Raw genomic sequence first — 288,358 nt, 5'->3', positions numbered from 1 at the left:
GGCCACTTGAGGGGAGTGCAGCAGCAAGAAGGGGGGGAGTACTGGGCATATTCCTGCCTGTCACATTGCCAAGTTAATGTGTTAGGTTCTGAAATCTCCCCCTCGTGATAAGGGATGAGCCATGTGTGACATAGTGGATGAGTGACTGTTTGTGTAGAAAAGGCATATGGTGCATACTGATGTGCCTTGCTCAGGAACCTAGGACACAACTCGGTACAATCCATAAAGACTTTGCTCTCCAGGGATAACACATGGTCGTATACATTGATCAATCAAGTAATGTTTGTTGCTATAGTGGGTGTAAATTCTATCCAACAGACCACCACTTCTCAGTGTTACATGCCAAAGGTAAGGAAATCATGGATCACTGTCCTTAGCCATGTGTATGATAAAAGGAGTATATTGTCATTTGCCTCCCCCAGACACTACTTGTCTTCAGTGTGTGAAGGGTGCTTGTGCCTCAATACTGTCTGTACTGTGAAGATGGCCATCATACATATGACAGAGCATACGTTTTTCTTTGGGTCAGGTACAGATCAATACTTTCTCTAGGTAAGTGGGGAATGTCCATTGACATGATTTGTGTGCCCTCATTGTTGCCAACATTAATTGTTCCTACATGTTAGAATGTGTCCCTTTCTCTTTTGACAAAATGTATACACTGCTGTTTCATGCATAGTATACCTGTTTTCAAGGGATGATTCCTGTATTCCCTCACATATATGTGCATGTCAACCTGTTTGTGGAATAGGACATTTGCAATCGGAATATATTTCATGTGATGCCACAGACAGAAGAGTGTTGCCAATTATTGTTGGAAGCATCATACCCTCAACTGTCCTTGCGTGTACTTTGGCATGTACAACTGCAGTAGCAATGAGGGGCACGGCATGTATGACTAGATTTTTTGCCACAATGTGCATTTCCAGGCCACTGATGTGGCATCATGTAGCAAAGTGCACTGCACATGTGTAATGGAGAAGGTTTGTAACCTGAATGTTGGCATGCGTCATGGAGTGACTTGCAATTCTGTTGAAATCACATGTGGTTGGGTACAACCATTCATCCACAGACACCTGGGTTTGCAGGACCAAAATGGAGGCAGTGATGTAGCTTCCCATTGGGCAACATGTTGAGTGCCAGACCTTCCGACCACAGAGCAACTGCATATAAGTATGCTGCTCCACCTAGATAGGCAAGCAATTGTGGACTTATGCTATCAGTTTGAGCCAGATCTCATGCTAGCAATTGGTTATCCAACCTGCATACCACCCATTACACAAGTCATGTCAGTTTTGCACTTCCTGGCCGAAGGGCCCTTCCAACATACAGTGGCCCTATCTGCTGATATGCCCCACCCTATGTTCAGTCTGGTGTTGAAGGAATTTGTTAGAAATGGGGTCTTTGGTTGACAGTCAGGTTACCTCCTGTTCAAGCAAGGACCCTCACTGTAGTCGGGGTAAAAGAGAATCACGGTCAGCTAATCCCTGCTTACCCCCTTGGTAGCTTGGCAGAGCAGTAGGCTTAACTTCAGAGTGCTAGGTGTAAAGTATTTGTACCAACACACACAGTAACTTAATGAAAACACTACAAAATGACACAACACAGGTTTAGAAAAATAGGAAGTATTTATCTAAACAAAACAAGACCAAAACGACAAATATCCGACATACACAAGTCAAGTTATGATATTTTCAAGATTAAACCCAACAATAGTGCTTAGAAACACAAAATGCTTCGATGAGGTGTTAACACGGCATCATGACAGAGTCGTTCCCAACAAGCCGACACCAGCGGCGCTGGACACGGAGTCACGTAGACCCCCAAGTACAGTACCTTTGGTGAAGAGTGAAAATAAGTTGATGCGCGAAGTCGGGGATCGTGGCGTCTGTGTGAAACGTTGAATCCGCGCACTTCAAGCGGCGTCGGTCATGACGTGGTGCAGAACGTTCCACGGAGTCGCAGACTTCAGCGGGGCTGCAGCGGCTTCAGGCCTGCAAAGGTCATCACATTCCAGCGAAGATCACGGAATCGGTTAAAGGCGGCGTCACCGGATTCAGAAGCGGCGTCGGTCCAAAGTCGTCCGAAGTCAATTTACTTGGATTTCCACCAGCTTTCCTTTCAAGGGCCCAGGGACTGAGTAGAGCACCACTTGTCAGAGCAGGAGTTTCTCCAGAGACTCCACGGGCTGGCAGAGAGAAGTCTTTGCTGTCCCTGAGACTTCAAACAACAGGAGGCAAGCTCTAAATCAAGCCCGTGGAAATTTCTTCACAAGATGGAAGGCAGACAAAGTCCAGTCTTTGCCCTCTTACTCTGGCAGAAGCAGCAACTGCAGGATAGCTCCACAAAGCACAGACACAGGCAGGGCAGCACTTCTCTTCAGCTCTTCTCTAGGCAGAGGTTCCTCTGGATGTCCAGAAGTGATCTAAAGTCTGTGGTTTTGGGTGTCCTTCTTATACCCAATTTCTCCTTTGAAGTAGGCCTACTTCAAAGTAAAGTCTCTTTTGAATGTGAAATCCTGCCTTTCCCAGGCCAGGCCCCAGACAGTTACCAGGGGGTCGGAGACGGCATTGTGTGAGGACAGATGCAGCCCTTTCAGGTGTAAGTGATCACTCCTCCCCGCCCTCCTAACACAGATGGCTCATCAGGAAATGCAGACTACACCCCAGCTCCCTTTGTGTCACTGTCTAGTGTGAGGTGCAACCAGCTCAACTGTCAAACTGACCCAGACAGGGAATCCACAAACAGGCAGAGTCACAGAAATGGTATAAGCAAGAAAATGCTCACTTTCTAAAAGTGGCATTTTCAAACACACAATCTTAAAATCAATTTTACTAAAAGATGTATTTTTAAATTGTGAGCTCAGAGACCCCAAACTCCGCATGTTCATCTGCTCCCAAAGGGAATCTACACTTTAATCAGATTTAAAGGTAGCCCCCATATTAACCTATGAGAGGGACAGGCCTTGCAACAGTGAAAAATGAATTTAGCAATATTTCACTGTCAGGACAGATAAAACACATTACTATATGTCCCTTCTTAACCATACACTGCACCCTGCCCTTGGAGCTACCAAGGGCCTACCTTAGGGGTGCCTTACATGTAAGAAAAGGGAAGGTTTAGACCTGGCAAGTGGGTACACTTGCCAAGTCGAATTTACAGTTAAAACTGCACACACAGACACTGCAATGGCAGGTCTGAGACATGATTACAGAGCTACTTATGTGGGTGGCACAACCAGTGATGCAGGCCCACTAGTAGCATTTGATTTACAGGCCCTGGCTCCTCTAGTGAACTTTAGTAGGGACTTACCAGTAAATCAAATATGCCAATCATGGATAAACCAATCACATACAATTTACACAGAGAGCATATGCACTTTAGCACTGGTTAGCAGTGGTATAGTGTTCAGAGTTCAAAAGCCAACAGCAACAGGTCAGAAAAAAATAGGAGGCAGAAGGCAAAAAGATTGGGGATATGCCTGCATAAGCAAAAAAGTCCAACAGATTTCCTCTAAGCAATGTTGAAAGACATTGGCAGCTATGTCATGTTCCACCGACGTCAGGATTTAGCCAATGTGAAGGCTGACTTTTATGGTTTTGGCTACCTCCCACATGTGTTAGGACCCATTGATGGCACACATGTTGGTTTGATGCCACCGCAAGCCACTGAACAAGTCTATTGCAACAGAAAGAACTTCCATTCTATCAATGTGCAAGTTGTCTGTTTGCCAGATCTCTACACATGTCTGTGCATGTTATCCTGAATCAGTCCATTAGTCCTTCATAATGCGGAACAGTTGATGCCACAACTGCATCCAGAGAGGGTCTGGCAGGTTGGCAAGTCATGCCTGTCCTGATTGTGTATGTGCAATGTCAGGTGCTACAATCATGAAGTGATGACTCATTGTCACACTTATGTTCCATTCCTTTGCTGGAGATTTCACCTATCCAAACCATCCTTGGCTGTTGACACCGGCAGGTAATCCCACTATGCCAGGGGAATTTTGCTTCAATGAGACCCATGGAAAAACACTGCGGCCAGTGAAGCGGACTTTTGGGTTCCTGAAGGCCAGATTATGTTGTCTGGACATGAACAGTGGAGCTTTGCTCTACTCACCTGGAAAAGTGTGTCAGATCACTGTGGCATGCTGCATGCTCTACAACATATGCAGCCAATGGCTATTTGATGAGATAGCTTTTGACACATCCCCACCTTCATGATGTTGCTTTGTTTGTGTCAGTGTCCTTTGTTTTCCAGCTGCTTGCTATGTGACATGTGTCATATGTATAGTTTCAAGCCTATACTCCTTGTTTTTGTCTTAGTACAGGCACCTTCACCATGACATCTTCATGTGAGAATTTCAGAGTTGTCAAATTGACAGCTATCTGATACTGTTCTGACATACAAAGTGGACATGGATTATTCCAGGTAATATAGGTTGCAGAGTTTGGACGTATGAGACCTGTAGCAGGACAGTTTGCACAGTGTTCGGGTGGAGGTACAGAAGTGGTCATTGCACTTGTTTGGTGTGTTGTGGTGGGCCTGATTCATCATATGTGTCATCATGTGGTCAGACAAAATGTAGTCCTAGCTTACAAGCAAGTCATTTCTTCATCACATTGGCTAAAATCTCTTTTTGTATGACTTGTGTACAGGTGTAGATGTTTTTCATCATTGCAGACTACAGTGCTTGTGCCACAACACTGACACATGTTTCTATCATACCACCAGACACAAAGGAACTGGATTGTGATGTCCCTGTGATCAGGGACTGTTGTACTGCCATCTGTCTATATCGTGGATTATGTGATGTTGGATTATTTTGGTGTGGAAAGTGATAAGGCTCAGGCTGTTGACATCAACCACTTTAATGATTGCCTATTCTACAGGACAATGTCTGACAAATCGCTTCCCTCTGTGGTCTTGATTTCCAATAGTCCAGACATATTGAAAGCCTATGTGCTGAACACTGTAATAACATTTTTAGTTTCACCAGACACTTGTACTAATTTGTCGGGGTGTAATGACTGTAATCCAGAGCTGGACACTGTGTAACTATAACATATCCCTGCTTGCGCAATTAGCTTGTATCTTCATCATATTGTTCAAATGGTCTTATATCTTTACATAGCTAAATGAGCACTTTAAGCAAGCAGACAATGAGTTTGTGATGGGTGAATTCATTGCAATGCTAATGCAGACAATACATTTTAGACAGAAATAAACAAAAATGTAAAGTGAAGGGGTCAGTCATGGTGAATGAAATCATTGGAGTAGATGCCACACCATTGGGAGACCAAAGTCCAGAGTACTCCTTCCATTGGAACTGGTAGGTGGTTCAGGATCAGTCCACAGTGTGAATGTGTGGCACACAAAGGAGGTGTTTTAGGAAGAGGTCACTTGCTGGCAGTGGTGGGTATCTTGCTATCTGCACCTCCTGGATTCTTTGCTTAACGCTCCGCTTGGTGGGGTGTGGGAACTCTGCTGCTACAGAGATGTCTGGAGGTTGGTTCTTCTTCTTGCAGGGCCTCCTTTCCAGTGGCTGACACGATGTTGATGTGCCTGGTGTTGATGAGCTAAAGAAAGGGGTAGACTATTGTTGAAAAGTCCTGCTCAGGGTGGTGGGGAGGCCATGTTGTTATTGTGCGCCTCCATTTGTTACCACATGTCTCTGTGCATGTACCTCTTTAGCTGCCTGATTTTCTGAAGTTCGGTCAACACTTGGCCCATCGTGCCTTGAGACTCCTGATAGACCCCCAAGACATGGCTGATGGTGTCCTGGCCAAGAGCGACCCCAGTGGCATCACACCGCTGGCCCACAGAATACCTCCCATGCATCCTAGCTCCACAGACCTGCGCCCTTTCCACAGGGTGTCCACTCCAACCTATTCCTGGACCCTCATTGTTAGAAGTGTTGCGCTTCAACTCATGATCCAGGTCTGAGGGGACGCAAGATGGTAGACACTGTGCCAGCTACACAGATCGGGGGCAAATGGTTGCCTGTGATGTTAAGGCAACTGGGCTTGGGGGGTGAAGTTCTGGGTACAGTGAGACTCACTGTTGCCGTCTGACCAGGTTGCCCAGATGGGCAAAAACTGTCCTGTCCAGGAGTGTCTTCTTCACTGAGGGCTTCATCCAGGGGGGTAGTGGCAGTCTGTTCTTTGGCCTCTGTGTGCTCAGCAGCAGCTCCACCTGTTGATGTAAAACAAACAATGTTACTGGTTGTCTTGTGACATCTGCCTCCAACAGATCAGAGTTGCAGTAAGCAGAGACCTTGTACAAAGTTAAGTTGCAGTTAATCCTATTGTGCCAAGTAACTATGGGTCTATTGGATTTGTTGACATGACATGTATGAAGCTTGTCAAATCATTTTGACTACAGCAGCTGCTGCTCTCTCTATTGCACACACTATACACATGGTAGCCTCCCAGGTAAGTACACTTCAATTGAAGGTTGAGAAACAAGGGTATTTGGACAATTGAACACTGGGGTGGTGTTTGGAATTACCGAAACAGAACCTCCTAGCCCTAGACGTCATGTCACTCACTGTACTACACACACTACACATGGAATCCTCCCAGGTGAGTACAATTCAACTGAGAATTGAGGAACAGCGGTATTGGGACAATTGAACACTGGGTTGGTGGTTGGAATTACAGGAAGAGAGCCTCCTGGCCTTAGCAGTCATGTCACTCCCTGTACTACACACATTATACAAATGTTATCCTACCAGGTGAGAAGAGTTAAATTGAGAGTTGACAAAAAGGGTCTTTAGACAAGTGAACACTGGGCTGGTGTTTGGAGTTACAGAAATAGTGGCTCCTGGGGTTGCTGTCAAGCCAATCTCTCTATACAACACACTATACTCATGGTATCCTATCTGGTGAGTACAGTTCAAATGAGAGTTGAGGAACAGGGGTATTTGGACAATTGAACACTGGGCTGGTGGTTGGAATTACAGAAACAGAGCCATCTGGTAGTTGTAGTCAGGTAACTCTCTCTACTACATACACTATAGAAATGTTGGGTATTACATATCTGTATGCAGACCTCATTTAGGTTTGGGCATACATTAACCTGTTGAGACATACCATTAATCCTGGGATGTTATTGCATATTGTAAGACTTACAGGCCTCATTTGGACCAATGTCATGTGATGGGTCATAGTAGCTGTACTGTCAATACATAGATTCTCTGGGTATTGAATGTTGATGAGGTACATGTACAAGACAGTGGCAAAAGGTGAGCTATGAACATGCATGGCATTGCATTTTGGTGATATTTATTGGGTTGTGACTTACCAGACTCTAGTCCCCCAGGTATTTCTGTCAAGCCATAAGGATGCAGAATGGCCAAGACCTTCTCCTCCCAGGGAAAGAGATGTAATGGGGCACTAGGAGGGCCACTGCTGATCTTCTTGTGCTGCAGCTGGTGTCTGGAGACCAGCAAATGCACCTTGCCCCTGAGGTCGTTCCACCTCTTCCTGATGTCCTCCTCTGTGTGCAGGGTGGTGCATTCAGCATTCACTTTGTCAACGATCCTGTCCCACATTTCCATTTTCCTGCTCAGAGGAGTATCCTGGACTTGTGCTCCAAATAACTGTGGCTCTACTCATGACTTTATCCACCATGACTCTTAACTCATCTTCTGAAAAACGTGGATACTTTGAATGTGACATGGTGGAAAAAAAGGTGGCAGTGACTTAATAAACAAGGGAAGTGCAAAAGAGTGTGACTGGACAAAAGTGTGTGCAGAGTGTTCTATAGGATGGTGAAAACAATAGGGGTGTCTAAAATGTGGAAAAATTGGAAGATGGTAGTCAGTGTTCTTTGTCATGCAGTTAAAATGCAAAGGATTGTGGTCTGTGAAGGGATGTGTTTTATTGTGTCCTTTGCTGGTATGTCCACTTTGGCAATGTATATCAGCAGTGTTGTTTTCAAATCCATCCAATGTGCAGTTGTCTATTACTTAGCTGACTGCGAACTGCTGTGGTTCTGACCACCATTGGCTGACTGCCATGAAGGGATTGCCACAACAACTGTGTCATTGTAATATGCTTGGTGGTTGGTCACGGTGCTGATGGTACTGCTGGTCGGACCGCTTAATTTCAGGCTGTCGTACCACTGGCAGTCTGCCGTTTTTGCTTGGATGTCGGTGGTCCTGCCTGTGTAACTCGTAATAAGGTGGTCTGAAAGACCACAAGCATGGCGGTCTTTTCAGGACTGCCATTAAGGAGGTTTGACGGTCTCACCGCCAAGCTCATAATGAGGCCCAAAGTCTGCATCCATATTTGGGCAGATCTATATTTTCACAGTGGAGGATAGAAAAACGCCTACTCCATCGTTCTTACTGCCTCTGTTTCCAATAAGAAATGACCTGTATGATGTATGTGAATAAGTATCCACAGATGGATAAGTGAGTTTTCCCCTACTTCTGCAAAGTGCCTCTCACTGAAACATCAGTAATCTAGTACCTTACCCTGAACGTTTGACTGTATGAAGCAAACGGATGCTCCTCATGAGTAAGTGCACCTTTTGATCATAAAACACAACCAACCCTGCTGTTCTCTGCAGTCAGGGTGGAGAACTCCGCACATATCCCTTTTCCTATCTTTTTGTGGGAGGAGTTCTCCGTCCCCATTTCTTACTATTAACTTGTAGTTTGTGAATAGTAAAATAATAGTAAACATACACAAAAATGTAAGTTTATCTTTGTGAATCATGCCCAAAATGTTTTTGTACACCTGAATAATTTTGCAAAAAGACCTGTCTATCTATAATATTTTGTAAAGCTGTTACAATATGTGGCTTCCAAAAGGTAAGATAATATGGTTATCGTCTTAAAGTAATAAACAGTCTGCAACCACATGAAAAATATATATTTCTTGTGACATTAACTATGTAGTGGAGACTGTACCCTTGTGTCATAAACTAGTTTTTCAGAAGGCAAGATTAAGGGCCCAATTTACCAAATTCTCATGCAAAGCAGCGCACCAGCCAAAAATGTTTTGCTGCATTGCCTGAGAAGGAGAGAGCTGGAGAGCACTATATCTACCGAAATATAGGTCTATCCTCCCTCTCCCTAGCTCTGGCACAGAATTTAGCTGCAGAGCTCCACACACACACACACATTTGTGCCATAGTATAAGGGTTTGTATGTGAATCTAACATAAGTTTTGTACTGGATGGAACTCTTCCACTAAAAATATTGGTCTGAGACTACATTCAAACATTTTCCTAAAATGTCTCCTTTTATCACCTGATTTCAAATGGCATTATTTTTTTATACAAAATTCTGTCTCAAAATTTTGGGAGATAGGGTTGTGCGTCATAAGCCATAGGTGCCTATGTAGCCCCTTTGCCGCTAAGTAACGCAAACCATCAATAGGCGCTAATTTGCATTACTTTTAGATGACTTTCCAGGGCAAAACAAGTTTTGCCCTGGAAAGTAAATAACAAAAAGAAAATTTTGAGCTGGTTTACATCACTTTTCTGATGCAAACACAGTGCAAAATGCTAGTACATATACCCCTTATTGTGTTATATTAGAATCTACAGCTTTGAGGACAACATTTTACAAAGATCCTCACTAGAATCCTTTTTTTAATGTTAGGCTTTTCCACTGTACAAAAGCGGATAATACGAATATATTGTGCAAAATCATTGATTTGTGTATATTTTGTAATACGTCGCTCTTGGAATGCTTATTTCAAATAAATAGTTCTGAGATGGCTAACATAATTCTTCACAGGTAACAAAAGCCTAACTCTTCACTCAGTTATTTCAGCTGCTAACCTATAGATATTATGGGCCTGATTCTAACTTTGGAGGACGGTGTTAAACCGTCCCAAAAGTGGCGGATATACCACCTACCGTATTACGAGTCCATTATATCCTATGGAACTCGTAATACGGTAGGTGGTATATCCGCCACTTTTGGGACGGTTTAACACCGTCCTCCAAAGTTAGAATCAGGCCCTTAGTGTTTCAGAATTTCACAACATCAGAAAAACATGTGTTTCTCTCACCCCCCACCAATGTAAAATACGAGGCAAAATATGCCATACTGGAGATTGCCCCCGATACTCCTCTGTTAAAACAGCTGTGCTGACGCTGTGCTCTGAGTGAGAGGTTTATGACGCTTGAAATCGAGGACTTGAAAGGCCAGGGACCGTTTAGGTTTTTTAATGTTATTAGTCATCGTGAATACGCCATAATTCCTGTTTATGCTTTTTCAACATGCAGAAGGTACAACGTGAGAGCCATTATTTAAAGAGTATACACATTTGTCAGGAACGCACAAGGCACAGGGTTTTCACGGAAAGAAATGGCAGTGTTCAGCAGATTGTGTTCAGAAGGATTCTGCTCAGACTCTAGGCTACTCATAAAGGTACCTTACACTTATGAGTAATTTGCATGAGTATGTTTACTCTTACACTTCTGCGTAACTACATTTTATCATTCTGCTAGTATAAAGTTATTAAAAGGGTAGATACATAGCTTTCAAATTTATTGCTGCATTCATTTATACATTTAAAAAAAAACTTGGCAAATACTTTATGATTAAACAATATGTAATATTTTTCAATATTATTTATAACATTGAATTTGTATATATTTCCCATTAATTTAAATAATATAATTTCATTTAATTAACATTATTTCCTGTGGTGTTTTATTTTAAGAATTTAACCACATTTTTTCTATAGAAGGGATTTACATTATCAGTGGTTGGCCATGTGTGGCACCAGACTTACTCTAGCTCTTAGTTGGAGTTTTTGTTACTACTGTTTGGGTCTCTTTTTGGCAGTATTAACCATAAAAGTGCAGTTTATGAATAGCTATGAGCTTGCACTTTTTGTAGGTGGGTTGATGTCTGTCCCTAAACCCCTTCTTCATCTTCCCTAACCCACCCCTTATTTCTTCCTTATCCCTCCCCTTTATTTGTAAGCATTCCCCAATTCTATGTCAGGACCGGAGGCTCCAGTGCTTTCTCTTTCTTTACTGACATAAACAGCAGCCAATGAAATACAAGTAACAGAAAAAACTACAATACCCAGGACACCAAATATCCTGTGACATGGTCCAATCACCATCCATGTCCTTGCTATAAGTCCTTTGACCTATGAAGTCACTTCCTCTTTCTTTGCTGCTTCACAGCAGATAAGTACATGATTATTTTCTCTCCCGTATTTAATTGTATTTACAAATGTTTTATGATGTATAACTTGTGTAAATAAGCGTCGTGATTCAGCGCGCTTCCTTTAATTAGTGTAAGCGCCCTCGCGCTTAATAATTTTTATTTTTTTTTTGCAGATTTTTGGCCCGTTTTTGGTGGAGTGGGAGCGGGAGCTCGACTGCCCTCAGGCAGTCTTTTTTCTATTTTTACCGCGCTTACACGCGCGCACGCATTATCGAGCCGATCTCTTTCCAAATTGGAAATCGATCGGCTCGTGTATGCTGCGTGTGTGTCTGTGGCCTCCCTTTACAAAATATTGCTCCTTGATGCCCGGTAGTTAGTAAAAACGATCTGGGTTGTAAAATAAAGATTAGGCTTCTGCCTAGAGTGTTCTTCAGGTAGCTCCCTCCACACTTTAATTAAGGGCTCCTTTTTCTGGCCTGAACTTGGGGTTTTTGCGCTCCCCCAATTAAACTCTTGAGTTTTAATAGTTTTTCCTCCTCATTATTCTAACTATCTTTGAACCATGGCTCAATGGGATGAGCAAGAAACCGAGAACTATACTGAGGAGTTGAGTAATCAACTTGAGGTTGATCTGGTGGAAGGCCTTGATACCAGGGTCCAACAATCAGTTAATGATGCTCTCCTGAAAGCTCTGGGCCCTTTTTCTGGGCAAATATTTGACCTCGCCCGATCCCAGGGTTGGTCGCAAGGACAACAAGAACCCAAAAAGGTTAAAGATAAAGCCAAGAATATGGAACCAGGAGCAGAGGTCAGTGCTATTCATGCTGACGCTTTCGAGAAACTGCGGAAAAAACGCAGTGGCGAACACAGTTATAGTTTGAAAAAAGGAACTCCCCTTTCTTCCTCTTCCTCTTCCTCTGATAAGTCTTCTTCCTCGGATGACTCAGATGGGTCTGACGATCCGGTACCGAGCAAGAAGAGTAAGAAAACGCCACTTCCACTTCAGGTCCTAGACTTTGATCCTACTGAAATTATTCATCCCAGATCCTCCAATTGGGTTCCCCCTACCGAAGTAGCGCAATATGTGCAAGCCAATTTACGAAAAAGCTTCGATAAGGAAGTTAGATCACGCTTGAAGGCGGAATGTCCCATACCTGATTTGGAAGGCAAGGTATCTGAAACTCCAGGTCACTTTTATGAAGAAGTTCGCTAAAGATCCCAAAAAAGACCTAGACCGCTCATGGCGCAGCTGCCAAGACAAACTATTGGACCTTTCAGGACCCTTGACTAAAATCCTAGAGCTGGCATATGTAGCCAAAGAATCTGGTTCTCCGGTAGACACTGATGTTCTTATCGGGTGGGCACAAAGAGCTGTGTGCGTTCTAGGTAACGTTAACCGTGTTGTTTCTGCTGAGCGAAGGAAATCAGTGCTTATGAGAATCAACCCTAAATTATCAGATCTTGCGTCTTCAGAAGCGGGACCTTCGGCCGAAGGACTGCTCTTTGGATCTTCATTTATTAAAGATCTAGCTAAGTTTTGCTCCACCTTTTCCTCGCTGGACAAAGCATAGATGTCACTTAAAAAGGTGTTCAAACGAGGCCTATTTGGCAGGGCCGGTCGTTACGGGGGACGTATGTCCGGCCGCAGCTCCTTTTCCAGTCCCCAAAACTACTACCCAAGAGGCAGAGGTGGTTGGTACGGAGATCAAGACTCCACCTTCTACCCCACGCGACCCAGAGGAGGTCGACCCCGTTTCCGTAGGGGCTATCGCAGAGGATAACAAGGAGCCATTCAAGACTCAAGTTTCACAGGTGAGCATCATTCACTTTTCTCAGGTCAGACTTGGGGGCAGAATTGCATCTTGCTTAGCAAATTGGAAACGAATATCATGGGATCCATGGGTTCTGCAAACAGTAGAGTGATTTTGACTGGAGTTTGTCAGTACCCCCAAACAACTCTACCCCCCTGTACTGTGTTTTTCTCAAGCAAATCAAGATTTCATAGACAAAGAAGTGCAAGCTCTCTTAGACAAAGGAGCAGTGCAATTTGCTTCCCCGCACCCTCTCAGTTTCCTCAGCCCTAATTTTTTGGTAGACAAGAAGGGAGGAGGTCACCGATTAGTCTTAAACCTAAAAGATTTCAACCAGTGGATTCTGTACTGGCATTTCAAGATGGAAGGTATCCACATGTTAAGAAACATTCTGTTAGAAGGAGATTGGATGGTACGTCTGGATCTAAAAGATGCCTATCTGTTGATTCCAATTTTCCCTCCCCACAGAAGATTTCTTCAATTTCAGTGAAAGGGTCAATGCGTGGAGTTCCTGGCACTCCCATTCGGTCTATCATCAGCCCCTTGGTGCTTCATGAAGCTATTGAGACCAGTGATGGAATGCCTCAGAACCAAGGGTGTCAGATTGATTATATATCTGGACGATATTCTGCTGATGGCTCAGTCCCCGCAAGTCCTAGTATCACACTTGGATTGGACCATCAGTCTCCTACAAGATTTAGGTTTCCTGATCAATGTACAGAAATCATTGTTGAAACCCTCACAGATAATAGAGTTTCTGGGCTTCCAGATAAATTCCACGTTATGACAGCTGCTCCTTCCATCTCAGAAGATACGCAACATCAAGAGAGAACTGAGATCGGTTTTAACCTGTCAGACAGTATCCTTGAGGAATATAGCCAGAATAGTGGGCTTATTAGCCTCTTCTATTCAGGTGATATTCCCTGCTCCCCTGGGCACTCCAAAGGCTCAAGATCAGACACTTACAACAGGGTCTGAGCTATTCAGAACAAATCCCATTGACGACCGAAGTAAGATCGGAGATTCAATGGTGGCTTCATCATATGGAAGCTTGGAATGGCAGAGCGATTTTCGGTTCTCGCCCGGAAGTAGTGATAGAATCAGATGCCAGCAGATGGGGATGGGGAGCTCGTTGCAACTCCCTAGTGACGGGGGGCAGATGGTCAGAATGGGAACAATCCCTTCACATCAATTGTCTGGAACTTCTAGCGGGTTCATTTGCCATAAAGAGTCTCTCCCCGCAGAAAACAGATTGTTGCATACTATTACGGATGGACAATATATCGGCTGTGAGATATGTCAACAAACTGGGAGGCACGAAGTCCAGAATCCTGGTGGAGATTGCCAAGGACTTTTGGCATTTTTGCCTGTTTCAGCGTCTAGTAGTCATAGCGGAATACCTTCCTGGGGATCTGAATATCGTAGCAGACTGGAACTCCAGGTACCTATCAGACTCCAGCGATTGGAAGTTAGATCCTCAGATTTTTGCTCAGATAGTCAAGGAATGGGGCAATTGCGAAGTGGACCTGTTTGCATCACGTCTCAATTGCCAAATTCAAAGATTTTACAGTTGGCGTCCAGACCCTTGCGCATTAAAGACAGATGCTTTTCTTCAGGACTGGTCCCAGTTTCGAGGCTATGCGTTTCCTCCTTTTCTTATGATTGCCAGAGTTCTGGCTCAAGTGCGGAGACAGAAAACAGAGATTGTTCTGGTGACTCAGTTTTGGAGAGCACAGCCTTGGTTCCCCAGTGCTCTTCATTTAGCCTGTGCCTCTCCTCTTCTGATTCTTCCTCGTCCGAATCTTCTTTTGAGCCCAGAGGGCCTTAAACATCCTCTGATCTTGTCAGGGAAGTTAACACTTCTAGTCTGGTTAATTTCAGGTCGAGATGGCATACCCCAGATGTTTCGCAACAAGCTGCGGACTTCAGTAAACAGGCCTGGGCCAGTAGTACCCATAAGAGATATGATTCAGCCTGGCGCACATGGTCTAGTTGGTGTGATGGAAGGGGTGCCAATCCAGTGGAAGCACATATTGGTTTGATTGTTAATTTTTTAGCAGAACTAGCCAGCTCGGGTTTGGCCTATCAGACGGTCAATAATTTTAGATCTGCCATTTCAGCAGGACATTCACAGTTAGAAGGCAAGCCCATTGGTGAACATCCATTAATTTGCAAGCTTTTGAGGGGTATACGTCTTTCTAAACCTCCTCAGGCAAAATATACAGTTTTATGGGATGTTAATATTATATTAAAATTCCTTGATTCTTGGCCTGCCAACAGATATTTATCTCGCAAACAGCTTTCAGCTAAGTTAACCATGCTTTTATGCCTTGTCTCTTGTAAAAGAGTATCGGACGTCAGAGCTTTGGATTTAGCAGGTAGAACTTTTTCACCAGAAGGAGTCTCCTTTTCAGTGACAAGAAGAACCAAAACGAATTGCAGGTCAGTATCATATCCGGTTTATACGGAAAATTCAAAATTATGTGTGGTTCAATGTTTGAAGGATTATGAAATTGTCACAGAAGAATTTCGACAGGATTCTAAAGGTCAATTGTTGATTGCTTTGCAAAAACCTTTTAAACCAGTTTCCTCAGCTACTTTAGCTAGATGGATGAGATGGTTAATGAGTGAAGCAGGTATTGATACCTCTGTTTTTGGGGCCCATTCTGCTAGAGGGGCTATGGCTTCAAAATCATTTGCCTTAGGTTCTCGGTTAGAGGACATAATGAAAGCTGCAGATTGGTCTTCAGAAAATACTTTTCGTAAGTTTTATCATAAACCTGTATTGGATGTAGCCAGTGTGGTGATGGAACAGCTTTTCAACTAGCATAATCGGAGCCTCCGGTCCTGACATAGAATAAAAACATTTCTAGCTATCACGTCAATAATTTTCAATTCTATTAAGGACACGGAGGCGAGGATTATCCCTCCCTTATTATATTTATGCAATAATTATTGTTTAATATCTATATCTGATGTGATATTGTTATTTAACCCTCCCATTATTTGCAATTAAAGTTTGAGATAACGTATATTTATGAGATATTACCTACATCTTTATTGTTACAGCTTCTGATCAGAAGACCGCCTGAAAGTCATATCTTCAAGGAAAGTTTGAGTTATATGTTCTACCGGTTGTTTCTCCGGCGTGGAGCCTCCAATTTGCGGTTTCTTCAGTATGGAGAAGAAGTTTATGACTCCGGATTCGGGATGGCGTAAGAAGTTTGCGTTTTCAAATTGACTGTATCTGTTTAAACAAAGAAAGAGGAAGTGACTTCATAGGTCAAAGCACTTATAGCAAGGACATGGATGGTGATTGGACCATGTGACAGGATATTTGGTGTCCTGGGTATTGTTTTTTCTGTTACTTGTATTTCATTGGCTGCTGTTTATGTCAGTAAAGAAAGAGAAAGCATAATCCTCGCCTCCGTGTCCTTACTAGAATTTAAAATTCTTGACGCAATAGCTAGAATATTTTTTATTTTCTAGGCACTCCTCTGTCTCCCTTGTACATTTACTACTTAAACATATCTACATGTTCGGAGACTCCTAAATCGGGGAGGGTTCTCGCGCAAATTGGTATAGAAGAGGCGGAGGCATAAATTCTATACCCAGGTTGAGGAATATCATTTTGTGATATAATTGGAAGTTTGTAAATGGATAATAAGTTTTTAATTTTTGGCTGCAGGTTGTGGGTAATGGAAATCATTTCTGGGGAATGAGACCTATTATGATAATCAGACAGCTACTCAGAGGCAAAGAAAGAAAGTCTGGAGTTGCAGAAAGGAGGATGAGACGGATATGAAAACAATGACATTTGGATAAAGCACTGGCAAAGCCAATAGCTCTGGCTTTAATGTGTTAACCTAAGTAAACATAACAGGCCCTTTTTGATGGGGGATGTTTTTGATTGCTGGCAGCTTTTCTTGTATTTGTATCATGTGCTGCACATTAAATAATGGACCGTTGCAGCAATAAAATCCTCCAAAACAGGCCTATATGTATCTCTCTCTCTCTCTCCCTCTCTCTCTCTCTCATTTTCTCTGTCTCATTTGTTCCAATTCCACATATTTTTTTATGGAGAAAGCGATAGCAATGTAAGTGAGAGCAATCAATGAAATAGTCAGGAAAGTGACAATAAGAAAATTGACAGTGATTCGAGGGGTAGTAATGCTAGGAACAGTAATAAAATCACAGTAAGGAAAGTGATAGGAAGGAAAGCAACTGCAAGCAAACTGATTGCACGAAATGTGGCAGAAAAGGAACCGACAATGACAGTTATGGATGTGACAGCAAGCGAAGTAAAAGTAACAGTAATGGAAGTAATAGTGGTGGGCAGATAAATATCCTCTCACGACTCTGTGTGCACTCCTGCTTCAAGTTCTTTAGAGCAATCTCTAGATTCCTTTTTACTTCAGCCTCAGCACATACGGCAGTCATGTGTGTACACTGGAGTCATTTACTGTGAGCAGATTGTGACCATTAACAGGGCTTTGCAGTCTGCAGGGGTACACTATGAGCACTCACCTTGTTAAGTGTTTCTAACATTGGATCACCAGGCAAAAGAGAACTGACAGTGGTTGTAGCATAAGATTGTGCTTCCACAACAGGACTTTTTACATGTCCCTGTAAGGAAGAGATAATTACTGGTCTCCTCACAATTTTAAATTGGTCTGCAAGCTTCCTATAACCGTTTTCTTCAGCCATCTTGGTACCATATGGATGTTACATCTACATTCATTAGTTCTGGGCATGGAAAATGTGTGTGGAGCATTTGTGACACATGTGGCTATGCCCACAGTGAAATTCATTTTGTCTCAACATCCCAATGGTAGCTAAGATAGATGGTAGAGAGAGCCTACAACCACAATATGAATTGCAGAACTACTCCAAGATATTACAGAGATCCTGTGTAGTAGGTCAAACTTTAAGGTGTGGAGTAGAGACAACAGAGGCCCCTTTGAAGCTCAGAGAGTATCTCATACCCTTTCCAGCAACATTGATTAATAGAAGGGCTGCCTCTCACAGTTTAACAGTTAAGTGGAGCAGATTCTTTTGTACCCTTGTTCCAGGTCTCCCCTTACAGAAGACTCCCAGCTCAAGCCCATCTTCCAGCTAAGACCTAGCAGCAAAGACTATGGCAGAACCAGTGTGATTGAAATAACCAAGAGAAAGGATCTTCCTACAACCATTATCAGGCCTGATTATTGGGATACACAAATACTGTCTCTGTTTGCAACCTTGTTATAAAGATGGTAATGAAATTTCCAGCCAGAGTGCTAAGATTTCTCTATCAGGATCTAGGGTCTTCATGTCAGTGGCAACCAAGATATTCTCTGTTATACATGGTTGGAATAACTAAGTCAATTGCTCCTTGCTATGCTTTGGACCAGAAATATGGAGAATTCTATCTGCTTGCTGGGAGAGACTGCCTCTTAGACCTGTCAGCCTTAGGGTGGTCTTTCCCAAAACGTTTTGCCTACTTGTCTCATCTTTTTGCTGAATGTTGGACTTAGGACTCTGAGCACTTTACCACTGACCACGCATGTCTCTCAAAACATGGTAACACTGGTGTATACATCACTGGCATATTTAATTTACATGTAAATCCCTAGTAAAGTGGTATACCATATACCCAGGGCCTCTAAATTAAATGCTGCTAGTGGGCCTGTAGCACTGCTTGTGACACCCACTCAAGTAGCCCTTTAAAAATGTCTCAGGTCTGCCACCGCAGGGCCTGTGTGTGCAGTTTTATAGGCACTTTGACTTGACATTTGAAACCCTTTGCCAAGCCTTAATCTCCCCTTTTATTATACCTAAGTCACTCCTAAGGTAGGACCTAGGTAAACCGTAGGTCAGGGTACTGTGTAAGGAAAAGGTAGTGCATGTACATTTGAGTTTTGCATGTCCTAGTAGTGAAAAACACCTAAATCTGTTTTTCACTACTTTAAGGCCTACTCCTCTCATGAGGAATTCCTTATTACATTTTTTGCTGTAATTCCTGATTGAGAAGAAGTAGCTATGTCATAGTTGATATCATTGGAATGGAAATGATAAATCCTCGTTACTGGGATAGTCCAATTTAACATTACTATTTTAGAAATGCCTCTTTAAGAAAGTGGACATGTCTCTGCTCTTACAGTTCTGTGAACCTGCAGTCTTTCTCCAATACACGTCTGGAGTCGGTGACAGCTACATTTTGTGCATTCCCTCTAGATAGTCACAAACACAGGAAGGGTAGGTGTGCCTCAGGACTTATCTGCATCGTGAAGGCCCTTCCTGGGCTGGAAGAGAGGGAGGGTTGACACTTATACCTGAATTGGTAGTGTCTGACCCCACACAAAGGGCTGATTACCCCCTACTGATATTCTAGGGCCAGGGCTAGGAAGAAAGGGCCTCTGTGCACTTGAATAACCTTTCTTTGAAGTCGCCCCTATTTCAAAAGCACATTTAGGTATACGTACTGGGTCTTTGACCCCACCAAATCAGTCACTTCTGGACTTACAACTGGACTTCCTAAGAAGAACTGCTGTGCTGCACGAAAGACTGTTACTCTGCTGGACTGCTGACCTGCTCCTGTTTTTCTGCTGTGCTGTCCTGCTGCTCTCCGACCCTGCTGAGGGAGAGCTGGACTCTGCCTTGCAAACCAAAGTGATCTCCAAGGGCTTGTTGGCTTGCCTTCTGTTGTTAGAGACTCAGGAATATCAAAGCCTCTACCCCTGCTCCTGTGCCGGGTTCCCTGGAAGTGTACCCAGATACTTACATCAGTGAAATTGACACACCTCTTGACTGCTAGAAGCAGCAACCAACGCATCAACCTTGTTGCAGGAATAAAATTGGTGCATCGCGGGTGGGGCCTGGGCAGCATTTCTGGAACAGAATCATCAACCACTGCATCCCCTGCCTTTAGAAGCAGCACGCGCTGCATCGGTATCAAAACAGCAATGAAACCACTGCATTGCCACCATGGCTTATGGACAACTGACGCATCCCTTCAACAGTGTGGTGAAACCCAGCACAGCGACTTCAGAATCAATGCACTGCGGCTTTGACTCTCGTCTTCTTAAACCAATGCATTGCCATTAATGCGTGGCAAAAATCAGTGCATCCCTTGAGTGCGGGAGTGACATTGACGCATCTACCAATGCATTAACCCCACATCTCGTGTTTGCAACTAGAATCAAGGTACTCTGTTCCTCGGGCCTGCATGGCTCCTGCTCCCGGCCTAGGAACCTTCTCGTTTGGCTTGAACTGCTGAGTTTGCCCCGGTCCAGCGTGCCTTCAAGTAACCCCTAAAGCGCCATTTGCTTCTAAGTGCTATTTTTACACCTATTATTCTAAAATTTATATCTCACCTTCTACTTATTGGACTTTTGTCATTTTGGTTTTGATTTATTTATAAAATTATTGTCTATTGTTCTAAACCTCTGTGGAATCTTTTTGTGGTGTTTTCATTGTGTTGCTGTGTGTGTGTGTGTATGTGTTGCACAAATACTTTGCGCATTGCCTCTTTAGATAAGCCTGACTGCTCTCTGCCAAGTTATCAGAGGGTTAGCACAGGTAACCTTTTAGCGTGTATCTGACTTTCCCTGACTAGAGTGGTGGTCCCTACTTGGACTGGGTTCATACCTCTGCCAACTAGAGACCCTATTTCTAACACTGCCAGAATCTTGTTTAATGCAAGAGAGTTGACCAGTGGCTATGGAGGGATGTGTGAGTGCCCATGCACGAAGAACATGCTGCTGATAAGAAGAGGGCTGTAAAGGAGCCAAGGAGGGATGAACTAAAGCTGTCAGCTGCAACACAATGGAGGGCATCCTTTGCTCTGCCAAGAGTGAAGCTTGGGAGCCCTGAACATTCCCTGCAATGTGTACTGAAGCATATGAACCTTTAACCAGAGGGGTCTGTGGAACTAGACACCGCATGAGTTCTGCTGAAGTGTTTGAGCACCAGAAAGTAACAAGGCACTCGAGAATCTTGACTGCATCCCTCATTTTTACTATGAAAGAGACAGATTTTCTGAGGATGTACTACCACAGTGGAGGGAACTTTAATGAGTCTGCAATACCCACCAATGCAACCGAGTGTAAACATCTACATTAGTTGGCTCAGAAAATGAACCCAAGTGACCTGATCTATCAGAATGTGACCAACCCAACTGAGGTCCAACTTCCTTTTCACCCAGTACTGGCACTGTGTGAAGGTTCTCTGCTTGCTGAGTTGGACTAGGACACTGCAATCCCTGTTTGCTAAGCCATGCCAAGTGCACACTGCACTGCCCTACTGAACGACAAATACCGCAGGCTTGCCTGCACTTTTAAGACTAAAGCAAAAGCCAGGTCAGCCTCCCATGAACATTAGCCCTTCCATATCTATGAGGGAGTGCTAGAGACAGTTTAGCTTTGCACTAGTAATACTATTGAGAACTGTCTCATGGGAACTGCTAACAGGAACAGGCTAACTCCAAGGAGCAAGCTCTGAATATAGAGTAATAACTGATGCCCCCTGCTACTTATGTAAAGTATTGAAATGTGTGTTAATAGTTAAGTACTTTCTTTTTTAGACATTGAGTTATTAATGTATATTATTAAAGTAGTAGCATTATAAAATCAGGTCATTGAGGTAATTATGTCTATTAGATGCTTTATTGAGTTCTGAGTCTCTAACCCCACACTGCTTCCCTACTTAAACCTTGGACTTCTCAATTTCATTATCCAAAAAGTCAAGTTCTAAAGGAGTGTACTTGGAGGTCGGCATGGGTTCAATGGTTTGGTTAAGCCTCAGAATACTAGTGATAACAGACACTGATTGTTACAGTCTGCAACCAGTAACACGTCTCACCTAGAAAAACCTAGAAAAGTACCCACAGATAGTGCATTTGATAGTGTCATATTAATGTCCTTTGTTTTTTGACTAACATCATTGTAGTGATGGGACACAGAGGCCCTCATTACAACCTTGGCGGTCGGTGATAAAGCGGCGGTAACACCGCCAACAGGCTAGTGGTAAAAAAAATTGAATTATGACCACAGCAGAAACCGCCAACACAGATAGCCACTTTAACACACCGACCGCCATGGCGGTAGCAACAAGCACCGCAGCGGTAACTGCCAACAGCTAGGAGGAAGACAATGTACTGCCCACTGGATTATGAGAGGCCGATTCACCAGCTTTTCTGGGGCGGTACCAACACCATCAAAACACGGCGGAAACAGAACACAGAAGAGAAACGACTCACCTCTTGACACTCAAGGAAGAACCATGACGACATGGACCCGAGCTGCACTTTTTTCCAATGCTGGTGTACCTTCTCATGCACCAGGAACACGAAAGCTGGCGAAGACGACCACCGTGAGTACTGCACCTAGAACACAAGGAAGGGGGGAGGAAAAAGAGAGTGACACACACACGCAACACGCAACACCCCCACCCCCACCCTCACCCCCAATACCATACACATCCAAAACATTACATATACACCTCGTAACCCTCAGGAATAATGCAAGGACAAAAGGAATTGATTAAATTGAGTGTAATATTATAAATTTAGAAAAAGATGTTCTTAAAACAATAAACAGTATGTAGTAGTAGAAATAACTTTATTAGACTTTCAACAATTCATAAAAGTATCAAATATAACATGTTTAAATATATAAATACAATAAATAGGATAAAATAGTAAAAAGATAAACAACAAAAAGATAAATAATACATAGCATTAAAATTTCCCATTCACAAATATTTAAATGAGCTGGGTAAAAATTACACCACTACCCCCATAGACTTTCTGATAGTTAATACAGAACATAAAAAGTTAGGCAAAATTCCACACATCTCGATAGAGGATAAAACCTGAAGGCTGACATACGCGGTACGACACTGGGGCAAATGAATTAATCTTAGAAGAGGCACTAATAGGCGCTTTCTCTGCTTGGCATAAAATTTACAAAATAAGACCACATGGATCGTAGTTTGAAATGCCTTTGCATCACAGGGACATACCCATAGCGTAGTGCTTCAGTCATTCATAGTTGGAAAGGTTACTAAACGGTGGAAAATGTCTAACCTTAGTCTAGTAAGAACAAAACGGTGTCTGTGGTTTACCACATTTACCAAGTAGGCCTGCATGCCCTCCACTGACAAAATTAATTGGTTAGACATGACACTGGCCTTTTTTGATTCAACCTCCCATCGTGATTCTTCTAGATACTTTAATGCCAGGGCCCTCAATTCCTTCCTGGTGATTTTTCCCAACGAGGCTGGATTTGTGTAATAGTCTTTACTACCCATATTTTCAAAAAAGATCATAATATATCTCAACCAGGGAACCCTCGCTGAATATGTTGACTCCATGTAGTCAGACAGAATGGCCTTGTTTAATCCAGTATATTCAGAGGTCCAGACTTTATGCCATAGCAATAATGGTTGAATCTTTCTCAAGTCTGCAATAAAGGGGACCCCCAGTTCCGAGTGGCTAATGAACGATGATGTACCATTTGGTACCATCAACAAATATCTGAAGAAATCATTTTCCACCGTCTGAACCGGGTTACAGTTGACATACCCCCAAATTCCTGACCCATACATAGCAGCCGGAATACACTTGGCTTTATAAAGTTTTATCATGTTCAGCGGGGTAATCCCCCCCAAGCCTTTTTGAAAAAGGACTTAAAGCTGCCGTTGTTTTAATAATCTGATCTCTTTTCATTTTCATACAGCTAGCCCAAGAACCCTGTTTGTCAAACATTATGCCCAAATATGAAAATGTTCGAGCAATTTCAACCCTCCCATCCTGGATGGTAGTGTTGTAAGTCTTACCGCGTTTCCCACCGCAATTCATAATAAACGTTTTGGAACGATTGACGGCGAGTCCCAAGTCTGATATAAAAGTGACACAAGTAGTTAAAAGTTTTTGGAGAGCTAATGGGGTCCTGGCCATAAGTACTGCGTCATCTGCATAGAATAATACCGGGACAGCGCGGTTACCTATTTGGGGTAGATCTTTACATTTACTTGCCAGTTCGCTTTCTAAATTATTTATGTACATTGAAAACAGGAATGGGGCAAGAACACAGCCTTGGCGCACTCCTCTATGTAGGCCAAAAGGGCGAGTGTATTCCCCTCTTAGCCCATATCTTACTCTTTTTCTGCACCCTGTGTACATATCCCGTATGAATTGAATTATAGCTGGTTCTACCCCCATGCTGCTTAAAATGTCCCATAGCTTATCATGCAGTACACAATCGAATGCTGATGATAAGTCTATGAAGGCCAAATACAAGTTACCTGCTCTAATCCTTGTATACTCTCCAATATTAATACTTAAATTCAGGCTCTGCTCCACTGTCCCAATTCCTTTCCAGAAGCCATACTGTACTGAAGATAAAGCGCCTTTTTCTTCCGCCCATATTTGCAGTCTGTTCAAAATAATTCTCCCTGCTAGTTTAGCTGTTGTATCCAGCAAGGAGATTGGCCTATAACAGGCTGGATTGAGGCGATCACCTTTTTTGTATATTGGAATAATATTGGAGTCTCGCCATGATGGTAAGGGTCCGCGTATGCAAATGGCCCTCAATGTCTGCGTCAATAGAGGACCCCATAGCTGTATTTTGGCCTTTTATAAATGTATCGGAACGCCATCGGGACCCGTCGCTTTTCCTGATTTGCTTGAATTTATGACTTCCACTACCTCCTCTAGGCTGAACTGAGGGGTAATGATCAGGCGTAGGCCTTCCTGGGGGCCTAGGCCCTGTACGGGATCTGTGGAGTTTATTCACTGGCCTGCGAATATATTTTGGAAAAGTATGCAATCCAGTCCTCTTCGGAAATCACAATTTCCATCCTAGGGGTATCTCTATCCCCTAGCACAGGAGAATTTATTGTTTTCCAGAAGAGGATATTATCCTTCGTACAGGTTGCTGTATGTAGAGTTTCCCACAAGGTTCTTTTCAAGGTCAATTTCCTTTTCTTCATGGCTATCTTATATTCCTGTCTACGCTTGCGTATATCAGTCAGGGATTTTTTTGGAGCACTTAAAGCCTTTTGTAATCTCTTATGTGCTTTTGTACAATTGTGGTCAAACCATCCAGTTTCCCTTTTCTGTCCCATCTTGCCTCTTCTAATAGTAAGAGTTTCTTTTATGGCTTGCGTGATCTGTGTAAAAGCACTTAAGCATCTTCCTGGGTCTAAGTTCTCACTGAGACAGTCTGCAAAGGCTTGATTGCAATCACATATTAACTGTTTCAGCAGAGACTTTGGGTCTGTCTGAGATCATCTCAGTATGTATCCATTGCGCAGCACTAATTCAATATCATCTACGAATGTGGCCCTATCGCCCTTAGCCGCTATAAAAGGGGTTAGTGAGAGGTTCAGGCTCTGGGGAAAGTGATCGCTAATTGCAATGTCGTGCAAAATATAATTCATGAGGTAGTGTGCAAAATGGTTTAACATTAAGACATAATCAATCACAGTATTCGCACCCCTTCCATTGTAAGTTGGTTTAAACTGAGATTCATCCAAGTGTAATTGATTTACAAAGGACAAATTATAAGTTTGAGCCATTAGGTTCATTGTGTCTCCTTGAGTGTCATGTGAGAAGTGGAGTCTTAAACCGACGCCTTCAGGATCCCAGCCACATACCTTATCCGAGATTTCTTTATAAGGATGGACATAGAAATCACCACCCCAAATGATGAAAATCTCGCGATTGTTATTTGCACATATTTTTTTTAGATCATTTCCCATCGCCAGTAGAATATTAGAAAATTCTCCTGGAGATGCATTATTATAAAAGTTAATGATTACTAGATAAGTCTTATGATCCAAATTACTCTCTATCATCTGGTAGTGCAAACTCATGGTTTGCATCTCTAAATTCTGTAAGCAAAACTTATTAGAAATGTATGTGCACAGTCCTCCTTTTGGCCTGCCATGTCTGGTCTGGGCGGCTGGTGTGTGAAATGTTTTATAGCTGTTAATGTGGACAGGATTTAATAGCCAAGTCTCTTGTAGACATATACATGAGAAAGCTTCTATAAAGTTCACCCAGATCTCATTACTGATCTTATTAGTTAGACCTGCAATATTCCAAAAAAGTAAGGTTATTTCCGCTTTCTGTTGGGGTTGACAGTACTGGTCATTTGGAATTCGAAGGGTGCATCACCATCTATTGAGTGAATTATATTTATAGGGGCGTTACTCGTGTTTGTGTGCGTCATGTTGTTTTTCTTACAGGTGCCATTACGTGGGATGTATCTTCCTTGATTATACCAGGCCCGGTGTATATGTTTCCTGGACCGATTCATTGGAAGGAACTTTCTTCTTCTTATCGAGTCAATCTATGTTTTCTAAGGTTGTAAGAGGATGGAATCTATTACACAGTGGGATAGGGTCTGGTCTAATTAAAGGTGTTCTTCTTAATAGATGTGGTTTGTTAAGGTTATACCCCACCGGTCTTTGATAAAAGAAACCTAGGGGAAATAGCGAGATTCCTTGGGATGTGACTTGCCTTGCTCCTAATTCATGAATAATTCTATCCACTAGGTCTGGCCATCTGAATGAAAGAACCACACAGTCTCCTTCCAGTGCTTTCTTACTACTTCCTATCCACTTAACTCTTCTGACCATTTTTATGTCATCAAAGAGGGCCCCCACCATTCCAGAACCCAAGCGTGCTCCTATCCAGTTACGGGCCTTGTTTCTCAGAGCCGACCATGATTCCCGCTGTTGATCATCTATAGATGGAACATTAGCCAAGACCACTACATATGGTGTTGCCTCCGGAGGGAGATGTAATAGGTCCCTTGGCAAGTATACGGGATTCAAGGATCTTGTCCTACTGGATAGATTCCCCCCTGAATTTAAGTGGGGCTGAGTTGTCACCGTCCTAGACGGAATATTATTTGCTATCTTAAGTAGTCTAGCATTTGGGTCTGTTGGAAAATTTTGAGCTTTAATCAAAGGGGTTGGGGTCCGGTGTAATTGATTGGAATTTGATACTAATGGTAGAGGTTGTGGCTTTCTCAGGGGATTTACATTGCAGTGCGCGTCATTTGTCCTGTTTTGCATGACAAATTGAATGTTACTCTCGTAATTAGGGGTCAACAATGGTGTACTGGAATCCTTATTTACATAATGTATGTCTTCACGTTGTAAGGACTTTATAATTCCTAAACCTGCCTCAAGATTACTCTCCACCCCCTTTAAACGCTCCAACATGGAACACAAAGTGGCTACGATAGATGATTTCAAAGTGTTTACTAATTCATGAAGATTTATAGGGAGAGAACGAGTCGTATCTCCTATATTACTTGAGGGTTTCTTTCGAGATGGTTTCTTTGATTTTTTTGGGATGGGGTGGTTATTAAATCTTTCTCTGGCAGTTTTTTGGGATCTTATCTACCAATCCCGCCTCCGGTTTCCTTGGTCGTTTAGCTACAGGAGAGAGTTCGTCCAAGGAGTAAATTAGATTCGAGGTATCTTTAATACATCCATTAGTGTACCTTACTTCTGTATACACATCCCCGTGATCACCAGGTGGGGAATTATTATGCAACTCAGTAATTCCTGGTAATTCAAAAGATTGTTCTTTAGGCATCGACAGTTTCCATTCCACAGTAGCAATTTGTTTATCATCCCCATCGCCCCTGAAATATATTTTAATACAGATGTATTATCTTTTAGGTTTGAAGGACGATTCAATTTTGAATGTTTCCTTTTAGCCATATTTTGTATGATGTCAAATTTCCTATATGGATGGTAAGACAAAACAGGGGTGTCAATTAAATTAGGTAACCAATCCACTACACTGCACTACCCTAGTTTAACAACGAGTCGCAGTCAACACTAATATTCACAGTTTCCCAACTTACTCGAAAAGTCAAATGTCATATATGAAGAAGCGACCTCACTTGTTGAAGTCTCTTGAGATGACCCAGGGCCTTTCACACCCTATCAAGCTGGGCAAGACGGGAGAAATCCTTATCTGCCCGGTATAGATGAAGCTTCTTTCCGTCCTTTAACCTTTAGCTTTTGACCCCAAAGTTGAAAGGGACTATTCCAAGGGAGGCCAAACCGAGGATTAAAGAGGGGGGGCCCAGACCAGCCTCTTCCTGGCGATGACGGGTGAAGGACGGGCCTGCCCTTGGCCCGGGCGCCGCCCGCGCACGTCCCGAGCAGCGGGAGCGCTTCCCAGCCAATCAGAGCGTTCCCGCGAGGCGGGCGCTCTAGGATATTCAAAGTTAAAGGGCTCCTGCCCCTTGGTCACTTGCAGCACGTCCCGCGGCAGCGCTTCCCAGCAGAAGAAGGGCTTCCCAGGGCTTCCCAGCCAATTAGAGCGTTTCCGCGAGGCGGGCGCTCTCAGATATTCAAAGTTAAAGGGCTCCTGCCCCTTGGTCACTTGCAGCGCGTCCCCAGTATGTACAATCTATACAAAAGGAGGGACAATGGCCACTCCAAAATGTTCGTGGCCCACTGGGCCATAACACATAGGCCAAGGCCACACTTGACTCCTGCATCAATATGGAGAGAACACTGCAGGGGCATCAGGTCGAAAATACACAGGCACCTCAGGGGGATGGGGAATGGGGGGCACCTCAGCCCGAAGATGGTACAACGCCACTGGCCTGGAGGGGGCTCCATGCCCACTGCTTGGTCCTGGGGAGTGCAAAGCCATAGTCTCTCAAGTGGGTGGGTTGCCTGTTGCTTGGTCTTGGGGAGTGCAAAGCCATAGTCTCTCAAGTGGGTGGGTTGCCTGTTGCTTGGTCCTGGGGAGTGCAAGGCCACAGTCTCTAAGTGGGTGGTTTGCACACTGCTTGGTCCTGGGGAGTGCAAAGCCACAGTCTCTGAAGTGGGTGGTTTGCCCACTGCTTGGTACTGGGGAGTGCAAGGCCACAGTCTCTCAAGTGGGTGGGTTGCCCACTGCTTGGTCCTGGGGAGTGCAAAGCCACAGTCTCTCAAGTGGATGCCTTCTTCCACTGGTTCTGGATGGGGCCTTGTGCCCAGTGTGCTTCATCCTGGTAAGGAGGGGCTGAGTGGATGGCTTCTTCCACTGGTTCTGGAGGGGACCTTGTGCCCAGAGCGCTTCATCCTGGCAAGGAGGGGCTGAGTGGATGGCTTCTTCCACTGGTTCTGGAGAGTTCCTTGTGCCCAGTGTGCTTCATCCTGGCAAGGAGGGGCTGAGTGTATGGCTTCTTCCACTGGTTCTGGAGGGGGCCTTGTGCCCAGTGTGCTTCATCCAGGATGGGGCAAGATCACAGTCTCTCACCTGCGTGTCACACCGACAGGTGCTGCAGGGGTCAGGACGCACTGCAGCCCATGTAGTCACCACTACACACCACTTGCCAGCGGTGACGGCTGCTCAGTGGATGCCAGTTGCGCTGCAGGTGGTGGTGCTGGCAGTAGTGGTGGTAGCCTCCAGGCCTTCACCTACAGCCTCGGACAGCTGCCCACTGGGGCTGCTGATGCTGGCAGTGGTGCTGCTGGCTGCGGTGCAGGTGGCAGTGCTGGAGGCAGTGCAGGTGGAGGTGCTGGCCACGGTGCAGGTGGCGGTGCTAGCAGTGGTGGTGGTAGCCTCCAGGCCTTCACCTGCAGCCTCGGAGGGCACCCAATTGGGCTGCTGCTGCTGGCAGTGGTGATGCTGGCAGCGGTGCAGGTGGTGGTGCTGGCGGCGGTGCAGGTGGCAGTGCTGGATGTGGTGGAGGTGGCAGTGCTGCCAGTGGTGGTGGTAGGCTGCAGGCCTGCAGCCTCAGATGGCTGAAGTGGCATGGCTGGTGGCGTGTGCCGCTTCCTGCCCTTGGCAGATGGTGGTGCCTCCTTGCTTCTGCCAGCTGTTGTATTTTTCTTGCCCTTGCTGGCTGGTGGTGCCTCCGTCCCCTTGCTGGCTGGTGTCCCCTTCTTGCCCTTGGTAGGTGGCGGCCCCTTCTTGGCCTTGGCAGGTGGTGCTGGCACACTGGCTGGGCTGATGGGTGCCTCCTTGGAGCCTCTCACACCTGCAGTATCTGCAGAAACCACAGTGGCCATGGACTGGGTGGCTGAGGTGCTGGGCTGGGTTCTGGCCACCCTGGCCCGAGGTGAAGGACGGGGAGGGGTAGGGAATAGGTCAATGTTGGTGAGGAAAAGCTTTTTAGGGACACTGGGGAGGGAAGAGGGTGAAGGTTTGGGTGTGGAGGAAGAGGGAGTGGTTGTAGGAGGTGTCTGTCTGCTATGTTTGGGTGCATGGGCTGGATGCTGTTCTGAGGTGGATGACTGTTGGGTGTCTGTGTGCTTGCATTTGTGTACTTTGGGAGGAGGGGTCACAGACACAATGGGAGAGGACACAGGGGACGTGTGCATGGATGTGGGGGTGGTGACTGCCAGTGAGGAGCGTATAGTGATAGGCGTGCTGGTGATGGAGGTAGTGGATGAGGATGTAGTGCATGCAGGTGTGAGTGGAGATGCTACTGGGAGGGAGGTGGACGAGGAGGAGGAGGGGGACACAGTGGAGGCAGTGGATGTTGGTGTGTCTGCATGGGGATGGTGCTTGTGTGAGTGCCTGTGAGATGAAGTGTGGTGCTTGTGTTTGCTTGAGCCATTTCTGTGTGTTGATTTGGGTGATTGCTCATCTGAAGGTGTGGTTGGGATAGGCTGGGGTTGAGGGGATTGGAACTGGGTAGAGGAAGTTAGAGGGGGGAGGATGGAAACAGGGACAATGGCTGCCATCAGTGAGTTGGCCAGAGCCTGAAATGCTCTCTGTTGGGCCGCCACGCCAGAGTGAATGCCCTCCAGGTATGCATTTGTTTGTTGCAAATGCCCTACGACACCCTGGATGGCATTCAGTATGGTTGACTGCCCAACAGAGAGGGATATTAGGAGGTCAATAGCCTCCTCACTGAGGGCAGCAGTGTTGACTGGGGGAGGGCCTGAAGTGCCTGGGGCAAAGGAGATGCCCACCCTCCTGGGTGAGCGGGCATGGGAAACATGATGAGGGGCTGCTGTAAGGGCAGTGCTAGTACGGGGGTGGTGGCTGTACCTGTAGTTGGGGTGGCCACAGAGGTATCCGCCACCGCCAGGGAGCTGCCATCGGAGGAGGTGTCGGTGTAGGGAATGTCCCCTGCTGTCTCTGTCGTGGTGCTCTCCTCGCCCTCTGTCCCACTGGTGCTCTCACCGTCGGTGGATTCGGCCTCCAGGCCCATGTTGGATGCAGCTCCCTATGGCGCTGGTGCCTCTGCTCTTCCATCAGATGATGCTAATACACACAAGGACAGGGTGACAAAACAAAAAGGGGGGAGAGACAGAGGATACACTTGGTCAGTGCCAGCAACAACACTACCGTTGGCATACACAACTCACAGCGAACAGCCCTATGCACTAGGCCATGCACTACCAGTTACAATGCTAGTCACTAGCCCATGGGGTACAATACCTAACTCCATTAGCAGCACACCTGAAACCCACAGGGCCCTGCCCAGTAGTAGATGCCCACTAACGTTATTGGGGTTGGAGTGCATCTTAGCTTGGCCATCATTGAACATATCAAAAATATAAGATACACTGTTCCAAATAGAGAGAAAGAAATACATGGCGGGGGTCCTAAAATTTAGGAGCAAGAAACCTCACACATCCGTAAGGATATCATGCTTCATCATCGGCTTAGCTCCTCGTCAGACCGGCACTGCAATGTCTGACGGGCACCTCCCCAAATGGGGGGGCTCTTTCCCGAAGATCTTTTTCAATGATGGTGCCGTGACCCCAGGAATGAGTAGGAAGAAAAGGAGATCAAAGATAAAGTGGTTAAAATTGGCTCTCATGACCTCCAACGGGTAAACGATTTATTAGACCAGGTGGAAGGTAGGGACCAAGGTTAAAAAAGTCTAGTCAAGAGAGTGAAACAGAGATAATGGTCAATCACTCTATATCAAAAGGAAAAAATGGGAGGGAGGTTGGACAATTTCCAAACCAGCCCTTTCATGGGTCAACATGTTTCGCATCCTGGCGGTCCATACGGATCCAGTGATGCTTCGTCAGGACCTAGATGACTATGTGTGACTCCTAATCATAAAGGCCAAGTGTATCTCCTTAATGGAAGAAGTGTATGGATTACTCTTTCGAGTGGGTGGGGGCTGTAACCAGTTGTTTGAGTCCCAGGTTGGTGAGGTTGTCCAGGAGGGAGGAGGAGTTGTGGTCTTGGGGGTTTTCCAGGTGGAAGTTGAAGTCGCTGAGGAGTATGTAGTCTGTGGAGGTGAGAGCGTGCATGCTGATGGTGTCAGCGATGGTGTCGCAGAAGGTGGGGCATGGTCCAGGTTGTCTGTATATGAGTGTGCCTCTGAGGATGGTGGTGTTGTTGATGTGGATGAGGAAGTGCATGTGTTCTGCGTTGTTGAGGGTGTCATGGGTGTTGGTGGTGACCTTGATGTTGTCTCGGCGAAGGATGGCGATGCCGCCTTCAGGTTGTTAAGGTGGTCTTTGCGTTGGAGTTTGTAGCCCTCCGGTGTGGCTGTGGCTATGTCTGGCTTGGATGTGAGGTTTGTCCATGTTTCTGTGAGGAAGACGATGTCGGGTGAGTGTGATGTGATGAGGTCCCAGAGTTCTATGGCATGTTTATGTAGGGACCGGGTGTTTAGTAGCAGACAGCTGAGATGGTTGCGGGTGGTGTGGTTGTTGTGATGTGAGATAGCGTATGCGGGGGTGTTTGTGGTGTTGCTGTGGGTAGAGGTGGCATTGGCGTGGGGCGTGTGCTGGTTGTGGGGCTTGTTTGTGGGTGCAGATGTAGTTGTGTGGGGGCTGTGTGTTTGGTGTCGGTGTGGGGTTTGTGGGGGGCAGAGCAGGAGAATAGGCAGGTGTGGCAGGAGAAGGGGCCTTGTGTGTGTGTGGGGCTGGTTAGTATGCAGTTGGGGCGAGCTCTGGGGTTGAGGGAGAGGAGGGAGTGGGGGTGGTAGTGTATTCTGGGGGGGTTTTGGCTGGTAGGGCCACAGCGACCGCCACTAAGAGGGGGAGGTGGGAGGGAGGGGCAGCTGGGAGGCGGGAGGCGGGCAGGAGCGGGAGAGCGAATGGGGGTGGGAGGGGGGCGGGCCGTAGGGACGCAACCGCAGGGAATAGGCAGGAGCCGGGGGAACACATAAGGGTCGAGATGGCCCAGAAAAGAAGGAAACGGTGAGGGAAAGAAACCGTGAAAAAAGTAGTTAAAAAAGGCACAAAAACCGAAACACAATGCACAGGCTAGTGGAGAGAAGTAAAAAACAGAGGGAAAGTGGATGAGGTCAGGAACCATGGAAAAACAGTGGAAACAGGCAATACAAAACACAGACTCGCAGCGGAGAACAGAGGGAAGGAGAGAAGGTCAGAAAAGCGGCGGAAACATTGGAAACAGGTAATGCAAAACATAGACTCACCGCGGAGGACAGAGGGAAGGAGAAAAGGTCAGAAAAGAGTGGAAACAGGTAATACAAAACACAGACTAGAAGCGGAGGACAGAAGGAAGGAGACGAGGTCAGAAAAACGGCGGAAACAGTGGAAACAGTGGAAAAAACAGGAGACACAGTGCACAGAATAGTAAAGACTTACCTGCGTACACTGGACACCAGGGAAGCGGAGGAGGGCCTCGAACACGCAATCGGTCTTGTGGGCGGGGGTCGGGGAGGAGCGCTACAGCAAGGTGGTGCTGTCGGCGCAGGGGAGCGAGCTCCGGCCAAAAGAGGTCAGGGGTCTCTCAACTGGGCCGCGCAGCGTCCTCCATTAAGAGGGGGAGGTGGGAGGGAGAGGCAGCTGGGAGGCGGGCGGGAGCAGGAGATCGAATGGGGGCGGGAGGGGGGCGGGGCCGTAGGGATGCAGCGGCGGGGAGTAGGCAGGAGCCGGGGGATCGCACAAGGGTCGAGATGGCCCAGAAAAGAAGGAAACGGTGAGGGAAAGAAACCGTGAAAAAAGTAGTGAAAAAAGGCACAAAAACCGAAACACAATGCACAGGCTAGTAGAGAGAAGTAGAAAACAGAGGGAAAGTGGATGATGTCAGGAACCGTGGAAAAACAGTGGAAACAGGCAATACAAAACACAGACTAGCAGCGAGGGACAGAGGGAAGCAGAGAAGGTCAGAAAGCGGCGGAAACAGTGGAAACAGGTAATACAAAACACAGACTTGCAGCGGAGGACAGAGGGAAGGAGAAAAGGTCAGAAAACAGTGGAAACAGGTAATACAAAACACAGACTAGAAGCGGAGGACAGAAGGAAGGAGACGAGGTCAGAAAAACGGCGGAAACAGGGGAAACAGTGGAAAAAACAGGAGACACAGTGCACAGAATAGTAAAGACTTACCAGCGTACACTGGACACCAGGGAAGCGGAGGAGGGCCTCGAACACGCAATCAGTCGCGTGGGCGGGGGTCGGGGAGGAGCGCTACAGCAAGGTAGTGCTTTCGGCGCAGGGGAGCGAGCTCCGGCCAAAAGAGGTCAGGGGTCTCTAACAGGTATCCCTCGATATTTGCAGGTGACTCTGGTTACCCCAACCTCTCATGGCTACTGACCCCAGTGAGGAATCCCAGGACAAGGGCAGAGGAACATTACCATGAGGCACATGGGCGAACAAGGAGGATCATTGAAAGAACCTTTGGCCTCCTGAAGGCCAGGTTCCAGTGCCTCCATCTGACAGGTGGATCCCTTTACTACTCACCCAAGAAGGTGTGCCAGATTACTGTTGCATGTTGCATGTTGCACAACCTGGCCTTGAGACGCCAGGTGCCTTTTCTGCAGGAGGATGAGCCTGGGGATGGTAGTGTGGCAGCGGTGGAGCCTGTGGACAGTGACAAAGAGGAGGCAGAGGAAGAAGATGTGGACGACAGAACTACACTAATTCAACAGTACTTCCAGTGACACACAGGTAAGACACTGTAACTTCACCTTCCATTGCAGTTTTGTGTTTCACATTGAACATGGCAGCCTCATTTCCCTATTTCTATGGCCACTTACTGTATCCTTTGGCATCTCTATTTTCAGATCTCTGTGCCCCACTCTGGCTCCTGGTGTGTTTACTGCTGCCCACTATAGGTCATATCTATGTAAATATTACAGTACATTTGAATTGCAAGGTTTACAGTTTGTGAAACTATTACATATGACAGACTCCATATTTGATTTTGTTCCAAGAGTGTTTATTTAGGTGATAATAAGTGGAGAAGGTAATGCAATGGGCTGGGTTGCTGATGGAGGAAAGTCCAGGGTAGAGTCCAATCTATTTGTATCACAGGTGCATTCTCCAAGGGGGCATAAGAAGTGGAGCAATGGCAGTTCAAGGTGGACAGGGTGACAGAGTGGGAAAGAAGGGTGACAATCAGGTGAGTCTTATTTCCTGTCGGGGGTTTTGGCAATGTTCTCTGGCTTCTGCCTGGATCGCAGGGACCGTTTGCGGGGTGGTTCTCCTTCTGCAGGGGGTGGGGTGCTGGTGGCCTGTTGTTCCTGTGGTGGGGCCTCCTGTCCACTAGCTTCGGCGGAGGTGGAGGGCTGTTCTTCGGTGTGGCTAGTGTCAGGGGCCTGTTGCTGTGCCACTGCCTTCCTCATGGTGTTGGCCATGTCTGCCAGCACCCCTTCAATGGTGACCAGGGTGGTGTGGATGTCCCTCAGGTCCTCCCTGATCCCCAGGTACTGTCCCTCCTGCAGCCGCTTGGTCTTCTGCAACTTGGTTAGTATCTGGCCCATGGTCTCCTGGGAATGGTGGTATGCTCCCAGGATGTTGGTGAGTGCCTCGTGGAGAGTCGGATCCCTGGGCCTGTCCTCCCCCTGTCACACAGCAGTCCTCCCAGCTTCCCTGTTGTCCTGTGCCCCTGTCCCCTGAACTGTGTGCCCACTGCCACTGACCCCAGGTCCCTGATCGTCCTGTGTTTGTGGGGTTGTCTAGGGTCCCTGTAGTGGTGGACCCACTGCTGATTGATGTATCCTGGGGACAGAAGGAAGGGCCTGCTGAGTGGGTGCTGTGGTGGTGTTTTCTGAGGGGGGAGGCTCCGTGGTGGGATTGGACTGTGTCTGGGTAACCGACTGTCCAGAGGACCCTGATGAGCCAGGTTGGTCATCGTGGTCATGGCATGCAGAGCTGCTGTCATCACTATGGGCCTCCCCTCGGGAGAGACTGGATGTGGCTGGCACCTCCTCTCCGGTGACGTTGAGTGGGGGTCCTGTGGGGATGTAAATGCAGTGTTATTGTTTCTGCATGTGCCATCTTGTGCATGGGTATGTTTCCTTCTATGGTTGTTATTAACAAGGCAGCTTTGGCTTGTGTGAGTTGTGCTTGGTTTGGGTAAGTGATTGTATCTAGTGTGCATTCTGTGGTGATGGGTGTCCATGCAGGTCTGTGATGGGTGTCCTTGCATTGGTGTTGCATGCAGGGCTTGTTATTGGGATGGGTGGGTTGTGATGGTGGGGTGTGTGGGAAGTGGTGGGGTGGTGGGGGTAAGGGTAGGGGTGAGGGTATGTGATGGCAGGCAGGTGGGGGGTGAAAGTAGTATAGATTTGACTTACCAGAGTCAAGTCCTCCTGGTACTTCTGCCAGGCCCTCAGGATGCATGATCGCCAAGACTTGCTCCTCCCATGTTGTTAGTTGTGGGGGAGGAGGTGAGGGCCCACCGCCAGTCCTCTGTACTGCTATCTGGTGTCTTGAAACCACAGAACGTACCTTCCCCCATAGGTTGTTCCACCTCTTCCTGATGTCATCCCTTGTTTTTGGGTGCTGTCCCACAGCGTTGACCGTGTCCACGACTCTCCACCATAGCTCCATCTTCCTTGCAATAGATGTCTGCTTCACCTGTTATCCGAATAGCTGTGGCTCTACCAGGATGATTTCCTCCGCCATGACCCTTAGCTCTTCCTCTGAGAACCTGGGGTGTCTTTTTGGTGCCATGGGTGTAGTGTGAGTGGTATGTGTGAGGGTGTGTGGGGTGATGTGTTGGGGTGTGTGCTGTGAGGTGTCTGGATGGTGTATGGGTGGTGGTGTTTAGTGGCTTGGATTCAGTGGGTGCTCCTGGCTTGTCTCTCTCTCCCTTGCCAAAATCTTTGGGTCGTAAAGGGTTGTGGGTAGTGTGTGTGTGTGTTTTATATTGGTGTGGGTGTGTGGGTGTGGTGTGTGTATGTGTGTCAGGTGTGCGTAGTTTGAATTGTCCAATGTGGTGTGATTTTCTATGTGTGTGTGTATTTTGAGCGCGGCAGTCTGTACCGCCTATGGTTTACTGCAGTTGAATGACCGCCGTGGAGATTCGTGGGTCATGATGCTGTGGGCGTATTTCTGTTGGCGTAATGGTGTGGGTTTTGGTGCCGCCATTTTATCAGTGACCTTTGGGCTGGCGGACTTGTGTGTGTGCGTCTGTATAGTGGCGGATTTCTATGAGTGGGTCATAATACGGGTAGCGGTATACTACCGTGGTCACGGTATGTTGGCGGAAGTCAGCATGGCGGTAAGCACCACTTACTGCCAATGTTGAAATGAGGGCCATATTGTAGTAATTTGACTGATTGGTTAAGTGTTCATTATTAATATGTTATTTCATGCTATTTACTAACCTTCTCTCGTGTGCTCGTTAGCTGCCTTTGTTCTGACTTTGTATGTTCATTCTTAGAATGCATCATTTGTATTCCCGGCAGTTAGAGTTGATCGCCGTCCTGGCTGGTCACCTTCCCCCTGCTGGGGGCATTTCATTAACAAATTAAGAATAAACCGTTTATTTTGTTTTTATTCTGTGTCTTAGTTACCACACATATGGAACAATGTCTATAAAGGGATGTTATTTGTGTTGTACAATGAAATTAATATCATGTAATCGTATGTCTCCCATTGCTGCAATGTTGGTAGTCAATTAACACAGGATATTAACATGCCACTATCAAACATGTGAAAATTTTTATGACTAATTTTGAACAGTTGGCTAGATTACACCACCAAGAGGAAATCTTATGCTGCCTTGTTTTTAGTAATAGTGTATAATGCAGAATGGGACATAATTCATTGTTATTTGAAGTTTGAATTGCAGTGACATTGTAAATATGTAAATATGTAAAGTTATGTTTTTAATCAGCAGCTTGGAACTTCATGAAATATTGTAGTTTCTTGAACAACTACAACACCCAGAATGCCTCATTATGGGCATCATTGAGTGTCTGTATAAAAGCACCAAAGGTATTGAAAGAAGGCATAAGCTGTGTAAGCGCAAAACCGACTTCATTTGCGCTCCCACAAGATTGCCGAGAACATCCTCAAACAACCATTGGCGGGCTCCAAGATTCTGGGAAAGTCATTTCAGGACTTAGGGGCACATTTTCTCCTCAATTTGTATCATTGAAAAATAAATCCAAATCTCGGTGATAATAAACTCTTAACAGACACAACCTTCAAGCTACTACCATCTCTGGGAACTCCCTGTTATTTTTCTACTACCATCACTCTTTCTAAACTATATGATAGAGCTCTTAAGGAGACAAATCATCAAGTTGTTACTATCTCTGGGAACACCTGTTATTTCTCATTTACAATCTCCAGGACCAAGTACTCTGCTACCTCTCTTTCTGGACCGTATGATGGGCTCTTAAGGAGATAAACCATCCTGTGCTACCAACTCTGTTGGTGCGTCAGGCCTTAATAAGTAAACTTACAAGGGGACGCGAATAGGTCGATTAACGTTTTGACTCGCAATTAAGACGTTCCCACCATATCTCCAGTACATGCAGATAAATAATCAGTAACATTAATAGTCAATGATAATCATTAACATTAGAAATCAATTGGAATCAGTAACTATCACACACGATGACCTTTCAGTTATGAATCACCACACCTTTAGGTAAAAGTTACAACATTTATTTCCCTATATTAACAATGCTAATGTCAAGTAAGATAATCTCAGTATCAAATGATAAACATATAAGAACAACACTGGCTGTCCAACGTGGAGAATGAAGTGTAACCTAATAATACCTTGAGCCATTACACATTCTAAAGTTACAGTGCCAATTAATGACAAGAACAATTGCTCAAACGATATCACATGCATTTAGATTCAGCAAAGAAAACACATTGAATGTTACTCCTTATTGTGAACTTTCATTAGTGAGGATCCATCCTAACTAACACCAGATTAGTATTAGCATGTTGGACTACATGCAAAACAATTTATTAACACAAATTTGGAAAAATATCTAACTATGGCTCTATGAAGATAGTGCAGTTGGTACCTAGAAAGAAAAGCAAATAGACATAGCAAACAATCTCATAGTCAGTGTACCTATCCTCAGTTTGGATCAGCAAGCTGTGAAAGTCTTCATCATCAGGACATTGCTTCAGTCAGAAAGGCATCAGGATTCAGCATTAAATGTTAAGAAAATGCAAAATCTTTCAGCAGTTCGAAAGACAAGAGTTAAACCCTCAAGAAGAATGGGGAGAATGGCGAAAGCGCAATGGCAAAAGCACAATGGCAGCTTCTTCTCAGTGCAGTCCGGCTAAGTTAGATTTCCTAAAACTACTTCCCAAGTCCCTATGGTCAAGGGATCACATGTTTACACTTTGTCCAATAAAACTAATACTTCAAAACTACAGTTTCTACTAGTACACAGTTCACATGTCGATGATTGTCTCCTCTTGTCCTGTTCTCATCATCCGGCTCGTCAGGTAACAATATTGTTGCAGCTTATACTCCAGTCAGTATGGTCATTGTTCTCTCCTGAGAAAGTCAATCTTACATACACTACACTTACAATGTTGTAGGCGCAAGAACAACATTTTCTAGAAAGCAGTTCTCATGAGAAAGGCTTTTAGCTACGAGTACCTTTGGACAGCACACTGGAAAATCACAATTTACTTCTCTAAGCAGACATTTTATTAAACGCCTAAGAAATACGGCTTGACATGAGGTTGTGCAACTAGGCCAATACCTCCACTAAGTTAAGGCCTACAATTAATAAAGCTAATAAATAATACATAACCTTCAATATGACAGATTACTGCATCAATCAAACATAAGCTCAATATTTTATATTTGAAAAGCTATTAATAAGTACACTTTGTGAACATTGATGGCCATTCACATGGATACATTTTCAAATGCGTACATTAATTTGTCTCTACATTAATACATTTTCTATGCAAATCCACTACTCAGAATACATGAATATTTATCAATATTTTTATTAAAACTCCTGCTCTAACAATCCCTCCTCTGATGACTAACTGTGTCATCACACTAAACTATCACTCACACATTTTTGCATCAGCTAAAATGCTGTCATTTCAACCCCGTCAAATCTTTGCTCCCTTTTCGTACATTCCCTAAACAATTTTTTACTTTTCTCTTCTTCCCTCCTCTGATTATTCTTTGCCTTTTTCAATGTAATCCTTTTACACGATTTACATATTCCCCATGTTCCAATTAGGCAAACTACAGTAATTAATATTCCCTGTATTATTTTCAATAAATATCCTCTCCCAATGTTGCTGGCACAGCAATGCCTAGAATTAAGCATTTTGAAAACTCTTCCATCCTTCACTAAAATAATGTCTAAAGCAAGGCGATTTTGAAGAGTCATAGCTCTTTCAGCAGCTAATTCAGTATCTATCAGGTGCATTGCTCCTGAAAAATTTGACAGCATGTTATCCACAATAGTAGACAACCTTTGAATCTTTATCAAATTCAGAACAACCCCTACTGAGGGAATTACTACTCCAAATATATCTCCTGCAATACCAGAAGGAGGCTCTCTCCTCTGTCTAGTGTGATGTAACTCAGTCACCTTCGGAAATTTCATTAAATCATCTAGTTGAAATATCATTGGAAAAACTATCTCTAAATAACATGTCCCATACCATCCTCTTGGAAGATGGTATTAAGCAAATGAAGATATCCCAGGAATTGCTGGATCCTGTCCATTCAACATAAATGTTAATTTGCTCTGAAACAAAAATACATGTCTGCATTCACTCGTTCCCACAAATAAAGTGTCAGTGCATGATTTAGGCCTAAATTTACAAAGCTTCCCTACGTGTTGCTCATCTAAAGCTAATTCCCCTTGTGTTTTAATTGCACTACAAGCATAATCATTCGCGTATGTCCTTTTCTCTAAACCCTTCTCCTTCAACGCCTCTCTCCTGTCATCTGTATGATCTAAGAAGCTCTTTTCTAAAGGTGTACGCAAGCTTGTTAGATTTTTCTTGTGAGGATAAGCTGTGCCAAATGTTAATGTAGGTTTGAAGTAACCTCTGACTAATACTATGTCATTAACCTTAGCTACTCTACTCAAACACCTAATGATAGGGACAAACAAACACAGGAGATCATAACTGGAGTAGAAATACTGAATGTAATCCTGGTTATAGAATCGTGCTAGTAACAGACTACAACTTATCCCATAAGTAAGAGGCAAGCTATGATCAGTAACTCCTTTGACTGATGAAGGAATCTGCATACACACATAACAATTCTTCGCATCCATTGTTACAACATACTCACTCAGTGAGCGACAGAAGACATTAGAAGAAAGTTCCCCTGGGGCATTACTACCTACATGCAAATACTTCTCATCCAATATAAACTGCTCTATTGCTGTTAATACAGTAGTTGTCTCAAAAGCGGAAGAATGGTTGGCTTTGCTCTCACCAAGAATTTAGTCATACCCACAATCAATATCACAAACAATACCACACACACAAAATTGCCAAACCAATACTTATGAATTTACAGCACCTATTTTTCCTACCCTGCTTGCTAAAGTTACTCATGATCTGTAAATAATCAGGGAGCAGAAGAGAAACTTTAGAAAAATGCAGCAAAATCAAAAACAAAACAAAATTCTTCTTTCAGCAGTTATTTACAGCTTTCAGTCTCACTTCCAGGATCCTTTGTCAAAAATCAGTTTAGCAGCTTGTCAAATCATATTTCAAAGTCTTTTCCGGTAACTTTCAACAGTCACTTTCTTTTGGCACTTTTCACAAATTGTTTCAACAGTTCAGTTCATCAGCTTTCTTCAAGTGGCAAAATATTGACCTGGGATGTATCGATCAAAACAAAAAGACAAAAATTATTTCTGCCATTCACTTGTAGTTGCACATGCACAATCAGGACCTGAGTATCTTCAACTTGGTATTTTCTTTCTTTTCACCTTTCGATCACCATTCAATTCTCCTTTACTTAGATCTTCCCTCCTTGTTGTATCTACTTCTTCCTCAATTGTTGTTTCAACAACTGCTTCCTTTCTCTTTGCTTGTGACTCCTGCCATTTATCTCATTTCAGTGGACCCTTGGTCAATGCTATTTTCAGTGTCAAACTTGTAACGTCTCCTTGCTCTGTGGTGTTTACTCTTGACATACCTGCAACTGGTTCAGGAGGAGTCAGATCACAATTACTGTGATCCACCTCAACTCCTTCTCCCTCGGAGTCTGGTAACTGCTCTGTTTGTCTCTCAAAATCGTCTGCTTCTGGGAAAACCTTCCTCTGACTAGGCTGTCCTGCTGCCTCAATTAAAATAGGCTCTCTATCACCCTCCTGGAGGTCTTCTCCTTCATCTGAAAGGAGTGACTGAACCATTGTCAATGGGCTCAGATCCAATCTCAGTTCCTCTTTGTTCTCCTTCCAGATCTGAGACTTGTTTTTTCATTGTTGGTATTCTCAACAATGCTTCTTCATGGTCCAAAGGACATGCCACTTTCTTCATGTGGCTGGCGTGGATCCAGTTCGGAACTCCAGCGCACTTCATAGCTGTGGTAGTTGTCAGAACTACCTGGAAAGGTCCCTTCCAACGAGGCTCCAAACACGTTTTCCTCCCATGTTTCGGGACCACAACCCAGCCACTGGTTCTCAGGTTGTGCCCGGGGTCAGGAATCGGTGGCAGTGTTGTGGCTTCCACCTTCCTGCTGAGAGAAAAACCGAACCACATCAGCCAGACCTTTGCAGTAGTCCAACACCAAATCATCTGTAATGTTGACAAGTGCATTTGCAGGCACCGCTGGCAATCTCATGGCTCAGCCCATAAGGATCTCACACAATGAAAATCCTGCCTTCCTGTCGCGTGTGTTTCTCATTGTCCTCAGAACTAAAGGCAGTGCGTCGGGCCATTTAAGATTTGTGGACGCACACATCTTTGCAACACTTGACTTCAAGGTACCATTCATCTGTTCCACTAGTCCTGATGCTTCAGGGCGGTAACTACAATGCAACTTCTGCTCAATGTTCAATGCTGCACACAGTAATTTAATTACTTCATTGTTAAAGGGACTTCCCCTATCTGATTCTAAAGAGATCAGAAACCCAAAACGTGGTATCAGTTCCCTAAGCAGTAGTTTCACTAATGTGAGACAGTCATTTCTCCGTGAAGGGTATGCTTCAATTCAGTGACTAAATATCTCAAACCTCCACACACAGGCATCTCAATAAAATCCATCTGCGTTGTGCTCAATGTGGCTCAAATTAACCACTGTCACTTTTCCCGCATTCATTTGTTGGCAAATGACCCAACGATGGCAAACTGCTTCAGCAACCTGTCTAAATTTTGAATTGAACCAATCATGCTTGAACATACGAATCATGGCATCCCTTCTAACATGTGCTTGACCATGATAATACCTAGCCATTTGAGACAAAAGACTATTAGGCAAGGCCAATTGACTCTCTACTGAAACCCACAGTTCATCTTGTCACTGTACACATTTCATTTTGCATTCAGCATTATTCTGCAATGTTTTCCATTCCTCCAATGTATTTATTACTTTCAGTGCAAAACTCAGACAAGTTTCATCTTCAGGTAACAGTCCCACTTATCTTTGATATGCAGTTCAATGCCCAAAGCCTTGCGACTTGATCCGTATATCCATTTCCCAAAGATACAAAGGGGGTCATTCTGACCCCGGCGGTCTGAGACCGCCGGGGCCAGGGTCGGCGGGAGCACCGCCGACAGACCGGCGGTGCCCCGCAGGGCATTCTGACCGCGGCGGTTCGGCCGCGGTCAGACTAGGAAAACCGGCGGTCTCCCGCCAGTTTTCCGCTGCCCTACAGAATCCTCCATGGCGGCGGAGCGCGCTCCGCCGCCATGGGGATTCTGACACCCCCTACCGCCATCCTGTTCCTGGCGGGTCTCCCGCCAGGAACAGGATGGCGGTAGGGGGTGCCGCGGGGCCCCTGTGGGCCCCTGCAGTGCCCATGCCAATGGCATGGGCACTGCAGGGGCCCCCGTAAGAGGGCCCCAAAAAGAATTTCAGTGTCTGCCTAGCAGACACTGAAATTTGCGACGGGTGCTACTGCACCCGTCGCACTCCAGCAACTCCGCCGGCTCCATTCGGAGCCGGCTTCATCGTTGCTGGGTCTTTCCCGCTGTGCTGGCGGGCGGCCTTTTGGCAGTCGCCCGCCAGCACAGCGGGAAAGCCAGAATGGCCGCCGCGGTCTTGTGACCGCGGTGTGGTCATTTGGCGGTAACCGCATGGCGGGCGGCAACCGCCGCCCGCCGCGGTTAGAATCACCGCCAAAATCTTGTGATTTCAGGAGTGCACTGCATTTCACACCAGCAAACTCTTCAGGCATTTAGATAGCATGCAACAGTTCCGTAATTATTTCAACATTTCTTACAGGTGAACCAGAAGAGGTCATGAAACCTCTCTGTGACCACAATTGGCCAAAATCATGGACTTTTCCAAATCCATACTGGCTATCTGTATAGATGGTAACTTTTAGCTTGGCAGAAACATGGCACACTCTAGTAAGGGATGCCAGTTCCACTACTTGTGCAGAATACACTCCTCGAAGCCAAGAAGCTTCCACGATACCAGTAATTGTGCACACAGCATATCCTGCTCTCAGTGTCCCTGTATTGTCTCTTAGACAAGAACCATCAACATAGATAATTTGGTCATTTTCTTCCAATCAGTTGTCTCTAATTTCAGGCCTTGGTTTTGTGCACAAATCAGTTACTTCAAGCCAATCATGCTCAATCTCTTCTAATTTCTCAGTTTCAACATTTTCATGTGGGAGTAAGGTTGCCGGGTTCAGCACTGTACATCTTTTCAGTGACACCCTTTGTGACCCTAGAATATTCGTCTAATTTCTGGTCAACCTTGCACTTGTTTGGTATTGAGTTCTCGTCTTCATAGGGGTAGGATCTCAATGGAGTGAGGGACCATAATTTTTAAGGGATGTCCCATCGCAATACCTTCTCACTGTGAGAGGTTCTATTCAACCGCTGCAACTCCACGCAAACAACCTAGTAAGGCTGCTGCAAAAGGGTTCAAAGTAGCTGAAAAATATGCTACCGGGCAGGTTACATCTCCATGGACCTGCGTCAAGACAGACAAAGAACATGCATCACCCTCATGACAAAACAAGGTGAAAGATTTAGTGTAGTCAGGCTTTTTATCATGCATGTCCCTAGGATTATTATTTTAAATATTTATAACATGTGCCCTGAGGAAGGTGAGTGACGCAGAGGGGTCATTGTTCACCGAAACGTATGTCGGCACCGGTCCACATATCTAGGACATTGCATTGGATTCAACTGGACACAGATATGCAGAACAACAACACCGCTTTGAGTATTACTCCTTTTCTTTGTATATAAGGATGTGAAGAAGGATATATATAAAAGATTGAGATGGACATACACGAAGTATTGTTGGAACAAGTGATGAGATTGTGAGCATAAAGGACCTCCTATGAAATATGGCACATTGAGGACTAAAGAATATGTGATTTATTTGTTCATTATAATATTGTATGAGCCTCATCCTCGAGACTGATTGGTCCTCTTGTGGTAATTAATTCATTGGTGTTGGGGATTGCCTTTGCTATTATTGATTAGTTTTGTCCTGGATGTATTTTTTATGGCTTTGTGTGAATGTAGTAGTGAGATTGAGTATCTTGGTTTTGTTTGATTGATTTGTCTTCCTTGGGGTCATTAGTAATACTTATTGATGAGCAATAAGAACTATTTTTCTTATGATTGAATTTCTGAATATATATTTGATTGAATGAATACAAGTAAGTTTTGTTTATGTATAAATGTTTATGATGTTTGTAGCTTGGGATCTTTATTGATTTGTGAATTTGGGATTCCATATTTAGGAACACCTTTACTGACCATTTTCATGTTTTTTTTGTGTCATGAGGGATTTCTTGTGGTTTTGTGTTGTCAGGCATACCCAAAGCCGGAGCTTTGCACAGACTCTCTCTCAATTCAGTAAATGCTTTCATTCCAGCCTGGTCTAACACTATGTGATCAGTAACTGCTTTATGAGTCAGCTTCTGCGCTGGTCTTGAAATGACTATAAAATTGGGAATCCATTGGAGACAATTACCTACCATCCTTAAAACATCCTGACATCTGTCTCTGTGTGGTCGGGGTATTCACCTGTAATATAGTTGTGACCCTTTCTCTGGATATCTTTCTTGACCCCTTCTCAATCTGGTGATCCAAGTATTTCACTTCTTTCTGACAGTATTGCAATTTAAGTAGAGACACTTTATGACCATTCTTTCCTAAATGGTTCAGCAAGGCAATCGTATCATACTTGCACTTGTCCCTTGTTTTGGACGCAATCATCAAGTCATTAGTGTACTGTACCAAGGTCGATTGGAAAGGCAATTCCAACAACTCCAAATTCTTTTTCAAGATCTGATTGAATACGGAAGGTGATTCTGAAAACCCTTGAGGAATTCAACACCAACAGTAAACTCAGTCCAAAAATTTGAAACAAAAGAGAAATTGGCTGTCCTCATGAAGAGGCACAGAAAAGAAGGCTCTGACAAATCAATGGCAGTGAACCACTCCGCATCAAACGGAATCTGAAACATTATCACAGCTGGATTGGGTACCACAGGGCAACATTTGATCACAATGTCATTTATTTTTCTCAAAACCTGGACAATTCGAACTTTCCCAAAGGGCCTTTTTGGACCCATTATCGGTGAATTACATGGGCTGCTCAAAACTTCCTTCAGAATCCCTTGTTTTGCAAATTCAGCAATTTTGTGGGCAACCTTCATAAGAACATCTTGTGGCATATGGTACTGGGGAATTTGAGAAAAACCTGTATTCGGCTTCACAGAAACTTTAACTGGCTCAACTCCCTTTATCAGACCTATCGCTTTCCCTGTCAGGTCCCACACTTTCTCTTTAACCATTCCCTGTAAACCAGGATGAAGCTCCTTCACTGTGAACACTGAGAAAAAAATTCAATCAGTGGGTATTCTTCATTTGTAGTTTCACACTCTGTCTCGGGAGCTGGGTCATCTTCATTATCACTATTTGTCTAAATCTCGATTCTATCATTTGAACAAGTAATCAAGCATCTTGTTTTGCACAGCAAGTCTCTTCCGAGTAGGGATACTGGACTTTTTTTTTTTTTAGTCCTCATTTGCATACCATCCTTTCTCACCACGAGAGGATACAAGGCGTGAAGGTCATTTAATACAGAGTGTACTATGATTAACCGCTGCCCAACTATGCCAAACCTTACCTGCCCAGAGATATGGCCTCACTATACCCACTCCACTTACCAATAACAGCCGGTGGTGGTACATTAGAGGCATGTTTAACCATTGGACCGTACCAGACCAAATGTACTCCCCTGTCCTCCTCCATCCTCTCCCAGACCCCACCATTGCTTCAGTTGATTCCAGAATCTATTTTTTTACTATTCTTACTCGTATCCAGCTTCAAGTTATACATTACGGCATCTTTCCAATCTGTAAAAGTCGGAGATGAGACATCAATCCATTTTTTACAAATCTCTCTTCTTGCCACAAGCATCATATAAAATAACAGTTTAGAGCTATCCCTGCTTATCAGGTGAGGACCTGTCATACATCTAAAAATCACAAGCAAGGTGCTTACCTTGAGTCTTATAGAGAGTATTTCACTAATAGCATCACCAACCTCTGCCCAGAACTTGTTGAGCTTGGGGCATTCCAGGAACACATGAATGTCATCTGCCGTCAGGGTGCCACACTTTATGCATCTGACCGTTTTACTTTGATCCATTCTAGAAAGCTTTGTTGGTGTCTAGAAAACTCTGTGAATTGAGAACAGATGATTCCTCCTTAACGCAGCAGGTTTGACAGTATTATATAAAAGTGTAGTGGATACTTGCCATAAGTCTTTATGCTGGCACTCCGGCAAGCACTCTTCCCATATCTCCTCTGGTAGGGTGAAGTCGCCGTCCACGACATCCATAATTAGCCAGTACCATCTGGCCGCCTCCTTCTTCAGCGGAATTTCCAAATGCTACTGATCTTCCAACTCATTTGTGCCTCCCAGCTCCACTTTTAAATCCCTCGCCCAGCTGATAATCTGAAGGTACTTGAATTTAGACAGGTTACCCCCTACCTCCCCATTCAGGTTTTCAAATGATCTAACCTCGCCATTATAGCAAATTTTTCCCCAGTACAAAAACCATGCTGCCTTCAGAGGTATTGCCAATGCATCCTTAGTCCATTCCGGTGACCCTGGGGAGTCCCAAATAGGGGGCCTTTTTGCTAAAATGTGACAATTGTGTGGCCCTCCTGACCGCATACCACAGTCTCACTAGATTTTGTAACACCTTAAATCTGACTTTCTTAAAGTATTTAGGGTCTCCAAACTTATACATAAAGCTTGTCTGTAACTCATTATCCTCTGCCATTGCAATCAGAGCCTGCCTCAGCTCAGACCGACGTGGGTGATTAAAGGTCTCCCTCTCATTCTTCAGGAAGAAGGCCCACGCATAATACTACATATCTGGCATGGCCAACCCTCCTTTTTCTTTCCTCCTTCTCAGTTTTTTTCAGGAAATACGTACGCCTTGAGATGCCCAAATGAAACTGCTGATTTTTCCTTGAAGTTTCCTTAAAGAGTCCTTGCTAAAAATTAATGGTATTGAATTAAAGATAAATGTAAACTTGGGGACAATCACCATCTTAATTAAATTAACCCGACCAATAATAGTTAGGGGGAGATTTAGCCATCTCTTCAGTAGGATATTTACATCCCTCATTACCTTCCTAAAGTTTGTTTCTGCCAATTTATTTATATCCTGTGTTGTAGTAATCCCTACATATTTAACCTCCTCCTTCTTAATTACAGGGCTACCTATCTCCATATTCCAAGCCATCGCCTCCGTCTTTTGATTATTAACTACATAACCCGAGATACTCCCAAAATCTCTCATCAGTTCTTGCAATACCAAATTAGTCTGAGTTAGATTAGAAGTATAAATCATCAGGTCATCTTCGTACAAAGACACCTTCATAGAAAGATTTCCACACACAAAGGGGGGAATTCGCTTATCATTCCTAATTCTAGTAGCAAGTGGCTCAATATACAAATCAAACAGTAGCGGGGATAATGGACACCCCTGCCGCATACCTCTTTCTATCTTGAACGAGTAAGTGAGATCGCCATTAACCAAAATTCTTGCACATGGGTCCTGGTAAATTTTTTGTAATGTCCTAATGAAATGCCCCCCAAGATTATAACCCTCACATACCATATTTAAATAATTCCAGTTAACTCTATCAAAAGCTTTGGTTGCATCAACCATCACAACTGCTAAAGGGGAGTGACATGTGGTGGCCAAATCAACGAAGCTACCGACCCATGTGTCAAATCCTGCATATGTCTTCCTTTCAAAAACCCTTTCTGATCAATATGTATAAGCTTCCCCAAAACACCTAATCTGTCTGCCAAAAGATTTGCGAAAATCTTATAATCACAATTTAGGAGAGATATTGGACGATATGATTCACAACTCCTGGGATCCCTTCCTGGTTTTAAAAGTACTGTAATAATAGCTTCCCTCCAAGGGGGGGGAGGTTCTCCCATCAGTCTCCAGGATATTGTTAAGGTGTTCTCTAAAAAAAAAACTTAATACTACTACCCAATACTCTATAGGCTTCAGCAGGCAGCCCATCTGGTCCTGCCACCTTGCCTAATTTACCTGATTTTATCGCTTGCTCAAGTTCTACCATATCAATTGGCTCGTTAATCACCTTGTTCTCCTCCTCACTTAAAGATACCAATTCTAATCCCTCTATCCATCCCTTTACTGACTCTGCGGAGACTTCTAAATCCTCAGTATATAATTCCTTGAAAAAGTTTTAAAAGGCGTCTTCCACCTCTTTCTTACTCTTCCTAACCTCCCCTAAAATTCAGTCCTGAATTTCTATCACCGGATTCCTAACTATACCGGTTTTTATCTTCCAGGCCAGCAGTTTACCGCTATTCTCACCATATTCAAAATGAGACACCCTATTGGCCTCACAGCTCATTCTAATCCGATTATCTATAACTGCTGCTAAATCCAATCGAGCCTCTTGATCTTGTTTATATAACTGATTAACTTCTTCCTCCTCAAGGTCCACAGCTGCCAATCTCTGCTCAACCTGCTGAATAAAATTTTCTAGCCTACTTAATTCTTCATAGTACTTTTTCCTCCTATATGCAGCTGCTCTAATCAGCTTCCCCCTCAAAAAGGCTTTGAAAGCATCCCACACTACCGCAAACTAGGCTGATCCTTTGGTAAGATAGAAAAATTCTTCAGTCCCTCTCCGTAGCTCTGCTACCACCTCTTCATCCAATAATAGCGTTCTATCCAAAGTCCACCTTCTTTCTCTTTTGTTGCCAAGCCAATTAAGCTTCAAACTCACAGCCGAATGATCCGAAAGATGAGCCCCAATATGTGAAACTTCTTCCACCACCTCTTTTAAACTTTCATCTATTAGAAAATAATAAATTCTAGATTGATGTCTGTATTTTTTGTTGTTATAAGTATAACCTCTTTCACGCCCCTTCTTTTCTCTCCAAACATCATATAACCCAAATTGTGACATCATCAATTGAAGCTGAGCATGCATTTTCTCGTTATTCCTCGACCTACTCTGTGAAGACCTATCCAGCTCATAGTTCAATACTACATTGAAGTCCCCCACCCATATAATGGGATCCCAATACTAAAGCAGAAAAAATGAGAGTTCTCTCAATGGGGCTATCTCATCCCGATTGGGATCATAGTAAGCAACTAGCATAAACGCAAAATCATACACCGTTAATCTCCCCACCACCCATCTCCCTGATTTATCCACCGGACCCTCAACAAAGGATATATTAGCATGTTTTTTTATTATAATGGCTACCCCCTTATTGCCCCCAGCATAATTAGAACTAGCTACCCGCTGCACCCATCTACATTGTCGAAAAACTTCCACACACTTTTCCTTGGAAAGGTGGGTTTCCTGCAGGATCAACACATCAAATTGAGCGTCCTTCAAATATTGCATCATCCTCCTTTGTCTGCTCCTCACCCGGAGGCCATTAACATTCCAGGACAGGAGCTTCAAATCAATTTTCGACATCCTCCCTCAAGGGGGCGCACCACCCCTGTTAGATCTTGTGTTTCCCTACCTTCCTATCTATACACAACAACACCCAGGACCTTTTTTTCCTTTTTCCCTTTACTACTCTCCACCCAGTGCCCCCCGTCGCCACCCTCCCCCCAACCCCAGGAGAACCCTCCCTATCTTCATAGACTGGCGTTACCGCCTATGAAGGGTCATCAGGCAGGACTCAGAACCTCCTATCACCATAATCAGCCGAACGTTGTTAGAAGAGGAGGCCTATACCGCATCAGAATCTTGCTCTAAATTCTTAACCAAGTCATCAACATCATTACAATCACTGAAGTTATAAATCTTATTATTTGCCATTACTCTTAAGGATGCCGGGAACCTTAATTGGGCTGTTGCCCCCAGTCTTCTCAATATATCGATTATTTTCCCCAGCTCCCATTGCTTATTTAAGGTAATGGATGCAAGGTCCGACCTAACCTCAAATGGAGCGCCATCCACTGAGAGAGATTTTTTCTTCAATGCCATGTCCAAGATACGTTCCTTAAGCCCATATGTAAGAAAGTAAACCAAAAAATTTCTCGGCCTGTCTCTATTGGAGGCATTTTTGCGGGGGCCTTATGTACCCTTTGAATATCTTTTGCAATGTCAACCTCAACATCCTCAAATTTTATTTCTTGTTTTATTAATTTTACAACAAATCCCTTCAAGTCATCTCCCTCCAATGAACCTCAAATATTTCTCCTTTGACTGTTTTCCAAGGATTCCAACTTAGCCAACACCTCTGCTTCTCCTGATTTCAAACCTCTTATCTGCTTTTTATTTTCCTCCACAGTAGCCCTCAGATCACCAACCTCTTACTCCAGGGCGGCTGTCCGACTTAGCAGATCGTCTATTGTTTTGCTGAGGTCTTCACACAGATTCCTGATCTCCTCCTGATTAGTTTTAGACGTCTTAAAGCCGCCCTTCAATTCCATGGCTAGAGCTTTCAACATATCTGTGATAGAGTCACTGGGTAGATTTACATACTCTCCCCCATTCAGAGGATCTAGTCCCCCTCCAGCCTGTATGTCAAATTGACTGACCCCCTGTCCTCCTCCAGCAGATCCGGCTTCCCTAAAACAGATTCCGGAGATACTTTGCTGCATCGAGTCCTCATTGACTGTTGGAATACTTATATCCCCGCTTCCCGGCAAGGGCGGTACTGCTTCTGCCCCTTGCACAATTGACATTTTAGGTGTTCCAGGTAACACCCTAAAATAAGTCCTTAATGAGGGGGTGACCCTTATTTTCCTATTTGTGGCGGAACCTAAATTACTCAAAGTAACTTTCCTCTTACAGGTATTATTAATTTGCTCTTCCTTACTCCTCCCTGTAATCTGCTTCTGAGGATTCTCGCAAGTTTCTGCTTCTATCCGCTTTTTTGCCGCCTTCGCACTCCGCAGGGAATTGGCTACCCCACCTCTGCCACCCCTAACTCCTATCTTCCCTTCTCCTCTTCTGGCCCGGCTCAGAGCCACCCCCTCTGCCTTATCCACCATGGGACCTTGGGATGCCAGGAAGATAACGCTGTTCCTTGATAGCAGTCTAATATTTATAGAGCAAAAGGTACCTCCCACACTCCTTCGGCGTTCTTGCTCGACTCTTGCAGCAGCAGATATGAAATACGCCTTCTCACCTTCTCCTAAGCCTTCTCCTCTACTAGTGCAGCCAGTGCTGACTCTGCCACACCTCCCCCGGAACGGAATCCTTGCTGCTGCCTCCTTTCCTCGAAGCACCTCCCGGCTGGCTCTCAACAGGGGTGCTGCCCGCTTCTGTTCACGAGTGCTCCGTGCCCCCGCCACCTTCAAAAGGGAGGAAAAACCGTCCCTCCGACTCTGTTATATTTGCGCCGCCTCCTCCTCCCCACGGTAAGTGGCTACACTTCTTTTAGCGTATCCGTGCTTCTGAGCCCTGCTGAGCCCTCAGCGCCCAGCCCTTCAGCCGGCCACCATGTTCTCCCCCACCGAGAGGTTTCGCTTTGTAGGGGATACTGGAATTGAATTACAGACTACAAATTTGTGCAATCCCTAAAAACTGCCAATCTTAACCTGAACTGGTTCTGTACTTGGGTTGGCCAAATACTGATTTGCTACTCCTACAATCTGAACCGTCTTTCCTGAAAGGGGCAAATTTTGAACTTCTGCACTTCCTACTGTAGAGGGTGTAGTTCCTGTGTCAACCAGGAATGAAACTCTGTGACCCATGACTTTTTCTTTTTACCTTCATGATCTGCTTCTAAGGAAGCTGCTAGCACACACTCTTCCTCATCCGATCTTTCACTCTCCCAATCATCGTTTATTCCATTCTCACTGTGTAACGGGAATTGGTGAACTGTGTTATTACTTTGGCTGGACCTCTGACCTGTTGAGAAAGCATCACCTGCTGCTGTTCTATTAGGGCTTGAGGTATTTGGATTTGCTGTCTAGGTACCATGGGAACCTGTTGTTGCATTGGCTGCAACTGTGTCATCTGTACATGTGGCATTTGCACCTGCTGCATGGGTTGTTAATTCTGCATTTGATTCACATTATTATGAAAATTTGTATTAGGACCTCCTATTCTTGGTCCTCTCATGTTCTGGAATGAATTGACATCATTAGTTTGCTGAATGATACCTTCCTGCACCAACATCGGACACTCCCATTTCCAATGTCTGACGGCTCTGCAAGCGTGACAAGATAACAATTTCTTCATTTCCTGAATATCATTCTGAACTACTACAGTATCCAAGTCTGAACCGTGATTCACAATACCTCCGTGACCTCTACCTCTCATCTGGGTTTTAAATTCCCTGCTGCTGCTATGGAAGCTGTTGTGGAAAATTTACTTGCATTCCTGTCTGTGCAGCTTTAATCTGCATCACCATTGCCTTCTCTTTCAGCTTTCTTTGCTTCAACTCAATCTCATCACTACAATATTTTGTATAATAACTCTTAATCATCCGGCAGATTTCAGGTCTCACTCCTTCGACAAATCTGAATACAAAATGAATTATATATTTTGGCTCAATTGTCTCTGTTCCACTGTAATGCTTAAACACCCGCAACACTCTCATAATACGCATGTATTGACTCCTTTGCTTCCTGAGCTGTCTTGTCAATTCTCTGCCAGTCAATGTTCTTGGGTGAAATTCTCGTTTTCTGTCACTTCTGCTCCAGGGGACATGAACAAAATTCCTTTCTTGAATCTCTCTCATTGGTACCAATTTTACCAGAACCTTGTCCTGCTGCACATTTGCAGTCAGCTCCAAAGAATTCCTTTTCCTCTTATATCTTTTCTTTTCCCATCTGCCTTCCCACTTGTCTAACGCTCCCCAAGTCTGGGCACTTTGAAGTAATTCCCTAAGGTGTGCCTTCATTCTAGCAGATCTCATGTGTTCAAAATCTTTATCCTCAAAATCTAATCTGTAACTCCTTTTCAAATGCTTCATTTTCTCTATTTATATGCCGTACTTGTCTGCCAGGTCTGCTAGCTTTTGATGCACATTGCTCACTTCTCTCATAATCTTCTGCCATAGATATCTCAACTCTGTTTCTGTATAAGATTCTAACCTGTACACCCCCATAGTTCCCTAAATGAGCTCACCAGCTTCCATGCTTAGTCCCGCATAGTTCAAGTACTCCTCTCCCTTAGGAGCACTCTGTGGGATATTCAGCGTGTCTAACCATTCAGTCAATTGCTGGGCTGTCAACACCTGCAACAAAATGTTGCTGGCTTGGACAGGTGGTACCTGTTGCACAATTGTATTTGGAGTCTGCGGTGTCAATAATTTCAGGCTCTGACTAATGATTGATCCTATCATGGTATCCAAAGGAACTCCGAATGGACTAAGATCTAACAAGGATCTGGAGCCTTCAAAAGTCTGTCACACCGGAGAGATTACTCAAATGTTCTCATTAAGTCCTCACTCATTGCATTCTCATTCAGGAATTCCTGTTCCCTTACACTGGGTTTCTCTGGTGCAAATAATGGCACAGCCAGACCTATAGTAATAGGTTCAGATACAACATCTGGGCTCGGTCTGGCACTTGAATTCTGTGGGAGAGTAATTCCCATGTTCTGATTCATCAGTGCAGACACATCTGATTGTGTCTGTTATTGGAATGAATCTTGGCATTAACTGTGGCTGCACCTGTAGCAGTAAGAGTGGAGTCGGCTCTGTCTGAACCAACATTGGTCTCGGGAAAACTTGGCCTGTAGGCACAATTAGGTTTGTGGCAGTTTCCACAATAGGCACATCAGGGTAAATTCTCTTGACTGTGGCACCTGATTTTGTACTGCTGGAGTAGTAGGTGCATTAAGACTATTCTGCATCAGGCTCTGTGTTGGGCTAGTACTAACCTGCACTGACTGGCTGTCCCATTAACCTGTGTCAGGGCTGAAGGATCAGCACTGGTGCTCGGACCACTCTCATGTGCTGCATATGGTGGCGGACGATTTCTCAATAACTATAAAATAAATTTATCATCATCTGATTCTTCCTCCACTGTTGAAGACTTTCTAGCCTCCCTGCTCTTGGAAGGGCTCCTATTAGTCCTTCTAGTAGCTCTCTTTCCTTCTTTCTGAGCATGATCCCATCCAGCCTCTGCTAGTGTCTTTTCTGCCTTTCTCATTCTCCTTTCAAATTTCTGTTGCTGATGCTTTCTGGCTACTAGCTCCCAAATCACTAATGTCTCAAATTGTGCTGGTCTGAGAGGCGGCTTCAGATCATACAGCACCCTCCTCAAATGCTCCAGGCTCTTCAAATTGAATGTTCCATTAGCAGGAAACGCTAAGCGCCCATCTTTCTCTGTCGCTTTGCACCATTGCTTTAGCCAAAGACATGACGTGACACCCTTCTCTTCCATCACAGTGTAAGCTGGTGTACCATCTGGTGGTGTAACCTTCCCTATACTTGTTGTAATGTATGTATCTCCCCTTAAGGCACTCTTTAAAGCTTTGAAAAACTTAGGGGGTTATTACAACTTTGGAGGAGGTGTTAATCCGTCCCAAAAGTGACGGTAAAGTGGCGGATATGCCACCAGCCGTATTACGAGTCCATTATATCCTATGGAACTCGTAATACGGCTGGTGGTATATCCGTCACTTTTGGGACGGATTAACACCTCCTCCAAAGTTGTAATAACCCCCTTAATCTTTTCAACCTTTATTATTATTCAAAATCAAATCAGGAATTGACTTTTAATCCCGGAATTCTCTTCACCCACTTTCTCAACCAATTGCGCCTCACGAATGGCTGCCAATCCATCTGCGACCCTTCTCACTAACCAACCTATCTCAGCGCGGCTCCAATGACATCACACTCACATCTACTGCTGCTGACAAACTCTTGCGACTTGTGCTCCCAAACTCCGATTCACACTAAACTAATGGAACATTATTGCGAGCACTAAACAAAATCAAAACCAAATTTGCTGGTTTACTACAGGTAAGGTAACACAATTGCTTCAGAAACTTTACGGGTTTTTCACTGAAGGCTCTCGCTCTTACAGCTACTCCTTCTTTCTCAGCTTCCCTGATTCGCAAGCAAAATTCAACCCACAAATTTTACTCTCAACTGATCAGTGGGTCTGTCCTGGTGCACATAGGGCTCACCAGATCTCAGTTGAAATTTTCTTTCACTGACTTTGACTCACACTCTGACTTGTCGACCACACCCGATTGACCTATTAAACCAGACATATTACAGCAAAAAACAAGTGTGTCATACACTTTTCAATATACTCCGGAGTCTTCAACAACCATGGGGACAATTTGTTAGCACAAAGAGTCACACACATGTGAAGTTCGACGACTTCCCTAGTCTCAGACTTCGGAGTACACGCACCCCTTCTACAACTTCATTTAGAGTTCGCAAACCCCCAAACCCTCATAACCATCACAATTCACCTGCGATTTGCATAAGCTGTGCAAGTGCACTACCTACTTCATTAACGCTGTCACTAGAATGCCAAGAACATCCTCAAACAACCATGGGTGGGCTCCAAGATTCTGGGAAAGTTATTTCAGGGCTTAGGGGTACATTTTCTCTCCAATTTGAACCATTGAAAAATAAATCCAAATCTCGGTGATGATCAACTCTTAACAGACATGACCATCAAGCTACTACAATCTATGGGAACACCCTGTTATTTTTCTGCTACCATCACTCTTTCTAGACTGTATGATAGAGCTCTTAAGGAGACAAACCATCAAGTTGTTACTATCTCTTTGAACACCTGTTATTTCTCATTCACAATCTCTGGGACCAAGTACTCTGCTACATCTCTTTCTGGACCGTGTGATGGGCTCTTAAGGAGACAAACCATCCTGTGCTACCATCTCTGTTGGCACGTCATGCCTTATAAGTAAACTTACAAAGGGATACGAACAGGTCGAAGAATCTTGTGACACGCAATTAGGATGTTCCCACCATATGTCCAGTACATGCAGATCAATAATGAATAACCAAAAAATAACATTAATAAACAATGATAATCAATAGCATTAGTAATCAATAGGAGTCAGTAACTATCAGACTCTATGGCGGTCATTCTGACCACGGCGGGCGGCGAGAGCCGCCCGCCATGCGGTCACCGCCATTTGGCCGCTCCGCGGTCAAAAGACCGCGGAGTCCATTCTGGCTTTCCCACTGGCCCGGGGGGCGCCCGCCAAATGAGCGCCCGCCGGCCCAGCGGGAAAGGCCCTGCAACATAGAAGCCGGCTCCGAATGGAGCCGGCGGTGTTGCAGGGGTGCGACGGGTGCAGTTGCACCCGTCGCGATTTTCACTGTCTGCTATGCAGACAGTGAAAATCATGCTGGGGCCCTGTTAGGGGGCCCCTGCACTGCCCATGCCAGTGGCATGGGCAGTGCAGGGGCCCCCAGGGGCCCCACGACACCCGTTCCCGCCATCCTGTTCCTGGCGGTCAAAACCACCAGAAACAGGCTGGTGGGAAGGGGGTCGGAATCCCCATGGCGGCGCTGCTTGCAGCGCCACCATGGAGGATTCTCCCAGCCGGGGGAAATCCGGCAGGAAACCGCCGGACCCGGCTGGGCGACCGCAGCTTTACAGCCGCGGTCGGAATGCCAGATGAAGCACCGTCAGCCTGTTGGCGGTGCTTCCGACGACATCCACCCTGGTGGTCATAGACCGCCAGGGTTGGAATGAGGGCCTATGACCTTTCACTCATGAATAATCACACCTTTAGGTAAAAGTTAGAATATGTATTTCCCTTTATTAACAATACTAATGTCACGTAAAATAATCTCAAAATCAAATGATAAACATATAAGAACAACACTGGCTGTCCAAAGCGGCGAAAGAAGCGTCATCTAATCAAAACTTGAGCCACTACACATTCTAAAGTTACAGTGCAAATTAATAACAAGAACAATTGCACAAACAATATCACATACATTTAGATTCAGCAAAGAAAAGACATTGAATGTTACTCCTTATAGTGAGCTTTCATTAGTGAGGATCCTAACTAACACCAGATTAGAATTAGCATGTTGGACAAATTTGGAAAAACATCTAACTATGGCTCTATCAAGATGGCCTGGTTGGCACCTAGAAAGAAGAGCAAATAGGCATAGCAAACAATCTCATAGTCAGTGTCCCTAGCCTCAGTTTGGATCACCAAGCTATGTCAGTCTTCGTCATCAGGACACCAGTTCGATCAGCAAGGCATCAGGATTTAGTTTCAAAGTTCAGGAAACGCAAACTCTTTAAGCAGTTAGAAAGACTAGAGGTAAACTCTCAAGAAGAATGGGGAGAATGGTGAATGCACAATGGCAAAAGCACAATGGCAGCTTCTTCTCAGTGCAGTCCGGCTAAGTTAGATTTCCTAAAACTACTTCCCAAGTCCCTATTGTTCAAGGGATCGCATGTTTACACTTTGTCCAATAAAACTAGTACTTCAAATCTACAGTTTCTACTAATACACGATTCACATGTCAATGATTGTCTCCTCTTGTCCCATTCTCATCATCCAGCTTGTCAGGTGACAATATTATTGCAGCTTATACTCCAGTCAGTATGGTCATTGTTCTCTCTTGAGAAAGTCAGTCTTGCACACATTAAATTTACAATGTTGCAGTCACAAGAACAGCATCTTCTAGCAAGCAGTTCTCATGAGAAAGACTGTTAGCTATGAGCACACTTGGACAGCACACTGGAAAATCACATTTTAATTCTCTACGCAGACATTTTATTAAATGCCTAGGAAATACAGCTTGAGATGAGGTTGTGCAACTAGGCCAAGACTTCCTCTAAGTTAAGGCCTACCATTAATAAAGCTAACACATAATACATAACCTTCAATATAACATGTTACTACATTAATCAAACTCAAGCTCAATATTTCATATTTAATAAGTCATTAATAAGTACACTCCGTGAACATTGGCGGCCACTCTCGTGAACACTGTTTCAAATGTGTGTATTAATTTTTCTCCACATTATTACATTTTCTATGCAAATCCATTACTCAGAATACATGAATATTCATTAATAATTTTATTAAAACACCTGCTCTAACAATATTACTGTGCATTACGAAGGGACAGGTCTTGGAAAGGAAAATCTGAGATCCGTGTAGCGAGGTCCATGCTACAGCAACATTATGTAACAGTTGTTTAGCAAAAATGCAGTGAAACACAAAAGAAATTAAACCTGATGATCCAAGATGGTTGCTGCTGCCTCTACCGCATATGCAAACGTTCATTGCCTACTGTGAGTTGTAGCTCATTGTCATGATGCTGATGCATGATGCATGAGGTCAGTCCAGGCATTGTCAACACTCCCACATTTCCTTCAATACTTATCTTAGCTTTGGCAGGTTTGGAGTACCACTTCTCCGTGGTTGAGACTTACTAAGATGTAAACGACGTTTCTAGCCATGCTTCCTGACAAGTTCCTGACATACTTCTGGGATTTAAAATGTAGGCAATGGTTTTGGCCTACTTTTTCCAACTTTGTCTACTTAAAAAAATTGCTGAGCCTCATTCCATCTGATGAAATAACATCGTTCTTTATCCTGGTAGGTCATGAGTTGATTATTACAACTCACTGCCTCAGTGCTCCTTAAAATATCTGATACAACATAGGGCCTGATTCTAACTTTGGAGGACGGTGTTAAACCGTCCCAAAAGTGGCGGATATACCACCTACCGTATTACGAGTCCATTATATCCTATGGAACTCGTAATACGGTAGGTGGTATATCCGCCACTTTTGGGACGGTTTAACACCGTCCTCCAAAGTTAGAATCAGGCCCATAGTCTGATGTTCCAAAAGGTGGTGGTCATATTATTTTATCATTTTATTTTGGATACATCAGCTTTCAACAGAAGTGCAGATTTGAGATATGTTCTTCTTCCCTCGTAGTGCAGTGCTAATTGTACAATCAGACACAAGAGGAATAATTCACAAACTGCAGTTTTTAGTATGTGTAGTACTATTGCAGTATTACTTCTAAAAATGTTACTCACAAACCTAAGAGTGTGATTGCTATTCACAAACCTACCTAAGGTCCTTCTATATTTTCTATGGGGAGATCCTTACATATATTACTTCTTAGTAGTAAATGTAGGAGGGACCAGCGGGAATGGCTTAAAAAAGGGGCATACTTACTATTGACTGGGATGAGATGAGGTAGGAGTAAGAAGGGCTGTAGAGAGGATTTTGGGAAAGGTTTAGGAAGGGACATGCATCAACCCACAAAAGAGTAAGCCCATTGCTACTTACAAACTAAACGTCTAAGTTGTTTACAGCCAAAAAGAGACCCAAAGGAAAAAAAATATATAACTCAGACCTGGAGTACATCCAGCACCACATATGGCCAACCACTGGTACTGCAACACCCTCCCGTAGAAAATAAAGGCGTTAGGGACTTAAAATCAAAAGAGATATGAAATAATGTTAAATGAAGCTAAAATATGTAATATAAGTAAAAATATAATAAATATGACTTAATGCTAAAAATATATCAAAATAAAATATATTTGTCATTTAATAATAACATGTTTTAACAACCTTTTTTGAACTTATAAATTTATGTAACATTTATCTGTATTTAAATGTAAATAATTAGCTTTTATTTAATTCTATCCATCACTTTTGATATTTATTAATGCATCATACAACCATTATTTTTCTTACTGTCGGTGAGTGTTTCTTAAATTCAGATTCAGATTTTTTTTTTTTTTAGTTAGCTGGCTTTAGCAGACTAGAGGGCTTGCATACACTGCTGTGGCTCAGACTATGGGCTGCTTGCCTTCATCATTAAGGCTGGATCCCCATGAGTGAGGGGGCAGCTTCAGCAGCCTCTCAGCATCAAGTTATATTGCTCTGAGTTGAGTGATACCACTAATCCGAGGCAGTGGGCTTACGCCACTGGATCAACTAATGTATACTCTGAACTCCAAAATACTTTGTATACTGTGCCTGTTATAGGAATTGTGAATTGACATTGTGTTTGTTTTCTTTCTGTTTCTTTTCATGTGCTTGCAAACAATATGATCAAAAACAGAACGTTTATAAATTCTTAAAAATGCAGGTGTTAGAGGGAGATTTGCGATTTTCTGATTTTATCCTGTAAACATGCTTGTATTTTAGAGATATTAATCATGAGTTATGTTTTCACAGCTCTCCGTGCGCATTACAATCTTGAATACAATTGCAAGGATTGTGTCGCACTGTATTTAGTCTAACCTCATACCACCTCTCTTCAGCAAGGGTTTAGATTCTTATACTCAGATGCTTTACTTAGGAGGCGTACTTTGCATTGTAGAACTTATACATCGAATCCTAAATAGTATGTACCATCAACAATCCCATATTTTTGGATGTCACAGTGACTTCATTGGTCAGGGGGAAAAGGCTGACTCCTAATTATTGCTTTGACTAGAGTGACTGGGCCAATTCATTTAAACTGTTGGTTGTAAACCACCTCTTGATGGCAGTATTCTGCGAAAAGTTATTTTGTATTGCTCTGTTGTAGTTTACTTTCTTGAGATTTAGTTCCAAAGACAGTAGCTTTGTAGCTCTCAGTTTCAAATGTGGTTTCCCCTTTAAGGTGAGGACAGGAGATACTTCCAGCAAACAAATTTTAAAGAGTATCTCCAGCTACTTACTGGCTACTCATATAATTAGATCTTTATAGCTCCTAAAAATGTGTAAAGCAAGTTCTCAGACAGGGTGGCATAGAAACCTACAGTAGACCAAGTCCCTCTATTTAATAAGTACCCCTATAGTCATCCTATACTTACTATAAACTGGTATCCCTCCACAGGTCAGCAACTTCCTCTGATGTCAATATCTTCTGAATCATCAGCACTTCAAGCTTTTTTGGGGGCTTGAATTCTGTGACCAACAGGCTACAACTGCCCCCTCTAGAAGATTGTCTCTAAATGCCTGTGTAGACTTTGAGAGCTTTTCACTACTCCACAAGCCTTTGGATCACAGCTTTCAGTGGAGGCAGGAGCAGCCTTCTACTGGACCTTAATGAAGTGGTTCTTTTCTCTTCACTTCCAATTTTTGAACTCCTTGAAAATAGTGTGATGGAAGTCCTATTGAGCGAGGTATATCCTTCTGCTCTCCCTCATCTTCACTCACCACTAGCTCATGAACCCCTTTCACACCAGAGACTATCCTGTACAATGTGGAATGCGTCTCTAAAAACATTACCCAGAACCATAGACCAATCCTTTGCAAGACCCAGGCCCTCATTACGACTTTGGCAGTCTTTCCAAAGACTGCTGAAGCCGCCACAGCCAGCTGACCTCCACATTTGGGGTTGGTAGAGGACTTCCGCCCACTTATTGGTGGACGTCCAACTCCATTGGCCTGGCCGATGGAGTTGGAGAGGGAGGTGCATCGCCAGCACCACCAAGGCAGCAAGACTATTCCCGCCATATTATGAGCCGTAATACGCCTTGGTGGAGTCTTACTGATGTGGTGGTGCTGGCGGTGGGGGGGGGAATGTTGGGTACATGTGTGTGGCGTGTGTGTGTTAGTGTGCGAATGGGGGTGTATGAGTGCATGTATGTGTGTGAATGAGGGTGTATGAGTGCGTGTATGTGTGTGAATGGGGGTGTATGAGTTTGTGTTTTGAGCAATTGAGTGGGGGTGTCTGTGTGCAAGTGTGCGGATGAGGGGGGTGCGTATGTGTGAGTGTGGGTGTGTGAATGGATGTGTATGGTTGGGGGTGTTTGTCGAGGCATGTATGCGGTGCAGGTGCTGTGTCTGGTGTGTGCAAGTCTGCATGTGTGAGTGCGTGAGTGCAAGTATGCAGAGGGGGTGTAGTATGAGTGAGTATGCAGAGGGGGCTAGGTAGAGTATAGCATGAGTGCGAGTATGTGGAGGGGTTGTGAATGCATGCATGTATGCGATTGAATGTGAATGTTTGAGTGCGTGTGAGTGCGTGAATGGGGGTGTTCGTGTGCGTTTTTGCAAGGGGGTGCTTGAGTGCTTGTCATTGCGTGAATGCGTGTTTCAATGTGCATGTTTGAGTGTGTGTCTCTGAGTGAATGGGGGTGTATGTAGCAAGTGCGTGGGTGAGTGGGGTGCATTTTTGTAAGAGTGTGGGTGCATGTGTGCATTTGTGTGGGACATATGGGTGTGCGTGTGCGGGTGCCAGGAAATGGGGATTCCTGTTGCTGGGTGTGTTTCCATCAGGATTTTTATGGCAGAGTGACCGCCTCAGAAAGCCTGGCAGTCTGTAGCTTTGTGATCCAGCAGGCAGGTGAAGGCCTGCTGCCAGGTTGGAGGTGCTCACCGCTGGCCACGTCGGTGCGACTGCACCGGCGGGCCAGGTGGTGTTGTGGAGGTTTGGCTTCTGCTAAACCCCACAACTTGTAATGTGGGGATCTTTACTGCCGGCTCTGTGGCGGTAAGACCACCACAGCGAGGCTGGTGGTCTGATGACCGCCAGCCTCGTAATGAGGGTTTTAATGTGATACCTGTGCAAGAAAATTTCAAATAGCAGATTTGAAACTCTCTAAATTCTTACCTATCAATGTTGTCTCATATCACATCTATCACTTCTATCTGCAAAAGCTTAACCTGACAGAGACAAAGGCCATATTTATACTTTTTTAGCGCCGCATTTGCGTCACTTTTTGACGCAAAAGCGGCGCAAACGTACAAAATGCAATTGTATTTTGTAAGTTTGCGCCGCTTTTGCGTCAAAAAGCGGCGCAAACGCGGTGCTAAAAAAGTATAAGTATGGGCCAAAGTGTGTCAAGGAATATTCAAATGAGAGCCCATGCTCTTTACCACATGTGTACAGTACTGTATAATACCACAGTTCCTGGCACTATATGTATGAAAAGTAAATTTTTTATTATATTGTGTGTACAGATTTGGCCACATTAGAACCATGTTTCCTGTTTATTTACTTGCCAACTATATATCTGGAATTCCCTACCCTATCCAGTGGTACTCCTAGTAACTACGTCTGCTTTCCCTTACAGAGGTTGTGTGACACTATATCAAGGTTGAAAATATTAGCATACAGTAATATTTATTCTATTACTTTGCCATGGTAAATATCTATTTACTGTTCGTACTTCCACAGATAATTGCCTTGACCTGCTCTGTACTCCTTTTCTAGCTGCTCTACCTGCTCAAGATCTCTCCTCCATACCTGCTCCCTTTTCTATGATAAGACATTCCTCTGACCTGGTATATATGCAGCACATTCCTTACTCATCGTCTTCTCTCACTCCTGTCTATTCTAATTGGAATTGGAATCTTTATAGTTGCGCACCTGCAAACACACACCATACCAAATTGCTGCTCTCATCACATTCTTTGATGTCATCATTTTGTGCATTTCTGAATTTTAGCTAAATTACTTCTCCTGATCTAGCAATGACTTGCATAACTTCTTTGTCATCCATAAAGACAAGCATTCCAAATTTGTCAGTGGAACAGTAGTCATCTTCACATGGTACTTCAAAGGTTAATAAATTGCCACCTTCACCTCCTAAACTTTTGAATGTCTCTTGGTAGCCAAACAAATTCCACTTTGCTCATGTTTCTGTCACCATATCATCTATTACCCCCAGCCTGATATTTGAATTTGATGCTCACATCTGTGACTACACTGCTCTCACTGCAATTATCATCCTGCAACAACATCTACAATGCTGACTTTCACATTTATTAGGGAAACAAAATTGTCAAGTATTCATATTCAAGTTTTTTTTATCAACCTTCATGACCTCCAACAACTCTCCAGCACTTCCACACATCTGTAAAGCTGCATCTTCACGCGTATCATCAGTAATCACTCCTTGACTCACTGCAAACAACCACTTGATGTCGACTAGCCCATTCTTTCTCCTCCTCCTTTTCCATTAACTTTCTCTCATCACATGAATACCACAATATGGAAGCAATCCTTCAAAAGTGTTTTAACCCAGAATCTCAACACCCTTATCTGCTAAAAATCCCACTTTCTTCCACCTCATGAGGATTTTAACAACAAGATAGCGGCATAGATTAGCAACAGCTTTCAAGCTACCAATATTTGATCCCATTAACATTAAAACAGCAGTGTCCGAGACCGCCGTAATCATTGTTTACTCATGATTTGAATTCTAAAAGGGGTCCTTTTCACAAGACAGAAAATAAATGGTGGATGTCTAAATGTCCCGTTCTTCTAGCCAACATAACAGCGTTGAGCACAGACCACGAGAAAGGCATCTTCCTTTGCTTAATTTAAATACCACCACTCTCAATTGCTCAACTCTCCAAACCCCTCCAGAGCAATATGGAACATGTTCTCAAGATACTAACATAGGGCAGTGCCGCAACTCTTTTGGCTGCGCTTCCCTTTGCCAATTCAAAAGGGGAGAATGCACTGTATTTACATTATACTGTGCATTGTTGTCATTTTCCCATAGCTGGTGAAGAATTTGCTGCCTAGCACCAACGCAGGCACCCTTGCACTGTGGTGCAAGAGTTTCTGCATTGTTGGCAGGATTGTTTTTGTGCAGTAAGGGACACCTTCCTGGGCAAAAACCACCCATGGAGGCGGTTTCCCTTTTCTATGTGTGCTGCAGTATACAGCACACATAGAAAGAGGAAACAATGAGGAGAAATAAACATATTTCTCCTCGTTGCACCTGCCCTGGGGAGATGTAAAGTTTTGATGCATTCCAAGGTTTTTATATCCTGGTAAATCTGGGAATGCATCAAAACCCATGAATGTTGCCTAGAAACACTGACCACAATGCCCATGGAATGCCACCCTGATACCGTGTAAGGCAATGCAGTGATTTGCGCTGCATTGCCTTATACCATATCTACGAGGCCATGAAAAGCCAAGCAAAGGAGCATTGCGTGGCATTATCTATGTAGGTCTGCACTTTGCGGCGCTGGAGCATCATAGAAAGTGATGCACCAGTGGCTCAAGAGGCTTGAAAATATGCCCCTGTGTCAATTAATTCAAAACCTTCTCCATCATTAAATTCTCATCTGTTTAAGCTATAAGCAATCCTAATACATTCTTGGAGTAATTCAATAACAAAATTAAAGCCATTTGATCCAGACCAAAGCTCCTTTTAACAGCACTTTCTAGGTGGTATTTTTAAAAGCAACAACAATTTGTGACCAATTCAAATCAGTTCAACTTGAAAGTCTTTAGATAATCACCAAAAGACCAAGCCAAGTCCTTAGATCAATTACATCATCCCACCCAACCTCTTCAACGACAACTTTTCCTTTCTTGCTGAAACCTGTGGACAAAATTAGCAATGTATCCTTTAGGCAAAGGTTTTTCCCTGGTTGTTGAAAATCACCCCCTACTGAAAGAATTTTTTTTTGACCTTGTCCTCTGATTCTACTACCACTATCCCTCTGATGTTTCATGGTTAGACAAAGTAGTGGAAAAATGTCTCTCTTCAACTGATTGACATCAACAGAGCTAACCTGCTAACCGTACATCAGTCCAGTCTGCTCCAGTTTTAGAGATACTAACATAGGGCTGACCCTCGGGTAGGTCGCTCCCCTGCTCACGCAGCGCCACCAGTCCCTGACTGCCCTCGTCACCGTTCTCATCCTGTGAGTGTGTGCGAGTGTGCCCCCTCTTTACCCGTGTACCCCGAGTGCTTGTGCTGACTGACTGACCGGAATCCTCCTTTCTTCCCGTGTATCCCGTGCGTGTCCCCCTGAGTGCCGTGTGCCCCCTCCTGCCGTTCTCCCTCATTTTCAGCCCCTCCCTTTAGAGTTTTACCTGGCCTCTCGCCGTTTTTTGCCGCCGTTCTTTTTGCCGCCTTTTTCGCTGCTTTTTCTTTTTCCCGCCTCCAGATTCCCCCGCCCGCCCGCCTCCCGCCTCCCAGCTGACCCCTCCTCCCCGGCTACCCTTAAATGGCGGCCGCTGCGAGGCAGAGGTAGCGACCACTGACCCTCGGGTAGGTCGCTCCCCTGCTCACGCAGCGCCACCAGTCCCTGACTGCCCTCCTCACCGTTCTCATCCTGTGAGTGTGTGCGAGTGTGCCCCCTCTTTACCCGTGTACCCCGAGTGCTTGTGCTGACTGACTGACCGGAATCCTCCTTTCTTCCCGTGTATCCCGTGCGTGTCCCCCTGAGTGCCGTGTGCCCCCTCCTGCCGTTCTCCCTCATTTTCAGCCCCTCCCTTTAGAGTTTTACCTGGCCTCTCGCCGTTTTTTGCCGCCGTTCTTTTTGCCGCCTTTTTCGCTGCTTTTTCTTTTTCCCGCCTCCAGATTCCCCCGCCCGCCCGCCTCCCGCCTCCCAGCTGACCCCTCCTCCCCGGCTACCCTTAAATGGCGGCCGCGCGCAGCGGGCGCGCCGCTGGCGCGCCGAAGGCGCGCCTAAGGCAAGCCCGTCTGCGCCCGTCCGCGCCTGGACCGCGCCTAGCGCCACAACCCCTGGCCCCCGCGACCCCCACCTCCCCCGCCTGACCCACAACTCCGCCTTCCTCACTGCTCTCAACCCCGGCCGCACGCCGGCCTGCTGCCGCGCCACCCCGAAGCGGACCCACGGACCCTTCACCTGCCGCAACTGCCATTTCACCTGCCTACGAACTCACACCACACCCAACAGGAACGACTCGCCCAGAAACAACCTCAACTGCATCCTGGTCAACACCAGATCAGTCCACAGGCACGCCATCGAACTGTGGAACCTCATCGACTCTACAAACCCAGACATCGCCTTCCTCACCGAGACCTGGATGAACCCCTCCTCGGCACCCGACATCGCCATAGCCATCCCCGACGGCTACAAAATCATCAGGAAAGACCGCACCAACCGCACCGGAGGAGGCATCGCCATCGCCCACAAGAGCTCCATCCGCATCTCAACCTACACCGACAACTCACTGCCCGACGCCGAGCACCTCCACTTCTCAATCAACAGCGACCCCAAGACCACCCTCAGAGGCACCCTGATATACAGACCACCAGGACCACGCACAAAGTTCAGCGAAGACATCGCAGACTTCATCAGCCCACACGCACTCCCGTCCACCAACTACATCCTCCTAGGGGACCTCAACTTCCACCTGGAGAATCGCACCGACAACAACACCACCGCCTTATTGGACAACCTCGCCAACCTGGGACTGAAACAACTAGTCAACACCCCCACCCACTACGCCGGACACACGCTGGACCCCATCTTCTCCTCCAGCAAACACATCTCTTTCAGCCACACCACTGTACTCTCCTGGACAGACCACAGCTGTGTCCACTTCAGCTTCAAGAAAACCAACGTACACCACCACGCCCAACAACCACCAAGAAGACAGTGGAACCGAATCTCCTCGGAACAACTCATATCGACCCTCTCTCAGAACCCACCCACCAGCACTACAGACCCCAACGAAGCCGCCAACAACCTCACGAGCTGGATCTCAGACTGCGCCAACCTCCTGGCCCCCCTGAAGACCCAAGCAAACAGAAACAGCCACAAGAAAAATTCCTGGTTTACCCCCGACCTCAAGGACTCCAAAAAAGAATGCCGCACCCTCGAGAAGACTTGGCGCCTCAACCAGACCGACGAAAACATGTCTGCTCTCAAAAACGCCACCCGCAAACACCACCAACTCCTCCGCGCAGCACGAAAATCAGCCTTCCAGAACAGACTAGACAGCAACGCCCACAACAGCAAGGAACTATTTGGCATCGTCAAAGAGCTCTCCAACCCCGACGCCGAAAACAACTCCATCCCTCCCTCACAGGACCTCTGCGACTCCCTCGCAGCTTTCTTCCACCACAAGATCACCGACATCTACAACAGCTTCACCACAACCAACTCGAACCCTCCACCGGAACCCGCCACCGACAACACCACCATCCACACCTGGAACTCAACCTCCACTGAGGAAACCACCCGCGTCATGAACTCCATCCACTCAGGATCACCATCCGACCCCTGTCCGCACCACATCTTCAACAAAGCCGACAACATCATCGCACCCCACCTCCGAGACGTCATCAACACATCTTTTTCCACCGCCACCTTCCCGGAGAACTGGAAGCACGCTGAACTGAACGCCCTCCTAAAGAAACCAACAGCAGACCCCACCGAACTCAAAAACTTCCGGCCCATCTCGCTCCTACCGTTCCCCTCCAAAGTGATCGAGAAAATCGTCAACGCTCAACTCACCACCGCCCTGGAAACCAATGACTCACTCGACCCCTCACAGTTCGGCTTCAGAGCTAACCACAGCACCGAGACCGCCCTCATCGCAGCCACGGACGACATCAGATCCCTGACCGACAAAGGAGAAACCGTGGCCCTCATACTCCTGGACCTCTCTGCAGCATTCGACACGGTCTGCCACCGCACCCTGATACGTCGCCTAAGCAACGCCGGCATCAGAGGCAAGGCCCTGGAATGGATCACCTCCTTCCTCTCCGGAAGAACTCAGAGAGTCCGCCTCCCCCCCTTCAGATCCACGGCTACGGAGATCATCTGCGGCGTCCCCCAGGGATCCTCCCTCAGCCCCACCCTCTTCAACATCTACATGACCCCCCTGGCGAACATCGCACGCAAACACGGACTCAACCTCATATCCTACGCAGACGACACCCAGCTCATCCTATCCCTCACCAACGACCCCACCTCAGCAAGAACCAGACTACACGAAGGCATGAAGGAAGTAGCGAACTGGATGACAGACAGCCGGCTTAAACTGAATACAGAGAAAACGGAGGTCCTCATCCTCGGCCCTACACCTACCGCCTGGGACGACTCCTGGTGGCCTCCTGCCCTAGGCAGCACTCCCCAACCCACCGACCACGCACGCAACCTCGGTTTCATCCTGGACTCTTCCCTCTCCATGACCAGACAGGTCAACTCGGTGACCTCAGCATGCTTCAACACCCTCCGCATGCTCCGCAAGATCTTCCGCTGGATCCCCACCGACACCAGGAAGACCGTCACCCACGCCCTCGTCACCAGTCGCTTGGACTATGAGAACGCTCTGTACGCCGGCATCACCATCAAGCTACAGAGGAAACTACAACGAATCCAGAACGCTGCTGCACGACTTATCCTGAACATACCCCGCCACAACCACATCTCCGGACACCTGAGGAAACTCCACTGGCTCCCAGTCAACAAGAGGATAACCTTCAGACTCCTCACCCACGCACACAAAGCCCTGCACAACCGCGGACCAGAACTCATCAACCACCGCATCTCCTTCTACACTCCTCCTCGCACCCTACGCTCGACCGGACAAGCCCTGGCAGCCGTACCACGCATTCGCAAAGCCACTGCCGGAGGCAGGTCCTTCTCTTACCTAGCAGCGAAGACCTGGAACTCCCTTCCCAGCCACCTTCGCGCCATACAAGACCACCTTCACTTCAGACGGCAGCTCAAGACCTGGCTCTTCGAGCATTGAACCCCCCCCCCCCCACAGCGCCTTGAGACCCTTACGGGTGAGTAGCGCGCTTTATAAATGCGACTGATTGATTGATTGATTGATTGATAGAGCTAGTAATGGCATTAAAACAGCATCACTAAAAATCCTTGACAACATTCACTGCATTCTTGAGAGAGCCAACATGCCTCCTCAGCCTTCTTGACCCAACTGATGCCTTATAAATGATCAACCATTCTTGATTGCTTTCCCTCCTCAATCCTCAAATCGTTTGAATTCTTACTTTTCAACCACTTTCAAGTAGTAAAGATCAACACCCAGTTTCCTCAATCTACTTCCGTCATATCTGGTGTCCTTCACTGGCTCCCTGACTCCTTTACTTGGAGCTTCTGTCTCATATTTGCTAGGATGCAGAGGTGTTCATTCACCAATATGTGGATGATACCCACATATACCTATAAAGTTCCTCTGTCCATGAGATATGCACTCTAGCCATTATGATGAAAGCCTGAATGTGTCATAACTGCCTCTAGTTAAGCCTTCAAAAACAGAATGTATCCTATTCTTTCCCAGATTCAAGAGGTCTTTTAATCCACATTTTAGAAACAATATTAATCTTCCTGGATTCCTCTGTCACTTTCTTCTACTGTCTCTGTGCTCGGGGTCACTTTGGATGCAACCGTCTTCATGATCCTTCAACCAACTCTACAAAGCAGCAAATTTATCTGCACTCCCTAATGAAGATTAAGCCACTCTTGTCTCCTACCCTATCAAATCAGCAGCTAATGCTCTCAAGACTATAATATACTGTACCAGCAGGCACCCCTCAATGTGCCCTCGTCCACTTGACAACTGTCCTGCATGTTGTGACCAGAAAGATCCACAAAGACATCCAACTAAACCTCACCTATCCTCTTTGCGCTTTATCAGCTTCCTTTCAAGGCCAGATTAGAAATGAAGGTGGGTTGCCTGGCCTGCAAAGCTGTCCATCTTAATTCCCTGTGCCATCTTACTACATTGCTTAAACCATGGGGGGTTCAAGAAATAATGCACACGCCCAGCATCAATCATTCTCAGTTATATTTGCCAAAGTATATCTCTACCCTCAGATCTTGATTTTTCTACTGTTTCCCTCCTTATCCAATTTGTTTGTTCCTTTTTCTTTCTCATCTTCCCTCCATTCAACCCCTCTCCTTCTTCAAAACTTCTCTTTTTACCATCCCTCTTTGCTAGCCTTCTTCCCCTTTTTGACTCCTCTTCTCACCTTCCTTCTCCTCAGCCACTCTCTCTCATTTAGACTCCCCCCTTCCTTCACCTCTCATGCGCAATTTTTTCTCTTGCTGGCTCTGACTGCCCTTCTCTTCTCTGTAGTCTCACATACTCTGTCCACCTTCCTTCCCTCAAATCATTCTCCTTGTTCCTGTTTCACCCTGTCCTCCTTTCCCTCCAACCAGACTTTTCTCTCCACCTCTTGACTCACTCACACCTCCCTTATTCTGCGAGCCATTCACTCTATCCTCCACTCCCTTCCTCCTCAACCTGCTCTTCTTCACCTGATTACTCTACTCACTCAGAAATTTCTGCCTTCCCTGATGCTCCTTTCCCTGAGCCATCCTAACCCAGCTCTCCCTTTGCCGTTTTTTGTTTTCCCAACTTTTCTTCTCATATCCTATCTGTCCTCCCTCCTCCTGCTTCACAAGAACTTCCCTCTCCCAAGCCCTTCCTTCACCTGCTGTTCGTACTCCAAGCTTTCTCTTTCTCTCTGCACCACCCTCTCGTCTTCTCACATTATTGTTTAGAGCTTTTAATTTTTGTCTGACTCGCATTTTATGTCATGTTAACTGTTGACGTTCTCTAGGTTGCGATTACTGTACACCTTGCAATGTTGGTCTGTGTGAAATGCTCCTATACTTTTCATTGCTTGACACTGTATAAAACTGTTAACTATTAAAAAAACTTGCCATACAATGTAATTATGCTGATTGAGTGAAAGTGATATTACAGTAATATGATCTACAACATACAATATGAAGCTATATCTTCAATTAGATTGTGCATATGCGATGCTTTGTAGTATCACATAGATTCTTAACTCTGTTGGTTTTAGGTATATGTCCTTTCCATTGGTTTGCACTTATCGATGGCACCCATGGTGTGTCTTCTAGAGTATTATTGTCTGGGGATTTTAGATGCTGTATCTGCCAGTGGGTTGCACAGTCACTACTTCCATGTGCACCCCATGGACATTTTACTCAATTGGTCGTCACGGGAACTTAGGACTGCCAGTGGGTTGAAGCTGTACCCTTCCAAGGTCGAAGAACTCCATATATTCTCCTTTGGTAGCTGCTTAGAATCTGATTTTTCCAGTGGGTTGCACCTTTCCTGCTTCTCTAAGAGGACCCTATAGATATTCCACTCGACTGGAGGTTGTAAGAGTCAGTGACGTTCCTTGAGTGGTGCATTCATTGCTTCAAGGTTACTCAATTGATTCATAGTTCAACTGTTGGTTTAAGTGCTACAATTGCATAAATTAACTATAATGTAGTGAATCAGAAGTGTCTATATTTTACATAAACTCTTTGGTTGTAGAGACCCCTGCTCTATTGAGCTGCTTCCTTTCTAACCTACTGAACCCTTGATCGCTGACTGCTTTTTATGGGGACGCTGACAAAGTACAGTGTGCATTCCACAAAAACAGGTCTTCCAGTACAGGCCCTGACAAACAATATCTCTTGACAGATGAAGGTTCTGCATTTCATCATAATGTTTCACTTCTCGGAAAGATCTTTGCCTCCTTGCCCCATTCTTCATCTCTATATTACTACCCTACTCTCATCATGTACATCTCCACCTATGGTACCTCCTCCAAACTCCCCTTCATCTAAAATTAATTTCCAATCTAATCTCCTAGCCATCCTCTTACCTTCCCCTCAAAATCATTACTCTACCTACTCCCAGCATTTGTCTCATCTCTCCCGCACCTCTGTCCCCTCTTATCCTCAACACTGACTCTATTTTTCCCTAATTGACCTTCCTCTTAACATTAATATCCAATTTAACTCTACTATTTTCCTCTTTTTCTCCCCTCTAGCTTTTTACTTATGGCATCACTACTCCATCTGTTCCTGTAACATTGCCCTTCCAACATCTTGCTCTTCCTATTATTCTCCTCCTACTTCCCTAATTCCTTCTCACCATACCATCACTTGGTAGCTTCCCTTGTGGAGACTTCCCATCTTTTATTTCTGTTCAGGCCACACTTCTAGCCTATCCTGTGCCTCGTTACATTGACTCCTCATAATCACCTAAGCTTCCACTCCTAACCATGATCTTCATTCCCCACCTCCTACCACATTGGTCTGTTTCCCTTCTTTCCATCAATATTTCCATTCTTCCACATCCTCTCTCCGCCGACTCTCCTCACCATAAGTTCACTTGTCTCACATTGCATCTATTGCTCCATTTTGAACATTTAATATCCCATTGAACACACACCACCCTTCTTTACCTGATATCACAAATGAAGGCAGCCATGATACTCATTTATAGCTTGCAGATCCCCAGAGGTCAAGAGAGATGAAGATTCACCCATTTAAATCTTCTCCTTTCTGTCCCCTTCCACCCTAGACACCCTGTTCTTCTCACACCTTCTAATTCCTCTTCTTTGTCTTTCCTTATAAACCAACCCCATCTAATCACCTCTTCTACACTTAAATGTTCCCCACCTCTTGAAGCAGACTGGCATGCTGACCATAATACATCTACTATTTCTCCCCCTTCTACTTCTCCCCCCTCCAATGTTCCTCACTCACCTCTGATCGGTCTTTCACCTTCAACCCTTTAACCTTTTTTCAACTATACAGCCTACTTTTCAATGGACAACTGATGAAGAAGAAGGCAATCTCACCTCAATAAAGAATCCTCACCTGAAACTGCCCCGGGAAGACTGGAGGATGATTATAAATAATGTTCAAGAATATTTACAGACCACAGGTTTTCAAGACTTCACAAACAAGTGTGGGTCAGACCTAGTCTACTGCTCACCCCCAGCTTTCCTTGTTTTCTCCTGTTATCTCTAACAACACATTAAACTAAAACAATTTCTCCAACCAACTCAATCCCCCAACTAAGATCTCTCATTAAAATCCCTCATTCACAAAGACAAATTCCTTAAATCCAAAGGTATATTCAGGAGACAAAGAGAGTGGTCCTTCCACCTTGGAATCCAAGTGAAAAGTGACCAGGAGATGGACTAAGCCCCTGGGAAGAGCCTGCTGCACAGAAATAGAAAGTTGGAGGCTCTGGGGCACTTACTTCCTGTTTGAAACAAAAGACAAAAGGCTTCTGAATCTAAAAAAACAACTTGAGGAGTCCATTAGAGAAGAAAGCCCACTCCAAAACCCTTTTGTGACTATATTTAAATGTATCTTGAGTAGAAAATCTGCTGCAAGGGCATTCACACTGGCAAGCGGAACTGTTTTGTCTGCCATCATGGGAGGAAGCAGCACAGGTAATTTTGAAGTCTTGCACATGTGGCTAGAAACACTGCAAGGTAGCGCAAGGCCTCGCATGCTTGCTTTCGGCCCAGTGTCATGGCACTCGCGAGAGAGTGCCAAAGTCATACCTTGTGCGAGTGAATGATCTCCGCTCTGCTCCAAATTATAGAATTCAGGAACTCCATGCTACTCTGCATAGTGCATAGTGCCAAAATTCTGCAGTGCCAGTGGAGTAGAGTTCCACACAAGAGTCTACTTTGAACATCTCCCAATTCTTATTTGGGCCACCTAATTGAGATGGAGAAATCTTAACTGTACTCTTCTCTCTGTTTGGACTCATCACAGTAACTGAAAACCATCCCATCATCTGACATAACCATCACCTCACCTCCATCATTGTCAACCTTCCCACGAGAAGAATTTCTACAGCAACAGTAATCAACAAGACCACATATTGACAGTGGAAGAAACTTTACCAAACAGAACTTGAAGTTTATCTTGCACTCATCTAACCCCCCAATAAACAACAGAAATCAAACAACTGTACAAAATCATTTCCAAATGCCACAAAGTCATATATTCTTCTCAAGATGTCATGACTTGCTGACCACGGGTTAATGGTTCTTTTGGTCAACAAAGAGATAAATAAACTGAAGACAGAAATTATTCTTTCAAATACTATCAAAGAATCTCTCTATTCCCACTCTAAAGACTAAAAGTATCATAAAATGCTTACAGCTTTGCTGATGTGACATTGCACCAGTTCTTCAAACAATGGGTTTACCTGGGAGATGAAAAAAAATAGGTAAGCCAAAGTCTACTGAATACAAATATTTAAAAGAATAGATGCAAACGACAAAATATTGAATAAATAGGTTTACATATGCTAAGCAAAATCACAATAAGTTAGAATGGTGCAGTGCAAAAAAGTGTAACAACACAGTGAGAAATTGGTGGGATTAAGAAGCAATACAAAACAAAAGAGAATTAGTGAGATCTAGAAGAAATACAACAACAAAAGACATGAAATCAAAAATAATAATCTGCACTTAAAGAACAATAAATCTAGAGATATCTCAACCAACTGAAATGTTCCAAGTACGACAAATAGGTTTTCAACCAACAGAGACAGTCCATATTAGAATAATAAGATTACCTTTCAACCCCTATGGTTTAATTGACCAGGGCCATCATCAGGACAGATTGTCAAAAGGAATTTAGAGAAAAGGAAAAAAAAGAAAAGAGCCAAAGTCATGAATAGTGTGCATGAGAGAAGTGGGCATGTTGAACCAGCCACAACAAAGCTTAACTAAAACATCTTCTAAAGAACATAAAACTAATGGTGAAGAAATACGTCATGACCAAAGGCACCAATGAGTCATATAAAAATTGAGAGAATGGAGTAGCAATTAGTAAATAGCAAGGCATGAGAATGCTATAGCCCAAACAAACAACAGGGCCAGGTGAAAACATTACCTACCTGAAGATTGAAGATGTGCATTAAGGTGAAGGAATCCACCGATATGGACAACCACCAAAGGCACAAACAATTCATCTATGTAAATACCACAATAAAAGTAAATTAGGAAACCGTGAGATCAACATAGTTAAGCAAAATAGCTAAGCCACAAAAAAGAAAAAGACGAATTATAGACAGAAGTGGGCAAGGGAAAAAAAGAGAAGAGTGGTGATGGGGGAGAAAGAGAGAGCAAGTAAGGGAAAATAGGGGGGAAGGGCAGACATTTGCAGAAATTGGACTACAATCAACTCAACAGGCATACAGGACATCCATAATGTAAGGTGCTCAGAATTTAGGCAACATGGGTTTAAACTTCATCTAAAAAATACTGCAAACATAATCACAGAACAGAACTCCTTGCTGTAGGATGGCAAACAATGATCATCTCCGTTAAGAAGAATGTCCTACCCAGCAGAGATCCCAATCAAGGGGTACAAAAATGAATAATCTGGGGAAACACTGGGCAGGTGGAATTTGTGAAACACATCACCCCTTCTGCTTTTAGCAGCTACGTAGAAATAATTCTAACAAAAGTCACTGGGAATTTGTAAATTGGCAGAATTATTAACTGGACAGGTTAGTTTTGCTGTCACAAGCAAGGTAATTAAATACCCCTTTTTCCAGTGCCAAACACTGCATGTGGGATCTCATCCTAATTATATAAATCTGAACTAGAAGTGACTTCTTCCAACCTATCATCAGATACATCAGTCATAACAGTGCTTCCACAATGTTCTAATATTGATCCATGCTGCATATTTCCTTTCATCTCTCGCCTTGGCCTACATGTGAATTGGAGATCTGTGAAAATAAATTCAACTGCATTTTATTTAGACTCTTCCTCGGATAAGCACTAATGGCAAACCACACACATACTTTACCAACAAGGAGCAACCTCTCATGGCCGAAGAGACAGGGATTTTTTAAAATGCAAAATGACCTACCTTTTCCCCTTTGTGGTGAAAAAACATATATATATAGACATGGGGCAGACTTTCAAAGATTTAGCCCTGGTGTTAATGTGAGCAAAGAGAATCAGCATCCTCACACACATTTTATAATAGGCTAATTTCAGTGTTTGCTCCAATTTCAAAATTTCAAGATTTTTGAGATGGCATGGCATTCTATTCAAAAATAAGATTCTGGACCTATACTCCCCCTTTGACATTCCATTAGATGGAGGTTCCCTGCCCGATGTTGTGGTTCCACTAGTGAAAAACTGTTGGAGTTTCCCAGAATTCCTCTTCAGCAGGCCAACGGGTTGCTTCTGAGCATTACATCTGGGTCTCTGTTAGATCTGTTAGGTCCCTGTTCTGCCACCATATTTCATTTGGCTCCTGGAACTATTGCTGATTTTTTGCAAAATACTTTGAGGTGCATTTTTCAATCTGGCATTTTTCCCATTTCTTGAAAAAGAGCAATGGTTACTCCCTTACTGAAAAAAAACCAACGCAGATCTGGAGGATTTTAGGAACTTTTGTCCGATTTCTTTACATCCATGGCCAGCTAAGGTTTTGGAAAAATTCTTAAATCAGGAACTTGTACATTTTATAGAAACACATGGTTCCCTGGACCCCTCACAAAATAGCTTAGTTCAGGCAACAACACAGAGACCGCACTTGTGGCAGTGGCTAACTGCACCCATTGCCATGTTGATCAAGGGGTTGAGGCCATACTTCCAATGCTCGTTTTTTCTGTAGCATTTGACATGGTATGGCCGGCACATATCATTCAACGGCTGGAGTGGATTTGGATTGGAGGCTCTACCCTCTGTTTACTATCTTCCTTCCTCGCAGACAGAGTCTGTGGGGATTTCAAAGTGGAGGCCTTTAGTCTTCCTTGTGGCATCCCACAGGGCTCTAAACTGAGACTAACTCTCTTTAATACTTATATGGCACCTTTGGCAGCCTTGGTGCATTCTTTTGGTTCGGAGGTTCAGTCATATCTGATGACACTCAAGTCATCATGGCAATTTCCAACTATGTGACCTCTGTTGCTAAGTCCTTCAGACCCTGTGAGCCTCATTATGAGTTTGGCAGACTGAGGACTGCCATGTTGGCAGGAGCGGTTCAACCCCCAACAGGCTGGCGGAGAAGACTGCCAAATTAGGACATTGATGGTGATGTCCACAGGAACCTGCCAAATCACCTCTGACACAGTGCAGCTAGATCGCTGCGGTTGAAAGGAGCCACCATCAGTCTGGTGGAGCCCATGTTTCATTACGAGGTTGCACATCACCAACTGAGCTGCTGCGGTCAGACCACCATGGATACCAGGCAGAAACAAACAGTATAAAAAGAGACACTCACCTCCAGTCTTGTCTGGAGCCGCCATGGAACCACTACTAGAGATCATCCCATTGCTCCTGCCCACCAAAAGACAATGGAGTCATTGCAGATGAGGAAGACAACAACCGTAAGTACACACACACACTCACCTATTACCTTTGCAAAATGTACGAATGACAAATGTTACATAACATACCATGGGGAGGGGGGTGCGAGGGCCATACTCACACTTAACAGTACAGTGACACACACACACATACAGAAACAAACACACCTACACATACACAGCACGCACACTGCAGCCAGCACACACACACACAAACAACACGTCAAGGACATACACTTTTGCATGGCAGCACAGCACAGGTCCAGCCCCAGTTCACATACAACAAACAAACTCGTAACAACAACACCACAACTGCACAAATATGTAAACATGTCAAACACTCACAAACAACACTAGCCAGGAACTACACACACACACATACAATACAATATACAACAAACTGTGATGAAACACACACAATCACACCATCATACAACCTAGCAATCGACATGCACATCACACACAGTACACCAACCCTATTATGCCATGCGCAATGCACGCAGACTCAAACAGGGCAAACACACAAAGCCACACAGCACTACAACAAACACATATCCACACTATCACAACACACCACCATGACAACCACAAATCAGCTATATATACCTACCCAGCACACAAAACCCCTGGGGGATAAAAGCACTGCACACAACTTCACAGACTTCTCAGAGAATACCAGAACCATCAAGCAGCACACACACACACACACTAATACTGCCACACAACCCATCTCAGCAATGAAGAACTCAAACCTAGGAAAGGACAGGCAGGACAAAGATGGAATGTTAAAACCAACAACTGGTCAGTTTAACCTTTATGTCAAAAATGTAATTTAAACACAATGTCCAAGGCCATAGGCCAGTCCATACCTGTTGCAAACAGCACCAAAGGCACTACATGGTGTCTCACTTGACTCCTGACTACCATCTAACCTCCACAGGTAATGGCACAAAGGGGGTAGGCAGGTACCTCAGGGATCCTTGGTGGACAGTGAGAGGGTGGGGCTTAGGTTTGGGGGGGTTTAGGCTTGTGAGGGGGGGTCTGTTTGGGAGGAGTGCCATTTTTATTGGTGGGGGAAGGGCATGGGTGCCGGCAGGGGTTAGGGGAGGCCTTGGAGGTGGAAGGGATGGACCTGGGGAGGGAAACAGACCTACTAGGGTGTCATGGGGGAGCCCAGGTTGGGAAAAGGTCAAACTCAGAAAGGAAAGTTGTTTGAACACACAGGGAAGGTCATCTGAAGGAGGTTTGGGTAGGGAGGGTGAAGAAGTGGTTGCATGATGTATCTGTGTGGATGTTTTGGGTGCGTGTTTGAGGGATGTGTGCTTATGGGTGTCTGTTGGGTGAGTGAGTGTGGAACTTTATATTTCTTGGGCTGAGGGGGTTGAGGTGCTAGGTGATGGGGTGGTAGATGAGTGGCTGTCTGTTGGGGTGGTGACTGCAGATATGGTGGATGTGCTGCCTGTAGATATTTCAGTGGTAGTGGAGTCTGTGAGTGTGGTGACTGGGGTGGATGTCTGAGGGTCTGCTGGGGTGATGTCTGTGGGTAGGATAGGTGTGGTGGCTGGATCACTGAATGTTGGTGTTGTGTCTGCAGATGTGCCAGGTGTTGTGTCAGTGATACTGAAGTGGTGAGGGTGGCAGGGCAGGTTGTGACTGTTGCTGTGTCTGCAGGTGGGTGCTTGGTCATGGTGTGTTTTGTGGTGCTTATGTTTGTCATTGGTACCCTTGGATGTTGGAGAAGATTCATGCCTGACTGTGTGCTTTGGCTGGGTCAGAGAAGGGAGATTCGGTTTGGGAAGAGAAAGGTGGACGGGGTTGCAGGAGACAAAGGGTGACTGGCTGCCGTCAATGTAGAGGCCAGAGCCTGAAATGATCTCTGTAGGCCTGCCAGTGCACCATGCATGCTCTCAAGGAACCCTTTGCTCTGTTGGATTTAAGTTGCCAGGCCTTAGATGGCAATCACGATGGTCCACTGACCCACAGATATCAACCTCAGGAGGTCAATAGCCTCCTCACTGAGGCCAGCAGGGCTAACAGGAGCAGAGGAATAGGTGCCGGTAGTGAAGGAGATGCCCACTCTCTTGGATGGACAGGCACGGCCAACTGGGTGGGGAGCTACAGGGAGGGCGGTGATATAATGGTGGGTGGCAGACCAGATGGTACTGGGGAGGTACCTAATGTGTCCGCCACCACTAGGGAGTGGCCACTGGAGGAGGATTCCAAAAAAGATGTACTGGATCTGGTCTCCCCATGGCACTCCCCTCGCCCTCCAGGCCACTGGGTCCCTCGCTGGCGGTGTTCTCTTGATTCGAGGTCCTGTGCCCTGAAGCTTCTCCTCTCAACTGTGCTCAGGCTCCTTTGCCTGCCAGTCCAGATGCTGAAAAATAAAAAGTCTGGTATGGACATCACACTTCCATCATACAGTACACATAACTCACATTCCATCCTGGTCACCAATACCCCCAGGTAGTGACAGTAATGTGTCAACATCGTGTCACTACAAATTTTGATAAATGTCCCTCAATATAAACATTGTCAAACACCAGTTACCTGACTCCTATAATTCTATAATTCTATGAATGAAGTATACCACTAACACTAACCATACCATTACATGATGACTTTGCCACATTATACAGATTGATCAAGTACCAAGGAAGCAATAGTTTAGGAAAGTGAAATTTCTCAAGATTGATCATGAACACATACTCAACACATAAAAATACTTTAAACCTGATGTTGTGTACCAGGCTATGGCACATGTTGGAAAGCAAAGGCAAGCAAGACTGGTGTAGACAGGCCAAACCTACTTCATTTCACACACACACAATGGACTTATTCAAACCTGTAAGACCTCAAATTGCCATACGTTGCTAGTTAAGGTAAAATAACATGTCACCCACACCTGCACCAATAATGATGTATCATGGATTGAAAAGTATAGTGGACTAACTCATCTAGGTCATTGGTCTTGAGACAACTAACATCATCTGTCAGGTAAGGGGCAAGTTGCCTCTGACCTATGTCCCACACACTACCACAAGATGTCAATCAGAGTGTACCAGAAATATGGACACCTAAACTGTGCTGCTGGATGACAATCAGACCTACCTCATCATGCAATTAGTCCAGTTTTGGCCCACTGACTGAGTGGGTACATCACTACACACACATCAGCTTTGTCAAGCCTTACAGCTGTCTGTGGAGTATTCTATGGGCCAAAGCACATGTGTTGCTTACATGAGAGTTACATCTACTATGATGCAAGCCCCAAGCCCATATACACTTACATCACTACTCACATGTGTATGTGAACTACCACACCAACACCACATAGGTACCAATGCCAACATTAGTCTCCCAAACAGCCAGGACTCATTTGCCACATTCTTCATAGGAAATGAAAGTATACATAACAATGCAAGTATACATACCAATTGCAATGCTGATTCGTCCCTGAACCTTTCTAATGATGCATGATGTTGATACATATCTGTCAAGTATGTATATGTGAAGAGGCTACCATTGCCCATGTGTAATACCTACAACAGTGTGCATAAGAACAATGCTGTGTGGTCACTTTCACACACAGAACATTAGCAAGGTTGTAGCATTCATCGCTTCTGATATCATCATGTGTATGCCCCTAGAAATGTTGGAACATATCTATCAATCAATCAATACATTTGTAGAGTGCACTACCCATCGTAAGGGTCTCAAGGTGCTGGGGGGCACTACTAATGCTCGAATAGCCAGTTTTGAGTCACTTCCTGAAAGTCAGCAGGTCTTCAGTCTGTCGTAGGAGCAAAGGAAGGGTGTTCCAGGTCTTGGTGGTGAGGTGGGAGAAGGATTTGCCTGCGGTGGTCGCTCTTCAGATGCAGGGGACGGTGGCGAAAGCGAGGCCGGCTGAGTGGAGTTGGCAGGATGGAGTGTAGAAGGTGAATCGTCTGTTGAGGTAGGCTGGACTGGTGTTGTGGAGCGCCTTTTGTGCGTGGGTGAGGAACTTGAAGGTTATCCTTTCGTTGACGGGGAGCCAGTGTAGGTCTCTCAGGTGGGGAGTGATGTGGCTGTGGCGGGGTGCATCGAGGATCAGGCGTGCAGAGGCGTTTTGTATGCGTTGCAGTTGTTTGAGGAGTTTGGCTGGGGCTCCTGCGTAGAGGGTGTTTCCGTAGTCAAGTTTGCTGCTGACGAGAGCCCGGGTGACTGTTCTTCTTATATCTGTGGGGATTCATCTGTAGATCTTGCCGAGCAAGCAGAGGGTGTTGAAGCAGGATGAGGAGACAGCGCAGACTTGCTTGGTCATGGAGAGTGTCGAGGATGAGGCCAGGGTTACGTGTGTGGTCAGTGGGTGTCGGGGCTGCTCCCAGAGCAGTCGGCCACCAGGAGTCGACCCAGGCTGAAGGGTTGGTGCCGAGGATGAGGACTTCCATCTTATCTGAGTTCAACTTCAGTTTGCTGTTCCTCATTCATTCGGTGATGGCCTTCATTCCTTCGTGGAGATTGGATTTGGCTGTGAGGGGGTCCTTGGTGAGGGAGAGGATCAGTTGGGTGTCGTCGGCGTAGGAGATGATGTTGAGGTTGTATAGCCGGGCGACGTGGGGGAGCGGGCCATGTAGATGTTGAATGGTGTAGGGCTGAGGGATGATCCTTGGGGGATGCCGCAGATAATCTTGGAGGCTTCGGATCAGAAAAGGGGGAGGCGGACGCTCTGGGTTCTGCCGGAGAGGAAGGAGGTGGTCCACTCCAGAACTTTGTCCCGGATCCCTGCGTTGTTGAGGCATGTGCGTAGGGTGCGGTGGCAGGCGGTGTCGAAGGCGGCAGAGAGGTCCAGGAGGATGAGGGCCACGGTTTTGCCATTGTTAAGCAGGGCCCTGATGTTATCGGTGGTGCCGATGAGGGCACTTTCGGTACTGTGGTTGCTGCGGAACCCTGACTGGGATGGGTCAAGGATGCTGTTTTCTTCGAGGTAGTGGGTCAGTTGTCTGTTGACGATATTCTTGATGACCTTGGCTAGAAATGGGAGCAGGGAGATGGGACAGAAATTCTTGAGGTCTCTCGGGTCCGCTATGGGTTTCTTGAGTAGGGGATTGATCTCAGCATGCTTCCAGCTCTCGGGGTAGGTCGCGATCTCGAAGGAGATGCTGATGCTGATGACTTTGCAGAGGTGAGCTGCGATGGTGCTGCTTGCTTTGTTAAAGATGTGGTGCGGGCATGGGTCTGACTGTGATCCAGAGTGGATAGTGCTCATGGTTTTGATTGTGTCATCTATGTTCACGTTGGCCCAGATGAGCAGGGTGGTGTAGTTGAAGGTGGGTGGAGAGTCTGAGGAGTCGGTGGTTGACGGGGTATCATGGATGTCTGTGATCTTGTGTTGGAAGAAGGTGGCGAGGGAGTTGCATAGGTCTTGTGATGGTGGGATGTTGTTTTTGCTAGAGCTGGGGTTGGAGAGTTCCTTCACGATGTTGAAGAGCTCCTTGTTGTTGTGTGCGTTGTTGTCAAGGTGGTCTTTGAAGGAGGTTTTCTTGGCAGATCTGATGAGGTGATGGTGTTTGCGAATGGCGTTCTTGAAGGCAGCATGGTTGTCCGGTGTCTGTTCGTGGAGCCATTTTCTCTCCAGTTTCCGGCAGGTTTGCTTGGAGGCTCGAAGGTCCGAGGTGAACCAGCTGGCTCTCTTGTTGGCACCTCTGTTGGAGGGTTTATTGAGCGGGCGAGAGTGTTGGTGCAGTCGTCGATCTAGCACCAGAGGTTGCAGGCTACGAGGTCGGGACTGGTGGGTTCAGTGGGTGGTTTTCGGGCGAGGCTGGTGTTCAGCTGGTCTTAGCTGACTTTGCTCCAGTTGTGGCAGGGGATCTGTTGAGTGCGGTGGTGCGCGGTGGGTTTCCGGAAGGTAAAATGGATGCAGCGGTGGTCGGTCCAATGGGAGTTCGGTGGTGTGGCTGAAGGTTACGTGGGGGCTAGCGGAGAAGACGGGGTCCAGCGTGTGTCCGGAGGAGTGTGTTGGTTTAGTGACTAGTTGTCTGAGTCTGAGGGTGGTGAGGTTGTCGATTAGGGTGGTGGAGTTGGAGTCATTGTTGTTCTCCAGGTGAAAGTTCAGGTCGCCGAGGAGGATGTAGTTGGCGGAGGCTAGGGCGTGCCTGCTGACGAGGTCGGCGATGGAGTTGCAGAACTGAGGCCGTGGTCCGGGGGTCTGTAGATGAGAGTTCCTCTGAGGGTGGTGTTGGGGTTGGTGTGGATCTGGAAGTGCAGGTGTTCAGCGGTGCTGAGGGTGTCGTCGTTGCAGGTCGTGACCCTGATGGTGTTCTTGTGGACGATGGCGATTCCGCCTCTGACTCCATTGGTGCGATCCCTGCGGGTGATCTTGTAGCCATCTGGAATGGCTATGAAGATGTCCAGAGCCGAGAAGGCATTCATCCAGGTGTTCGTCAGGAAGGCGACGTCCGGGGTGGAGGTGTCGAGCAGGTCCCAGAGTTTGACAGCATGTTTGCATGCAGAGCGGGTGTATAGTAGGATGCATCGGAGGTAGCTGCGGTCTGACTCGGCGGGAGGTTTGGCTGTTTGGAGGCTGGTGAAGCAGCAGTCCCTGGGTGTGGTTAGGGGAGTCCAGGAAGCAGGTGTGTGATCGTCCGGTGTTGAGTGCGAGAAGGGTGCTGGCGGTGTAGTGGCGTTGGTTGCCGTGGCGGTCTTGGAGACCAGAGGTCCTGCCGTTGGGCGCAGTCCGGACGCAGACGGGTGCAAACGGGCTTGCCTTAGGAGCTGGGAGCGGGCGGCGAATGGGTGAGTGAGGGCGCGGGGCCGCAGGGATGCAGCAGTGGGAAACAGAAAATTCAGTGGGGAGAACGAAAAACGGCAGGGAGAAACGAAAAACCTGGAGCAGCAGCAGACATGCACAAGGTGAAGGGGAGCGACCTGCCTGAGAGCACAGTCAAGGGTCGCTCCCTTCACTGTTCAGCGGCTGCCATATAAGGGGAGATGAGAGGGAGGGGCAGCTGGGAGGTGGGAGCGGGGCGGCGAATGGGTGAGCAGGGGGCGGGGCCCCAGGGACACAGCAGCGGGAAACAGAAAATTCAAGCAGAGGGAAGGGGGCGGGGCCGCAAGGACGCAGCGGCAGGAGAAATGGAAGTATAGAGCAGAGGGAGGGGGCGGGGACGCAGGGACGCAGTGGCGGGCAGAATGAAAAACAGCAGGCAGAAACAAAAAACTTGGAGCAGCAGCAGACAGGCACAAGGTTCAGGGGAGCGACCTGTCTGAGAGCAGGGTCAAGGGTCGTTCCCTTCACCGTGCAGCGGCTGCCATATAAGGGGAGATGGGAGGGAGGGACAGCTGGCAGGTGGGAGAGGGGTGGCGAATGGGTGAGTGGGGGTGGGGCCGCAGGGACGCAGTGGTGGGAAACAGAAAATTCAAGCAGAGGGAGGGGGACGGGCCGCAGGGACGCAGCGGTTGGGGAAATGGAAGTATAGAGCAGAGGGAGACAGGCGGGGCTGCAGGGACGCATTGGCGGGGAGAACGAAAAACGGCAGGGAGAAATGAAAAACCTGGAGCAGCGGTAGACAGGCACAAGGTGCAGGGGAGCGACCTGCCTGCGAGCAGTATGCTCTGAGAGTTGTATGGTATCCAGCATGCTCTAAGCAGATTGTTGCCTTGGCTAAAAAGTTAACACAGGAGAAGGAAATAATCTACAAGCAAAGAATATCTCTCTTTCACATTGGTGAAGAAGAGGTAAGTAAAAAATTAAGGTTCATCGGGGACATGATAATCTCTCTGTTATTTCAAATTGGATCGTCCCTCAGGGCAAAAACTGGAAGAGCTCAAGGCATACCACCTCATATAAAGATACTGGCAGTCTTACACCTTCTTGCCCCTGGGTCCTTTCAGAATACTTGTGCTACCATGGCTGGTCTCAGAGTGCTCTCTCTTCATTTGTACCTTACGTTCTGAAGGTATAATGAAAATAACACCACACTACCTGAGATTTCCTAGCCTGGAGAAGGATCAGAGACAAATAAAGAAGAATCCTACAAAATTGCTTAATTTCCACATTTCCTTGGTTCATTTGACTGTGCACTTGATAACTTGCTTCCACCTGCTGAAACAGCTCATCTGTATAGGAATAGGAAGAATACATATTCTAGAAATGTACAAGCTTTATGTGATGACAAGTACTGCTTCACCAATGTTGTTGCTAAATATTCAGGGAGTGCCCCTGATTCATGAAAGTTTCGTCATAGTGTCATTAACCAATGATTTGAAAGTGGAATTTATGGGGTGTCAGCTCCCACCAAGCTAAAGCAAACAGCTTCCTCCCAAGGGTGGGCAATTCGGGATGTAGCAGGAGTCAGGCCAGTGAGGTGGCGGTCCCACAGCCATCTATGGCTCCACAAGGGGGGGCATGCAACCCCCCTCCAGTGTTTATTTTAGCCTCAGGAGGGTGGTGTTCCTAGGGTTAGGGGTCTGTAACGGACCCCATTCATTTTTTTATTTGAACCCCGGGGAGGGGGTGGTCTCTTGGGCGCTGGGGGCCACGTGGCCCCCCACACATTGTACTAATTGCCCAAGGGAGGAGAGCTGGCGGCTGCTGGGGGCCATGTGGGCCACCTGCATACATACTACTTTATTGACCCCAGGAGGTGGTGGTCCCTGGGGCCGGGAGTCCACAACAGACCCCAACATTATATTATTTGAGCCCGAGGGAGCTGGTCTTCCCTGCAGCTGTGAGAGGGAAACTCGCCCCTGCATTCATTTAAGAACTTTTGCCCTGGAGAGGTGCGGTTCCAGGGGTATGGGCAGTTTGAGCGGGCCCTCCCACATACATAGGCCCTCATTTCGAACACGGCAGGATTTCCCGCCGTCTTCAGGTTGGCGGTCTTTCCATTGACTGCCAGCCTCCTGGAAAACCCTCCGGCCATATAATGATTTCCCCGCCAGGCCGCAATATTGAGGGCGGCTCCATTCGGAGCCGCCGCCAATGTTGTTGTGCGGTGGATGCAGCTGCACCCGTTGCGCATGTCACTGCCCGTAAATCGTGCAGTGACATGCGCGACGGGTGCCTGCACAGGGGCCCCTGCACTGCCCATGCAAAGTGCATGGGCAGTGCAGGGGTACCCCCTCCGCCAGCCTTTTCTTGCCAGGATATCCCGCCAGGAAAAGGCTGGTGGCATTTGAAACATTATCCACAGGGTAGCGCAGCTACCCTGGCGGATGGTGTTTCATCCCGCCGCCAGGCTGCCTGACGGCGGGAGCCTCGCGGTGGGTGACGGCTGCCGCTGGCATCTGTCACCCTGTTCTTTATATGGCGGTTCGGCCAGCCATGCCGTCTGGCGCCAAGTTCAAAATGACCGCCATAGTTTGCAGTGCCCCGGGGAGATGGTGGTCCAGAAGGCTTTGATAAGTCCTAAGAGGGGGTCCCCTGTGTGAAAAACAAGTGTGGGAGACCATGTCTGCTTATTTTTTTTAAAAACATGGCAAAATTTGTGAATATTCAAGCTGCAATTTCTGTTTAAAAAAATGCCTTAAAGCCTTTGGGGGGGTCCCTGGGGGTCCAATGAACCAAGGCTAGGGGGTATTATAAAGGTACCCTGCCCCCTTTTCTTTTTCAAACATTTATTTTTAAGATTTGGCTGACACTGAGTCTCAAAATGGCTGCCAACACCTCCTGATTGAAGTGTTGGCAGCCAATCAGATCTCTGCACAAGAGCAGGAAAATGCACTCATTTGTTGCAACCCTATATATACAATTGTGGATTTCCATTAATTTCTTCTAAAATACTGAACAGATTTACACCAAATAAAACATACCAGAAGCTACCATTCTGTCAAATTTCCATCCTTTGGTTCAGGCTGTAGGCATGTCTAAAGAGTCTATGGGAATTAACATGTGAAGTTCATTTTTCCACACCCTCACCTTTTTCTCGGTCCCCGCTTGACAGATCACCCTGAAACTTTCCATGCACAAAAATAATTTCAGCCATGCTTTAAAAAAAGAATTGTGAAGATTAGTCAAAGGGCTCAAAAGATATAGAAAGATGTAGGAAAAGCATTTTCTGTTCTTCCAATAACCTTTTCTCTGTTTGACAAATCCTGATGACATTTTTTTAACTAGTTTTTCACTCACTTCAGCAGTTTTCTTGAACGTTTTGGGGTGATCCGTCAAGCCGAGGACAAGGAAACAGAGGGACTCCAAACGCTTTTCCCCCATGCAATTTCTGTAGGGATCTTGCAACACTGCTACAAGCTGAACTGCGAGGCGGAATTACACCAAATTTGCCAGAATGCTAGCTCTTGGTCTAAAAAGTGCCCTTTTTGTTGTTATTTGGTGTAAATCCGTTCAGTATTTTTCAAGATATTAAAAGAAAAACAAATGTGTGTTTCTAGTGGCGTGAACCCTTTGCAAATCCTCTCCATCTTGTGCAGAGATCTGATTGGCTGTCAACTCTTCAACCAGGAAGTGTTGGTAGCCATTTTGGGACCTAAACTCAGCCGAATCCCAAAGAAAAAATAAAAAAAGGAAAGGAATACCCTGACCTCCTAGCCTTGGTGTTTGGGTCTCCTTGGGATCCTACTGGGGCAAAAAAGCATTTTTTCTTCTTGAATTTTCGACGAAAATTGTGATGGATTCACAAATTCAGCAATTTTTTTAGGGGGGGAAACCAAGAGCGGTCTCCCTAGTTTGTGTGGGCAAGGTCCCAGAGGCATGTGGTAATGTAAAAAAAAGGAGGGGGCACATGAGTGCCAGAAACATAATTAAAACTGGGAGGGGGAGCACCTGGACAGGTAAATAGATGAAAGATTGTTCCTGCATGCAGGGAGGTGCTGACTCCTGCAGGAGGGCGAAGCCAGTTGGGACTGCAGGGGTATTAAGGCTCCTCCTGCAGTCCACAACAATGCACACTGTGTGCCCTGGGTGGAGCCGGGGCACCCATGTGCAGATGGGTGGGCCCCAAGGGATAGGGTCCCTGGGGCCAAAATCAGCACAGGGAGGGGGACTGTGTAGCTCCCTCCCTCTTTTGTATGATGAACGGGCACCAGGGACTGGGGTCCCTGGGACCAAAATTGGCCTGAGAGGGGGGTCATATGACCTGACCCCTTTTAATAATTGGTTGGGCCCTGGGAGATGGGGGTCCTCAGTGCCAAAATCAGCCCAGGGAGTGGGGCTACATGGCCCTCCTACCCTAATAATAATTGGCTGGCCCAGAGAACATGACAAGGATGGAAACACCTCCATCAAGGATTACCAGAGGAGAGGGTCTGCGCAGCCCACTTCCCCTTCCATTAATTTCCTGGGCCCCAGGGGATGGGGTCCCCAGGTCTAAAATCAGCTCAGTGAGCGGGGGCTGCATGACCCCCATCTCCTTTTAATTATTAGCCAGCCCTGAGGGGTGCGGTCCCCAGAGACAAAATATGCCTAGGGAGGGGGGCTGCATGCTCCCTCTCCCCAGTTTAATAATTGGCCAGGACCTGGGGAGTAGGGTTGCCAGGGCCAAAATCAGCCCCAGGAGGAGGCCATATGGCCCCCCTCCCATTCTGATATTTAGCTGTGGGTTGGGGCACTCAAAGCCAAAATTGACCAGTGGAGTGGGGCCAATGCGGCCCTCTCCCTTTTTTAATAATTGTCCTGGACCCTGGGGGGTATGGGCCCGGGGGCCCAAATAAGGCAGAGAGGGGGGGCCCTATGGGGAGTTGGCAGCAGGCAGTGCATGTCACAGATTGGGTGTTTTACAGGGGAATGGTCACTAGCCAGACCCTGGATCCGACAGCCACCCATGCACAGCCAAAGCTAGGCATGATGTGGGGTTGGATGCTTATGGTGGGTTGGCCACACAGCCTGGCCCTGCAGCCAACACCTGCCTTACACGGGTCATGGTCATGCGTGGCACAGTGTAAGGTGCTCATGGAGGGTTGGTTGCAGGCCTGGCCATAGAACCCCCACCGTGCATGACTGAAGGCCGTGCTTGCAGCGAGTTGGGTGTTTATAAGGGGTTGGCAGTGCTTGGCGGTGATTGGATTCACATAAGGTAATTAAACATTAAAAATCATTGAAATTCACTGGAAAAAAAAAGGTTACAGAGACACTATAGTTATGAAAAAGTATAAACAAAACATATAAATTCACTTAAAAAATCAAAGGTTACAGGGACGTTGTAATTATGTTCAGATTTTACAGATACAAAACCATAGAAATTTAGCTGTTAGAGTTATTTCAAGTAACACTAACTAATGCCCTAAGGTAATTATAACTCATTCCCTCACCATGCACTGCTAATTACCCCAGATATTACATCACTCTTGACACTTTCTATAACATCAATAATTATTGGCCACCGTACCATATGCAGTAAAATTATTGATGAGATAACTGTGCATGGTGGCGGCAGTTTACATTGGAACATTTCCCTTTCTCTTAAATAACATACATTCTTGGATAACACACATTTAGCATACACATAGACAACAGCTACAGTGAGCGACACACATTTATAACATAAATGCAAGGACCATGACTTTTTTACATCAATATGAATATGAATAATAATGTCAGAAGCAATGCAAATGTAAGAATGCTAGTTGGAAAAGAGGACTCACTTATGATATACTATTCTGGGACGGCATTTCATGACTTCATTTGAACCCATGGATAGGGATGATGTTAACCTGACTAGCGAAGAGGACGAAAAGTGGGCCATTCCCCAGCTTGATTTGGTGCCAATTAAAAAGTGGCCCAGGCCACCCTGCAAATGAAAGCTCTCAAACTAGAGTTTGGACTTAGGATTGCTAATGGTAGAACTAAATCAGATAGCAGGGGGCAGTTACATATAACAAAACGTACCATGACAGCTGTATAGAATATGGGCCTGATATGGAGTTTGGCAGATGGGTTACTCTGTCACAAACATTATAGATATCCTGTCCGTGGTATTACGGCTCCCATGGGCTACAATGGGATCGTAATACGACAGATGGGATATCCGTCATGTTTGTGATGGAATAACCTGTCCACCAAACTCTAAATCAGGCCCTATATATTGATTGACCTTAAATTATGGAAAAGTATTAAGGACATACCTCTGGTGGAAAGAATTGAAAGCAACCACAACCTTCTATACCTATACATGCTTCCCTATTGGTGGAAAACTAGCACAGTAGATCAGGTTTTCTGTTTCTTGCTCCTTTATTAATAAACTGTGTTGATCATCAGGAGTCACTTAGACGTGGCCTTTGTCAATTCGAAGTCTGCGTTTGATCTGGTCTGCTGACAGAAGCAGCAAATTCTATGGGAGAAGAGCATGCCCCCTAACTTTTTATCAATCATAGTTCGTCTCCATCAGGGCAACTTCATCAGAGTTCGATGGGGAGGTCAGAGCCAGCTCACAAACCCAGTCCCGGTTAGGAAGAGCATCAAGCAGGGATGTGTCCTTACTCCTACTTTGTTTTCGTTATATCTAAATGAGATAATGCATTTTCTTTCACTTTTACCCACCAATGCTCCATCCCTGCCTAAGGCAAAGATACCAGACAGCATTCTGTCAGTGTTGCAAATACCAAGTGGGCTGCAAACCCTATTGAAACGCTCTGAGGCATTTTGTTCTGCCCGAGGTTTAGAGGTAAACACAGCTATGACCAAGCATATGTCTATTAGTCAGCACAGATCATTGAGAGGAAGATTAGCCCTGGTGTAGAAGATTTGGAAAACCTGGATGCTTTTCATTATCTAGGAATTAAGCTAGTTTTGATTTTACAAACAACTGATGCTCATATTTATTAAACCTCCTTATTGATTAAAATACATTCAAAAATCACAAAACATTTTACATCCCCATTAAAGATTCACTCTTCATAGTTCATACTCATTTCTTAAATATTTTACATTAATAATAAAGATGCGTCCATGAATTTTAAGAATGTTTTATGAATAGTGTGTATAATTTTGTATCAGCAAAAATTTAATAAATATGAAATAGTATTTATGTTAAAAAATGTTTAGCAAATTGTTTTTGGTATACTGGAAGGATATTAACAAACACAAAGAACAAAGCCTATATGAGTTGTTTCACCACAAAGGAGAAACCGTGGGTTGTTTTACGTTTGGAAGAAACCATAAACACAAGTCACTCACCCTTTGACAACGTTGGTATAAGGGCCATGTCCTGCTTACACACCGCTTCGGTGACTAGGAACGAAGCGGTTACCTGCACTTTTCTGGAACCAAGCAAACCAAGAATGTTTTTTACCTGAGGTAACCTTAACTGAACTATACTTCTCAGAGCCAAATTTTCAGTCAAGTGACCAGGCCCACAGCTTAAGACCATATACTTCCTATATCCATTGACCCCACCAGTGAAAGCACACTTAGGCACTTATTTCAACCCTGGCGGTCGGTGATAAAGCGGCGGTATTTCCACCAACAGGCCGGCGGTAAAAAAAAAGGAATTGTGACCACGGTGGAAACCTCTCAGACAGACAGCCACTTTAACACACCGACCGCCACAGCGGTATCAACAAGCACAAGGGTGGTAACCACCAACAGCGAGGCGGAAGGCAATGTACCGCCCACTGTATTATGACAGGCCTATCTGCCATCTTTTCCGGGACGGTACCAACGACATCAAAAGCACGGCGGAAACAGAACACAAAAGTCAAAGGACTCACCTCTGGAGACTCAGCGAACAACCACGATGCCATGGAGCCCCTCTACCTTTTCCTGCATTATGAACATCAACGCCAGTGAAGACAACCACAGTGAGTACTGCTGCCTAGCACACAAGGGAGAGTGACATACACATGCAACACCACCACCCCCAACACCATACACAAAACCAGATGCAGTAACATTACATATACATCCCGTACCCCTCAGGAATAATGCAAGGACAAAAAGATTGGAAGAAAGTGAGTGTAATACGATAAAATAATATGAATAAGTGCATCAAAATACAAATGTATGTACATATTTACAAATGGAGGGACACTGTCCGGTCCTCAATGTCTGTGGGCCACAGGGCCACAACACATAGGCCAAGGCCCCACCTCACTCCTGCAACAACAGGGAGAAAACACTGCAGGGGCATCAGGTCGAAAATACACAGGCACCAAAGGGGAATGGAGAATGGGGGGGCACCTCAACCGGAAGATGGCACAACGCCACTGGTCCAGAAGGGGGCTACTTGTCCTGTGTGATGTCCTGGAGAGTGCAAGGCCACAGTCTCTCAAGTGGGTGGTTTGCCCACTGCTTGGTCCTGGGGAGTGCAAGGCCACAGTCTCTCAAGTGGGTGGTTTGCCAATTCCTTGGTCCTGGGGAGTGCAAGGCCACAGTCTCTCTAGTGGGGGGGGGGGTTTTCCACTGGTTCTGGAGGTGGCATTGTGCCCAGTGTGCTACATCCTGGGAAGGATGGGGTGAGTGGATGGCTTCTTCCACTGGTTCTGGAGGGGGCATTGTGCCCAGTGTGCTTCATCCTAGGAAGGATGGGGTGTGTGGATGGCTTCTTCCACTGGTTCTGGAGGGGGCATTGTGCTCAGTGTGCTTCATCCTGGGACGGATGCGGTGAGTGGATAGCTTCTTCCACTGGTTCTGGAGGGGGCATTGTGCCTAGTGTGCTTCATCCTGGGATGGATGCAGTAAGTGGATGGCTTCTTCCACTGGTTCTGGAGGGGGCATTGTGCCTTGTGAGGCAGATCTTGGGGAGTGCAAGGTCACAGTCTCTCACCTGGGTGCAATACCTACAGGATTTGCAGGGTCCAGGACGCACTACAGCCCATGGAGGCAGGACTACACTCTGCCCACCGGCGGTGACGGCTGTTCAGTGGTGGCAGTGGCGGGCTGGTGTCGGGATAGCAGTGGTGGGGGTAGGCTCCAGCCCTTCCCCTGCAGCCTTGGACGGCTGCCCACTGGGGTTGCTGCTTCTGGCAGTGGTGCTGGTGGCGGTGCTGGCAGTGGTGGGGGGAGGCGCCAGCCTTTCCCCTGCAGCCTTGGATGGCTGAACCACCACGGTTGGTGGTGGGGGCTCTGAATGAGTCTCAGCACCAGGCCTCCTGTCTTTCCTGCCTGCCAGTGCAGGCCCCTTGCCCTTCCCTTTCACAGCTGGTGGTGCCTCCTTGCCCTTCCCTTTCGCAGTTGGTGGTGCCTCTTTGCCATTCTCTTTCACAGCTCGTCGTGCCTCAATGCCCTTCCCTTTCGCAGCTGGTGGTGTCTCCTTGCCCTTGCTTGATGCACCTGGTACAGGCACACTTTCAGTGCTGCTGGCTGGTTCCCGAGATCCTCTCCCACCTGCAGTAGCTGTCGACACTACTGTGGCCGTGTACTGGGTGGCTGAGGTGCTCGCCTGGGTTCTGACTACCCTGGCCCGACGAGAAGGACGGGGGGACTGGTAGAGAAGAGGTCAACAGTGGAGAGATAAAGGGGGTCATTCTTACTTTGGCGGGCGGCGGAGGCCGCCCGCCAAAGTAACCCCGTCAGAACACCGCACCGCGGTCGAAGATTTGCCAAAAGGCCGCCCGCCAGCCCAGGGCAAATCAACCTTCCCACGAGGACGCCGGCTCAGAATTGAGCCGGCGTAGTGGGAAGGTGCGATGGGTGCAGTGGCACCCGTCGCGTATTTCAGTGTCTGCATAGCAGACACTGAAATACTTTGCGGGGCCCTCTTACGGGGGCCCCTGCAGTGCCCATGCCATTGGCCCCGCGGCACCCCCTACCGCCATCCTGTTCATGGCGGGTTTCCCGCCATGAACAGGATGGCGGTAGGGGGTGTCTGAATCCCCATGGCGGCGGAGCGTGCTCCGCCGCCATGGAGGATTCAGAAGGGCAGCGGTAAACCGGCGGGTGACCGCCGGTTTACCCTTTCTGACCGCGGCTGAACCGCCGCGGTCAGAATGCCCTTCGGAGCACCACCAGCCTGTCGGCGGTTCTACCGTGGCCGGTGACCCTGGCGGTCACCGGCCGCCAGGGTCAGAATGAGGCCCAAAGCTTCATAGGGACATTGGGGAGGGAAGAGGGTGAAGGTTTGGGAGTGGAGGAAGAGGAACTGGTTGTAGGAGGTGTCTGTCTGCTGTGTTTGGGTGCAGGTGCATGAGCTGGATGCTGTTGTGAGGTGGATGGCTGTTGGGTGTCGGAGTGCTTGCGTTTGTGTACTTGGGGAGGAGGGGGCACAGACACAGTGGGAGAGGACACAGGGGATGTGTGCATGGATGTGGGGGTGGTGACTGCCAGTGAGGGGCGTGTGGTGATAGGCGTGATGGTGATGGAGGTAGTGGGTGAGGATGTAGTGCATGCAGGTGTAAGTGGAGATGCTAGTGGGCGGAAGGTGGACGAGGAGGAGGAGGGGGACACAGTGGAGGCAGTGGATGTTGGTATGTCTGCATCTAGCTGGTGTTTGTGTGAGTGCCTGTGGGATGATGTATGGTGCTTAGTGTTTGCCTGAACCACTCCTTTGTGTTGTCCTGTGTGCATGCTGGTCTGCCTTTGTGCTTGGGATAGGTTGAGGCTGAGGGGAATGGGAGTGGGTAGAGGACTTTGGAGGGGGAGGCTAGAAACAGGGACAATGGCTGCCATCCGAGAAGAGGTCAGAGCCTGGATTGATCTCTGTTGTGCCACCATGCCAAAGCGAATGCCCTCCAGGAATGCATTTGTTTGTTGCAAATGGGCTGCCAGCCCCTGGATGGCATTCACAATGATTGACTGCCCAACAGAGATGGATTGCAGGAGGTCAATAGCCTCCTCACTCAGGGCAGCAGGGCTAACTGGGGCAGGGCTTGAGGTGCCTGGGGCGAAGAAGATGTCCACCCTCCTGGGTGAGCGGGCACGGGAAACATGCTGAGGGGCTGCTGGACGGGCGGTGCTGGTACAGGGGGTGGCGGCTGTACCTGTAGTTGGGGTGGCCACAGAGGTGTCCACCACCACCAGGGAGCTTCCATCGGAAGAGGTATCACTGTCTGAACTGTCCCCTCCAGTCTCCGCCGTGGTGCTCCCCTTGCCCTCTGTCCCACTGGTGCCCTAAGGATCGGTGGACTCAGCCTCCTGGGTACTGTGGGATGCAGCGCCCTCCGTCACCGGTGCCTCTGCTCCTCCGCCAGATGATGCGAATGCACATAAGGACAGGTTGACAAAACAAGAAAGAGGGGAAGAGACAAAGGATACACAGGATCAATGGCTGCACCAACACCACCGTTGGTGTACACAGCACACTCACAGACAGGGAACAGGCCTATGCAAAATACGTTGCACTACCAGAGAAGCATTTAGCCACCAAGGCATGGGGAGGGGCACACACCGCCAAATGCAGCACACCTGGGACCCACGCAGCCCTGACCAGTAGTGGATGCCTACAAGCTAGGTAGCAAAGTTTTCCCTTCTGAACCCTGGCCACCAGGGGACCTATGCTGCAATGTCAGGCCTGGCCTAAGGGCACCCACTGACACACATGCCCCACCAGATACCACCTTACCATGCGTAAGTTGTAATGATGGGCACTGTACTCACCTCCTTGTAGCTGCTGTGACGTACTCAAGCGCCCATCCAGCTCTGGATAGGCCACTGCCAGTATGCGGGCCATTAGGAGGGGGTCAAGGTTTGACGTGCACCTCTTCCTTGTTGTTAGGCCATCCCCAGCTGGGCCTCTGCCATCTTCCGAGCCCAGCATCTCAGATCCTCCAACCATTTCCAACAGTGGGTGCTCCGCCTGCCATAGACCCCTAGGGTCCGCACGCCCTTGGCAATTGCACGCCATATACCCTTTTTCTGATGGGCGCTGACCTGCAGAAATGTACACATAGCAAAAGGTATCAGTCAGACCATCCGGCCAGTTCCACTCATGTCCCACTATGGCCCTCCCATCTCCTTCCGCACAGACATTGCCCACCATACATGCAGTACGCAGCCCAGGGCTCTTCCACCAATCACCCCCTACACGAGGACCTCCCACACAGCACTCCATGCATTATTGCCCCATGAATCGTGCTCACAATGTACTCACCTGTTGGTCTGGAGGCCCATACAGCATTTGGTACTGGGGTAGGACCCCATCCACCAGTCTCTCCAACTCCACAGCAGTGAAAGCAAGGGCTCTTTCCTCAGTGACACGAGCCATGGTCGGTTCCAGACATAGGTCACAGCAGCACTTGCAGTGTAGGCCCTCTCCTGTTGAAGGTCAGGTAGCAAGTGGGTGAACAGATAGTAAATTGCGGTCATGTCCGTGGCGGTGTGTACCATCACCGCTGGTGTACATCACCATTGGCCACTGTAACCCATAGGGCCCAATGGGATCCAATGAGGAGTTGCACAGTGGTTTTCGACTGCCTCACGCAACAGCGCACAACGTCAATGGAATTAGCTCATTTCCACATGTCCCTCCATATAGGACAGACGGACACTATTTCAGGGGTGGGCAGGCCATGGCACCTAACTGCGTCAAAGTACACACAGACACCTATAATACTGTGTTACAGTCACAACATGCAATGCAGTGTAGTGCTTGGAAATATGGAATACTGACCAGCTACTCACCGTTTGCCTCCTAGATTGCTACCGATGCGGATGAATAGGAGATGGAGACATCCCCCGTGTACAGGCCTCTGGTGGACTTGGCAACAATGAAGGATAGGCACATCATCCTCACCTATAGACTGGACAGGGACACAATCATAGAGCTGTGTGCCCAATTGGAACCTGACCTGATATCTGCTATCTGGATCCCCCCTCTTGTGCAAGTCCGATGTGCTCCATTTCCTGGCAAGTGGTTCCTTCCAAGTGACAGTGGGCTTGGCAGCAGGAATGTCTCAGCCAATGTTCTCAATAGTGCTGACCAGAGTATTGTCTGCCCTGATTAAACACATGCGCAGCTACATCGTTTTCCCCCAGGTGGAGGATTTAGCCACAGTGAAAGCTGATTTCTATGCTACGGGACATATCCCCAACATTATTGGGGCGATTGATGGTACACATATTGCATTTGTCCCCCTCTGGAGAAATGAACAGGTGTTAAAAAATCGAAAGAGCTTTCACTCCATGAATGTGCAGATAGTGTGCCTGGCGGACCAGTACATCTCCCATGTCAATGCAAAGTATCCTGGGTCTGTGCATAATGCCTTTATCCTGAGGAATAGCAGCATCCCATATGTGATGGCTCAACTCCAGAGGCACCGGGTGTGGCTAATAGGCGAGCCTTGGTTGCCACCCAGGGTTTATTGGTGTATGGGTATGGTGTGGGCCCTAAGGGTTAGTGTGTGTCTAAAAGTTGTACCTCGATATTTGCAGGTGACTCTGGTTACTCCAACCTCTCATGGCTACTGACCTCAGTGAGGAATGCCAGGACAAGGGCAGAGGAACGTTACAATGAGGCACATGGGTGAACAAGGAGGATAATTGAGCAAACCTTTAGCCTCCTGAAGGCCAGATTCCGGTGCCTCCATCTGACAGGTGGATCCCTGTACTACTCACCCAAGAAGGTGTGCCAGATCATCGTTGCATGTTGCTTGTTGCACAACCTAGCCTTGAGACGCCAGGTGCCTTTTCTGTAGGAGGGTGAGACTGGAAATGGGCGTGTGGCAGCAGTGGACCCTGTGGACAGTGAAGATGAGGAGGCAGAGGACAAGGATGAGTACAACAGAAGTGATATTATAAGACAGTACTTCCAATGACACACAGGTAAGACACTGCAATTACACTTTTCAGTGACAGTTTTGTATTTGACATTGTCACTGGCAGGCTGATTTTCCAACTTCTATGGCCACTTACTGTACCCTTTGGCATCTCTATTTTCAGATATTTGTGTCCCATTATTGCTCCTGGTGTGTTGACTGCAGCCAACTACAGGTCATTCCTATGTATACAATACTGAACAGTTACATTGTAGTGTTTAAAGCGTGTTAAGCTAATACATGGTTAAATAATTTGACAGACTCCATACTTGTATTTATTCAAATGGTGTTTATTTAAGTGCTGATGATTAGAGGGGGCTGTGCACTGTGCTGGGTGTTGATGGATGAAAGTCCAGGATAGAGTCCAGTCTATTTGTATCACAGGTGCATTGTCCAAGGGAGCATAGGAAGGGGAGCAATGGCAGTTCAAGGTGGACAGGGTGACAGAGTGGGACACAAGGGTGACAATCAGGAGAGTCTTCTTTCCTGCGGGGGTCTTGGCAATAGTCTCTGGCTTCTGCCTGGATTGCAGGGACCGTTTGCGCTGTGGTTCTCCTTCTGCAAGGGGTGGGGTGCTGGTGGCCTGTTGTTCCTGTGGCGGGGTCTCCTGTCCACTAGCGGCAGCAGAGGTGGAAGGATGTTCATTGGTTCAGTTAGTGTCAGGGGCCACTGCCTCCCTCATGGTGTTGGCCATGTCTGCCAGCACCCCTGCAATGGTGACCAGGGTGGTGTGGATGCCCTTCAAGTCCTCCCTGATCCCCAGGTACTAACCTTCCTGCAGCCGCTGTGTCTCCTACAACTTGTCCAGTATACGGCCCGTCGTCTCCTGGGAATGGTGTTATGCTCCCAGGATGTTGGTGAGTGCCTCCTGGAGAGTCGGTTCCCTGGCCTGTCCTCCCTCTGTCCCATAGCAGTCCTCCCAGCTTCCCTGTTGTCCAGTGCCTCTGTCCCCTGAACCGTGTGCCCACTGACCCCAGGTGCCTGATCGTCCTGTGTTTGTGGGGTGGCCTGGGGTCCCTGTAGTGGTGGACACACTGCTGATTGACGTGTCCTGGGGACAGAGGTATGGGCCCGCTGGGTAGGTACTGTGCTGGTGTTTCCTGAGGGGGAGGCTATGTGGTGGTATGGGACTGTGCCTGGGTTACCGACTGTCGGGAGATCCCCGATGGGCCAGGTTGGTCATCCAGATCCAGGCATCCAGAGCTGCTGTCATTACTGTGGGCCTTCTCTGGGAGTGGACTGGAAGTTGCTGGCACCTCCTCTCTGGTGACATTTGGGTGGGGGACCTGTGGGGATGTAAATGCAATGTTATTATTTCTGTGTGTGTCATCTTGTGCATGGGTGTGTTTCCCTGTATGGTTGTTACTGCCCTGGCAGCATTGCCTTGTGTGAGTAGTGATTTTGTGGGCTATGTGATTCTCTCTAATGTGCATGCTTTCGTGATGGGTGTCCATGCAGGTCTGTGAGGGGTGTCCATGCATTGGTGTTCAATGCAGGGCTTGGTATTGGGATGAGTGGGTTGTGATAGTGGGGTGTGTGTGAGGTGGTGGAGTGATGGGAGTGAGGGTAAGGATGGGGGTTTGTGATGGCATGCAGCGGGGGGGGGGGTAATAGTAATAAAGAGTTGAATTACCAGAGTCCAGTCCTCCTCCTACTCCTGCCAGGCTCTCAGGATGCATGATTGCCAAGACTTGCTCCTCCCATTTTGTTAGTACATTCCCCCATAGGTCGTTCCACCTCTTCCTGATGTCATCCCTTGTTCTGGGGTGCTGTCCCATGGCGTTGACCCTGTCCATGATTCTCCACCATAGCTCCATCTTCCTTGCAATGGACGTCTGCTGCACCTGTGATCCGAATACCTGTGGCTCTACCCGGATGATTTCCTCCGCCATGACCCTTAGCTCCTCCTCAGAGAACCTGGGGTGTCGTTGCGGTGCCATGGATGTGTTGTGAGTGTTGTGGGTGAGGGTGTGTGGGGTGCTGTGTTGGGGTGTGTGATGTGGGGTGCGTGGATGGTGTCTAGGTGATGGTGGTGTGTGTCTGTAGTCTTGTCTGTGGTTTTGCTATTTCTCTTGTCGCACTTGTTTGTAATGGTAAAGGGTTGTGGATAATGTGTGTGTGTGTGTTTTATTGTGGTGTGTGTGTGTGGTGTGTGTATGTGTGTCAGGTGTATGTAGTTTGTATTGTCCAATGTGGTGTTGTTTTGTATGTGTGTGTGTATATTGAGCGTGGTGGTATTTAGCTCCAATGGTTTAGCACCATTGAATGTCCGCAGCGGTGATTCGTGGGTCATAATGCTGTGGGCATAGTTCTGTTGGCGTAACTGTGTGGTTTTTGGTACCGCCAGTTTATCACTGACCTTTGGGCTGGCGGACTTGTGTGTGTGGCTGTATAGTGATGGATTGCTATGTGTGGGTCATAATATGGGTGGCGGTAATCTGCTGCGGCGGTGGAATGCTGGCGGCAATCAGCATGGGAGTTAGCAGGAATCCCCAAGGTGCCTACTGCGTTATCTGTCAGCATCCCCAGGGATTAGGATTAAATCATATCTCTGTTCTTGGTTAAACCTTCATGTTTCTAAGTAAACATAATGTGCTGTGTTACACAATTGGTTTTATCAATGCTTGTTTTACCAATGCTTGTTTGCTAATGTGAGCAGGTGTAGACATGTGCTTCTAATTGGGTGTGGTGTAGACATGTACTTCTAATTGTATGTGGTGACTCATCCACATGTGAAAACTCAACTGCTTTCCTTATTGGCTATGAATAGCAGAGTGAAACATGCCTCCATGCTTGGCTTTGTTTTGCTTCCTGATCTCAGCATCTGATTTGGCAGTCCAGCTCCTGCTGTCATCCTCGTATTCAGGACTTTTGAGGCAATTCTTCTCTTTGTTCCTGTGCCAGCTGACACCAGGCATTCCTCCCGCATTCCGGAAAAGAGTACAGCTAAGTGACTAGTATTATCCAGGGAGTTTGTTCTTTGAGTGCTGCTCTTTCCTAGAACAGCTGGTGTATTTCAGACCTCGTATTTTGTATCTTGAAGAGACAAATGCATTTCTGAACATTCTACATTATTATTGTAGTTACTTGCCTAAAAGTGCTTCAGGAAATCTGCCTGAGCTCAAGTATTACAAAAAGTGACAGTGCAATTTTAAAAGAGCATTTACGTGACTTTTCTTTCTCTAATAGCATAACTCTTGGATTTAAATTGTGTCATTCATGCCTGTGTTTCAGGTTTGAGGAATTTGCTTTTGAAGGGTTTTTTACACACACAGTGAAACCAAACCAAACTGTGCCACCCTAACTGCTTAAACCCAGAGTGGACATTTGTATTTCTTGGATTGTTTTTGTTCCTTTTAGTTTAATCCTATACATGCAGGAAAGTTATACGGGACATAGTTAATGCCCTTGTTTGTCTTTCTTGTATATGATAAGTGCAACCACAGTTCTAATTGTAGTGTACAACAATGAATCTCTATGAAGCCAGCCCTAGTGTCGCTGTACTTATTGTTATGGTATTCATTTTGGGTTTTTGGTAATGCAGTGTTAGTAACTGTGCCAACAGTTATTATTATCCAAGAAAAGTGCTGGAGCATCCTGGTGTTCTTCTACCGCTCCCGTGCCCATATCAGAAAGAGAGATTCAGTTTCAAGGAAGTTGAGTGCACTAACTCTACTATCACTCTGTCAACAACGACCTGCCCCCCTGAAGATACAGGGTGCCTGGCTGGACCCCCTTTCGTTTTGGGATACCTGCCAGGGTTTCTGTGTCCACCAGGAAGTGCTGAGAGGTGTTCCAGGAGGTCGGGGGCATTTCATCGCCCCTGCAGGCATCCTGCTTTTCAGGTGAGTGGCCCTGTCTCGACAGCAGCAAGTGGGATTTACCATCAATGTCATAATGAGGGCCTTAGTTTCCTCAATAAAAACGGACCACTGACATAGTGGCTTTCTGCCCAAACTAAGGGCAGGCAACCACGTTATTGATCGTTCACCATATAGTTAAAATTTATTGTCATTACTGGGTCGAAGTCCTCCCTCCTTTCCCATCACAGGCATGCTCTTTTTGCATGTTCACACCGAGTCTAATAGTCCACCAATCCTGTACTTAATGCACTGGGGAGTCCACACCTCCCAGTATCAGGAGATCAGGTAAGGATCTAGGGCCAAACCCTTACTCACCATCTTCCTTTTGACTTACTGGAGTCACTCGTGGGCCCAGGACAGGAAGGAATCTCAGAGCATCTCCCCCCAGGTAAAAGGGACATGCTACCTTTCACTTCACAAGTTTGGTCACTGAACCTTGAAGGTACTTTCACGGTTGCTCACTGAGACACAACACATCTACCTCTGGTTACTTTCCACAAGTGAAATAGTGTTTTTAAACCCCAAAGGGCAGAGTCACAGGCCAGCCAAAGGGCCTAAGAATGTGCAACACAGCACAAACAATGATATTCCCTACTATCACAGTAGGACCATTCCCAAAAAACAAATCTTAACTCAAACTCAAAAACCCAAACCCACATCAAATACTGAGCTTAAAAACAATTTGTCACTGCAAACATGCAAAGAACCACTGTTACATCAGTGTTTTTACATGTGGGGGCAATGCAGCCTGAAGATACAGGCTCAGGCACATCACTGGTCCTGGAAACCATCACCCCAGAACCCAGAATGAGATTCACAACTACAACATTGGTGTCTGGTTCTTCACATGGGAAAGAAGCTAGTGGTTTTCTCCGGGAGCCCCATTCTACAACGCTGCCTCATATTCTAAAAAGCAAGCGGATACCACCCCTCTTTCATGAGTGGGATAGATCCTTATGATCATTGTTAGACCTGACAGCCTTAAGGTGCTCACCCCTCAACTTTTTGCCTGCCTCCCTCCACTTTTCTGACACTGTTTTTGCTGGTTCTAGGACTCTGCACACTTTACCACTGGTAAGCAGTGCTAAAATGCATATGCTCGCTCCCTTAAAAATGGTAAGATTGGCTCATACCCAATTGGAATATTTAATTTACTTTTAAGTCCCCAGTAAAGTGCACTACATGTGCCCAGGGCCTGTAAATTAAATGCTACTAGTGGGCCTGCAGCACGGATTGTGCCACCCACATAAGTAGACCCTTAACCATTGCAAGGCCTGTTTGTGCAGTTTCACTGCCATTTTGACTTGGCATTTACAAGTACTTGCCAAGCCTTAAACTCCCCTTTTTCTACATATGTCACCTCTAAGGTAGGCCCTAGCTAACCCATAGGGCAGGGTGCAATGTAGGTAAAAGGCAGGACATGCGCATGTGTGTTATATATGTCCCGGTAAGGGAAAACTCTTGAATTTGTTTTCCACTACTGTGAGGCCTGCTCTTTTCATAGGATAGCATTAGGGCTACCCTCATATATTTTTTGAGTTGTAGATTCTGATCAGAAAGGGGTAACCAGGTCATATTTAGTATGGCCAGAATGGTAATACAAAATCCTGCTTATTGGTGAGGTTTGATTTTATATTACTATTTTTAAAATGCCACTTTTAGAAAGTGAGCATTTCTCTGCACTTAAAATCCATCTGTGCCTTACAGCCTGTCTCCAATCCACATCTGGGGTGGACTGGATGACAGCGCCCTTGTGCATTCTACCCAGACAACCACAAAAACAGGACACTCAGACACATCTGCATTCATCTGCATACTGAATGGGTCTTCCTGGGCTGGAAGAGTGGAGGGCCGGACACTTACAGTTCAAAGGCTAGTGACCTGCCCTCACACAATGGACTGCCAAACCTCCTACTGGGACCCTGGCAGACAGACCTGTACTGAAAAGGGACCTTGTGCACTTCAAATCCACTCTTTGAAGTGTCTCCCACTTCAAAGGCATTTCTGAGTATATAAACTGGGTCTCTGGCCCCACCAAATAATACACTTCTGGACCTAAAACTGCAATCTGAAAAGAGGAACAGCCTGGCTGCCCAAATAATTCATCTGGACTAATTTGCTGAGAAGGACTGCTGCCCTGCTGTTGCCCTGCTGCCCTCTGATTTTGTGTGCTCACCAAGGGCTTGGATTGAACTTTGCCTCGTGTTTTCCGAAGTCTCAGGGACAAAAAGACTTAGGCCCTCATTCCAACCCTGGCGGTCTCTGACCGCCTGGGCGGAGGGCAGCGGAAGCACTGCCAACAGGCTGGCGGTGCTTCCTGGGCTATTCTGACCGCGGCGGTAAAGCCGCGGTCAGAAAAGGGGAACCGGCAGTTTCCCGCCGGTTTTCCCCATGCCCAGGGAATCCTCCTTGGGGATTCCGACCCCCTTCCCGCCAGCCAAACCGCCAGAACCAGGCTGGCGGGAACGGGTGTCATGGGGCCCCTGGGGGCCCCTGCACTGCCCATGCCACTGGCATGGGCAGTGCAGGGCCCCCTAACAGGGCCCCACAAAGATTTTCACTATCTGCTTAGCAGACAGTGAAAATCGCGACGGGTGCCACTGCACCCGTCGCACCCCTGCAACTCCGCCGGCTCCATTCGGAGCCGGCTTCATTGTTGCAGGGGCTTTCCCGCTGGGCCGGCGGGCGCTCTTTAGGAGGGTGCCCGCCGGCCCAGCGGGAAAGTTGGAATGGCCGCTGCGGTCTTTTGACCGCGGGGCGGTCATTCGGCGGTGACCGCATGGCGGGCAGCAGTCGTGGTCAGAATGACCGCCTTAATTTCTTCAAGGAACTCCTTGTGCGCTGAAAATTGATGCACAGCTTCCCGGAAACGACGCATAGCCGAACCGGAACGATGCAGCCGAACTTCCTGAGGGAAGAGTCAATGCAGTGCCTGCCTTGCGACCGGTAATTTGACGGACAGCACTACCGGATCGACGCACAGACGAACCGGAACGACACAGTCCGGCTTCCCGAGTGAAGAATCAGCACAGCGTCTGCCATGTAACAGAAAATTCAACACATCGCCACACCGGATTGATTCAACACCTGTGACTTCGTTCCACATGCCCAGGATTTCCACACATCGTCCCTGGGCATAAAAAAGATCCCCGCATCGCAGTGTGGAACCAAGCCTGGCACCATAGAAAGAAGCCTGTGTGGTGTATTTTTGTGGTGTTTTCACTGTGTTACTGTATGGTTTATTGCACAAATACTCTACACATTGCCGTCTAAGTTAAGCCTGACTGCTCAGTGCCAAGCTACCAGAGGGTGGGCACAGGATAATTTGGATTGTGTAACTTACCATGACTAGGAGTGTGGTCCCTATTTGGACAAAGGTGAATACCTCTGCCTGCTAGAGCCCCCATTTCTAACATTGCTGATCAGCAGTGAGGATAGGACTTGTTTTTGTGCAGTGACATACAATAGATATGTATAGACTACCTACCCACAGTTAAAGGTCAGTTTTATTTTTTATTTTTTTTCTGCAATTCTTTTTGCTTGACATTTTAATCTAATCTAAACAACATGGCTCTGGCTGGGTCTCAAGGAGGAGCGGAGAGTTTGACCTAGCCAATCTGGAGACATACACTGTCAGCCAGCTGAAAGGGTTCTGCAGGGGGATGGGAATACCTACCCGGGGTGCCTCCAAGAAGGAGGAATACCAAAAAGCACTGAGGGCCTGGACAGAAGCCCATTCACAAGAGGATGTTGAGGTGGCGGGCCAGAGGATACAAAACAAGGGAGCAGTGTCTCAAACCATGGTCTGACCGCAGAGGAAAAGAGGGAGGAGAGAGAGTTCCAACTGCAACTGGCCAGATTAAAAATGGAGAAAAGGAGAGCAGAGAAGGAGGCAGAGGAGAGCTGAGGCTGCAGCTGAACGAGCTTTGGCTGCAAAGAAACTACTTCTGGCTCATGAACTGAGTCAAAAGGAGTTGGACCTCGAGTCTAGGCAGTCGGAGTCCAGCAGTGATGGTCGCAGCATACATACAGAAACTGCTGGAGACAAAAATGTTCTTATGTCCAAAGATGTGATGCCAAGTTATGTGGTGGGAGATGACATTGACAAATAGTTTGAATTCTATGAAGTTGCACTAAGGGCCCATGGGGTTTCTGAAGAGCAATGGGGGCTGGCTTGGGGAAACATATACCAATAATTGGGAGGGACACACTTCTCACATTAGAACCAGAGGCCCGTAACACCTACCCGTTCATGAAAGCCATTTCAATTGCCAAGTTTGGACTGACCCCTGTTTGGTCCAAGTATGGACTGACCCCTGAAAAGTATAGCCAGAAATTCAGGGACAGTACCAAACTCTCCACACAATCCTGGGTAGACTTTTTTTTATATTTCTAGCAAGGCACTGAATCGATGGGTGCAGGCAGTAAAGCCAATGGTTATAAGGGGTTATATGATTTGATCCTGAAAGAGCATATGCTATTTGCTCTACAGAGTTGCGCCAACATCTGATTGACAGTAAGTTGATTGATTCTAGGAAGTTGGCTGAGGAGGCAGACTTGAGTGTCCAAAAGGTATTTGGGGGGGGACACCCACAAAGGTGGTCAGGGTTCCCACCAGAAGAAAGAGGGGGGAGAAAAACTTAAAAATAAGGATTTCTCCCTGGGAAAATAATTCCCAGGGGAGTAGTGGTACCCATTCCTAGCCTGATTGTGCAATGAAACCAGGATTCTTTGACCATAAGAAAGGGAGGTTTGTACCCCAATGTAGAGAGTGCACTAAGTATGGTCACTCTAAGGGTGACTCCAAGTCTCCCCAGAGGACACAGCCCCCCACTGGAGGACATACACCTGAGTTGGCTAGTGTAGCGCTCGATGAGGAGGTAGTCCGAGTTAACTTTGGGGAACAGACAGGGGTGACCCTAGTGTCCCTGTGAAATGAGGAAATGGTGCCAAAAGCCCACATGCTAATACCTCCAAGTATAGGCAGTGGGTCATCATTAATGGGCAAAGGGAGTAGGCTCTGCCTGACACAGGAGCCAATATGACTGTTGTTAGGGGACAGCCGGTGTCAACAGAGCAGGTCATCCTTAATACATTACACTAGGTCATAGTCACTAACAATCGTGAGAGCCACCTACCAGTAACTCCAGTTCCCTTTGAGTGTGTGTGTGTGGGGGGGTTCTCTGGTACTCTGAAAGTAGCTGTGAGTCATGCCTGTAGATCATCTGTAAGGCAACGACTGAGCACACTACCTGGAAGGAGGGTGAGCTAAGGTCTCTCCTGAAGATGTTAGGCTTGCCTGAGTGGGTCTGCATGACCACAAGGTCCATGGCTGCCCAGGAATGCAGTCAAGGGCGTTTAGAGCCTGGAACAATGGCCCAGATAGCTGACATGGAGAGGGGCAAGCAGTGTAGGAACCAGTCCCAGACGTTCCCACTGTGGTTGACGGGGTCCCTGAGAAGGAAGCCCCTGAGCGAACTGGGGCGGACATTGCTGCCCTGGGTAACCCACCTAGCTTGCTGGCTGGCAAGTTGAGGGTGGGCCAACCAGGGAGGAATTCTGCAAGGCACAGAAGGAATGCCCCACTCTTGAGGGGCTGAGGCAACAGGCCTTAGCCCAAGCAGCAGGTGAAACCTCTAGCGATCACCATATATATTGGGAGAATGATCTCCTCTACAGTGAGCCTAAGGTACCCGAGGCTGGGGCAGCACATCTGCTGGTGGTCCCCCAGTGCTATCTGGCCTTCCTACTGCTTCTGGCTCATGACATACCGCTGGTGGAACATTTGGGGCAAGACAAGACTTTGGCCAGGCTTGTCACCCACTTTTATTGACCCTGAATGCGGATGGCCTCAGATGCATTCTGTAGGTCCTGTCTAACCTGTCAGGCTAGTGGGAAGACAGGGAAAAGGCTCAAGGCCTCCCTGGTCCCACTCCCTGTCATTGACACCCCCTTTGAAAGGGTGGGCATCGACGACGTTGGTCCCTTAGACCCCATGACTGGTTTGGGGCACATGTTTATCCTGGTTTTGGTGGACCATGCCACCCGCTACCCAGAGGCAATCCCTCTGAGGACAGTGACTGCACCGGTGGTGACCAGAGCTCTGATGGGGATATTTATCCGTGTGGTATTCCCAAAGGAAGTTGTGTCTGACAGAGGCACAAACTTCATGTAGACATACATGAAGTCCATGTGGGATGTGTGTGGGGTGACATACCAGTTTACTACCCCTTACCATTCTCAATCCAACGGTCTTGTGGAGAGATTCAACAAGACCTTGAAAGGCAAGATCACAGGCCTCCCTGACGCCATGAAGCATAAGTGAGACATCCTCCTGCCATGCCTTCTCTTTGTTTATAGAGAGGTGCCTCAAAAGGGGGTGGTGTTCAGTCCCTTTGAACTTATCTATGGTTACCCTGTCAGTGGGCCCCTAAGCTTAGTAAAAGAGGGGTGGGAGAAAGCTCCCAGAAACCCCCCCAGGATGTGGTCATTTACCTGCTGGCCCTCCACAACCAGATGCAGCGCTTCTGGAAAAAGGCCAAGAGCAACCTCAAGGCCAGTCAAGAGGCTATGAAACAACGGTATGCCCAGAAGGCCACCCTGGTAGAGTTTCAACCTGGTCGACAAAGTTTGGGTGACTGAACCAGTAGAGCCCAGGTCCCTCCAGGCCCGCTGGACTGGCCCATTTGAAATCAAGGAGCATAAAGGGGAGGCCGCTTACCTAGTGGACCTCAAGTCCCCTAGAAATCCCCTAAGGGTGCTCCATCAGAACCGAGTGAAGCCTCATTTTGAGAGGTCTGAGGTCAGCATGTTTCTGGTGACAGTTGAGGGTATGGAAGAGAAGAGTGATCCTCTCCCTGACCTCCTGTCTACCAAGAAAGGTGATGGGTCAGTGGAGGGTGGCAATCTCTCTGACTCCCTGACCCTAGATCAGAGCGGGGATTGCTACCAGTTACTGGAACAGTACTCCTCTCTATTTTCTCTCAACCCTGGACTCACACACTTGTGTGTCCATAATATTGACATGGGAGACGGTCCCCCTGTAAAGAACAAAATGTAAAGGTTGTCAGAGAAGGTGAGGGTTGCATCAAGGAATAAGTTGCCAAGATGCTTGCTTTTGGGATGATTGGGAAGTTCAGCAGTCCCTTGTCCAGCCCTGTGGTGCTGGTTCCCAAGGCTGCCTCTCCTGGTGCCAAGCCAGAACTTAGGTTCTGCGTGGACTACCAGGGTCTCAACTCTGTCAATAAGACAGACACTCACCCCATGCCCCAAGCTGGTGAACTCGTAGAACATCTAGGCGCTGCCAAATTCCTCAGTACTTTTGATCTCACATCAGGGTACTGGTAGATCGCCTTGACTGAGGGGGCTAAAGAGAGATCTGCATTTTCCACCCCTGTGGGACATTACCAGTTCAGAGTGATGCCCTTTGGGTTGAAGAATGCCCCGCTACTTTACAACGGTTGGTTAACGGGGTCCTTGCCCTGAAGGACATGTTCTGCGCAGGGTACCTAGATGACATAGCCATCTACAGTTGCAGCTGGGAGGAACACCTGCTCCATCTCAAGGAGGTGCTTCAGGCTCTGAAACAGGCAGGCCTGACCATCAAGGTCAGTAAGTGCCAGATTGGGCAGGGTTCCGTGATGTACTTGGGACATCTAGTAGGTGGTGGCAAGGTGCAGCCCCACCATGCCACCATTGAGACAATCATGGCCTGGCAACCAACTAGAACCCAAACTGAGGCGAGAGCCTTCCTGGGTCTCACCGGGTACTACAGCAGATTTGTTAAGGGCTATGGCACTATGGTGGCCCCCTTAACAAAACTCACATCTAGGAAACATCCTAGGTTGGTGAATTGGACAGAGGCTTGTCAGAAAGCCTTTGACTCTCTGAAGGAAGCAATGTGCACGGCACCCATGCTCAGGGCTCTTGACTACTCTAAGGAGTTCATCGTGCAGACAGATGTTTCAGAGCATGGCACAGGGTGGTTCTAGCACAGCTGAATGAGGAGGGCCTATACCAACCAGTAGTCTTTATTAGCAGAAGACTATTACCAGGGGAACAGAGTTGGACTGCCATAGAAAGAGAAGCATTTGTTGTGGTCTTGACACTGAAGAAGCTGAGACTCTACCTGTTTGGGACTCACTTCAGGGTTCAGACAGACCACAGGCCCCTCAAACGGTTCATACAGATGAGGGGTGAAAATCCTAAACTCTAGAGGTGGTCCATTTCCCTACATGGGATGGACTTTATGGTGGAGCATCGCCCGAGGTCTGACCATACCAATGCTGATGGTCTCTCCAGATACTGCCACCATATTGATGAGAGCTCCCAAGGGGTTGGGTAGCTCTCCCCACTTTCAGCTGAGGGGGACACATGTTAGACCTGACAGCTCTAAGGTGGTCATCCCCCAACTTGTTGCCTGCCTCCCTCTGCTTTTCTGACTCTGTTTTTGCTGGCTTTAGGACTCTGTGCTCTTTACCACTGCTAACCAGTGCAAAAGTGCATATACTCTCTCCCTTAAACATGGTAACATTAGCCCATAGCAATTGGCATATTTAATTTACTTGTAAGTCCCCAATAAAGTACACTACATGTGCCTAAAGCCTGTTAATTAAATGCTACTAGTGGGCCTGCAGCACTGATGGTTCCAACCACATAAGTAGCCCCTTAACTATGTTTCAGGCCTGCCATTGCAAGGCCAGTGTGTGCTGTTTCACTGCCACTTTGACTTGGCATTTAAAAGAAATTGCCAAGCCTTAAACTCCCCTTTTTCCACATATGTCACCCCTTAGGTTGGCCCTAGGTAACCCATAGGACAGGGTACTAAGTAGGTAAAAGGCAGGACATGTACATGTGTATTTTGATATGTTCTAGTAGGGGAAAACTCCTAATTCATTTTGCACTACTGTGAGGCCTACTCCTTTCATAGGATAGCATTAGGGCTGCCCTCATATACTGTTTTAGTGGTAGATTCTGATCGGAAAGGGGTAACAGGACATTTTCAGTATGGCCAGAATGGTAATACAAAATCCTGCTTATTGGTGAGGTTGGATTTTCTATTACTATTTTAGAAATGCCACTTTTAGAAAGTGAGCATTTCTCTGCACTTAAAATCCATCTGTGCCTTACAGCCTGTCTCCAATCCACGTCTGGGCTGGGCTGGTTGACAGCTTCTTTGTGCATTCCACCCAGACAACCACTAACACGGAACACTCAGACACATCTGCATTCATCTGCATACTGAATGGGCCTTCCTGGGCTGGAAGGGTGGAGGGCCGGACACTTACATTTCAAAGGCTAGTGGCCTGCCCTCACACAATGGACTGCCAAACGCCCTACTGGGACCCTGCATACAGACCTGTACTGAAAGCAGATCATGTGCACTTCAAAATCTCTCTTTGAAGTCTCCCCCAATACAAAGGTTTTTTGGGGTATATAAACTGGGTCCTGGGTTGGGTCCCACCAAATCAGACACTTCTGGACCTGAACCTGCAACGTGTCAAGAGGAAAAGCCTTGCTGCCCAAAGTACTCATCTGGACTGCTTTGCTGAGAAGGACTGCTGTCCTGCTGTTGCCCTGCTCCCCTGCTGCCTTGCTACCCTCTGAATTTGCTAAGGAGTGCTCTCCAAGGGCCTGGATTGAGCTTGCTTTCTGTTTTCTGAAATCTCAGGGCGAGAACGACTTCATCTTTTCAAGGAACTCCTTGTGCGCTGAAAATCGACGCACAGCTTGCTGGAAACAACACACAGCATGCCTTGCGACAAGAAAATCGCTGCACAGCCAGACCAGATGGACACAGCCAGACTTCCTGAGTGAAGATTCAATGCAGGGCCTGCCTTGCAACTGGAAATTTGAAGCACAGCCCTACCAGATTGACGCACAGCCGAACTGGAATGACGCAGCCTGACTTCCCAAGTGAAGAATCGATGCATTACCTGCTGTGCAACAGAAAATTAAATGCATCGTCACACCGGATCCACGCAACACCTGTGACTTCGTCCCGCATGCCCAGGATTTCCATACATCAGCCCTGGACGTCAAAAAGATCCCCACATCGCAGTGAGGAACCAAGCCTGTGTGCCAGAAATCGACGCAAAACCCCTTAGAGTGTGGAAAGAAACAACGCTTCGTCTGTGCCGCACCGGAAAATCCGATGAACACTCTGGTGGTCATTCCGACCTAGGCGGGCGGCGGTTGCCGCCCGCCCGTCGGAAGCCGCCTGAATACCGCCCCGGGGTCAATAGACCGCGAGGGGTATTCTGACTTTCCCGCTGGGCCGGCGGGCGATCTGATTCAGATCGCCCGCCGGCCCAGCGGGAAAGCGCCTTCCACAAGGAAGCCGGCTCGGAATCGAGCCGGCGGAGTGGAAGGCGTGCGACGGGTGCAGCAGCCTAGTTGGGCCCTGTTAGGGGGCCCCTGCAGTGCCCATGCCATCGGCATGGGCACTGCAGGGGCCCCCAGGGGCCCCAAGACGCCCATTCCCGCCGGCCAGGTTCTGGCGGTAAGAACCGCCAGAGCCAGGCCGGCGGGAAGGGGGTCGGAATCCCCATGGCGGCGCAGCATGCTGCGCCGCCATGGAGGATTCCCCAGGGCAGCGGGAAACTGGCGGGAGACCGCCAGTTTTCCCTGTCTGACCGCGGCGTTAGCGCCGCGGTCAGAATGCCCTTAGGGGCACCGCCGGCCTGTCGGCGGTGCTCCCGCGCCCGTTGGCCCTGGCGGATTGTATCCGCCAGGGTCAGAATGAGGGCCTCTATTTTTCCACGCATCTCCTCCTCTGCAGTCACAGTGCATGTTATTTTTGACGCAAACCAGGTTTGTGAAATCACGAGACAACTGTTGTTTTCTAAGATTTAACACTCTTTTTAATCTTGCAAAAGTGATATCTCAACTTGTGCTTATTGAATCTTTATCATTTTGACCTTAATTTATTTAACTAGATAAATATCTCATATTTCTCTACACCTGTGTGGTGTATTTTTGTGGTGTTTTCACTGTGCTACTGTATGGTTTGTTGCACAAATACTTCACACATTGCCTTCTAAGTTAAGCCTTACTGCTCAGTGCCAAGCTACCAGAGGGTGGGCACAAGATCATTTGGATTGAGTGTGACTTACCCTGACTAGGATTGTGGTCCCTATTTGGAGAAAGGTGAATACCACTGCCAACTAGAGACCCCATTTCTACATTAATACTTTCTTGTGAGTGCCATGTGGGTGAATCCCACCATCTTTCAATGAGAGGTTGCATGCTCATCCATAAGCAACTGATGATTGGACAGGGAAACCATCTTGACTGCAGAGGATTCCAGGACACTCTAGGATGTGGTTCTTCAACAACTTCTGGGTGTGTGTCAACATCCTCCTGCCAGAACCTGCAGTTCGTACATCTCTTGGGGATGTTTGGGGCATCTGGGTGTGCACCCACTTTTCTGGTGGTAATCAACCAAAATTGACCAAAGTAACAGCATACTGGCACTATTACACTGAAAGGATACAAATACTTGTCTCTTGTTATTGCCAATAGCATTACATGTGCATAAGAAGGCACCCAGTATTAACTTAGGAGTGTTAGGCTGACAAATGTATTGAAAACTAATGAAAGATACAAAAATGACTCTGGGCCAATACCCCCGTCTCCTTTGGTTTCCCAGTAATTGCATGCAAATAATGAATCTTACTGGCAGCAAAATTCTTGAGGAGGGTAACAAGGGAAAATTCTAATATGCTGAAGAGTGTGCTGCCAGAAGCTGGAAAGTGTTTTCTAAACTTTTTGTTGCTTTCTTGTAAAGACAAAATTCAACATGTCTGGGAAGCTGTAACATTCAGACCATTTTTTAACCATTTTCCACTTCGCCATTAAGTTCACTTATATTTTTGCCATTTGGAAAAAAACTTTTTGAGCATTTATTATGAAGGACCTGGGACAGTATGCCTGTGAACCTTAAGGGACTTCCAGTCAGTCGCGGCTGGTGATTGGGCATAGTGGCGGGTGGGGGTAGGCAAAACAAAAATAGATATATTTAAAAAGTCAGCTTACCTCGTCACCGCTCTGCTCCTGCGTCACCACCGTCGCACTCCAGGCTCCCAGCCTGCCCTGCGCCAATCATGACGCTGATCAGAGCAGCGTTATGATTGGCTAGAGTTCCCTGGCTGTGTGCTCCAACGCAGACTGGGAGCCTGTGCCAGCTCTCTCCAATTTCGCTGTACAGTGTCGGGTTGGAGAGAGCCCTTGTGTGTATGTGTGTTTGGGAGGCCCGAGACGGCCGGCCAAACATACATGTGCACTGAGAGGACTGCTCTGTGCACTCCCCTCCATGCTCATCAACCCATGGCCCTTCCCCTGTAGAAATAAAATGACAATAAACAGCATTTATTATCATTTTGTTTCTAAAGGTTTGCAGCTCCTGCTGCTGCTGGCGCTGGGGATGGGGGGGGGGGGGGGGTGGTGTGACGCTCCTCCGCCCTAACAGAGGAGCCACCCCTGTTGTAGTGCACCCACTATAAAAGAGATGCATCCTGCCGTACCTGGTACTGAGGACAAGATTAGCAGTATGGTCTGGATATTTCAATGTAGAATTCTTGGCACTGGAGTCCGTTCAGTAGGTAGGGTTGTCATTTGACATCACTATTCATTTTAAAGCACTTATAAAGATCTCCTATTTAAATGCTGCAAAGAAGTGTTGTATACGTTAGAGACCACGGCAGCTCTTAAGCAAGTGTTGGTGAATTGCAGCAATTGGAAGGTGCCTTAGAGTTGGGCGGGCTCCGGTTTAGAAGTAACCCCTGTGGGATACTGAATGACTGCTGATATACACTCACTGGGGGTAGTTAAACCTGACAATACGGTTTCGATTTGTGAATAAGAGTCTGGAATCAAATCACAGCATACTCATACTAAAGTAATCGTTTATCAATTGAGACTTTATCTACTCACTTCAGATATTGTATGATCGTAAGTAGGGGTGCGGAAACCTCAGTGGACAGTGGGGCTTGGACGGGGGAGAGATCGAACCATATACAACTGAAAAGAAACCGCCATTTTCCTTGCAACAATCACAGAGAAACTGAACAGAGCTCTGCGTATGCACTGAACTAAAAAGCCTTTAAATAGATTTTTTTATGGAAGATCAATACAGTACGGTATGGACTACTTTGATTAGTCAAAGAGGATGGTAAATCTTCTCCAACGTATTTGCTAATTGGTTGATAGTAATTAAGAAGGGAGATGTGTGCATGCGTGCATGCCAACGCTATTATTGTTATGTTAGTCCAGGTGTAGTCACCACAAGAGGTTTCAGCAGTGCTTTCGAGACAAAGATAAAAGCATTTGATTGAGTTTCAATGAGCTATATCAGGGAATTACAAGCTAGGAAACGATGCAGACGTGAACGTAGGTTGTGCACAAGATTGCTTCACGCTGTTCCTCATTCTAATGTCTCTGCAATCAAAAAATGACGACCTTGTCGATCATTGTCACGTATATTCAGCTCCTTGCTGGTGAAATCAAGAGAGGTGTTGCTGAGTACAAGCACACATACCTATTAATCTCCTGGATGGATTCAATTCAAAAGTACCTCAACGCTTTAAACCTTGGGATTTGATTGTTGGGGTTAGGAGTGCCCTCCAAATCGTTTATTGCATTTATTACCACTGACAGGAGCGGCATTCAACCATTTTGCTTTACTTAATACAAGGTCTCCAACCGACAGCATGTAAGAGGTGAATATATACTTAACCTGTTACAAGTTGTCACGAGGCCAGACCTAAAATCTGGGCATAAGCTCTCTATTTTCAGTGTTTGACATAACTGTAAAATCATGGGGAGTAAGAGAGTAACCTACACAGATAGAGGAGGGGATGAATAGAAACTAATGTTCGCATACATTAGAGGTATGTAGTCTACCCCAGAAAATTTAGGGAGTTAAGAGAAGGAAGTGCTAGGAGGAAGGAGAGGAAAAGGTTTGGGAGTTGGAGAGAGCGCAGGGAATGGGACATTTACCAATATCTTGAAAAAATAAAAAAATGTGCATGGTATATCACAGGATAATCGCCTGGTGGTGAAAAGCTTGTATACGAAATATATGTAAAGGTTGTAAACCTACCCCACAAAGGTTTCCTTCTATACTTTTTAGTTTTTTGTGGATCTAATTCACTTTATGCCAACGAGTTATAAGTTCGTGGAAATGTACTACTTTATGGCTATTTAAAAGGTGCAAATGAAATTCAACTTCAATTTTCTGTTATTGCCAACAAGGAAATATATTTGACTTTAGAGAAAGCACACCCCGACAGCATTTATCATGTACATATTTTAGTACTCTTCGATTTTACACATCTGTTTACCCAGTAGTTTAAGATGTTTGTACGTGGCTTTGAGAATTTCAGTGGAAACACTTAGGCTCTAATTCACAACCCAAAATGTCAGAAACCCCAGTGTCGATTATTCTACCATAGTTTGTTTTAAATTAATCAGGGCGTAGTATACCTACGCGAATTCACATGTTAATCAGACCCCTGCATGCGCATTAGAATCAATTCTTCTGGCTTAAAAACTTCTAGGAGTATAACTATAAATTATTAAGTATAATGATTAAAGGATATAATTTATCACAGCACTTGGATAAAAGGGAACGTGACAATAAGCGGACTTCAATACTGTGGAGATCTGGAACGACGTACCATTACATGCCAATGGCAGTGAATGTCTTTCGGCTTTGTTTTATTTTCAGATATTATAGTCTTTGAGTAGTTGTGTAAGGGTGGTTACTATTCACATTGAACCAGAAAGTAGTGCTGTGATTTATAGTAATCATACCTACTATGCTTACCTTGCAAAACTACATGGGCGAAAAAAAGGCCTTTCCAGTATCCATCTACGCATAATTTCCCCTTACACTTGCCTGCCGAAATGTCTGATTTGTCTTGTTGTTTTAAAATTCTTATAATTTCACGTGGGTTGGTGCCATACAAGAATAAAATAAAGCCACTTTCAGCAGGAGTTCTGTAGTGATGTATGGTAGCAACATGCCAGATTTTTAGCCGCCAAATGCTTTTTAAAGGCAGCTGTGATAATATTTGACCGGACTACCACTATTAAATCCCATCTTACTTTTTTATTGGAACTCTGGATGTTTAGCATTAGTTCTGCATCTAATTTAACACAGCATTTGAACAACATTTTTAAAAGCAAACTTATTAAGGCTCAGACCTGCCAGCTGGCATTGGCTGACGTGCTGTTCATGAAAGAACAACACGGGCGTCCCCTTTCAATATGTATCTTTCTAAAATGCCATGAATTAAGGAAACACAAATGTGATTGGTCAGATGTGGTCACCCGACCCTGCCAAGGCTGCACAGCTAGAGCCACTGTTGGTGGATTAAACCATGCTGCTTGGAAGCTGATCAAGACAGTCAAGTTTGAACAAGAACATGTTGCTTTATTCTGAAGTGATTCAATTGTGAAGACTGAAAACCCGAATCTACTAAGATATATGTTTGCAATTAGGAGCCCATTCTCCGGGCATGTCAGTTTTTCTATCAGTTTCCATATAAATAAAAAACAGAAATGGGTTATAAACCTGTATATGAGTCACTCTGACACTGGGAAACACTAAAGATGAGGACATTTTAATGTATTTAAGAGTAATAGCAGAAAGGATCTCATGCGCACAAGGGCACTTGTAGGTTACCAATTTTGGTGCCAAAGGGGGAACCGTGAATGATCACCACTGAGGATAGTGCTGCAGAAGCATGTCATGGCTGCCAAGTAGGGGAAGGGAAACGTTTCTCTAAGTGCGCTGGGCATGTAAGTAGGGCCACTTAGGGATTACACTCAGACCGCATGGGAAGAGCTGTTTCCATTATAAGACAGATATGTTCCAACTGGAATCAAGCTCATGAAATAGGATACTTCATGTGGTGCTGCAAAACAGCTGCATGAAATGCACAGACGTCTGGCTGACTAACCATTCTGGATGGGATTGCTGCTAACCACTAGTTCAGAGTGACAAGAAACAAAGAGAGGACTGAAATCAGACGTGTCAATTGTGCAATTGGCTGTTATGTGGCACGGTGAACCAGAGGTCATTACACAAACTTTGCTGACAGCAGTGCAGTATAAAATGAGCATGCAAATACATTCTCCTGGTGCACAAATCTGGATAAATCGATTTTGTATTATTTTGCAGTTATTGTAGTTGACAAATAAGTACACATATTGTGCTCCTGTATTTATTACAGAAAGATTTGTGCACAAGGATGTGGAACCATTTCTGTACATCTGAATATGGGCTTAAATACCTCCTACTGAACATTCAGAAGATATTGAAACCTAAATTCCTTTATTAAGTTATAGTACTCTGCCACAACTTGTATTATCCTACCTATCCAATGTACACACTCCGTCCTGGTTAAAACCCAGACAAAGGTTGTTGCTGATGTCACCTATAATGCACGAGCAGGCTTTGGGGTACTGCCCCACACCCACTGAGCCATAAATGGTAAGCCATTCCTCCAATCATAACTCCAAATGGACCACTAGATGTAGGAGACTGATGGGCGACAGTGAGGTGGTCTGTGAGGATTCCGCCTTTGTTGGGTCAACAATCCCCTCTTCACCTGTAGTGTTAGAGACCACTGAAAAGGCAGTTTGCAGGAAAAATAGGGTTTCCTCTGGATTGCATGCCATCCACCACTTGTGGATAGAACAGCAACATCGTCATTCTGAGTATCCTCTGAGGCTTAACTTTGACATTTCAGAGGGTAGAGAGTCATAGGCCCTCATTTTAACATTGATGGTAAATGCCACCTACCGCCGTGGCGATGGCCGCCAAAAGACTGCCGCCGTGGCTACCATCCGTTCGCGCAATTATGACCACAGCTGGATTTCCGCCACAAGAAGGGCGGAAATCCGACTGTGGCCATAGTGGCGGATGGTGATAAGGTGGCGCTGCTACCACCAGCAGCGCCACGCCAGTAGACCACCATCAGCCATATTATGGCAAATAATACAGCCTGGCGGTGTTCTGCTGGCGGGTGCTGCTGGCGTTGGCAGCGCCCCATCCCGTCCTCTGCTGGAAGACACTCTGCATCCAGGTAAGTCGGGTTTCCGAAAGGGGTGGGGGGTGTTGTGTGTGTGCATGTATGTGTGAGTGTGTGTGAATGTGAGTGTGTTTAGTGTTGTTTGCTTGCATGTATGTATGTGTGTGAGTGCGTGTATGAATGGAAATGAGAATGCGTGTCTGCATGTAAGTGTGGATGTGTGTGCGGATGTGTGCGTGAATGAATGAATGAATGCATGCGTGCATGTCTGTATGTATGTCTGTGTGAATGAGTGTGTGTCTGTATGTGTGTGTGTATGGGGGAGGTTGGAAGGGAGGGGGAGCGTAGATGAAGGGGGGTAGAGGGGGTGTCTGGTGAGTGTTGGGGGGGAAGGGGACTCCTATTAGTGACAGGGAAGGAATTCCCTGTCTCTGATAGGGCCTACCACCATGGTTTTTATGGTGTTACGAACGCCACAGATTCCATGGCAGTAGGCAGGGTCACGATACCGCCAGCGGCATAATAGAGGCCGCTGGGCTGGAGATGGTTATCTCCAGCCCATCGGCTGCTTCCGCTATGGCGGTCGGAGTGGTACATTAGCAGGTTGCATGTTATAATGTGGCGGTAAGTACCACCAGCCTGTTGACGGTACTACTGCCACATTATCTCTGACCGCCAGGGTCATAATGACTGCCATGGTGTCTCAAACAAAATGCCTAATAGTACTGTAACAAACAGGCATTGATGACACTTTGACATAGACAGATGTGACATAGCATAGGCATATATGAGTATCTGGTGCTGGACAGGGGATCACAGACATGAGATAGGATTGTGACTTACCAGGCAGTTCACTAGATCCTTGCTATCTGGATGGACACTGTGACATCAGCTACTCATCAATGTTGTCTGTAGGTGGCTGTGGATATGTGTCCCTTGATGCAGCAACCCCAGAAAAGAATATTGATACATTTTAGAGTTCTTACATTGTGATTGAGTGCATCTGTGAACGGTTTGACAACTTGTGCTGTTATTGATAAATGTCAAACGAGGATAGGTCATCATGTGACTTCCACAAGGGCAAACTGAGAAATGAACAGACACAAAAGGGAATTAATGGGATAGAAATGGATAAACACATTAGAATATGTACTAGGGCCACAGACTTACCTGACCAACAGATAGCAAAATGGCAAATTATTGCTAGGCAAACGTCCTCTGATATAGAAGAGGGTAAGGTGCTGTGTGGACAAAAGAGGACATTGTGTAATTGTAACTATGGAGCCAGACACCTACAGATAATTGAAATAACACAGCACAAACAAGCTATTGCTCTGGGAACATTACAGTGGTATGCACTGACTGAACATACAGAGAGTTTTGTCCAGGTCACAGTTACTGATAGAACGTTGTGATTTGAGAATGTTGTGAGTTGATTTGACACGAGACAGTTGTAGGTGCTGTGACAAAGGAGAAATCAAACTATGACTTTCTGCAATAAAACATAAGGTCTCCTGTGACACGCATCTGAAGAGGGCTCAAGGGAGGTCAGATCGGATTAGTGACTTCGTCCCGCTGAGGAAAATTTTCCAGAAAAAGACTAAGGTCCTCATTTTAACATTGGCGTTAAAGGGTGTCTACTGCCACAGCGACGGCCGCCAAAAGACCGTCGCTGCGGCTACCATACGTTCGCACAATTATGACAATAGACGGATGCTGGTAAGGTGGCGCTGCTACCACCAGCAGCGCCATGCCAGTAGACTGCCGTGAGCCGTATTATGACAAATAATACAGCCTGGCAGTGTTCTGCTGGCAGGCGCTGCTGGTGGTAGCAGCACACCGTCCCCTGCCGGAAGACCCCCTGGGTCCAGGTAAGTCGGGTTTCGACAGGGGAGGGGGTGGGGGTGTTTTGTGTGTGTTTTGTGTGTGTGGGGGTGTATGTATGTGTGAGTCTGTGCATGAATGCAAGTGTGTGTTTAGTGTTGTTTGCGTGCATGTACGCATGTGTGTGAGTGTTTGTATGAATGGAAATGAGAATGCATGTCTGCGTGTAAGTGTGTATGAGTGTGCGAATGTGTGTGTGAATGAATGAATGCATGCGTGTATGTATGCGCGTATGTCTGTGTGAATGAGTGTGTGTCTGCATGTGTGTATGGGGGATGGTTGGAAGGGAGGGGGAGCGTAGATGAAAGGAGGTGGGGGCGTCTGGGAAGTGTTGGGGGAAGGGGACTTCCTATCAGTGACAGGGAAGGAATTCTGATAGGGCCTACTGCCATGGTTTTCGTGTTGTTATGAACGCCACGGAAGCCATGCCGATAGGCAGAGTCATGATACCGCCGGTGGCACAATAGCGTCCACCGGGCTGGAGATGGTTATCTCCAGCCCGGCGGCTGCTACCACTAAGGCGGTCAGAGTGGTGAAGCCAACCCACCACTGTCATAATGTGGCGATAAGTACTGCCAGCCTGTTGGTAGTACTACCACCACATTATCGCCGACCACCGGGGTCATACTGACCCCCTAAGTCTGAAGGTAAACTTTTGACCGATGTCTCCTGCTTGCTGTAGCCGAGCAGGGCTTCATCACGGTCAGCCTGGAACTTTGACTGTGCCCCAGTCGATGTGCAACCAGATATCCTAAGTGAGCTTTTAGTTTCTAAGGGCAAGATGTATCAAGCAATTTTGCATTCGCAAACGGTGCAAATCGCAAAATTCCGCCGTTTGCGAATGCAAAAATGCCTTTAAAGATGTATGAAAGGCATTTGCCGTGCAATTTTAAGGAATTGCTAAAATAGCGATTCCTTAAAATTGCGACCCCATTTAGAGAATCACAAATTGCAATCCTCTAAATAGGAAATCGCAAATAGGGAATTCCTATTTGCGATTTCCAAAGCACATGTATCAAGTATTCCCTAAATGCGAATTGGGCATTTAGGAAATGCAATTACCACCAAATCCAATTTGGTGGTAAGCATGTGGAATTTTTAAAATGCATTATAAGAGCATTTTCAAAGATGACATGTAGAGCACACATGCCCCTAGGGCATGTGTGTGCTTCACATGTCTGCAAATATTTTTTGGGGGTACATCAGTGGGGGCCTTAGGTCCCCAGCGCCCTGGGCTTTGCATTACCTAATTTGCAAATTCCTAACTGGAATTCGCAAATTGTGAAATGCAAAACCATTCGCACCTATGGGTCTACAGGCCCATAGGGATGAATGGAGTCGCATTCTCTACTTGCGATTCAGTAATAGCGATTGTGAATTTTAAGAAATCACTATTACCGAATTGCAAATTTTATACATCCCATTTTGAATTTCTTAAATACCGATTTCTTAAAATTCATTATTTAAGAAATGCAAAACAGATCTTTGAGACATCTGGCCCTAAGTGCTAAAAAACATAGATTCTTTAAAAATTCCTACCTCCAATTCCCCTGGCTGTCAGAGAGGTGGGTCGTAATCCCCAGGGAGGTGCTGCTTGCAGCGCTGCCCTGGCAGATTAGGACCACCAGTACCGCCAGTCCCTCCTGTGGAGGGAAACTGGCAGTGTCGGCGGTTCGACTGTGGCGCAACTGCCACGGTTGTACTGTGGTGGTCAGACCACCGCCAAACCGGTTAGACCACTGCTTTAGTGGCGGTCAGACCGCCACCGTGACCGTGCAGTCTGAAAACCACCAGGGTCGTAATGGCCCCCTTTGTCTCCTAAGTTAAGTCTAGTTGCTCGTTGCCAAGCTACCAAGCATTGAGCTGGGGTTAATTTATTGAGACTTAACTGGACCTAGTGGGGTTTAGTGGCCTATTGCTTAGTGTAGGTACTTACCTGCCCTTACCAATAATCCACTTTCCGACATTTTGGTGTGCAGTGGTGGGATCCAGTACTTGTGTTCAGTATCATTCTACAGTTTAAGTAAAAACATTTAAAATCCTTTAAATTTTCCTAGTGCAAAACATTGTTTTTGATTTTTTGTTTAGACTAATTCCAATTTTAGCATTTTTGTGATTTTTCTAAATTCTTGATCCCAATTTGTGCAATAGTTTTTTGTGTGACACAAAGCTAGGGAACCATGGATCTTGATCATGCTAGCCTCCCCACAATGACAGTAGTCCAGCTTACGGGGTTGTGTACTGAGAGGTGGTTGCCTACAGCCACTAACCTCAGAAAGAATGTTTTGATTAAATCCCTGACAGCTTGGGCTGAGGCCCAAGAGGTAGGTACAGAGGAAGCTCCGGGGAGGAAGAAGTAGGGGAAGATAACAGCTCCAACCACTCAGGGGAGGGAGGGCATCTGAACCTTAGTAAGGAGGAAGGAGGAAAACTGGTCCTCACTACAAACAGTCACCAGGGCCATACCCCAAGCTAATTGGGGGAAGGGGGTCCTTTCAGAAGGAAAAAACCTGTCCCTTAGAGAGAGTGAGCTGGAAGCCCAGCTGGCATACATAGCTTTGGAGGCAGAGAAGCTGGCCCTGGAGAAGAAAAAGTGGGCAAGGAAAGAGAAAAGAGATGTTGGCAGTGACAGAGAAGCTGTGATGACGATGGGTGGAGGGTTTTGTCCTAGACTACCCAAGGGGGTTGTTCCATGTTAAACCTGACAGCCTAAGGGTGGTCATCCCCAGACTTTTTTCCTGCATCCCTCCATTTTTCAGACACTATTTTTGCTGGTTCCAGGACTCTGCGCACTTTACCACTGCTAACCAGTGCTAAAGTGTATATGCTTTCTCTCTTAAACATGGTGACATTGGTCCAAACCCTCAATTGGCATATTTTATTTACTTGTAAGTCCCTAGTAAAGTGCATTACATGTCCCCAGTGCCTGTAAATTAAATGCCACTTGTGGGCGTGCAGCACTGATTGTGCCACCCTCATAAGTAGCCCCTTAACCATGTCTCAGGCCTACCATTGCAAGCCCTGTGTGTGCAGTTTCACGGCCACTTCAACTTGGCATTTAAAGGTACTTGCCAAGCCTTAAACTCCCCTTTTTCTTCATATAAGTCACCCCTAAGGTAGGCCCTAGGTAACCCATAGGGCAGGGTTCTGTGTAGGTAAAAGGCAGGACATGTACATATGTGTTTTGATGTGTTCTGATAGAGAAAATCTCCTAACTTTGCTTTCCACTACTGTGAGGCCTGCTCCATTCATAGGCTAGCATTAGGACTTCCCTCATATACTTTTTGAGTGGTAGATTCCGATCTGAAAGGGGTAAACAGGTCATATTTAGTAGGGCCAGAATGATAATAGCAACTCCTGCTTATTGGTGAGGTTGGAATTTATGTTACTTTGTTAGAAATGCCACTTTTAGAAAGGGAGCATTTCTCTGCACTTAAAACCACCTGTGCCTTACAGCCTGTCTTGAATCAACATATGGTCTGTGCTGGTTGACAGCTCCCTTTTACATTTCACCCAGACAGCCAGAAACACAGGACACTCAGTCACATTTGCATTCATCTGCATACTAAATGGGTGTTCCTGGGATGGAAGGGTGAAGGGCCTGACACTTACATTTCAAAGGCCAGTGCCCTCACACAAAGGACTGATCTGGGACCCTGGCAGACCAGACTGGGCTGAAAGGGGAACTTGTGCACTCCAAAACCACTCTTTAAATTCTCCTCCACTTCAAAGGTATTTTCAGGTATATAAACTGGGTCTCTGACCCCAGCAACTCAGACACTTCTGGATCTGCACCTGAATCCTGTCAGAGGAGCTGCCTGGCTGCCCAAAGGACTAATCTGGACTGCTTTGCTGAGAAGTACTGCTGCCCTGCTGTTGCCCTGCTGCCTTGCTGGCCCCTGACTTTCCTGGACAGACTCTGTCTTCCCCCAAAAGTTCTCTCCAAGGGCTTGGATTGAGCTTGCCTCCTGTTTCTGAAGTCTCAGGGCCAAGAAAGACTTCACCTGTTCAAATAATTCCTTGTGCATCTAAAAATCGCCGCAATGTCTGCTGAAATCAATGCAAAGTCTGCATTGTGATGGAAAATTTGACACATCGCATACCGGATCGACATAGTGCCTGTGCCCTCTTCCAGCACTTCAAAGATTTTCAATGCATCATCCCTGGGCATCAAAATATCCCTGCATCACAGTGAGGACCAAGACTGCACAGCAAAAAAACAATGCAACCCCTTGCAGCGTGGAAATGATGCATTGTCTGTGCCGCATCAGAAAATTCAACGCAACTCCTTATTTTTCGACTCATCTCCTCCTCTGCAGTCTCCATGCGTCTTTATTTTTGACATACACCAGATACTGTGTAACAAAGAGACAACGGTTTGTTTCTCATGACTGACACTGTTTTAAACGTTTTAGAAGCGATATTTCATCCTGTGCTTATTGGAGCTTCTTCGTTTTGACCTTATTTTATTCAGATAAATATTATTTATTTTTCGAAACCTGTGTGGTGTATTTTGTGTGCTGTTTTCACTGTGTTACTGTATGATTTATTGCACAAATACTTTATACAGTGCCTTCTAAGTTAAGCCTGACTGGTAAGTGCCAAGCTACCAGAGGGTGGGCACAGGATAATTTGCATTGTGTTGTGACTTACCCTGACTAGGATTGTGGTCCCTATTTGGACAAAGGTGTAAACCTCTGCCAACTAGAGACCCCATGTCTAACATTCCTGCTTATGTAGAGGGGGATGACAAAGATAAATGGGTGGGGGCCTTTGAGAGAGGTTTGAGAAGAGTTAAGCCTCTATATTGTGGTTCGCTACTATGGGAGTTGGTACCCACTTCTGGGAGGGATAGGCTTCTGACTCAAAGTGGGGAAGGAGACTTATACCCTAAGAGGTGCTAAACTAAGAAGTTTGGTCTGACCCCACAACAGTACAGGCTCAGGTTTAGGGACACCCAGAAGACAGCTACCCAGTCCTGGGTTGATTTTGTGGACATCTCAGTTAAGGCACTAGAGGGCTGGATACAGGGCAATAAGGTAAGTACCTTTGAGGGGCTTTACAATTTGATTATGAGGGAGCACATTCTGATGAATTGTGCCGAAGAGAAGCTCCGCCAGTATCTAGTTGACTCTAAGTTGACCAAACCCAGAGAGCCGGGAGAGGCAGCAGATGACTAGTTGAGAACCAGAGTTAACCAGAAACCCCTAGGTTGTGATCAGAGAAAGGGAGGACATGGTTCTTCTCAGGGGAAGAACCAAGGGAAAGTTAACAAAAAGTCCAAGGAGTTCCCACAAGAGCGCCCAAAACCTTCTCAGGGTGGGGAAGCCCTGAGCTGTGCCACTTCTATAGGGGAAAGGGTACCAAGGGAAGCATTATGATCCTGTTAAGGCAGGAAACTTTCAGAAGCTTGCTAAGGTCAGCAAGTGTTTTGAGTGTCACCAGCCTGGACACAAACAAGAAGATGCTGTTTATGCTGTCTGCTCCAAGACGTTTCCACTGATGGGCAGTCCCATGGGATTGCTAATGTAGATGTGGGGGTTGTAGTTGGCCCAGGGCTGGGATCAGGGTGCACAGAGGTCAGCCTAGTGTCTGTTGGTGGGGTGGACATTGCAACTATGGTCACTTTACCTCCCAGCATGGAGAGGTATATGCAGAGGCCTAAAGTCAATGGGACTGAGGTGGAGGCTCTGAGAGATACAGGAGCAAGTGTGACACTAGTCATATAAAAGCATGTTTTTCCAGAGCAGGTCTTACCTGATGTATTCCACCAAGTGACTTATGCAGACAGCAGAACCAAACTCTATACCATGGCCATGGTGAGCCTGGAATGGGGAGGTGTGACTGGCCCTAAAAAGTGCAGTAGCTCCTGAACTCCCAGCAAAATGTCCACTGGGAAATGATCCGGAAGCATCTGAATGGTCAGAGGTGGAAAGAAGGGTCCGTGCGCAGATGCTGGACCTCCCTGAAAGGGTGTGTGCTGTGACCAGGTCACAGGCAGCATGACGGGGAAGTGCTAGACACTTGGACCCTGGAACAATGGGCCAAGCCTCCAAGAAAAAGTGAAAAGGCACTGGGTCTGGCTTGCCGGTCCCACTAATTACAGAGGTTCAGGAGGAATCGAATCCTGAGGGGGAGGATCTGACCTCAGAGGGAGGGACCCTACCCTTGCAAGCTCTGCCAGACTTGGCAGAATTGCAAGGTGCTGGTGTGCCCACCACAGTAGAACTGTGCCAGGGACAAAGAGAGTATCTCACTGTTGAGGGCCTGAGGCAGACTGCCTCCAGGCAAAAACAAGGGGGTGTCAGTGGGCCCCACAAGGTTTATTGGGAAGATGGAGTTCTCTACACAGAGGCAAGGGACCCCACACCAGGGGCAACCAGGAGAATGGTGGTCCCCCAGACGTATAGAGAGTTTCTCCTGACACTAAGCCATGACATTTCCTTATCTGGACATCTGGGGCAGACCAAGACCTGCAACAGGCTGGTAAACCATTTCTATTGGCCCCATATGTCAGAAAAAGTCAAGGAGTTTTGCAGCTCCTGTGTCACCTGCTAGGCCAGTGGCAAGGTAGGGGGCAAGCCAAAGGCTCCTTTGATACCTCTGCCAGTGGGTGAGACTCCCTTTGCGAGGGTGGGGATTGACATTGTTGGTCCCCTAGACCCACCAACTGCCTCAGGTAACAGGTACATTTTGGTGGTTGTGGGCCATTCCACCAGGTACCCAGAGGCAATACCCCTCAGAACAGTCAGTGCTGCTGCTGCCACAGTGGCTAGGACCCTACTTGGTGTGTTCACCAGAGTGGGATTTCCAAAGGTGTTGGTCTCAGATAGGGGTACAGACTTAATGCCAGCCTATCTGAAAGCAATGTGGATGAGTGTGGTGTTACCTAAAAGTTCAGCACCCTTTATCATCCCCAGACCAATGGTCTGGTGGAGAGGTTTAACAAGACCCTGAAGGGCATGATAATGGGGTTGTCTGACAAACACAGGGGGAGATGGGATGTTCTTCTCCCATGCCTGCTGTTTGCATAAAGGGAGGTACCACAAGAGCGAGTTGGTTTCACCCCCTTTGAGTTACTGTTTGGGCACCCTGCAAGAGGTCCATTGTGTTTGGTGAGAGAGTCTTGGACGAAGCCTCTCAAAGGGTCCAAGCAGAATGTGCTTGATTATGTCCTGGGCCTGCGTTCACACATGGTTGAGAACATAAAGAAGGAAAGGAGCAACCTGGAGGCCAACCAAGAGCTTCTGAAGTTCGGCATTGACCAGAAGGTTACCATGCCTAAGTATCACCCAGGTCAGCTGGTGTGGATTTTGGAGCCTTTGGCTCCTTGGGCTCCTTGGGCACTTCAGGCCAAATGGAATGGGCCCTATCCAATTTTGGAAAAGAAGGGTGAGGTCACCTATCTGCTGGACCTTGTCACCCCCAGGAATTCTCACAGGATCCTGCATTTGAACAACCTAAAACCCCACTGGGACATGCTTATGGTCACAGATGAGGGAAAGGTGGAGGAGAGTGGACTTCTGACAGATATCCAATCAAATAATGCACAGGATTGGTCAGTGGAGGGAGTAGTGCTCTCTCCCAAGTTAACAGCCCAACAGCAGAAAGACTGCAGACAAGTTTTGGAGCAGTGTGCTGGACTGTTCCCTCTGACCCCTGGACTCACCAATTGGTGTGTCCATGATAATGACACTGGTGACAGCATACCTGTCAAAAATAAGTGGACAGGTTGTCTGATCAGGTCAAAGCCAATATTAAAGCTGAGGTAGCTAAGATGTTGGAGTTAAAGGTAATTGAGCCCTCTGACAGTCCTCAGTCCAGTCCAGTGGTACTGGTACCCAACCCCAATCCCCAAGGAGGGAAAAAAGATATAACATTTTGTGTAAGCTACAGAGGTCTAAATGCACTCACTAAGACTGATGCTCACCCCATCCCTAGAGCTGATGAGCTCATTGATAGGTTGGGGCTGCTAAGTTCCTGAGTATATCTGACTTGACCTCAGGATACTGGCAGATTGCCTTGAGCCCAGGAGCTAAGGAGAGGTCAGCATTTTCCAACCCAGAGGGCCACTTTCAGTTCAAGGTGATGCCCTTTGGCTTGAAAAATGCCCCTGCCATCTTCCAACGGTTAGTAAACAGAGTCTTGTCTGGGTTGGAATATTTCAGTGCAGCTTATCTGGATGATATAGCTGTATTCAGTTCTACCTGGAAGGATCACCTGGTACACCTGAAGGAAGTGCTTCAGACCCTGCTTCAGGCAGGCCTACAGAAAGGGCGGAGTTCAGTAGTGTACCTGGGCCACCTTGTTGGTGGAGGCCATGTACAGCCTCTCCAGCCCAATATCCATACTATCCTGGATTGGGAGGCTCCTAAAACCCAGACTTAGGTAAGGGCCTTTCTTGCCCTGACTGGGTATTACAGGAGATTTGTTCAGAATTATGGGACCATTGCGGCCCCTCTGACAGAACTCACCTAAAAGAAACAGCCCAAGAAGGTAATTTGGACCCCAGAGTATCAGACAACCTTTGACACTGAAAAAGTCTATGTGTTCAGTGCCAGTTCTACTGGCCCCTGACTACAGTAAATAGTTAATGGTGCAGACAGATGCTTCAGAGGAAGGGATTGGGGAAGTGTTAGCACGAGTCAATGAAGAGGGCCAGGATCAGCCAGTTGCCTTCATCAGCAGGCGACTACTCCCCAGAGAGAAGCGATGGAATGCCATTGAGAGGGATGCCTTTGCTGTGGTCTGGTCCCTAAAGAAGTTGAGGCCATACCGGTTTGGCACTCTCTTCTGAGTTCAAACTGACCACAGACCTCTCAAATGGATATTGCAAATGAGGGGGGAGAAGCCAAAACTGATAAGGTGGTCCATTTTCCTACAGGAGATACACTTCACAGTGGAACTATGACCTCGGAGTGCCCATGCCAACACCAATCACCTTTCCGTGTTTTCCCGCTTAGCTGATTAGGACTACCAGGGTATAGGTTAGTACCCATCACCTTTCATCTGGGGGGGAGGAGTAGGAAAGTCCTCCTTTTTGTCCTTCTCACCCCACAGGCATTTTGGACAGATACTGTTGATGACTGACTCTTTTCTGTGCCCTGGGCACTGCTTACCAGACCCAGGGCCAGTGTTCTGTGTAAAGTGGATATGCAAATTAGGTTAAGTATAATTTGCAGTATCTCCCTTCTTATAAGTCCTTGGGCCCGTATTTATACTTTTTTTGTGCCGCATTTGCGTAGTTTTTTGACGCAAAAACGGCGCAAACTTGCAAAATACCATTGTATTTTGTAGGTTTGCGCCGTTTTGCGTCAAAAAGCGGCGCAAATGCGGCGCTAAAAAAAGTATAAATACGGGCCTTAGTTGTTAGACTTCGTAGCCTCAGGGTGATCATCACTAATGTTTTGCCCGCCTCCCTCCACTTTTTGGACACTGTTCTTGCTGGTTTTAAGACTCCGCACATTTTACCACTGCTAACCAGTGCTAAAGTGCATATGCTCTCTCCCTTTTAACATGGTGACATATGATAATACCCAATTGGACTATTTCATTTACTTATAAGTCCCTAGTAGAGTGCACTATGTGTGCCCAGGGCCTGTAGATTAAATGCTACTAGTGGGCCTGCAGCACTGATTGTGCCACCCACTTAAGTAGCCCCTTAACCTTGTCTCAGGTCTGCCACTGCAAGGCCTGTGTGTGCAGTTTCACTGCCAATTCGACTTGGCATTTAAGAGTACTTGCCAAGCCTAAAACTCCCCTTTTTCTACATATAAGACACCCCTAAGGTATGCCATAGGTAACCCATATGGCAGGGCACCATTAAACTACATGTACCTATGTAGTTTAAAACTGCTAAATTTGTTTTTACACTGCTGTGAGGCCTGCTCCCTACATAGGCTAACATTGGGGCTGCCCTCATACATTGTTTGAGTGGTAGCTGCTGATCTGAAAGGAGTAGGAAGGTCATATTTAGTATGGCCAGAATTGTGGCATTAAATCCTGCTGACTGGTGAAATTGGATTTAATATTACTATTTTAGAAATACCACTTTTAGAAAGTAAGCATTTCTCTGCACTTAAATCTTTCTGTGCCTTACAATCTACGTCTGGCTGGGTTTAGTTGACAGCTCCTTTGTGCATTCACTCAGACACACCCCAAACACAGGATACTCAGCCTCACTTGCATACATCTGCATTTTGAATAGGTCTTCCGGGGCTGGGAGGGAGGAGGGCCTGCTCTCACACAAAGGACTGCCACACTATCTACTGGGACCCTGGGAGACAGGATTGGACTGAAAGGGGACCCGGTGCACTTCTAAGCCACTCTTTGCAGTCTCCCTCACTTCAAAGGCACATTTGGTTATATAATCAGAGCCTCTGCACCTACCAACGCAGACACTTCCTGGAGAAGAAACTTGTAACTAGAACCTGCATCGTGACAGGAAGAACTGCCTGGCTGCCCAAAGGACTTACCTGACTGCTTTCTGTGAAGGACTGCTGCCTTGCTGTTGCCCTGCTTCCTTGCTGCTCTCTGGCAGAGGTGAAGACGTGCTCTCAAAGGGTTTGGATAGAGCTTGTCTCCTGTTCCCTGAAGTCTCAGGACCAAAAAGACTTCATCTCTTCAAGAAGGGCAGCGAAAAGTGACGCACAGCCTGCCAGAAACGATGCACAGCCTGCCCTGCTGTGAAAATTTCACTGCTCGCCGAACCGGAACGACGAAGCCCAACTTCGCGATGAGAAGATCGACGCACGGCACACTGGATCGACGCACAGCTGACCCGGAACAACGCAGCCCGACATCCAGAGATGAATCGACGCAGGAATTAAAAGTACCTCCAAAGTCTTAAACTTCCTTATTTTTACATATATGTCACCCCTAAAGTGTGCCCTAATTGCCCCTAGGGTTGACTGCCATGTAACTATAAGCAGGGACTTTTTTTAATAAATTGTTTTATAATCCCTGTTGTGGTAAATAGCCAAATTAATTTAACCCCCACTGTTTTGAATGGGGAGATTTTATTTTGATTAATTGAGTCCCCATAGGAGACAGAAATTTTGAGTTTGGTTTCAAATGAATTGTTATAATAAAAGCAACAACTTGCCATTGTTGAATTTAATATAACTAGTTCAGGGAAAGAGTTTTAAAACTCTGCCTGAAAGTTGCCAGCTTCAGCTCTGTAGTGCCCTTCTCTGATTGGCCAACCTGTGGCAGCCAGCTACGTTCATGGTGGAGGACGGCGGTAAGGTTGCGCTGCCAGTAGAACGCTGCCAACCATATAATGACACATGATACAGCCTGGCGATTTTCCGCTGGTGGACGCTGCTGCTGACAGCAGTACTGCATCCCGTCTCCTGCCGGAGGACCCCCTGGTAAGCAGGTAAGTCAGGTTCTCCAACAGGAGAGGGGGTGGAGGGTGTTGTGTGTGTGTGTGTGGGGATGTGTGTGCCAGTTTTTGTGTGCATGCATGCACGTGTGAGGCGTGTGGAATGTGTGCGTGCATGAATGGGTGTGAGTGTACATGTATGTTGTGTCATTTGAATGTGTGTGTGCTTTTATGTATGTTAGTGTGTGTTGCGGTGTGTGTGTATGACTGCATGCGTAGGTAGATGTGGGTATGTGTGTGTGTGTATATGAGTGTGTATGTCTGCATGTGTAGGTGTCTGTATGTTGGAGGGGTTGAGGGGGGTAATGGGGGAAGACTCTGGGGAGGGGGTGGGGGCGGGGGAGACCACTATCAGTGCCAGGGAAGAAATTCCCTGGCACTGATAGTGCCTACTGCCATGGTTTAGTAAGCGGTAAGATTGCTACGAAAACCATGGCGGTAGGGGGGGTCATAATCCCGAGGGTGGGATTGTGACAGCCACCTGGCTGGAGACCGAAGTCTGCAGCCCAGCGGCTGTTACCACCCTGGTGGACGGAGTGGTAGATTGGCGGTTTGGTTTGAGCCAAACCGCCAATGTCACATTTTGGGGAGAGGTACTGCCAGCCTTTTGGCAATACCTCTCTCCAAAATAATGCCGTGCTCCAGGGTCGTAATGAGGGCCTAAGTCTGTAGGCAAACTTTTGACTGAGGCTTCCTGCTTGCTGTAGCCGAGCAGAACTCCATTGCGGTCGGGCTGAAACTTTGACTTTGCCCTGGCCGAGGAGCAACCAGATATCCTGAGTGGCGCTTTTAGTTTCGAATCGCTAAAAAACATTGATTATTTAAAGATTCATATCTCCGGTTCCCCTTATCCAATTTTATTTGTTTTGGTGTCAAATTAAAGATACAAATATTTCCTATGTTTATTAATTGGTTTTAAATGTTTTAACTTGTTCCTGTGCTTTATTGTGTTATGTCTCCTAAGTTAAGCCTTGTTGCTCGTTTCCAAGCCTCCAAGGGTTGAGATGGGGTTAATTTATTGAGACCTAACTGGACATAGTGGGGGTTAGTGGCCTATTGCTAAGTGTAGGCACCTACCTGCCCTTACCAATAATCCACTTTCCAACACAGAAGGAGCCTTTTGGCTGAGAATAACATTTCAATTAGTGTGTCAGTGTTAGAAAATGGGTTATTTGTAAGGGCAGGTAAGTACCTACACTTAGCAATAGGCCACTAACCTCCACTTAGGTCCAGTTAGGTCTCAATAAATTAAACCCAGCTCACCCCTTGGTAGGTTTTTTTAGCGCCTAGAAAGAAAAAGCGCCAATCGGGTCATCTGGTTGCACCTCGACCGGGGCAAAGTCAAAGTTTAAGGCCGACCGCGATGGAGCCCTGTTTGGCTACAGGCCACGGGAGGCCTTGGTTAAAAGTTTACCTTCACACTTAGGGGGTCATTCTGACCTCGGCGGTAAATGGTGCTTACCGCCGGCCAGAAGGCTGCCATAACACCGCCGCGGTAAACCGCCACGGTCATTCTGACCCGCAACTGCCAAACCGCCGAAAACCCGACATCCTCAATAATCCGCCACACCAAAGGTCAGTGAAAAAAATGGCGCTGACCAAACTTCCACCGTCACGCCAACAGAAATACGCCCATACCATTCCGACCCACAAATCCACGCGGCGGTCTTTCAAACGCGGTATTCCATTGGCGGTAAACACCGCCGCGGTCAAAATACACACACCCATAGAAAACTCAGCCACATTGGTCAGTTCGAAATACACACACCTGAAACACATACTAACACCACTCCCACACACCCAACACAATATAAAACACACACCCACATCTCCCACAAGCCCCTATGACCCGAAATCATTGACGAAGGCTAGAGACAGAGCACAGAATCGAGAATCCCACAACACAGAGGCACACAACACCATCACCCACACAGAATCCACGCACCAAACACCACACACCACCACACGCACCACACTCATCACCACAAACGCCACCCCACACCTCAACCACACCACCCCATGGCACCCCAAAGATACCCCAGGTTCAGTGACGCCGAACTCAGGGTCATGGTGGAGGAAATAGTCCGTGTAGAGCCCCAGCTCTTCGGGGCACAGGTGCAGCACACCACAATTGCCAGGAAGATGGAGCTATGGCAAAGGATAGTGGACAGGGTTAACGCGGTGGGACAGCATCCACGCAATCGGGAGGACATCAGGAAGAGATGGAACGACCTACGGGGGAAGGTGCGTTCCATGGTATCAAGGCACAACATAGCGGTGCAGAAGACTGGCGGCGGACCGCCACCTACTCCCCCAGAATTTACCGCGTGGGAGGAGGAAGTCCTGCACATCCTGCATCCTGAGGGCCTCGCAGGAGTAGGCGGAGGAATGGACTCTGGTAAGGCAAATCTTCACTACTGCTTCCCACCCCCACCCCACCTGAATGCCAAATCATACCCCCACCCTTACCCCCTCCCCCATCACACCAACCCCTAGCAAAAGCCTCACCATCACAACCCACCCATCCCAACACCAAGCCCTGCATGCGACCCCAAAGCATGGACACCCATCACCAAAGCATGCCCACTGCACACACACATCACCCCCACAAGCCACCCTCACAAAAGCCCCCACAAGGAAATGCCTGCACATGGGTACATGGACACCCACCCATCACACGAAATCCCACACACAGAAGCAATAACCATACCTTTATACCCCTGCAGGACCTGAACGCCACCACACCGCCACGGAGGGTCCAGAGATGTCCATCCCACCCCCAGAAGAGGCCCCCAGCGATGACAGCAGCTCTGTCTCCCTGGAGCCAGACGACCTGCCCGGCCCATCGGGGACCTCTGGACAGTCGGTTCCCCACAGACAGCCACAGGCTACACCAGACCCAACCCCCTCTGGGAACACCAGCACAGCTCCCACCCAGCGGGCCCATGCCTCTGTCTCCAGGGCACGTCAATCAGCGGTGTGTCCACCACTACAGGGCACCCAGGTTGACCCACCACCCCAACAACAACAGGGACCTGGGGGCAGTGGGAGTGGGCACACCGGCCAGGGTACAGAGGCCCAGGAACACAGGGGAAGTGGGAGGGCTGCTGTGCGACAGGGGGGGGACAGGCCCGGGGAACCGACTCTCCAAGAGGCCCTCTCCTCCATCATGGGACCATACCACCGCTCCCAGGAGACGATGGCGACGGTGCTGGCCCGGTTCCAGGAGATCCAGGAACTGCAGGAGGAACGGTACTTGGCGTTCAGGGAGGAACTGAGGAACATCAGTTCCGCAATGGGGACCATCGTCCTGGCCCTTACCCAGATCGTCACCACATTGCGGGACCATGTGACACCCCAAAGGGCCCCTGTCACTAGCCCAGGCCAGGAACAGCTTACCACCTCCGCCGGAGCTAGTGGACAGGAGGCCCCCACACAACGACAGGCCACCAGAACCCCACCTCCTGCAGAAGAAGAACCACCCGCAAGCGGAACCTGAGATCTCACAAGAAGACAGAGTAGGATTGCAAGACCCCCGCCAGCCTAAGATACCCCCTGATGTCATCCCACTGTCCCACATTGTCACCCTGTCCAACCTTGAACTGCCCCTGCTCCATCCTTCCACAGGCATATGGACAATGCACCTGTGCGACTGAGAACTGGACTCTGCCATGGACATTACTCCACCCCCACCCATCCCCGCTTCCCAATCATTTACCTATATCTAGCTCTTAAAATAAATCACTTATTCCACTTAAATAAACAGGAGTCTGCTTGTATTCTTAACAAATGTATTACACATAACGGTTCAATAATGTCAGTTACTTTGTGATGACAACATACCAATTTCAATAAGCTTTAATCCATGGGCAAACAAAGCTGAAGTCAGGCAGTGGGTCATACAGCTCTGAAAAGGGAAGGGAAAGTCAAAAATCAGTTAACAGGAATTGGGGGGAAACACAGACAGTGGAGACGCATGAGGCCTTAAGTAAATGTAAATTGGGGTGGCTGTTTCTTACCTGTGTGCTACTGAAAGTATTGTTGTATGACTGTATCCCTGTTGTCCGTGTCGTCCCCGTCGTCTTCCTCCTCTTCACTCTCCACAGGCTCCACAGCTGCAACAACACCACCATCTGGACCATCCTCCTGCAGAAAAGGCACCTGGCGTCGCAATGCAAGATTGTGAAGCATACAGCAGGCCACGATGATCTGGCACACCTTCTTTGGTGAGTACATGAGGGATCCCCCTGTCATATGCAGGCACCTAAACCTGGCCTTCAGGACCCCGAAGGTCCTTTCTATGATCCTCCTAGATCGCCCATGGGCCTCATTGTACCGTTCCTCTGCCCTGGTCCGGGGATTCCTCACTGGGGTCAGTAGCCACGACAGGTTTGGGTAACCAGAGTCACCAATTAGCCACACACGGTGTCTCTGTAGCTGTTCCATCACATAAGGGATGCTGCTATTTCGCATGACATACGCGTCATGCACTGACCCAGGGAACTTGGCATTTACATGGGAGATGTACTGGTCAGCCAAACAGACCACCTGGACATTCATCGAATGATAACTTTTTCTGTTTCGGTACACCTGCTCACTGTCTTTGGGGGAACCAAAGCCACATGGGTCCCATCAATGGCCCCAATGATGTTGGGGATATGTCCAAGGGCATAGAAATCACCCTTCACTGTAGCCAATTCACCCACCTCAGGGAAAATAATGTAGCTCCGCATGTATTTCATCAGGGCAGACAACACTCTGGATAAAACCTTAGAAAACATAGGCTGAGACATCCCAGATGATATGGCCACTGTTGTCTGAAACGACCCACTTGCCAAAAAATGGAGTACTGACAGAACCTGCACCAGAGGGGGAATCCCTGTGGGTTGGCGGATGGGGGACATCAGGTCTGGCTCCAGCTGGGCACATAGTTCATGTATAGTTGCTCTGTCAAGCCGGTATGTAAGTATGATATGTCGTTCTTCCATTGTCGACAGGTCCACCAGGATTCATCCTTCTCCTCGCAAGTCCCAGCGGACGGTGCCTAGGAAGGACAACATGGAGCACAGAGTCAAGCAACCCACAGGTTCGTTCACACAGCTTGCACAGTACACGAATCACTATGCATGGAACGGCTTGTATGAGTGGCAATGCAAGACCTAGGCCTGTGTGACGCAGTAGAAATCATGCCATGTGGGCCCTTGAAATGGCGGCTGCCTGACCTATGAAGTGTGACAGTGGGATGTGAGGTCACTGCGCTGGCGTGGCACACCGTGGCGGTAGGCGGTCGAAGACCGCGGCGCAAAGCAGCATTGGTTAACATTGAACCCTATGGGTCTCAGGAGCCAATGACGATGTGCGCCGGCGGTCTCGGTACGCACCGCCGCGGTACGCACCGCTGCGGGCGTGACCGCCATTTTCTATCTGATTAATCACTCAAGACCTGATCATCCACAGGAGAGGACCTATACTGCAAGTGCTGCTGTGACCTCGGTCTGGGAGATACAATGGCTGCTGCGACTGGGGAAAGGGCCCCTGCCTTCACTTCCGAAGAATTGGAGAAACTTGTTGATGGGGTCCTCCCCCAGTATGCGCTACTCTACGGTCCTCCAGACCAACAGGTAAGTACACTGGGTGCACGTTGAATGGGCTATGCCTGTGTTGAGTGGTGTGTATGTAAGATGGTGGGGAGGGGAGCGAATGAGGAGTGCAACGCACGAAAGATGAGAGCATGTGCCACATGGCAAGGTTGGGGAGGGGGGGGCCACTCACATTGACCAGGCAGAAAACTGATGCAATTTCCTTTCCCACCCTGTACATGTCACATAGGTCAGCGCCCATCAGAAGATCGACATTTGGTGTGCCATCGCCAAGGACGTCCGGGCCCTGGGGGTCCACAACAGACCGGGCACCCACTGCCGAAAGAGGTGGGAGGACATCCGCCGCGGGACCAGAAAGACCGCCGAGTCTCTGCTAGGGATGGCCTCCCAACGTAGGAGGGGTGCCAGCCGCCAATTGACCCCCCTGATGTCTCGGATCCTGGCGGTGGCCTACCCCGATTTGGATGGGCGCGTGAGGACATCACAGCACACACAAGGGGGTGAGTATCAGCACATTCTGCTATCTTTCCGCGCAGTGAAGGTGTCTGGGTGGGTGAGGAGGGCTGTGGCTATCTCTAGGCCAGGGCGCATTCTGTAGGCTAGGCCCCTCCGTTAGACACGGCCCTGTGCCCCCGCCCCCCACCTCTGTAGGGTGCCAAGTACAGCTATCCATGGTCCGGCCTCACCCATGTGTGTATTTGTCGTCCATAGACCCGTAGGCCTAGTCACAATAACTGAGTAGTGTACCCCCATTGCGCGGCCTAGTTCAGGGGGCTTCTGTGTCTGTCCTCTCCGACAATGGTGTTGCCAATGCATGCACTCAACCTGTCTTCATTTCCCCCCCCCCATTTTCTTTGTCTTCCTGTTCATGTGTGCATTAGCATCATCAGGTGGAGGAGAAGTGGCATCGGCGCACGAGGGAGCTGCATCTCACATGGCCCCGGAGGGCCATACAACAGACTCCGAGTACACCAGTGAGACGGAGGGCGAGGGGGGCTCCACAACGGGGACCCGTGGAGACATCAGCGACACCGACACCTCCTCGGAAGGGAGCTCCCTAGCAGTGGCGGCAACATCCGTGCCCACCGCCACAACAGGTACAGCCGCCACCCAGCGCACCAGCCCCGCCCTCCCAGCAGCCCCTCAGCCTTCGCTCCGTGCCCGCTCGCCCAGGAAGACGGGCATCTCCTTCGCCCCAGGCACCTCAGGCCATGCCACAGTTACCCCTTCTGCCCTCAGTGAGGAGGTCATTGACCTCCTCAGGACACTCATTGTTGGGCAGTCTACCCTTTTGAATGCCATCCAGGGTGTAGAAAGGGAGGTGCATCGGAGCAATGCATACCTGGAGGGCATTCATTCGGGTCAGGCTGCCCATCAGCGATCGTTCAACGCTCTGGCCTCAGCACTGACGGCAGCCATTGTCCCTGTCTCCAGCCTCCCTCTTCTGACTCCCTCCACCCAGTCCCAGTCTCCTGTTCCTCTGCCTATCCCATCCACACCATCAGACCAGCCTGCACACACCTCTACACCCAAGGGCAGCTCGTCCAGACATAAGCACCACAGATCCCACAAGCATTCACCCAAGCAACATCCAGATGCAGACATGCCAACAGTCACTACCACCTCTGTGTCCCCCACCTCCTCATCTCCCTCGTACCTCCCTGTGACGTCTCCACTCACACCTGCATGCACACCACCATCAGCCAGTACTTCCATCACCACTACACCCTCCATTACAGTCCGCACACGTGCAGTCACCACCCCCACTGCCATTTACACGTCCCCTGTGTCCTCTCCCAGTGTGTCTGTCACCCCCTCTTCCAAAGCACACAAACGCATGCAGCCACCCACCCAACAGCCATCCACCTCACGACAGCCTCCGTCACAAGCACCTGCACCCAAAGACAGCACACCTGACTCTCCTACAACCACATCTTCTTTCTCCACTCCCAAACCCACTACACCTACCTGTCCCTGTCCTTCCAAAGTCCTTTTCCTTTCCAACCTTGAGCTCGTTCCAATCACTGACCCACCCCCTCCATCTGGTAAGACTAAAAAAAGCACCTCAGCCACCACCAGCCCTGCATCTACTGTGACCATAGTGCAGGGCTATTGGAGTCCACCAGATCCTAGGGCAGGGACATCGGCCAGCAGCAAGGGGACAGCCAGCCCCCCCCCTGGGAAGAGGACAAAAAAGAAAAAGGGCCGGCGCGACAAGCCTGAGACGGCTGCCACCAAGGACAGTAGCCTTGCCCCGTCACCTGCCACATCATCCAAGGGAGGCAAGGCCCACAGAGCTCCAGCGAAGGAGGGAAAGGGCAGCAGGGCGGAGAAGTCAGGCAGCAGGCGAGCTGCCCAGGAGGGCCCCACCAGCCCCATTCCGGGTGTGACGGACGACACCCACGGGCCCAGGACTCGATCACAGGAGGGCGCCGCGACCGCAAGTTCGGATGGTGAATGAGCGGGAAGTCTTGGCCAGGTCTGGCTCCCTAGACACACAGGACAAGCACCGCTGAACAGGGCCCTGCCAGGAGGAGCACCGCTGAACGGGCCCCGCCGGGAGGAGCACCGCTGAACGGGCCCGCCGGGAGGAGCACCCCTGAACAGGGCCCCGCCGGGACGAGCACCGCTGAACAGGGCCCCGCCGGGACGAGCACCGCTGAACAGGGCCCCGCCGGGACATGAACCGCTGAACAGGGCCCCGCCGGGACATGAACCGCTGAACGGGCCCCGCCGGGAGGAGCACCGCTGAACAGGGCCCCGCCGGGACATGAACCGCTGAACAGGGCCCCGCCGGGACAAGAACTGCACCGCTGGGCCCTTCATCTCAAGCACCGCTCCGCTGGGCCCCGCCGTCTCAAGCACCGCTCCGCTGGGCCCTTCCTGTCAAGCACCGCTCCGCTGGGCCCTTCATCTCAAGCACCGCTCCGCTGGGCCCTTCATCTCAAGCACCGCTCCGCTGGGCCCCGCCGTCTCAAGCACCGCTCCGCTGGGCCCCGCCGTCTCAAGCACCGCTCCGCTGGGCCCTTCCTGTCAAGCACCGCTCCGCTGGGCCCTTCATCTCAAGCACCGCTCCGCTGGGCCCTTCATCTCAAGCACCGCTCCGCTGGGCCCCGCCGTCTCAAGCACCGCTCCGCTGGGCCCTTCCTGTCAAGCAAAGCTCCTCTGGGCCCTTCATCTCAAGCACCGCTCCGCTGGGCCCTTCCTGTCAAGCACCGCTCCGCTGGGCCCTTCCTGTCAAGCACCGCTCCGCTGGGCCCTTCCTGTCAAGCACCGCTCCGCTGGGCCCTTCATCTCAAGCACCGCTCCGCTGGGCCCTTCCTGGCAAGCACCGCCCCGCTGGGCCCTTCATCTCAAGCACCGCTCCGCTGGGCCCTTCATCTCAAGCACAGCTCCGCTGGGCCCCGCCGTCTCAAGCACCGCTCCGCTGGGCCCTTCCTGTCAAGCACCGCTCTGCTGGGCCCTTCATCTCAAGCACCGCTCCGCTGCGCCCTTCCTGTCAAGCACCGCTCCGCTGGGCCCTTCCTGTCAAGCACCGCTCCGCTGGGCCCTTCATCTCAAGCACCGCTCTGCTGGGCCTTTCATCTCAAGCACCGCTCCGCTGGGCCCTTCATCTCAAGCACCGCTCCGCTGGGCCCTGCCGTCTCAAGCACCGCTCCGCTGGGCCCTTCCTGTCAAGCACCGCTCCGCTGGGCCCTTCATCTCAAGCACCGCTCCGCTGGGCCCTTCCTATCAAGCACCGCTCCGCTGGGCCCTTCCTGTCCAGCACCGCTCCGCTGGGCCCTTCCTGTCAAGCACCGCTCCGCTGGGCCCCGCCGTCTCAAGCACCGCTCCGCTGGGCCCTTCCTGTCAAGCACCGCTCCGCTGGGCCCCGCCGTCTCAAGCACCGCTCCGCTGGGCCCTTCATCTCTAGCACCGCTCCGCTGGGCCCCGCCATCTCAAGCACCGCTCCGCTGGGCCCTTCATCTCAAGCACCACTCCGCTGGGCCCTTCATCTCAAGCACCGCTGGCCCATTGACAGTGCCGGTTCTGTGTCGAGCAGGGCTTCAGGAAGCACTCCGGGCACCATGCCTCCTCCAATAACTGTGGAGTCGGTAATCCATCAGATGGACTGTGGCTTTGCACTCACCAGGATGGTCCAGTGGGCGAGCCTCCCACTGTAGGGACTTGTGAGACTGTGGCTTTGCACTCCCCAGGATGGGACAGTGGACATGGAGGCCCCTCGTGGATCTGGCGTCGTAGACTCATGTGGCTGAGGTGCCCCCCCTTCCCTTCCCCCTGAGGTGCCTGTAGTTTTATCGTCTGATGCCCCTGCAGTGTTCTCTCCAATGGTATCTGGTCTCTTGTGTGGGCTTTGCCCTTGTGTTTGTGCACATTGGCCCACGGACTATGGAACTTTCACGGAATGTGACGGACATTTTGCCTATGGATATATTGTTGCCTATGTTCATTCCTTATTTTTGTATCTTTTATATGGCATATTTGCCATTCCTTAAATGGAGCTATTTATACATATATTTCATGGATCATTTAAATTGTGTCTTTGCATTATTCCGGGGGGTTTGTGTGGTGTCACTCTGACTTGTTGCTCGGCATTGAGGTAGGTATTTGTGGTGGGGGGGCTGGTGTATGGCGCATGTGTGTGCCCGTAAGCTTTCCTCCTCCCCCCTCGCCTTTGTCGTAGGTGCAGTACTCACCGTTGTCGTCTGCGCCGGCGTTCGTACTCCTGGTAGATGAGCAGGTAGACAATAGCCGGTAGGATGTGTAATTCGGGCTCCATGCTGTCCTCCTTCCTCGTGGAGTGTGTATAGGTGAGCGTTTTCCCGTTCGTAGTCTTTTTCCGCCGTGTTTTTATCGGCGGGGCTCCCGCCCCGGAAAAGGTGGCGGATTGGTGAGTTGTGATAGGGTGGGCGGTACATTGTCTGCCGCCTGCCTGTTGGCGGTGACCGCCGCGCTGTTTGTCTGTCCCGCCGTGGAGGTCGGAGTGTTAAAGTGGCGGCCTGTGTTGGCGGTTCCCGCCAGGGTTAGAATTCCATTTTTTTGTCCGCCGGCCTGTTTGCGGGTTGGCCGCCGCTTTTTCACCGACCGCCAGGGTCAGAATGACCCCCTTAGTCTCTTTTCTGCAGATTTTCTTCAGCGGGACGAACCTGCCAGTCCAATCCGACCTCCTGGAACTCTTCTCCGGACAAGCGTCGTGGGAATCCTCAGTGGAGATTTTTACCTTCGGACTTAGTCTTTTTTTCGAGGTGAAAATCCTTCGACCAGGGTAAACCTGGATCTTGATCCGACGTCCTTGGAGCCCTCCTCAGATACGTTGGCTGGGAGGTCCCGATCAACTTTTTACCTTTGGACTTAGGGGGTCATTCTGACCCCGGCCGGCGGCAGAAGCCGCCGGCCTGGCTGGGACCGCCAGAATACCGCTGCGCGGTCAAAAGACCCTTCCATGAGGATGCCGGCTCCGAATGGAGCCGGCGGAGTGGAAGGGGTGCGACGGGTGCAGTTGCACCCGTCGCGATTTTCAGTGTCTGCATGGCAGACACTGAAAATCTTTGTGGGGCCCTGTTACGGGGGCCCCACGACACCCCTTACCGCCATCCTGTTCCTGGCGGCCAAAACCGCCAGGAACAGGATGGCGGTATGGGGGTCGGAATCCCCATGGCGGCGCAGCGGTACACCGCCGGTTTTCCGTTTCTGACCGCGGCTGTACCGCCGCGGTCAGAATGCCCATGGGAGCACCGCCAGTCTGTTGGCGGTGCTCCCGCGGTCGTTGGCCCTGGCGGATTTTACCACAAAGGTCAGAATGACCCCCTTAGTCTCTTTTTCGGAGATTTTCTTTACCAGGACAAACCTGCAAATCAGGCCGGGTCGCGGTTGAGGCACGCTGGCTAGAGTTGCCGCGGTGGGTCGGTCCCTCTAAGGATCTTTTTTCAAAAGTACTCCAAACTTCTCCAAACTTCTGAGGCTTCTCCCAGATGTTCTTTTAAGGTTCTTTTTGGGGTCCACAGCTCACCACAAGGGCCAGAAGCTCTGAGATGATCCTTGTGGGTGCAGACTACAACTCCCAGAATGCACCTGACACAAACTCCTTTTTGGCCACTGGGCAGTGGTCAGCTGGTTGATTTCTTCAGGAGTTGGTGCAGGGGACTCTGGTTAGCAATTTTTCACCTGTAGCAAACATGAAGTCCCTCCTTGAACCAGTTGAAGCCAGGCAAAATCCTTCTTGTGGTGAAGCCCAAGTGTGCAGCTGGTGCAGTCCTTCTGAGTGCAGGTTCCAGGTGCAGGCCAGGCATCCAGCAGGGCAGTCCTTCTTCTTCTGTAGTTCTTCCTGGTAGGGATGTGGTAGGGAACTGAGGTGTGGGTGCAGGTCCTGGGTGAAAAACAGGGGGTCCTGACTCTCCAGGGTCCTTCCCCCAGTGATGACCACTTTCTGGGAAGTGTGGCAAAAATCAATCCCAGAAGGCAACATTCCTCAAAAATCCATCATGGCTGAAAATAATTTTGGGAGGTTACATCTGGCTGAGCCTACCCACTGGTGTGGCTAAAAATCACAAACACACCACTCTCCTGCCCTCACCTAATCTAATCAAGGGGGCACCTAGTTGTCTCGGGTTGAGGATGTGGGAGGGTTGTTGCTGGGTTGCTCCAAATGCCCTTCTCTGCCTTTGAAGAGCAGTTTGGCAGCCCTCCCCCTTCCTGCCTCACCATCTACTGAGGGGAGATTCCCTCACACAGGCACATCTCTTTGTGTGAAGCCAGGCCACTTCACACCTCATCAAGGCAGCCTGGCCAGGCTGCCAGAGGCTGGCCAATCAGAACACAGCAGCAAAAACAATGCAGGCCTGAAATTGGCAACTTTTCAGGTAAAGTTTAAAACTCTTTACCTGAACAAGTTATATTAAATCTAACAACTGGAAGTTGTGGGATTTATTATAACAATTAATTTGATACCAAACGTTTGGTATCCATTACTTAAGGGGACTTTAAAAATTAAAATAAAGTCTCCCCATTCTAGCCTATGAAGGCCATTCACTACAATGAGGGAAAACCGAATTTGGCTGTTTTCACCTCACCAGAGCTTATAAAACTACTATAATAAGGTCCCTGCTTATAGTTACATGGCACCCAGCCCTAGGGGCACATAGGGCACACCTTAGCGGTGACTTATATGTAAACATAAGGTAGTTTAAGACTTTGGAACTACTTTTAATTCCAAAGTCGATTTTGCATATAACTTTAATTTAAAAGCAGCCAGCAAGGGAGGCCTGCTTTTAAAATGACACTGGGCACCCCAGCAGTGCACCTATGGGTGCACTACCTATGCTGTGGTCCCTAAACCTACATGCTCTACGATATACTAGGGACTTATAGGTAGGTTGACATAGCCAATTATAATTAGCCTAATTTGCATATTGATTTGACACAGAGCACAGGCCCTGGGACTGGTTAGCAGTACCCAGGGCACCATCAGAGTCAGGAAAACACCAGCAAAAAGTGGAAAATGGGGGCAGAAAGTTAGGAGCCTCTGCAATGAACCCTGTTTTCTCACAGTCAGCTGCAGTAGTTTATGATCCTTGGTGTTTTGACTTAAGAGACGGATCACCCACGACGTTGACTACTTCTGTTTACATGGTTGCTGTTTTCACAGGTGCCTATACTGTAATGAATGATAGTAGTAACATTTTTTCAGTGACATTCAAAAGATACATGCTTTAGAAGTATTTCATGGGAGACAGAATGGCAAAGGCGAGTTGGGAATAATTTAAGGAACGTTTGATCCAATGCAGTGCCTTACAAATGAGCTAAATTAAAAGACCATCCCTCTCACCAATGATGTTGGTTTCTGTATGGAAGGGCTCTTGATCATCTTCTTCAACTATCGTCACTGACGAATGTTCACATGATCTCGGAAGATAAATTATTTACAATCACCCACATGAGTGTTTGCCAAAGCCAAGAGGCTTTAGCGTTAACAAATTTGAGCTGTGACTGTAAAAATAACAGGGAAACAAATAAAGACACAAAGTTCCTTTGAGATAAATGAAGACAAATTGCACATTTGAGAATTTATTTTCCTAAGGGACATAAAATCAACGAAATGGGTGTCGACGTATTCTGCTAGTTGCATGTGTAACGCTAAGTTCATAACAGGATAATTCATTATGTGGAAAAAGATGACATTTAGTAGTAAAGATCTTAAAACATGCATTGCTACTTGACACTTAAAAAAGAAGGAAAGTAATCTGACTGAAGTCTAAACATTACGAGAAGGTGCCAAGGTTAATGTTTTAGTTTACAAAACACTAAACATTTTTGATGTTTCATATTTTTCTATTGGGACAAGTTGTGTTTTGACCTATGCAACTTTTCATAATTGAAAATTACAGCCAGTAAAACGCTCTGGTTAAGAGAACAAAGAATAACCTCATATGGCGTAGTGTTGTCATGGGTTAATGGGAAATCCATTGTTAAAGTCAGTCATAACCTTTAACCCTAAAGTCGAAGCTGAATAATTTCAGGTAGTACTCTCTCGTGTAACTATGATACTCGAAACATTCTACAGCAAGAGTTTCACCTTTTTTTATGTTTATTATGATTACTTGCAAACCAAACTTGTTACTCATTATTGTTGTTACTATCAAGTTCGTGAGCACTGTTTGTACAACCTCTGTGTGGAATTTTCAATCATGACAAATCAATACAGAAACGGATGGTGTATATTTGCCTGTCGCCCATAGGGTATTTAACGAAGGTCATTATACACCTATAAAATCACCCAAACCAAAACAAAACAGACATTGTAGTTGTGATACTCATTTACATGGTGACTAGCGCTAGTTATTAAAAGAGGAGTAATTGAGGGAGGTAACAACTTACGGTTCGGCTCCAGCCATACATTCAAGCACTTTACAAGACTTCCTTCTAGCACCACATCATATTGAGGCAAACCTCTTCAGTCGATTCTCTCAAGTTTAAGGTTTAAGCACTCCATTCCTGCTTCAGTTGTACTTACTTGAATTTTACGTACAGCTGAGCTTGCTTATGAAATTTCAGTTTGAATGCATTGTATTGAAAAGCGCTGCGATTGCATTCTGAGTTTTATGCATTCATAGAAGACACACTGAGCCTGCACTTCGCACTTTGTTTTTGAAAATTACCTGGTGAAGTTTGCTTGCATTTGCATTATTGATTAATTAAAAATGTATTGAAGCATACCAGTAATGAAGTTTCAATGTCGTCTTGATAGTCACGGTTTTAGGTAATTTGAGCCAAACTATGGCCCAGATTTAACAAAAATGACGCACAACTGCTGTCCAAAAATGTACCACGAGCTAACGGCATTCCCTTATGACATCTGTGTGCCATATTTTAAAATGACGCACCATGGTGCTAAGGAATGTTAGGGGAAAAAAAATTACGCTGACCACTGTTACATGGCGTAAGAAAAAATTATGCTAGTGCTGCAAAAGTGGTTTTAGACCGTTTTTGCGACACGTTTTTTAGTGCAAAACTGGTTAGTGCCATATTTAACCACATTAGCGTAAAAAAAAAACATGCGAGCAAGAAAACAACGTTTGGGAAGACATGATGGAGAATGCAGGCCAGGAGAGATCACAGTGAGATCCTAATCAGCCAAGTACCAGCCAGGAGGGTCCACAAAAGTCCCAGGTGAAGGAGAAGAAGAAGCGTTTCTTTAGTGAGGAGGAGCATGACATCTTGGTCAGAGAGGTGACGGAGCACCTACACCAGCTATTCGTCACCTCCAAATTGTCAGTAGGTAGGAGAGAGGCCATATGGCAGCCAATAGTAGATAAAGTCAACAGCGTGGCAGAGGGGAAGAGGACTGTCACAGATTGCAAGTAGAACTGGCACAATTGCAAGCACAGAAAGAAGGAGTAATTGTCCAGAAACCGAAAGGCAGCACTGCAGACTGAAAGTGGAAGTGTCACACCCCAGGAGGACCTGGAAGAGCTGGAGGAGATGGTGGCAGCGGTCATCCCAGAGGAAGTGGTCACTGGAATTGCAGTACAGGACAGCGCAGACTACCAAAAACTACCACAAATGAAGGGTAAGTTGCAGGGGGGGGAATATCTGGAATCTCACAAATGGAAGAAGGGGGAGGCACATAGGATACACTCAATGCATGCTAAAGGGTTGCATCGGGACACACAGGCCCTGAATCAAAACACCTCATTGCCACTCAAGCCACACTTGTAGTGACACTGTGCTGCTGCAATGCACTCCGACATCTAAACAACATGGTCTTAAGCCACTTACTGTGGCTTTACACCTTGTAAATATGCAGCAAATTGCCTGGAAGGGACGTTCAACTAGCATGGCTGTGCAGCAACAACACCCATTGTGTATTGTTGTTGCCCCAGATCCAACACATGTTCATCAGAGACTGTGACTAAAGTCAACGCCACCCCAGGGGTGGTGTCAGGGTGACGCAACAAGACAAAATGCTTGTTTTCCTCCTTCTGTCATTGCCCTTCTCATGTGTGCTGCATCTTGACATAATAGAAATGCTGCCTTGCCATAATAGATTGTTTATGTGGAGAATGGACACCTTCCTGCATATAAATGATCTATCCCCTCAACGCAGATACCCCTTCACTATGGTGCAAGGATGCCTGTGTTGGTGCAGGGAGAACAAATGTGCAAAGGGTGGGGGAAACGGAGGGGTGTGCTGTATTCCAGTAAAAATGGCGCATCCCTGCATCTCAAAAGTGGCACAGCACCATGCAACTAATATTGTGTTGCATTGAGCTGTGCCATCCATGTGCCATTTTGGAATGGGCACAAAAGTGAACTCATACAACACATGTGACATGTCGGTGACCATCATTTGTGCTGCTGTACAAGTAACTTCAATCTCACCATGTAACAAGGTTGTCTGTGTTGTGTGAATGGTTGGTGTTCTGCATAATGGGACGTCTACATGCGTAAGAACTGGCACAAGTGGCATCAAAGTTGCACTACTAGCACAATGTCACTAGCCTGTAATTCAACTGTACCGTCATATAAATAGTTGCCCATGTGGATCCAAGCTGCACATTCTCCTTGTGCCACATCAACAAAGTCTTAAAATGCATGCATTGAATGTCTGTGGCAGATATGCTGTGTGCAAGAAAATGTCACAAATGTAGGGAGGAACAATCTGATGGGGCAGACAATCCATAATGGTTACACTGTCCCATCCAATTAGCACATGTGCAGGTCCTGGTGAAGGCAGATGACAAAGTAACACAAGCACTGTAAGAAATGGACCTACCTGTGCTTTGCTGCATTAGTGCCATCATTCATGGTGTTAATGCATTATAGCACCAAACAAGTGACAGCACACATCACACTACTGTGGGAATGTCCACCATGGTGAACAGGAAGGTAAATGACTTGCCACCATGGTGTCAGTGGCAGGGGCAAGTAGCCTACAAGGAAGTTGGTGGTGTGGGATTAATGCACAAAATACCTTGAAAAGCTGCACCATGTGTGATGCACACTGCAACACATAATTTACAACTACAACCTGGGGTCTGTAGCATGTCACTGAGCATCCGGTAGCAAGTAAATGATGAGCCATGTCAACAGCCACTACAGTTAAAGAGTGACATTTCACTTTCTCATTGCAGAGGATAATGCCTTACCTCCTGTTGACCTGCCTGTCCTGGACTTTACAGATGACATGGATGACCAGTTGCAGACCATCAATGAAGAAACTCTCCAGGATGTCGTAGGCTCCCTCCAGACACCACCTTCAGTCACAGGGAGGACACACAGTGTTGCGGGGTCTCCACATGAACCACCCAGCTGCCAACACAGAGCACCAACAAGTCCTGCCACAGTCCTGGACTCCGAGGACCCAGACATCACCTTTCAGACATCAGTGGTAGGAATCCAGCGGGAGATGGCCAAGCAGGTGTAGGTGTGGATGGAGACCATGGCAGGCAGCCTGGAGGGAGTGCAGAGGTGCCTCAGTCCAAATAAGGACAACTCAGCTGCAAGTAGTGGCACCCACTCCCTGTTATGTGGACCCCAGCAGTCCCTTGCTGACATAAGGCAGAGGCTTCAACAATTGCCCTCTGAAAGTGACAGCAGCATGATAGACAACAGGCTGGGGGCTATACAGAATGCCCTGGGGTCCATACACCAGGAAGTGGCTTCCCTCAGGGAATACATGGCTGCCTACCATTGTGATGTTGCTGCGGTGTTGAGAAATCAGCAGCTCCTCTATGATGCAATGATGCCTTATGTGTTCCCATAAATGGCAGCTGCCGGAACCTTAGACTCCACATTTCTATCCCCTGATGTGTGTGTGGACCCTCAACCTCAACAACAGCACCACCCATGGCACAGGCAGCACCACGCACATCAGAGGATGAAGATGTGGAAAGAACAACATTCACATGGAAAACCACCTGGTAGCACCAGTCTGTGCCACATGGGCAGTATCCCCTTAGTTCTGTGCTTAAGATCATGACAGCTGGCAATGTGCCCACAGTTGACATTTCTGCTATGGATTGTCATTGTCTCAATTACTAGCAATTGCTAATCTGGACATCTCCTTAGTAATGCACACTTTTCCTACCCATGTCTCATGATAGGTCCTGCACCCTTGGACTCTGAATGTACAAAAAATGGCTCAGGATCTCTCATGGGGTCTGTGAACTAGACATTGTGTTGATTATATGAATATACACTGGCACATGTAAATAAATCATCATAATCATATGTATCATGTAAACTTTTACCGTGACCCATTAACTCATCGAAATGTATACATTGTGTGAAGCTATGTCAATGAGAACTGAACCTATTTACATGTGTAGCTTACTGTCAGACAGAAAGCCACAACTAGGACTGATGGAGATGTGGACTGCAACCATCGTACAGAGCCTTAAAAACATTTATTGGACAGATATCCATGCAAGTTGACATATGGCATGTATCGGTCAGAACCAAGTGTCAGGAATTTTCCCAGATGAGAGCACCAGTACGACCAATATGTGTGGAACAGAAGAGGTCAATTTCATCAGTGACAGGCAGCTGTCAATGTGCTAGGATACATACCCTAAATCAGTTGATGTGATCTGTGCCACACTTTCCAAAATTATTTTTGACAGACCTCAGTTATGACAGTTGAAGTTCCATACTTATCTGTCAAAGATTCCGCATATATGCACAATGTCAATGTCTGGAACTGGGATGACAAATGTTTCGAGTAGCTGATGTCATATTGCAGCCAATCTGACAGCTCCCTGGTCATAGGGGATACACATTGTCATCCATGTAAATCAATACAGAAAGCATACCCTAAGGCATTCCTCCAACTTGACCAGTGCATACACGAGAACACCCAGACACTCAATCAACATGGAGACATAATTGTCTAAAACTAACTGGATTTATTTAAACATCAAAAGAACACCTTATTAAAATCTAACCTATACCCCACCCCACACTATACTAACCTATACTAACTTATCTTGACTCACCCCTACTGCTATCTATCCTAATCTAAACTTATCTTAAAATTGAATGCCACAAACTAAACATTATTCCCTACCCCCCATAAAAGACAAGATACAAGTAGGACAAACTTAAGCTACACAAATACTAACCTAAGCTATATCCTAACTAAATATATATCCCCTCTTTTCAAATGCAAGTTTCAGTGCTGTGGTCATAGTGGCAGCCAAAACATGAGGAGAACATGGCATCAAATACAGCATTGAGTAGAGGTAGAACAAACATGCAATGTGCACAGCATCCTCAGATGACACATGTTGTCCACCACACATTCCACAACAATGTCAATCTTCAAATCAAGACTAAACTTCCTACCAGCCATTAACGGTATCATGTACATGTCACTGGGTTAACAGCTATACATTGTTGACCATCAGGGCCCAGAGGTAAGTGGACTTCTACATCCTTGTGCAACATTTGTGTCATCATACTAGTGAGGATCAAGTGGCCCAACAAGTCCCAAATGCCATAGTCAATAAGTGGCGCAATGTATGCAATCCACCACTTTACCGCCCCTAGTGCTACATCAAGCCTTGGCCAGGCATCATAGATGCAAGGTGGGTGTCATCTGGCAGGGGGACAGGAAACTTGGCACCGGCATTTCTAAGGTTTGCCAATGCATTATTCATGTGCCCTTGGGTTCACACCTGCTCTGATCACACATTACAAGGGTGCACTCCATTGCTTAAAATGGGCCACTATGTACAGTTCAGGGTTAGTGGCTGTTAGAAATGGGGTTTCTGGTTGGCTAGAGTATGCACCTCAGCCAGGCAGAACTTACCCACTCTAGTAAGGGCAAGGGAGTTACACGTCCAAGATAACCCCTGCTCACCCCCTTGGTAGCTTGGCACGAGCAGTCAGGCTTAACACAGAGGCAATATGTAAAGCGTTTGCACAACACACACAACACACGTGACGCAATATCCCCACCACAAAGGCAACACAACACCAGATTATATGAAAATATACTGTGTTGTACACAAGGCAATTATCAGACCAAACATCACATATCAGTACTATCCTGCTACCTTAGCAGTTGTCAGAACGTTAAACGTTAGTTACTCTGCAACCTAGCAGTAGTCACACATAACACACAGGTTACACAGTATTCTGCAACATAAGCAGTAGTCAGGAAAACACGTTCTTACATCACAGCACTTGTCAAAAGAATATCATAAAATGCCCATAGTAGGAACATTAGAAAACATATGGCAAGTTAGAAAAACATATTAGGAAGCATGTCCATAAGAGGAACATTTGCATACACATATGTAAAAACCTCAAACGCAGGTAGGTAATATATGAATCAAACAAAAGTCTGTAGAAAGAACTTTGGATTGCAACTATATTGGTCATTTAAACAGTACCTGGTTGGATGAAGCCACCTCCAGTGCCTAGAAGGTGAACAATGGAGCCCCGGCGCTCCTATGCGCAAAACGGGGGCCTCCCTTATACTCTGGGGTCAGAGGAGGGCGATATGCACCTCCTCTCTTTTATAGACAGGCCCCTCCGTGGACCGTGATTACTGGGGGCCCCCCAGGGCCTCAACCGGCCCTCACGAGGGGGGCCAAAGCCAGCAAAAACAACTTAGGGCAGGAGGGGGGCACCACGCACCCCCTCCAGTTTAATGACAGGCCCCTCCCGGGACCCGCGATCTCTGGGGGCCCCCCCGGGCCTCCACTGGCCCTTCCTCCAAGAGGGGGGAGCCACAATAATGCCCGTTTTACCTAACAGCAGAAAAGGAGCATCCTGCTCCTAACGCAGAGGCCAGGGGGAAGGGGGCACTCCCCGCACCTTCCCCTGGTTCTGCCGTGAAGCCTCAAGAAGATCAGACCCCTCCTGGGGCCCGAGCAGATACTCGCCTGCACCCGATGCGGTGCGCGAGTGTTCTTCCAGCTTCCCGGGCCGCTGCAGTGATCTTAGCATGAAACAGGTGCCTCGAAGTGCCTGAGGGCACAGAAGAGCGCTCTCTCAGCGCAAAGGGGATATCAAGGCAGCACTCCTTGTGCAGGGAAAGGTTACAGGGGTCAGGGGCCACAGCACCCTGCCCCTGGGAACAATGAAGCAGGAAGGAGCACAAGGCTGGTGGGTCCAGCTACCGGCCAGCACAAGGGGTGCAGATGATGGCAGTTCCTCCTAGTGACCAGGCAGGTCACAGGTTAGCACAGCAGCAGCAGTGCAAGGCGGTTTCCTGGTGAGTCCATTCAGCAGCGTCTTGTGTCCAGGTTCAATTTCCAAGAGTGTTCAAATTGTGGGGAAAATTCCCCTGTACTTATAGTCAGTTCTTACAGTGTTTTACCATGGTAGGGAGAGGAGGTTCCAGCAAGTTACAACTGGTTCTGGGAGTGCCCCCTCTCTCCTTTCAGCACAGGCTCCAAACATCAGTGGGGGGTTAACGACCCCATTGTGTGAGGCCAGGGCACAGCCTTTACAAATGTAGGTGTGCCCCACCTCTCCCTTCTCTCAGCCCAGGAAGACTATTCAGTATGCAGATGCACCTCTGTGACACCTCCACCCTCCCTGTGTACAGGCTGTCTGAAAAGTATGCACAAAGCCCCGACTGTCACTCTGCCCAGACGTGGATTGGAGTCTGCAAAACACCAGAGTCATAAGCACAGATAAATGCGCACTTTCTAGAAGTGGCATTTCTGTGATAGTAATAAAAAATACACCCACACCAGTAAGCAGCATTTATTATCACCATCACAACCATACCAAACACGCCTATGCTACCTATCATAAATCAGACAATACCCCTTACACATAAGGCAGGGCATTTCTAATGCAATCCTATGAGAAGGCAGCACTCACAGCAGTGAGACATCAAGTTAGGCTGTTTGTCACTACTAGGACAGGCCACGCAACCTGGCACATGTCCTGCCTTTCTACATACATGGCACCCTGCCCATAGGGCTAGCTAGGGCGTACCTTAGGGGTGACTTACATGTAGTAAAAGGGGAGTTCTGGGCCTGGCAAGTAAGTTTAGATGCCAGGTCCCTGTGGCAGAAAACTGTGCACACAGGCCCTGCGCTAGCAGGCCTGAGACAGGTTTGAAAGTCTACTTCAGTGGGTGGCGCAAGCAGCGCTGCAGGCCCACTAGTAGTATTTAATTTACAGGCCCTGGGTATAGAGATACCACTGTACAAGGGACTTATAGGTAAATTAAATATGCCAATTAGGTATAAGCCAATCATACCAACTTTAAATGGGAGAGCACCTGCACTTTAGCACTGGTCAGCAGTGATAACGTGCTCAGAGTCCTAGAGCCAACAGCGAGAGGTCAGAAAAACCAGGAGGAAGGAGGCAAACAGACTGGGGATGACCCTGCGTAAGGCAAAAAGTCCAACACAACCCCCTACCAGCCAAAAGCCAGGGGAAAACAATCAATACCTTGATGTACTTCCCTGATTGGGGCGATAGAACAAGGACCTAGGCCCACAACAGCAGGGGCATGTTCTAATTCTACGCCTTCCTAACTCCACTTGGATCTCTCTGTCAATGCTTCCCAGGCAGCCTAGACCAACCCACGGGGGTTCTCTAGCTGCCAATGGCCAGAACCAGGCCCCAGGCCATCTAGGAGCCTCTGGTCTCTGAAACCATAATGAGTGGGGGGCGGTAGCCCCAGGTGCAAAGCAACCTGTCTCCACTCCATTTCCAATCAGTTCAGGGGCTCTACCCTGCCACTGATCCACCAACCTAGGGTCCGTACCCATAGGTTCTATAGGGGCTAGAGGCGAGGCTCTCCTCCCTCTACCCCTCCTTCTAGGATCCCGCCCTCCTCTCCTAGGAGGGGTATCACCAGAATCCACACTTGCCAGGGTGCTGGGTACAGCAGCCCTGCACAACTCTCTTGCCAGCCCAGGATCACTACCTGGCGACTGACCACCCAAACTAGGGATGACACCCTTGGGTTGCACCGGGGTCCAGGGCGGCCTTCCCCCTCCCTGAACCCCACTTCCAGAGTCCTGCGTCTCCCCACCTCGGGAGAACCCACCAGAAGTTTCACACGGGGTGAGCACACTAACCGCCCCCCCAACCAGGTCAGAGTTTACCCCCTGAACCTGTCTATCTAGTCCAGGGACGACACCCTTAGACTGGACCATTGCCCAGCGAACCAGGACTTCCTTGGGAGCACACCTACCCCCTACCAGATCAGAGCTTACCCCCTGAATCTGGCAATCCAACCCAGAGTCACTACCCTGCAGTTGAACCACTGCCTGGCACACCAGGACTTCCTTGGGAGCACACCTACTCCCCATCAGGTCGGAGTTTACCCCCTTAACCTGATCATCCAACCCAGAGTCAGCACCCTGTGGTTGAATCATTGCCTGGCGCACCAGGACTTCCTGGGGGGCACACCTACCTCCCACCAGGGAAACACCTTCCCCAAGGGCCACACAAGAGTATGGCTGGAGCAGGTCTCCTGACCTCTGCCCATCTGACAGAGTCTGGATTCCTCCCAGCCCAGAAATGGTCTCACCAAGGTCATTCCTGGGGGGCTCTGCTCTCAGAGCTGACCCCTGACCCTCCAGATTCTCCACTGGGGCCCGCAGCCCCCTCTCAACCCTATGCCTGGATTTCCACCTCCTCCGCTGTAGAGCGAGACTACCAGACACCAGGACCGGCGGAACGCTATCTCCAGCCACCCGCCCAAGTCCTAATGACAAAATGGGATCCTTCTGAACAGCTGGCCCTACGGCACAGACTTGGCTCACCTCCTGGCGTTCACTCATGGAACCCTCCAGGACCTGGGATTGGAGCTCGGGTACCCTGGGCCTCAGCCCAACCCCATTCCCTCTCCTCTGAGACTGGACATGGGGTGCCTTACCAGCATCAATACACTGGGACCTACCTGGGACACAAGCCTTTCCCACCACACCTGGTTGGGAAACACCTAGGCCACTCTCATTAGGAACACCCCCTAATGCCACACCAGACCCTCTGGTACGCAACCAGAAGTCTGCCTCCTTTGCAAGCTCCCTGGGGTCAGAGAGCTCACACACTGACAAGTGTTGGCGTAACTCTGAAAAACAACAACGAAGCAGGTGCTCTCTGAAAATCAGATTAAACAGCCCTTCAAAATTGTTTACTGTGCTACCCTTCACCCATCCATCTAGGGCAATGCAGCAATCCTCCACAAACTCCTCCTAAGACTGGTGGGACAGTTTCTTACCACCCCTAAACCTTTTTCTGTATTCCTCAGGGGAAAAACCATACTTCACAATCAGTGCATTCTTTACAGCGGAGTACCCCTCCCTGTCACTCTCTTCTAGAGTCAGTAGGGCATCCTTCCCCTCCTCAGGAAAAAAACTCCCTAGGCCAGTTCCCCAATCCTTCTCAGGGATCCTGCGCTCTACCAGAGCCCTCTCATATTCCTTTAACCACTGACGTATGTCACCCCCCTCTTGGAATCTAGGTACCAGATCTATGGGTATGTGAGTAACATCTTTGCTACAGCACTCTACATTGCTGACACCACTGGACTCCACCTGCAGCGCTGGTGAGTCCAGAACCTTCAAACTGCGCTCTAGAGCGAGTCTTTCTCTGGCAAAGGCCCTCTCCGCCTTTGCCATCCTCTCCTGTACTAAGGCCTTCTCTACCTCAGCCCTTCTCTCCTCAACAGTAAGGCGCGCTAAGTGTAACTTCAGGTCCCTCTCTTCCCGCCTATCTTTTAGCTCATCAGGCGTCAAGGAATGAGAGGTAGCCCTGCTTCTTACACTGGACCCAGCAAGGGACTCCCTATCACGGGGGCCTTCCCTGTCAACTGGCGTCCCCAACCGGTCATTCTCACCCTCCTGATCAGTCTCTCTACCACTCTCTAGGGATGAGGTCTGGGAGCCCTCCCATTGGGAACCCTCGCTACACTCAGGATCCTCTGGGTACCCCCTAAGCACACTCCCTCCCTGGGTATACGTCACAAACCTTTCAAAGAAATTCAGAGATCTCCTGAGGTCCCCTTCTACAGGCAGCCCTCTCTCTCTACAGAACCCCTCTAATTCCTCCTGCGTGTAAAACGGCAGGTCCTCTAAATCAAAGGTAAGCCCCATCTTGAAAAGGTACAAATAAATCAAATGTGACAACCACAATACCCAAGCGTGAGAACTAAAAAGACAGGAAAAATGACCAAAGAGAGAAAGTTAAGAGAAGCCAAACATGTGATGGTCTAAACGCATCCTTGTAGTGAAATAATGAGTCACAATGGTATTGTGCAAGCGCAAGTCCTATCGTCACCGCTGATAACCAATGTTAGAAATGTGGTTTCTGGTTGGCTAGGGTATGCACCTCAGCCAGGCAGAACTTACCCACTCTGGTCAGGGCAAGGGAGTTACATGTCGAAGATAACCCCTGCTCAACCCCTTGGTAGCTTGGCACGAGCAGTCAGGCTTAACCCAGAGGCAATGTGTAAAGCGTTTGCACAACACACACAACACACGTGACGCAATATCCCCACCACAAAGGAAACACAACACCAGATTATATGAAAATATACTGTATTGTACACAAGGCAATTATCAGACCAAACATCACATATCAGTACTATCCTGCTACCTTAGCAGTTGTCAGAACGTTACACATTAGTTACTCTGCAACCTAGCAGTAGTCACACATAACACACAGGTTACACAGTATTCTGCAACATAAGCAGTAGTCAGGAAAACACGTTATTACATCACAGCACTTGTCATAAGAATATCATAAAATGCCCATAGTAGGAACATTAGAAAACATATGGCAAGTTAGAAAAACATATTAGCAAGCATGTCCATAAGAGGAACATTTGCATACACATATGTAAAAACATCAAACGGTTGGTAGGTAATATATGAATCAAACAAAAGTCTGTAGAAAGAACTTTGGATTGCGACTATATTGGTCCTTTAAACAGTACATGGTTGGATGAAGGCACCTCCAGTGCCTAGAAGGTGAACAATGGGGCCCCCGGCGCTCCCATGCGCAAAACGGGGGCCTCCCTTATACTCTGGGGTCAGAGGAGGGCGATATGCACCTCCTCTCTTTTATAGACAGGCCCATCCGGGGACCGTGATTACTGGGGGCCCCCCAGGGCCTCAACCGGCCCTCACGAGGGGGGCCAAAGCCAGCAAAAACAACTTGGGGCAGGAGGGGGGCACCACGCACCCCCTCCGGTTTAATGACAGGCCACTCCCAGGACCCGCGATCCACTGGCCCTTCCACCAAGGGGGGGGCCACAATAATGCCCGTATTACCTAACAGCAGAAAAGGAGCGTCCTGCTCCTAACGCAGAGGCCAGGGGGAAAGGGGTACTCCCTGCGCCTTCCCCTGGTCCTGCTGTGAAGCCACAAGAAGATCGGACCCCTCCTGGGCCCTGAGCAGACACTCGCCTGCACCCGATGCGGTGTGCGAGTGTTCTTCCAGCTTCCCGGGCCGCTGCGGTGATCTTAGCATGAAACAAGTGCCTCGAAGTGCCTGAGGGCACAGAAGAGCGCTCTCTCAGCGCAAAGGGGATATCTAGGCAGCACTCCTTGTGCAGGGAAAGGTTACAGCGGTCAGGGACCACGGCACCCTGCCCCTGGGAACAATGAAGCAGGAAGGAGCACAAGGCTGGTGTGTCCAGCTACAGGCCAGCACAAGGGGTGCAGATGATGGCAGTTCCTCCTAGTGACCAGGCAGGTCACAGGTTAGCACAGCAGCAGCAGTCCAAGGCGGTTTCCTGGTGAGTCCATTCAGCAGCGTCTTGTGTCTAGGGTCAATTTCAAAGAGTGTTCAAATTGTGGGGAAAATTCCCCTGTACTTATAGTCAGTTCTTACAGTGTTTTACCATGGTAGGGAGAGGAGGTTCCAGCCAGTTACAACTGGTTCTGGGAGTGCCCCCTCTCTCCTTTCAGCACAGGCTCCAAACATCAGTGGGGGGTTAACGACCCTATTGTGTGAGGCCAGGGCACAGCCTTTACAAATGTAAGTGTGCCCCGCCTCTCCCTTCTCTCATCCCAGGAAGACTATTCAGTATGCAGATGCACCTCTGTGACACCCTCCCTGTGTACAGGCTGTCTGAAAAGTATGCACAAAGCCCCAACTGTCACTCTGTCCAGACGTGGATTGGAGTCAAGCTGCAAAACACCAGATTTATAAGCACAGATAAATGTGCACTTTCTAGAAGTGGCATTTCTGTGATAGTAATAAAAAATACACCCACACCAGTAAGCAGCATTTATTATCACCATCACAACCATACCAAACACGCCTACGCTACCCCTCATAAATCAGACAATACCCCTTACACACAAGGCAGGGCATTTCTAATGCAATCCTATGAGAAGGCAGCACTCACAGCAGTGAGACACCAAGTTAGGCTGTTTGTCACTAGTAGGACAGGCCACGCAACCTGGCACATGTCCTGCCTTTCTACATACATGGCACCCTGCCCATAGGGCTAGCTAGGGCATACCTAAGGGGTGACTTACATGTAGTAAAAGGGGAGTTCTGGGCCTGGCAAGTAAGTTTAGATGCCAAGTCCCTGTGGCAGAAAACTGCGCACACAGGCCCTGCGCTAGCAGGCCTGAGACAGGTTTGAAAGTCTACTTCAGTGGGTGGCGTAAGCAGCGCTGCAGGCCCACTTGTAGTATTTAATTTTAAGGCCCTGGGGATAGAGATACCACTGTACAAGGGACTTATAGGTAAATTAAATATGCCAATTAGGTATAAGCCAATCATACCAACTTTAGATGGGAGAGCACCTGCACTTTAGCACTGGTCAGCAGTGATAAAGTGCTCAGAGTCCTAGAGCCAACGGCGAGAGGTCAGAAAAACCAGGAGGAAGGAGGCAAAAAGACTGGGGATGACCTTGCGTAAGGCAAAAAGTCCAACAGTGCCAATATAGTTTGCCCTAAGCCTGAACTGTACATCTATATTGTCTACAGATTGTTTACCTATTGCCCCCTACTCTGTGATATGTTGTGCAAAATGTGTAATGAGGCTCACACATGGTGGCTGTATGAGTGCCCTAAGGGGACAGGAAGATTGGCACTGCACTTGGTGCAGCTACAGTATTCCTACTTATTGAACTACATTTGCACATGCATGTCAAACATCTCCTAAGTACCAGGTAAACCTAGGGGCTCTTAAATCAGTCCCAAAATGTTTTGTCCTGACCCTTCATAAAACATGCTGCTGTCAACCTTATGTCCGCCTGTCATGCACATGCAAATGAGGATGTTGCAATGCAAATGGCATACTTACCAACTGGTCCACCAATGTGACTCCCCATGTAATCAAGTAGCTCTTGCTCCCGTGCAATGAGGTCTGCCCAATGGTGTTTAATCGGGTGGTAGGTCGTCAAATGTATATCCAAAATAGCTGCAGGCATGTGTCAAGACAGCAGAATTGTGTGACGTGTGTTAGAATGTACATTGGAAGTGCTACAGACTCTGCCTACATTCCACCTACACATTCATGTGATGGTGCATTCTCCTATTTTATTGTTAATTCCTGGCTATGGGGCATATATGTGGAGAGTGGATCAGCACCCCTTGCTGCTTCACTTGTCTAGCAACCATTAGGACACTCTACAGGCAACATATTTGTGCTATATTTGACACCATGTAGCAGGGTTGGGGTCAATAGTGGTGATGGAATATAACACCACTGATATACGGTGCAGGGTTAGGCTCAAACTTTTGTTCCTAACCCTGAACAGTCCATGAAGGTCCATTGATATCAATGGTGTTCCCCCTTGTCACACGTGCTCAGTGCTGGCATTACAGGTGGCATTACAGCCACCCGCCTGAGATGTGACACAGTTTAGTCCCTTATTTTCAAATGCACCATTTGGAAACAGCCCCTAACGCATGTACGCCCGCCATGCATGCATCTTGCCTGGCATGGGCATGATGTGGGGAAAATGGTAGGAGTTTGCATTATGCCTAGTTATCTCCACTTTTTTTTTCTGGTGTGTGGGTCTAGGCCTTCGAGAGCCACATGAGCGTAATTTATGTGATGCTGATTTATGGCATCGAGGCGCTAGACCTTCTTACGTCTCAACCTGTATTCCAACCATCTTTGTAACTTTCTTGCTGTCTGAGGTATGAGCAAGCTTCCAACGGTATATGTAGTGGAGAATGAGTACACCATGGACATTCTGGTGCGAGGTAATTTATTTACAAGGTGATATTAGTTGTACAGTGTCTAGGTGCAGAAGGTTTGTACAGTTTGTTGTCTTCTGTGAACTCCAGCTGCAGTGTTTTGTTGTTCCCTCTCCACCTGTGCTGCACCATTGTCATCCTCCTCCTCATTAGGTACATCTACCAGTTCATCCCAGGTGGCATTAGTCCAAATACATATATTATGCAAGATACACAGATCATCTTGCATACCTGGGCCCGTGCATACAACAAGCTTCCTCCTGCTAGGGCCAGGCATCGGAACCTTGACTTCAGGAGCCCAGATGTCCTCTCCACCACATTTTGTGTCATTCATTGTATGCCAGCTCTTCCACTGCTGTTGGGTTGCCAAAAGGAGTCATCTCCCATGGCTGGATGCCGTAACCTTGGTCGACTGCAACGTAATGAGAGAACATGTGTTGGTAACGCTTATTTGTGGCTTCATATGTGCCGTGGCAGATGATAGTTTTAGGTGGAGTAGTCACTCAGACCTGATTCTGGTATTGTGTGTGTTCCTGTTTTGTGGAATGGTTGCATTGATGTGTGGTAATAGACATTATTATCACAGGTTGTTGCTCAGGAACCTAGTGATTGTCAAATTAAATCTGGACTGACAGCTTGACCATACCAAATGTGTGTTGTGTTGTCCACATTTGAGGCTGTGTCCTAATGTTAGTGGAACCTCCCACATCTTTGCACCACAATGGTGTTGTTTGTATTGACACCATGGTAGCCCTCCAAGGCCAAACTCAGGGCTCCATATTAACACGTGGCACTACGCTTGCGGTGCAACACTTAGTGACCCTTTGTGGCAGATTATGCCTGTGCCAGCTATCATGTGTACAAGAGTGAGTTTCACACAATTGGAGTAGTTGCAAAATTGGTTCAGAGGAATCTTCAAGGTTCCTGGAAATGATTTATCACAGACTCTTTCAACACATGCACAGAGCATGAGTTAGGGCAGGGGCACATAATAGTTTTGAACGGGTCCCTGTGTATGGTGCATGAAAGTCCAGGTGTGTTCTCAATACTCCTACAGAGTCCTACTATGGCATCCATTATCTTGACAGTATTGCACCTACTCTGCACCATGGTGTGCTGTTTCATGTATACAGTGCACACATGGTGGCGTTAGGAGGGCACTAAGGTGTGCAACTAAAGTGGCACTGGACTAGGTGCTGCGCCACTTTTCATTAATCTGCCCCATGGTCTTTCGTGGCTGGTGATTTTGTACTCCTATGTGTGCGGCAGAATGCATCAAACAGGTGAAGGTGCACACAACCGGTACGTCTGGTATGTTTAGGTGATATGTAGTTTGTTATGGCAACACTTGGATGACATTTGATACTTGGACACCCTGACAAATGTGGGGCTGTGCCTATATGTGACTTTCTTTACATTGACAGGGCCAATGCCATTCACATAGCTGAGGTATTCATTGTTAGGTGTTATGTGTGTGGGATTTGTGTGTAGTTGTCAACCAGTGGACACTTGTAGTGGTTTGGGCCCAGCTTCTGTGTGCTCAACCTGTTCTTCATGTGGTGTGCCAGTCAGGTTGTGGCTGTATGATGTACATATGGGTGTATGTGTGTGTGATGTGCAATAAGTGCGGTGTAGTGTGGCATGTGGCCTCTGTGTTGTTGTCTGTACATCTGTGTTCCCCTGTCCATGTGTGTTTAGTGCGGTGCATGTATTGTTTGTCCTACAATGTTAGTGTGTTATCTGTGTAATGATAGGTATGGTGGCTTACCTACGAGTAGCCCATTGCCATATTGCCCATCCTGGAACTGCTCATTGATGATGGAATGCCGGAATATGTAGGCATCATGGACGCTGCTGGGATATATAGCTGGGATGTTTGTGAAGAGACCAAGGTGGTCCACAATGGCCTGCACATTTATGGAATTGGTGTGTTTGTGGTTCCTGTATAGGTGGTCCGTTGCAGCAGGTGGCACAAGTTGGACATGGGATGCAGTCCATTGCACCCAGCACATGTGGGAACCAAGCAATTACATAGAAACCTTGCTTGGTCTCCTGCTGCAGTTGCTGGGTGTTGGGGAAGCAGATGTGGAAGGGTGTGAGGTGGATGATTGCGTTCAGAACCTTTGGTTAGAAAGTCGAGAAGGATGGCTGGGAGATACCATCCACTTGTGCGCCCGTTGTCTGAAATGATCCTGATGCCAGCATATGGAGGGTTACACATACAAAATACACTGTTTCAGAAAATAAAATAAGAACACAGGGCAGCCCTTATGCTAGAAGCAAGTGCCCTTACACATCCAATTGGATGTCATGCTTCATCATCGGGCAAGCTCTTTGTCAGACCAGCGCTGCAATGTCTGACGGGCACCCCTGAAAGGGGGCTCTTTGCCGGAGATCTTTTCTCAGCAGTACTGTGCCGTGATGAAACCAACGTAGAAAGGTCAATGCCCACCTATAGGCACTACAGAGAATAGCAGAGGGAGAAATAATTAAAATTGTCTCAAAACCCGAACAGGACATCAAACGTTAATGGTCATTAAAGGGTAATGGTCAAAGCAATAAAAACCTAGAGATGAGAGTGGGGAATGAGATAGTGGTCAAACACTCTCCTAATACCAATAGCAGCAGGGGATAAGGAACTATCCTATGCCCCCGAAGACAGGGTCAACATGTTTTGTGTCTGAACGGTCCATATGGATCCATCGACACTTCATCAGGACCAAAAAACTCAACTGAACACTTCTCCTATTGGTTAAAACACAAGAACTCAATGTGTCACAAACTGATAGCCACGTTAAACTTCAGTCACTTACTACAAAGAGGCTGCACGTCAGGCTAGCCTACTGTAAGGGTCAACCGTCCTTCATTTAGGATTCGGCTCCATAGGTAAACACGAGCCATGAGGAAAGCAAAGTCATTGACGAAGGGCAATCCCCCGCACAGGACCTAACCGTGGCCGTGTTCCTGGATAGACCAGCATATGTAGGACAGCCAGGAGTTTGGTCATGGGTGGAATATTTGTTGGAGTTTCCACCCTTGCAGTGATGTCTGGCGAAATGTGGTGCAGCAGGCATACAACTGACTCCCACTTCAGATGGTATGTTCTGATGATATCTTGTTCCCTGATTGCAAGGATGTTTGTGCGCTGTTGAAATATCCTCCCCCGCCTTCTACGCTGCCTTTGTGGCTGCTTAGGTGGTGTTTGGGGTTGCTGCAGTGGCGCTGGAGGGACCTGTTCTTGTCGCTGTCATCTGCGGCGTGTGCCAAGCTGGAATTAACAGTTCCATGTTGTCCAGAAGGTTACTAATCCTCCTTCTGTGTATTTTCCTTAAGTAGTAGTGTGTGAGCCTCATTTTAATGCCTGGTAGGGCCAGGCATTAAACCTTTACGTTAATCCGACTTTACATCATTTTTTGGGACCAGGTCCTTAATTTGCGTCGTTTTAATGTAGGGGTGTAAATATGGTGCTGGAGGGCTCGGGTCATTTTTTGGACTGGAAATCCTACCTTGCATATCATTGTCGCAAAACGACGCAAGGTGGGGTGGCGCGCCCAAAAAATGAAGCTAACTCTGAAATGTGGTCGCTAGTCATGTTCACAAACGTCTGCTGATATTTTACATATTGCACTTTGTTTTTATCAGTCATAGGAGCATTTTGTCTGCACCAGCATTATTGATTAATGTGGAACTGTTTTGAAGACGCTGGGCTCGAAATTTTAACATTGTTAATGCTACTATTGATTGTAATGGATTTAAGTAACTGTGGGGAAACTGGACTGATTGCAGAACCCACTAGCTTTTTCCCCCATTTTTCACTTATGCTGGTGTTTTTCTGACTCTGATGGTGCCCTGGGCACTGCTAACCAGTCCCAGGGCCTGTGCTCTGATTAAAATGATTATGCAAATTAGGCTATTTACAATTGGTTGTTTCAACCTACCTATAAGTCCCTAGTATGTGGTAGGGCATGTAGGTTTAGGGACACCATCACAGGTAGTGCACCCATACGTGCACTGCCGTGGTGTCCAGGGCCATTTTAAAGACAGGCCTGCCTTGCTGGCTGATTTTAAGTTAAAGTCTAATTATAATTGGCTGTGTCAACCTACATGTAAGTCCCTAGTACATGGTACGGCATGTAGGATTAGGAACCCCAGCATAGGTAATGCACCCATAGGTACACTGTTGGGGTGCCCAGGGTCATTTTAAAGGCAGGCCTGCCTTGCTGGTTGCTTTTAAGTTAGAGTCAACCCCAAATTTGTCTTTTGAAATTAAAAGTACATTCAAAGACCTAGGCTACCTTATTTTTTAGATATAAGTCACCCCCTAAGGTGTGCCCTAGGTGCCCCTAGGGTTGGGTGCAGTGTAACTATAAGCAGGGACTTTCTAAAATATGTTTTATAAACCCTGGTGAGGGAAAAATAGCTAAATGAGTTTTCCCCATTGTAGTGAATGTGTTCCTTTGCCTAACATAGGGAGACTTTATTTTAAAATAATAAAGTCTTATTTTCCATGGAAAGGAGCTAAATATGGCACGTCTAGTAGCAAATGCCAAGTTATGATGAATCCAACAACTTGACACTGTTAAAATTAATATAACATGCACCTAGAAAGAGTCTTAGAACTCTTCAGAACAATTACCAGTTCCAGGTCAGTAGTGCCCTTTTCTGATTGCCTACGCTCTGGCAGCCTGGCCAGGCTGCCTTGATGAGGTGTGAAGTGGCCTGGGCTGAACACAAAGGAAGTGCCTGGGGGAGAAGAACTGCCTCAGCAGATGGTGAAACAGGATGGGAGGAGAGCAGCCAAACTGTATTTCAAAGGAGTGAAGGACATTTGGGACAGCAAATGGGACTGCCCCATTTCCTGGAAAATCAGACAGCCAGGTGCCCCCTGATTAGATTAAAAGAGGGCTGGAAAGGGGTGTCTTAAGGGAAACTTAGCCACACAAGGGGGTGGGCTCAGACGAACTTAACCTCTGAGATTTAATTTTTGCCCAACTTGGATTTTGGGAGAACGTTGCTCCCTGGGACTGATTTTTACCACACTTCCCAGGAAGCGGTCACACAAGAGGATGGTGGTCTGCACTTGATTGAACAGAGCCGCCCCCCCTGCTTTCCACCACAAGGAGCAAGGATAAAACTGGCAAAGCTGCACCTAACTTCAGATCCCTACAAGGAACAAGACAAGAAGAAGAAAGACTGCCCGGCTGGACCTCTGACCTGCACCTGGACACTACACTTTGAAGGACTGCACCAACTGCAAACTTGGGTTTCACCACTAAAAGCACTTTGCCTATCTTCAACTGCTTCAAGAGGGGACTCCCTGTTTGCTACAGATAGAAAATATCTGACCAGAGTTCCCTGCATCAAGCCCTGAAGAAACTGACCAGCTTACCAGTGACCAGTGGTCATTTTGGGATTTAAACCAGGTGCATTCTGGGAGTTGGAGTCCTAACCCTTAAGGAGCAACTCAGAGCTTCTGGAACTTTGGGGTGAGTTGTGCACTTCTAAAGGACTTTCAAAGACCTCCTGGGAGAAGATCTAGAAGTTTGGAGTGACTTTGAAAAAAAGCTCCATAAGTGGACCGAACCGACGTCGTGAGTCAAGCCAACTTACATCAACAGCGACCCAGCACGACTTGTAGGTTCGTATCGGTGAAAAGCTTTGGAGCCCCAGACTTCCCGTTTTTCACTGGGGGCTCTTGGAATGGCAAACCAACCACATCCACTCAAAAACCACTTGGTGTTGAGGGTAATATGACATCGGATATAAAAAGCTTCAAATTAGTTTTTAAGTCTGAATGTAAAAAGTTGACCTAGGCTTCCCTCGCAGTTTATCCGAAGAGGGATCCAGGGAGGTCAGCTTCAATTTCAAGGTCATTCTGGATGAACATTTCTGTGATGAAAAATCATCTGAGTCTGAACGTAGAACCCTTCACCCAGGTCTCCTGTGACGCGTTTTAGAAGAGAGCTCCTGGGAAGCTGGATCCGATGTGTGACTTTGTCCCCTTGAAGAAAATCTTCAAGAAAAGACTAAGTCCAAAAGGTAAAGCTTTGACCGAGGCCTCCCGCTCACTGTAGCCTGCAGGGCTCCATCATGGTCAGCCTCAAATTTGGACTTGCCCCGGTCAAGTGCAACCATATGTCCAGATTGTCACTTTTAGTTTTTAAGCACTAAAAAACATTTATTCTTAAAAAATTCATATCTCTGGTTCCCTTTATTAGATTTTTGTCATTTAAGTGTAATTTTAAATATAAAAATATAATCTATTTTATAAATTGGTGTTGTATTTTTATTGTGTTTTGTATTTTACTTATTTACTGTTTTGTGATTTTTAAATGCTTTACACTCCTGTCTCCTAAATGAAACCTAACTGCTTGTTGCCAAGCTACCAAGGGTTGAGCTGGGATTAATTTACTGAGACCTAACAGAACCTAGTTGGGATAGTGGCCTATTGCTAAAAGCAGGTACTTTCCTGCCCGTTCCAATAACCCACTTTCCAACAGTAACCAAACAATAAAATAAGTATGTACATGCGAGTTAGCGAACAACTGATTGCCCCTCCATCTATGCTGTCTGATATAAATGTCTCTAGTTTTGTATGCCTAAGATATCATCTATTCTTCATTAACATGACATACAAGCTATGCCATGTGTCCTAGAGAACAATGCTGCAAGTCACCATATGCATAAAGAGAATTTAATTGAAATGATTGAATTCATTCTTAAGTAAAATTATTTTATGTATATACCATATTGATGTTAGATACTGAGCACCATCAGAAGGACGTGATTTGCACCATACTATGTTAACATGTAATTAGGGTTGTGAAAGGACAACATTTTGTGGGTAGCACTTCTTGAAAAACAATGATAAACATGTTATTTAGTGGTAAAAGCATGTTTTGTTCTTCCTTAAGGATATGTACATTACCTATCATTGCTGTTCATTTTGAAATTCCATTCTTCAAAAAGAGAATTGCAATTCACTTACACTAGCGCTGATGAAATTAACATCTCCAGGATGGAGTATTGCAGCCCTCTCTGTCTCAATTCCTGCCCTCTGTTCTGGATACAATCATCCGCCTCACACCCCAACACATCCTCTTCCCAAACACCCAGCAATTGCAGCAGGAAATTAAACAGGGCTTCTGAGCAATTGCTGGGTTTCCACATGTCCTCAGAGCCATGGACCGATCACATGTGCAACTTTGCACCACCTGCCACAACAAAACATGTGTACCTCAACCAGCCGCACACACGCTCAATGAATGTTCAGGTCATTGTGGATCATCGTGGCTTAATCATCAATGTGCTGGCCAACTACCCAGGCAGAATCCATGACTCGTTCATCTTCAGAAACTCAATAATCAACCAGAGGTTTCCGGATGGACAATAAGGGAATGGCCTGCTTGCAGGTAAGCAAACAGTAATTATCTAACAGACACAAGAACAAAGACATATGGAGACACATTACATAGATCACTCTCTGCCTACCAAGATAGGAACTGTATGATGAGGCCTGTCACACATGATTGCACTATGCACATGGATGTAATGCAAATCACCCTGACACACAGGTGGAAACATCTTAAGTCACTTTTCCATTTGTTGCATGATGGAAAGGCATGCAGCCATGCATAGCACACAGGACATCTGCTCTACATCTCTGTGTGCAAGAGAGGTGTACTATCCACCCTGGGGGATGGTAAGAAGCAACACACATGGGACATCAGCTGTGTCATGCCTCAAACGTAAAGGATTAGGGGCCTCAGTTCCCCCATCCTTTTGCCACTCTTTGCCACCAGAACAACATTTGTTGGATGCTCTGCTGACTTAGTGTGTCAGGCCATATTTTCAAGGCCATGCAAACCCACCTTGTGTGGCTTATCATAGCCCTGTAAATATGGATCCCTTACATGCATAACACTGTGTGAAAGGGCCGTTCCATGGGTGTTGCTTGGAGTATAACTACGCAACACCCATGGGCGAAAAAGGTCCCTGATGTATTCACAGATTTACAAGGCAGGGAATTATCACAATTGCATGCCATCTCTGGGGTGGTGTAAGAGTGACACAATGGGGAGCAATATCCCCATCACTCCCTGTACCTTCCTCTTCCTATGTGCAAAGAAAGAGGGAAACATCTCTCATGATTGATTTTTTGGGGGGCAGGAAGGTGTTCCCTCCTGCATATAAACTATCATCCCCGCAATGCATGCATCCTTGAACCATTTTGTAAGGCTGCCTGCCTTGGTGCTAGACAGAAAGTTGTGTGTCAGTAAAGGTGGGGAGGAAAGAAAGGTGTCATATCTTGTTAATTAGACACTTTCCTGGCACTCCATCATGGCGCATGGCAGCACAGCAAGGCATGTGCCATGCTGCCCTGTGCCATGGGCCAGATGCCATGGGCCAGATGAAAACCACCAGCCATTGCCAGGTCTCATGTAACTGTACAAATGTCCAATGCTATGTCAAATAACTCACATCTCACATGTGTGATGTTTAATGGTACACACAGACATCACTCGCCAAGCTACTGAGGCAGCAGCCTTGGCAGAAAGTTGCCACATGCATACACAATATACATCCTGAAAGCAACCCCAATGCAAGTGTCAATGTGTACTCCCTAGGCAACTTGTGTGTAATTCCAGTTGTATGCACCACAAATTGCCATGAGTCTGCAAGTAATCTGCACCAGTTTCCCTTCTTAGAGACGTAGTAGTGTAGAAAGTTGTGCAGCTGGACTGTAGATTAACACCCACAAATCTGCAGTATACATGTGTTGTGGGCACAATTTGGGCAGAATTCCCTCACACATGTACACAATGTCAACACACTTTGACATACAAACATTGTTTAGGAAATGCCAGCTGTCACATCAGGTCACCCATTTGGGATGTGTTAGTGCATACTGTGTGAATTACATCATGCCTACTGTCTTGGACAATTTGGGCCAAACAAAGCCATGGGCAAATGTAATGTAGGACAATTCTAAAATCCCAAGAGAAGCAGGGACCCATACATGTGTTTATGTCAACCATGCTTGGCATGTCGCCTACAACCTAGGGTGGACCAACAGAAAAGACCCCCAGGCATATGTAGTGGAAACACAAAACATTAAATGGACTAGAGCAATGGTAAACAGACTTTATACAACTCTGTGGCACAAATATGACAGTTAGTAAGTTTATTGTTATGATCTATAGGCCCATGTATTGTATTTGACCCCACATATAATGAGTGAACAGGTTCCTGGAAACTGCACTACTCTGGCATGACTAACATGTCATGTGGTCATAGTTGGCTGAAGTGCATGACAATACCAATACACATGACATCCCTGGTCAGGATGTTGCAAATGCAGTAAACCAAAGCAATGACATCATCTTTTCATTCAACATTTCAGCCAACTAAGGTTATGGCATTCAGCCATGGCTGATGACCCTTACTGCTCATCCACAAACAGATGCCGAGTAGGCCTATAACCATGTCCACATCTTTTGCACTTACATGTATGACAACTAGCAAGTGTATCACAGAGGACAGTGCATCAGTATGTGTAGCACAGTGTCCAACAAATCAGTGGTTATCTTGCTTGTATGCCAATTGATGTCATTGCATGTCTCATGCCATTGGCTAGGGGTCTGAGTACATCATGACACAGCATGACTTGTACATACAAGTGGGACCATTAGCTGTAAACAACATTCCCCCAAACCACCCCAACTCACTGTGCAGATGCCAAAGGATATTGCCTGTAGCTGTGGCTGACTACTCCCCACAAACACACCGAAAGGGAAACCAAGAAGAGTCCAAATCATGGCCGTAACAGGGACGGCTTCATTGTGGAGGGGGCTACCATTACTCATGGAGTCATGATATGTTGTGACCATTTACTCTACTCATCACCAATAGAAATTGAAACATTATCACTGTGCAGCATATTACCAGACACATTTGCAGAACATAACATCCCACTGGCCAATGACAACAAGTAGCATGAACAGCTGGACAATGAGCATGTTGAAGATGGGGAGCAAGCTCAAAATGTGGATTCAATATTAGCAACATTGCTGTGTCCACAATTTCGAGTCCAGTGTGTGGTAGATGCGTGAGTGACTTACACAATGTCAGAAGAGTAAGATGACAAGAAAGACTGTACCCATGTGAGAAAACATATTGCATCATAAACAGTGTGCAGCCAAATTACCTGCCCAGTCACAGTGTTAGAAAGTCATTCAGTTTGCACGTATTACAAAATATTAGTTACTGAAAATGGTGTGGACTAACCCTGGCTGTACCCTGGGTCTGATACCGAGGCTTAGATAAAAGGTATATGCTACATTGGCACAAGGGCAATTGCAACCAACAGACTCCTGTAAGTCCCTAGTAGCTAATAGGGCAAGGTTGACACCAACTACCTATAAGTCCCTAGTAGATAATAGGGCAGGAAAGTTTTGACTGTCAGGGCAGAGAAGTTTTTACTGTCCGCTTCAAGTGAAATGTGGTGTCAGGGGCAGATACAATATCCTGTAGCAAACTGGCAGTGTGTCTCATGATGGGAGGCCCCTTGATGGGGGAACATGATCAAATAACAACATTCACGTATCCATACACGCGTGTACTAAGGGCCTCATATATTAGGAAATTGTGCAGCGGGGTGTCGCATGTAGTTTTACAGTGCCGAGCTGTGTAATTGCCAGAATGCAGGGATCCACCATAATTACAAGAATATGACGTATCCCTGTGTTCTCCTCTGTACTGGCGCTAAATCAGCTGACTAGTGCCAATGCGGCCACCCTAGCACTATGGTTAAAGGGTGTCTGCATTGCGGGGGTGATTGTATTTTTGTGCAGGAAGGAGGACCTTCCTGCACAAAACCAACCACTAATGACGATTTGCTCCTTCTATGTGTGCTGTAGAATGCAGGACACATAGAAAGAGCAATTAACGAGTAGAAGCAAAAGTATTTGTCATCATTGCATTATTCTAACACAACCCCTGGGGTGGCATTAGTTATTGGCGCTGTCTCAGGTTTACGAATTCCACCTAAATCTGGGAAGAGTCAAAAAGCAATGGCTGTTGCGTTGGTACGACCACAGCAACACCCAATGCACAGCCCTTTGGTGCAGAAAACTGCTTCAGAGTGGCCCATATTTACAAAGTGGCTTAACACTGCCTTGTAAATATGGTGCAGGGCACAGCGCCACTGGAACGTTGCCAAAAGTGACACTCTGGTGGTACAAGGGCCTCATAAATGAGGCCCCAGTCATCACAACACTTGCTTGCAACAGGCAGCGTAAACCCCCAACCCCCTTTGCTTGATAGCATATATCGTCAAATGTCTGCGCTGTCCTAAATGTGAGTGTATGTCCCACATTCCAGGGCTAGTCCATGGCATCCCTGCGGACAAACTAAGCAATGGACTCAGGTGCCAACACATAGGGTCTGACATGGCATCATATTTTATGAGGCTATGGCAGCGCAAAACTGTCCACCATTCTGTGCGTGATTTACAAACTGGCACAATGATACCATTGTGCTGGTTTATAAACCCTAGTGCCACGTTATACCTGTCCCAGGTACAATGCATGCACGGGTAGCATGCCCTGCAAGTAGGCCCTTCGAAATGGCTCAGTGAAATCAACTAGATTTCACTGCATCATTCTAGCGTCCATTTTTTAATGCCTGCTCAAGGGCAGGCGTTAAAGTCACGCTGTGCTTTGTTCTATGGGCCTACCTGCGCTTTGCTGGATCAGTATCAAACGTTTTGACACAAGTACAGCAAAGCGACACAACTGTGTCAGAAATTCAGACACAACCGGGCTAACAAGCACCATGTTGTGCTGTATTGTACTGACGGTGATACCATGGTGTTGTTAGAGGGGCACAGGATGGTGCAAGAATACTGGAGCAGCGATCACCATGCACCATTTCCTTGTAAATGAGGCTCATTGTTGGCACCCTCTGAAGGTGTGGTGTCTCCAAAGCATAGGAAATGTGGCCTATGTGTGGTCTGATCCCTATAGTGTCCCTGTCCTCTGATTTGTCCTGTCTTTTTGTGTATTGTATCTTTTTGTAATTGTACTATTGGTTGTTCGTCTTTGGGGTAGTTTAGTCTGTTGAGGTAATTGGGGTTAGTTTGGGTTTATTTTGGGGTTGTTAAGGGTGCTGTGGGTTTGGATGTGACATGTCGGGGAAGGGAAGGACCTGTCATCTCAGTGCCAATGATTTGAAGGGTTCATCTGGCATTACCTCCCAAATATTGTGGTCATACAAGGATACAGGAAGGAGGCACGCAAGCTGGGGTGGGGTAAGGTCCTGTTTCACATGACCCATGTATTTGAGGTGGAGCGCACAGCCCACCAATTGAAACATCGCTGGGCAGACATCATCGTCAGCGAACGGGACCTTCTAGACCACCTTGGAATTGAAGTCAGTGAGAAAAACTGACACAGGATTATAGGGAGTCATGTCTGAGTGTGTCCTATGAGTCATGTATGTGCAGAGTGCCATCACAATTGGCTATGCTTGGAAATGCTGGAGAAGGTACTGATTTACAAATTATGAACAATGTAGCTGAGACATGTATGTATAGTTCCAACACATATGTGTACATGTCAGCCTGGCCTACCAATGTACGACACTGAGACATGACTAATGGCTTATTTGCATATTCACTAACGTAGGTCTTCTATGTCCATTAGCAAATCATGTGTAATGTGCAATAGTTGTATATAGTGTCTATTGTTCAATGTTCACAGTGCTATGTCTCATGATATTTTTTGCAGCTGGACCCCAGTCATATACCATTGGAGAGGTGGCAAGCTTTGAAGACCGCAATGCTACCAGTGAGTGCCAACCTGTATGTGTAATGTGTAGTGCAGATATTTTGTGTGGTGTATGTTGTGTGCAATGTCATGTAACACATGCATGTATGCTACTACAGACTTTGTATGCTACAAATGGATATGGACTGTATGGTTGATCTTTTGTGTAGAATCTGCGTCCCAAGAAAACAATGCACTGGTGGCTACATGTGCTGGAAGGGCCTTGTAAAAGTTGGACATGGTGTAAGAGTGCAAACACAGGGTCCTACACTTGTATGCAGTGTGGCAAAATTTTGTTCTTTAAACATGTTACAGCTCTGTGTGACACATGTAGCACACAGTAACTCAGGTCATGGTGGGATTAGTGACCATGTGAATAGGTCTCAAAGATTAGCAGAACAGTAGTCAAAATACCACACTTGAAAATGCTGTAGATTTGCCCACCCATGTGGTGTAATGCCCCATACTTTGTGTCATATGTCACAACATTGCAAACCCATGTCATCCTCACAGATGTTGACATGTGTGTTTGGCCTGAGAGATTTCCTTACAATATGTGATATGACATACAGCCACTCAAAACATCATCAGATGGTGGTGGTCTGGATTGTGTCCATGATGTAATGCAAACAGCTTCACACAATGTACACATTGGTCATTGCTGTGCCAAGATCCCTGTGCAGATGAAGTGGAGGGCATGCATGCACCCACAAATGAGATAGCGGTGCTGCGTGCTTTTGTGAAGCATGCTAACCCGATATTTAAACACATATACAGGCAATAGGCAGCATAGTGGGACACATCAAGTAATTCTGTGTCAATGCATGAGGTAATGGCACACCTCACCAGGTAGTGACCTGAGTAGATATGGGTGTAGGGTCATGCTCCTCTGTGTGACATGGGTGAGTGCTCCACCCTTCGTTTCTCCAGATTGCGTATATACAGTAAAGTATCATCGGCATATGCTGAAAGCACAAGGCTATGCCCAGAAGACTGGAGGTTCCTAAATGCATGATGCTCACTAAGAGCAAAAGCAAGTAGCTCTGCCACTATGACTTACAGGAGAGGGTACAAGGATCAACCCTGCCTAGTGCCTCTGCATATTTTAGCCGGCTCTGAAATCATGCCATTGGTTCTTATACGTGAAGACAGGTTTGTACTGTATATAGCACATTAACCAGTTGTATGAAGACATCGCCTATCCCTATATGTTTTAGTACAGCTCTCATGAAACTCCAATCCACTGAATTGACTGTTTGTCGGCGTCCATAAACAGTGCCACTGTCCGTGTGGTTGTACCCAGGCACTGCACGACTATAAAAAAGGTCTGGGGATTATATGATAAACTACAGCCAGGTATAAATTCAGACTGTTTGGGTCCCACCAGCAACGGGAGCAGCGGCGCCAGGCGGTTTAAAAGCACCTTGGCATATAACTTGGTGTCTACATTGGGTAGAGATAGTGGCTGATAGGAAGAACATTTGTTGGCAGGTTTACCCTTTTTAAAATGGTCACCAGAAGTGCCTCCCTCATGGGGGGGCGTTTGCCCGTCTGCCACCATTTCTTCAAACAAGGTGACCAAATGGGAATCAGTAGGTCCTTGTCTGTGCTTTGTATAAGTCAGTCTAATATCGCCTGAAGCTTTCCGCCATTGCCATGGGATCTTGCACCGTACCCCCTGATCATTTAGTACTTCCAATATCAAATCTTCTTTCCCGTTTGGGTAGTAACAGTGAAGCCAGAGTGGCCTCTGGGCATTTCCCCTTGCCATATACCCGAGCTACTGTGTATTTGTCTAGGTGATTTACTTCTCTTTGGACTAAGTCGTGGTATTCATCTTTTGTTGGTTTAAGCGTTGCTAGTAGTGCCTCATCACCAGTATCTCTATGCTGTTTTTCTACATCTGCAAGCTCCACTTCAAGTCTAGACAACCAGTTACGAATGGAGCAGAGGACCCCTGCATAATTACACAGTGTTTCACCCCTAATATGGATCTTAAAGGCTTCCCAAACTGTGGCGAATTTGATAACGGTACCCATGTTGATGTGAAAAAAACTTTTTAATGTCTTGTGCTAGTTCTTCCCTTAAATCTGAATCTAACAGTGAATATAGAAGGAAACGCCATGTGAACAGGACTCCGTGCTGTGCTGGCTGGGCTAGTTCCACTATAATTGGTGAATGGTCCAAGTAAGTGCATGGGAGAAGCCTAAAGTTCCGGACCCAGGGCATTACTTCCTTTGCTACCAAAGAATAATCAATTCACGTATGCACATCGTGGACTGTGGAATAGTGTGTGTAACTTGGAATGTCAGGGAATAAGTGTCTCCACATGCTTGGAAATGGGTTCTTGGTAAGGGCAGGTAGGTACCTACACTTAGCAATAGGCCACTAACCTCCACTTAGGTCCAGTTAGGTCTCAGTAAATTGAACCCAGCTCAACCCTTGGTAGCTTGGCAACGAGCGACAAGGCTTAACTTAGGAGACAGAGGGGGTCATTACAACATTGGCGGTAAAAGCTGCTTACCGCCGTGCAGAAGACCGCCAAAACACCGCCACAGCTGCGGAATTCCGCCACAGCTAATACGACCCACATCCCGAAATCCGACAAAATTCAGACACCCACACAAGTCCGCCACACCAAAGGTCAGTGATAAACCAAAGGTCCACCAGCGGTCTGTACACCGGAGGATGCCGCCATCTCCTCACATATCCCAGCGGACGGTGCCTATGAAGGACAACAGCGAGCACAGAGTCAACCAACTCAGAGGTACATAAACACAGCTTACCCAGAAAACCATTCATAACCCGATTTTTGCCTTTATGAGTGTTGAGCCAAGGCCTAGATATGTTTGATGCAGTTATAAATCAAGCCATGTGGGCCCCTGAGATGGCGGCTGCCTGACCTGTAAAGTGGGACAATGGGATGTGAGGTAACTGCGCTGGCGTTGTACACCGTTGCGGTAGGCGGTCGAAGACCACGGCGCAATTCTGCATTGGTTAACATGGACCCTACGGGTCCCAGGAGCCAATGACGATGTACGCCGGCGGTGACGGTACGCACCGCCACGGACGTGACCACCATTTTCTATCTGTTCAATCACTCGATACCTGATCTTCGACAGTAGAGGACCTACACTGCAAGTGCTGCTCTGACCTCAGTCTGGAAGAGACAATGGCTGGAGTTGGAGAAACTCGTGGATGGGGTCCTCCCCCAGTACACGCTACTATACGGTCCTCCAGACAAACAGGTAAGTACACTGTGAGCATGCTGTGTGGGCAATGCCTTTGTGGAGTGGGGTGAATGAAAGAGAGGGGGGGAGAGTTCTGCGTGCATGAAAGACGGTGGGTGCATGTGCCACATGGCAAAGGTAGGGATGGGGGCCACTCACTTTGATAGTGCAGTTGGTAATGACTTCTCTTCTTCCCCTGTACATTTCATGTAGGTCAGCGCCCACCAGAAGAAAGATATTTGGCATGCCATCGCCAAGGACGTCCGGACCCTGGGGGTCTACCACAGACGGAGCACCCACTGCCGGAAAAGATGGGAGGACATTCGCCGCTGGAGCCCGTCCCAGTGTTCCTGAGAAACTTTTCCTGTCCACCCTTGACCTCTTTCCCTCACCTCCCCCACCCCGTCAGTCTCCTAAGGCCCGACTCTCCAGGTCCCAACCTAGCACCTCAGCCACAACATCTCCGGGACCAGTGGTGCCAGTAGTCACCAGATTCTTGAGTGCATCAGGCAGCAGGGCAGCCAGTGTGGCAAGGAGCCACAGCACGGACAGTCCCCCAAATGTCAAGAATCAAAAGTTGGCCAGTGCCCACCGGGAGAGGGGAAAGACACCAGCCAGCAAAGCCGCTCCCAGGGGCACAGGTGGGAGTGTAGAGTCTGCAGCGAGACCTTCCAAGGTGGGGAAGGGGCACAAGAAACCCGGCAAGTCCGGGAAGATCACCACCATGGGGAAGACCACCAGCAGCCCTGCTGGCCCTGAGAGGACTGCCAGCAGCAGCCCCGCTGCCCAGGAGGCAACCGCCACCAGCCCGCTGGCCCAGAGAGGACCGCCAGCAGCAGCCCCGCTGGCCCAGAGAGGACCGCCAGCAGCAGCCCCGCTGCCCAGGATGCAACCGCCAGCAGCCCCGCTGGCCCAGAGAGGACCGCCAGCAGCAACCCTGCTGCCCAGGAGGCAACCGCCAGCAGCCCCGCTGGCCCAGAGAGGACCGCCAGCAGCAGCCCCCTCAGGCCCAGAGAGGACCGCCAGCAGCTGAAGCGCTGCCAAAGACAGGACCACCCAAGCACCACTGCCAAAGACAGGACCGCCACAAGCACCGCTGCCAAAGACAGGACCGCCACAAGCACCGCTGCCAAAGACAGGATCGCCACAAGCACTGCTGCACAAGACAGGACCGCCACAAGCACCGCTGCCAAAGACAGGACCGCCACAAGCACCGCTACCAAAGACAGCACCGCCACAAGCACCGCTGCACAAGACAGGACCGCCACAAGTACCGCTGCCAAACACAGAACCGCCACAAGCACCGCTGCACAAGACAGGACCGACACAAGCACCGCAGGCCCATGTGTGCCAAATGCACTGACGCTACTGAGGCGGCCATGAGCAGGATGAGGCACTCTGGGCACCAAGCCCCCTCCAGAACCAGTGGAGTATCACATCCACTACCTCTGTCCTTGGCAGGATGAAGCACTCTGGGCACCAAGCCCCCTCCAGAACTAGTGGAGTATCACATCCACTACCTCTGTCCTTGGCAGGATGAAGCACTCTGGGCACTAAGCCCCCTCCAGAACCAGTGGAGACTGTTATCCACTTGAGAGACTGGCTTTGCACTCCCCAGGATTGAACAGTGGACAAACCACCCACTGTAAAGACTTGAGAGACTGTGGCTTTGCACTCCCCAGGATTGAACAGTGGGCAACCCACCCACTGTAGAGACTTGAGAGACTGTGGCTTTGCACTCCCCAGGATTGAACAGTGGGCAACCCACCCACTGTAGAGACTTGAGAGACTGTGGCTTTGCACTCCCCAGGATTGACCAGTGGGCATGTGGCCCCCTCGTGGATTTGGCGTTGTGCACTCAACCGGCTGAGGTGCCCCCCCTTTCCCTTTCCCCTGAGGTGCCTGTTTTATTTCTATCTGATGCCCCTGCTGTGTTCTCTCCGTCACGTTCGGATATCTTGTGTGGGCCTCGCCCATGCAGTGTGGGCCCAGTGGTCCACGGACTTTAAGGGTGGAATACCCTGGACTAATATTCTTGGTGTATATATTAGTAAATAGTGTATGTATGTTATTTGACTACTGAATTTTAATATATTACAATCGTTCAGCTCATTTCCTTTTGTCTTTGCATTCTTCCGGGGGGTTGGGGGATGTACCTGTAATGTATCATGCTGTATTGGTGTGTGTGTTGTAGTGGGTGGGGTGGGGGTGGGGGTGTTGTGTGTTGCGTGTGTGTGTCACTGTTTTTTCCCTCCCCCTCCCCTGTGTCGTAGGTGCAGTATTCACTGTGGTCTTCGCCGCCGGCGTTCGTGCTCCTGGTAGAGGAGCAAGAAGATAAAGGCTGGAAAAATGTGAAGCTCTGGTTCCATGGCGTCCTGGTTCCTCGTGGGGTGTGCAGAGATGAGCGTTTTCCCTTCGGAGTCCTGTTTCCGCCGTGTTTTTGTTCACTGTGAATCTGCCCCGGAAAAGGTGGCGGATTGGTAGGTTGTGATACTGTGGGCGGTACATTGTCTCCCACCTGTCTGTTGGCGGTGACCGCTGTGCTGTTTGTTTGTACCGCCGTGGCGGTCGGAGTGTTAAAGTTGCTGTCTTTGTTGGTGGTTTCCGCCACGGTCATAATTCCCTTTTTTTTCGCCGGCCTGTTGGCGGTCTTACCGCCACTTTAACACCGACCACCAGGGTTGTAATGACCACCTATCACTGCTATTCATATTGTTTGGGGTGCTTCTAAAGCTGCTTCAATATGTTTTATTAATAATTGTCTTGCTAATAATAAATAAGGGGATAGTTACACAACCGATTTGTAGAAATTAAGATATTGGAAAATGAATATTACAGATCAAATGACAAAAATTGTACTGACCCACTTTTTAAAACTGCACTTGTATGGACTTGTACTATACGTGTATTGTTTTTGCTGATGATTGATGGAAGAAACTACGGTGTTTGTAAACTTTCAAGAGGACTACTTCTATTTATTTGAAGAAAAAAAGGGGAAATTTCAAAATTCAAAATGTTTTGTTACAGTTTTATAAGACTAAATACATTTCAAAAAATCAATCTAATTTTGATTTGGACTCAAAGAAGAAACTCTTTAATGATGTATTGTCTTCACTAGAGTAGGATGTATTTAGCTTTGAGAATCAAAATACTATTGGTAGTTAAAAAAGCAAAATACCCAGACCTTATTCATTCTTTGTAGAATTATATTTACATTTTCAAATATTCCTATACCAAAATTGCTCAGTTTACTTAGTTATTCTATCATTAATCTGTCAGATGGGGCTTTTGTGTTATGCCTCATTCTTAAGAAAGATTGTGACCCAGCATGTTGCATAAATTATTTCCAGATTTCATGATAAAAGCTATTCATTGACATTAAATTGGCCTTTTTTGTTAATGGTCTTAATTCCCACTATTTCGCTATTACTTAAGGTAAAGGGCAGGATTCTCTCACTTCTCCCCTTTCGTTTGTTCTATCAAAGATGAAGACATTACATTTTCAGTGTAGGCTGACAATATTTTTATATTTCAGAACCAGAGCATATTATGCATGTTTATTTAAAGAAATTTACATTTTAAGGGGACAGTGTGAATATCAATAGTTCCAAGGTTTTCCTTTTGATTAAATTGTGTCATAAAACATCCTTTGAAATTTACAGTTTAGATTGTAATAATACCAGGAATAAACATTTGTGTATTTAGTTTTCAGCATTGTTGTGTGAAACTATAAATCTTAGCTTAAAAAAGAAACTTCATAGAAAGTTAGTTAATTGATTGAAAGATGTTCCCCTCTTTTCTTTTTAGCTGGAAAAAACTAGACTAAGTTTGTGTGGTCATCCTATTATTAACAATCACCTGTTAATGATCAAAATAAAATTACCTTTACTTATTTTTAAGAAATTGGATATAATTTTGTCTAAATTCTTATTGAATAATAACACATAACACAGAAATGTCCCTAGTAATCCTATGGATGGGATTTCTTTCCCTGATTTTTGTACTTATCATTGTACTTTTACTTAAGAAAGGCATGGTTATGACTTTCCGGTAATGATAACCTTTGGGCTTATATTCCTCTATTACTTGAAATTGAAAATTATTTGAAATAATTGTTGTCCTTTAAGGGAATTTTGTTTATGACACAAAAATCTAAGTATTTGTGTCTTCTCCAATAGTTAGACAAACTTGGCTTTACTAACTCATTTGCTAATTAGTGTTCTGCCCGTTGAACAATTAATTATCCAATGCACAATATGGTATTTAATAAAAGAATTAAAAATACAACTCATTACTAAAAAAATGAAATTTAAAGGGCTATGCTAGGTTAATCAAATTCTTGTTAAAGGAAATTGCATTATATTTGCTAATTTTTAAAAAGCAATTTTTTATGTCATGAAGCCTTATTTAGAGTTGGTGTGCAGAATACCCTGCCACAAATGTGACAGATGCCCTATATGCCATACTAAAAATACATTTTAGCATATGTCTCTTGAAATGTGGTAAACACTTTTTTATCTTGCCCAACAAACTTTAAATAAGGCTCTAAGGGGCTTTTTTACAAGCCCCTTGTGCCGTTGGTTCATCACTTTTTACATGGGAAAAACTGATGCACCGGCAGCGCAAGGGGCTTTTAAATAAACTAAGTATCTTTTTGGCCACTATGTTAACCTTTCATAATTTATTTGTTTCTGTCATTGATAGAGAAGAGTTTCTGGGTCTGTATATTACTTTGGACTAGAATATTACACAATGCACTGCTTGGCCGAGAGCCTCCGTGTTCCATAAATTTATTAGAATGAACTTAGAATATTGGATATTGACTTGGAATGGTGGAATGATTTATTGTTTAACTGGCACATTAATGACTGAACATTTGGTCTAAGAATCGTTCTGTTCCATTCTGTTTTTGTCATTTAAAATGAATTATTTCTCAACCCTCAGTAACGTAAATAAAAATATTTTTATTGTACCTTTGTATTTGATTTCTGGAAGTGATTTTTGGCCCAAAATGAAGGACACTTTTGGTACCTTAGTAACATTATCTTTTCCAAACATTTTATTAGGTTGTTTCTGGTATCATTGGTATTCTGTTCAAATAAAAGGCCAATTAGTTGATAATAATTACCATTGTATACCAGTTAATAACTATTAATTGGAAAAATGACAAAAAGCTTTAGAGTCTATTGCATGGTGTAATGGCGTTTTCCATAATTATAGGTAAGTAACACATGATGGTGTCTCTTAGTTGAAATTGGATCTTGATTTGCTATGATCACCATCAGTTGCTTCCCTGCCTGTTAATCCTTACCTAGGTGTTTCCAGTAACTGTTGAGGTCTTTCATCCATCTTACTTCCTCTAGCATCTACTGTTTTAGCTTCTCATGTATAATCATAACAATTCTGTGGGCCTGATTCATAAACGACACTTTGTAATACATTTTGTAATACAAAACATATTACAAAATGTACTACAAAGTATAGGTTTTGCCTATATTTCTATGTGCAGATTTCTACACCTCAACTGAGGAATCGCCGCACATGAAAGTATAGATGTTAATAATAAATCTTGGAGAGGCACAGGGGCATGGATGTGAAAAGGGGCAGCTATACGACTTAAATAGGATCATAAGGGTTTAGGAAGTGTCAGTGTGGGGTTCAGTGAGAAATGTGACTTGCCTACACAAGAGAAGGCCATTTGCATTACTCTGGTGGTGGAGACATGTAACTTGCAGATTTTAAGTAAGATTACACAGAGTTGTGGATACTGAAACTAGCAAACTTACTATAAAGTGTAAACTTACTCAAGATTGCAATTTACCTTTGTGAATCAGGCCCCTGTTTGTTTGACTTACTAACAGTTCAGTTGTATTTTTTTTTACTATTATAATTCATTTTTATCTGCCTATGCACATATTTTCCTCCCTTTTCTCTCTCAATTGTGTACAATACTTACTTTCGATATGTATTTTCTGGTTGGTTACAAGAATTAATAACATGAGATTCTGATAATGCTCTTATCTCATTTGATTCCTTGTTTGCTATGTCTTTGCTGTTAAGTCGGCTCCTTTTCCTCTATTTGAAGTAGACTAAGCATCTGTTGCATTGCAGAGTATTTTTACTCTGATAAACTCCTGATAAAGCTTTACAAACTAAATATAAAAATAATGACATTTGAATCATTACAAAACTAACGCCAGCACAGAAGATTTTGCTCAGTAAATTGCTTACTGTAGCCTTTTATCAGGGCACATTTCCATTAACTAATAAAATACTTGTCAGTAGGCAGGCATACCTTGGGTATGTGAATCATAGTGGTCCAGTAGAGCGATTCATTTAAACTGATCAGCAATACTTATTCCATAAAGTAAAAGATGCTCCTTAATAGTAAAATTTAGGATAATCTGCATGTGCATTATTTTTATTTGTTTGACAGTCTTAAATGTATGAATCATTGGTGCATCTTGCTGTAACTCGGACTCACCATGATTTAGAGCCAGCTCTCACCTAATGCTTTCATAAATTTGATCAATAATACCACTTGTTCATGGGTGGCTTTTAACTATGTACACCCTGTAGAATGATTCATATTGGTTTCCTACAATACATGATTGAACTTCTCTTCCATACAGTTAAGGCTGCCTGGTGAAAAGTGCATTCGACACAATGTGGACAAACATGTTCACAATCTTTATGGCGTGATAGCATGGAGTCACAGCTACAGGACCCACTTGGGAGAGAAACATACCTATGGGCATTAGATTCATTGCCTGGGCATATTTGATGAGCTTGTAGAAATAAGAAAATAGTAATTCAGAGGAGTAATAGAAACCCTGATGAAGTCTGCCTGGGACGAAACGCATTTGCTGGGCTGAGTTGTTTTCTATGAAGATTTCAAGTAAAGGAATTTGGACATTACACTATGGCTCCTGTCTTGTAATGGATCTTGAAAGGAACACCACATTATGAATAACCTATGGATACATTAATAATTAACTTTTGGACTACTGTCTGCAACCCCTCCATGTGGATTTATTTATTTGGTACAATGTTGACGTGTCTTGCCACATTCAAATAATTTTGCTATAATTAAGGCAGGAGCTTAGAAACCAGATTTAAGACTTCGGACTCAATCACGATCAAGCTTCTAAAATCAGGTGCAAATTGTGCATCTTGCATTTTCAATTATGTGTGGTTTGAAAAATAGCGGGTGCACAATTTGCATCCAATCACTTCTTTCAGTCTTTCAGTCTTCAGTTAGTTTGGGTGGTAGAAGTGCTTGACTAAAGGTCTCAACAATTTTAGACAGCTATTTTTATATGGGTTATCTCACATCATTGTTTTCTTTTTCATGACTGATGAGACAGTAATAATGTGTGAACTGACTTTGGGCCTTATTTACAGTTTGATGGATGCTTCCACCAAAAATGCAAGCAATGTCCTCCCTATTTGAAATCCATTGATGCCATATACACTCCAACTTTGGAAAACAGAACATATTCAGCTTTTTTTTGCAGATGCCCTGCATCTGCCAAGCACTAATTTTGAATTTATAATGAAAAGACATGTAAAATGCCAAGCAAGTCATAAAGTAGGAAAACAACTTTAGTGCATCAATGTTCAGATTTGTTTTAGCAGGGGTTCATTGAAATGAACCCTGACCTCAAGTTAAATAAGACTCTTTTTATCTAGCTCCTTCTCTATTCAGAAGATCTGTTTGGTTGCATACACCAAGAAATGAAAATATTAAGGGCCTGATTTATCAATTGTTTGAGCAGCACAGAAAGCCACCTTGCAGCGCTATGCTGCTTAAAGTAAAAGGGGTGGAATGTACCATATTTAACATTACACGGTTCCTGTCCTTTCCTTGCCCTGGCGCACAATGTGCTGCCTAGTGACAATGCAGGCACACTTGCACAGTGGTGCAACGGTGTCTGTGTTGCAGACAGAATTATTTTTGTGCAGGAAGAGGCACCTTCCTGCACAAAAACAATCCTGTGAGACATTTTCATTTTTGTATGCTTTGTAAGCTGTAGAATGCAGTACACATAGAGGAAAAATGAAGAGAAATAAGGATATTTCTCCTTGTTACGCCTCACCTGGGGAGGTGTAGCATTGTAACACATTCCCATGTCTATCAGTATTCTTAAATCTGGGAATGCACCATAATCCATGGGTGGATACATGGGAACATCCAAGCTCAACTGATGGAAGGCCTCCCTGGGGCAGAGTAATGCAACGTAGCGATTTGTGCTGCACGGCGTTACTCTAGATTTATCAAGCCACACAGGGCCACACAAGCTTAGTAGTAGGGTTTCCCTTGCGCCCCCCTTTGCATGGAGGAAGGACGATGCAACTTGTTGATATATCTGCCCGGAAGTGTGAGCAACAGTTAAACAGCAAAATATTTATATCCCTTGGTCTTCAACTAAGAAAGGAGAAGTCTGTGACTTTTTATGTGGTTAGCTACAGAAATTTGTGGTCTAGACATCTCAAGGCACTTTCGAAAAAGCTTTTTAACATGTCTGATGATCGTCCTCAAGAACCTCTCTTCAGGAGATGAAAAGTGCCAAAACTCATTTGACCGATGTAAGCAACTGTGAATAATTATCTGTTGGGAGGGATTGAAAATCCCTTTTTAATGATTCAGTAGTGGGTGGTTTGAAAGAAATCCACAACATATATCTGGTTCTCTCCGCAACCACTATTGCCGCCACCACAAACACCACAGGGAATTCAAATAACACAAATAAGCACAGGGCCAAGCACTCCGACAAGGACAGCGTTTGTGCAGTCGTCCGAGTAAGGAGGTGATTGATGGAATATTTTTATATGGAAAAGCGTGTATGGTGACAGATGATTTACTTCTCTTGTGGATGGAATGACGTCGAGATGAATCAAAGGTGCACACTTGCAGTCACGTCTAAAGAGACGCTGTGCAGGGGGCACTCATGCTCTGTAGTCACTCACACCATATGACACCCATTACCAACACTAGTCACTAGCACTCGCGTTAATTCAGTATGCCTAAGCATTAAGGACAAGCTAGACTTAGCAACAGGACCACACTTAAAAACGTGCACACTACCAAACGCACAGTGCCAGATCACAAAATATTTTTAGCTGCCACTATTAAAGTAACCTTTAAACACTTTTTACGACTGTATCATGAAAAATGGATTCTGGGCATAGTAATGTGTAACAAAAACATCTGGGCACATTTGCTACATTAGTGTGCTGTTGATATGTTTTGTTGTTTTCTTGTGCTGTTGACTTTTTGTTTCAATGTGAATTGGTTTTGTTGTACTGCAGGTTTTTTGTTGGGTTCTGTTTTGTTGTGATGTGCCATGTTATGATTTAATTGTGACAAGTTGTTTTGTGTATGTTATTTTGTTATGTGTATTTGTTTACTTCATACATGTGAACAAGTCCTGCTATATTTCCATCCAAAACAGTACATGCCTTGAAAGTTTATTTGACAAGCAATCACTTTCTAAGGTGGAAAAATAGTGCCGGTCCAGCTCTTCGACCACTGAAGACACCAATCAGTCCAAAGGTAGCGCCTCCACCAGTGCTCATTTTATGTGATTTGACCCATACACATCTACCAATAGAATATTTCTTTTAGAACGTGCAGCTAACCTGGAAAAGGTGCTTTAGCCGCGTTTTGTCTTTGAGGTGTCATTGGATTCAGACTTGCGTGTTTTTCTCGAGTGGCATTCATGCAACAGTTTGAATTTGCACATGTCTAGTGCTATTGTATTGTCGTTCAAATTTGCCCAAACCTACAGCATAATCACTGGCACTATATTTCATGTTTTCAGACTCAAGTGAATAAATAAAATGTGTTTATTACGTGACACAAGTACCTTTTATATTTGATGTATTTAATTTGCAGTGTGGACCATGAGAGGCAAATGAAACATCAAATGCATAAAATTACACAATTTAAACCGAAAGTAAAAACTTGAATGGGTGCAGAGGTACTCTGGGTCAACCCCCTTCTGCAAATGTTCACTGTGGGTCAGCACCTTCAACCAGTGCTCGTTTGAAGTGTCCTTCACATATAAAATCAGCTGACATGAGTATTGCACATTATAACATTTCACAGTGGCAAATGGAAAAGAAGATCATGGCAAAGGGAAATCTCATTTAAAAAAACACATGAGCAAATTGTTTAACTGTTCAAGATATTAAAAAAATACCAAAGTACTCACACCATTCCTGCTACTTTGGGTCATATAGTATAGTCCAAATTGTCACATTTATCAGACTCTAACGGTAAGTAACTGTAATTGGAACTTATGTTTGTCAGCACTGGCAGCGCTTGTAAGTGGGCCTGGCATGTATTTTCCAAATTCAGCACTACTTTCCAAGGAGCTTTTTTTCTCCAGCGCAAGGAGTGGAGAGATATCTGATATGCCCTCATCTTGGTGAAGATGTGGGTTTCTTTTCTTTTTTTATCCTGAAGACGTTTCTAATTGCTTATAATTGTGTATTAAGCTGAAAATAAAAACAGCACAGTAAACAGAATAATGGTCATGAATTATCTCTTATCAAATTTGATATGGCTGCCGTAGCCTTATCTCTACTCACAGAAGAGTATCACGACAAATTGCATGACTGAGGGCTTACTTGTTTTTTGCTTTTTCTTTGATTAGCTCACCTTGTTATGGCTCTTCAAGGGAGTCTCCACGGCACCCCGTTTACTTTGAGAGTCTCCACGGCACCCCGTTTACTTTGAGGGGAGGCGGAGCATCGCACTGTCTGACTCAGAGTACCTACAATGTACACCCAGCTCACCTGAAAAACTGTGTGACGATTGGTCTGTTACCATTCCAACATGATCAGCACAGTGATTAGGTCTTCTTTATATCTAAGGCTCTACGTTTTCCATTTTTACTGATTTGTACAGATACATAAAGACAGAAAACAATGTGTTTCCTGTCTATACTTATTTGGAAAAGTGGAAACATAACAGAAAATCAGGCTTCTTGTGAGTAATTCGCCATTCACTCATTCATGGATTCCAAGGCAAAGCTGAGTAGATAGACAGCATGGAACATTAAAAAACAAGATTTCCTTACATACAAGCATATGTTAACATATAGTGATAGCTGTAAGAAAATGCATCTTTTTGTATGTTCACCCCCACACTTTTGGACTGAGGCTGATGGTTTTTGACTCTGAGAGTGCACTGAGGCCAGCTACCCAGACCTCAGTTCCAGTGTTCGGACCCTATACAAATTGCATGTCAAATTGAATACACCCAATTAGCAAGGACGGACTTACTTATAAATCACTAGTACATGGTACCCAGGGTATGTAAGGCAGAGTGTACATTCAGGGCTGCAGCACTGTTTGGCCATCCTGTGAGTAAAAAAGTAGAAACTAGTCCCCAGCCTGCCACTGTAGACCGAAAGGACAGTTCAGCTTTGTCATTCACTCCAATGGCAAAACCACCTTATTCCTCAACAATATATATGTCTCCCCTAAGGAAAGCTTATAAAACCCTAAAGCAGGGAGCTGAAGCAAGACACACATTTTCAATATATTTTACTAACAACCCTTCTAAATTGCTGTTTTGCTGTGGATAAAGTTGGTAGCCCCATTAGATAACACACGGTTACCTGTTGGCACCTCAACCAGACTAACTCCTAAATATGACTACCTAACTGGGCATGTAATGTATCAATTTTAATCGCGGCATTAAACCTGCCCTGACGTCCAGGTCGAATTTAATACCACAATTAAATTTAAGCAACTTTTATAAAGTTGTCACTCTGTACTCCAGCTAGCCTCAGCTTTCTGACTGCCTAGGGAGATGTGTGAATGACTCCCCAGAGCAGGAACAAAGGCAGAGGCTGCAGAGTGAGATGTCACCTCCTCTCCCAGGACGGCCACTCAGGGTGTTAGCCCAAAGGCAAGCTTCAAAGGTGAAGCCAACTTTGTGAGGGGAGTAGCAGCAACACCCCTGAGGAGGATTCCTTTGTTCCTACAGACAAAGTGGAGACAGGGTCAAGGAGGGAAAACTCATCCCCAAACGGGTTTTACAGTTGGCGTGTAGCCCTCTGGTAACCACACCTCTAGATTGGGCTAACAAGCACCTGACAACCGAAGAAGGGTCATGCCATCTTGAAAGTGGCAAGAATTTGGCACTCTGGAATGGTCAGATGCCAAACATCACAGGAACTTCGTCACTAGGTAGGAGGGGACCCAGTGGCCTATTGGTTAGTGACTGCGTGGTCTCCTCAGGGCACTTTCCAGGGATAAATATGACACCCCTAGCACTCTGACCCTCAGATCACACTGGAATCAAAGAAGGACTGCCCAGCTGCTCTTGGACCCACAGACAGCATGGAGCCCGAATTGAACATCCTACCTGCTCTCGTCTACCTGCTCATCTACCACGAGTACGAACTCCGGCGCAGGCGACAACGGTGAGTACCGCACCTACGACACAGGGGAGGGGGGGAGGAGGAAGGGTTACGGGCACACACATACGCATCACACCCGCCCCCCAACTATCTACCCACCAATGCAGAGCACCAAGTCAAAGTGACCCCACCCAAACCCCCCGGAATAACGAAAAGATAAAATTAAAGTGCGAAAATAAATTTATGTATAAAATAGGTTCATTGAAGTCATGGTAAAATAGGAAAATGATTCAAATAAATCCAAGTGTAAACATTGCGTAACCGATAAATAGAGGCAATAAGTCCAGCACAGTCACTGAAATATCAACTGTCAGTGGGCCAATGTGTATCAACACATGGGCAAAGCCCACACAGGAGACCTGAGTCCGTTGGAGAGAACACTGCAGGGGCATCAGATGATAAAACTACAGGCACCTCAGGGGGAAGGGAAGGGGGGGCACCACAGCCACATGAGTCCACGACGCCAGATCCAAGAAGGGGCCACCATGCCCACTGTGCCATCCTGGGGAGTGCAAAGCCACAGTCTCTCAAGTCTCTCCAGTGGGTGGGTTGCCCACTGTTCAATCCTGGGGAGTGCAAAGCCACAGTCTCTCAAGTCTCTACAGTGGGTGGATTGCCCACTGTCATATCCTGGGGAGTGCAAAGCCACAGTCTATCAAGTGGATAACAGTGTCCACAGGCAATGGAGGAGGCAGGGTGGCCCGAGTGCAGCGTGAACAGTAGCACGACACAGAAACGGCACTGTCATTGGGCCAGCGGTGCTTGAGATGAAGGGCCCAGCGGAGCGGTGCTTGACAGGAAGGGCCCAGCGGAGCGGTGCTTGAGATGGCGGGGCCCAGCGGAGCGGTGCTTGACAGGAAGGGCCCACCGGAGCGGTGCTTGACAGGAAGGGCCCAGCGGAGCGGTGCTTGAGACGGCGGGGCCCAGCGGAGCGGTGCTTGACAGGAAGGGCCCAGCGGAGCGGTGCTTGAGACGGCGGGGCCCAGCGGAGCGGTGCTTGACAGGAAGGGCCCAGCGGAGCAGTGCTTGAGACGGCGGGGCCCAGCGAAGCGGTGCTTGACAGGAAGGGCCCAGCGGAGCGGTGCTTGAAACGGCGGGGCCCAGCGGAGCGGTGCTTGACAGGAAGGGCCCAGCGGAGCGGTGCTTGGCAGGAAGGGCCCAGCGGAGCGGTGCTTGAGATGAAGGGCCCAGCGGAGCGGTGCTTGAGATGAAGGGCCCAGCGGAGCGGTGCTTGAAACGGCGGGGCCCAGCGGAGCGGTGCTTGACAGGAAGGGCCCAGCGGAGCGGTGCAGAGACGGCGGTGCCCAGCGGAGCGGTGCTTGACAGGAAGGGCCCAGCGGAGCGGTGCTTGAGACGCGGGGCCCAGCGGAGCGGTGCTTGACAGGAAGGGCCCAGCAGAGCGGTGCTTGAGACGGCGGGGCCCAGCGGAGCGGTGCTTGAGATGAAGGGCCCAGCGGAGCGGTGCTTGAAACGGCGGGGCCCAGCGGAGCGGTGCTTGACAGGAAGGGCCCAGCGGAGCGGTGCAGAGACGGCGGTGCCCAGCGGAGCGGTGCTTGAGATGAAGGGCCCCTGTTCAGCGGTGCCTTTCTGGACGGCGGGGCCCTGTTCAGCGGTGCCTTTCTGCACGGCGGGGCCCTGTTCAGCGGTGCCTTTCTGGACGGCGGGCCCTGTTCAGTGGTGCCTTTCTGCACGGCGGGGCCCTGTTCAGCGGTGCCTTTCTGGACGGCGGCGCCCTGTTCAGCGGTGCTTGTTCTGTAAGTCAAGGGAGTCAGACCTGGCCACGACTCCCTGCTCAGTCGCCCTCCGACCGTGCAGTTGCTGGACCCTTCGGTGACGGTGTCCTGGGCCCTTGGGTGTCCTCCCTCACACCCGGGATGGGGCTTGTGGGGCCCTCCTGGTCCGCGCTCCTGCTGGCTGACTTCTCCGCCCTGCTGCCCTTGCCCCCCTTCGATGTGGCTCTCTGGGCCTTGCCTCCCCTGGATGTTGTGGCAGGTGAAGTGGCAGAACTTTGGTCCTTGGGGGCAGCCGTGTCAGTCGTCCCGCGGCGGCCACTTACTTTACGGGTCCTCTTTCCAGGGGGGGGGCTGGCTGTCCCCTTGCTGCTGACCGATGTATCACTGCTGGCAAAGGGGGGACTCCAAAATCCATGCACTACGGTGACCCTTGAAGCCGGGCTGGTGGTGGCTGAGGTGCTCTTGGGACTCTTAGCAGATGGAGAGGGGGGTCAGGTGAGGGAAAGAGGTCAAGATTGGAGAGGTAAAGTTTTTTAGGGCCAGGGTAAAGGGTAGGTGTAGTGGTTATGGGAGTGGAGGAAGAGGAGGTGGTTGTAGGAGAGTCAGGTGTGCTGTCCTTGGGTGAAGGTGCATGGGCTGGAGGCTGTCGTGAGGTGGTTGGCTGTTGGGTGGGTGGCTGCCTGCGTTTGTGTGTCTTGGAAGAGGGGGTGACAGACACAGTGGGAGAGGACACAGGGGACGTGTAAATGGCAGTGGGGGTGGTGACTGCACGTGTGCGGACTGGACTGGAGGGTGTGCTGGTGATGGAAGTACTGGCTGTTGGTGGTGTGCATGCAGGTGTGAGTAGAGACATCACAGGGAGGGAGGAGGGAGACGAGGAGGTGGGGGACACAGAGGTGGTAGTGGCTGTTGGCATGTCTGCATCTGGGTGTTGCTTGGGTGAATGTTTGTGTGATCTGTGGTGCTTATGTCTGGATGAGCTGCCCTTGGGTGTTGAGGTGTGTGCAGGCTGCTCTGATGGTGTGGGTGGGATAGGCAGAGGAACAGGAGACAGAGACAGGCTGGAGGCAGTTAGAAGAGGGAGGCTGGAAACAGGGACAATGGCTGCCGTCAGTGCTGAGGCCAGAGCATTGAACGATCGTTGATGGGCAGCCTGACCCGAATGAATGCCCTCCAGGTATGCATTGCTACAATGCACCTCCCTCTCTACCCCCTGGATGGCATTCAAAAGGGTAGACTGCCCAACAATGATGGTCTGTAGGAGGTCAATGACCTCCTCACTGAGGGCAGCAGGAGTAACAGGGGCAGGGCCTGAGGTGCCTGGGGTGAAGGAGACGCCCGCCTTCTTGGGCGAGCGGGCACGGAGCGAAGGCGGAGGGGCTACTGGGAGGGCGGAGCTGGTGCGCTGGGTGGTGGCTGTACCTGTAGAGGCGGGGGGCACGGATGTTGCCCCCACCGCTAGGGAGCTCCCATCCGAGGACGTGTCGGTGTCGCTGGTGTCACCACGGCTCCCCGTTGTGAAGCTCCCCTCGCCCTCCGTATCACTGGTGGCCTCGGTGTCTGTGCCATGGCCCACAGGGGCGTTGTGAGTAGCAGCTCCCTCGTGCTCCGGTGCCAATTCTCCTCCACCTGATGATGCTAATGCACAGATGCACAAGAAGATAAAGAAAAAGGGTGGGGGGAGACATAAAAACAGGTTGAGTGCATGCATTGTCAACACCGTTGGCGGGGAGGACAGACACAGGAGCCTCATGCACTAAGCCGCGCAATCGGGGTACACTACTCAGTACTTGTGACTAGGCCAACAGGTCTAGGGACAACAAACGCGCACATGGGTGATGCAGGACCATGGATAGCTGTACTTGTCACCCTACAGAGGTGGGGGGTGGGGGCACAGGGACATGGCTAAAGGAGAGGACTACACTACGGAAAGCGCCCTGGCCTAATGTCACCCACAGCCCTCTTCCCCCACCCAGGCACCTCCACTGCGCGTAATGATAGCTGAATGTGCTGCTACTCACCCCCTTGTGTCTGCTGTGATGTCCTCACGCGCCCATCCAAATCGGGGTAGGCCACCGCCAGGATCCGGGACATCAGAGGGGTCAGGGTACGACTGGCACCCCTCCTAGGTTGGGAGGCCATCCCCAGCAGTGACTCGGCGGTCTTCCTGGTCCCGCGGCGGATGTCCTCCCACCTCTTGCGGCAGTGGGTGCCCCGTCTGTTGTGGACCCCCAGGTTCCGGACTTCCTTGGCGATGGCACGCCAAATGTCGACTTTCTGATGGGCGCTGACCTATTTGACATGTACAGGGTGGAAATTGAAATATCATCAATTTTCCGCATGATAGATGCGATTGCCCCCCCTCCCCAACCTTGCCATGTGGCGCATGCTCTCATCTGTCGTGCCTTGCACTCGTCATTGTCTCCCCACCCCACCATCTTACATCCAACATACACAACCCAGGCATAGCCCATTCAACGTGCACCCAGTGTACTTACCTGTTGGTCTGGAGGACGGTAGAGTAGCGCATACTGGGGCAGGACCACATCGACAAGTTTCTCCAACTCTTCTGTAGTGAAGGCAGGGGCCCTTTCCCCAGTCGCAGCAGCCATTGTATCTCCCAGACCGAGGTCACAGCAGCACTTGCAGTGTAGGTCCTCTCCTGTGGATGATCAGGTCTCGAGTGATTAACCAGATAGAAAATGGCGGTCACGCCCGCTGCGGTGCGTACCGCCGCGGTGCGTTCCGCGACCGCCGGCGCACCTAGTCATTGGCTCGTGAAACCCATAGGGTTCGATGTTAACCAATGCGGCTTGGCGCCGCGGTCTTCGACCGCCTACCGCCACGGTGTGTTACGCCAGCGCATTGACCTCACATCCCACTGTCACACTTCTCAGGTCAGGCAGCCGCCATTTCAAGGGCCCACATGGCATGATTTCTACTGCGTCACACAGGCCTAGGCCTTGCATTCCCACTCATACAAGCCATTCAATGCATTGAGAATCGTGTACTGTGCAAGCTGTAGTTACGTACCTGTGGGTTGCTTGACTCTGTACTCCATGTTGTCCTTCCTAGGCACCGTCCGCTGGGACTTGCGAGGAGAAGGATGAATCCTCCCGTGTACCGACCGCTGGTGGACCTGTCGACAATGGAGGAACGTCATATAATACTTCGATACCGACTTGACCGAGCCACTATACATGAACTGTGTGCCCAGCTGGAGCCAGCACTGATGTCCCCCATCCGCCAACCCACAGGAATTCCCCCTCTGGTGCAGGTTCTGTCAGTCCTCCATTTTTTGGCAAGTGGGTCTTTTCAGACAACAGTGGCCATGTCATCAGGGATGTCTCAGCCTATGTTTTCCAAGATTTTGTCCAGAGTGTTTTCTGCCCTGACGAAATACATGCGGAGCTACATTATTTTCCCTGAGGAGGGTGATTTGGCCACTGTGAAGGGTGGCTTGTATGCCCTTGGACATATCCCCAACATCATTGGTGCCATTGATGGGACCCATGTGGCCTTAGTACCCCCAAAAGACGATGAGCAGGTGTACAGAAACAGGAAAAGTTACCATTCGATGAATGTCCAGGTGGTCTGTTTGGCTGACCAGTACATCTCCCATGTAAATGCCAAGTTCCCTGGGTCAGTGCATGACACGTATGTTATGCGAAATAGCAGCATCCCTTATGTGATGGAACAGCTACAGAGACACCGTGTGTGGCTAATAGGTGACTCTGGTTACCCCAACCTGCCGTGGCTACTGACCCCAGTGAGGAATCCCCGGACCAGGGCAGAGGAACGGTACAATGAGGCCCATGGGCGATCTAGGAGGATCATAGAAAGGACCTTCAGCCTCCTGAAGGCCAGGTTTAGGTGCCTGCATATGACAGGGGGATCCCTAATGTACTCACCCAAGAAGGTGTGCCAGATCATCGTGGCCTGCTGTATGCTTCACAATCTTGCATTGCGACGCCAGGTGCCTTTTCTGCAGGAGGATGGTCCGGATGGTGGTGTTGTTGCAGCTGTGGAGCCTGTGGAGAGTGAAGAAGAGGAAGACGACGGGGACGACACGGACAACAGGGACACAGTCATACAACAGTATTTTCAGTAGCACCCAGGTAAGAATCCCCCACGCCATTTTACATTTACCTCTGGCCTCCTGCATCTCTACTTTCTGTGTTTCCCCCCAGTTCCTTTCAACTGAATTGTGACTTTCCCTTCCCTTTTCAGAGCTGTATGACCCACAGCGTGACTTCTGGTTTGTTCGCCCATGGAGTAAAGCACATTGACATTGGTATGAAGAATACAAGCAGACTCCTGAGTGTTTTAAGTGCAAATAGTGATTTATTTAAAGTGCTACATATAGGTCAATGATAGTAAAACGGTGATGGGTGGGGGTGGAGTGATGTCCATGGCAGAGTCCAGTTCTCGGTCGCACAGGTGCATTGTCCATATGCCTGTGGAAGGATGGAGCAGGGGCAGTTCAAGGTTGGACAGGGTGACATTGTGGGACAGTGGAATGACATCCGGGGGGATCTTATGCCGGCGGGGGTCTTGGCATCCTACTCTGTCTTCCTTTGTGATCTCAGGCTCCTCTTGCGGGGTGGTTGATCTTCAGCAGGAGGTGGGGTTCTGGTGGCCCGTCGTTGTGTGGGGGCCTCCTGACCACTAGCGCCGGCAGAGGTGGTAGGCTGTTCCTGGTCCGGGCTGGTGACAGGGGCCCTTTGGGGTGCCACAGGGTCCCGCAATGTGGTGACTATTAGGTTCAGGGCCAGGACGATGTTCCTGAGCTCCTCTCTGTACCCCATGTACCGTTCCTCCTGCTGTGCCTGGATCTTCTGGAACCTGGCCAGTACCGTCGCCATCGTCTCCTGGGAGCGGTGGTATGCTCCCATGATGGTGGTGAGGGCCTCTTGGAGAGTCGGTTCCCTGGGCCTGTCCTCCCCCCCCTGTCGCACTGCAGCCCCCCCAGTTGCCCTGTTTCCCCGGGCCTCTCTCCCCTGGACGGTGTGCCCACTACCACTGCCCCCAGGTCCCTGTTGTTGTTGGGGTGTTGGGTCAGCCTGGGTGCCCTGTAGTGGCGGACACACCGCTGATTGACCTGTCCTGGAGACAGAGGCATGGGCCCGCTGGGTGGGAGCTGTGCTGATATTCCCAGAGGGGGTTAGGTCTGCTGTGGCCTGTGTCTGTGTGTGGGGAACCGACTGTCCAGAGGTCCCCGATGGTCCGGGCTGGTCATCAGGTTCTAGGTCGACAGAGCTGCTGTCCTCACTGTGGGCCTGTTCTGGGGGTGGGATGGACATATCTGGACCCTCCTGGCCGGTGTGTTGGCGTTCGGGCCCTGCAGGGGTGAAAGAGTATGGTTATTGCTTCTGTGTGTTCCATGGCGTGCGATTTGTGGGTGCCCTTGTCCCCCAGTGCTGGCATTCCCTTGTGGCAGGAGTTGTGAGGGTGGTTTGTGGGGGGGATGGGTATGTGCAGTGGTCATGCATAGGTGATGGGTGTCCATGGTTTGTGTTGGCATTCAGGGTTTGGTTTTGGGTTGGGTGGGTTGTGCTGGTGAGACATTGGCAGGGAGGATGTGTGCTGGGGGGTTGGGGGTGAGGGTGGGGGTGTGGGTTGGCATGCTGGTGGTTGGGGGGGGGAGTAGTTGAGACTAGACTTACCAAAGTCCATTCCTACGCCTACTCCAGCGAGGCCCGCAGGATGCAGGATGTTCAAGACCTCTTGCTCCCATGCTGTGAATTCGGGAGGAGTGAGTGGTGGTCCGCCGCCAGTCTTCTGCACAGCGATGTTGTGTCGTAAGACCATCGACCGTACCTTCCCCCGTAGGTCGTTCCAGCGCTTTCGGATGTCTTCCCGGTTTCTGGGATGCTGTCCCACAGCGTTGACCCTGTCGAAGATCCTCTGCCATAGCTCCGCCTTCCTGGCTATTGTGGTGTGTTGCACCTGTGTGCCGAAGAGCTGGGGCTCTACCCTTATAATTTCCTCCACCATGACCCTGAGTTCTTGGTCGGAAAACCTGGGGTGTCTTTGGGGTGCCATGGGGTGGTGTGGATGAGGTGTGGGGTGGTGTTTGTGGTGATGTGAGTGGTGGTGTGTGGTGATGTGTGCGTAGATGTGGTGTGGCTGATGATGTTGGGTTCCTGTGTGTGTTGGGGTTTTCGATTGCTGTGCTCGCTCTCTCTCTCTCTATCGCCTTCTCTCCGATTTCCAACTAGTGGGGGTTTGTGGGTGATGTGGGTGTGTGTTTTATAGTTGCTTGGATGTGTGGGGGTGGTGTTTGTATGTGTATCAGGTGTGTGTATTTCAAATTGTCCAATGTGGCTGTGTTTTGGAGCTGGGTGTGTATTTTGACCGTGGCGGTGTGTACTGCCAATGGAATACCGCAGTTGAATGACCGCCGCGTGGATTCGTGGGTCGTAATGGCATGGGCGTGTTTGTGTTGGCGTGGCGGTGGAGGTTTGGTCATCTCCAGTTTATCGCTGCCCGCTGATGAGGCGGCCTTCCGTGGATGTCGGGTTTTTGGCGGCTTGGCAGTTGTGGATCAGAATGACCTTGGCGGTTTACCGCGGCTGCAGCGGTAGAATGGCGGACTTCTGACCGGCGGTAAGAGCCTTTTACCGCCGAGGTCAGAATGACCCCCAAAGTGTTTTGCCCAGAATCACAGGATGTTGAGCTGACTCGAACCTGGCTCCCCATCCCCACAGTCAGCTGTTATGGCTGTTACACCACAACTGTCCACAAGGAAGCCTTCATTCACCTATTTCCTTCTAGCCTCGTTGCAGCCTCAAACCTACACAGCTAGGGCACACTCTTGAAAGCACACTGCTCCTGGCAACTGAAGTTGCATATATGCTACAGAGCTCTCAGTACAGAAGAGTCTGTAGTCAGAGCCACCTAATCTCGAAAATAACTGTGAAGCTACCTGCTGTGTGAGAGCAGACTCACACCCCTGCCCTCCCCTCCCCTTCTCAAACCCTTAGCTGAGCCTCCTCCATTTACACCAGGTACCAGAGATTACTTGATCTTTTAATCCAGAACAAAAGTGAAAGTGTGTAAAGCCAACAGGAGAGGCCATTCAATTACAGCCCGTGCATGTTGCTGGTTAGGGAGGAGCATATTAACTCACTCCGCTTTTCCTTGGGCATGTTCATAACCCCCACACTTCACCCACTCCAATTAGTACACATCCCAAATATACATTTATGAAGAAACTTACACAAACTGTATGTTCGCATTTTTCTGTGGGGATAATTGGTCACAGTTTGATTACATGCATGGACTTCGTAAATCACAGTAGTCAGTCATAATTCAAAATGACAAGGCCATAAAACATTATTACAGTGTCATAACTCATTCTGAGTGACACAAATCATTCTTGATGTGATCATAAATCATAGCTAGGAGACAGGTCATAAATCACTGTTGTTAGGTCTTACTTCATCCCTGCTATACATAAATCATTTCAACAGGATCATGAAACTTCACTGAGTGACAGGTTATAAAACATCAACAGTTGACATGTCCTAAACCATCTCTGCCATACATCAATCAAGTTGTTGTCATTTGCCTATCACAATTCTGACACCTTTTGTTGTTGAGGTCATGCGTGCTACTCATACCCCACGAATGTACCTTCTGAAGGGGCAGCTCAGTCTTTTTAACCCCCCTCCCCAAACCACTGCTGAAGGTTCGGTGGTGTCCCCCTGTAGGGGGCTTAAAAACACTACTTGGCATTATCAGGCGCTCGTTGGCCCCATGTCTTTGGGCCAACCTTGGGCCACTTTTCTTTCCCTGAGGGTAGGAGTGGGGGACGCCTCTTCTCTTGTTGGTTTGACACTAATGTGGCTTACATCTGTAATTTCTGCGTCTCTGGTGGCTGTTAGTGTGCCAGCTTCCGATGCCTCCTTTGGGGTCAACCTCTGTCAATCACTGGATAATGCAGCTCTCAATCCAAATTGCACTTTTGTTAGATTAGGGGGGCACATCGCCCCCTCCAAATGTGGGCAAGATTGACTCTGCCTGATGAGTTCTCCTTCTACCCCTCCTCTGTTGTATTCTTGTCACTTTCATTGAAAGGGTTTAGCAAAGCGGGTCTCTCTGCCAAACAAGATGTGTAGGCCCTGCATTTAGAAAACACATCCTCAGACTCCATTCTCCAGTGGTTAAAATAGCCCTTGTGTGAATTACTTGCTGCAGAGAGGTTTGTGTGTCTAAACTGAGTACAACAACTTCATTCTATAATGACAATAACTCCTGATAGCGCGTCCAGTCTTTATACATTTCTCGTCTTGGCCACGCTGGAGGTCGGTGAACATTTTAACCGAGTTGGGTTCTCCTCATCCAAGAATAGTCGGATCACTCAAATTCAATAATCAATAATCATTATTATCAATACCCAATATTCAATTAATAGACCAAACAACAAACTTGTTTAACAGGAAATCAGTTGTTAGACACACCATGACCTTTTCGTCATGAATAACCACACCTGTTTATTAAATGTTAGTGAGTTTATTTCCCTATATTAACAAAGCTAACACAATATAAGTAAGTCTCAAAATCAAATGATATACGTATACGAACATTACTAGTCGTCCATAGCGACGGAAGAAACGCAATCTACGCAAAATCTGGATTATAATGCACTCCGTTATAGCAATACAAATCACTAATATAAGTAACTGAATTTAACTAATTGCATACATCGGTCAGCATAACAAGATTTCAATTTAGCATGGTGCATCAAATGAATACCTCAACTAACCTCTAATTAGCATTGGCATGTGGGGCTTCATGCAAAAACGAATTTAGTCAACCCAAATTTAGAAAACGTCTAGCTTGGGCTCTGTCAAAATAAGCAGTTGGTGCCTAAGAAGGAAAACACAATGCATAATACAATTTTACTTTCATAATTACCAAATAAAATCAGCATTCAAGGAAAAGTCTTCGTCCTTCAGGTACCGGTTCGATCAGCATGGGGCAGATTTCAAAGGGGCAAAGTTAAGGCAAGTTTCCTTGCAGCAGCAAGGAAAATGGGGCAAATTTTACTGCATGGACAAGACGGGGCAAAATTAGAGTTAAAGTCTCTAGGGTGAGAATTCTTAAAGTCTCTTTCTCTGCGAAAGAGAAAAGGCATCAAAGTGTCCTCTAAAATGGTGTCTTGAATCTGGCTTCAAAATGGCATCAAAGAAAATGGCTGACTTCTCTTTGTGCGGTGGGTTTAAGTAAGAAACGTTCCAAATTTTTCAGGGTCTTCCATTGGAGGCTTCATAGGGTGGCTTCCTTTTGACCAATGAATAGTGTCTTTCTCCTAGTACTCATTTATGCATAAGGTGTCCTTGGAGCCTTGGAACACAAGAAGCAACAAAGTTTGCCAATTATTTCTATATCAGTGTCTTTATTGCCTGCACCTGCAGAAACTGACCTTGCTTCAAAGGGGATGAAACTAGTCTAGCACGAAACCTTGAGATAAGTGTATTAGTCATTTCTACTGGAAAAATACAACCTTAAAGTTAAAATACGTTTTTTGTTAATACAAGTGAAAACCACGCAGTTAAAATTTGAGACCAGGCAACTAGGCCAAAGCCTCTGCTAAATTTATTTAAGCTAAGCATAAAACAGTTTGAACAAGAAAATCATAGAACACATTTGCAATTATGACGGATTACTGCATTTGTCGATTCTTCATGATTAATTATGCTTGTTTATAATAATGGCGAACTACCTCGTGGGCACATTTTCCCACGTACGTTATTTTTCTTTGCTAAATTCACACTACCTTATACGATTTTGTTATATGATATATGAATATTTGTTAGTCTTTCTTTTTCTGCTTCATCAATCCTATTCTCTAGCAAGTAGAATGATTGAGGATTGCGGTGTGCATAGTGTAATAAAGATTTGACATATTTGGAAAGGCTCAAAGGCAATGACATTGACATTGCCAATAGCTCTGGGACTGCCAAGACCTATTGGCTTTGCCAATGCTAGTTACTTATAAATGGCAGTGAGCATCCTTGATGAATTTGACTGAGAGTTCCTTAACAGGGTGTGGGTGTTATCTTCACGGAGCATGATGCTCTTGTCCCTCTTTTTCTCTGTTCAGTAGGACACTGCCTTTCATGAGTTGCCTTATAAGACTCCTACAGCGTCAACATCGCAGATAGAGTCCAAGTTTAGGTCAAGGTTTCTAGGTTGAGAAACCACTCCAAAGTCCACTTCTTGCAGTCACCAGGCTTTAATGCATCATGTTTCGGGTGGCCCCATTGTAGGGCTGTCAATGCGGTTCTCTACAGTGGGATGGTTAGATAGGGACCTGGAAGGATATGAGTGTCGTTATCACTGGCCTGTTGTGCTGCTGCGCTAAGAAGATAATGAAGTCTAAAGAAAGAGTGATGTCTGAAAAATAGTTTGCATAGGCATATTCTGGGAGGTGTCATGACCTTCAACAGTCGATTAGCCCAAGTGAGTCACCCCATTTTGAAAGGGTAGTTGTTCTGCATGACGTGGCAGGACCTTTAGCAACTATGGGGACCTATAACAGCCTTGACATTGTTGCAGTCCTCATCAATGACCAGTATGCCTGAGGGTGTGTGTCAAGTATTACACACCTGCACTCAGTCGACAACAATAGCAGTTGGCATATATACGCTGATGATAGTCCACTCTTGCTCCCTAAAGAGGTCCCTTCTGACAAAAAGCTCCCCACTTCATTATTATTAATAGGCCTGGGTGAAATTAAAATTACGTCAGTGTAATTCATGTAAATTCTGGAATTTTGCTTTATGCTTGCTGGATGAAATTCCTGAAATAACGCCACAATGGCATCTTGTGTAAGTACGTTCTGTTCATGGTAAAAATGAATTTAGAATGTTTATTGCAAATGCAACGGAACAACAAAACACGAGTGCCTGTTTTCCATGGTCCTTTTGTTGTTTTACACTATTTCTAGTGCAACATGCATCCTCACATCAAAAAGTGACATAAGAACGCATTTTGAGCTAAACTATAACTCTAAATGACGAGTTTGCATTTCGGAGAAATGTCACGTAGCTACGCCATTTTCACATGCCCCACTCATTAAACAGTGCTTACTGTTAGGGGAATGTTTTCTGTAAGAGGATTGCTGCCCCATGTGAGCACCTGTTACAACCAGAGTGATAGATCAGTGAATATCTATGCTAGCCCAAGAAGCAACAATTAGTGCCAAGAAGGTGCATTTTTCACAAGAATACTTCAGTGGCAACATGCTTTTAATGCATTGAAGTATAACACTTCTAACTTTGTCATTGAGCCCATTGACACTTTACATGATCAACTTAGGTGCTCCTAGGTGCCTAGGGGGCATATGTATAGATTACAATACTGTGTTTACCCTGCCGTAAACCAAGCTTTCCTAACAGTCCAAGGTCAATCAAAAAGCTCAAGGAATGGCAGAATATCTCCCATAGAGAAGTACTGCAAGAGGTTTCCAATCTGCATTCCTTAGGGGTTACCATCCCTAGACCTCTCAAATCTAGTCCCAAAAGGGCACAATCTTTGCGTGAGGGGCTGATAGTAGAGCAACAAACTTTATCCCACCAAAGCGAGTGTTAAACACCAGCAGGGCTTTATTAATTGCAATTTTTAATTTAACAGTTATTTACAATTTACACCGAAATAATGGTAGGAGTCAAAGCCTATCAGTATTGGGCCACATTTGATATCTTTGTGAAAAAAAGTTGAGTTTTTTAGTGCAAAGGAATAAATTACAAGTGAGGTGATTTCATGCAAAAGTACCAGTAGAATGAGTGACAACAGTACAGTAGCAATGTCCATTCATGTTAAAAGTGGGCGTAGGGTAAAACCCAGTCTGGGAAAGGGGCTGAATCTGCCTGAAAGTATTTATAACGCAGATTTGAAATATATGCTAAAAATTACAGGAGCCAATGCACACCATTGCTTTTGACCTGTAAATGTGAAGATTGTTTGACGAATAGTCCCAATTGCCTAATATGTCTTGCCGTCATTTATCCATGCAGAGCAGCGACTCAGTGATGACAGTTTATTTGATCCATAGGACCTAGTCAAGGATCAGTTGCAACCTATAAAGCAAGCAAATACAAACGCTCCCCTCATGTTTACTTGCTGTGACAGCCCAAAAAGATAAAATCGAGCTGTTTGTAATAGAGGAAATACCCCCACCTAAAGCCAGCCTAAGAGACAGAAAATCATCCAGCCGTAATTGCCATTGCTTAAATGTGCAATTATATCACACAAGGAAAGGATTAAGCCGATTTTACTCTAGGAAACATTCATTCTCTGTTCATTTTCTATGTTATCTTCGTTCTATTGTTGTGTGTCATTATTAGAGGTATAACGTAAGCCATCTAACACTGGAAGAAAAAACAAGTTGTTCATTGACCATCGAATCATGTCTACTCTATACTTACGACCAAAAATATGTATAGCAAATATTTCCATCACCTAGATGACCAATTATTGCAGGAATCAAATCCATTGGCTCCCCAGTGGATGAATATTTCAACCACCATTTACAACCATTTATAAAGGACCTGCCATCCTATATCCAGGACACCAAGGATATACTGCGTGAACTGGACAGCATTGTATGGGAAGAAGAATTACATCTTAACCACTATTAATGTGATGAGCCTAAACACATCAATAAGACACGGAGATGGTATTAATGCAGAATGCAGAGGTTTAGCACCAAGCCAGCACATTTCATGGATTCCAAAGAAATGATAATAGAAATGCTACATTTCTGTCTTTCAAATAACATCTTCAGCTTCAACTTATTACCACCAAATACAAGGGACTGTGCTGGAGCCCAGTTTGTGCCACAATAGGCCTGTATCCTATTGGGTGAGGTAAACAAATTCTAGCTGTGTGATGACAGATTCGTGGAATACACATCCCACATACTGTTTTGGGGACAATGTATTCACAATATATTCTGCATTTGACAAGGTACTAACGGATTACTAAAACAAAACTTAAAATCAATATTCAAAGCATATCAAATACACCTGAAGAAATTGATTTTCTGGACTATACTATTTATAGTAAGGACAGAAAAATGAAGACCAAACCATACAGAAAAATCACAGCGCCCAAGTCTATTTTATGAGCAGAAGGTTGCCACCAACAAAGCACAATTAGGAATATCCCAAAAGGAGAACTCCAATGCAACAAGTGCAACTGCAATGACAATGAGCTCTACCAATCAAAAGTAAATACATTGATTGAGCACCTAGAACAAAAGTATATCAGAAAGATCACCTTCATAACCCCACACCATAATGAATTGAAAATAAATAACATATAAAGAACTTCTGAAACCAAAACATTGGATAGATCATCAAAATTCAAACAAAGCTCCCTTTCAGGTAGACTACCGGAGTGGTACTTTCCAAATGAAAAAGAACATCAAACGACACTGGTACCTTGCCTTGTCTGACAGTGGGGAGTTCACTATGTACTTACCAGCTCTGGAGCAAGTCCAGCACATAACAGCCCCTAATGCGAAATTGATTGAGTCATATGAGTCATATTTGAGTTATGAAACAGGACATATCCCAAGTTCATGGTCTGGAAGCATAGTGGTCCCTCTTCACAAAAAAGGCTCCGGTCTATCCCCTTGCAATTACCATCAAATTGCACTTCCTGATGAAACAGGGAAGATCTTTGCCTCCAGTGTTTTGGATCACCTTAAGAATTTGGCTTTTTCAAGGGGTGTGATACTTACAGTCCAAATGGACTTTCTGACTAAACACCCAGAAAGAGATAATAATGCAGTATTGCACATGGTAATTAATAGATATGTGTGAACAAATCGCTAGTGGTGTACTGTGTGTTTGTTGCCTTTTCAACCACTTTCGATAGAGTTGATAGACCCACGTTGTGGAGGAAATTAGTGAGAATGGGGATTCCCACCTCTTTTTTTACTTCTAATAGTTGCACTGCATACATTCACTTGGTGCAGAGTCCTTATGGGGGTGACAAGGGGTTGACCGCAAAAATATTAACACAAAATGGCCTGAAACAGGGATGCATTTTAGCTCCATTTTTGTTTTCATTATTTCTTAGTGATTTTCCCAATTGTTTCTTGAAAGTAAATAACTTTCCCCAAAAATTGCATCTCAAAATGTCTATGTTTTAATGTACGCTGACCTATTGGTCTACAGCGTAATGCGCTTTTCAAGTATATTGAGGATAATTTTTTGAAAATAAATGTTATCTGAGATAAGGTGGTACTGTTAAGAGGGAGGAAACAATATCGTCCCTTTGATTGGAAGCTCGGTGGAAATCCCGTTGAGGTAGCAAGAATATACATTTATCCATGCAGAGCATGGGTCTTCTCCCATTCATTAGAAATCACCTCTCACTTCTGTCACATTGGACTTAAGGCTATTGCTCTTATAGGTGCTTTAAAAATATTGTATTTGTCCTCGGGAAGGAGACATTTTATAATCCTCCTTTATATTTACCAGGCCAAGATACCCCCTATCCTCCCTCATGCACTTGAATATATCCCCATTAGCAAGTGGTTCATTTTATATTTATTCGAGTGGTGGCTCCTCCATAAGATAACATCTTTGAGCCAAGCCACTCCTGTACAGGCATTATGCCTACAGTTTTCCTTACCAGTGCCTACTCTAGATCTTTGGCAAATGTGATCAGGTGGGCACATAACCTCCTGCATTGTGTCAGATGGTTGTCTGAGAGCTCTACAGAGGAGTGAAACTTTCAAGGAAGGTAGTAGTTTGCATACTTTTGAGACAAAACTTGTGATTGCATTAGAGAATTTCCAATGTACAATTGCCAGCTGCAAACATGGACACCGGCACATTTGAAGCTGTTTTTGAAAAGTGTGATGCCCAGATTAAGCTTCACACTGAATATTGTACATTGATCTCATCTCTAAATGTATAGGCCCTATACCGACAACCTTGCATATAAGATCTCTCAGAAGTATTTGAGGTTTACATTGGATCAAAGCCCTAGGTGATGTATGATTATATTACGTTTGGGCATTTTACCAATAAACAACTTTACAAAGCACTGGAGAATCTCAAGAGACAAGTCAATATCATGTGATCTATGATGGGGGGATTCAAGACATTGAACACATATTATATGCCTGTCCTAGTAAAATAGTGTCAGAAACAAGGAACCATCTTTTACAGCCTCTGTATTGTAAATATAATTTGTTTAAAATGAATTACTTGAGTGCTTTAGCAAGGCCACCTGATAGATTTGTGTGTTTAATTGTATAAATGTTTTAAAACATTTTTGTTCCTGTATTAACTCTAGGAAATTAAAAATGCTTTCTAAATCTCTTTTAGTAATTATTTAAGTCTGTATATATTGTTGATCTTTGAAGAAGTCTAAATCAATAAACGTTTATTTGATTTGGCACTATTACCTACTCATGATAAATATATCTATCAATACCACCATTGAGAACTACATACAAATTAGCTTATGTGGAGCTAAAAACATAAAACTATTACTGAGCAAATCATATATTGTAAATAAATGATAAAAAAAACACCATCCTGATAAAATAAACTATAGTGTTTGCAAACTTGAATGTAACAAAGTGAAAGTTTTCTCACCTATGCCAGATATCGCTTACAAAGATGAAATTGGATTAACTACAACATCTTTTCAATTATCTACATAATTGGATGCCCATGCAATAAAAGCTATGTGGGCTGTACTGGTAGACCTCTATGAACTGGAATACAAGAACACTATCAGAAAAAAAAAAAATGAACTAGAGCTGGGCCTTCCAGTAACTGAACATTTCCAACAATTTCATCCTGGTCACAAAAGATTCACTTTTATGGACTCAAACACATTAAACAACACTCAAGGTGTGGCAAACAAACCTTATCACAAAGAGGCAAGAAAGTGAACAAATACTTAAGCGAGCTACCACAAAAACTGGACTCAATAAAGATCCAGAGATACAGCACTGGTTATAAAGTGTATTATGGCTGTGGAAACACTATTCCTTGTTCAATTTTCCATCAATGCTTCTGGAAGAATGAAAAATGTATATGCGTTTAGTTATAATGAACTATTAAATCTACTACTGTTGTGAGACTCTCGCGAAAATAATGAGAATGTTGAGTTTTGGGCAGCAGTACCACGAGTATGGGGGACTGACTCTGATCCCAAACCGTGAGGTAGCTGTCAGCCTAAACCTTACGGCTAGCTAGCAGCACCTCACAGATACCATGGGTGAAAGTGATTTGTGGCAGTCTATTGCCTGACACCATTGGGAAGTCATGGTGGAAACAGATTGTGCACCGTTTTCTCAGTTACACAAGTCTCATACATGTAATGCCATGCAGAAGCATAACTTGGTTCAACAGGATTTATTGAAGCAAATGCATCCTACATAAAAAGGCATGAAGTGTGATGATAAGGATGATGAAACCAGAGACTACTACAACGGTGACCAAGAAAGTGAAACATAGAACAGTCCAACCATGATTGTCACAATAGTATCACCATTATTCCTACACACACTGCTAAAATTCCTACCTGAGAGCGGGAGCAGTGATAGCCCTAATCCACCCACCTAGTCCCAGGAATGTAGCACGAGCTCCATACCTGTGTTGAAGGAAAATGAAAGGTTGGTTAGCCTGCTTGAAATCCTCCTCCATGACAGAAGAGGAAGCGCCAAGTTTCTGCTGAAACTGCAAAGGTGATGAGTAGCATAAGATAGTGATCTGACTGGAACGTCCCCTCTAAGGATACTAAGGCAGCCTGGTCTTTTATAATAAACATTGTGTTATTCTAGGAACTAGCCTGATGTGACAACACGTCCCTTTCTGTGTAAGTTAGACACTCTACTCTATGGACCACCAATACCCAGGAACCTATCATATGTAGCCTTGATGCGAACACGGAAGGAAATGTTGTGCAAAGCAATGAATAACAAAGTTCTGCAGAGAAGGACAATAGATAAGAATAATAGAACATCACCACTAAAATGATGTCTCGCTAAAATAATAAAAGCACCCAATGAAGGGTCACAGGCCTAAGACGTAAACTAAAATAGGCAAATAAGTGTGACAATGTGCCTAACAACTAGCCTCACAACACTACATAATAATTGCGGTCTGGCATAGTTCATATAGTTCTTCCCCTAAACACAACTCAACTATTTCTTCTAGCTCATAACCATTTAATAGGTGTTTCTCTTACCATAACCAGTACCAAACTACGACCACTCAAAATTAGCACAACCTATTAACCACCAATTTACTCAGCTTTGAATGAAGATATGTTTGTGATGACTCCCTTGATATTTGCCAAACTAGAATACTCCATTAACTAGAATTGTTTCCACATAGTTATGGTGCAAATAGCATGGTACCTATGTATTGAATGTTGCAATTGTCTCCCAATATATGCATTAGTGCCTGATCATAGTTACATATGGAACTTCTGCTTGTGTAACTATTTTAATGGGACACCTTATTGACCATCAGAATTTCGTCAAACTACACAACACCAATTTTGTACTGAATAGCAAAATGTTCTAGGTGTATACAACACCACCTCTACATGCCATTTGTTACAACTGGTCTAATATTACAATTGCACATTTTAAGATGTATTATTCTGATTGCTTGTTGTTACTATAACGCCTACTGCTAAAAGCAGAAAGTTAATCTTCTAGTAGCATTCTCATTTTTTAAATATAAATCAATGACTTTCTTTGTATAAAACCAAGTGAGCCCCCATTAGGTAATTTCAAGATGGCACCCACCATTATATACTCTGTGTCCCCTTGTATTATTCTGATACTCTCAAGTGTAGGCCTCTATATTCACTGCCTTCAAACTCTACATATCTGCCCACCACATAATAGTGCCACTTGACCAAATTTGCAAAGACCTTTTCCGATTTCCAGTCATAATTTTGCTGTCATCTCATTTTATCCTTACACCCTTCTCAGTTCCAAGACGGCTACCCTATTCATACTGTTACGGGACCCTCTGTCTGACATCTGACCCAAAACCATTCCCATGGCATAATTATTACAGTTCCATCTCTCACATAACTGATATTGGACTGTTCCCTGACTGGCAGCAGTTATTTTGTTTTTCTAACCACAGTGACCAATTTCAGATTCCTTCTTGCCAAAATTAGGCAAGTGCACCACCTAATATTGACTTTTGAATCTGCACTCAATCTATGACTTACCACCCTATTTCACGTATCTTGCTTAGTCATCCTAATCTGCCTATTTATTTTCCATCAGTTCAGGATTTGTTGATTACTAGGTATTATTTTTTATTTATTTTTGGCACCATCCCCTGACACACTTAAGTGGCATCTTTATTTGCTTTATAGTATTCTATGCCCATCAATCCTGTTGACACATTTGCACCGTGGCCACACTTAATCTCATGCTTAGGCACGTTACTTGCTCTTCCCCTGATATTAATTTATATATCTCAGTTATGATTCTGTCTCTTATACGCTCTTGTTTCTTCTTCAGAGTTTCATTTTTAGACATTTTGACACATGAACTTCCACGATACCTGATAACAGTTGGCCTGCATGCTACAGTTTTGGTTGGCCCTTTCTTTTCTGTGTGACGTTGTGAAAGCATTTGAGGTTATGATTTGAACAAAGCCAATAAATCTTTTCACACAGCATGAAGGGGTGGAGAAATAGGACAGCAAATCTATATGCAATACAATTTAAATTGACAGTATGAACCATGTGGCCATACAAGGAAAACTCCAGTCTCAAATACAGTTAAGGGTTTTATTACAAGCTCAGACTCAAGGACATGTAGACAACTCTCAAAACAAGGTTATAAAGATACAGAATAACAATTTGTTGACCAAGGCGATGGAAAATATTCAAATGAACTAACATCAAAATGACTAAACATTCAACAGAAACAATACAAAACATCAGAAGGATAGTCTGATGGATAGGAAACAAGTGCTGTTCAGTTCTTTTAGGCATTAAGGCAATTTGGAAATCATCTAAGCTGAGCTAGCTAGGGCAAGGGAAAACCCTACAGATCAGCAGGTCAAAAGTTAACAGGTGCTAGGCTAAAATGCATGTGGGCAAAAATTGAAAAGGAAAAGTACAGAAAGAATTTGGAAAAATTACATCTGGGCAAAAGATGACTAAACAAGGTTGGCAAAAAGTAGGTAAAAAGAGAAGGCTTCAGCATTGCAGAAGCTCAATCTGGAGTCTTCTTCTCTGGGTCAGAAAAAACATTTCTAACTCTTAGCAAAGCATTGTAAAAGATGGTAAAGGTAGTGAGGTTTGCACCTCTCAAAGTCCGAGGGGTCTGCTCCTAAAGGGAATGGCAGGAAGGCTGCAGAAGAATGCTGCTGATCCCACTGGGGAGCGGTATATGAAAGTCAATAGTGCACAATGATTCGCTCATCCATCACTTGGAAGGTGTGATAGTCCAATCATAGTCAATCATGTCATAGACAATCATGACTCGGAAAATTTAATAGTCCAATCATAGTCAATCATGCGACATGGAACTGCAACATCAGAAAAGATTCCCATTACCGACATGGGAAAGGCATTCATCTTACTTCATCCATACCGGTTGAAACAAATGTAGGCATTTTACTTCCACAAGTCCTGAATGTACTAGGCTCAAGGTTAATTTTCAGGCTCACTTTGTGGTAAACAATATGGCATCTATTACCAAGCTAGCATTTCATGGGAACGAAATCTGAAAGAAATGAGATGTTAGCAGGAATGACTAAACATTTTTCTACACAGACCGAAAACAGGGCCTTGCAGGTCTCACTTAGGCTAAGCAAAGCAAACTAAAATGACACATTCATTTATGCAAAGTGAGGGACATATAGGCCCTCATTACAACCCTGGCAGTCGGTGATAAAGCGGCGGTAGTACCGCCAGCTGGCCGGCGTTTCTTTTTTTTTTAAATTACGACCACAGCGGAAACCACCCACACAGACAGCCACTTTAACACACCAACCGTCACGGCGGTAGCAACAAGCACTGGGGTGGTTACCACCAACAGCCAGGCAGAAGACAATGTACCACCCACTCTATTATGACAGGCCTATCTGCCACCTTTTCCGGGGTGGTACCAAAGACATCAAAAGCACGGCGGAAACAGAACACAGAAGGCAAAGGACTCACCTCTGGAGGCTTAAGGAAGAACCACGAAACCATGGAACCCAATTTGCACATATTTCCCATGATTGTATACCTCCTCATTCACTACGAACATCAACGGCGGCAAAGACGACCACAGTGAGTACTGCCACCTAGCACACAAGGGAGGGGGGAGGAAAAAGAGAGTGACACAAACACGCAACACGCAACACCCCCACCACCAACACCATACACACAAACAGATTCACTAACATTACATATCCACCCCGCACCCCTCAGGAATAATTCAAGGACAAAAGGAATTGATTCAAGTGAGTGCAATAAGATACAATACTAGAAATTTGTGATTCAAAATCAGAACCGCATATACATATATACAAATAGAGGGACACTGCCCAGTCCTCAATGTCCGTGGGCTACAGGGCCACATCACATAGGCCAAAGCCCCACTTTACTCCTGCAGCAACACGGAGAGAACACTGCTGGGGCATCAAGTCGAAAATACACAGGCACCTCAGGGGGACGTGGAATGGTGGGGCACCTCAGCTGGAAGATGGTACAACACCACTGGTCCTGGAGGGGGCTACATGCCCATCACTCTGTCCTTGGGAGTGCGAGGCCACAGTCTCTCAAGTGGCTGGTTTGCCCACTGCTTGGTCCTGGGGAGTGTAAAGCCACAGTCTCTCAAGTGAGTGGTTTGCCCACTGCTTGGTCCTGGGGAGTGCAAAGCCACAGTCTCTCTAGTGGTTGGTTTGCCCACAGTTTGGTCCTGGGAAGTGGAAGGCCACAGTCTTTCTAGTGGGTGTCTTCTTCCACTGGTTCTGGAGGGGGCCTTGTGCCCTGTGTGCTTCATCCTGTCAAGGAGGGAGTGAGTGGATGGCTTCTTCCACTGGATCTGGAGGGGGCATTGTGCCATGTGATGCAGATCTTGGGGAGTGCAAGGTCACAGTCTCTCACCTGGGTGTCAGAACCACAGAATTTGCAGGGTCCAGGACGCACTACAGCCCATGGAGGTAGAACTTCACACTGCCCATCGGCAGTGACGGCTGGTCAGTGGTGGCAGTGGCGGTGCTGATGTCGGAGCTGGCAGTGGCGAGGGAGGCACCAGCCCATCCCCTGCAGCCTCGGACGGCTGCCCACTGGGGCTGCTGCTGCTGGCAGTGGTGCTCGTGACGGTACTGGTGGCAGTGCAAGCAGTGGTGGGGGGAGGCTCCAGCCCTTCCCCTACAGCCTCGGATGGCTGCCCACTGGGGCTGCTGCTGCTGGCAGTGGTGCTGGTGACAGTGCTGGTGGCGGTGCAGGCAGTGGTGGGGGGGGCTCCAGCCCTTCCCCTGCAGCCTCGGATGGCTGCCCACTGGGGCTGCTGCTGCTGGCAGTGGTGCTGGTGGCAGTACTGGTGGCGGTGCAGGCAGTGGTGGGAGGGGCTCCAGCCCTTCCCCTGCAGCCTCGGATGGCTGCCCACTGGGGCTGCTGCTGCTGGCAGTGGTGCTGGTGGCAGTGCTGGTGGTAGTAGTGGTGGGGGGGAGGCTCCAGCCCACCCCCTGCAGCCTCGGACAGCTGAACTGCCATGGTTGGTGGTGGGGGCACAGAATCACTCCCAGCACCAGGCCTCCTGTCTGTCCTGCCTGCAGGTGCAGGCCCTTTGCCCTTCCCCTTGGCAGCTGGTGGTGCCTCCTTGCCCTTCCCCTTGGATGCCCATACAGCATTCAGTACTGGGGTAGGACCCCATCCACCAGTCTCTCCAACTCCACAGTGGTGAAGGCAGGGGCCCTCTCCCCAGTGACAAGAGCCATGGTCAGTTCCAGACACAGGTCACAGCAGCACTTGTAGTGTAGGTCCTCCCCTGTTGAAGGTCAGGTAGCAAGCGAGTGAACAGATAGAAAATGGCTGTCACTTTAGCGGCGGTGCGTACCGTCACCGCCGGCGTACATCACCATTGGCCACTGTAACCCGTGTCGCCCATAGGCAACCAATGAGGTGTTGCACGGAGGTACTCGACCCCCTCCCGCAACGGTGCACAACGTCAGCAGAATTACCTCATTTTCACCTGTCCCTCCAAACAGGACAGGCGGATGCCATTTCGGGGAAGGGGGGGCAGGCCATAGCACCTAAGTGCGTCACAGTACACATAGGCACTATTTGTGCCTATCCAACAACATACTATTAGAGTCTCAACATGCAACGCAGGGTAGTGTTTGGAAATGTGGAATACTGACCAGCTGCTCCCCGTTTTTCCCCCTAGATTACAACAGCTGTGGATGAATAGGAGATGGAGACATCCCCCGTGTACAGACCGCTGGTGGACTTGTCAACAATGGAGGACAGGCACATTATCCTCACCTATAGACTTGACAGGGCCACAAGCACAGAGCTGTGTGCCCAACTGGAGCCTGACCTGATATCTGCTATCCGTTACCCCACTGGGATCCCGCCTCTTGTGCAAGTCCTATCTCTGCTCCATTTCTTGGCAACTGGCTCCTTCCAAGTGACAGTATGCTTGGCAGCAGGAATGTCACAGCCAATGTTCTCAATAGTGCTGACCAAAGTGTTGTCTGACCTTATTAAACACATACGCAGGTGAAGGATTTGGCCACAGTGAAAGCTGACTTCTATGCACTGGGACATATCCCAACAGTATTGCATTAGTTCCCCCTGGAGAAATGAACAGGTGTTCAGAAATCCAAAGAGTTTTCACTCAATGAATGTGCAGATAGTGTGCCTGGTGGACCAGTAAATCTCCCATATCAATGCTAAGTATCCTTGCTCTGTGCATGATACCTATATCCTGAGGAATAGCAGCATCCCACATGTGATGGCTCAACTCCAGAGGCACCGGGTGTGGCTAATAGGTGAGCCCCAGTTCCCACCCAGTGGATGTTGGTGTATAGGTATGGTGTGGGCCCTAAGGGTTAGTGTGTGTCTAACAGGTGTCCCTCGATAATTGCAGGTGACTCTGGGTACCCCAATCTCTCATGGCTACTGACCCCTGTGAGGAGTCCCAGGACAAGGACAGAGGAACGTTACAATGAGGCACATGGGCGAACAAGGAGAATAATTGAGGAGACATTTGGCCTCCTGAGAGCCAGGTTTCAGTGCTTGCATCTAACAAGTGGATCCCTGTGCTACTCACCCAAGAAGGTGTGCCAGATAATCGTGGCATGCTGCATGTTGCATATCCTTGCCTTGAGACGCCAAGTGCCTTTTCTGCAGGAAGAGGAGACTGGAGATGGGCGTGGGGCGCTAGTGCACCCTGTGGACAGTGAAGATGAGGAGGCAGAGGATGAGGATGAGGACAACAGGACAGCTATTATATGACAGTACCTCCAGTGACACACAGGTAAGACACTGTAACTTCACTTTGGATTGACAGTTGTGTATTTGACATTGTACATGGTAGGCAAATTCTCCCACTTCTATGGCTACTTACTGTACCCTTTGGCATCTCTATTTTCAGACATCTGTGCCCCACTCTGGCACCTGATGTGTTGACTGCAGCCAATTACAGGTCATTCCTATGTATACATTACTGTACAGTTTTATTGCAGTGCTTAAACCTTGTTAAATGAATACATAGTTCAATCATTTGACATTCTCCGTACTTGTATTTTTTCAAAGGGTGTTTATTTAAGTGCTAAGAGGTAGAAGGTGATGTGCAATGTGCTGGGTGATGATGGAGAAAAGTCCAGGATAGAGTCCAGTCTATTTGTATTACAGGTGCATTGTCCAAGGGTGCATAGGAAGGGGAGCAATGGCAGTTCAAGGTGGAGAGGGTGACAGAGTGGGACACAAGGGTGACAATCAGGAGAGTCTTTTTTCCTGGCAGAGGTCTTGGCAATGTTCTCTGGCTTCTGCCTGGATCGCAGGGACCATTTGCGGGGTGGTTCTCCTTCTGCAGGGGGCCTCCTGTCCACTAGCGGCAGCGGAGGTGGAGGGCTGTTCATCGATTTGGCTAGTGTCAGGGGGCCCGGTGGAGTGCCACTGCCTCCCTTATGGTGTTGCCCATGTCAGCCAGCACCCCTGCAATGGTGACCAGGGTGGTGTGGATGTTCCTCAGGTCCTCCCTGATCCCCAGGTATTGTCCCTCCTGCAGCCCTGGGTCTCCTGCAACTTGTCCAGTATCTGGCCCATCGTCTCCTGGGAATGGTGGTACGCTCCCAGGATGCAGTTGAGTGCCTTGTGGAGAGTCGGTTCCCTGGGCATGTCCTCCCCCTGTCGCACAGCAGTCCTCTCAGCTTCCCTGTTGTCCTGTGCCTCTTTCCCCTGGACCATGTGCCCACTGCCACTGACCCCAGGTCCCTGATCATCCTGTGTTTGTGGGGTTGCCTAGGGTCTCTGTAGTGGTGGATACACTGCTGATTGACGTGTCCTGGGGACATAGGTATGGGCCCGCTGGGTGGGTGCTGTGCTGGTGTTTCCTGAGGGGGGAGGCTCTGTGGTGGTATGGGACTGTGCCTGGGTAATCCACTTTCTGGAGATCCCTGATGGGCCATGTTGGTTATCCAGATCCAGCGTCCACCAGAACTTCTGTCATCACTGTGGGCCTTTTCTGTGGGGGGACTGGATGTTGCTGGCACCTCCTGTCCGGTGACGTTGAGTGGGGGAGCTGTGGGGATGTAAATGCAGTGTTGTAGTTTCTGCGTGTGACATCTTGTGCATGGGCGTGTTGCCCTGTATGGTTGTGATTGCCCTGTCAGCTTTGCCTTGTGTGAGTAGTGATTTTGTGGGCTAGGTGATTCTCTCTAATCTGCATGCTTTAGTGATGGGTGTCCATGCAGGTCGATGATGGGGATCCATGCATTGGTGTTACATGCAGGGCTTGGTATTGTGATGGGTGTGTTGTGATGGTGGAGTATGTGGGAGGTGATGCAGTGATGGGAGTGAGGGTAGGGGTGGGGGTGTGTGACGGCATGCAGGTAGGGGGAGTGATAGTAATAGAGATTTGACTTACCAGAGTCCAGTCCTCCTGCTACTCCTGCCAGGTCCTCAGGATGCAGTATTGCCAAGACTTCCTCCTCCCATATTGTTAGTTGTGGGGGTCCACCGCCAGTCCTCTGTACAGCTATCTGGTGTCTTGCAACCACGGAACGTACCTTCCCCCGTAGGTCATTCTATCTCTTCCTAATGTCATCCTTGTTCTGGAGTGCTGTCCCACGGCATTGACCCTGTCCACGATTCGCTACCATAGCTCCATCTTCCTGGTAATGGATGTCTGCTGCACCTGTGATCCCAATAGCTGTGGTTCTACCCAGATGATATCCTACACCATGACCCTTAGCTCCTCCTCTGAGAACCTGGGGTGTCTTTGTGGTGCCATGGGTGTAGTGTGTGTGTGAGGGTGTGTGAGGGTGTGTGGGGTGATGTGTTGGGGTGTGTGCTGTGAGGTGCGTGGATGGTGTATGGGTGATGGTGTTCTTTGGCTCTGGTTCTGAGGGTGCTCTTGGTGTATTTCTCTCTCAGTTGTCAATTTTTTTGAGTCTTAAAGGGTTGTGGATAATGTGTGTTTCTCTTATAGTGGTGTGGGTGTGGTGTGTGTATGTGTGCCAGGTGTTTGTAGTTTGAATTCTCCATTGTGGTGTAGTTTTGTATGTGTGTGTATTTTGAGTGCGGTAGTATGTACCTCCAATGGTCTATTGCGGTTGAATGTCCGCTGCGGTGATTCGTGGGTCATATTGCTGTGGGCGTAGTTCTTTTGGCGTAATGGTGTGGGTTTTGGTACTGCCAGTTTAACACTGACCTTTGGTCTGGCTGACTTGTGTGTGTGTCTGTTTAGTGACAGATTGCTTGCTATGTGTGTGTCATAATATGGATAGCGGTAAACTGCCGTGGCCGGCCTTATGTTGGCGGCAGTCGGCATGGCGGTAAGTGGTACTTTCCGCCAATGTCATAGTATTCAAAATGATAAATTCACCATTAATAAGTTTTGTCAGTGTCCATGTTACAACAGATTTTAAAATGGAATAACTCAGTTAATGCATTGTTCTAACTATTGTGCAGAACTGCGATCTTCAACATTTACATGTAACATTTTAAACATTACTTTTCAGAAATTCATTCTCATTTTACTGCAGACCATTTATAAACATCATGGAAAATCACACAGAATTGCACTAATTGGTGATACATTACGTTTTAGAGCTATACCATCAAACTTTGGTTCTCTACTCTACAGAGAGTACACATTTATATAGGCTTTCAGTGGACCACTTCACAACAAATCTATTAGTACTTCAATCAACAAAATGCAAAGATTATCATGTATAGATGATCACTGTGATGTCAGGGGTGGCAACAACATTTCTGCTACATCAATCCCCACTATGATGGTGAATCAGGACATCAGATCAAACTACAATCTCCCATTTTCATTGAGACAGGTCAAAATCTTTGCGGTTGTCCTGAGAAAGACCTTCTGGACTCCTCTAACTGCCTAATGGCACTGTAATATATACTTCATCTAGTTTCCAGCTCAATTCCGTCCTTTCTTTTTCCTCTCTTTGCTCTCACTTTTTTCAGCTTCTTGTATAACTTGTAAAGACCAAGTGCAACTAAGGCACACAAAGCTATTATCAATATAGGTCTCAGGATACTGTCAACTATTCCTCTCCTTAAAGTTCCAAATGACTTTCCAACTGCTGAAAAACCACTGCCTGTTGCTTCCCAGGCAGCAGTTGTCGCTAACTCCTTTAGGTCCTTGTACAGGCTTGTCATATTTGAAATGTAATTCCTCAACTCCTTACTATAGTCTGGTATGTACGTGCAATATTGTTCAACATGCAACATCTTGCAATCTCCACCCTCTTTCGCAAGAAGGATGTCTAACGCAAGATGATTTTGTAAAGCCATTGATCTTACGTCAACCATTTCTGTGTCTACTAACAAGAAGGCACCTGCTGTGTCTGTAGATAACTAAGCTACAAATGTTGACAACTTTCTTGTCTTGGGATCATTGAGGATCACTCCCACAGATGGAATTATGGCACAAAAATATATCCTGCAGTCCCTGAAGCACTGGCACCTCTTTTTACTTTGGTGTTTGACTTCTCATTCCACACTGGCTCATTGAAATGCTCCACATGATAAGTCTTTGGAAGGACTACTCTTATATAACATGTTCCAAATCACCTGTTAGGTAGCTTATAATATGTGTTCTTCCATAGATTAAATAAACACCTGGTATGGCGGGGTCCTGTCCAGCTAACATGAATGCCCAAACGCTCATGAACGAAATCACGTCTATATTCACTAGTCCCTACAAATTTTCTGTCAGTTTTCAATTTTGGTTTATATATACACAGCTTCCCTATATGTTGCCAATCTAAGCAAGGAAGCAAGGGATCCTTGACTTCCTACTAACGAATGAGCTTCTTCTCTACCCCAGCTACATAGTACTACTCCTTTTTGTCTTCAACTTGTCCAATAAACTCCTTTTCTACTGGGGTGAGAATACAGGACAGATTGTTTCTATGGGTATAAGCTATAACAAATGTCAATGTATATACAAAGGAATCTCCCGCTGTGTCAATGTTTTCAACTTTGGCAATGCTGCTCAAATATTTCATGAAGGGGACAATTAAGAATACAAGGTCATAATTTGAATAATAATACTGGAAACACTCTTTCTGATAGAAAAGAGTTAGCAACAAACTACAGGAAATTCCATAAGGCATGGGGATACTCTGATAAGTGATTTCCTCACTAACTGATGAAGGTAATTGTGTGCAGACGTAACAATCTTTAACCTCCATGGTATTTACATACTCATATAATAGCTTGTAATATACATTTTGAGACAGGTAACCTCTGGAACCATCTGCATGTAAATCTTTCTCATTGAACAAAGACTTGTGTTTGCGATAGGGCTTGCAAAACTCCGGGCACCTGTTGATGTAACCTTCCCTGAACTAATAGGTGTGGTTAAACTCAATCCACTGAGCAACAAAATATTCATTATAACTGTCACAACTAACAATCACACACATAAGTACTCAAGCCTACTACTCTTGTTTCTTTTTGACTCCACGAGTACTGTAAATTCAGACCAAAAATTCAAAAATAAAAAATGAAAAAAGCAAATAGAGGTAGCAAAAACATTGATTGTCTCTTTCACTCTTTTTTTATTTGAGAGCGAAGCAAATAATGAAAATTGTCTCTTCAGAAAAATGTAATATTAGTTGCAAAAATCTCCTTCATCTTCTAGAAACTTCATCAAGCTTTTCTACCAAATGTTCAAAATGCCTCTAACAAAAGTTCAAATGTCTGTAATTCCCAGATCAATAATCCCCAATAAACATCCAGGGTGTAAAGTCTCAGTTCATCAAGTGGCAAGGAAATTTCAAAGTTCAGTTCTGCCACAAGAACGAGATCAAGAATGCTCAGTTTGATACGTATTAAAACAAAATGTTATAAATTCCTTCTCCCAGTCATTTGCTGAAAAATCTGAACATTCAGGTGTTGCGTATTTTTGACTTGGATCTCTCTATGATCTTCGAGCTACTGGACTATCAGTATCACTGTCATTCTGAACAGATTCCTCAGTTTCATCTGGTATCTGGTAATTCTTTTTGCTACAGCACTAGGTCCTTTATCAGCATCTGAGCTTTGTGGTGCCAACTGTTTCTGTCTCGACACTTCTGTACCAACCACTGATGTTGATTTGCTCAGATTCCCCTCAGCCCGCAATTGTGCTGTATCAGCCACTTGCACATCTCCAACAGCTTGACTAACCTGATCCCTCTGACTTACTGTAACCGACCTTTCAGGGACAGGTGCTGTATCCTCAAGGAGACATGTGCAGCTAGCGGGTACCCAGTTAGGGAGACCAGTGCACTTCACAGCCATTGGAGTCACTAACATGACCTGGTGTGGCTACTCCCCTCACAGTTTCAGGCAGGACTTCCTAACATGCTTCTTGACCATTACCCTATGGCCTGGGCACAGGTCATGGCAGACCTCCTGCTGTGGCTGAACTGTACCTTCTCTAACCTGATGAGACACAAAATGAACCACATCAGCTAGTTCTTTGAAATAATGCAGTAACAAGTCATCTGTAATGTCCACAAGTGCATTTGCAGGTACAGCTGGAAATCTCATGGCACACTTCATGATAATTTCATGTGGGGACAAGCTTGTCTTTCTGTTTGGAGGACTGTGTATGCTCATCAAAACAAGAGGCAATATGTCAGACCATTTCAGAGAGGTGTAGGCAGATTCTTTCACCAATATGGACTTCAAAGTTCCATTAACTTGTTCCACCAATCCAGAGGATTCAGGCCTGTAACTGCAATGTAGTCTTTGCTCACCTTGTAATGTGCGTATAATATTTTCAGGACTTCACTGATGAAGTGTGTCCCTTAGTCTGACTCTAGAGAAGTTGGGAAGCCAAACCTTGCAATTAACTCCCTAAGTAACAGCTTTGGTACTTTAAGACTGTCATTTCTCCTGTTGGGTAAGTCTCAACCCAACGAGAGAAACTGCATACAGTGCCCAAGACATATCTCAGTCCATTGCGCACAGGAAGCTCAATTAAATCAAGATGCATCCTGTTCAAAGGTCCTCCTGATGTGTCTATGTGAATCAGTGTAATTGCTGTATGTTTACCTACATTCATCTGCTGACATGTGACACATTGGTAACATAGGGCCTCTGACAGCCATCTGAATCTGGGGCTTTACCAAGTCTGTTTGAATTTCTAAGCATAGAATCGCAACCAACATGGGCTACACCATGATAATGCCTAGCCATAGGTGGTAACAAACTATTAGGCATCACAACTCTTCCATTAATTGAAACTCAAACAGTATCTTCATTTCTCTTGACACAACCTGCTCTAATCCAACTTTGCTGTTCTTCCTTTAACACTTCTTCTTGAAACCTCTTAACTTCCTCCTAGGTATCTGTAACAGGTATAAGAAGATTGAGACTTCTTTCATCTTTTGACTCATTTGAGTACTCTCCATTTAAGGCTGTACAGTTCAAAGCACAATAACTTACCACCTCATCAGCATACTTGTTGCCGAGAGTTATATAATCAGTGGCACTGCGGTGTGCAGAGTATTTTAGAACTGAAATTTGGGCAGGCAACTGTAATGCTTTCAAAAAAGTACATTCCTTGTCTCTGTTGTAAATTGATGAGCCAAAGAAGGTTAGAGAGCCTCTCTGGAACCACAACTATCCGAAGTCATGAATGACACCAAGTCAATACTGACTATTGGTGAAAATTGTCACCTTCAGCTGTTCAGAAACACATTATGCTCTTGTAAGAGCAACTAGTTGAGATACTTGGGCAAAAAAGACTCATTGAAGCCAGGAGGCTTTGACTACACCTGAGACTGTACAGACTGCATAACCATCTCTCAGGGTACCATCTTTGTCTCTTAAACAGAAGCCACCAACAAACATTTCATAATCAGTTTAATGTAGGGGAATGTAATGAACATCAGGTCTTGGATTGGTGCATAGTTCAGTAACATCTTGTGAGTAATGCTCAATTTTATCAGTACAATCATCATTTTCACCTTTACCATTCACAGGAACCGGCAAAAGAGTAGCTGGTTTGAAGGTATTGCAACTTTTGAGATTGACATTCTGAGCTGCGAATATGATGTAGTCTTAGAGGGTCAGACATGCACTTGTAAGATGCTGAATTTTGGTGTGAGGTAACAACATTTCCACTTAATGGGGGACAAAAACATTCAAATGATGACCCATAAGAATGCTTTCAAACTGTTCTACGCTGACGCAGGCTGCATCAACAGCTTTAAAGCAATCAGGCAAATCCAAAGTCACAGGATTAAGAGTGGCAGAAAAATATGCCACAGGTCTGTTTGACTTCTGTGCAAATAAGTGGAAACAGAGAGTGTGCATCCCTTCCTCTCACAGCGGTACAAAGTAAAACATTTATTGTAATCCGGCATTCCCAGAGCACGGGGGACAACAGAGATTTTCTCTCAGCTCTGTGAAGGTACGTTTGCAGTTGTCATCCATTGGTACCAGATCAGACACTTCCTTGTGTGTCAGCATTTGTTAATGCTTGGCCAAAAGGGAAACGTTTGCAAAACAGTGGCAACAGTAGCCAATCATTACCCAAAACATTGTAACTTCTTTCTGCTGCTTTGGGAGATTAATTTTCAGAATTGCTGTGATTCTTTCTTGTGATACCTTCCTTGCACCTTTCACAATGTGGTGTCCTAATTACAAGACTTCTTTCTTATAGTACTGCAATTTAGTTGGGGAAACTTTATGTACATTCTCAACTAAGTGGTTCAACAGGGCAATTGTATCTCTCCTACATTCTTCTTGAGTATGTAACATCACTAGTAGGTCATCAATGTACTGGACCAAAACTGAATGGTGGGGCATTTTAAGTGACTCCAGATTCTTTTTTAAGATCTGGTGAAAAATTGGAAGGACTCTCAGCATACCTCCGTAGGACTTGGCACCATGCCAAAACATGACAGCTAAACCAAAACATGAAGAGAAACTGTCTCTCCTCATGCAATGGTATGAAAAAGAATGTTCTGCATAAATCAATTACATAACGGTGAACCACTCTGCTTCACATGGAATTTGGAATAAAATCACTGCTGGATTTGTTATCACAGGACAACATGAGACGACAATCTCATTCACCTTTCTAATGTCCTGGACTATGCAGTATTTTCCACTGGGCTTCCGCAGCCCCATAATGAGAAAGTTACATGGACTTCCCATTATCTCTCTTAGAATTCCTTGTTCTATCAGTCAAACTATCATCGGGGTAATTTGTGCAATTGTTTCGGGTGTCATATTATATGGGTAGTTCTTGGATACACAACATTCTGTTTCACAGTAATCTTGATAAGCTCAACTATTTTGATGAGATCTATCTCCTTTCCTGAAATGTCCCAAACTTCAGTGGACACAGTGGGGGTTATTACAACTTTGGAGGAGGTGTTAATCCATCCCAAATGTGACGGATATACCACTAGCCGTATTACGAGTTCCATAGGATATAATGGACTCGTAATACGGCTGCTGGTATATCCGTCACTTTACCGTCACTTTTGGGATGGATTAACACCTCCTCCAAAGTTGTAATAACCCCCTGTGTCTTTTAAATCCTCAGATAAGTCATTACAAGTCAGCATTGGGTAGAATGTGACAGTCGGGGTTTGAGTCACTATTTTAAATGCTGCATCTTTAGCATTTGTGTGTATTTCAATACCATTTGTGGTAAAACTAATGGAACAATTCGACTTACATAGCAAGTTGCACCCAAGCAACTTACAGGACTTGAGTAACATACCACAAATTGATGCTCATCTTCAAAGGGACCTATTTTTCGGAAACAGATTCTGTTACTTGGTTGGACAATGCAACTCCTACAACTTGTATTCTCTTTCCTGAAAGGGATAAGTTCAGTACTTCTGTGATTCAGACAGTAGAGCGTGTGACACCTGAGTCTACTAAAAAGTGCACATAATCACTATTCACATCACCAGCCACATATGGACCACATTGATCTACTTCTAACGAAGCACTTAGCACCCATTCATCTTCTTCCTTGGGGCACCTCAACTGAAAAATGTCTGAAAAACCATAACCACTTGGATCAATTAAGGGAAACTGTGATGCCAACTGATTCATGTCTACATTGCTAGCCTGATTTTCATTCTGTCTGGAAACGTTTGTCTCTTGTTGGGACAATGGTCTTGGGGAACTTGCATCTGCTGTCTTTGGGACATATGTGCATTTTGTGTTTGGGGTCTCTGAACTCTCTGCATTTGAACTTGATTATTGCCTTGTACTTCTACAACTCCATTACTCTGTACCTCATTATTTGCACCATTAATGGGACACTCCCTCTTCCAACGGACAAACTGGCTGCAACCATGACACAGATTTGTTCTTTTCAAGGCCTGGAAATCAGCAATTCCACTCTGATAGGAAAAAAAACAACATGTCCTCTACCTTGCTGCTGGTAACCATTACCTTCTTGTTGTTGCACTCCTTGCATACCACCAGTATTCCCTTCAAACTGTTGAATCTGACTAGCTTTTGTGCAGCTTTTAATTGCATCACATCACTTTCTCCCTCAACTTTTTCTGCTTCAAATTCAATTCATTGCTGCAGTATTTTGCACATCGTAGCATCTCAGCAATTTGTTGGTTCTGCTGCTGAATCGTGTCACTTATGTCTGACTTCAATCTCGGAAAAAATCTAAACACATAATGACATATATTTCGCTTCAATGGCTTCAATACCACTGAAATGCTTGAAAGCCTGCAACAATCTCTCATAACAAAAATGCATTGACTCCTTAGATTCCGGAGCTGTCTTGTCAAACCTCAGCCAATCAATGTCTTCAGGGTACAGCTTGTTCTTTAAAAAGCTAATTACTTTCTGATAATTTCACGTCACCTCTTCAGACTTTGCATTTGTCACTGGATTTCTTGGAGGTTCACTGTCAGACCAATCAACAGCAACCTTACACTCAGTCCATAAATCACTTGAAACCACAAAATCAAACAATGTATTTAAGTCTTCCTAAATCCATTTTGAAAGTTTCACAAATCATTCTGTTTCATTATACTGCTACACTAGTCTCAGTCTCTCTCAAATTTGGATAGTTATTGGTGAATGACAAAATATCACTCCTACTTCAAGGTACATGAACATATCCATCACCAGGAATTTCTCTCATGGGAAGCACATTTGTCAAAGGTAAACTTTCTATTTGGGGTACTATAGCTGATTTGCTTAAGAGGTTCTGATCTGGGCACAAAATATGGGAAGGATCTCTGAGGAATCCTCGCCATAGGGGTAAATCCTGTGTGACTTGTCACTGAAGCCACGGCTTAAGTCCGTGTAGGGGTCAAAGATCATGGAAGATAATTTATTCTCTCCACCTCTGAACCACTCTGACTCACAAATCCCTCTGCACTGTTTGATGCAACTGGGGTATGTGAGACATTCTGAACATTTGGGACATTCAGGACATTTATCTTGTGGGGATTATTCCCAGTAAGGCCTGAAACATACAAAGGAGCAACTGGATCTATCATCATTCATGTAATCCATTGGATTCTGTGGAACTGCCATTCCTACAGGTCCTGTTGTTCGACCTGGCCCTTTTTGCAGGGTCATCCCCAAACGTTTTGCCTTCCTCCTCCTGTTTTTCTCACCCTCTTTTGTTGGCTTTAGGACTGTGGGCATTTTATCACTGCTGACCAGTGCTAAAGTACATGTGCTCTCTCATTTAAACTTGGTATGATTGTCTTACACCTGCTTGGCACATTTAGTTTGCCTATATGTCCCTTATCCAGTGGTATCTCATATACCCAGGGCCTGTAAATTAAATGCTACTAGTGGGCCTGCAGCACAGCTTGCGCCACCCACTGAAGTAGCCTTTCAAACCTGTCTCAGGCCTGCTACTGCAAGGCCTGCATGCGTAGTTTACTGTCACATTAGGTTGGCATTTAAAATTACTTGCCAAACCTGGAACTTTCCTTTTCCTACAAATAGGTCACCCCTAAGGTAGGCCCTAGGTAGCCCCATTGGCAGGGTGCGGTGTATATAAAAAGTAGGACATATAATTTTTATGTGTGACATGTCCAGGTAGTGACAAACAGCCTATTTGGTTTTTTCCCTCCTGTGAGTGCTCCCTCTCCCTTAGGTTTGCAATAGGAATTCCCTTATATATGTCTAAATGGTAATTTCTGATCTATGACGAGTAGTATGAGCATGTTTAGTATGTTTGGAATGGTAGTGAGAACTCCTACTTTTTGGTGTAGCTGGAGTTTTTATTACTATGGTGGAAATGTCACTTTTGGAAAGTGGGCATTTCACTGTGCTTACGACTCTTGTGCCTGACTTCAGCCACTTTTGGGGTAGAGTGACAGCTGGGAATTGTGCATACTTTCCAGACAGCCACCACACAGGGAGAGTGAAGGTGTGACAGGATTACATCTACATACTGAGTGGTCTTCCTGGGCTGGGAGATTGGGAGACGGGGCGCACTTACATTTGTATAGATTGTGTCCTGCCCTCACACAAAGGGCTCATTCACCCCCTACTCGTTCACACACTACTGATGTCTGGAGCCAGGGATTGGGTTAAAAGGGAGTGCTGTGCACTTCAATAGCTCATATGAAGTGCCCCCTAGATCAAAGACATTTTGAGTATAGTACAGGCCCCATGTTTTAAACACTGCCTGGAGTTTTAACCAGATGATGCTGGCTCTACAGACTGTACATTGCCATGAGGTCTCAGGCCCTAGAAGGCATGCTGTTGGCTCAGCGAAGAGGTTGCTCCATGCGGAGCATGCTAGAGAGTTGCAGCGGAGGGCTGGGACATCAGCCTTTTTGGCAAGAGCTCCTTCCGATTTCCCCAGGTGGCTCGCAGAGGCAGCCCACTGCCGCCATTTTGGCTCAACTGTTTGCTGAGGACACCCACAGTTGGTGGCGGTCCTCCAGGCTGGGTGAAGCCACAGAGTGGGAGGGCTCATTCAATGTACTGTAATTCCCTTAGTGGGAACACCCACATTTTTTGGCTGCAACACTCCAAGGGGGTTCCCTGATGATTCAGAGACCTGGGTTCCGCACTGGGTGAAGCCCCAGAGCTGGAGAGCTCATTAAACGTACCATAATTCCCCAGTGGGAACATACACATTTCTTGGCCCAAATACTCTGAGGGGGATTGAGTGTGCTGGCCGAGAGTCGGAATCAACCTACAAGTTACTGCATATCCCATAATATGCTTGAAGGTATTCCGGTGCCTATCGTTTGGGGTGGGAATGCTCCTGTAGCCACTGATCTCATGACAAAGCTACTGTATAACATGTAACAGGAGTGCAGGTGTAGGGGTATACCTGGTGAACCAAGTTCTTTTGGTAACTTACAGTGAGCTATGGTGATTTACGTGCACTCATATGACGATTCATGTAATGCTGAGGATTTGTGCTAATTCCTATGATTTGATGATCTGCTGCTGTGACGTCTTGATGTTATGGTATATGTCATGCTGGTTTCTGCATTGTCATGGTAATAAGTCTTGATCCATGATCTGCATCATATGCACAGTAATGGTGTTTTCATGACATGTACAATGTAGGAACACTTCTTTTATTGCACTCATTGTGGTATTTGACAATTGCCTAGTTGGTAAGGTAATCCCTGTTTCATGAGGTTTTGGTCTATGGTTTATGACCAATATATTTTATATGTTTACATACCAATGTGCTAATTCTCTTTGTGGTGTACTTTTTGTGTCACTTGTGTGTGTGTTGTGCAAGCACTTTACACATTGCCTGTGAGATAAGCCTAACTGCTCATGCAGCATAGATTAAACTGGGTGTGTAGCTTCCTTACCCTGACTTGAGTGGTGGGATCTGCCTGGCTTAGGTGCATACCCTGGCCAACCAGAAACCCCATTTCTAACTCCTGTCAAAATGGTATTTAAGCCTTGTCCTGGGTGATTCTGGGAAAAACTCTGCACAGGCTGATGTGAATTGAAACTTTTCACAAACTGATTTGAGTTAAAACTCTGTGCTGGCTGATTCATGTTAGAACTCTGCACTGACTGATTTGTGGTAAAGCTCAAAAGGGTTGATCTGTATTGGAAGTCTGTCCTACTGAACTCACAATTGAAACAGGACTTTCTGATTAGAGGTCTGTACAACTGCACATCAAAGATCACAATTCTTGGTGTCTCACTTGTCGCTCAGAATTAAATGGAGGCTGACCATTTAACTATAGCTGATTTGTAAAATCATCATCTGAATCACTCTCATAAGTTTCAGCTTTCTTTTCAGTATTTGTTGACTGTTCTGCTTTATCTGTTTTTACCTTAGTCCTCGGTCTGGTGCTTTCTCCTTCTTCACCAGTAATGACTGGATACAGCCTAGCTTCTTCAATGATATCTCTTCTCCCAATTTTTTGCTGACTATATCATCTTGCTTCTGCAACTGTTCTTATTGCTTTTTTACATTCTATTCTAATCAGCCATATGTTCTCAAGTATTAAGCACTTCAAATTGTGCGGGTCTCAGAGGCGGTTTCATCTCATAAAGTACTTGCCTCAGGATCTCAATGTTTCTCAAATGAAATGCTCCATACCGAGGAAATGCTAAAGCACCTTCTTTCTCAGTAACTTTATGGCATTGTTGAAGCCACAAACATGCATGAAGACCTTTTTCAGACAAAACATAATGAACTGGAGTACCTTGGGGTGGGGTCTCTATTCCTTTTCTAACTGTGATAAATACATCTCTTTCAGTGCACTTATTTTCAATCACATTGAATAAATCACAATAATTTATTGCTCAAATCAAAAATTAATTCTGTTCCCACAATTCTCTTTCTCGATGTTCACAACCAATAGCAGGACCCTGACTTGAGTGGTGGGATCTGCCTGGCTTAGGTGCATACCCTGGCCAACCAGAAACCCCATTTCTAACTCCTGTCAAAATGGTATTTAAGCCTTGTCCTGGGTGATTCTGGGAAAAACTCTGCACAGGCTGATGTGAATTGAAACTTTTCACAAACTGATTTGAGTTAAAACTCTGTGCTGGCTGATTCATGTTAGAACTCTGCACTGACTGATTTGTGGTAAAGCTCAAAAGGGTTGATCTGTATTGGAAGTCTGTCCTACTGAACTCACAATTGAAACAGGACTTTCTGATTAGAGGTCTGTACAACTGCACATCAAAGATCACAATTCTTGGTGTCTCACTTGTCGCTCAGAATTAAATGGAGGCTGACCATTTAACTATAGCTGATTTGTAAAATCATCATCTGAATCACTCTCATAAGTTTCAGCTTTCTTTTCAGTATTTGTTGACTGTTCTGCTTTATCTGTTTTTACCTTAGTCCTCGGTCTGGTGCTTTCTCCTTCTTCACCAGTAATGACTGGATACAGCCTAGCTTCTTCAATGATATCTCTTCTCCCAATTTTTTGCTGACTATATCATCTTGCTTCTGCAACTGTTCTTATTGCTTTTTTACATTCTATTCTAATCAGCCATATGTTCTCAAGTATTAAGCACTTCAAATTGTGCGGGTCTCAGAGGCGGTTTCATCTCATAAAGTACTTGCCTCAGGATCTCAATGTTTCTCAAATGAAATGCTCCATACCGAGGAAATGCTAAAGCACCTTCTTTCTCAGTAACTTTATGGCATTGTTGAAGCCACAAACATGCATGAAGACCTTTTTCAGACAAAACATAATGAACTGGAGTACCTTGGGGTGGGGTCTCTATTCCTTTTCTAACTGTGATAAATACATCTCTTTCAGTGCACTTATTTTCAATCACATTGAATAAATCACAATAATTTATTGCTCAAATCAAAAATTAATTCTGTTCCCACAATTCTCTTTCTCGATGTTCACAACCAATAGCAGCGGAACACTCTGTGATATAGTCCACCAATGCCAGCTTGGTTTCACACCAACCGACTTATACCAGCAGGACACACGGTTACGTCAATCTCACTGCAGCTCACCCTCCTTTAAAATTTCTCTCACACGCACTCTGCACGCAAACCTAATAAAAGATATTGTGAGCCAAAAACCAACACCCTGTCTGCTCACTACAGGATAAGGTAACTAAACACTTTAAAGCAGTACGGAGCTACACTTTCCAACTATACTTTCACAGTTGAAATTAATGAGACTTGACCAGTAAACCTCACTCTGGTCGATACAGATCCTACATGTACAATCAGGATTCACTTAATACCAACCAAACCATATACACTCAAGGAATACTATTGGCGCTATTGCTCACGACCAGCAACTTACACTGCAGACAAAAAATTAACCAAGTGTCTTCTACACTTGTGTATTATCCCAGGGTCTTAGTCTACGGTAGGCCCATTCAACAACATCAACGACTTCTTAGCATTAAGCGCCACAACAATACAAGTGCAGAAATTCTTCAAAACTCTTCACAACATCACACTTTATCACCATATTTAGCAAAAGCAATGCAAGCGCAAACTCTATTAATATTCACATATCCATTGCAAAGTAACAAAGCTGTAACTTCATCAATCTTCAGAACAAACAATGGGACATAACTGTTCAGGGTGGACAAATCGCACGACAAAATGTTTAGGGATTTCTAGCACCTTAACTAAATAGTCTTCCCCTCACTTGTGGGAGAAACCAAACCTCTGAGGCCAGATTTGTTAAAGCATTTCTAGGTTATGCTTTAAACAAGGTCAATAATTCTTTTTACCCACCATGAAGGGGTAGAGAAATAGGCTATCAAATCTTTAAGCAACACAATTTAAATTGACTGTATGACCCATGAGGCCACACAAGAACAAGAAAAACTCCAGTCTAAAATAAGGTTAAGGGTTTTATTACAAGCTCAGACTAAAAATCATGTAGACAGTTCTCTAAACAAAGTTATGAAGATTCAGAATTAGGATTGGTTGACCAAGGTTATGGAAAAGATTTAAATGGGCTAACATCAAAAGAACTAAACATTCAACAAAAGCAAAACAAAACATTATAAGGATGATCTGATGGGCAGAAAACAAGTGCTGTTAAGTTCTTTTAAGCATTAAGGCAATTTGGAAATCAAATAAGCTTAGCTAGCAGGGACAAGGGAATTAGCAAGTCAAAAGTTAACATGTGTTGGTCTAAAACACATGTAGGCAAAAAGTTAAAAGGCAAGGGACAAAGGAATTTGTTAAATTTGTTAAAATGACATCTGGGCCAAAAGATCACTAACCAAGGTTGCTAAAAAGTAGATAAAAAGGGAAGGCTTCAGCATTTTGGAAGCTGGATCAAGAGTCTCCTTCTACATCTCAGCAAAGCCTTGTATAAGATGATGAGGGTAGAGAAGTCTGTACCTCTCAAAATCCAAGAAGTATGCTCCTAAAGGGAAGAACAAGAAGACTGCAGATGAATGCTGCTGTTCCCACTGGGGAACATTATATTAAAGTCCATAGTGCAAGATGATTTGCTCATCCATCACTCCACATACCTCTGAAGGTGTAATTGTCCAGTCAGAGCCAATTATGCAACATGGAACTGTAACATCACACTACCGGCATGGGAAAGGCATCTATCTTAGCTCATTCATAACAGTTGAAACATATATAGACATTTTACTTGCACAATTCCTGAACGTACTAGGCTCAAGGTTATTTCTCAGCTCACTATGTATAAAACAATAAGGCATCTATTACCAAGCTACCATTTCATAAGAATGAAATCTGAAAGAAATGACACATTATCGGGAATGAGTACTCATTTGTCTACACAGTCAGAAAACAGGGCCTTGCAGACCTCACTTAGGCTAAGAAAAGTGAATTAAAATGACAAATTCATTTATGCAAAATAAGGCACATATAACATTCAAAATTGCATATTTATCATTAATAAGCTTTGTCAGTGTCCATGTTACAACAGATTTTAAAATTAAATAACTTAGTTAATACATTGCTTTAACTATAATGCAGAACTGCAATCTTCAACTTTTACATGTAAAATTTTAAACATTACGTTTCTGAAATTAATTGTCATTTTATTGCAGATCATTTATTACATCATAAAGGATCACATAGAATTGAACTAATTGGTTATACATGAAGTTTTAGGGTTAGACTACCACACTTTAGTTCTCTATTCTAGATTGAAGGCACATTTATAGAGGGCTTCAATGCACCACTTTACAACAAATCTACTGGTAGTTCAATTAACAAAATGCTAAGATTTTCACGTATAGATGATCACTGTGATGTCAGGGGCAGCAATAACATTTCTGCTACATCAACATTGTTGACTAAGCATCACAATAATACATTAGACATTCAAATTATAACAGAAAATGAAATAACTTTTCATTTCACCAATGAAGCAGACTGAATAGCATCTTAAGAGATCATATTCACTGTGTTTGACTAACCTATACCTCTATACACTACCATGTTTTTAAAGTAATTTGTGAATGTCAAAAGGTTCCTTTAATTTGTATGTCTCCAACATCTAATTTTCACTTTATTTTCTTTGACATCCCTTGGATTAGCAGACACGGGCATGATGTCATTTCACACACATCCAGGTTGTCCATTTTGTTGGGGCATTTTACTGCTGCCACCATTTCTTGTGCATCAAATCATGATTATCACATGGAGTACTGCATTACACTCACCTTGAAGCATATTCTTTTCCCTTGCCAACAATTGTTTATTTCAATTTCAGAGGCTTACCCGCTTTCAAATCGTGTTTCTGCATACTCATAATCTTCATTTTAGTGAACAGCATATCCCTATCAATGAAGGTGGGGTCACCATTTAGTTTTATCTTCCCTTCTGGTCTCAGGGTTAATTAGTATATAGTATGTTCATTTTACCTCATTTTTTCTGAAAGTTGATTATGGACACTTGTCCAAAATTGGGACTTCTTGACATCATGAAATGTAAAATAAGTTATCAACAACATAAACTGTACAAGCTGGTATTCTCAATTATCAATGAAAATTGCTTTTATTGAAAATTAAATTCAGGGCAGCACAGTTTGTTCAAATCTTGTTGGACATTTAAAGAGCATAACCTGGCAGTGCCATAATGCTATGAGAAAGAGCAATCAGCTACATATATAACGTGTTTAACGGCTTTCATGTAAATGTGGTGCACTGCGAAATCATATTATCGAAGTGCACAGATAAGTAGAAGCCTGTGATTAACTCATATAAACCACATCTATGCACATATTATTCAAATGTACTGGTGTAATAATGTACAGAAACAATATATTCCTATGATAATTTTCTCCTTATATTGTGTTTATGGGATTTCATATTTAATCTTATAATCAAATGTGTGTTAAAAGTCTGTATTGAAAAGGCTGGAGTTAAGGCCTATGTTTTATTCTGCATTTAAATGTTCAATTCAAGGTCTGTTCTTGTTGTTTAATTCATTGATTTCCAGATGCCTCTGTACCACTTAATGATAAGGACATTGTTAAGTCCAGATAAGGTGGCGTGAAGATGGGTTGCCAAGATTGTGGAGCAGTAATGAGGAGCTGCGAGAACAACTCACTTTTTGGATTCCTGGACATAAGAGTAATCCAAGGTTGCCCAGATGTGTACTGGACAGAATGAAGGCTAATTGGATGCAATTCACAATGGTGCCCTGTCAGTGTAAATTTCCTTAGTTGTGATGTCATCTCCTGGATTCGGAGGTTGAATAAAGTGTTGTTTAGTTAGTCCAAATTCATATTCCTTTTGCCCCTTGATTACAGCTGATCTTCAGAGAGGTGCAGACCTTTTCTAGATTAGGGCCCTCATTATGAACACGGCGGCAAACACCGCACCGGCGGAGATGACGGTAACAACCGCCAACAGACGGGCGGTCTGAACTGCCAACTAATGAACCACCTCAAACACAGGCAGCTTGAAAACCACTTACCGCCAGCAGAGGAGTGCTGACAACGATGGCAGAGCCCGCTCACAGGCCGACAGAAAGGCCCTACCCCCCCATCAAATAATGAAGCACTAGAACGCTGTCAGTCCCAGGGCGGGAACCACCGCCACACAAAGCCAGGCAGAAACGAACCAAATAAAAGAAAACACTCACCGGAGGCACACATAACACGCTGAAGCAGACATGGATAGAGTTGCAGATCATGCCAACCATGCTCCTTGCCATATACCTCCACGACCGAGACCACCAACCTACTAAAAAAGGGAAGAAAGGGCACAGTTACATACCCACCCACTCCACCCACCATGCAACGCTTCCACAACTCTTCACAGCAGCACAAGCCATACACCCCACAGCAAGAGGTACTTACCCGACACAAGGCAAATCCAAAGTGCCCAAAGTACACACATGTGCCCAACACCCCCAACCAAAGAAATGATGAACCACGGATCCTGAGTGTGCCATAAACAACACTGGCCACACATTAATTTTTATTCAGCTCAATGAGCAATATAAGTGCAACATGAGGCCAATGGCCAGTCCAGTGTACGTAGTCCGATGGGCCACATTAGCCCCAACTTGACTCCCACAAGTGCAAAGGTACCCCACCTCATAGGGACAACAATGGGGCATCCAGGCACCTGAGGAAACAGGGGCAGGGGGTGGTGGGGTACTGCTTACGACTGGAGGGGGGGCTTTGATTTACGTTTGGAAGGTGGAGGGAGCTTGGGTTTAGGGCTTGAAGTTGGTGGAGTGGACTTGGCCTGGAGTGCGGCAGATGTTACAGGGCCAGCACGGGTCTCTTTCTCACAGGGGAGGTAGGACGGGAATGGGAAGGGGGGACGGGGTGGGCTGTGACGTGGGGGGAGTGGACAGGATAAGGAGGTGTGCACATTTAGGAACGAGGCGGGGTGGGCCAGTGGGTTCAAATAGGTCTACACAGGATGTTAAAAGTTTCTTAGGGGCAATTGGGGTGGACCTGGAGGAAGGCATAGGACTGGAGGTAGAGGGAGTGGACGTGACAGGTGTAGGTGTGCGTGACATGGGTGCAGGTGAACGGACAGTATGCTGAGGTGTGGTGGATGTGTGATGGGTTGGTGTTTTGGTGCGTTTGAGTGTCTTGGAGGAGGGGGTGGGCACAGTGGGACAAGGCAGGCTGGCAGTGTAAATGCATGTTGTCTGGGTGTCTGCAAGTCTGGTGAGTGTGTTGCATGTGTCAACTAATGTCGTTGTGGTGAGTGCAGGTGTGGTGTCTGGGGTGCATGAATGGATGTTTGATATTGTGGTGACTGCAAGAATAAGATCTGCAACATTGAATGAGGATACAGTGCCTGTGGGTGTGCATGTAGAGGGGACAGACAGGGAGGTGGAAGAGGTGGACCCACTGGGGGAATTGGATGTTTGTGTGTGTGCATGTGTATGTTGGCTGTGTGTACGCCTGTGGTGGGAGGTGTGGTGCTTGTATTTTGAAGTGTGCTTCTTGTGTGTTGAGGTGTGTGCCTGCGTGTCAGATTGGGTGCTTTGGACGGGTGAAGGGAGTGGGGTGCTGGAAGGAATAGAGGTGGTTGGAGGAGGGACGTAATGACCAGGGACACTGGCTGTTGTCAAAGAGGAGGCCAGAGACTGAAAAGATCTCTGTAGGCCAGACACGGCACCATGAATGCCATCCAGATAGGCATTGGTCTGCTGCACCTCTGATGCTAGCCCCTGGATGGCATTGACGATGGTTGTCTGACCCACAGATATGGTTCTCAGGAGGTCAATAGCCTACTCCGTGAGGGCAGCAGGGCTGACTGGGGCAGGGGAGGATGTGCCTGGGTCAAAGGGGACGCCCACTCTTCTGAGTAAGCGGGCACGAGCAACTCGGTGGGGAGCAAATGGGAGGGCGGTGATGGTATGAGGGGTGGCAAAAGATGACACAGAATGGGTGGGCCCACTAGGGTCCGCCACCGCCAGGGAGCTCCCATCGGAGGAGGTATCAGAGTCACTACCTCCAGTGGTAGTTGCCTCCTCCGTGGTACTCACCTCACCCTCCAACCCACTGGTCCCCTTGGCATCGGATGACTCTGCCTCCGTGGAACCATTGCATCCGCACTCACTGGTGCCTCAGCTCCCTAGCCAGATGATGCTGATGTACACAGAAAACACAAGCGAACAGGGATGGGGGGTTAAGACAGGAGAGACACTTGTAAATAGCTGAATGGAGGTACATAACTGGTTCACACATACACCCACCCTGAAAATATTCCACCAGGCAGCACCTAGCACTACACATGGCTATGCCCCTGTATAGTGGCCACAACCCTGGTCTACAGGAATTCCCCACAGTACTGAAGGACCTGACATACTGCAGACTTGACCCTTACAACCCTACTCCCCACGGGGGCCATTATGTAGATGGACATCAGTCAGAGTCCCTGCCACTAGACAGCATACATACGACTGCACAGACACATCCATCAAGGAGCCAAAGTATGGTATTTGTACTCACCCCCTTGTGACTGCTGAGCAGCCTTCAAGCGCCCATCCAGGTTGGCGTACAAGGGGAGGACCCCGTCCATGAGCTTCTCCAATTCCTCGCTGGTGATGGCCGGGGCCCTTTCCCCTGCCACATGTGCCATTTTCATGACCAGAGGCAGGACACAGCAGTACAGTCGGTGGAGTACCTGCATGCACGAGATCCGGGAGTCAAGTGAAGTTGGGGTGACGAGTTCGCGTATGCACCGTGGCAGTGTGCACCGTCACCGCCTGCGACGATCATGATACGCTAAGAATGCCCATTGACAACCATGTTAACCAATGAATTTGCGCACGGTAGTAAATACCGCCTTATGCTATTACGTCAACCGCTAGCGGTATGAGGTCACTTCCACCACAACACTTCTGGATTACAGGGGGCAGACATTTTGGCCTTAACTACGCAGTTGTAAAATCCTCATCTGCACCATGCAGGCCCTATTGTCCCCAAACACCCATAGGCATGAAACAATATACATTAGCTCACCTGAACAGTCCTGATTTATCATTGTGGTCATGTTGCTATAATGTCACACATACTATGTATTTGTGTCAATCATGCCACCAGTGCTGAATAGGAAACATTGTGTGCAGATGTATGTGTGTTCCTCACATGTGTTCTATACTCCTACTAGGTACAGACCCTTGTGGTGAGGGAGGGCCCCATCAGTGTACAGACCACTTGTTGATTTGCGGACCATGGTGGAGTATCACATCATTATCAATTACAGACTCAGTCATGCTACTATTCATAAACTTTGTGCATTACTGGATCCAGCACTGAGACCGACTAATCGTATTCAGAATGCCATCCCTACTGAATTGCAGGTGCTCTTTGCACTCCATTTCCTGGCCACGGGCTCATTTCAAGTGACAGTGGGCATGGGTGCAGGTTTTCACAGCCAATGTTTAGCATTATACTGTCCAGATTCCTGAATGCATTTGTACGACACCTGCAGTCCTATGTGAGGTTTCCCCAAAGTGCTGACTTCCCTGCCATCAAGTCTGACTTCTATGCCTTTGCCAACATACCCCATGTGATAGGTGCCATTGATGGCACCCACATAGCTCTCATCCCCCCAAGAGTCAGTGAACAGGTGTACATAAACAGGACGAACTTTCATTCCATGAACATTCAATTGATGTGTACTGCAGACCAGTACATCTCACATGTGAATGTCATGTTCCCTGGATCAGTCCATGATTCCTTTGTGCTAAGGAACAGTAGTGTGCCACAGAAGATGGAACAACTACAAGGGGACATAGGATGGATAATAGGCAGGTGTGTCTGACACTTACTGCCACATAGCAGACAGCCAGGCTGTCTGCCACTGAGCGTTGTCATTGACAGTCCTGTTTTACCCCCTTTTTTAGGTGATTCTGTCTACCCCAACATGCGTTGGCTCCTGACACCAGTGAGGAATCCTGGGAAAGATGCAGCAAAGGAACTACAGTACAATGAGGCCCATGGACGAACTAGGAGGGTGATAGAGCGCACAATAGGGCTCCTGAAGGTTAGATTTCGTTGCCTTTATATCTCTGGCGGTTCCTTGGCCTATGGGCCTGAAAAGGTGTGTAGAATAGTGGTGGCCTGCTGCATGCTCCACAACGTGGCTGTGAGGAATTCTAGCCCCCTCTTGGAGGAGGAGGGTGCTGTATATCCAGACCTGCATCTTCAGAGAGGGGATGTGAGGGATGGTGATGATGAGGAGGGGGAAGATGTACATTCCAGGATCCAACTGATACAACTCTACTTCTAGTAACTATGTGGGACTAATCGATGAGATTGCTGTCTGTGCAGCATACTGTCAGTGTGCCTTTTCATCTATGGGGGTGTTGGGTCAATAGACATTGCCACTGTGACCAGGTCTGCATAGGACATGTAACATTATAGTATAATAGTTTGACAATTCTGTAGGTACAAGAACATGTTATGCGTGGGGTGCAATTCCTGCTACTCAGATAAGAATAAATGATTTATAATACAGTTGCATCCATACTTCAATTTGTTTTGACATAATGACAGGGGACATTGCAATTGGTGAACTGGTGTTTTATTTGATGCAGGGATTACATCGTGCAGTTTACAGTGATGGGAGTGCGCTACTGGTGGTTATACAATATGGCAACATGGTTGCAGCATTTGTTGGCAGTAGTGGTATGTCCATCTATGTTTTTCAGTGTTCGGTGTTGTTCTTACACTGTTTGGTCGTTGGTTCAGTGAGACAGTTGGAGGACAGTTCTTGTCAGAGTCACTTCTTTGAGGGGGCCTTGGTCTTGGCAGGTGTTCCTGTGCCATATCTGGGCCTCAGGGACCGTTTGGGTGCCTGGTGTTGGCCTGTACGAGTTGAGATGCATGTCTCCTGTGTGTCCTGAGATGGTGGAAAATGTCCAGTTGCTGCTGCTGATGTTGTTGTCCGGTCTGTATCTTTGCCTGTAGTAGGGGCTTCCTTGTCTGTGTGGGCCTCAGGCTGTGTTGGGACAAGGTGCAGCAGTGCACCTGCTATGGTGGCCATTGTGGCATTGTGCAGTTTCCACTGCTCCATGGCCTCTTGGTGGTGTGCTACCAGCATCCTTTGACTCTGCTCCAGGGTGGACACTATCTTGGCCAATCTGTCCTGGGTATGGTAATATGCTCCTAGGACCTCAGAGATCACGTCCTGGGCTGCAGCATCAATCCTGTGGCCTTCCCCCGGGCCAGTGATGCCCTCCCAATGGGCCTAGCCCCCTGTGCCTGTGTCCCCTGCACAGGTCTGGTGGTACCACTTGTACTGGGGCCATCGTCTTCCTGCCTGTTGGTAGGGGTTGACTGTGGCCTCTGTCCATGTGTTCCACCAGTCTATGACCTGGATACACAGGTGTGGGGACGGTTGCCCTGGGCTGATATTGTTGGCTGGGTGGTGGGGTGTCAGTGGTGTTCTGCATGGGGCTCTTGGATGATGACAGTCAAGGGCTGTGTGAGGGGCCAGGGTGTTTGTCAATGTCCAGGGTTCCATCTCCAGTGTCCTGGGAGGTGCCTCTGTCTCCCTGTGGGCCACGGCCACTCCTTGTCCTGTCCGTCAGGGTGGCATGGGTCGTGGTGCCTGTTGGGGGGAATGGACATGTCTGTTACAATTGCAAGATTGGATGGAGTGCACAGGACTGGACTGTTCTTTGCAGGTTTTCACACTTTGGGGCCATGCAGGGTGCCTTTGTGAGGTTTGCATTGCATTTTGCTTTGGATGTGGAGGTGCATTGTGGGTGGTGTAGTCCCTTTGTGATTCCTTGCAGGGGTAGGTGGCTGTACACAGGGGGAAGGATGTGGGCATATTATTGGGTTTGTGGGCATGCAGGGTGACTGGCTGTTGTGAACCTAGGCTGGGTGTGTTAGTGGTCCTTGTGGTTGTTGGAGGGGTGGGGTGGTGCATGCATTACAGGTGTGATGGATATGGGGTAATTGTAGATGACTTACCTGAGTCCATTCCTCCAGTGAGTCCCTCAGAGTGCAGGATGGCCAGTACCTTTTCCTCCCAGTCAGTGTAGTCAGGTGGTGTTGGTGGAGGTCCTCCCCCAGTCTTCTGGACTGCCATGTTGTGCCAGGATGCCATGGACCTGACCTTCCCACATAGGTCGTTCCATCTCTTGCGGATGTCGTCCCTGGTGCATGGATGGTGTCCCACTGCATTGACCTTGTTCACGTTTGTCTGCCATAGCTCCATCTTCCTGGCGATGGGTGTGTGCTGGAACTGTGACCCGAATAATTGTGGCTCCACCTTCAGTTCCTTGTCCACCATGGTCCTTAACTCTCTTTCTGTAACGTGTGGGTGTTTGGGGGGTGCCATGGTGTGTGTTGTGGATGATGTCTTGTGTGGATCTAGGTGAGCGTGCTGTTGTGTGGTTGGGAGTATGTTTTGTGTATTGTGGCATTTGTTGTCTGATTCCGGGGTTCTCTGTATCAGTTGTCCTAATTTCATTGAAAAGGGGTGTGTCTGTGAGTGTTTTATAGTGTTGTGGATGTGTGTCAGGTGTGTGGGTTTCAAACTTGCCAATGTGTGCATTTCTTACTGTTGGGTCCACTTGCCGCCCGTGGCGGTCTGTACCGCCAATGGTCGTTCAGCTTCCACTGACCACCGCCGTGATTTCTGCTTCATTATTTGGAGGGTGGGGTGTTTGTGTGCTCGGCGGGGTGGGAGGTCCAGCATTTCTACCGACAAGGTCCTGGCGGTGACTGGTGGCTGGGAGATTTTTGTTGGTTTCTGATTTTTGCATCATTATATGGCGGGTTTCTGTTCACCGCCAATGGCAGTCTTCTATTCGCCGTCTCCATGGCGGTTGACGGTGTTTATCACCGTGTTCATAAGGAGGGCCAAAGTGACCTTATGCAAAGCACATTTCCTCTGGTAGAACTTCTACTGAGGTTACTGTAATGTTGACATTTTTCTCTGAACTTATTCTTCATTTTTTAGAATAGTTAGGAACTTAGACTCAATGTCTAGGCAGGGAAATCTGAGCTTGAATTCAAAGCATCATACACTTTTCCTTAGTTACTACATTGGTGCTATTGAGATATTGGTCTATTATACGCTGGTGAAATGTAACATTGTTCAACACTTTAACTCTTCTTTGGTGATACTCTACATATATTTTGAGACTCATTTATGTAAGTTTGACTCTGAGTCTGTAATAAACCCTTTTCTACACTTTAAGTTTGTCTCTGAGATTTATTGTTTGACCAAATGAGTATAGGTTACGCTATTATTTAATGTAGTGAATGAATGTGTTTTCCCTTCCCTCTCAGAATTCCTAAAAATATTTTTCAGACTCAGATGGTTGGATGAAAAGAATGATACACAACTTACCATTTCCTAAATAGTAAATCACCCCACTGCCAGTGCATAGAGGACAATACTCTGACCAGGAGCAGCTTATTAGTATATTCTCTTCTAATGTCTAAGTGTCCTTGGACAGAGGACACACCCCATTTGCATAGCATTAATAGATCTAAATTTAGAATAGAAGACTATTACAGCTTGAATTATACCACAACTGAGGGTCAAATCTCCTCTTTCTATGTCCCTTTTCTAACTTTCCCAGCTTTTCTAACGTTTCCAGCTTTGAGCAAGGATGTATGTATTTTGCATTTAGGGAAATACTATAGGTATCAAATCTTCTTTCACATCCTCTTTCCTTATAGGAGCAGAAGTAAAGTCAGTCTCTACTCTAAGAAAGATCATGCAAACACCTACATGTCATAAAAATGCTGTTTTATGAACAAGAAAGTCAAAGTAAACACAACCTAGAGTTTGTCTTGGCCCCAGTGTTAAAATTCCTCAATTAAGTAAGGGAATACAGACATCATTCTGAATACTGCATAGTGTCTACTTTACAAATGATTTTACAAACATTGCAGCCACCAGAACTACCAAATGGAACTCTTTGGTCATCAGCACTTAAGATCAATGAAAAAAGAGGCATAAAGGAAAACTAATTACTTGCATATGACTCCTCAGCGTTGAAGGATTTACAAACATGGACATTGTGTGCTCTAATGAAGATATAATCAAGATACTATAACCAGGAGACTGACAGATATTGACAGCCAGTGTATATCCTGATTTGTGCCTATTCATAGATCACATTTGTAATTTCTCCAAAGTTGCCAGTTTTTTACTGTCCCCTAAATTATCATTCTAGCAATTAAACTAGTTGGCCAGAAAACCCTACACATTATCACTTCTTTCACCCAGCTTACTATCATAATCATCAGGAATGATGTACACTCTTCTGAAACAATTGCCAGGTCAGTAAAATATGCACCATTAGGGTTGCCCAAGTGACAAAGGGCCAAATGTAGCAAAATTTTGTGAGTCCCAAATGGCCCGAATCGCCATTTGCGACCCCGCAAAATCGGAAATGGGATGCAAAAACCCCATTTCTGAATCGCAAATTGTGACGCGAGCTATTACCGACTCGCAAACATTGCAATCCCATTTTGCGACACGCAAATAGGAAGTCGCAATTTGCGAGTCGCAAACCATATGAAATAGCCACTCGCAAATTGCGAGTAGTTGCAAAAAAACCATTTTGCATGTCCAATTTACCACTAACTCAGAGCAGGTGGTAACCAGAACCAAAGTATAAAAGGAGACCCAGAAGGCACCTGGGTCACTCAAGATGGCGGAGATATATGTGATAGCAAGGAGGAGGAGAGCCCACGCCGCACAGCAGATGAGGAGGAGGAGCCAGAGACAGGAGAAGATATACAGAACCAGACAGACACTTTTCCAACAAACTGAGGAGGAGATATATGATAAATACAGACTCAGCAGTGCAGCAATATTAGAATTAATAGATCTACTCAATCTGCAGCTTCAACGCCAGACTGTGCGCGGCAGCGCCATCCCCACACATGTGCAAGTGCTATGCTCACTGCACCTCTTGGCCTCGGGTAGCTATCAGGGGGTCATTGCAGTGGCAGGTGGGGTATCCCAAAGTGCACTCTCACGGTTCTTCAGAGAATTCCTAGATGCCATACTCACACACATGTCCAGATACATATACCTACCCAGGAATGAGGCAGAAATCAACAGCACCAAGTTGGAATTCTACAGGATTGCCAACTTCCAGCATGTAATAGGGTGTGTAGACGGGACACATATACAAATATGCCCTCCTGCAAATCTGGAATATCTGTTCCGCAACTGGAAGTGTACCCACTCACTGAACATCCAGGTGGTATGTGACGACTATTATGTTATAACTGACACAGTTGCCAAATTTCCAGGGAGTACACATGACTCCTACATTTTCAGGCACAGTGGGATACACCAACGCCTAGAACGTTGGGAGTTTGGAGACGGATATCTCCTAGGTATAGCTGAATACATCTTGCAGACATACACACAGGTCAATTTGGAACCCATCTATGCCCAGCTAACATTGTTCATTTTAGTGCGTATGCACTACGACCATTGATAATTACCCCGTACTTAACACCCAGCAATGAGACAGAGAGGCGATACAACAGTGCACATAGGAGGACCTGAAATATTATAGAGAGGACCTTTGGACTGTTGAAGGCAAGATTCAGATGCCTCCACAGAAGTGGAGGTGCCCTCCAGTATGCCCCAATAACAGCATTCAAGATCGTTGGCGCATGCGCTATACTGCACAACATTGCCACCAGACGTGGGCTACATCTCACCCCAGAAGACCCAGATTCGGAGGATGACGAGCAAGAGCCACCACATCGCCATCATGGGGATAGAAGCATTGCAAATCAAGGCAGACAGAGACAGGACCACATTGCAAACCAATACTTTGGAAGGTACGTGGTAACTGTCACCACACACACGAGTGTCACACACAAAGAGCCCAGGTGTGAAGTGGAACAAACAAGAACTTTAATGATGTGAACCAATAAACTATTGAAATGAACTATTGATCAGGGGCTGTAAAAGTCCACCTGCTATGAAGACACATTAACCTCATGTGCCTCCATTGTTTGTCAGTGCGTAGCTCACATCCTACGCCTGGGACGCCCAGCATGGCTGGTGCCTGGAGCGTCTGCAGTTCCCTGCTGTGCACTTCCACTACGCAACACCCTGGTGTCTGTGGCAGATGCACTACTTATAGTAGAGCCCTGTCTGCCGCGCCCCTAGCCACCTGTCGTGCCTCCATCATGTCCACAGCATGGCTTATGCGTCCCAGGCCGCGAGCCACATCACTGGCAAAGTGGCCCATGTCCACCTGCAGGCTGACTGTGCGGCGTGATAGCCCTGTGGTATTTACAGCCAGGCGGACGATGGAGGCAGCCATGCGGTCTAGTCGGTGGATTAGTTGCCGGTCACAGCACCTTGCGCCCTCTCTCTCCGTGACAAGTTCAGCCACTAGTTGTCTGCAGGCGCTGACCTTGGATGAGTGCTGCCTCGGCGGCGGACATGGAGGCGTCCCCTACATCTCCCTGTGACACTGTAGGGACAAGGACACGTCGCCTGCGACGCGGTGGTGCATCTGTGTCCTGTTGGCTGGCACTGAGGCTGGGACCGGGTGCTGGCTCTATCTCCACTATGGCCACTGGTGCATCTGGAGGGGACTGTGGTTGGGTGGTGTAGATCCTTGTGGTGGCTGTTCCTGGGTCCTGTGCTGCCTGGTGGGTGACCTCTGACCCCTGGACGGTGTGGCTGGAGGTGGTGTCTTGTGGGAGACCTGTGGGACATAGGGAACACACTGTCAGTATCTACCATCTGTTGTATGCTTCCTAATAAACTGTTGCCTATCAGCTGCCTACTTGACTACATTGCCCATAATGCACCATTCTGGTGGTTGCTACTCTGAAATGGAGCCATTTTGGTTGTGCATGCTGCTGTGTACTAGGTGGGTGGGGGTATGGCAGATATGGGTATACATGGTAGGTTGATGGTCCTGGCGCTGACGTGTCCAGCTCTCCTATTTCAGACACTGCCTCTGGCACCAGGGTCTCTTCCACTCTTTCCTCCAAGGGTGTGGGTGTTGGTACGGTAGATGGGCCTCCTCCAGTGCCCCTCATCTCCCGGAGGCGCTCTGTCACCCTCTCCTTGGTCCGGGAGCGCAGGTCATGCCACCTTTTTATAAGTTCATCAATGCTCCTGTGGCTCACCCCCATTGAATTCGCCTCGTCTTGGATTTCAGTCCAAATCCTCCTTTTCTCTAGCTCTGGCACATTGAGGGCTGCTCTTCCAAAGAGTTGATCATGGTGCTGTCAGCATTCATCTGTCAGCACCTCCAGTTCTTTTTCAGAAAATGTGATCTTCCTCTTTCTGGCTGATTCCTCCATTGTTGCTGCTGTTCCTCCTGTTGGCTGTTCAGCAGTTGGAAATGGGTGTGGTCCTCCCTCCTCCCAGGTGTATTAGTAAACTTCCTGGCTGTGATGTCATCATCAAGAGCCAGGAAGTGTTTTCCAGAGTGTTCTGCTGCACCTGCATGCAATTTGCGGCACAGTCGCAATTTGCGACACCCACTTGCAATTTGCGTGTTCGTTTTTAGCAAGGTCGCAAAAAGCGACCTCGCAAACAGCGGACTTGCAATCTGCAGTGCGACTTCATTTGCGAGTCGCAAAATGGAGTCACTTTTTCTTGTTGGATACCATTTTGCGAGTCGGAAATTGCGAGTCGCAACGACTCGCAATTTCCGACTCGCAATTTTTTAGCTACCTACATCTGGCCCAAAGAAACTCTCTAACCACAGATCCAGGTTACAAGAATACAAACTACCGGAATCCAGTTTACTGACATTATCCAGAGGAAGATGTTTTAATATGAACTACCTTGATTATCTCACTAGAGGAGATATGAGCAGGTCCACAAATGTTCAGAAACACCATAATTGGAAATGGCCCTTTTTGCAGAGATATCCCTAAAATGTTTGCCTTCCTCCTCCTATTTTTTTCAGACCTGTTTTTGTTGGCTTTAGGACTCTGGATACTTTACCACTACTGAACAGTGCTAAAGTGCGAGTGTTCCCTGTCAAATTATATTGGTGATTGGATTGGTTTATCCATGATTGGTATATTGGATTTACTAGTAAGTCCCTAGTAAAGTGCACTATGTGTACTCAGGACCTGTAAATAAATGGCTGCTAGTGGGCCTGCAGCACTGATTGTGCCACCCCTATGAGTAGCCCTGTAAACATGTCTCAGATCTGTCACTGCAGTGTCTGTGTGTGCTGTTTTAAACTTCCATTTCGATCTGGCAAGTGCACCCACTTTCCAGGCCCAAACCTTTACTACATGGATGTCCTCCCTAAAGTAGGCCCACCTGAATACAGCTGTGCCTGTCCTCCCACAAAGCAGTCTCCAACCCTCTGACACCACATAGTTAGAATCCTTCTTGACTGAGGAACATCTGCCAGGAAGAAGAGCTGGATGTTGTAGGAGGGACTGCCACTCTGCCAGTTGATTTGTTGTGCTGACCTGCTGCTTTCTGCTTCTGTCCTGGAAGTAAAAGGGCTGGATTTGGCTTTCTACATCCTTCTCCAAGGGCTTCGAGGGAGCTTGCCTCCTGTTAAGAAGTCTCCGGGACATCAAGGACTTTACCTGCCAGTGCCTGAACCCTCTTGCTGAGTATCCTGACTTTGCCAAGCGGTGCTAACTCCAGTTCCTGGGCCCTTGGGAGAGAGTTCTGGTGCAACAAGGTGCATCGACTTCCAGAACGACTTTGGAACTGGCGCTGCTTTCTGACCCCTCACTGATGCTTGCACCAGAGCGATGGTCTGAGCTGAGTGCAATGACCATGACCTAGAACACAGGCACTATATGTAGCAAAAAAAAGGGTGAACTCTGTAACCCGTAGACCAGTGTAAGTGTGTCTATGAACAGATTATTTGTCTGTGTGGGGGAAGTATTAGCCTTGACTTCCACAGCAAACGTACACCCTACCAAAAGGTGAGGTTTTTATTGATTGATTTTATTTCGATAGTTCTTCTTTTCAATATGAAACTCAAATTCCTTTGTAAATAATTTGCAAGGTGAAATATTACACACCAAGAACAAACTTAGATCAGAAAATCAAAATTATCAATAAAAATCTATTAGAAATGGAAATGAAAATAAAGTGCTCCTACAAAGTGATAGCACAGTGAAAAGTGAATAAGTGAACTTAAAGTGCACCATTGTTATTTACAAATATATACACACAAACCAACGCCTCACCTGCCCGGTGGCAGAAAGGAACCAACCACCCACCGGTTCCAGCGACATCTTACCTCCCCAACTCTGTGCAAAATCTTTGTTTCCTCATAGTTTTTCAAGGTACTGTAATCAAGATGTACACCACTCCGTGGTCGGTCGTGCTCCTTCATGGGTGACACCGGACTGTTGGAAGTGACTCCGTCATGCTGTCTTGATAGCCCCAGTTGGAGCTTTTTTACTTCTAAGAGCTATGCCACATTTAATCTTTGAAAATTCCTATATTTACTTGTGTATTTTGGATTTTTGTCATTTTGGTCTTGTTTTACTTGGATAAATATTGGTTATTTTTCAAAACTGGTGTGGAGTACTTTTGTGGTGTTTTCACTGTGTTACTGTGTGTGTGGACAATCACTTTATACAGTGCCTCTGCTTGAGCCAAGCGAGCAAGGTGGGTGATCAGGGGTTATCTTAGCTGTGTCACTCAGTTACCCTGACCACAGTGAGGGTTCCTACCTGAACAGGGTGCAAACCACTGCCGACTAGAGACTCAATTTCTAAAAACCATCACAAATTCTTCAAATGATTGAATGGCAAAGAGTTAGAGTTGGGCCTACATTTCAATTAGGTAAAGGTTAATTATTTAATTAATGAGAAATATACATTAGGAAAAGAGTTATGTTAAACTTTTAGTGATAGACTAAGAATACTTATTACATTACACTTTAATTTACATTCGTTAAAGGTTAGCAGTAGTGTTAGGATTACGGGTAAGGACAATTATTTAATTTATTTTAATTACATTTTGTGATAGAACAACATTGTCATAAGGGATGGCTTGTTAGCGATTTAATTATAGTTTATTTTCATGCTAGGGATACAACTAAGATTACAATTAGGTTAATTAATATACTTTCCAATAAAATAAAGAAAATATGCTCACTTTAATTTAAAACAAACAATGTAATTGTACCATCAATATTGTACTGTCAATGTACTTTTAAAATACATTTGGCATGTATCTGTGGGATGCAGTGGCTGTTGATATAGTGGCCTCCGTGTAGTCGTAACTCGAGGTAGTAATACATTATAAGTACCAGGAAGGAATTAAGCAAAAATGAACCACTATAGAAATAGAAACGTGAAGGACATGCAAGTTGAGAAAGTTCGAGACTAGCCAAGTGAAACCTGAGAACTAAGAGGGACAATGCTCCCGGTTTAGATTGCGGTGAATACATTTATAGAAACGCGCAGTCTTAGAGTTTCTGCTGCATACGAATATTTAGAATTCAAGTGTACATGATTTTCACATGTGGTAACATAGGTAAAATCAAAGCCCTGAAATGAAAGGTCCAGAATTTCTACAAAAAAATATCAGCATGTAAAAACACTGCTGGCATCCACTTGCAATTATTCGACAGCTTGCTTGTTATCAGAGCTGCATTAAGGAAGTGGGCAATCCCTGTACAACTCTGGATTTCCCTACAGATGCTGTTGAGCAACATAGCGGGCGTGACAGCATGAAAGTCAATTCACCAAAATGCTAGGGGTAGCTGCAATTACATCGTTTTCCCTTTGAACTTCAGTTTCACTCACACACACATGCTTTCACATTTACACAGTGATACATGTACACTCTCTCTCATGTAAACACACACACACCGAAGCAAGCATACAACTGATATTTAAAACCATTTTATTGTTTAGTTCAGCTGCAAGGGAAAGCAAAATCCATGCTAATTGTACTCTTTTTTTAATTACACTAATAGTGAAAAATGAAACATTATTTACTATTAGTATAATAATAAAAGGGTTACACAATAGCCTTAGAACCTGCCATAGCGGGCTCTACCGGCTATTAAATGCCCGCTCTCGCGTTAAAGGGAGAGGGCATTTAATGGCCGGTAGAGCCGCTACAGCGGGTTCTAAGGATATTAGAACATTCTGCCACTTGTGGGCAGAATGTTCTATTAAATAAAACAAATTCCTCATCCCCTCGGGCTCCGTGAGGCTTTGGAATGTTGGTGCTCTGGGTTTTACCGCCCAGTAAAAGCCCGGAGCACTCCATTGTTTTTAATGGAGCTGCCAACATTCCCATGTTCTAAACTTTCTTTTCTCTCGATTTTATTCATTCACAAAACAGCGAGAGTGGAGGCCTAACCTATGGATGAACAGCAACTGCGTTCCTGGCACTGATTTTGCCCCCTCTGAGGCCAGGGGTCTGAGAGACAGTGACGGGGTGACAAGGGGCAAACCAGGGGTCACAGAAGCGACCCCTGGTGACCCCTAAATACCTACTGTGTGTGACAATATTATTAAGATGATTTGACTCACTTAATGCGTGTGGGTACTTTCAGATTTGTACATGGAGCCCCCCCAACTCAATCAGGCGCTTCCAGGCCAGGATTCTGTGCTGAGGGGGGACTTGGGGCTCGGGCCACCACCACCCCGCTGGAGCTATAGGGACCTTTGTTACACCACTTTATCTATGGTATGCCTTGACAGTGCATCTGTTGACAGGAAGGTATGTTAGAATCTGGAGTAGAGAGGCTTTGGTTCCGTCCATATGATGAAAGCCAAGAGTATATGTTTTGATTGGGCTGAAGTTGTGTGCATGCACAAAAATAGTGCTTGCCAGTCACACAGCTTTAGTCATGTTGTTTATTTATTCCGTTGCCTGAGGTTGAGCTTTCAGGGGTACACACTTGACATTATAATGCTATGAAAGTGTCTTAGATAACTAGATAATTTATTGTGTTTTTTCTGGCAGCAGCACAGATGGAAGGATGTCAGTCATTAACCTATATGGATTTTTAGGTCTGGCTTAACAGTGCTGACCGTTTAACCCATGCCAAATATTATTCTACAGTTCTTTGTTTTCACACAAACATGTCAATTCCCATACTATATACTTATAATGCTTCACATTCCCATACAACATTCCTTTAAAGCCAGACCTATTGGCACTGCCAATGCTTGTTAGATTTTATGGACCTAGGTAACTGGCACGTGTGGAACTCTGAGTAGTGGGAGGAAGCTAAACAACCTCTCAGTGCATATATTCTAATCAAAGACATGGTGTTTGATACATATATCTGATTTTAGGGTTAGTCACCATTTAACCCCTTTGCTCCCAGGCCTTTTCTCCCTCCTGTGCCAGGCCTTTTTTTGCCTATTTGGGGCAGTTCGCGCTTAGGCCCTCATAACTTTTTGTTCACATAAGCTAACCAAGCCAAATTTGCGTCCTTTTTTTCCAACATCCTATGGATTCTAGAGGTACCTAGACTTTGTGGGTTCCCTTGAAGGAGGCCAAGAAATTGGCCAAAATACAGTGAAAATTTCGTTTTTTTCAAAAAAATTGGAAAAAGTGGCTGCAGAAGAAGGCTTGTGGATTTCCCCCTGAAAATGGCATCAACAAAGGGTTTGCAGTGCTAAACTCAGCAGCTTCCTAGCTTTCAGGAACAGGCAGAGGAACAGGCAGACTTGAATCAGAAAACCCAATTTTTCAACACAATTTTGGCATTTTACTGGGGCATACCCCATTGTTGCAATTTTTTGTGCTTTCAGCCTCCTTCCAATCAGTGACAGGAATGGGCATGAAACCAATGCTGGATCCCAGAAACCTAACCATTTCTGAAAAGTAGACAAAATTCTGAATTCAGCAAGGGGTCATTTGTGTAGATCCTACAAGGGTTTCCTACAGAAAATAACAGCTGAAAAAGAAAAATATTGAAATTGAGGTGAAAAAAACATCAATTTTTCTCTACGTTTTACTCTGTAACTTTTCCCTGCAATGTCAGATTATGGAAAGCAATATACTGTTACGTCTGCTGGACTCCTCTGGTTGCGGGGATATATAGGGCTTGTAGGTTCATCAAGAACCCGAGGAACCCAGAGCCAATAAATGAGCTGCACCCTGCAGTGCGTTTTCATTCTATACCGGGTATACAGCAATTCATTTGCTGAAATATAAAGAGTAAAAAATTGCTATCAAGAAAACCTTTGCATTTCCAAAAAGGGCACAAGATAAGGTGCTGAGGAGCAGTGGTTATTTGCACATCTCTGAATTCCGGGGTGACCATACAAGCATGTGAATTATAGAGAATTTCTCAAATAGATGTCTTTTTTACACACTCTCCTATATTTGGAAGGAAAAAATGTAGAGAAAGACAAGGGGCAATAGCACTTGTTTTGCTAATCTATGTTCCCCCAAGTCTCCCGATAAAAATGATACCTCACTTGTGTGGGTAGGCCTAGCGCCCGCGACAGGAAACGCCCCAAAGCGCAACGTGGACACATCCAAAATTTTGGGAGAAAACAGAGGTGTTTTTTGCGAAGTGCCTACCTGTAGATTTTGGCCTCTAGCTCAGCCGGCACCTAGGGAAACCTAAAAAACCTGTGCATTTCTGAAAACTAGAGACCTAGGGGAATCCAAGGAGGGGTGACTTGCGGGGCTCGGACCAGGTTCTGTTACCCAGAATCCTTTGCAAACCTCAAAATTTGGCTAAAAAAACACATGTTCCTCACATTTCTGTGGCAGAAAGTTCTGGAATCTGAGAGGAGCTACAAATTTCCTTCCACCCAGCATTCCCCCAAGTCTCCCAATAAAAATGATACCTCACTTGCGTGGGTAGGCCTAGCGCCGGTGACAGGAAACACCCCAAAGCGCAACGTGGACACATCCTAAATTTTGGAAAAAAACAGAGGTGTTTTTTGCGAAGTGCCTACCTGTAGATTTTGGCCTCTAGCTCAGCCGGCACCTAGGGAAACCTACCAAACCTGTGCATTTCTGAAAACTAGAGACCTAGGGGAATTCAAGGAGGGGTGACTTGCGGGGCTCGGACCAGGTTCTGTTACCCAGAATCCTTTGCAAACCTCAAAATTTGGCTAAAAAAACACATGTTCCTCACATTTCTGTGGCAGAAAGTTCTGGAATCTGAGAGGAGCTACAAATTTCCTTCCACCCAGCGTTCCCCCAAGTCTCCCGATAAAAATGATACCTCACTTGCGTGGGTAGGCCTAGCGCCGGCGACATGAAACACCCCAAAGCGCAACGTGGACACATCCTAAATTTTGGGAGAAAACAGAGGTGTTTTTTGCGAAGTGCCTACCTGTAGATTTTGGCCTCTAGCTCAGCCGGCACCTAGGAAAACCTACCAAATCTGTGCATTTCTGAAAACTAGAGACCTAGGGGAATCCAAGGAGGGGTGACTTGCGGGGCTCGGACCAGGTTCTGTTACCCAGAATCCTTTGCAAACCTCAAAATTTGGATAAAAAAACACATGTTCCTCACATTTCTGTGGCAGAAAGTTCTGGAATCTGAGAGGAGCTACAAATTTCCTTCCACCCAGCGTTCCCCCAAGTCTTCCGATAAAAATGATACCTCACTTGCGTGGGTAGGCCTAGCGCCGGCGACAGGAAACACCCCAAAGCGCAACGTGGACACATCCTAAATTTTGGAAAAAAACAGAGGTGTTTTTTGCGAAGTGCCTACCCGTAGATTTTGGCCTCTAGCTCAGCCGGCACCTAGGGAAACCTACCAAACCTGTGCATTTCTGAAAACTAGAGACCTAGGGGAATCCAAGGAGGGGTGACTTGCGGGGCTCGGACCAGGTTCTGTTACCCAGAATCCTTTGCAAACCTCAAAATTTGGCTAAAAAAACACATGTTCCTCACATTTCTGTGGCAGAAAGTTCTGGAATCTGAGAGGAGCTACAAATTTCCTTCCACCCAGCGTTCCCCCAAGTCTCCCGATAAAAATGAGACCTCACTTGCGTGGGTAGGCCTAGCGCCGGCGACAGGAAACACCCCAAAGCGCAACGTGGACACATCCTAAATTTTGGAAAAAAACAGAGGTGTTTTTTGCGAAGTGCCTACCTGTAGATTTTGGCTTCTAGCTCAGCCGGCACCTAGGGAAACCTACCAAACCTGTGCATTTCTGAAAACTAGAGACCTAGGGGATTCCAAGGAGGGGTGACTTGCGGGGCTCGGACCAGGTTCTGTTACCCAGAATCCTTTGCAAACCTCAAAATTTGGCTAAAAAAACACATGTTCCTCACATTTCTGTGGCAGAAAGTCCTGGAATCTGAGAGGAGCTACAAATTTCCTTCCACCCAGCGTTCCCCCAAGTCTCCCGATAAAAATGATACCTCACTTGCGTGGGTAGGCCTAGCGCCGGCGACAGGAAACACCCCAAAGCGCAACGTGGACACATCCTAAATTTTGGGAAAAAACAGAGGTGTTTTTTGCGAAGTGCCTAACCGTAGATTTTGGCCTCTAGCTCAGCCGGCACCTAGGGAAACCTACCAAACCTGTGCATTTCTGAAAACTAGAGACCTAGGGGAATCCAAGGAGGGGTGACTTGCGGGGCTCGGACCAGGTTCTGTTACCCAGAATCCTTTGCAAACCTCAAAATTTGGCTAAAAAAACACATGTTCCTCACATTTCTGTGGCAGAAAGTTCTGGAATCTGAGAGGAGCTACAAATTTCCTTCCACCCAGCGTTCCCCCAAGTCTCCCGATAAAAATGAGACCTCACTTGCGTGGGTAGGCCTAGCGCCGGCGACAGGAAACACCCCAAAGCGCAACGTGGACACATCCTAAATTTTGGGAGAAAACAGAGGTGTTTTTTGCGAAGTGCCTACCTGTAGATTTTGGCCTCTAGCTCAGCCGGCACCTAGGGAAACCTAAAAAACCTGTGCATTTCTGAAAACTAGAGACCTAGGGGAATCCAAGGAGGGGTGACTTGCGGGGCTCGGACCAGGTTCTGTTACCCAGAATCCTTTGCAAACCTCAAAATTTGGCTAAAAAAACACATGTTCCTCACATTTCTGTGGCAGAAAGTCCTGGAATCTGAGAGGAGCTACAAATTTCCTTCCACCCAGCGTTCCCCCAAGTCTCCCGATAAAAATGATACCTCACTTGCGTGGGTAGGCCTAGCGCCGGCGACAGGAAACACCCCAAAGCGCAACGTGGACACATCCTAAATTTTGGAAAAAAACAGAGGTGTTTTTTGCGAAGTGCCTACCCGTAGATTTTGGCCTCTAGCTCAGCCGGCACCTAGGGAAACCTACCAAACCTGTGCATTTCTGAAAACTAGAGACCTAGGGGAATCCAAGGAGGGGTGACTTGCGGGGCTCGGACCAGGTTCTGTTACCCAGAATCCTTTGCAAACCTCAAAATTTGGCTAAAAAAACACATGTTCCTCACATTTCTGTGGCAGAAAGTTCTGGAATCTGAGAGGAGCTACAAATTTCCTTCCACCCAGCGTTCCCCCAAGTCTCCCGATAAAAATGAGACCTCACTTGCGTGGGTAGGCCTAGCGCCGGCGACAGGAAACACCCCAAAGCGCAACGTGGACACATCCTAAATTTTGGAAAAAAACAGAGGTGTTTTTTGCGAAGTGCCTACCTGTAGATTTTGGCCTCTAGCTCAGCCGGCACCTAGGGACACCTACCAAACCTGTGCATTTCTGAAAACTAGAGACCTAGGGGATTCCAAGGAGGGGTGACTTGCGGGGCTCGGACCAGGTTCTGTTACCCAGAATCCTTTGCAAACCTCAAAATTTGGCTAAAAAAAACACATGTTCCTCACATTTCTGTGGCAGAAAGTTCTGGAATCTGAGAGGAGCTACAAATTTCCTTCCACCCAGCATTCCCCCAAGTCTCCCGATAAAAATGATACCTCACTTGCGTGGGTAGGCCTAGCGCCGGCGACAGGAAACACCCCAAAGCGCAACGTGGACACATCCTAAATTTTTGAAAAAAACAGAGGTGTTTTTTGCGAAGTGCCTACCTGTAGATTTTGGCCTCTAGCTCAGCCGGCACCTAGGGAAACCTACCAAACCTGCGCATTTCTGAAAACTAGAGACCTAGGGGAATTCAAGGAGGGGTGACTTGCGGGGCTCGGACCAGGTTCTGTTACCCAGAATCCTTTGCAAACCTCAAAATTTGGCTAAAAAAACACATGTTCCTCACATTTCTGTGGCAGAAAGTTCTGGAATCTGAGAGGAGCTACAAATTTCCTGCCACCCAGCGTTCCCCCAAGTCTCCCGATAAAAATGATACCTCACTTGCGTGGGTAGGCCTAGCGCCGGCGACAGGAAACATCCCCAAAGCGCAACGTGGACACATCCTAAATTTTGGGAGAAAACAGAGGTGTTTTTTGCGAAGTGCCTACCTGTAGATTTTGGCCTCTAGCTCAGCCGGCACCTAGGGAAACCTAAAAAACCTGTGCATTTCTGAAAACTAGAGACCTAGGGGAATCCAAGGAGGGGTGACTTGCGGGGCTCGGACCAGGTTCTGTTACCCAGAATCCTTTGCCAACCTCAAAATTTGGCTAAAAAAACACATGTTCCTCACATTTCTGTGGCAGAAAGTCCTGGAATCTGAGAGGAGCTACAAATTTCCTTCCACCCAGCGTTCCCCCAAGTCTCCCGATAAAAATTATACCTCACTTGCGTGGGTAGGCCTAGCGCCGGCGACAGGAAACACCCCAAAGCGCAACGTGGACACATCCTAAATTTTGGGAAAAAACAGAGGTGTTTTTTGCGAAGTGCCTAACCATAGATTTTGGCCTCTAGCTCAGCCGGCACCTAGGGAAACCTACCAAACCTGTGCATTTCTGAAAACTAGAGACCTAGGGGAATCCAAGGAGGGGTGACTTGCGGGGCTCGGACCAGGTTCTGTTACCCAGAATCCTTTGCAAACCTCAAAATTTGGCTAAAAAAACACATGTTCCTCACATTTCTGTGGCAGAAAGTTCTGGAATCTGAGAGGAGCTACAAATTTCCTTCCACCCAGCGTTCCCCCAAGTCTCCCGATAAAAATGATACCTCACTTGCGTGGGTAGGCCTAGCGCCGGCGACAGGAAACACCCCAAAGCGCAACGTGGACACATGCTAAATTTTGGGAAAAAACAGAGGTGTTTTTTGCGAAGTGCCTAACCGTAGATTTTGGCCTCTAGCTCAGCCGGCACCTAGGGAAACCTACCAAACCTGTGCATTTCTGAAAACTAGAGACCTAGGGGAATCCAAGGAGGGGTGACTTGCGTGGCTCGGACCAGGTTCTGTTACCCAGAATCCTTTGCAAACCTCAAAATTTGGCTAAAAAAACACATGTTCCTCACATTTCTGTGGCAGAAAGTTCTGGAATCTGAGAGGAGCTACAAATTTCCTTCCACCCAGCGTTCCCCCAAGTCTCCCGATAAAAATGAGACCTCACTTGCGTGGGTAGGCCTAGCGCCGGCGACAGGAAACACCCCAAAGCGCAACGTGGACACATCCTAAATTTTGGGAGAAAACAGAGCTGTTTTTTGCGAAGTGCCTACCTGTAGATTTTGGCCTCTAGCTCAGCCGGCACCTAGGGAAACCTAAAAAACCTGTGCATTTCTGAAAACTAGAGACCTAGGGGAATCCAAGGAGGGGTGACTTGCGGGGCTCGGACCAGGTTCTGTTACCCAGAATCCTTTGCAAACCTCAAAATTTGGCTAAAAAAACACATGTTCCTCACATTTCTGTGGCAGAAAGTCCTGGAATCTGAGAGGAGCTACAAATTTCCTTCCACCCAGCGTTCCCCCAAGTCTCCCGATAAAAATGATACCTCACTTGCGTGGGTAGGCCTAGCGCCGGCGACAGGAAACACCCCAAAGCGCAACGTGGACACATCCTAAATTTTGGAAAAAAACAGAGGTGTTTTTTGCGAAGTGCCTACACGTAGATTTTGGCCTCTAGCTCAGCCGGCACCTAGGGAAACCTACCAAACCTGTGCATTTCTGAAAACTAGAGACCTAGGGGATTCCAAGGAGGGGTGACTTGCGGGGCTCGGACCAGGTTCTGTTACCCAGAATCCTTTGCAAACCTCAAAATTTGGCTAAAAAAAACACATGTTCCTCACATTTCTGTGGCAGAAAGTTCTGGAATCTGAGAGGAGCTACAAATTTCCTTCCACCCAGCGTTCCCCCAAGTCTCCCGATAAAAATGATACCTCACTTGCGTGGGTAGGCCTAGCGCCGGCGACAGGAAACACCCCAAAGCGCAACGTGGACACATCCTAAATTTTGGGAGAAAACAGAGGTGTTTTTTGCGAAGTGCCTACCTGTAGATTTTGGCCTCTAGCTCAGCCGGCACCTAGGGAGACCTAAAAAACATGTGCATTTCTGAAAACTAGAGACCTAGGGGAATCCAAGGAGGGGTGACTTGCGGGGCTCGGACCAGGTTCTGTTACCCAGAATCCTTTGCAAACCTCAAAATTTGGCTAAAAAAACACATGTTCCTCACATTTCTGTGGCAGAAAGTCCTGGAATCTGAGAGGAGCTACAAATTTCCTTCCACCCAGCGTTCCCCCAAGTCTCCCAATAAAAATGATACCTCACTTGCGTGGGTAGGCCTAGCGCCGGCGACAGGAAACACCCCAAAGCGCAACGTGGACACATCCTAAATTTTGGGAAAAAACAGAAGTGTTTTTTGCGAAGTGCCTACCCGTAGATTTTGGCCTCTAGCTCAGCCGGCACCTAGGGAAACCTACCAAACCTGTGCATTTCTGAAAACTAGAGACCTAGGGGAATCCAAGGAGGGGTGACTTGCGGGGCTCGGACCAGGTTCTGTTACCCAGAATCCTTTGCAAACCTCAAAATTTGGCTAAAAAAACACATGTTCCTCACATTTCTGTGGCAGAAAGTTCTGGAATCTGAGAGGAGCTACAAATTTCCTTCCACCCAGCGTTCCCCCAAGTCTCCCGATAAAAATGAGACCTCACTTGCGTGGGTAGGCCTAGCGCCGGCGACAGGAAACACCCCAAAGCGCAACGTGGACACATCCTAAATTTTGGAAAAAAACAGAGGTGTTTTTTGCGAAGTGCCTACCTGTAGATTTTGGCCTCTAGCTCAGCCGGCACCTAGGGAAACCTACCAAACCTGTGCATTTCTGAAAACTAGAGACCTAGGGGAATCCAAGGAGGGGTGACTTGCGGGGCTCGGACCAGGTTCTGTTACCCAGAATCCTTTGCAAACCTCAAAATTTGGCTAAAAAAACACGTGTTCCTCACATTTCTGTGGCAGAAAGTTCTGGAATCTGAGAGGAGCTACAAATTTCCTTCCACCCAGCGTTCCCCCAAGTCTCCCGATAAAAATGATACCTCACTTGCGTGGGTAGGCCTAGCGCCGGCGACAGGAAACACCCCAAAGCGCAACGTGGACACATCCTAAATTTTGGGAGAAAACAGAGGTGTTTTTTGCGAAGTGCCTACCTGTAGATTTTGGCCTCTAGCTCAGCCGGCACCTAGGGAAACCTAAAAATCCTGTGCATTTCTGAAAACTAGAGACCTAGGGGAATCCAAGGAGGGGTGACTTGCGGGGCTCGGACCAGGTTCTGTTACCCAGAATCCTTTGCAAACCTCAAAATTTGGCTAAAAAAACACATGTTCCTCACATTTCTGTGGCAGAAAGTCCTGGAATCTGAGAGGAGCTACAAATTTCCTTCCACCCAGCGTTCCCCCAAGTCTCCCGATAAAAATGATACCTCACTTGCGTGGGTAGGCCTAGCGCCGGCGACAGGAAACACCCCAAAGCGCAACGTGGACACATCCTAAATTTTGGAAAAAAACAGAGGTGTTTTTTGCGAAGTGCCTAACCGTAGATTTTGGCCTCTAGCTCAGCCGGCACCTAGGGAAACCTACCAAACCTGTGCATTTCTGAAAACTAGAGACCTAGGGGAATCCAAGGAGGGGTGACTTGCGGGGCTCGGACCAGGTTCTGTTACCCAGAATCCTTTGCAAACCTCAAAATTTGGCTAAAAAAACACGTGTTCCTCACATTTCTGTGGCAGAAAGTTCTGGAATCTGAGAGGAGCTACAAATTTCCTTCCACCCAGCGTTCCCCCAAGTCTCCCGATAAAAATGATACCTCACTTGCGTGGGTAGGCCTAGCGCCGGCGACAGGAAACACCCCAAAGCGCAACGTGGACACATCCTAAATTTTGGAAAAAAACAGAGGTGTTTTTTGCGAAGTGCCTACCTGTAGATTTTGGCCTCTAGCTCAGCCGGCACCTAGGGTAACCTACCAAACCTGTGCATTTCTGAAAACTAGAGACCTAGGGGAATCCAAGGAGGGGTGACTTGCGGGGCTCGGACCAGGTTCTGTTACCCAGAATCCTTTGCAAACCTCAAAATTTGGCTAAAAAAACACATGTTCCTCACATTTCTGTGGCAGAAAGTTCTGGAATCTGAGAGGAGCTACAAATTTCCTTCCACCCAGCGTTCCCCCAAGTCTCCCGATAAAAATTATACCTCACTTGCGTGGGTAGGCCTAGCGCCGGCGACAGGAAACACCCCAAAGCGCAACGTGGACACATCCTAAATTTTGGAAAAAAACAGAGGTGTTTTTTGCGAAGTGCCTACCTGTAGATTTTGGCCTCTAGCTCAGCCGGCACCTAGGGAAACCTAAAAATCCTGTGCATTTCTGAAAACTAGAGACCTAGGGGAATTCAAGGAGGGGTGACTTGCGGGGCTCGGACCAGGTTCTGTTACCCAGAATCCTTTGCAAACCTCAAAATTTGGCTAAAAAAACACATGTTCCTCACATTTCTGTGGCAGAAAGTTCTGGAATCTGAGAGGAGCTACAAATTTCCTTCCACCCAGCGTTCCCCCAAGTCTCCCGATAAAAATGATACCTCACTTGCGTGGGTAGGCCTAGCGCCGGCGACAGGAAACACCCCAAAGCGCAACGTGGACACATCCTAAATTTTGGGAGAAAACAGAGGTGTTTTTTGCGAAGTGCCTACCTGTAGATTTTGGCCTCTAGCTCAGCCGGCACCTAGGGAAACCTAAAAAACCTGTGCATTTCTGAAAACTAGAGACCTAGGGGAATCCAAGGAGGGGTGACTTGCGGGGCTCGGACCAGGTTCTGTTACCCAGAATCCTTTGCAAACCTCAAAATTTGGCTAAAAAAACACATGTTCCTCACATTTCTGTGGCAGAAAGTCCTGGAATCTGAGAGGAGCTACAAATTTCCTTCCACCCAGCGTTCCCCCAAGTCTCCCGATAAAAATGATACCTCACTTGCGTGGGTAGGCCTAGCGCCGGCGACAGGAAACACCCCAAAGGGCAACGTGGACACATGCTAAATTTTGGGAAAAAACAGAGGTGTTTTTTGCGAAGTGCCTAACCGTAGATTTTGGCCTCTAGCTCAGCCGGCACCTAGGGAAACCTACCAAACCTGTGCATTTCTGAAAACTAGAGACCTAGGGGAATCCAAGGAGGGGTGACTTGCGGGGCTCGGACCAGGTTCTGTTACCCAGAATCCTTTGCAAACCTCAAAATTTGGCTAAAAAAACACGTGTTCCTCACATTTCTGTGGCAGAAAGTTCTGGAATCTGAGAGGAGCTACAAATTTCCTTCCACCCAGCGTTCCCCCAAGTCTCCCGATAAAAATGATACCTCACTTGCGTGGGTAGGCCTAGCGCCGGCGACAGGAAACACCCCAAAGCGCAACGTGGACACATCATAAATTTTGGGAGAAAACAGAGGTGTTTTTTGCGAAGTGCCTACCTGTAGATTTTGGCCTCTAGCTCAGCCGGCACCTAGGGAAACTTAAAAATCCTGTGCATTTCTGAAAACTAGAGACCTAGGGGAATCCAAGGAGGGGTGACTTGCGGGGCTCGGACCAGGTTCTGTTACCCAGAATCCTTTGCAAACCTCAAAATTTGGCTAAAAAAACACATGTTCCTCACATTTCTGTGGCAGAAAGTCCTGGAATCTTAGAGGAGCTACAAATTTCCTTCCACCCAGCGTTCCCCCAAGTCTCCCGATAAAAATGATACCTCACTTGCGTGGGTAGGCCTAGCGCCGGCGACAGGAAACACCCCAAAGCGCAACGTGGACACATCCTAAATTTTGGAAAAAAACAGAGGTGTTTTTTGCGAAGTGCCTAACCGTAGATTTTGGCCTCTAGCTCAGCCGGCACCTAGGGAAACCTACCAAACCTGTGCATTTCTGAAAACTAGAGACCTAGGGGAATCCAAGGAGGGGTGACTTGCGGGGCTCGGACCAGGTTCTGTTACCCAGAATCCTTTGCAAACCTCAAAATTTGGCTAAAAAAACACGTGTTCCTCACATTTCTGTGGCAGAAAGTTCTGGAATCTGAGAGGAGCTACAAAATTCCTTCAACCCAGCGTTCCCCCAAGTCTCCCGATAAAAATGATACCTCACTTGCGTGGGTAGGCCTAGCGCCGGCGACAGGAAACACCCCAAAGCGCAACGTGGACACATCCTAAATTTTGGAAAAAACAGAGGTGTTTTTTGCGAAGTGCCTACCTGTAGATTTTGGCCTCTAGCTCAGCCGGCACCTAGGGTAACCTACCAAACCTGTGCATTTCTGAAAACTAGAGACCTAGGGGAATTCAAGGAGGGGTGACTTGCGGGGCTCGGACCAGGTTCTGTTACCCAGAATCCTTTGCAAACCTCAAAATTTGGCTAAAAAAACACATGTTCCTCACATTTCTGTGGCAGAAAGTTCTGGAATCTGAGAGGAGCTACAAATTTCCTTCCACCCAGCGTTCCCCCAAGTCTCCCGATAAAAATGATACCTCACTTGCGTGGGTAGGCCTAGCGCCGGCGACAGGAAACACCCCAAAGCGCAACGTGGACACATCCTAAATTTTGGGAGAAAACAGAGGTGTTTTTTGCGAAGTGCCTACCTGTAGATTTTGGCCTCTAGCTCAGCCGGCACCTAGGGAAACCTAAAAAACCTGTGCATTTCTGAAAACTAGAGACCTAGGGGAATCCAAGGAGGGGTGACTTGCGGGGCTCGGACCAGGTTCTGTTACCCAGAATCCTTTGCAAACCTCAAAATTTGGCTAAAAAAACACATGTTCCTCACATTTCTGTGGCTGAAAGTCCTGGAATCTGAGAGGACCTACAAATTTCCTTCCACCCAGCGTTCCCCCAAGTCTCCCGATAAAAATGATACCTCACTTGCGTGGGTAGGCCTAGCGCCGGCGACAGGAAACACCCCAAAGCGCAACGTGGACACATGCTAAATTTTGGGAAAAAACAGAGGTGTTTTTTGCGAAGTGCCTAACCGTAGATTTTGGCCTCTAGCTCAGCCGGCACCTAGGGAAACCAACCAAACCTGTGCATTTCTGAAAACTAGAGACCTAGGGGAATCCAAGGAGGGGTGACTTGCGGGGCTCGGACCAGGTTCTGTTACCCAGAATCCTTTGCAAACCTCAAAATTTGGCTAAAAAAACACGTGTTCCTCACATTTCTGTGGCAGAAAGTTCTGGAATCTGAGAGGAGCTACAAATTTCCTTCCACCCAGCGTTCCCCCAAGTCTCCCGATAAAAATGATACCTCACTTGCGTGGGTAGGCCTAGCGCCGGCGACAGGAAACACCCCAAAGCGCAACGTGGACACATCCTAAATTTTGGGAGAAAACAGAGGTGTTTTTTGCGAAGTGCCTACCTGTAGATTTTGGCCTCTAGCTCAGCCGGCACCTAGGGAAACCTAAAAATCCTGTGCATTTCTGAAAACTAGAGACCTAGGGGAATCCAAGGAGGGGTGACTTGCGGGGCTCGGACCAGGTTCTGTTACCCAGAATCCTTTGCAAACCTCAAAATTTGGCTAAAAAAACACATGTTCCTCACATTTCTGTGGCAGAAAGTCCTGGAATCTGAGAGGAGCTACAAATTTCCTTCCACCCAGCGTTCCCCCAAGTCTCCCGATAAAAATGATACCTCACTTGCGTGGGTAGGCCTAGCGCCGGCGACAGGAAACACCCCAAAGCGCAACGTGGACACATCCTAAATTTTGGAAAAAAACAGAGGTGTTTTTTGCGAAGTGCCTAACCGTAGATTTTGGCCTCTAGCTCAGCCGGCACCTAGGGAAACCTACCAAACCTGTGCATTTCTGAAAATTAGAGACCTAGGGGAATCCAAGGAGGGGTGACTTGCGGGGCTCGGACCAGGTTCTGTTACCCAGAATCCTTTGCAAACCTCAAAATTTGGCTAAAAAAACACGTGTTCCTCACATTTCTGTGGCAGAAAGTTCTGGAATCTGAGAGGAGCTACAAATTTCCTTCCACCCAGCGTTCCCCCAAGTCTCCCGATAAAAATGATACCTCACTTGCGTGGGTAGGCCTAGCGCCGGCGACAGGAAACACCCCAAAGCGCAACGTGGACACATCCTAAATTTTGGAAAAAAACAGAGGTGTTTTTTGCGAAGTGCCTACCTGTAGATTTTGGCCTCTAGCTCAGCCGGCACCTAGGGTAACCTACCAAACCTGTGCATTTCTGAAAACTAGAGACCTAGGGGAATCCAAGGAGGGGTGACTTGCGGGGCTCGGATCAGGTTCTGTTACCCAGAATCCTTTGCAAACCTCAAAATTTGGCTAAAAAAACACATGTTCCTCACATTTCTGTGGCAGAAAGTTCTGGAATCTGAGAGGAGCTACAAATTTCCTTCCACCCAGCGTTCCCCCAAGTCTCCCGATAAAAATTATACCTCACTTGCGTGGGTAGGCCTAGCGCCGGCGACAGGAAACACCCCAAAGCGCAACGTGGACACATCCTAAATTTTGGAAAAAAACAGAGGTGTTTTTTGCGAAGTGCCTACCTGTAGATTTTGGCCTCTAGCTCAGCCGGCACCTAGGGAAACCTACCAAACCTGTGCATTTCTGAAAACTAGAGACCTAGGGGAATCCAAGGAGGGGTGACTTGCGGGGCTCGGACCAGGTTCTGTTACCCAGAATCCTTTGCAAACCTCAAAATTTGGCTAAAAAAACACATGTTCCTCACATTTCTGTGGCAGAAAGTTCTGGAATCTGAGAGGAGCTACAAATTTCCTTCCACCCAGCGTTCCCCCAAGTCTCCCGATAAAAATGAGACCTCACTTGCGTGGGTAGGCCTAGCGCCGGCGACAGGAAACACCCCAAAGCGCAACGTGGACACATCCTAAATTTTGGGAGAAAACAGAGGTGTTTTTTGCGAAGTGCCTACCTGTAGATTTTGGCCTGTAGCTCAGCCGGCACCTAGGGAAACCTAAGAAACCTGTGCATTTCTGAAAACTAGAGACCTAGGGGAATCCAAGGAGGGGTGACTTGCGGGGCTCGGACCAGGTTCTGTTACCCAGAATCCTTTGCAAACCTCAAAATTTGGCTAAAAAAACACATGTTCCTCACATTTCTGTGGCAGAAAGTCCTGGAATCTGAGAGGAGCTACAAATTTCCTTCCACCCAGCGTTCCCCCAAGTCTCCCGATAAAAATGATACCTCACTTGCGTGGGTAGGCCTAGCGCCGGCGACAGGAAACACCCCAAAGCGCAACGTGGACACATCCTAAATTTTGGAAAAAAACAGAAGTGTTTTTTGCGAAGTGCCTACCCGTAGATTTTGGCCTCTAGCTCAGCCGGCACCTAGGGAAACCTACCAAACCTGTGCATTTCTGAAAACTAGAGACCTAGGGGAATCCAAGGAGGGGTGACTTGCGGGGCTCGGACCAGGTTCTGTTACCCAGAATCCTTTGCAAACCTCAAAATTTGGCTAAAAAAACACATGTTCCTCACATTTCTGTGGCAGAAAGTTCTGGAATCTGAGAGGAGCTACAAATTTCCTTCCACCCAGCGTTCCCCGAAGTCTCCCGATAAAAATGAGACCTCACTTGCGTGGGGAGGCCTAGCGCCGGCGACAGGAAACACCCCAAAGCGCAACGTGGACACATCCTAAATTTTGGAAAAAAACAGAGGTGTTTTTTGCGAAGTGCCTACCTGTAGATTTTGGCCTCTAGCTCAGCCGGCACCTAGGGAAACCTACCAAACCTGTGTATTTCTGAAAACTAGAGACCTAGGGGATACCAAGGAGGGGTGACTTGCGGGGCTCGGACCAGGTTCTGTTACCCAGAATCCTTTGCAAACCTCAAAATTTGGCTAAAAAAACACATGTTCCTCACATTTCTGTGGCAGAAAGTTCTGGAATCTGAGAGGAGCTACAAATTTCCTTCCACCCAGCGTTCCCCCAAGTCTCCCGATAAAAATTATACCTCACTTGCGTGGGTAGGCCTAGCGCCGGCGACAGGAAACACCCCAAAGCGCAACGTGGACACATCCTAAATTTTGGAAAAAAACAGAGGTGTTTTTTGCGAAGTGCCTACCTGTAGATTTTGGCCTCCAGCTCAGCCGGCACCTAGGGAAACCTACCAAACCTGTGCATTTCTGAAAACTAGAGACCTAGGGGAATCCAAGGAGGGGTGACTTGCGGGGCTCGGACCAGGTTCTGTTACCCAGAATCCTTTGCAAACCTCAAAATTTGGCTAAAAAAACACACGTTCCTCACATTTCTGTGGCAGAAAGTTCTGGAATCTGAGAGGAGCTACAAATTTCCTTCCACCCAGCGTTCCCCCAAGTCTCCCGATAAAAACGATACCTCACTTGCGTGGGTAGGCCTAGCGCCGGCGACAGGAAACACCCCAAAGCGCAACGTGGACACATCCTAAATTTTGGGAGAAAACAGAGGTATTTTTTGCGAAGTGCCTACCTGTAGATTTTGGCCTCTAGCTCAGCCGGCACCTAGGGAAACCTACCAAACCTGTGCATTTCTGAAAACTAGAGACCTAGGGGAATCCAAGGAGGGGTGACTTGCGGGGCTCGGACCAGGTTCTGTTACCCAGAATCCTTTGCAAACCTCAAAATTTGGCTAAAAAACACATGTTCCTCACATTTCTGTGGCAGAAAGTTCTGGAATCTGAGAGGAGCTACAAATTTCCTTCCACCCAGCGTTCCCCCAAGTCTCCCGATAAAAATGATACCTCACTTGCGTGGGTAGGCCTAGCGCCGGCGACAGGAAACACCCCAAAGCGCAACGTGGACACATCCTAAATTTTGGGAGAAAACAGAGGTGCTTTTTGCGAAGTGCCTACCTGTAGATTTTGGCCTCTAGCTCAGCCGGCACCTAGGGAAACCTAAAAAACCTGTGCATTTCTGAAAACTAGAGACCTAGGGGAATCCAAGGAGGGGTGACTTGCGGGGCTCGGACCAGGTTCTGTTACCCAGAATCCTTTGCAAACCTCAAAATTTGGCTAAAAAAACACATGTTCCTCACATTTCTGTGGCAGAAAGTCCTGGAATCTGAGAGGAGCTACAAATTTCCTTCCACCCAGCGTTCCCCCAAGTCTCCCGATAAAAATGATACCTCACTTGCGTGGGTAGGCCTAGCGCCGGCGACAGGAAACACCCCAAAGCGCAACGTGGACACATGCTAAATTTTGGGAAAAAACAGAGGTGTTTTTTGCGAAGTGCCTAACCGTAGATTTTGGCCTCTAGCTCAGCCGGCACCTAGGGAAACCTACCAAACCTGTGCATTTCTGAAAACTAGAGACCTAGGGGAATCCAAGGAGGGGTGACTTGCGGGGCTCGGACCAGGTTCTGTTACCCAGAATCCTTTGCAAACCTCAAAATTTGGCAAAAAAACACGTGTTCCTCACATTTCTGTGGCAGAAAGTTCTGGAATCTGAGAGGAGCTACAAATTTCCTTCCACCCAGCGTTCCCCCAAGTCTCCCGATAAAAATGATACCTCACTTGCGTGGGTAGGCCTAGCGCCGGCGACAGGAAACACCCCAAAGCGCAACGTGGACACATCCTAAATTTTGGGAGAAAACAGAGGTGTTTTTTGCGAAGTGCCTACCTGTAGATTTTGGCCTCTAGCTCAGCCGGCACCTAGGGAAACCTAACAATCCTGTGCATTTCTGAAAACTAGAGACCTAGGGGAATCCAAGGAGGGGTGACTTGCGGGGCTCGGACCAGGTTCTGTTACCCAGAATCCTTTGCAAACCTCAAAATTTGGCTAAAAAAACACATGTTCCTCACATTTCTGTGGCAGAAAGTCCTGGAATCTGAGAGGAGCTACAAATTTCCTTCCACCCAGCGTTCCCCCAAGTCTCCCGATAAAAATGAAACCTCACTTGCGTGGGTAGGCCTAGCGCCGGCGACAGGAAACACCCCAAAGCGCAACGTGGACACATCCTAAATTTTGGAAAAAAACAGAGGTGTTTTTTGCGAAGTGCCTAACCGTAGATTTTGGCCTCTAGCTCAGCCGGCACCTAGGGAAACCTACCAAACCTGTGCATTTCTGAAAACTAGAGACCTAGGGGAATCCAAGGAGGGGTGACTTGCGGGGCTCGGACCAGGTTCTGTTACCCAGAATCCTTTGCAAACCTCAAAATTTGGCTAAAAAAACACGTGTTCCTCACATTTCTGTGGCAGAAAGTTCTGGAATCTGAGAGGAGCTACAAATTTCCTTCCACCCAGCGTTCCCCCAAGTCTCCCGATAAAAATGATACCTCACTTGCGTGGGTAGGCCTAGCGCCGGCGACAGGAAACACCCCAAAGCGCAACGTGGACACATCCTAAATTTTGGAAAAAAACAGAGGTGTTTTTTGCGAAGTGCCTACCTGTAGATTTTGGCCTCTAGCTCAGCCGGCACCTAGGGTAACCTACCAAACCTGTGCATTTCTGAAAACTAGAGACCTAGGGGAATCCAAGGAGGGGTGACTTGCGGGGCTCGGACCAGGTTCTGTTACTCAGAATCCTTTGCAAACCTCAAAATTTGGCTAAAAAAACACATGTTCCTCACATTTCTGTGGCAGAAAGTTCTGGAATCTGAGAGGAGCTACAAATTTCCTTCCACCCAGCGTTCCCCCAAGTCTCCCGATAAAAATTATACCTCACTTGCGTGGGTAGGCCTAGCGCCGGCGACAGGAAACACCCCAAAGCGCAACGTGGACACATCCTAAATTTTGGAAAAAAACAGAGGTGTTTTTTGCGAAGTGCCTACCTGTAGATTTTGGCCTCTAGCTCAGACGGCACCTAGGGAAACCTACCAATCCTGTGCATTTCTGAAAACTAGAGACCTAGGGGAATCCAAGATGGGGTGACTTGCGGGGCTCGGACCAGGTTCTGTTACCCAGAATCCTTTGCAAACCTCAAAATGTGGCTAAAAAAACACATGTTCCTCACATTTCTGTGGCAGAAAGTTCTGGAATCTGAGAGGAGCCACAAATTTCCTTCCACCCAGCGTTCCCCTAAGTCTCTCAATAAAAATGCTACCTCACTTCTGTGGGTAGGCCTAGCGCCCACGAAAGGAAATGGCCCAAAACACAACGTGGACAGAACATATTTTTTCACAGAAAACAGAGGTGTTTTTTGCAAAGTGCCTACCTGTGGAGTTTGGCCTCTAGCTCAGCCGGCCCCGGGAGGGGGGGGGCAGAAATGGCATAAAATAAATTTGCCCCCCCCCCGGAGCTACCCTTGCCTACGGGGTCGCTCCCCCTGCGTGACATTGGCGCCAAAAAACAAATCCCCGGTGCCTAGTGGTTTCTGCCCCCTTGGGGGCAGATTGACCTATAATCGGCCAATCTGCCCCCAAGGGGGGCAGAAATGGCCTAAATACAATTTGCCCCCCAGGGGAGCGACCCTTGCCTGATGGGTCGCTCCCCATCTCGAAAAAAACAAACAAACAAAAAAAAAACAACACAACAAAAAAAAATTCCCTGGTGCCTAGAGGGTTCTGCCCCCCCTGGGGGCAGTTCGGCCTAATAATAGGCCGATCTGCCCCCAGGGGGGGCAGAAATGGCCTAAAATAAATTTGCCCCCCCAGCCCCCACCCCCCCCGGGAGCGACCCTTGCCTACGGGGTCGCTCCCCCTGCGTGACATTGGCGCCAAAAAACAAATCCCCGGTGCCTAGTGGTTCCTGCCCCCTTGGGGGCAGATTGACCTAAAATCGGCCAATCTGCCCCCAAGGGGGGCAGAAATGGCCTAAATACAATTTGCCCCCCAGGGGAGCGACCCTTGCCTGATGGGTCGCTCCCCATCTCGAAAAAAAGAAACAAACAAAAAAAAAAACAACACAACAAAAAAAAATTCCCTGGTGCCTAGAGGGTTCTGCCCCCCCTGGAGGCAGTTCGGCCTAATAATAGGCCGATCTGCCCCCAGGGGGGGCAGAAATGGCCTAAAATAAATTTGCCCCCCCAGACCCCCCCCCCCCCGGGAGCGACCCTTGCCTACGGGGTCGCTCCCCCTGCGTGACATTGGCGCCAAAAATCAAATCCCAGGTGCCTAGTGGTTTCTGCCCCCTTGGGGGCAGATTGACCTATAATCTGCCAATCTGCCCCCAAGGGGGGCAGAAATGGCCTAAATACAATTTGCCCCCCAGGGGAGCGACCCTTGCCTGATGGGTCGCTCTCCATCTCGAAAAAAAAAAACAAACAAAAAAAAAAACACAACAAAAAAATTTGCCCTGGTGCCCTGAGGGTTCTGCCCTCCCCTGGGGTTAGTTCGGCCTAATAATAGGCCGATCTGCCCCCAGGGGGGGCAGAAATGGCCTAAAATAAATTTCCCTCCCCCCAGCCCCCCACCCCCCCCCGGGAGCGACCCTTGCCTACGGGGTCGCTCCCCCTGCGTGACATTGGCGCCAAAAAACAAATCCCCGGTGCCTAGTGGTTTCTGCCCCCTTGGGGGCAGATTGACCTAAAATCTGCCAATCTGCACCCAAGGGGGGCAGAAATGGCCTCAATACAATTTGCCCCCCAGGGGAGCGACCCTTGCCTGATGGGTCGCTCCCCATCTCGAAAAAAAAAAAAAAAAAAACCACAACAAAAATATTTGCCCTGGTGCCCTGAGGGTTCTGCCATCCCCTGGGGGCAGAAATGGCCTAAAATAAATTTGTCCCCCCCCCCCGGGAGCGACCCTTGCCTACGGGGTCGCTCCCCCTGCGTGACATTGGCGCCAAAAAACAAATCCCCGGTGCCTAGTGGTTTCTGCCCCCTTGGGGGCAGATTGACCTAAAATCTGCCAATCTGCACCCAAGGGGGGCAGAAATGGCCTCAATACATTTTGCCCTCCAGGGGAGCGACCCTTGCCTGATGGGTCGCTCCCCTTCTCGAAAAAAAAAAAAAAAAAAAACACAACAAAAAAATTTGCCCTGGTGCCCTGAGGGTTCTGCCATCCCCTGGGGGCAGAAATGGCCTAAAATAAATTTGTCCCCCCCCCCGGGAGCGACCCTTGCCTACGGGGTCGCTCCCCCTGCGTGACATTCGCGCCAAAAAACAAATCCCCGGTGCCTAGTGGTTTCTGCCCCCTTGGGGGCAGATTGACCTAAAATCGGCCAATCTGCCCCCAAGGGGTGCAGAAATGGCCTAAATACAATTTGCCCCCCAGGGGAGCGACCCTTGCCTGATGGGTCGCTCCCCATCTCTAAAAATACAAACAAACAAACAAAAAAAAAATTGCCCTGGCGCCTAGAGGTTTCTGCCCCCCCCCCCCCGGGGGCAGATCAGCCTAATATTAGGCCGATCTGCCCCCGGGGGGGCAGAAATGGCCTAAAATAAATTTGCCCCCCCCAACCCCCACCCCACCCGGGAGCGACCCTTGCCTACGGGGTCGCTCCCCCTGCGTGACATTGGCGCCACAAAACAAATCCCCGGTGCCTAGTGGTTTCTGCCCCCTTGGGGGCAGATTGACCTAAAATCGGCCAATCTGCCCCCAGGGGGGCAGAAATGGTCTAAATACAATTTGCCCCCCAGGGGAGCGACCCTTGCCTGATGGGTCGCTCCCCATCTCTAAAAAAAGAAACAACAAAAAAAAAAAAAACTGAAATGGCCTAAAATAAATTGCCTTCCCCCCCAGGGAGCGACCCTTGCCTAAGGGGTCGCTCCCTTTGCGTGAAATTCACGCAAAGAAAAAATTCCCTGGTGTGCGACCCTTGCCCAAGGGGTCCCTCCCTTTTGTGTGTTTCAATAAAAAAAAAAAAAATCCCTGGTGTCTAGTGGGGTTTCAAAAGCCGGATTGCAAGCAATCCGGCTTTTGAAACCCTCGGAGGGACTTCAAAGGGAAGGAAATACTTTTCCTTCCCTTTGAAGCCCCTCCGGGCCTCCCAAGTGATTGAAAAAGAAATGCTTTTGCATTTCTTTTTCAATCGCGCTGGAAGCAGAGCTTCCAGCGCGACTAGGGAGGCCCCTGTGACAAATCAGCACGCGCTCGCGCGCTGACGTCACAGGGGGGGTAGGGGGGGGGGGTCGGGGGTGGAAGGGGAAGGTCTTCCCCTTCCATCCCGACTTGGGGGGGGAAGGGGGGTGCACGGGGGCGCGCTAGCGCGCCCCCAAGTTCCCCTGTGCCTAGGACGAGATGATCTCGTCCAAGGCACAGGGGAACTGTAGCCTTGGACGAGATCATCTCGTCCAAGGCACAGAAGGGGTTAAACTGCTTAAAATGTATTTGGCAAAAAAGTCAACTTCTCAAATGGAGTTGCAGTGGCCTTAGCCAGCCATAGCTGAGATCAAAATCAAAAAGATAGCAAAACTGGATGATAAACAGCCTGGTAACACTGAAAACATGTTTAATATGTTAGATTAAACATTTTCAAAATTCGATAAGTCAGCTGTTAAATGCATTGAAGCCCACTAACCTCAGTTGCATAATGACAAAAATTAAACATGCACATTATGCCAAAGTGCATGTTTCAGAAGTAAGAGGGACAACAAAGTGCTATTGCGCTTGAGGCTGTGTGCAGGTACACATTTATATATTCATTTTGTGGTTAAAAACAGTGTACAAATTTGAGCATCTGCTCAGGCTAATCTCCTGTCAAGAAGTAACCTGTTTGTCCCACGGAGCACAATGTTGATCATGTTACTTATTCCTCCTAGACATTACATGCCTCCCACTTAAATGCACTTGATTGGCATCAGAAAGGCCTGGGGGAAAGAGGATGGATGAAAGAGCAAGAGACACTAGAGCCATAGGTCCGGATCTGAATTACTGGTGATGTTCCTTAAAGAGCTACAATTTCCTATGATAAATTATATATAAGTAAAACAGCTCATAACTCGTAAGCATGTATTTACTAGTCTCTGACTTGTCTCTGACTACTATGTACAGACTGTTAGGTTCCCCTTTCCCATTTTAGATGGCTCTTCTTCTCTCTAGGAATTTTTGGGAAATTAACTGGATTACCTGTAATCAAGTAAGAACCTTGAACCTGTTATAATATCAATGACTTCCCCCATTGTGACCCCAGATTGATCCCACGTAACTTTAATTAATGTCTACCTAATATATTTGAAGTGCAGTGGATTTCGTGTTTGATGACATTGCTGAGATTTCCTAAGATGCTGACTCACTCGACTCCATAGACATTTAAATAGGTAACAAATAATGACAAGTTCTCAGGTAATTAGGTTTGCAGACATTTGTGGGTTAATTTACTCAATGTATTTAGAACTCCAAGGAACACACATTCAGGAGCTCATTACGACTTTGGCCAGCGTTGGGATGACCACCCATGCGGCCGTCCCTCACACGGGCCCTATAATGAGTTTCCCACTGGGCCAGGCCCAGCAGTAAACTCACCACAACATTGACGCCGGCTCTTAATCGAGCCGGGGGCAATGTTGTGGTGCATCAGGTGTGACAGCACCTGTTGCGCTTTTCACTGCCTTTAACTCGGCAGTGAAAAGTGGGATGGGGCTGTCCATGGGGCCCCCTGCACTGCGTATGCCAAGTACATGGGCAGTGCAGGGGCTCCAATGGAGCCCCCAAAACCCCCTTTCCGCCAGCCTTTGCATGGCGGTCCAACCGCCATGCAAAGGCTGGCAGCGCTGCCCTGGAGGATTACGACTGCCGAGACTGCCGGGCTGTCCACTGGCAGTAACCTGGCAGTGCCGGTGGTAGGACTGTGATGACTTCACCACAGTGGTAATGTGGCAGTTGGACCAAAACTGTGGCAGTTGGATCGCCACCATGGTGGTGGTCCGACTGCCACGGCGAGTGTGGCGGTCTTAAAACCACCACACTTGTAATGAGGCCCTCAGTGTCTTTTGATCACAGTGAAAACATGGGGTTAATATCAAAGATTATGATGCAAAGTTTACATCAATCTGGAAACATATGGTTAATACCAAAAGATCACAGTGCAATGTTTGCGCCACTCTGCGAATATAGGTTTTACATCAAAAGATCACAGTACAATGTTTGTAACACTCTGGGAACATAGGATTAATACCAAAAGATCACAGTGCAATGTTTGTAACAGTCTGGGTACATAGGGTTAATATCAATAACACAAGCAATCGGTTTTACCACTGTTACATCACAGCGTAAGGTGGGAATAGCAATGAAACTTTCAGGCCATTCACAGAATGTTCCTTATCACCAGCACCAATTATGCAAATATCATATTAAACTTAGCGATAACAAACAAACGAAGAATTTCCTTTCTGCGATATATAGCAACCATCAATGATAAGCGTTACTATGCAACTAGCAGCGAGCATCCCAATGACCTTAAACACCATTGATGTGCCTTCTTAGGCGCATCGCACGCGAAACATCCGACTTTCGAACATCAAGTCAGCAAGTGTTACGTTTTCACAATAAATGCTTTTTGAGCATGTGCAGCACGTTACTGCCTTTTTAGTAGTCAATTCTCTTGATCTCTTCAATGCCCCAGAAGTGAAATTCAGGATACAGGTCTGAATACCAAGATCAAATGTGGAGAATCAGCGACTCCTTCTCTGCAGCTGATGTCCTTTCAGGAAGCAATTCACTCAGAGTGTGGTTTAAATATCTGCTACATCTAGCCACACCCAGTCTGAGTCACAGGGATGTTGGAGGCTTGAGAAACACATGCCCTAAACTAGTATTGGTTCCAACAAGCATTGGTCTTTGTAAACAACATAGGTTTCTGTAAAACATTCTTATGGGGTTACAACAAACATTGGTCCCTGCAAAGGGAGATGATTGGTTTAAGACTTCTTTACTGCAGCACATACAGGTTTGCAGGCCCAACATCTCCTGAGGTGGGAAGGCGGGTGTAGGGGGTTACCGTCCTCTATTAAGAGTCCGCTAGGCAGGGATACGGCTCAGACAATCCTCTTAGAGCGACCCCAGGAAAACAAAAAACAGATACAAGAACTAACACAGAACCATTTCAAATAGGTTTTATCAATGCACTGCTGAATAAAATCCACACCAACTGCACCAATCACGACGATACACCCTTTTCTTACTATCACCTACTGTGCTCCAATCAGATTCATGGAGAAGCTCTCTGCTATCTAAGTGACAGGTCAAGGACTTTAACCCATGCCCCCAACTTACAACCATGTGCAGTTAATCAATGTTTCAAGCCAGTCTGGGGTTTCATCTTCATCCTCTCTTGACCTGATGTCCTATCCTGCTGAAGACCAAAGGCCTTTCTTCAATCCTCAAACCCTTCACAGTTTATTTCTTCTGACTTGATGACTTGCCCCACTGGAGATCACAGGCCCTAGTCCTACCAGTCCTTAAATCCTTCACAGTTTCTACCCCCAGGTCCTGGCAAGTTCTACAGCAATAACTCCCTAGATCTGCACAAACAGTTTTTTATTCCACACTACCTTCCCTGGAGCTCACACGACATACTCAATAGGGGCAACCTGCTACTCTAATTCAAGCACATCCCAGCCCTGCATGGGCTGACTTCCGCCGATCTGATATTGGTAAAGTTCTCTCAAATCTTCGACAAAGGAGCTTAGAAGGCCACCATAACTACATGGTCAGGTTCGAGCCTAAGAGACACCAGACTGAGTGAAGAAAGTACTTTTGGGGCCTGGGGCATTGAGCTCCTGAAACTAGAGCCACTGAAATATCCGCATGTGTTGTTACAACAAGACATCCCAAGACCCCAATAGAGTGTGCTAAGCGGGTGTGGGGGCCACTAATGATTGGCTCCCAAGTTCATCAAAAACCAAAAACAGCATCAGAGTTTCATGCACCAACAACCACAGAAGGGTGTGATGTATGCCCAGCACCTACAAAACCTCCATTGGAACAGTAGGGGCTTACTCCTAGCTCAAACCCCTCTGGCTGAACACAAGGAAAGTCTATACAGTCAAGGTATAATCTCAAAATTTCTTCCTGGAATGTGGCAGGCCTCAGGTCAACCTTAATAAGCAAATCTGCATTGTCCTATCTGGGGAGAAGTGACATCCTTTGCCTACGGGAGGCATGGGCTCTTACATCATCAGTGCTATAGGGCTACTACCAACTTTTTAAAACAGCAAAACAGGCCAGTCTCTTTGACCGGCCAACTGGGGGCCTCTCAACATTTATTAAGCACTCCTGTAAGATTAAGGTGGTCCCTTTAGACTGACATTTTCCATCCTGGCAAGCAGTGCGACCCTCAGGTAAATCATGCGACAACAGAAATTTCTCTTAATAAACTGTAATCACAATGCTTTCAAAACAGCTAAACTGCCTGTCAATCAAAGCTCTATACGACAGCTTAGAGGATCTCTTTTTGAAGTTTGCCTCTCATGAGGTTTTGCTAGTTGGAGATTTCAACATAAAGGGACTCCTGAATTCCAACATTTTGTCATGTAAAAGCAAAGAGCAGGATACAATGAACTTCCTGCTGTCCAACTACAACCTAGTCTCTGCAGACCACATCTCTCAAATACAAGACCCCCACAGGCAGTTTTCTGCTACCTACAGAGGGGTTATAACCATTGATTACATCTTCTTGTCAGCTACTCTAGCTAGCCATCAAATCAACTTGGAAAGTCTTGTTCGTCCAGAAAGTGACCACAATTGCCTGACGGTAATGCTTGATTTAAATGCAGTCACAGTTGTTAACCTTCAAGAAGTGGGTAGTTCTATGCAGACTGAAGCAGTTAAGTTGGTCAGGAGAATAAAATAGTGACCATCAGCCACTACCAAGGTGAGCAATTGACTAGATGAAGATACTTTAGTACTTAACGCCAGCCTTCAGTGAGCCCTCTACCACACTTGGGATGACCTAATCAACAAAGTAAGGAGCTATCTTTTAGGACCTGGCTCCTTCCAACATCTCCCTAAGACCCCTGAGAAAGGGCAATCCTGACAGCTACACAACAAAGTCCCTATTTTAGCCCGAAGAGCACTAAGAAGGGTGCTCTGTGCTCTTAAGCGAAAACACATTGCAAACTCTGCAAAGTCCATAGCTAACTTGCACCAAAAATACAAACAAGGGATTTGGAAGGAAAAGAAAAACTTAGAGCAAAATGGCTAGAAATGTATAACTATCTGCAGGAAAGAGGCCTTGTTCACATTTGCACTACGTTAACAGACTTTGGTCCTTTACTCATAACAGGCTCAACCCGGTCTCAGAAGCATCCTGTGTACGTCACGCCAAAGCATTATATAACACCTTGACAAGTGATCTAAGGGACATACCAGTTTGGGAGTTAGAAGATCAAATCCCAGCAGACGCTCAAGCCCTGGTCATGGAGGCACATGTCCACAAACTGATAAAAGCCATGAAAACCGATGGAGCACCAGGCCCCAATGGCCTCCAAGCCAGCATATATAAATACGTCCCTGAGGACTGGGCAAAGGTGCAAACGCCCTTTTCCAACATGCCTACAATGCTGCACAGACTCTGGACTCCTGGAGAGGTTCAGTCTTATGCCGATTTTCAAAAAAGGGGATCCGACACTGCCATTTAACTATGAGTTTATAGCCTTCTTGGACCTAAAGGCGAAGGCCTACACTGGCACTTTACTCAAACGGCTAGAGGATTGGGCCACGGCAAGCCACAATCTGCCTTTTTTCCAAACTGGGTTTTGTGCTGTGTCAGCATCAACTGCGTCATTACAGCCCTTGCTATCATGAGCCAGCGAGCAGCCAAAAAAAGTCAGCAGCCTCTTTTTAGTTGTTTTATCGATTGCAGCGCCACATTTGATAAGGTGGACCGCAATTTGTATAGAGGAAATGAAACACTTGGGGTGTACCACACCATTATTTTGCTCTACTCCAACACCTGGGTTCGCGTGAGAACACACCCCAACACAGTACCTTCTAAAATCACAACCAATGGCCTGAAGAATGGGTTTGTTCTTGTACTTCTCAGCCTATACACTGCTGACCTGGCAAATTTCTGGAGAGTAGCTGCCTGATTCCTCCATCACTGGGCCACTCAAAGCTTCATATTTACAATATGCAGATAACATTGTTATTTTGGAACATTCAAAAGCAGTTGTACAGCGGGCCCTACATAAACTCCAGGAATATAATGAGGCAAACATCATCATCGTCAACCAGGACAAAACCAATCTCATCTTTGGTTGCCACAAAAAAGCATCTTCAAACCTGGCGTATGGGGGCAACGAACATCAAAAACCACCATGAAATAAAGTTATCTGGGGGTATGGTTCCATGAGTCTTCCAGCCCTAAGGCCCATTTAGCCACCCTGAAATAAAAGAGAAGGAATTAATTACAGCCTGATTCGCCTTCACAAGACCTTGCACAGCGTTTTGGCAACTCCCATTTTGAAGGCCATGGAGGCTGTGCTCCTCCCGGCAGTACACTATGAGCAATTGGCTTTTCTGGAGGCATGTGCCCCCATTTTAGAAAACATCCACTATACCGCCTACAAGAGGGTATTTGAACTGCTGAGATACACAGGGAGGTCTAGACTAGGCTTGGAATTTGCCCTCTCAAGACAATTGCTCACATGTGAGGCCGATACGCTGAAATTTCATACAAGGGTACCCTAAACCCCTTCAAATTCTTTAAAAGCCAATCTAAAAGAGCCATTTGAGACTCTGGGGAACCCCTGGCACCAACAAGTGCAAAGGGCGTTAACACCCTAACAAATAGAACTCTTGCACTGATTTGAAGGATATTCCCTTCTTAGTCTGGAAAAGGGTCATCAACAGGCAGCTGTCTTCAATCACGTATTTATCGGACTTCTGCACTTTAAAGTCTTCACATCTATTCTCCCCACTGAACAACTCATATCTTGAGGGGAAGCCACAATTATACCTACTTGAACGAGTTTGCAATAACATTCTATTCATGCATCTTTTGGGTCAGGTGGCGGATTTTATTTCCTGGGCCGACCAGATGAGGAGAGGGCCTGCGGACTCTGCAACTACAAGAACGAATCCTGGTTACATCTCCTCTGCTGTTGTCCTGATCTTAGGGGGCACAATAGATCTCTCCTGATACTGATATAGCTACAGAATGGAATCCGTTCTTGCTTGTAGGGCTCTTCTCTGTACTTTTCCCATGCAGATTTCTTTTGAGTAGCAGCAAAAATGTCATATTGCTTGAAGACCGTCTTCAACTCCATATAGCGGAGCACTATTCAAACACTTTTTCTCAAAAACTGCTAACGGATTATTTCATGGTCAATGACAGCATTAAGCCCAGGTGTCTCAAGAACTCTCTGGTTAAGCCTAGCCCTTTAGTGGTCTCTTTCTGTCATGCTTGCGATCAGCCCCACTAAAATACGCTTTGCTAAACTGAGCTTGATGTATTCATACCCTTTTCATACCACCCTATGGGTACCACACTGGCTTAACTATTTTAATTGTTTTAACCACAAGTTGGAGTGGACTGGTCCGCCAGCTATTATTAAAATGCTTTTAAATCCTTTTTTCTTTAATTTAATTAATTAAGCAATGTTATAGTTTTAATTAAATGAAAAATAAACTTATTTATTAATTTATTAAATAGGGAAAACTTATTGCAGTGATGAATTTGGGTATTTCGTACAATGGTCCCAAAAATTATTTCTAGAACTGCTACATTCTGCTTTGCTATGACTTGATTAAAATGCACAGATGCCAGCTATCAACGTTCAGAAATCTTTGCAGTGTCATGTACTTTCATTTCTCCATGGCTCAGAGGATTTTCAAAAGGTAAAGAGTTTATATTAGTGCTTTGTCTGGAATACAATGGGCCTGTATGCTCATCGGCCTTGCTGTCAGCCCATTCAAAGTAAGACAAGGAAACATAGGTGGTCATTACAACCCTGGCGGTCTGTGTTAAAGCGGCGGTAAGACCGCCAACAAGCCGGCGGTAAAAAAATTGCAATTGCGACCGTGGCGGAAACCGCCAACAAAGACAGCCACTTTAACACTTCGACCGCCACGGCGGTACAGACAAACAGCTTGGCGGTCACTGCCAACAGACAGGCAGAAGACAAAGTAACACCCACATTATCACAACCTACCAATCCGCCACCTTTTCCGGGGCGGATTCACCGCAAATAAAAACACAGTGGAAACAGGATTTCAAAGGGAAAACGCTCACCTCTACACACCCCACGAGGAACCAGGACACCATGGAGCCGGAACTCCAAATTCTCCCTACGATAGTCTTCTTGCTCCTCTACCAGGCGAAGACCACGGAGAGTACTGCACCTACAACACAGGGGACACACACATGCAACACCCCTACCTCCACCCTCACCCACTACAACACACACACTAATACATATTTATACATGATAGTTACACCCGCCAACCCCCCCGGAAGAATGCAAAGACAAAAGAAAATGAGTGTAACCATTGTAATATATTAAAATCAAGTAGGCAAAAATATATATATACACCATAAACAAAATATACACCAAGCTTAGTAGTCCAGGTAGTGCTCCAATCTGTTGAACACTGGGCCCACACGGTATGGACGAGGCCCACACAAGATCCCCGACCATGACGGAGAGAACACTGCAGGGGCATCATAGAGCAAGAAAACAGGCACCTCAGGGGGAGGGAAAGGGGGGGCACCTCAGCCGGTTAAGTCCACAACGCCAAATCCACGAGAGGGCCACATGCCCACTGTTACATCCTGTGGAGTGCAAAGCCACAGTCTCTCAAGTCTCTACAGTGGGTGGGTTGCCGACTGTTTCATCCTGGGGAGTGCAAAGCCACAGTCTCTCAAGTCTCTGCAGTGGGTGGGTTGCCCACTGTTCAACCCTGGGGAGTGCAAAGCCACAGTCTCTCAAGTCTATACAGTGGGTGAGTTGCCCACTGTTCAATCCTGGGGAGTGCAAAGCCACAGTCTCTCAAGCCTCTACAGTGGTTTGGTTGCCCACTGTTCAATCCTGGGGAGTGCAAAGCCACAGTCTCTCAAGTCTCTAAAGTGGGTGGGTTGCCCACTGTTCCATTCTGGGGAGTGCAAAGCCACAGTCTCTCAAGTCTATGCAGTGAGTGGGTTGCCCACTGTTCAATCCTGGGGAGTGCAAAGCCACAGTCTCTCATGTCTATACAGTGGGTGGGTTGCCCACTGTTCTATCCTGGGGAGTGCAAAGCCACAGTCTATCAAGTGGAGGACAGTCTCCACTGGTTCTGGAGGGGGCTATGGGGGTCATTACGCCGACCGCCAGGGGTAATGTAGCGTCCGTACCGCCAGCAGGCTGGCGGTACGGAGGCCCTTATTACGACCGTGGCGGTAGTGGCAGTGGTTTTAGCCCCGGCGCTGCCCTGGGGATTATGACACCCCTACCGCCAGCGTGTTTCTGGCAGTTTGCACTGCCAGGAAGAGGCTGGCGGTAAGGGGTGTCCTGGGGCCACTGGCATGGGCAGTGCAGGGGCCCCCTAACAGGGCCCCGGCCAGCTTTTCACTCTCTGTCGCACGGCCGCAACTCCGCCGGCTCCATTAGGAGCCGGCTCCTATGTTGCGGCCTCATCCCCGCTGGGCCAGCGGGCGCAAACTTGGTTTGCGCCTGCCGGCCCAGCGGGATGTCGTAATGGGGGCCGCAGGAGTGCGCAGGTTGCCGCTTGGCGGGCGGCAGTAGCCGCCCGCCAAGGTCGTAATGACCCCCTATGTGCCCAGAGTGCTTCATCCTGCTAAGGACAGAGGTAGTGGATGTATCTCTCCACTGGTTCTGGAGGGGGCTCTATGCCCAGAGTGCTGCATCCTGCTAAGGACAGAGGTAGTGGATGTATCTCTCCACTGGTTCTGGAGGGGGCATGGTGCCCAGAGTGCTTCATCCTGCTAAGGACTGAGTTAGTGGATGTATCTCTCCACTGGTTCTGGAGGGGGCATGGTGCTCAGAGTGCTTCATCTTGCTCGTGACGGACTCAATAGCGTCAGTGCCCTTGGCGCTCATGGGCCAGAGGTGCTTGAGGCGGCGGTGCCCGGTTCAGCGGTGCTTAGAGCGGAGGTGCCCTGTTTAGCGGTGCTTGAGGCGGTGGTGCCCTGTTCAGCGGTGCTTAAGGCGGCGGTGCCCTGTTCAGCGGTGCTTGAGGCGGCGGTGCCCTGTTCAGCGGTGCTTGAGGTGGCGGGCTCCTTTGCAGTGACTCCGCTGCTGGCGGTCCTCTCTGTCCCAGCGGGGCTTGTGCTGGCGGTCCTCTCTGTCCCAGCGGGGCTTGTGCTGGTGGTCCTCTCTGTCCCAATGGGGCTTGTGCTGGCGGTCCTCTCTAGCCCAGCGGGGCTTGTGCTGACGGTCCTCTCTAGCCCAGCGGGGATGATGGTGGTGGCCTCCTGGCCAGCGGGGATGATGGCGGTGGCCTCCTGGCCAGCGGGGATGATGGCTGTGGCCTCCTGGCCAGCAGGGATGATGGCGGTCTCCTCCGCCGTGCTGCTCTTCCCAGACTTTCCTGGTTTCTTGTGGCCCTTCCCCACCTTGGAAGGTGTCGCAGCTGACTCCACAATCCCACGGGACCCCTGGGAGCGGTTTTGGTGGCTGAAGTCTTCCTCCTCTCCCGCCGGGCACTTTTGATGCTTCACAGGTGGGGGATTGTCCGTGCAGTGGCTCCGTGCCACACTGACTGCCCTGGTGGCCAGTGCACTCCAGATTCCGGTGACAACAGGCACCACTGGTCCCGGAGATGTTGTGGCTGAGGTGCTAGTTCGGGACCTAGGAGACGGACGGGGTTGGGAAGGTGTGGGAAAGAGGTCAAGGTTGGACAAGAAAAGTTTTTGGGAGACACTGGGACGGGTAGCTGGAGGGGGTTTGGGAGTGGAGGAAGAGGTTGTGGTTGTAGGAGGTGTTCGTTTGCTGACTTTGGGTGAAGGTGCATGGGCTGGAGGCTGTCGTGAGGTGGATGGCTGTTGGGTGGGTGTGTGCCTGCGTTTGTGTATCTTGGGAGGTGGCGTCACAGGCACATTGGGAGAGGACACAGGGGACGTGTGAATGGTAGTGGGGGTGGTGACTGCACGTGAGCGGGGTGTGGTGGTGGGTGTGCTGGTCATGGCAGTAGTGGCTGTATATGTAGTGCATGCAGGTGTGAGTGTAGACAAGACTGTGAGGGAGGAGGGAGACGAGGAGGAGGGGGACACAGTGGAGGCAGTGGATGTTGGTGTGTCTGCATGTGTCTGATGCTTGCGTGAGTACCTGTGGGATGTGTTGTGCTTATGTTTGCCAGAGCTTCCCTTGTGTGTTGACGTGTGTGCATGCTGGTCTGTAGGTGTGCTTGTGATAGGATGGGGTACAGGGGATTGGGTCTGGGTGGAGGAAGTTGGAGGGGGAAGGCTAGAGACAGGGACAATGGCTGCCATCAGTGCTGAGGCCAGAGTCTGAAAAGCTCGCTTAAGGGCCGCCTGACCAGAATGAATGCCCTCCAGGAATGCATTTGTTTGTTGCAACTGCCATTCTACACCCAGGATTGCATTCAAAATGATAGACTGCCCAACAGTGAGGGACCTGAGGAGGTCAATGGCATCCTCACTGAGGGCAGCAGGGGTGACTGGGGCAGGGGCTGAGGTGCCTGGGGCGCAGGTGATGCCCAACCTCCCGGGTGAGCGGGCACGGGGCAAAGGCTGAGGGGCTGCTGGGAGGGCGGTGCTGGTGGGGGGGTGGCGGCTGTACCTGTAGATGGGGGGGCACAGATGTTGCCACCACCACAAGGGAGCTCCCATCAGAGGACGGGTCTGTGTCGCTGGTCTCAGCTCCTGTCCCCGCCATGGAGCTCCCCTCTCCCTCTGTCCCACTGGTGAAGTCCGGGTCCATAGTGTGGCCCTCTATGGCCATGTGGGATGCAGCCCCCTCGAGCTCCGGTGCCACTGCTCCTCCGCCTGATGATGCTAATGCACACAAGAACAGGGAGACCACAAAAAGGGGGGGACCACAGAAGAAAGACATGTTGAGTGCATGCATTACCTCTACCGTTGGCGGACACGACAGACACAGAAGCCCCCTGCACTACGTCGCGCTCTTGCGCTCCACTGTTCAATCCCTGGATTGACCTACTAGGCTATGGATGACATCTGCACACATGGATGACACAGGGGCATGACTAGGTGTACTTGGCATTCTACAGAGGTGGGTTGGGGTGCCACATGGCCTGCCTTACGGAGGGACCTTGCACACGAAACTCGCCCTGGCCTAAGGAAACCCACAGCCCACCTCCCCCACCCAGACACCTCCACTGCATGCAAAATCAGCAGGATGAGAGTGTACTCACCCCCTTGTGGCTGCTGTGATGCCCTCAAGCGCCCATTTAACTTCGGGTACGCCACCACCAGGATCCTGAACATCAGGGGGGTCACGGTGCGACGGGTACCCCTCCCACATTGGGAGGCCATCCCCAGCTGAGCCTCCACCGTCTTCTTGCTCCAGCGGCGAATGTCCTCCCATCTTTTCCGGCAGTGGGTGCTCCGTCTGTGGTAGACCCCCAGGGTCCGGACGTCCTTGGCGATGGCATGCCAAATATCTTTTTTCTGGTGGGCGCTCACCTACATGAACTGTACAGGGGGAAGAGAAACTTATTACCAACTGCACCATCACAGTCATTGGCCCCCATCCCTACCCTTGCCATGTGGCACATGCACTCACCGTCGTTTCATGCACGCCGCAATCTCCCCCCCTCTTCTTACATCCACTCCACTCCACAAAGGCATGGCCCATTCAGCATGCTCCCAGTGTAATTACCTGTTTGTCTGGAGGACCGTAGAGTAGCGTGTACTGGGGGAGGACCCCGTCCACAAGTTTCTCCAACTCCTCCGATGTGAAGGCAGGGGCCCTTTCACCAGACACTTTCCCCAGACACTCGAGCCATTGACTCTTCCAGACCGAGGTCACAGCAGCACTTGCAGTGTAGGTCCTCTCCTGTCGAAGATCAGTTATCGAGTGATTGAACAGATAGAAAATGGCGGTCACGTCCGCGGCGGTGTGTACCGTCACCGCCGGCGTACATCGTCATTGGCTAATGGGACCCATAGGGTCCAATGTTAACCAATGCAGCATTGCGCCGCGGTCTTCGACCGCCTACCGCGACGGTGTACAACGCCAGCGCAGTTACCTCACATCCCATTGTTCCACTTTAGAGGTCAGGCAGCCACCATGTCAGGGGCCCACATGGCTTCATTTTTTACTGCGTCACACATACCTAGGCCTACACTCAACACACATACAGGCCACTTTTTAGATTATGATTCGTGTTCTGTGTAAGTTGTGGGTATGTACCTCTGAGTTGGTTGACTCTGTGCTCGCTGTTGTCCTTCATAGGCACCGTCCGCTGGGATATGTGAGGAGATGGCGGCATCCTCCAGTGTACCGACCGTTGGTGGACCTGTCGACAATGGAGGAAAGACATGTGATCATCAACTACAGGCTTGACCGTGCCACAATCCAGGAACTGTGTACACAGCTGGAGCCAGACCTGATGTCAGCTATCTGCCATCCCACAGGAATCCCCCCTCAAGTGCAGGTGCTGTCAGTGCTCCATTTCCTTGCAAGTGGGTAATTTCAAACAACTGTGGCTATTGCATCAGGGATGTCCCAGCCTATGTTTTCCAACGTGTTGTCCAGAGTGTTGTCTGCCGTGCTGAAACACATGCGGAGCTACATCGTTTTCCCTCAGGTGGAGGATTTGCCTACAGTGAAAGGTGATATCTATGCCCTGGGACATATCTCCAACATCATAGGTGACATTGATGGGACCCATGTGGCTTTGGTCCCCCGCCCCCCGCAGGAGTGAACAGGTGTACAGAAACCGGAAGATTTACAATTCAATGAATGCACAGATGGTATGTTTGGCTGTCCAGTACATCTCCCATGTTAATGCCAAGTTCCCTGGCTCAGTGCATGACGCCTACATCCTGCGGAATAGCAGCATCCCTTATGTGATGGGTCAACTCCAGAGGCACCGTGTGTGGCTACTAGGTGAGCACCTCAAAGCAAGACAGTGGAAATGGTTATCTAGGTCTGTGGATGTCCCTATGAGTTAGTGTGTGTCTAACAGTTGTCCCTCGACATTTGCAGGTGACTCTGGTTACCCCAACCTGTCATGGCTACTGACCCCAGTGAGGAATCCCAGGACAAGGGCAGAGGAACGCTACAATGAGGCCCCTTGGCGAACACGGCAGATAATCGAGCGGACCTTCGGCCTCCTGAAGGCCAGGTTCCAGTGCCTCCATATGACAGGTGGATCCCTATTCTACTCACCAAAGAAGGTGTGCCAGATCTTCGTGGCATGCTGTATGCTTCAAAACTTAGCTTTGCGACAACAGTTGTCTTTTCTGCAGGAGGATGGTCCAGATGGCGGTGTTGTTGCAGCTGTGGAGCCTGTGGACAGTGAAGACGAGGAAGCAGAAGAAGAAGACATGGACAACAGGGACTCAGTGATCCAGCAATATTTCCAGTGAAACACAGGTAAGAATACAAACCTGCCTATTACATGTACTTTAACACTACTACCTCTCTACTGTCTGTCGTTTTCACCCGGTGTATGGTCACTGAGTTGTCACTTTCCCTTACGATTTCACAGATGTGGATCCCACAGTGTGACATCTGCTTTTATTCCTCATGGACTACAGCTGTGAGACATAGGTATGTTGACATTACAAATGAAAGAGCTTTTTGACACTGTAATTGCTAATACACTATTCCGAAATCACAGACTGACTCCAGATTGTTTTGTGCTTTAAGGGTGTTTATTTTAATGCTCAATATTGGAGGGGGTAGCAAAATGGTGAGGGGTGATGGTGGAGGAATGTCCATGGCAGAGTCCAGTCTATTAGTCTCACAGGTGCATTGCCCAAATGGGCATAGGAAGTGGAGCTGGGCAGTTTAAAAATGGACAGGGT

The sequence above is a fragment of the Pleurodeles waltl genome, chromosome 1_2 (assembly GCF_031143425.1).
Source record: "Pleurodeles waltl isolate 20211129_DDA chromosome 1_2, aPleWal1.hap1.20221129, whole genome shotgun sequence".
Classification (NCBI taxonomy): Eukaryota; Metazoa; Chordata; class Amphibia; order Caudata; family Salamandridae; genus Pleurodeles; species Pleurodeles waltl.
This window is presented reverse-complemented; position numbering follows the sequence as displayed.